The following is a 256,010-nucleotide window of genomic DNA, read 5'->3' on the forward strand; positions in this document are numbered from 1 at the left end:
CTTTCTAAATTTTTATAGAAGAATATATATTTCGCGGCCACCAATAAGGGGCCCAGTTATGGGATTTAGAATATAATAAATTAAAAATGTATATAAAATTCTCGTGAAATTATAATTGGCAACACTTTACGTTCAAATTTGGAATTCAGTGTTGCCTGTGGTTTTAGAAAAATTGGAATAAATTGTGAATGCTATTTTATTAATAATAGTATTAATTTATTTAACGAGGACACATTTATACTAATGTATTTATTTCGCTTTGATTTAATATTTTATATTCGAAAGGACGACTAGTTTCCATTTTTTTCTATATCTTCTAATCAGTATTGTAATCTACTCAATAATTTTTAACTAATGACCTAGCATTGTAAATAGATAATTGTATATTAAATACTACTTATATTTTCATATAAAAACGCTATCTTAACTTAAAATGGCGGTTTACATAGAATATATTTTTTCATATTTATGTAAATGTATGGTGAGATACAAATTTTGACACTTTACTTATGACACTTGCAATATGAGCAATATGAATATTTAGCGTTAACGAATCTTTAATAAAATTGTTGATGTAAATATTAATGTTTCATATTTTTTCCGAATGGACGCATTTTTTTCGGTACAGAGCGAAAATTAGACACAATACAAATAGGTACAAATTTTATGTTATATTTTGATGAGCTTAATGTTACAAATTGTTTTGAACGGCAAAATGTTCTGGGTATTTTTCTAAAATGTTATTCCGACGTGTTTTAGTAAAGTGGCAACACTCGATCTGTTGAAACTGACATTTCTGACTGACATGTCTGTCACTGTCAGAACTGACAGTTTGATTTATCAGTCAGTTGAAGTGCTGTATTTAGGGTAAAGACAAATCTAGAGAATGTCGCAAATGAGAAATCGACTAATATTTGTATTGACTGTTCAAAAATCTAGCGTAACTTCGAAGTAAAAATATTGTTTTTTCCATAATATTCAAATGATCATAATCATTTACGAATGTTTAATAGAACACGTAAATAATTCTTGTTTACTGTAAACAGCGAAACTTATTTATTTATTTACTCTTTATTGACCATGTTAAAAACAATGTGGTGCAAAAGGCGGACATAATGCTAAATAGCATTTTCTCCCAATCAACCTTAGGGATGTGCAGAAAAGTTACTTATTGATGATACTTGATTTGTTTACAAAATGAACAATTGCAATAGAGGAAAATCTTAAATTTATTTTTTTCTCTATTTGAACTTAGTAATGCAAAATTCTGCCACGTCGCTCTACTTTTGTCTGTACCCCAACTCTTGTGGAGTGCTATAAGTGCAATTTTTGAGATATTAATGTTTCTTCACACATGTGCTTTACTGAATGATGACTGAATCTTAGGTTAAACACGACTAGTCTTAATACACATTTTTACTAATTAATTTCTTTACATAAGTTAATGTTTGGTCACGCCACTATAATATAATGCCTCTAATTTTAAATATTACATTTGTAATGAGTATAGATGGTAGTTTATCCACGGTTAGTATTTACGAGAATACATATCCACCAATAACTAGTCAAAATAAATAAAAAACAGCATAATTATAAAACTAATATTAGTAGCTTGTAATCCATAGGCTGTGTACACTTAGAGAATCGATGTGTAAAATTATTGAAGTATCTTAAAATTATAATATAAAATTATATAACTAAGTACCCGTTCGGTTCGTTTCAATAAGTGTATAGTAGCCTTATTAACCTCGTAAAGATTGTCTTCAATAAACAATTAATTACTATGCATACTAATTTTAAAGCACTAAGTAGCATTAAATTATTAACACACTGATATTTTCGTACAAATGCAAAAAGGATCTGTCTTTTTTATATGTTGTCAGTATTTCTGTCAGTTTTGTCTAAACTTCCAACTTAAAGTTTATTACTATGTATTTACTATACGCAAGTTTAAAATCTGTTATATAAAATTATATCTCACGTCTGTTATTAATAATCAATCCATCCAATATTTTACCTACTAAAGATCGAAATTTGATCTTGTACACATTGTCAATCTTAGGTCTTTAGTAGCAGACAAAAAAATGGATATAATCATTATTAATGAAAGGCGTTTATAATAAAACTTAAACACTGCCTAAGACACATCGAATAAAAATGAACTTTTACAAATAAGTTCCTCATATATCTAGTTGAGATACATACACATAAAATTACTTAAAACGGTCTTACATTAAATGTGTTAAACTTTATATGTTTAAAGCCCGCTCCCCATTCTCGCGAGAACGCGAGAAAAACCCGATTTGTATCGGCTCCACATTCTCGTTTCTCGTAATTTTCTCGCGAGAATGTGGACGGGACCTAAATATTTTAACATTACTGTCAAGAATATTTGACAGCACATAGACAGACAAATTCTTATATAACTACCTTTACAGCTTATATTAGAATCATATCAACAGACAATATTATTAAGGTAAACCTCATTATATAAATCACGCACTTTTACCAATGTTGGTTGTTATTGGTGTTTTTGGCGCGATGTTGTGGGTTCTTGGGATTTTTCATAGTGTTAGTAAGTTTGACATTCGATATTGCCTTTTACCATATTGCTTTATTATTTGATATTGCCTTTTACCCGACTGACAAATGTATGAACACAGCTTTATGCTTTACATTATGTGGTTGTCTTCATTTTAGGAGTTTCATAGTTACTTTTTTTAAAGTCCAGGAGCAGTTTATAAAGAATTTAATTGAAAATTACCAAATTTTCAACTGTGATTCAGTTATTGGCCCTTATTGTTTTAATAAATATTAAAATGTTGCAATTCCGCGAAAACTTTAGTGTTTAATCATATAGTAATGCACAATATTAAAAATCGACCTATTTAATTTTTCGCTCTACCAAATATAGAAATTTTCAATGATTAATACCTATGAAGACATTTCGAAAGGATTACCTTTGGCAGGCATAAAAATAAGGGAGATAAATGTTTTATAATGGGCATTAGTCTAAATAAAAAATATATCTACAATTCGAATGTCATACTTACACACAAAAATCGAAAATGTGGGATTTGTGAGAATAGAAGTGTTAAAATAACACAGTGATGTGGAATGATGGCAATATTTGTTAGTTATTTGTGTTTTTGTTAATTTTCAAGCAAATGTATTCCTTTGGTGGATTTGTATAATAACTGCTGTTTTTTATAATGTAAAGACGCTAGGAATTATTTTTCTGTAAAAATGTGCTCTTTGAAAATATCTCTTGTAATTTTTTGTAAGTTTTTGGTTTGAAAGAGAATACTAACGCCATTATAAATAATCAATCCATCTAATGTTTACATACGAAGGATTGAAATTTGGCATGGTTTAGTATAAAGAAATAGTCAAATGTCAATCTGTGATCAAAACAATGGATAGATTGGTTATAAATAACGGGTGAAAGATCTTTTATTTCTAGATTGTCTGCAAAAACGGTACGTGAAAACACTACAAGCGTTACGAACAAAATTTTCGCCATTATCTAACTTTTATTACAGAAAACAGGCTCAATTTTCTCTTAAGTACTTCTGCCAGTCTAAAGTTATGTTTAGTTTAATACATTTACTGTAATTAATAACATAATATTTATTTGTTTTACATAATTCACTTTTAATTAATTATGAAAAATTTGAAACTAAATTTTCAATACTTGTGAAAATAATTTTAAATTTCACACTTATTTTTAAAAGTTTCAAACCAAAACTATTCTCAATTAGGTTTTTCAAGGGATATTTTTTAAGAAACTGTTATGAAAATGCCATCGTGGTTTCGGCTTGATTGCGAGTAGCGGTTGTATGGGGGAGCAGTCTTGTTTTACGCTTTCATAGACATTAAATATATTTAAGTGAATTCGAATATTTGTTTTATTTACAATTCATAATACATTTAACTCAAAATTATCTGAGAAAGATTGGTATCCTTCTCCTATATCTAAATACTAGCTGACCCGGCAAACTTTGTACCTCCTCAAAATCTATTTATCAAGTTTATTTCATGTAAAATATAGCCTATTTTACTCGTAGATAATGTAGCTTTCGAATGGTGAAAGAATTTTTAAAATCGGTCCAGTAGTTTTTTAACCATTACAACCAAACAAACAAAGTTTTCCTCTTTATAATATTAGTGTAGATAGGGAAACCAGAACTCAACGACATCCCTGTTTGCTGTTTTAATTTCATAGCTGTGCCTTTTCACTTACTATCTTTAGTACATTATGTAAAGATTTAAAAGTAGTCGCTAAACCTTCGTGGTAGGTTTAGCCACGTTATCACATCAGCTTTATTGTCTATGTCTTCCTTGTAACGAGCAATAGTCGACCCTGCTGCAACTATTCTGGTTTGAAGATAATGACAAGTTAAAAAAACTTATACAAAGCAACCCAAATTGTCCTTCGGGTATAAACACACCAGGCCGGCCGGTAAGACATCAATCCTGTTTGGGATTAAATAAAGATTTCCCCATGGTGATGCCGCCTAGCGGCAATAACCTGTTTTCAGATACAGAGTAAGGCAGTTTTACCGAGTTTGAAAATTATTCACTTATTATTCTACAACATTATACTCTGTAGAAACAATAATAAGCATTATGTTAGCAAACCAATTAAACTTGCGATAAAGCACGTATCCAATTACAAACGAAGATATGCTGGGAACAACGTAGTATTGTTAAACAGAGTTTCGATATGATATTGTTTGTGATAGTTTTGTCAGCCAATTTAATGGTAAGCTTGGCTTACAGTTGTAAGTCGGAATTAACACTACTAAGCAGAAGTTTTACAAATTTTATGGGTTTAATTTTTTTGTCACTTCGAACGTTATTCAGATTGGATTGCTTCTGTTAAAAAAAGTTTTACCAAATTAAGAATTTTGAATTATGAATAGTTTTATTTAAAGTTGGACTTGTAATTTAATATTTTCTTACTGAAATATTTTAAATAATAGAACATGTCTCAGTTCTTTTTTACCTATTTGAAATTTTTAAAAATAACTTTTAGCTTCAAGAAACAACAAGCCTATTCGCACCACATATGGATCTTCAGAAAATTGACGAAATATTGTTAGATAACAAAAAATACAAGATATTAAAACCCAGCGTTCACATAACAAGGGACCATTTCAAGGATTTTATCCAGAAACGGGAAGATGGGGATTTTCCGGGAAGGAAAACGCTCGTTGATAGGAACGGCATCCGCCATTATTGGAGCGGTTTTGAACATAGACCTAAAAGTTTGAGAAAAGATCTTTTAGAAGATGCCACGCCAATTAATGGTATTAAAAATGATGGTACAGTAGCAGGAATTACTAATAAAGAAAGTATTCTTGAAAAAGATATTAATACAACGATGACTAATGAAGTTAATGTTACAATGAAAGTCAAAAGAAAACCACTAAAAAAAAAGAAAATTGTCGAGTTAGTAAACATACAAGTTCCTGAGAAACAGGTTTTAAGAAAAGATGATAGAAAAAAGGTTATGACTACATTCTATTGTCCGTTCTTAGGTGTGATTACAATGGTATCATATATAGACTGATGAAGCCTATCCAATTTTGAAGGTGGTAGAACCCTTTGTGGTTCGACTCCGGCGGCACCACCGTCATACCTATTTCTGCCTCATAACAGTGTTAAACGCTGCTGTGTTTTGGTTTGAAGGGTGTGGTAAGGGAGACATACTTTTCTGAGGTGTTCCAGCTTAGTCCTCTGGAGCAGCAGCGCATCTAGTGCCGACCTCAGGTAGGAATATCCAATACTATCTGGGGTTGATTAATAGGTGTCCATGGGCGGCAGTAGACACCATCAGGTGGACTGCATACCGTTATTAATAATCAATCTATCCATTCCATTACCTAGCTTTCAAAGATCGAAATTTGACTATTATGCAGAGATAGTCAAATGTCGACTTTTGATAGGAAAAACTTTGGTTAGATTGGTTTTTGAATAACAAATGTAAGTATGGTATACCTATTTTTATTATACGTAAAATAATATATTATAAGATTTATGTTTCTAGCATTGTTTATTTCAGTCTGAGCTTTGTGTTTTATACCACAGTATTTATTATTGTTTAATAAATAAAAAATAAATTTGACTGTTATTTTTTTCACTGAACATTGGAACACAAAGTTCCTATCGAAAAATAAATATTAATAAATTCTTTGAAATAATTATCCAAATTATTTAAAATGTCCTGATTTTATTCTATTGGGCTAGTTTATATTATTTCCTTATATTATAATATAGGGATAAAATTTAAAATGGTAATCAAAAATTATGGTAGCAAATTTTTTAATTATTCTTTCTTCTTCTTTTCTTCTGAAATATCATTCATAAATCGCCTGTTAAACCGCCGAGTCATATACGGATCAGCATCATCAATATCATTTTTGTAACCATCAAATGTAGTTAAGAAACTGTTCATAGCTTTCCTAAACGCCCGTCTGTAACTTGTTACCGGCATCTTTTGTTTCAACATGACCACCGGTTCAAATGGTATCACCATTCCAGCTGCGCTCGCTATTAGAGGGATTAATGGAGCTGGAAAATAATACGCAATGATCTCCATCGCTCCATTTACGAAACATGTTCCTACGTTCCTCAGAACAAGAGTCACTTTGGGTGACTTTATGAATTTTTCTATCGGTTTTGTCAGTATTTCATATACAACTTCAATAAAACTTCGTCTTACGTCTACATCTGTGACTTCTCTGTAAGTATTTAAGGATTTTCTAAGTTCTTTTGGTTTTTCTGTTGCTATCGTTTTTGGATCACTTCTCTCTGTTGTTACTTTTATTAAATCAATTATCTTTTCAGGTGCTTCTGATGTTGTAGTGGTTACGAATTGATCATTTATTTCTGGTTGTTGGGGCTATAATAAAATAATAGCTGTTAGTATTTCTGTTACTTTGTTAATACATTCTAAATTATGGATAAAAGTATACTTCGTGGTTATGTATTATGTACGTGTAATATATTATTACTATATATTATGTGTTTTGGCTTGAATCATATGGTCAGGCAAAGACTCATACAATATGTACCTACATACATTTTCCTCTGAGGAAGAACTTCAGAGAACAAAACTATAGAGTAGAGTAGAACTTCAATCCAATTTAAGGTTGATTACAGATGCCCAAGTAGCATCAAACGTTTGAATTTGAATAAAGGTACATATACACTTTCTACTATACCTTTAACATAAAATCAAATAGATCTGACATGAACTAGTTTAAGTTACTAGTTTATTTTAGCAACTAAGTACCACCATTAAAATAAATAGTCAAATTAATCTAAGCTTAAATAAATGTGTACTCACGACTGACAAAGTGAGACAAATAAAATGTGATGTTAACAATAATTTAAAGTGGAGCTCCATTTTGAACTAAATGTTAATAGCCATTTTACATAACAAAAACGTTGAATATCGTAAAATGTGGAACAATATGTTATTTTCAATTTTATGTCACAACCGAGAGCGATACAGTTAACATAAATTGTTTCTGTAAATTGTTCGACTAGAATTTTTATTGTAGTATTCGGAATAAAACGGAATTTCAGTAGCCACTGCATTGTTGAACAAAATAATTCTTGGCTTGTTAAATTCTTAACTTAATTGGTTCAGCGTTTTGTAAAGCAGTTTCAATTCTTAACTTAATTGGTTCAGAGTTCTGTAAAGTAGTTTCAATTCTTAACTTAATTGGTTCAGCGTTTTGTAAAGCAGTTTCAATTCTTAACTTAATTGGTTCAGAGTTCTGTAAAGTACTTTCAATTCTTAACTTAATTGGTATAGCATTTTCTAAAGTAGTTTCAAATCTTTACTTAACTGGTTCAGCGTTTTCCAAATAAGTTATAAGTCTCTATATAATTGATTCTTACAAAATAACTGGCAAAAGTAGTAAAAATCTTTACGATATCATTGCGGAAGCAATAGCTAACATTATAATACTCGTAGCAGCAGTACCAAAGTCGTATTCTTTAATATGTTTGATGGATATGATGAAGCTGGACCATCTCGATGACTTTTTTATCGTAACCATGGTCTGTAACATGGTCATTATTCCAAACTTTAAATTTAACAAAATCAAATTACTCGGAATACAAAAAATCGGATTATATGCGATCAAGTGACGCTTTTACAACTTGACTACACCTGATATTATGATAAACTCTTAGTTTTATTTCGAAATGGTAATTTTTGGAAAGTATCCACTTAATACGAACTTAATTCCCATTTGCTACACCCACATAAAAAGCCAGGAATGCAATCAGAGGAAAAATGCCTTTCCAATTAATTTTTAGGACTGAAAATTAATTTCGCGTAACATGACCGTGAAGTGACTTTATTGATCGTGCGTCCGAGATGAAACTGCTCGTCCTTTGTGTCATGTTTTCCGTCTTTTTAAATGTTTTTGCTCAGGTAAAATTGAATTAATATTTATGTATTATAATGTCATGAAAAAATACTACCTGGAACGTTCTGATAAAGCCTTAGTTTACATGAAACTATTTTAATAATTTTGGATTATCGCAAAAAAAACTAATAATATTTGACTTAACAAATATATTTGTATCTTTTTTATTAAAATAGCAATGGAGCACGGAATGTTAATATAATGTGGTCACTGTATATCATGGACATATTTGTGATAATTTCGAAATAGGTTTGGAATCTTATGTAATGGAATAACTATGAAACTATTGCTTATACTAAGCTGGAATGCCTCGTTTAAGTGTTTCTCTTTCTAAAGTTTTCTCTCTCTTTCAAACTGGAATACAGCAACGCCCACCAATGCTGTTTTGAGTAATGGCTGAAGAGATGATATAACTTTAATTAATGAAGAACAGGTAGGTACCTACTGAAAAAGAGGTAATTAATATAATTCACTTTAAATTACATAATCTGGTGGAGATTAATTTAAATAAGTTATATTAGTAGTGCTCTAATTTACTTACGAGTATATTTTGACCAAGGATCAAAAACTCTTTGTTCGTAAAACAAATGATCTTTTCCCAGGTGCCTTACGACTACATCCCCCTAGGGCAAGCTCGGCGCGATGTCCCAGCAAACCATCCATCCATCATCAAGCTCAACTATGAACGCATGTATCCAGCGCGACGAAAATACATTGATTAGTCATTAAAATAAATTATTTAATAAAACACATTTAAATATACATTAAATCGTAACTTCGTAACAAATCTTATTAATACGAATGTAATTTTATTTGTTTGTTTGATAACTACACAACTGATTGTCATGAAATTTTGTACACATGTTGTCAGAGGTTCAGCGAAAGGGTATCAGGTACCTTTTATCCCGGAAAAACTGCCATTCTAGAAAGATGGATAAAACATGTGACTGTGAGTGAATTGCGGGTAAAATCTTGTAATAATATAGTTACCATTTCTATCCTGGTGTACACTAAATTGGGATTTGTTAACGTTTAAGTAAGCGATGCTCGGGTATTCGTATTTGACACTCGAGCATGTGATGCGTGTCGGGTGGTGACGCTTGACTTGTAATAGTCGGGCGTTTTGTATTGGTATTCGCTGGCCGATAGAGCTTAAAGTGAAATACTGTGATGAGTGGCTCAACTAGTCATGCACAAGGGTGTGATGTTTAACGTGTAATAGTAACGGTGGTAGAACCCTCTGTGGTTCAACTCCAGGGGCCCTATCACCACGCCTATTTTTGCCTAATAACAGCAGTATTAAGCTGCTCTGTAAGATGCGCATTGCAAGGTGTGGTAAGTGAAACATACTTATTCTAGGAATCTATTCCTATCTGGGATTGATTACAGATGTCTATGGACGACAGTAGGCATTTACCATCAGCTGGACTGCTGGCTCGTTTGTTAATTTTATTTTATAAAAGAAAAACATCGGCGAGTGACTCAACCTATGATGCTTAGGTTCATGATTCTTATATTCGGGTGGGTGACGCTTAACGTGCATTGCTCGGGCGGGTGACGCTTAACGTGCACTGCTCGGGCGAGTGACGCTTAACGTGCATTGCTCGGGCGGGTGACGCTTAACGTGCATTGCTCGGGCGGGTGACGCTTAACGTGCATTGCTCGGGCGGGTGACGCTTAATTTTATGCTCGGGCGTGCCTCATTCATCGGTATTATGCTCGGGCGATGTGAGTCTAACTGTGTGTAACTCAGAATTGTAATGCTTTAATTTAAATTACCTAATATTTTGTTTACTTTCTGTTTATCTGTAAAACAGTATAATAAAATAACGTAAACTATATAACAAAAAGTACTTACTCCTTATATTTTAGTATAATACTATAGTAATAATTTGATAAAGTTATTATAAGAGAATATTAGTTATCATAAAATCATAACAAGATACCTAGTGAAGAATAACAATTAATTACGAGCTGACGGTATATCTGAAAATAGCAGAATATCCAATGTTGGCTTAGATGCTCGTTAATTACTGTGTTAATTACAGATACAATTATATTTCGCTTGCAGACACAATAATAATTGTGTAGGCCACGTAGATGAGACGACGGGCGAGGTTGTAGCGCGTACGTCTCTACTATGTCACGGAAAATAGTCATACTAGAGTGTCATTTTTCATAACAAAGGAGTCGCAAAAGTGTCGCCGATTTTAAAGAACAGTATTTTTCCATAACACATATATTTGTTAGCATCAAACATGCATTGACTACTGACCCTTGACGTATGTTTCTCCATCAATTCGCATTGAAAAGTGTGGTGCAATATTCTATTCTTCAGGTGTGAGCAGAGTTGTTCGGTCATTAGGTAAAAGTTCTCAACTAAATAAATGTCGCTTTCTATATTAACAGTTTGCACTATGATCTCCGATAACAATACAGTACACAAATTCTCACCAAGTCTGCCTGACCAGGGATTGAAAGCAGAATTCTTCGTATCCTCGCATTACACGATAAGAAGTCGACTTTTATATAAAACAGGAATGTCGACGCAAAAGCCATAGCCAGGTATTTTACTAAGTATATGAAATGCAGATATGTCCTTACCGACCTCGCCCGTCGTCTCTTCTGTGTGGTCAATGCGTCATATTAATATGAAGGAGAGCACTTAAAATTTAATTAATTCAAGAGCCTGACAAGATTTAACACGTAGAAAATGACTATCTTTAAATGACATTGAGATAATTATTATGTTATTGATTTGTAGTAGATCGAAATTAATAGGCCATTGTAGTATTTTCTCTGAGAATAATAAAATAATAATGATGAGAAAAATATGTAATTTTAAGTAGTGAAGGTACCAAACAGTATTAATTTAAATTTTTTGATTAAACCCTGTTGGAATACTTAAGTGCGGTTTAAAATATCTAACACGGCCACTAACGGGTAGAGTCTGCTCCACACTTCTAGTCCGCTCTGAACATAGAAACGAGTCGCGTCGCAACCGGTACCCCCCGGTATCTGTCCGCTCTCGTCTACGGGTACATAGCTGCGTTAGTGTGCCCTTACGTTGCTACGGAGTATACGCTTGTAGTTGTGTTCGACCGCATTGACTCTCTGACTACACCTGCGCGCAACAACTTCAGAACGGACATGAAGTGTGGCGCAGACTCTACCCGTTAGTGGCCGTGTTAGATATTTTAAACCTCCACAAATTTGCATTTAGTAGCATATTAGAGTATGATCCAAGTCCCACTGCTGGGCATGGGTCTCCTTTCAGAGTGATAGTGGACTTAGGTTAGTCCACAATGCATGCCAAGTTTGGTAAACATTTTTAGAATTAATAGATTTCACACATCTTTTATAATTGTTTTCTTCACGTTTTCCTTCAACGTTCAAGCAAGTGTTTATATCTTATATATAAAATTCTCGTGTCACAATGTTAGTTACCGTACTCTTCCAAAACGGCTTTACGGACCACCAAATTTTATATGCATATTCAGTAGGTCTGAGAATCGGCTACTATCTATTTTTCATACCCCTAAGTGCTAAGGGTTGTTCACCCTTAATATTTTTTTATTTATATGGCAACGCAACGTTTTTTGGGGCAGCTAGTTTTACTTATAATATGTACATGAAATAAAACATCTGTACTTCTGACAAAAACACGCTTTGACACTTTAATAAAAAAACGTTAAACAGACAAGTACTAATCAATAGATCTTATACAAAATTCTAGACTTCATTTACTGAAATGGTGTGATGGGTTCCACTATTTTTAATTAATTATTTGGACTTTTACAACTCTTACAAAACCGAATCCATACCAATGTAAGATAGACTAGTAATCTTTTACAAAAACTGAATCCAAATCGCATAAGAGTAAAAACATTAAGATGTTATGTTTGAGTTAGTGGGGTTTTAACGCACGTAGATAAGTCTTCGGAGCTACGGAAGGTTGCTTGCGGATCGCAAGCTGGCCACTAGTTCGTCCACATTCACGTCTTCGGGTACCGGGGAAGCCAATTCGGCGTACTTCCCCGTGAAGTCTGGACCGCCCGCTCTATCTTCCTCCTCGGCCTAAAGCCAGAAAGAAATTAAACTATTATTATTATTAAACTACTATAGTAAATACTATTAAATAAAAGCACGACTGCTTAAAATTACAGCCTACGTTACTGCCACAACTTAGTCGAATCCAATTCTTTTTATTATATAGGAGTAGCAGACGAGCACGCAGTCAGGAGGATCAGGTGGTGCCAATGGACCTGTGTTTACCAACCCCAGATATGGTTAGATATAACCTAATGTCCTCTATAAATGCGCCGCTACGCCGGAGAGAGTCGAACCACCGCAGATTTGAACCACTAAGGGTTCTACCACCTTCAAAGACATACATAACAAACTCTACACTAAAACATTACACTTCGCGGTCACGTATAAAAATGAAGGGGTTGAAAGTCGGCCTCTCAATCTGGGGGTTCGTGGTTCCATTAAATTAAATTAATTATATTAACTTCATTGTTATTAATTACATACAATGTTTCGGTTACCAGAGATCTTTATTTAACAACTAGCTTACCCGGCAAACGTTGTGTTGCCATAAAAATAAAAAAACATTAAGCGTGAACAACCCTTATCGCTTAGGGGTATGAAAATAGATAGTAGCCGATTCTCAAATCTACTGAATATGCATATAAATTTTGGTGAAAATCGGTAAAGCCGTTTCAGAAGAGTGACACGAGAATTTTATATATAAGTTTTCTGCATACTTGAAAATGTGGAAAGCTTGATTAATAACTTTTTGCCTAGTCGGGGGTCGAACCTGAAACACTGCATGTTAAGGCCACGACACACAGGTCATCGGTATGTGTAATGTGATACAAAGGATTTGTAAGTGGAAACCGTTTTTAAACCTTTAAACGCAGATAGGGCGGGTCTGACAAGGGTTGGGTCCAGACTTGGGCGAATAATGAGAATCTGTCGCCCAAATCCGCTTAAAATCTATCATCTGTCACCGCGGTGACCCAGATTTTTTCGAAATTGGAAAGGTGGATATTGCGAGCTATTCCTAGCTTGGTGAAGATTTTAGAGATTCCATTTTTATATTTGGGTTTGTTTTAATTCATTCCCATCATTTAGTGTCATCATCAGCATCATCAACCCTTTAATGTCCCACTGCTGAGCACGGGTCACCCTCATAATGAGAAGGATTAGGCCATAGTCCACCGCGCTGGCCAAGTGCGTATTGGTAGACTTCACATACCTTTGAGATGTTTTTTTTTATAAATCTTTCAGGTATGCAGGTTACCTCACGATGTTTTGATGCGTGCCTGGGATTTGAACCTCGGACCCTTCGATCGAGAGGCCGAGTTTCTTAACCACGAGGCTATCACTGCTGATGCATAAAATGACCTATTTAACTATATTCAGAATACCCAAAAACTAAAGCATTAGACACACGAAAGCAATATTTTACAAAGTAGAAGTAAGGTCATATTTTGTGCAAAGAATAAAGAAAAAGCAAGTCAGTTCCCTTTGGCTCCGGGCGGAAACTCGCAAGTTTCAAAGCAGTTATATGAATAATTGTTCTTGTTTGCAAGTAACGGAATGCAAAACGAGGTTGGAGGGTACTCTTAAATATTGTTTACAAATAAATACATTTTGAAAAAGTTGCTTCTGAATGACTAATTTTTGGGTTCCGTACTCAAAGAGTAAAAACGGAACTCTATTACTAAGCCTCCGTTGTCTGTCCGTCTGTCACGGGGCTCGTCTGTCAAGGTACTTGACCTTTCAGGAGAGATGTTTTTAAATCTATGAGACAGACTTTGAAGGTGGTAGAACCCTGTGTGGTGCGACGCTGGAGACACCATCGTCATACCTATTTCGGCCTAATAACAGCAGTGTCGAGCGCTGCTGTGTTCCTGTGAAGGGTGTGGTAAGGGCGACATACTTAACCGAAGCGGTTCAACTTTTTTCTCAGGGGTGACAACGTATATTGCAGCCGATCTCAGGTAAGACTTAACCATGGGTTAATTTTATAGTTGTCTCTGTAGTCCCGGGACCAGAATATGCCTATGGTACCCCTGTCGTAAGAGGCGACTAAAAGGGTCTTCCGGGGCTGCGGGTGACAGTGGTATGTGTGGTCGCATATCGCTGTAATCACCAGAGGGTGTGAGAGAGGCGTAAATTACTTTGCTCCCCCCTAGGGTAGAGCCCGATAGGGGCATCGCGTTAGGAGGATTCCGGTTGTGTTCCGGTTGAGATCCCGGAGTTCTCAACATAATGCCGAGGACGGCCACAGGGGCGGTTTTAGTGCGCTAACTCGGCGTCACTCCCACGGCCTCGGGTACCTTTTCAAGGTTTCTCTCTCGTCAACAAAAAAGTTTGATTTTGTACTATCACATGTAAAACGTAAAACAACTTTTTTGCTACGGCTTATAATAAAAAAAAGTTACCATAGTTGACCAGAAGAGGGCAGAGAGCAGGCAGAATATTAGAAGCCACTTCATGGCTATACTCTGTAGTCGCACGCAAACTGCACTCATTTATGTATTCCACACTGTAGATATACTCGAGTTAATTTTCTACCCGTGAAGCTCAGATTACGCATAATGCGATGTAAATAATCGATATTGTATGCTGCTTACTTGGGCATATCGAAGTGATGTTTAAGTATTAGTAATGTTTTTTCTGAAGTAATGATGAATCATATCACAATCATAGCACAGAATAACATGAGGCATTTATATTCTGAATATCTATAATTAATTTTGTGTCCCCCAGCTGGGTATAGTATTCTCCCCAAAACTGCTCGAGGCAGGGCCGTCTGAAGGAATCTCGAGACCCCTGGATACTTAGTTCATCATCATCATCATCACCAACCAAAATGAATTTATTAGAAAACTGCAACAACAACAACGACAGTTTTCTAATAAATGAGTTTATTAGAAAACTGCAATTTAACTTTAAAAAACATTTAAGAACATTAAAAGATAAATAGTTAAACCAATTATTATTTATCTCTTTACTTAACTTGAAGGAAAATTAACATTCTGAAAAGCAATTTTTCTCGCAACGTTTGCTCAAGCTCCGAGTAATTGAACACTTCGCATTTACAAGAGTAAATAGTAGGAAGGAAAAATGCAAGATTTCCGGTTTGAGTAAACATAATAAGGTTTTAACGGTGGTAGAAATCAGGGGTTGGTTTTTGGAGGCAGCATTGCTTCACGTATTTTGGTCTAATAACAGCTGTGTTAAGCGCTGCTGTGTTATGGTTTGAAGGGTGTGGTAAGGGAGAAATACTTATCCGAGGCGTTCCAACTTAGTTTTCAGGGGTGGCAACGCAAGGGCGATCTTAAATAAGATTCTTATCTAGGGTTGGTCAGAATAGGTCCATAGGCTGCTCCAGTTTCATAAAAAATGTAATACGTACCTTTGTCTTAGTGTACTAAAAATCTATTTTTATAGTATGTCAAAAATAATATAGGATATATTAAAATAAAAAATTACTACAAAAACACAAAACCCGAGTGCCAAAAAACAGCCAAGTCGCTCCCACAATTTAGACGAATCCAACGACACCTAATTAGCAGTGATAGCCTAGTGCCTAAGATACTCGGCCTCTCGGGGTCCGAGGTTCAAATTAAATTTCACTTGCTAAACGGCGAAGGAAAACATCGTGAGGAAAACTGCATACCTAAGAGATTTATAAAAAAAAAAAACAAAAATCTCAAAAGTATGTGAAGTCTACCAATACGCACTTGGCCAGCGCGGTGGATTATGGCCTAATCCTTCTCATTATGAGTGGAGACGCGTGCCCAGCAGTGGGACAGTAATGGATTGCTGATGAACGACACCTCATATTTAAAAATTCGTCAAGTTGTTTAGGCTTCAGAGCGTGTCAAAGAAAGAGACATACATACATACATACATACATACATACATACATACATACATACATACATACATACATACATACATACATACATACATACATACATACGCTCAAAAAACATTACCCACCGATCGGATAAAAATATATCTTTTATCGCATTTCTTTCACCGATAACCCTCCGCAGTCGGGTAAAAAAGATACATTTTTTATCTTTTATAGCATATCTTTGACTGCCAAACAAGTTTGTAAAAGGTTTTCCTGAGAACCTTTCGTAATCCCGTTAAGTTGTCTATTTGTCAAGGATCCCATTTACAAGGGGATTTCGTTTTCAGACGATTTCTTCTAAAAGTCTAAAAGAAAGCTTTCACAACTATTATTATATTTGGTGAGAACGTCTTAGGAATCTTATACACGAGCGCTTGAAGGTCGGTGACAGTTCGACTGTCGCCCACTTCTATATCAGCTATAATAGCGTTTCAATTTAGTGTATTTAGAGGTAGCGACGCATTTACTACCAGCTTCAGATGGAACTTTAATCCTATTTTAATCCATTATATATGTCCAAAGGCGACAATAACTTCGTACCATCACGTGGACTGCATGCTCGTTTCCTACAATTATATAATAAAAAATATTACTTTTTCGCCCATATCTAGTAATCAGACAAGTGTATGCGTTTCTGAACAACCCTTGTAATCTCGTTAAGCCGCTTGTCCAGCGCCACTTGTTTACACCGAGATTATGTTTTCAAGATGAAGAGGTTTGTGAGAAGTGGACCCACCATCTTTATTGGCAGGTTTTGTGAAGACCCCGATGTTTAAAAAAGGTAAAGGTTTAGTAGTATCCTTCGTGGTTTGACTTCTAAATTGTCACCATACCTATGTTTAGAAATTAGCAGTGTTAAGCGTTGTAGTGACTTGGTTGGAGAATTGTTTATATCTGTTGAGACACGTACACGAAGCGTTTCAATTTAGTTTTAAAAGGTGATACATCTATGATCAACTTTAGGTAGAACTTTAGTCCTATTTTGATGAATTATAGGTATCCATAGAAGGTAGTAATTACTTACCAGCTCGTAGACTGCATGCACCTTTGCTACTTCTGTATTATAAAGAAGGTTAACTCCCTATTTATTTCCTTATTGAAAAAAATAGGAGAAATCTTCGTATGCTACCTTCATGAAATAAGGTAAATCTTTTTCGCTCATCTCTAGTAATCAGACAAGTGTGTAAAGCTGAACAACCCTTGTAATCTCGTTAAGCGGATTGTCCAGCGAGACTTGTTTACACTGAGATTATGTTTTTACCTGATGATTATGTTTTTTTACCATCTATCTTCAGTAATCAGACAAGTGTATAAAGCGTTTCTGAACAACCCTTGTAATCTCGTTAAGCCGCGTGTCTAGCGCGACTTGTTTACACCGAGATTATGTTTTCAAGATGAAGAGGTTTGTGAGAAGTGGACCCATCATCTTTATTGGCAGGTTTTTGTGAAGAACTTGGTTATTGAAGCATTTCAAAAACTAAGTTACTCGAATCGAACCATGGAGAGTACTACTTATGGAAGTTCCACCTATATTTATCTAATAGCAGTGATGAGCGCTGCTATGTTTTGGTTTGAAGGATGTCTTTATGTTAATCTAGAGATACTCCCACGAAGCGTTGCAATTTAGTTTATAAAGGTCGAAATTCAAGTGACGCACTTCATACAGAACTTCAGTCTTTTTTTGATAAATTACATGTCCATAGAGGGCAGTTACTACTAGATCCAGTAGTACTGAATCAATAATACATCTACTTATGACGAAGTATACTAATAACAACGAAATATTCATTTAAAATTATTGTGCTGTCTTATTAATAATATTAATCAATCTATGGTAAGGTATATCATTCCACTTAAATCATAATTGATAGGTTATATCAATATTTTAATTAAATCACTTACCACATCAGAAGCACTATAGTACATTAGCGTGTCAATTTCATTGTTCACGGTGCTAATTAAATATGGAGACCAATACAGCATAGTATAAAATACGTAAAATCGTATTATAATAACAAATTAAATAAAACGTTAACATAATATTTACATTAACATTTTAATATTTTCTGCATAGCCCAAAGGTCGGCTGGTAGATAATGTTTTAGCATTAAGCCCGCCTTTTGTATCACATCATGTTTGTTTCAATAAAGTGTAAATAAATAAATATATGATATGAAAAAAGCATAACGTTGTTATTTTCTGCAATTTTTTTGTATCTTTTCCCCATTAAATTTCCTTTAATTTTTCTGCACATCCCTAAGGTTGACTGGGAGAAAATGCTATTTAGCATTAAGTCCACGTTTTGCACCACATTGTTTTTAACATGGTCAATAAAGAGTAAATAAATAAATAAATTAGCATCAATTCTATAGTTAAATAGTCAGTTCAGGTAAATTCCCATTTGAGGTTGACCGTAAATATTATGTACTATGTTTGTAACTCAAGTTGAAGCTCTGTATGTTAGTGAATGGCTACCTTTCAAATCTGAACACAGTAACTTAAATATGTAGACATAACACAGAAAAAGGACTGATTATATCATCAACATCTACCCAATAACCATCAACCCCAGTTCTATATGGAGGATGATCACAGATGTCCATGTGCGGTGGCCACTTACCATCAGGTAGACTGCTAAAGAGACAAGCTATAAATAAGCGTATCATGCGGACATGACTTTTTCTTTTTTTCCATGTTTTTATTATTTTCTTTTTATTTTTCGTCTTTGTATTTTGATGTGAAACATCTATAGCCCCACGTAAAACCGATTTCTAGCGTGGCGACGCATGCCGTGTCGCCACGCTATACGATGGTATATATATACAGTCTATATGCAGTAGTGTGTACGGTGTGGCGGCGCGTCGCCATGCGCAAAAATCGTAATATTTTATTTTATCATTATGACATATTTAGTTCCTATCACAATATGTTCTTTTCTGCATATTACTTTTACAAAATAATGTCGATGTTTCACATCTGCCAGGCGTCCCGTGACGGCTCACATTGTTTTTTTAGATAAAAATATTGTAATGTGTGCTGCAATTGTCTTGAACCAAGTATACTGCTAAACATACAAGTCGGTAACATGGTAACAGATCATTACTGGAACGAAAAAACGTTTAATCATCAGTATTTATTAGTAAATAAGAAGTCATAAATTATGTTATACATGCTGACAGCAACAGGGTAGAACTCCACCGCAGCAGAGAAGATGATCGCAGCAATTGTTAGGATTCTGCTGACGCAACGAACCAGGTCTAGTTGTGATGTTGACGGAAATGACTTCCTTAAAGACTTTACTTCGTACAACGTGTCATTTGGTGGAACAACCTGGAATATATATTTTTTTTATAATATACGAGTAGCAGATGAGCTTGCAGTTCACCTGATTGTAAGTGGCTACTGCCACCCATGGACATCTGTAACAACCCCAGATAAGATTAGATATTTGTAGCTGAGATCCGCCCCAGATGCACCGCTACCTCAGAGGACTAAGCTGGAACGCCTCGAAAATATGTCTCCCTTATCACACCGTGCAAACCCGAGCACAGCAGCGCTTAACACCGCTGTCATGAGGCAGTAATAGGTGTGGCGGTGGTGCTGCTGGAGTCGAACCACAAAGGGTCCTACCACTTCCAAATTTATATTACCATAAATACCATATTGTCTTTACCGTATCATAGCGTTAAAAATTAGGCATATTTTAAGTAATATTTTATTCTATTTAGTGCATTCGAGTTTAATTCCTAGTAACATAAAATAATATAATTAATGTTTTTACCTGAAATACTACGCCTGGTTCTATTTTGGATGGCTCTTTTTTTTCAGGGCATGGCTGGAAAATATTCAAATCTCAATATTTAAAGCTTTTTAAATATGTTTGAAAATTTGAAAACCAGAACCAAGCAGAGCTTAACATTGCTGTTATAAAGTTAAAATAAATATACTAATGATACTTTTTAGTATACCTCCGAAATCGAAGAACCTCTTTTATCTTTTACCTTGACTTGTTGTTTATCAATATTAATATCAGCATGTATTGGAGAAGCGTTGTTGGTGACGATCTCGAGTGCTCCTACAGCATCCCTCTTCCATCTTGATATCACCTTCGGCACCTATATATAGATCAAGTGAACAAATAGAGTCCTAAATCTATACGTTATTGTTTAACGTGATCAAAACGATCAAAAAATAACATTTCTGACTTGATGTGGTAAGGCAAAAGCCCTTAGACCCTTAAAACATTAATGAAAGAAACCTATTAGCCTGAGAGTTACTTTAAAAAAATATTAAAGGTATGTGAAATCTACCAAGTCGCATGTGGCCAGCATGGTTAACTATGTCTTGCCCATTTCACTCTGAGAGAAAAGTCGTGCCCATCACTGGGACAATATTGGGATAATGAACGACGACGACACCTAAACATAAAAATCTAAATATATATAACTCAAAGGTGACTGACTGACATAGTGATCTATCAACGCACAGCCCAAACCACTGGACGGATCGGGCTGAAATTTGGCATGCAGGTACATGTTATGACGTAGGCATCCGCTAAGAAAGGATTTTGATCAATTCTACCCCCAAGGGGATAAAATAGGGGATGAAAATATTACTTCGTAACGCGAGCGAAGCCGCGGACAAAGGCTCGTTAAATAATAAAACCAAATAGAAAAGGTGTCCTTTTTGAAGTTCATCCCCAATTTGTTGTTACCAAATCAACCAACTTTATATAAGGCGTTCTAATTTAGTCGTAAAGTACTAAATTTAAACGCCTCGTGTAGTTATTGTCTTACCACATTAGCACTAGCTCTCCCAGTAAATCCACAACAAAGGCCACTCGCCAATAAAAATAAAACCACTTTCATTGTTTCAACACATTGTTCTAGAAGTTTCGAACAAAACATAAAATTCAAAATCAATTCCTATTTTATTACACTTTCATAAAATATAATGTAACACAAAATTATTTCAGTAAATATTAGCGTGGAGAATATTCTCCGTTGTTGTCGAAATGCTAAAAATAATTCCTTTGTTGCTTTTGTTAGTGCTTGTTTATGGGCACCGTAATGTAAGTGTTTTTGTTAAAGCTTGTACTTTATTCTTGGGTTTGAACTAAGTACTGTACCCTTACCATGAGTTTTTAAACATCCAACAATTTTACATTACGTTTACTCAATCCATAATTCTGTTCCGTTTGCTTAGTAGACTGAGTAAACGTAACAATAAGTAAGCGTTCAAGTCTTTTTGTCTGCCTCACATGTTTGCAAAAAAGAAAGACAAAACATAAAGCGCCATTTTGTCAATTTAGACATTTAATGTTACGTTACTGACACTATAGTTCTGGTACAAGCCGCTAGGGGCGCTGATTGGAAGTTGTATGAGCAAATACGTAAACAAATACCAAAACAGTCATATTTGTCTAACCTTAAAAACTCATGGTAAGGGTACTGAGTTTTGTTATTCCATGCAAATTGTGTTTTGGAAATTGTTTACTGTTTATCATTGTGATCTATTGTAGTAACTTATTTATATAATTCTATTTATCTGGAGGCACGGCAGTGCCTCCGCCAAGTCGAGCAAAAAAAAGCGGCACGGCCGTAGCATTCTTTGGATCTTTTTACAAGCATTGTTTTTGATGGCATATTCCATACTCAGGATAATTTTGCTCAGATAATTATCACAATTATCAGTTAGTAAAAATATAAGAGAAATTAATTAAACTTCGTTTGTGATTTTATCTGACTTTTTTTAAACGCAGCGTACATTCCACATAACCCCATTTCGTTCCCATGGCCCTGGGTACCATTTGAATGTTCCCCTCTCGAAACAAAAATAACTATTTGTGGAAAAAACCTACACCTAAAAAGGTATTGAAAAGGATTGCACCATATAGTGCCTGAATTTTATACCGCAACTTATTTATTAGGTGCGAAAGCTTTGTGATTAAAGTTTTCCCACCTAATAAATTACAGTGTGTTCAGAGCCTTAATGAAGACAAAAACGTTTCAACATTGGGTACTAAGGCCCGCTTCAGATGATAGATTACACATAATTAAGCCTTGGGTCACCTAGATAATCTACAATCTAGATCCGTGATAAATTACCATCTGCCTTATACTTTAACGACCGTTTTTTGATTATTGGTAGATGTGATAAGTAATTTGGGGAATTGGGGGACCAATTTTATTCACTCAAGGTGGAACTGGCGAATTATTGAAAAAGCCAATAACACGACCACTTAAAAATATAGCTATGTTATTATATGGGAGTAGCAGTCGAGTATGCAGTCCACTTGATGGTAGGTAGATACTGCTGCCCATGGAGATCTGTAATCAACCCCACATAAGATAGTTCTACCTGAACTCGGTTACAGATGCTCCGCTAACCCTGAAGACTAAGCTGGAACGCCTCAGAAAAGCATGTTTTCCTTACCACATCCTTCAAACTAGAACACAGCAACGCTTAACACTGCTGTTATGAGGCAGAAATAGGTATGACCGTGGTGGCACCGGAGTCGATCCACAAAGGGTTCTACCAACTTCAAAATACAGTTTTTCTGTAATATTGGAGTAGCAGACGAGCATGCAGTCCACCTGATGGTAGGTAGGTACTGCCCCCCCCCCCCCAGATAAGATTAGATTCCTACCCCTGAGGGCTAAGCTGGAATGCCTCGGAAAATTATATCTTCCGAACATATTTAAGTCCATACGAGCAAAGTCGGAAACAGAAGCTAGTAATAGGTAAATGGTTACGTCATAGACACTTCATATCTAGGAATTTGTAAACCAAACCTACAAGCAGTTCCCAAAAGTTGTTCTCTGTATTTGATAAATGTTAAACATCTCCAGGCAATTAGCCATCCCAGCCGCAATACTATATCTAAACAAAGTTATCCACGCCAAACTGCTAAAACGCTCTGAAGTTGTTGCGAGCAGGTGTAGTCATACAATTTGCTATGGCGACGCGATTCATTTCTATGTTCAGAGCGGACTAGCAGTTTTACGCCACCTATACAAAGTAAATGTTCTTCAAAAATGTTATTAGAAAAATGTTAATATAAGTGTGAAAATGACAAGGACACACAGACAATGACAATGACAGAAAATGACAAAGGGTACAATTTATTACAAAAAAATACTGTTACCAAGGGATAGATAAAAACCTCTGACCGCGCATGAAGCCACGGGTAAAAGCTAGTAACACTATATTTTAGAAGATTTTTTAGATTGAAAAAGCAAACCAACATACACTCCACCTGGTAATTACCGCCAATGGACATCTATAACAAACTTCATACAGAGCACGGCATCTATCTGAAGCCCTTCACTAGGCAACCATCTTAGTCCTCATGAGTCATAAATGATATTACATCTCTGTACCCTTACCATGAGTTTTCAAAACGTCCCAGAATTTTACGTTACGTTTACTGAATCCATTATTCTGTTGTGTTTGCTAGTAGACTGAGTAAACGTAACAATAAGTAAGTGCTCAAGTCTTTTTGTCTACCTCGCATGTTCGCAAAAGAGAGAAAACATAAATCGTCATTTGTCAAGTTAGACATTTAATGTTACGTTACTGACACTATAGTTCTGATACAATCCGCTAGGGGCGCTGATTGGACAAATACGTAAACAAATACCAAAACAGTCATATTTGTCAAAACGTAAAAACTCATGGTAAGGGTACTGATCGGCTTTAGGTATAGCCCTTGTTCTATATGGAGTTGTTTAGGGATAACTATTAGCGGTAGCAACTTATATTAAGTGGATTGCATGCTCGTTTGCTACTTACTTCACACATAAAAAACATTCATTTCCAAATTTAATGAAATTTTATTGATCATTTCAGAAATTACAAAATGATGCAGATGCTCAGTCAGATCTGATGCCTCAAGAACTGAATCCGGAATTTGTGTCAGGCAAGGTAATAATCATTTTATTTATCCGTTGGTATCTCTAACAAACCGTATTGAAGCTGCGTTGAAGTATAGTTTTTTTTTAATATAAGTAGTACAAAAAAGTAGTCCACCCAATGGCAAGTGGCTGCTGTCTCCCATGGACGTCGGTAATCAACCCCAAGTAAAAACAATCCCAACTGAAACCTTCGCTACCTCTAACGACTAAGTTGAAACGCTTCGCAAGTGTCCCTTCTTTATCACAGCGTTCAAACCAGAATACGTCACATTTACCACCTTCAGAATACTATTTCTCCTACCATCTTCAGATCGTTTGCATCTTCTGTTAGCTTGCTAACACATATAATTTAATTTACAATGTAATGTGTATATCTTTTCCCGACAACGGTGCGTAATGCAGTGCGTGTTTCGAGCGTATGTGTGTACATATATGTACGAGTAAGTCACGCCTTACAGCCCAAACGGCTTGATGGATGGACATATGATGTATCATTGGAGTCCTCCTAATTGTGACAGTGACATATGCAAAATTTATAATAGTCAGTTTCTTCGTTAATAACTCTCTAGTTATTGTCAACAGGATTCGCCTTGGCGCGCAGTGTTACCTCTCCGAGAGAAACGCAGCACGACTGAACTGTCGCAATCCGACACGACAATCGTACACGTGAAGCGTTACAGTCGCTTAATCACAATCGTTGTGCTCGCAATATCCGCAATCGTTGAAGTTACGATCTATTTTATTGAGACCTATTCTACTAATTAATTAAAATAAATTAAGTATATTTAATATTGAATTGTTCCTTTATTTTTATTTATTTAATGTCATGTAAAAAGTTTTATTAGTTGCTATGTGGTGAAGGAGGTAGGAGGTAGGAAAGAAGGTTTTGTTTCTTAGGGAATTAATTTTTTTTATATTATTGAAATAAATGAATGCTTTTCACATGCTGGTATGTGGGAACTACCCATGGACATCTGTAATCAACCACAGATAAGATGAGATTAAGATTAGATTAGACAAACTTTTGCTACATCTGAAGACTAAGTAGAAACACCTGGAATAAGTATGTCTCCCTTAACATACCCTGGAAAACGGAACATAGCAACACTTAACACTATTATATTAGGCAGAAATAGTTGTTTTGATGATTCCAGAGTCGAACGACCGAGGATTCCTTCAAAAATAATTTCGCCAAAAATTTTAATTATTAGATTTATACTGTATAGTAAAGTTACATTTCACAAGTAACGTGCAATATATGGTCGTTGGTCCCTTACTAATACACCTGTATTTTTTTGTAATAAAGAAGTAGTAGACGAGCATGTAGTCCACCTGATGGTAAGTGGCTACTGCCACCCATGGACATCTGTAATCAACCCCAACACTACTGTCATGTGGCAGAAATGTGTGTGGCGTTGGTGTCGCTGGACACGAACCACAAAACAAACACCTCCTTCGGTTACCTAGCAACTCTTCCCAAAATTATATCACAGTACATAGTAAAATATTCCAAAGTTATAACTTGTTATAAACATCCATCGAGCTTCCTTAAAGTAAATTGGCCCGTAGCTATTCCTGACTTGTTTTCCTCAAAAAATCCCAGAGATTCGTTCCAAAACATATTCCTGTAAGTTAAAGTTAATTAGATTCGTCAATCGTTTAGGAATTTGTCAGACTAAGATCAAACAATCTTTAATCATTTTATAAAATCGAAATAATAAACTAGCTATAGCTTACCTGGTAGGACTGCTGCCCGGAGATCCCGGAGTCTTCCACCTTGCTCCGAGGACGGCCACTGGGGGGTTTTAATGGGTAATAATCCAACATAAAACACTTTTTCGCTTCTACGACACTGGGTACCTTTAGAAAGTTTCCCCTCGACAACAAAGAGGACTGTTGCCGATAAGAGGAAGTAATCATTCCAAAATAGTATAAGAAATTTACGATGGTTGGCTATAGATGTGTTGCTACCTTTTTTTTTTGTTAACGAGGGGGAAACTTTCAAAAGGTATCCGACGCCATGGGAGTGACGCCGGGTTATGTGGGATTTTTTACATCTATGAAGACTAAGTTGAAACGCCACTTACATGTGTCTTTCTCTTACCACACACTTCAAACCAGTACAAAAATTCTACATAGAATTTAATCACGGGACATACAAGATAACACTAGCGTACTAAGGGGGAGGTGGGGCGGAAGAGGCAGTTCCCCCCGAGCCTTCGGTCCTGGCGAGGGCTTCCAAACACAGTTGCTAACCCAAATATTGACATATTTTTCATCAGCGAGAAAAAGGTCGCTGGAATCAAACCATCACTGAAAAACGTAAGTGTCAGCGAAAAATGTTTATAAGAAAAATGTCACCTCAAGATGTCTTCTTCTTCAATTCGTCAGCGGTAATCAGTTACTTGCCTTCGTGGAAACCAGTACCTCACAAAGTAAGTTTCTGTAAATGAGAGTCCAAAAACTTTGGGACAACAATCACAAAAACTTTCAAGAAAATGTGATTTATTCCTTTGGAAAAAATCATATTTATTTTTTATATTATTCGCGGTCTAGAATAATATTGGGCTCGTCTGTTTTCGGGGTGTTTTGGGGTCAAAAGTACAATAAAAATGAGAAACTGGTTCCGTTTTTCAGTATGTTAATGATTATATTAAAAACAAGTTTTTTAAACACAAAAACAATGCGATTATTTTAAAAACACTATGTATTTTGACTGACGATAAAACATAATAATGTATTTAAATTTTAAATTTGTCTAATTAGGAAAATGAAATATTTAATATCTTAAACTGAAAAGATCATCTCGTAGAATAGAATTCAAAAAGTATTTTTATTCGACAAAATATATCGAACCGGCACAAAATACATCATCATCAACCTATTATTGTCCCACTGCTGGGGCACGAGTCTCCTCTCAGATTGAGAAGGATAAGGCCATAGTCCACCGCGCTAGCCAAGTGCGTATTGATAGACTTCACATACCTTGGAGACTAAATCTCTTAGGTATGCAGGTTTCCTCACGATGTTTTCCTTCACCGTTTTAGCAAGTGATAATTAATTTCTAATACGCACATAATTTCGAAAAATCACAGGCTGGGATTTGAACCTCGGAACCCTCGATCGAGAGGCCGAGTTTCTTAACCACTAGGCTATCACTGCCTGCACAAAACACACACACACACACACACAAATACAACAATTAAATAATATAACTATTTATCACCTTCGTGTGCGTAAATCATTTACAGGAAGACAGGAGAGCAACACAACCAAACGGATAAAGAATTCATGAATCCAGGTTACTTACACTAAGTGCTCAACCGGAGATCTTGGTCGAAATCCGAGCCTCTACCTAATAAATTACAAAGTGACTTCAAAATGTAGAAACTAAAGCACTGGTCATTGAAAAAGTGGAAAAAAGGGAACAAAGAAGGCAATATGCTAAGAGCTCCCAGTTTTAGAAGACTATTCATCTCAATTCCGGATATTGCAGCGACATACAAACATACTTTTGATGTTAATGCTTCCAGATTTTCGGGAATTGCTTTTTTGTAAATATAGGCGTAGCAGACAAGCATGCAGTCCACCTGATGGTTAGTGGTTACTGCCGCACGTTAACATCTGTAATCAACCCCAGATAAGATTAAATTCCTACCTGAGATCGGCCACAGATGCGCGGCTAATCCCGAGGACTAAGCTGGAATAAATGTAGGTCTCCTTTACCACACCCATCAAAACCAGAACACAGTAGCGCTTAACATTACTGTATAACAGTAAAAAAAATATAAAGGCAGAAATAAGGGTGGTAGAACCACAGAGGTTTTTACCACCTTCAACTGCCTGTATGTAAAGTAAACAGTTAAGATCGTATAATCATTCATGAGTCACGAATAATTTTCAAGTTCTATGAAAAATCAATTACTATTGTTACCCATATTTCTTAAACAAAAGATAAGCATAACATTCCATGACCATTAGTGGGTGTGAATTCTTAATATGGTTTCTACAAATGGTTACACGTGATGGCGATAATAGGATTATGTTTAACTTGCCTAATCTTCATTTTTTCATTATCCAGAGGCGTCAGTGAGGTAATTATAATTGGATCTTAAATTCGCATTTTGGTTATTCAATTAATTAGTGATTCAGTTAAAATTAATTAGGTAGACGTAATTTTTATCTCTTTTTAATTCGGTTGGTTTATCTACTTTGATAAACTTTAATTTCGATTTATTACTAAGTGACGTAACGTTACCCGACTGCAGAGGGTAATGTTTTTCGAACATATTATGTATGTTATTCTTTGGCATGTCGTAAATCCCAAACGGTTTGAAGGATTGTAACATGAGGTATCGTTGATTAAAATTGTGGGAGTGAAATAGGCAAATTTTTTAAACATTCAATTTCTATAATACTTTTTTAATACTAATATTGCAGATGAATAATGAAGCAAAGACTAATGTTGCAGGAGTAAGAGCTACAATGAATCTTCCTAATATAAGGATTCCTAATTTGTTTAATGCTATACCAAAAAATCCACTTCGATTTGAACCAATTAAATTAGACGGTCAATTGTCACTACCAACCGCTACTAGAGGTCAAATAAGTGCTGAAGTCAACTTAAATCCACTTAAAGATATAATACCATCCGTTAAAGGTCAGTTAAATATTGGTGCTCCGTCAACGAAGTCGTTAAATAATCCATTTTATGTATTTTCACTTAGTTCTCGTCAAAATGATAAAAAATCCAAAGACTTACTGAATGGAAATATATCACTAGCTTCAAAGGATTTACAAAACAATAATATAACAGTGGCTCCAATGAATCCAGATATTAAACATAATGTAATTAGCATTAATCAAAATAAACCGGTGAGCATAACATTGTCCTTAAGCGATGAAGCAAAATCTAATGACAATAAAAAGGAATTTGATATTCCTCGTAAAGATATAAGTCCTCATGATAATTTACAAAGTACCAAGCTTATATCTTATGATGATGGCTCAATAACTCAAGAAAAAAAACCGAATGATAATGTAATACAAAGTTTAAACGTAAATAACTCAACTAAAAGCATATCAAATACTTTTAGTGGATCAAATAAAAATGATGTTCCTATGAATATACACAAAGACGGCAGTCAATTGAATGAAGAACATGAAGAAACTTCAATGAAGACTCACAGCGAATACAGCAGTTTAAGAAATGAAATAATTAAACAAATTAATGAACCGTGTAAAACTTTACCATATGAAGGCAATTTACAAGATAATAAAAGTGAAGAAATACCACTGATAACGGTGTCTGAAGGCGTTAATGCAACGGATGTATCTTGTTGTAACAATATTACATTAATAGATATGTCAAGAGAAATCAAACAGATTAATAAAATAAATACGCCAAAAATATCATTGAATGATAGCAATGTAGTTCCTAACCAAATAGGTATGTATTATAGTAATGCTTTAAAAAATGTAGTTTATCCAAATATTAAAATAGTCATATTTATTCTAGTCATAGTTTTTGATTTTACGTGCCCTAGTTTTAAAATTTGTAAACCTTTTTTAACATTTAATGTCAATAGATATTTTTAAGAAGGATAAAAACGTGTTACTCAATTTGAAGACAAAATTCATATGTTTCATACAATTCTTCGTTTCATATAATTTCTTTCATATATTCTCTTTCATATGTTTGATAATTACATTTCTTTTATAGATCAAATGGCTAACGAGAAGTTTGTCAATAGAAAAAATAAATCAAATTCGTGTGGCTTTAATGACGACGACCATGTACAAGATATTGACAATCATTACGAACCAGATAAATTTCAAGAGAAAACTACACATAATCATGACATTCAACCTAACGATGCAAATATGGAGCCCCAATTTGAGAACTCTAATACAGCTGTAATTCCATTCCAATATGAAGAAGTGAAGGCGAAAAATATTAGTGGCAACTATAACGCTCAATGCGTGAAAACAAATTTGAATTTGATTTCGAATGAAGACAAGAAAAACATTCAAATGAAAAGTAGCAAAAATAATAATATTTCAAGAATGACACATAGAAGTAATAAAAGTTATATCGGAATAAAATTTAATTACGGAATTTATATCAATCCGGAACGAATGAAACGCTACTTTAATCAAAAAATTCTTATCAATTGTAATTGGTTTTCATAGAAATCAAAACATGTATGTTATATATCCGTATCAGTATAAACATATATGTTCCTCTAGTGTTTAATATTGTTTTTGACATTTTTATTTTATAACGTAAATATTATAAATATAATTTGATGTAAAAGCAGTTATTTATCGATTACCCTTCACGCAACGTCGACACAAAAAAAAATATGTGTTTTTAACTTCTAATCAAATATAATGTGATTTTGTTGTGTGATTGTTAATCGAATAGGAATATTACGTCGTTTTTTTGTGTGTTAAAATCTGTCATCTGCAGTAAGTATGGTATTTCACCACGCTTTTATTAGCTTGACCTGTATGTTTGTAACGGAATCTTTGAACTCGATTTTTACCCACTTTGAACGGTCCGATTAATTTAAAATTTTGAACAATTATCAAGAACCGATGGCAATACACGATTTTAATATTTTAATTTTATCCCATTCTCCTCATCAGGATCGTCAGGAATCAGGATTTCCTTGTGCGATTCTAGCGCAGGTTTTAGTTTTTAAACTATAATGATTATTTTGATGAATAAAGTGGCATGAGCATGCTTAAACCTGATGGTAAATATCCAAAGGTAGGTAGGTGCCCATTTACTATATTCATAATCATTATGTAAAATGCATTAAATCAAAACAGTTTAGTAAATGTTTCCCTTGTGTTTGTCAACTTATTTATACCACGTTTTTATTAGCTTGACCTGTATGTATGTAACGTAATCTTTAAACTCGATTTTTACCCATTTTGAACGGTCCGATTAATTTAAAATGTTTAACACTTATCAACAACCGATGAAAATACACGATTTTAATATTTTTGTCCCATTTTCCTCATTGTCAGGAATAACAATTTTCCTTATGCGATTTTAGTTTTTAAACTATAATTATTTTCTTTATAATACAGAAGAAGTAAACGAGCATAGACATCTGTAATCAACCCCAGATGTTTTGCTCCCATTAAGTACTATGCCGCAACGCCTCGTATGTCTCCCTTACCACCCTTCAAAACGGAGCAGCGCTTAACTCTGTTATTATAAGGCAGTAATAGATGTGGAGGTGGTAGCACCGAAGTTCGAACACAAAGGATTCTACCAACTTATAATTAAATGTACATTTAAATAAATAATGAAAGGGTTTTATAATCTGTCTCTTTCAAACCAAAACGTGCATAATGTCCTAAAAGGGACAATTAATCATAATCCCTTCAATTCCGCTAATCTTTCTCAGACAACAATAAGGGTTTGGAAGGACTTTGATGCGGGTCAGACCCTTTTGATAAACCGAAGCGGTTATGTTTACCTAATTATTAATTCAGAGATAACTCAACAGGTTTAGTGGGTATTTGGATTTCCTTTTAGCAATATAAAAGTAGGCAATATGCATACAATTCTCCTTATAGTATGTGGCTACTTCCACCCATTCTGTAATCAACCCATGATAAGGTTAGATTCCTACCTGAAGTCAACGACAGGTGCATTGCTACATGTGGAAGATCTTGGAAAAGTATATAACACAGCAGCGCTTAGCACTGTTGTTATTTGATAGAAATAGGTGTGGCACAAGTAGTGGAGATATTGGTAATTGTATTAGAATTAGATCCATCCATCCGTCAGTATTTTGAAGTCCACTGCTGGACATAGTCCTCCCCTAATTGGCGCCACTCCACCCGGTCCCGTGCCCTTTGTGGAATTTTTTGGGCCGCTTTTTCTCCATAGCGAAACACCTTCCGAAGCGGTGGTAGTTTGTTGACTTTCAATAAGTATTCTATATGAATCAAATTTGAATAAATGAGATTTGAATTTTGAATTTGAATTTTAATTTGAATCCAGCAGTTTCCCGCCGTCTTCTTCAAGTCATCGGTCCACCTAATCAGGGGACGGCCTGAACTCTGTTTGCCTACACGCGGTCGGTCCAGTACCTTTCTTCTCCATCGGTTATCGGTCATCCGAGCGATGTAGCCGGCCTATTAGAATTAGATAGGTACTCGCTATAGTACAAAAGTAAACGATTTGGGTCAATTGTCCTTGTAATCATGTCCTATTTGAATAGTCAGCTCTAGATCTAAATCTTCGTAAGGATCTGAATTGCCCAATAAATACCATTTAGATAGGATCTGTAAATTATTAATCCACTTACATTACAAGATCCACTAGGAAGATAAACGAGTTATTTCTGAAATTGAAGTTGCAGACGAGCAAGCAGTCCGCCTGATGTTAAGTTGCCACTGTCCACGATCATGTGCAAGTAACCTTGGATATAATATTCCACTTTAGTTAAAAACGGTTTACTACCATTTTTTATAAGAGTGGAGTACCAATTGAGCTTGCAATATACCTGATTGTAAGTGATCATTGCCGCCTATCAACGTCTGTGATTAACTCTTTATAGAACTAGTTCTAGCTGAAGCCAATCATAGATAATTATTATTAATCACAGATGATTCAACACTAACATTATGTCATGTCTTGTCTCAGTACGTATACGTCCTAATCTACTAACTAATCTTTTTTTTATAATATGGAAGTAGCAGACGAGCATGCAGTCCACCTGATGGTAAGTGGCTACTGCCGCCCATGGACATCTGTAATCAACCCCAGATAGGATTAGATATTCCTACCTGAGGTCGGCCACAGATGCGCCGCTACCCCTGAGGACTAAGCTGGAACGCCTCGGAAAAGTATGTCTTCCTTACCACACCCTTCACAACGGAACACAGCAGCGCCTAACACTGCTGTTATTAGGCAGAAATAGGTGTGGCGGTGGTACCACCGGAGTTGAATCACAAAGGATTCTACCACCTTCAAAATCTTAGTTGAAATAAACTTTATCTAAGAATCTATTGTTTGACTTAGTCGATTTAAAAACAATATTCTTTTAATTTGAAAGCTTTATAGGTAGCGAAATAAAACACCTTTTATTACAGGCGAATATTAAATATTTAATTTAATATAAACCTCTTACTTTACCAGCAAAATTTACAGGTAATTCCAGAAAACTGTGTGACATAAATATTATGGCAAAACAATTTTAATATGGTAAAATTTCACAATTTTTGAATAATTCAATTCAGCGAAAACAATTCTTCAGTGTTAAGTTTTTGAAAATTCATGCAATATTTAAATGAAGCATTTAATAGCCATGATCTCTAAATCTATATAATAATCTTAATACTACATTATTATTAAATAAAACTTTACATTTTTCAACAAATTTGAAAGAAGAGTTTTGGAAATTGAAATGCTAATAAAAATTCGAGACTTAATCGCGAGTAGTGTGACAAAAATTTTAGATAGAAAAACGGGATAGATACCTACATTTGTTATTTATATTATAATATATATTATCATTATTTTCGGAATCATTTCTACGTTGGTATTCATGATACATGTCAATTCAATACTTTGCATGATAAATTGACATTTTTAACTGGTACATATATTTTGTAGTAAGGAATTGACAGGAGTGTCAAGGTTACACAGTTTTTTTCTAATAAATGATGCGATCCCACCCCGCTTTATATCAACGCCATTTGATAATTTAAAAAATATATACAAAATATTAGCGTGCTATATGTGTTGTGCGAAATATTTATTATGTATTAATATAAATAATATTCGATTTGTGAATGTAATATAATTAAACAACCTTAGTAATAAATAATCAAAGCTTAGAAATTAAATCTTATACAAAAATATGTTGAAAATATGATAATATTCAAAAAGTAACGTCACAATATTTTTGCTGAAAATATTTGTGCATTTACATATTAAAAGTACAGAAAATGAATCACATATAAGTATTTTTGTTTAGAATTCGAACTGTTAGAATTATTGATATACCACTAGTAAAAACGTAGATAGGTTACTAACCAAACAATCAGCAGTTATTGGTGGCACTCATCGCGAGACGCACACTACGCAGGTGTAAGTGCAAGTAGGACAGCACGTCAAAATCAATGCGCAAAAAAGAGACAGACATAGTTCGCATGGGACAATTAACCCGTATTTCATGTGCCACTTTTCGAACGTGTATACAAAATAGTTACCTTGTGTTAGAAATATATTCAAATTATTTAGTTATAGAATTATTTTAATTATTTTGTGTTATTTTCATGATATTATTTTTATAATAATAAGTGTCAATTTATAGTCACTGGCTGGTACGATTGTATGAGTTAGCATAAAAAATACAAAGAACGCTCTTGACGTTAGTTATATTTTGCGCGGGAATAATAAAAATGTGAATTGGATCAAGACATAGTTTTATTTTACTATTTGACGTATATTTTTTAATAGTGGTATATGAATGGTTAGAAGCATATGTCGTTTATATAAAGCGCAGGACTATCCCGGGTAGGACGCAATATTACCACCCTAGTTGGTGGTGTCCTTGCGGACTTTGTGTCCGCGGAACGAGGCTTGGATCTTCGTCGCAGCCTTATTCAGATCCGGATCAGTCAAATCGATCTTCTCGATGTCCTCCTGTTGACAAAAACATAAAATGTAAATCTTTCTCATTTTTTTTTTTTTTTTTAATAATATGAGAGTAGCAGACGAGCATGCAGTCCACCTGATGGTAAGTGGCTACTGCCGCCCATGAACATCTGTAATCAAACCCAGATAGGATTAGATATTCCTACCTGAGGTCGGCCACAGATGCGCCGCTACCCCTGAGGACTAAGCTGGAACGCCTCGGAAAAGTCTATCTCCCTTACCACACCCTTCAAACCGGAACACAGCAGCGCCTAACACTGCTGTTATTAGGTAGAAATAGGTGTGGCGGTGGTGCCGCCGGAGTCGAACCACAAAGGGTTCTACCACCTTCATTATTACTTAAAACAACATATACTTTAATAAATATAGGTTGTGGTAATATAGGAGTAGCAAACGAGTATATAGTCCAGATGGTAAGTAGCTACTGCCGTCCGATATTTGTAGTCAACCCCAGATCATCATCAACCCATTACTGTCCCACTGCTGGGCACGGGACTCCTCTCGAAATGAGAAGTGCGCGTTGGTAGACTTCACAAACCTTTGAAACCATTTTTTTAAGATTTCTCAGGTATGCAGGTTTCCTCACGGTGTTTTCCTTCGCCGGTTTAGCAAGTGATAATTAATTTGTAATACGCATATAAATTTGATAATCCAGTAGTGCGTGCCTGGGATTTGAACCTCGGACCCCTCAATCAAGAGGCCGAGTGATAACCACTAGGCTATCACTGCTTTTACCAGATACCCCAGAACCCCGGATAGGATTAGATATTCCTACTTAAGGTCGGCCATAATTCACCTGATGGTAGGTAAGTGACTATTGCCGTATATGGGCATCTTTTATCAATCTTAGGTAAGATTAGAGTCCTATCTGAGATCGGCTATTAAGACGTTGCTACCCCTGAGGACTAAATAGGAACATCTCGGATAATTAAGTCTACCGTACAACACCATTTAAATACGAACACAGTAGCGCTCAACACTGCTGTTATTAGACAGAAATGTGGCGATGGTGCCGCCAAACTTATAATGCAAAGGGTTCTACTAACCTACAAGGAGTAGTACTAATAATAGTTATTTAATTTCAAAGATAATACAAGGGAACCAACACATTTATATATCTATTATCATAGATTAGAAAACCTTTTGTGTTTCTACCCCTAAAATATATATCAAAAGTACCCGTGTCCTATTAAGACAAGTTTGTGGCTATAGAACCTTAAATTTATGACTAGATTCCGATACAAATATAGCCTTCGGAGAAACCATTCAAGCTAACCCACCGAACAAATTAGTTAAGGTTCTTGTTAGAATGCGTACTATAAAATAATGCGTGCGATATAGTACATTACAATACGAGGACGAAAAATTTTTTTCTGACAAGTGTGAGTTTGCAGGCCGAGCCGCAGGCGAGGACTGCAATCACACGAGTCAGAAAAACATTTTTCGTCCGCGTGTTGTATAAAATTTTATATTACGGGGTCGGAAATGGGGGTTTTGCGCACGCGAAGCGTGCGTAAAACGTCAATTTACGCACGCCGTGATATAAAAATGTTTTTAATTAAAATACGATTTCACGTTTTTTTCTGACTTTATATTTCGTCATCAATAGTCATCGCGGTTTAGGCCCATCGCCTTACCCAAGTGCGAAGTGATAGATTTCACAGATCTTTGACATCTCTTTAAATAACTCTCAAGTGTTCCTTAATTTTTTCCTTCGCCGTTATAGCAATACACATATAATAAATAAAATCAGGGATGCGTTCCTGGAATTTGAACTTCAAATCCCTCGATTGATAGGCCGATTTCAACCACTAGGCTAATTTTTGGCTAAATAATTGACTCGACTAATGGTTGCAGATTATCGCGCGAAATTAATATTTAATCTATCCATTTTTTGCCAAAGTGGAAATGTCAAATGTATATCACATTTGACATTTCCCCTTTACTATAAATTATTAAATGTCGACCTTTACTGTAAAAAAATGAATAGATTGCTTATTAATAACGAAAGTATAAGTATAAGTCTGTAACTACTTCATCGATCCCGTGGCGCCATCTGTATCGAATAGTAGAAGACAAAAAGTAAGTATACAACTATTTTTTTTTATATAGCTCCTGTTTTTTCGCGTCAAACATCTTATTAGCTTCGCTTGTAGCACGACGTTTACCTAACCATCAGGCGCGAATAAAGATAAATCGATTCTTTTAAGAGACTAGTAAATTTTCTTACTTTCGTACTTAACGGCAATACAAGTATTTGAGTAATGGTATAACCATTGCTACTAGTACTTGGATAATACAATGTTACAAATATAAGGCACCTACAAGGTAAAGGGTAGGGTTGCGTAAGTTTTTTTTGTTTTTTTTTTTTGTTCGTTGGAGTACTCTACCACTCGATTACAACCCAATTTTTCAATCCCAGATAGGATTAGATATTCCTACCTGAGGTCGGCCACAGATGCGCCGCTACCCCTGAGGACTAAGCTGGAACGCCTCGGAAAAGTCTGTCTCCCTAACCACACCCTTCAAACCGGAACACAGCAGCGCCTAACACTGCTGTTATTAGGTAGAAATAGGTGTGGCGGTGGTGCCGCCGGAGTTGAACCACAAAGGGTTCTACCACCTTTATGACTATGCTCGTATGTCTCCCTTACCACCCTTCAAAACGGAACACAGCAGCGCTTGACTCTGTAATAACAGTAATAGATGTGGAGGTGGTAGTTCACCGAAGTTCAAATACTAAGAATTTTACCAACATTAAATGTAAAATTAAATAAATAATCAAAGGGTTTTATAATCTGTCTCTTTCAAACCAAAACGTGCATAATGTCCTAAAAGGGACAATTAATCATAATCCCTTCAATTCCGCTAATCTTTCGCAGACAACAATAAGGGTTTGGAAGGGCAGACTTTGATGCGGGTCAGACCCTTTTGATAAACCGAAGCGGTTATGTTTACCTAATTATTAATTCAGAGATAACTCAACAGGTTTACTGGTTATTAGGATTTCCTTTTAGCAATACAGAAGTAGGCAATATGCATACAATTCTCCTGATAATAAGTGGCTACTTCCACCCATTCCGTAATCAACCCTTGATAAGGTTAGATTCCTACCTCAGGTCAACGACATGTGCATTGCTACATGTTAGATCTCGAAAAACTATATCTCCCTTGCCACACCCTTCAAGCCAGAACACAGCAGCGCTTAACACTGCTGTTATTTGATAGAAATAGGTGTGGTACAAGTAGGGGAGATATTGAAAATCGTGTTAGAATTAGATCCATCCATCTATCAGCATTTTGAAGTCCACTGCTGGACATAGTCCTCCCCTAATTGGCGCCACTCCACCCGGTCCCGTGCCCTTTGTGGAGTTTTTTTGGGCTGCTTTTTCTCCATACCTTCCGAAGCAGTGGTAGTTTGTTGATTTTCAACAAGTATTCTATATATTAAGTATTCTAAATTCTCAATTAAATTAAATTTAAAATTCTCAATAAGTATTCTATATATATTTTGAAGGTGGTAGAACCCTTTGTGGTTCGACTCCGGCGGCACCACCGCCACACCTATTTCTACCTAATAACAGCAGTGTTAGGCGCAGCTGTGTTCCGGTTTGAAGGGTGTGGTAAGGGAGATAGACTTTTCCGAGGCGTTCCAGCTTAGTCCTCAGGGGTAGCGGCGCATCTGTGGCCGACCTCAGGTAGGAATATCTAATCCTATCTGGGGTTGATTTCAGATGTCCATGGGCGGCAGTAGTCACTTACCATCAGGTGGACTGCATGCTCGTCTGCTACTCTCATAATATAAAAAAAAAAATATATGAATTAATTTTGAATAAATGAGATTTGAATTTTTAATTTGAATTTGAATCCAGCAGTTTTCCGCCGTCTTCTTCAAGTCATCGGTCCATCTGATCAGGGGACGGCCTGAATCTGTTTGCCTACACGCGGTCGGTCCAGGGCCTTTCCTCTCCATCGGTTATTGGTCATCCGAGCGATCCGGCATATTAGAATTAGATATTTACTTGCTGTAGTACAAAAGTAAACGATTTAGGTCAATTGTCCATTTATTCATGTCCTATTTGAATAGTCAGCTCTAGATCTAAATCTTCGTAAGGATCTGAATTGCCCAATAAATACCATTTAGATAGGATCTGTGCAGTAAATTATTAATACACTTACAATACAAGATCCAATAGGAAGATAAACTAGTGTTAGGAACGTCGATAGAAGATAGAAAATTTAATTGTCAAATGAGGGTACTAACTAAAAAGGGGCGTATAAAAAGGCACTGTATCACCTTCTGGGTAGTTATTTTCCGATTGTTGGAAAGAACGTTACTCTACCACTTCTGTTCTCGAATCTATAATTTGTATGCTTACTTGTTATTTTGTTTTGTAAAGTAAAAAGTTCTCGGTTTATAAACGTTGCTTTTAAATAATTTCCTAACGAGTTTCCTGACACTAGTTATTTCTGAAATTGAAGTTGCAGACGAGCAAGCAGTACGCCTGATGGTAAGTTGCCACTGTCCATGATCATAAGCAAGTAACTCTGGATATAATATTTTACTTAAAAATGGTTTCCTACCATTTTGTATAAGATTTGAGTACCATTGCGCTTGCAATATACCTGATTGTAAGTGGTCTTTGCCGCCTATAAACATCTGTGGCTAACTCTTTATAGAACTGGTTCTACCTGAAGCCAATCACAGATAATTTTTAGATATTAATCACAGACGATTCAACACTAAAATTATGTCATGTCTTGTCTCAGTACGTATACGTCCTAATCTACTAATTAATCTTTTTTTTATAATATGAAAGTAGCAGACGAGCATGCAGTCCACCTCATGGTAAGTGGCTACTGCCGCCCATGGACATCTGTAATCAACCCCAGATAGGATTAGATATTCCTACCTGAGGTCGGCCACAGATGCGCCGCTACCCCTGAGGACTAAGCTGGAACGCCTCGGAAAAGTATGTCTTCCTTACCACACCCTTCACAACGGAACACAGCAGCGCCTAACACTGCTGTTATTAGGCAGAAATAGGTGTGGCGGTGGTACCACCGGAGTTGAATCACAAAGGATTCTACCACCTTCAAAATCTTAGTTGAAATAAACTTTATCTAAGAATCTATTGTTTGTCTTGATTTAAAAACAATATTCTTTTAATTTTAAAGCTTTATAGGAAGCGAAATAAAACACCTTTTATTACAGGCGAATATTAAATATTTAATTTAATATAAACCTCTTACTTTACCAGCAAAATTTACAGGTAATTCCAGAAAACTGTGTGACATAAATATTATGGCAAAACAATTTTTATATGGTAAAATTTCACAATTTTTTTAATAATTCAATTCAGCGAAAACAATTCTTCAGTGTTAAGTTTTTGAAAATTCATGCAATATTTAAATGAAGCAATTAATAGCCATGATCTCTAAATCTATATAATAATCTTAATACTACATTATTATTAAATAAAACTTTACATTTTTCAACAAATTTGAAAGAAGAGTTTTGGAAATTGAAATGCTAATAAAAATTCGAGACTTAATCGCGAGTAGTGTGACAAAAATTTTAGATAGAAAAACGGGATAGATACCTACATTTGTTATTTATATTATAATATATATTATCATTATTTTCGGAATCATTTCTACGTTGGTATTCATGATACATGTCAATTCAATACTTTGCATGATAAATTGACATTTTTAACTGGTACATATATTTTGTAGTAAGGAATTGACAGGAGTGTCAAGGTTACACAGTTTTTTTCTAATAAATGATGCGATCCCACCCCGCTTTATATCAACGCCATTTGATAATTTAAAAAAATATATACAAAATATTAGCGTGCTATACGTGTTGTGCGAAATATTTATTATGTATTAATATAAATAATATTCGATTTGTGAAAGTAATATTATGAAACAACCTTATTAATAAATAATCAAAGCTTACAAATTAAATCTTATACAAAAATATGTTGAAAATATGATAATATTCAAAAAGTAACGTCACAATATTTTTTCTGAAAATATTTGTGCATTTACATATTAAAAGTACAGAAAATGAATCACATATAAGTATTTTTGTTTAGAATTCGAACTGTTAGAATTATTGATATACCACTAGTAAAAACGTGGATATGTTACTAACCAAACAATCTGCAGTTATTGGTGGCACTCATCGCGAGACGCACACTACGCAGGTGTAAGTGCAAGTAGGACAGCACGTCAAAATCAATACGCAAAAAAGAGATAGACATATTTCGCATGGGACAATTAACCCGTATTTCATGTGCCACTTTTCGAACGTGTATACGAATATTTGTTAGAAATATATTCAAATTATTTAATTATAGTATTATTGTAATTAATTATTTTGTGTTATTTTCATGATATTATTTTTATGATAATAAGTATCCATTTATAGTCACTGGCTGGTACGATTGTATGAGTTAGCATAAAAAATACAAAGAACGCTCTTGACGTTAGAGTTGTATTTTGTGAATTGAATCAAGAAATAGTTTTATTTTACTATTTGACGTATAATTTTTAATAGTGGTATATGAATGGTTAGAAGCATATGTCGTTCATATAAAGCGCAGGACTATCCCGGGTAGGACGCAATATTACCACCCTAGTTGGTGGTGTCCTTGCGGACTTTGTGTCCGCGGAACGAGGCTTGGATCTTCGTCGCAGCCTTATTCAGATCCGGATCAGTCAAATCGATCTTCTCGATGTCCTCCTGTTGACAAAAACATAAAATGTAAATCTTTCTCATTATTACTTAAAACAACATATACTTTAATAAATATAGGTTGTGGTAATATAGGAGTAGCAAACGAGTATATAGTCCAGATGGTAAGTAGCTACTGCCGTCCGATATTTGTAGTCAACCCCAGATCATCATCAACCCATTACTGTCCCACTGTTGGGCACGGGACTCCTCTCGGAATGAGAAGTGCGCGTTGGTAGACTTCACAAACCTTTGAAACCATTTTTTTTTAAGATTTCTCAGGTATGCAGGTTTCCTCACGGTGTTTTCCTTCGCCGGTTTAGCAAGTGATAATTAATTTGTGGTGCGTGCCTGGGATTTGAACCTCGGACCCCTCAATCAACAGGCCGAGTTTCTTAACCACTAGGCTGTCACTGCTTCTATCAGAATCTATGAGATACCCCAGAACCCCGGATAAGATTAGATATTCGTACTTAAGGTCGGCCATAATTCACCTGATGGTAGGTAAGTGACTATTGCCGTATATGGGCATCTGTTATCAACCTTAGGTAAGATTAGAGTCCTATCTGAGATCGGCTATTAAGACGTTGCTACCTCTGAGGATTAAATAGGAACATCTCGGATAATTAAGTCTACCGTACAACACCCTTTAAATACGAACACAGTAGCGCTCAACACTGCTGTTATTAGACAGAGATGTGGCGATGGTGCCTCCAAACTTAAAATATAAAGGGCTACAAACTAAGCTGGCAGCAGTGACAGCCTAGTGGTTAAGAAACTCGGTCTCTCAATCGAGGGGTCCGAGGTTCAAATCCCAGGCACGCACCTCTGATTTTTCAAAGTTATGTGCGTATTAGAAATTAATTATCACTTGCTAAACGGTGAAAGAAAACATCGTGAGGAAACCTGCATACCTGAGAGATGTATAAAAAAAATAAAAAAAAAAACAATCTCAAAGGTATGTGAAGTCTACCAATACGCACTTGGCCAGCGCGGTAGACTATGGCCTAATCCTTCTCATTATCAGAAGAGACCCGTGCCCAGCAGTGGGACAGTAATGGGTTGATGATGATGATGATGATGAAATTATTAATTCAGTGAGTTGATTTCCGTCAAAGATAACATAAGGGAACCAACACATTTATATATCTTTTATCATAGATTAGAAAACCTTTTGTGTTTCTACCCCTAAAAGATATATCAAAGGTACCCGTGCCTATTTAGACAGTTTGTGGCTATAGAACCTTAAATTTATGACTGGATTCCGATACAAATATAGCCTTCGGAGAAACCATTCAAGCTAACCCACCGAACAAATTAGTTAAGGTTCTTGTTAGAATGCGTACTATACAATAGAAAGCGATACAATTTTTTTAATTAAAATAAGATTTCACGTTTTTTTCTGACTTTATACTTCGTCATCAATTTGTTATTGTCCCACTGCTCCTCCCATAGTCATCGCGGCTTAGGCCCATCGCCTTACCCAAGTGCAAATTGATAGATTTCACAGATCTTTGACATTTCTTTAAAGAACACGTTCTCAAGTGTGTAGGTTATCTTAATTTTTTCCTTCACCGTTATAGAAATACACATATAATAAAAAAAATCAGGGATGCGTTCCTGGAATTTGAACTTAAAATCTCTCGAGTGATAGGCTGATTTCAACCCCTAAGTTAATCTTTGGGTAGGCTCGACAAATGTTTGCAGATTATCGCCCTTAATAATATTTAATCTATCCCTTTTTTGCCAAAGATTGACATTTGACATTTCCCCTTTACTATAAATTATTAAATGTCGACCTTTACTGTAAAAAAATAACAGATTGCTTATTAATAACGAAAGTATATCTGTAACTACTTTATCGATCCCGTGGCGCCATCTGTATCGAATAGTAGAAGACAAAAAGTAAATAGAAAACTATTTTTTTATATAGCTCCTGGTTTTTTTCTCGTCGTACATCTTATTAGCTTCGCTCGTAGTACGACGTTTACCTAACCATCAGGCGCGGATAAAGATAAATCGATTCTTTTAAGAGACTAGTAAATTTTCTTACTTTCGAACTTAAAGGCAATACAAGCACTTGAGTAATGGTATAACCATTGCTACTAGTACTTGGATAATATAATGTTACAAATATAAGGCACCTACAAGGTATAGGGTAGGGCTGCGTAAGTTTTTTTTTATTTTTATAATATAGGAGTAGCAGACGAGCATCCAGTCCACCTGATGGTAAGTGGCTACTGCCATAGCCATCTGGTATTAACCTTAGGTAAGATGAGAGTCCTATCTGAAATTGGCTATTAATACGTTGCTACCTCTGTGAAGGTAAGAGGACATACTTTTCCGTGGCATTCTAGCTTAGCCCTCAAGAGTAGCGCTGCATCTGTGACCGACCACAGGTAGGAATATCTAATCCTATCTGGGGTTGATTACAGATGTACATGCGTGGCAGAAGCCACTTACCATCAGGTGGAGTGTATGCTCGTCTACTATTCCTATATAATATAAAGAATCTGTAGACATTTCTGCCGATTAAATTTCACAGATGTTCAAACTCTAATACGAAATTAGTTTAGAAATTCGGTGAATGTAAATTTAGAGGTGGAATTAAGTTTGGGAACCTCAGCCGTCACCTGGGCCTAATATAAAGTGACCTTCAACTCTGAACCGACAATAATAAAGTTCACTAATGAAATTAGGGTTAGGTACATTCACATGTACTACTGGCATACCACATCGTAGATACAAAATGTGGCGAGGTAAGTGTGAATAGCTCGGTGCAACTTTTTTTAAAGTTTTTAGTAGCAAACGAGCTGATGGTATGTCGCTACTGCCGCCCATGGACGTCTGTAATCAACCCCAGATAAGGTTAGATTCCCACCCGAGGTCGGCCACATATGCACAGCGTTGCGAGACTTCAAGACTAAATTAGAACGCCTCTGATAAGTACGTCATAGTCGTAGAACAAAGACGGATTTGACAAAAATGCGAAATTCACTTTTTATCATAGTTGGATAATATATTGTCTAAATATTATTACTGCATTTCAGAAAAAAAATCTATGTATTTTAGTTTTCAAATTAATCAGTCGGTATAAAGACGGACTTGAAATGCGCTCATAGTAAAATGCACGTTTGTGAATAACTTGAAATAGCTACCCTATAAAGTTTGGTATTTGTTAAATCCGACTTTATTCTACGACTATGACGAGTATGTCTCTTTTACCAAAACTTTCTAACCAGAACACAGCAGCGCTTAACACTGCTGTTATTAGGAAGAAATAGGTATGGCGGTGGTGCCGAACCACAAGGCGGTGGTGCCGCCGGAGTTGAACCACAAATGTTCTACCTAAAAGTTTTACCTTTACGAAGCACAAACAGTCTTTATAACCGTTTTAATTCTCAATGTCATCAGTAATTGCACAAACATCGGCATTGAGCTAAATGATCCGTCATTACTCAGTTTAATGGCATTAGGTTTACCTATGCCATTAATGGCTTTTGGCGACAAAAAGTAGGTAAATGGATTTGCAAACAAATGTCGTCTTAACCATGCGATGATGGCTTAGGGGTAAAAATTTAGTTTGTTTTTCAAGGTTTAGGTTCGAACCCTGTTGTCCCTGTAGTTCCGGGACCAGAATAGGGCTACGGTATCCCCTGCCTGTCGTAAGGGCTTCCGGGTTTGCGGGAGGTAAGAGTGGGGAGCTCGAACCGCCATGACAGCGATCCCAGGAAAGACGGCGGTATGTTTGGTCGCATACGAGTACGGTAAGCGTTCCAACTTAGTCCTCATCCAACTGAAGGTAGGACTCCAATGGTAAGTACTCGTTTGCTACTTTATTCTCATAAAAACCTTTTTTTTTTCTTCTCGAGGGGGAAACCTTCAAAAGGTACCCGGTGCCGTGGGAGCGACACGGGGTTATGTGGGACTTTTACCGCACTAAAACCCCCCCGGTGGCCGTCCTCGGCGCTGCGTAGAGGACTCCGGGATCTCCAAAGGAACGCGACCGGAGTCCTCTCAACGCACTGCCCCGTCGGGCTCCGCCCAGTTGAGTTTGTGTCACCACACCGTCTGATGAATACGACGGAATGCGACCACACATAACGTCGTCCTTCCCGGGGTCGCTAGCCGGGCGGTTCGATCTCATAAAAAAAAAACCTAAATCGGATCCAACTGGGGTATAATTCAAAAGTCTCAGATAATATGTGAGGTTGTCTGCCATATCTTGCAGCATTACTGTCTTTTCCAATTACGTAAGAATTACACATACGCGGAATTAATGCTACGCCGCGTATTTCGGGAGGGCTATATTTTTCGGCCAATTCTGTTGCAATATACCCGTGATGTATGATCATGGTGATTGGGTGTTACGAACAGAATTTTTCATGATTTTATTTTTGGAAAAAGGAGCGTGGAATTAAATTTTCATGAGATTGAGTTTGATTTTTTTGTGTTTTGGGTGTTTTTTATTGAAGAAATAGGTGTTATACTACCACCACAATTGTGTTTGTCTTATAAAACGTTTGAAAGGTACGTTAGGGCGACATCCATATTCGAAGCGTTCCAATTTAGTCGTCAGACAATTGAGTTTATTTTGTGAACTTTTCGTTTTTATGAGATAGAAACAGGTGTGGCGATACATCCACCACACTAATTTTTGTGCAATAAGAACGGTGTAATACTTTGATTTGAATAGGAGTATGTGAAAAGGACTTTTACACGTATGTAGTCAATATGTTGATGGTAATTGACCCCAAATAAGATAACTCTTGTCTTAGGTTGACTTCAGGTGCGTTGCTACCTGAGAATCCGTCTTATTGGTGTCGCTGGATTTGTCCCTGTAGTTCTGGAACTAGAATAGGGCTACGGTATCCCCTGCCTGTCGTAGGAGGCGACTAAAAGGGGGCTTCCGGGGTTGCGGGCGGCAAGAGTGGGAGCTCTAGCCGTCCAGCAAGCGACCCTGGGAAGGACGGCGGTATGTGTGGTCGCATACCGTCGTAAACAGTACATGGTGTGGGAGGAGCGAAAACTGCTCCCCCAGGGTAGAGCCCGTTGGGCATCGCGCTTGGAGGGCTCCGGTTGTGTTCCGTTGGAGATCCCGGAGTTCTCCAACAAGCGTTGAGGACTTTAGGAGGGTTTTAGTGCGGTAAAAGTCCCACATAACCCGACGTCACTCCCACGTCGTCGGTTACCTTTTGAAGGTTTCCCCCTTGAGAAAAAAAAGAAAAAAAGGTGTCGCTGGATTATATCCTTCAGCCAAATCACAACAGCACTTAACACTGTTGTTATAAGTCAGAAATAGACGTATTATGTACCGACGGTTTCTTCCTTTATTATAGATGTTTGATTATTTATTTTATAATATAAAGTAAACTTCAAAGAAACCATAATAACTTAGTACCGAACAATAAACACAAAATTTTTAGTCGCAGTACAAGAGGACAATTAATAAATAGCTATTGAAAGCTGAAATTTGATTAAATCCAAATATTGTCCGTCAACGTCCGTTAAATTAGATCAATTGTGCTTTGTTTGCCAATATTTAATGGATTTCGATTGTCATGTGGGACGTTTGGGGGTAATAAATATCGTGTGTCATACTTTAACTAAATTATTATTAGGTAAGTGAAGCTCACTTTGAATTCGTCCAGTTTTTCCCGAGATCCCAACATTGATAACATTTGGTTAACTATGACTAACCATAGCTAACCAAATGTTATTAATAGGTTTAAACTAAGACTAAATGTGGTAACCAGGCTGGCCCAGTGCGGAAAAAATATGAAGTACATCTGCAAGTACTTACTTACTTTATTAACTTCAATTTAAAAACAAGTAATCATTTCTACTTCTTAGGTTTTATTTGTTCATAGGGTTCAAATCATGTTTTTTGTTGTTTACAAGGGGGAAAACTTCAAAAAGTACCTGTGCCGTGGAAGCGGCACGGGGTTATGTGGTACTCTTAACGCACTAAAACTAGGGAACGCAACCGGAGTCCTCTTAGCGCGTTGCCCCGTTTCGCACCGCCCAGGTGAGCATGCCGCCCGCCACACCGTCTGTTGTACACGACGGCATGCGACCACACATACCGCTGTCCTTCCCGGGGTCGCTAGCCGGGCGGTTTGAGCTCCCACTCTTGCCGCCTGCAACCCCGGAAGCCCCTTTTAGTCGTGTCTTACGACAGGCAGGGGATACCATAGCCCTATTCTGATCCCGGAACTACAGGAACACTACACTGGTCCTACCAAACTACATTATTCTTCGCTACTTCATAAAATGAAACTTATGCGTTAATAAAATGGTAGATAATAATTATTACAATAATATCTGCAGTACGATAAACCCGCAATATCTTGAAACTGGGAAAATATTCCTTAGGGAGATACGAGCCGCAAAGCCAGTCCAAGTAGGTCAAAGTAACAAAGTTTTGCCAAGTATTATTTCAGGATACAGTGAAACAATGTAGCCTCTACATTATGACACAAGATAGGAATTAAATAGGCGTAACTTGCCTTGCGAGAGATAGCTTGGTGGTTAAGAAATTCGGCCTCTTGATCGAGGGGTCCGAGGTTCAAATCCTACGCACCTCTGACTTTCCAATTATGTGCGTATTATAAATTAATTATTACTTGCTTAAACGGTGAAGGAAAACATCATGAGGAAACCCGCATACCTCAGAAATCTTTAAAAAAATGTTTGAAGGGTATAGGAGTCTACCAATATATACTTAGCTAGCGGGGTGGACTGCAGCCTAATATGTCTCATTCTGAGAGGAAACCCGTGCCCAGCAGTGGAACAATGATGGGTGATGATGTGATGATGATGGTGAAAGCTTTTCTATCATCAATTTCATTCTATCATCATGTTCGAGTCCGAAGGCAACACCGCCACCCATTTTTGCTATAACACCAGTATTATGCTATGTCGTGGTTTGAATGGCATGGGTAGGCTCGTAAAAGAGGATACTTATACCAAGCGTTTCAACTTAATCTTCAGGGTTATATGGGTATAGGAGTACACATATAGCCACCTCAATTAGAATTCTAATCTTATTTGGGGTTAAAAAGTAAAATTATAATAAAATCTATACCTTTGTAGTATATTTATAAGAAAATCTACGTAAATTATAAAGATGTCCATGATTATTTATTAAGTTAGGTCTAAAGAAACTTTACGACGTTCTGAAGTGCTCTAGACCGCCGCCTGTTTAAATATTACAGGCATCTGCAGTATGCTTATCCCGTACCCAAGAAAACTGGGAAGAGAGGGATTCCTTCGGGATTGCGGATTTCTCAATAACTTAGCTTTATAAGCAGACTTTAACTCTATAAATGCAATTTAAAGCTGTTAATAGTTGAGTATATTGTTTTTATTTTGAAAGATGATCGAACCATAGTGGTTTAAAATAGGGAGGTACCACCACCAAACCTTTTTGTAGCGTTAAGTAGTTTCGCGTTTGGCAATCTGTAATCGTTCTATCTAAGATCGATTACATATTTGTACCCTTCAAACAAGAACACAGCAGCGCTTACCACTGTTGTTAAAAGGCAGTAAGAAGTATGATAGTAGTGTCTCGGGAGACTAGGCATAAAGGGTTTTACTTTCGAAAATTCCGAAAATTCGAAAGTTCGTACGTTTTTTTCACCTGTAATGGAGAAGCGTGATAAGGTAACCCCTTACAATTGTAGCAGCAGGAAACATTTATAACCTACTGGTTAGAATCCTGGTACCCGAGGTTCGCACCCATACCTATACCCATATCTCAAGTATTTAAAAGTTATCTACATATTAGAAATTAATAATCCTTGCTAAACAGTAAAGCGAAATTTTGCGAGACAACCTACACATCTTAAAGTTCTTAAAAATACGCTCTCAAAGATGTGTGAAGTCTACCAGTTCGTATTTGGACAGCACGGTAGACTATGGCTTAAATCTCCCACTCAGAGAAGAGACCCGTGCCCAGTACCCTTACCAGGAGTTTTTACGTTTCGACAAATATGACTGTTTTGCTTTTGTGTTTATGTATTTGCCCATACTATTTCCAATCAGCGTCCCTAGCGGATTGTGTCAAAACTAGGAAATCGTATGGGCCAATACATAAACAAATACCAAAACAGTCATATGTGGCAAAACGTAAAAACTCATGGTAAGGGTACAGAACGACATTTATGGGTTGAGGAGGTACAATTATGGACAAGAAATTATATTTGTCCTCACCTTGTCCTGCTGTTCTTTGTCCCTGTCCGCCTGGGTCTGCTTGCGGGCCTGGTGGCCCCGGAACGACGCCTGGATCTTAGTGGCTGCGTTGCACAGATCTGTGGACAAAAATATTGCATTACTTTTCATTCAGATATTCTATGTAGTAACGTAGACCCGGCATGGAGAAGAAAAGTTTCCAGAAGTTATTACCAATAATAAATATAATATTATTAATAATAAGTTATTCAAAAATGTGTGGAGAGGAAAAGTGTTATCTAAAGCTTGTTACCAATTGGTAATTACTTGTTATGACAGATATGTCTAACGTCAATCAGCTGTGAAAGTAACCACAAGCATGCCGTCCACATCAGATTGACTGCATTCGGCACGTATCATGCGTCAAATGGTAAATGGCTACTGCCGCCCACGGACATTTGTAATCAACCCCAGATAGGATTTCTACCTAAGGTCGGCTACAGATGCGCCGCTACCCCTGAGGACTAGGCTGGAACGCCTCAGATATGTATGTCTCCCTTACCACACCCTTCAAACCTGAACACAGTAGCGCTTAACACTGCTATTATCAGGCAAAAATAGGTGTAGCGATGGTATCTCCAGAGTTGAACCACAAAGGTCTACCCTCAAATACTATTCACATTAACCTTTAAAAATCACATGTCATTGGATACTTAAAGTCAATCAAAATTACTCCATTTTAACCCATAACACTTAGTAGTAAGTTCCAAAAATGTATGTTTTTTGTTAGATTGGTTTCTATAAGGTACACATGGTACAATTTATCATAATCATTGGTAGAGGCAAATAAAAATTTCGTCGTTGCTTTCCACGTTTGGAAAGCCTTTTTCACGTTCTCGGTAAAACATTTGATAAAGCCAAGATTGATAGTTCTAGGTACGGAACTAATGTCTTTTGAAATGTTTTTGGTGGCAAAAGAATTGCTGGGGGAATCTCTAGATATATTCGCACATATTCGGTATTAAGGAATTTAATGTTGAACTTGGGGAGAATCAGATAAATAAAAACTTTACGTAACGTCTATGCAGCACTCCACCATCCGGTTTATTAAGAAAATTAATGACATTTCAATCAATTACAATAGTTCAATTCCAATAGTTACTTAAATATGAACTTTCAATTACAATAGTTACTTAAATATGAACGCCTGAGTAAAAACGTTTGTGTTTTTACTGATCTTGAATAAATGGTAATATCATATCTTGCGTTAATGGTAACAGATCTACGAAGTTAAGTAACATTGGCAGCGGTCAAAACTTGGATGGGTGACCGCTAGTGGCAAAATTTTCTACGTGCATCTGTACTTTAGATGGGGCGTTAAGTAATCAGCCGTTTTTGTTATAATTTTATTAGAATTAATTTTCTAAACCTTGTTGCAAACACCCGACATGAATTCATGTCTACCTGGTATTCTTACCATTCTTCATTGAAGCTAACTTCATTACGATTTTAGTAGCACTATAGGATTGCAAACTGTAATTATATTTCGTTTTACTAAAATAATAGGAAAACAATTCTATAATTCTACAGAAGAAGTAATTTATAATATGTCACATCTAGCGAAATCCAGTTTCAAAAGGATTACGAAAATGTGTAATCACTCCCTCGAGCATAGAGATCCCTAAAAGAAAAATAAAAGAGGTGAAAATTCACGAACAAGATTCAAAGCCGGTTACAAATTATTAGCACCTTCAAACCCGGGGTTTGTGAAAATTCGCGTAATTCGCATCCTGAATTTATTGTCTAAGATATGTCTCCTGACAAAGATAGATTGAACAAACAATCCTGAGATTAATTTGCGCGGATTACGTTTTGTCCTGATAAATAATTAGATGTCATTTAATGTGTACGGCTTAATTGCAGACAATTATGGTTAGACAAGTAGACGATGTAATGACACATTCTCATCTCTACATTCATGTCCTGAGGGTTCTTTGTATAATGTGTACTATGACCATAGATTAGTAAAGATTATCATAGATAAGTATCACTCCTAACAAGAAAATGTAACCAGTTTTGACAATTGAAATAGTTGCATAAAAAGTTTTGCCACGTCTCCGTGCTAAAATGTCCCTGAAATATTTGAAACATTTATTTATTATGTAAATTACGCAGTATTAGTTATTAATTCGTAAATTTTCTCTAAAAATGTTTTTTATTTGTCAAGAATTCAAAAAAAATAACTGACAAATCAGCCTTTTGTGACTTCATTCAATTCTAAGGCGGCGAAGTATCTTTACTAATCTATGTATGTCACAGGAAGATACACGAACACCCAGACCCAGAACAGATCAAAATTCATAATTTAGATGTCTGGCCGGGGATAGAACCCAGAACCCTTTGCGTGTCATACCGCAAATAAGCACACAGTTCAACTGATAGTAACTGATCACTGCTGCCCTTAGGCTTCTGTATCTAACTCTATATAGAACAGGGATTCCAATGACAACGGTCACAGATCTGTTGTCACTTCTGACAACTAATTGGGTCGCCTCTTACATAAGACAGTTAACATGAAGGCAAAAACCGTTTTCTGTACCGGAAATCGAAATTTGTTGTATTCTAGAAATAAATGTCGATCTTTGGTTCACAAAACATTGAATAGATTGATTATCGATGACGAATAATATTTTATTATTCGATAGACTGAAGCATTGCCAGAGCGTTCTTGTCGTTAGAGAGATATTTTAATTTACACTTTTATGAAATAAATTCTACTACTTGTATTTTTAGTGGTATTCACAGATTTTTATTTCAAGTCGCCTATAATACAAAGAGTGTCCTATTTTAATAATGACACTGTAATAAATAATAAATTGTGTTACAATTTTCTTATACAAAACTTTATCAAATACGATTGCCGCGCCCTCTATAACAAATTGACAAATAACCCGGCATATTTAGGAAGGTTAAGGTGGTAGAAGTCTTTGTGGTTCGACTCCTGTGGCACCTGCGCCACACCTATTTCTGTCTAATAACAGCAGTGTTAAGCGCTGCTCTGTTCTGGTTTGAAGGGTGTGACAAGGGAGACAGACTTTTCCGAGGCGTTCCAGCTTAGTTCTCAGGGGTAGCGGCGCATCTGTGGCCGACCTCAGGTAGGAATATCTAATCCTATCTGGGGTTGAAAAATTGGGTTGTAATCGAGTGGTAGAGTACTCCAACGAACAAAAAATATTACGGCAGCTAATATTCTTACAATGTAAAATTCTAAAAATCCAATGACATTACAAGAGAAAAAGTACCCTAAAAATTCCCCAAGCAGTAATAGGAATGAAATTGTATTTTTTCCTGAAAGCTCAGCTCCCTTCCCTTTGTGATGACATTTGCAGTTCAGAAATGAAATATTCATTTTTTGAATGCCAGTAGAAATGGGTTTCTAACTTTTATACGAATTGTAGGAAAATATTCATTTCGTTGTTTGAACTTGCAGGACCAGTATAATATTGTCCCTGTAGTACCAGGACCAGTGCCCTTACCATGAGTTTTTACGTTTTGACAAATATTACTGTTTCGGTATTTGTTTACGAATTTGCCCATACAAATAAGAATCAGCGCCCCTAGCAGATTGTATCAGAACTATAGTGTCAGTAACGTACCATTAAATGTCAAAATTGACAAAGTGGCGCTTTATGTTTTGTCTCTCTTTTTGCGAACATGTGAGGCAGCCAAAAAGACTTGAGCACTTATTGTTACGTTTACACAATCTAATGAAGCAAGTGGAACAGAATAATGGATTGAGCAAACGTAACGTAAAATTGTGGGATGTTTTGAAAACTCATGGTAAGGGTACTGTATAGAGTTGGTTACAGCCTATAGGTGGCTGTGACCACTTATTATCAGGTGGACTGCATTCTCGTTTGCTACCGTTTGAAGGTGGTAGAACCCTTTGTGGTTCGACTCCGGCGGCACTACCGCCACACCTATTTCTACCTAATAACAGCAGTGTTAGGCGCTGCTGTGTTCCGTTTTGAAGGGTGTGGTAAGAGAGACAGACATTTCCGAGGCGTTCCAGCTTAATCCTCAAGGTAGCGGCGCATCTATGGCCGACCTCAGGTAGGAATGTCTAATTCTATCGGAGGTTGATTACAGATGTCCATGGGCAGCAGTAGCTAGTTACCATTAGGTGGACTGCATGCTCGTCTGCTACTCCTACATTATATAAAAAAAACCCGCATACCAATAATATTGTTATCTTTAACAGTAATTTACGTTAGTTATAAATATTTAACTCAAATACAACTTTGGAACTGTAGTCACGTCAGTCATAAATTAGTCGTTGAAAGTTTTATAACCATTCGTATATCAGAAAAACTTTTAGTTTTCCGAACTAGTAAAGTCGTAAACACGGATTTTAGTAATACGTCCTGGAAGTGACAGTTTAAATTGCAGTTTGGAAATGAAATCACGGTAAGTGGCTACTGCCGCCCATGGAATTCTGTAATGAACCCTAGACAAGATCAGTACCCTTACCATGAGTTTTTACGTTTTGACAAATATGACTGTTTTGGTACTTGTTAACGTATTGGCCCATACTATTTCCAACCAGCGCCCCTAGCAGATTGTGTCAGAACTTGGAATTTGTATGGGCCAATTGGAGTTCTATCTAATATTGAGCGCGGATACTTTACTATCCCCTGAAGGCTAAGTTGCAACACCTTTTGTAAGTCTAACCTTACCACATTCTTCAAACCAGAACACAGCAGACCTCGACAGTGATGCTATAAATATATCACAGACAAATAAAATGTTGATGTTATAATGCAAAAACGCGAAACCTCAAAGAATTTTCAGAAGACGCTATTTAAAAATGTTATAGTGAAATTCAAGATAATATTATGAATAGTACAGAACACAATAAAACAAAATATAGCCACAATAGTTCGGGAAAATAGGACAAATACTCAATAGGGCTAGTTAGTATACAAGGCGTATTCAAAAGACTTTTCAGGAATTTGAGAACGTTCGGGATACGCGGTATGAATAACGCAGACAGTGTAGGGTGGCCATCTTTTCTATGAAATAAGGATATAAATGTGAAAATTCCGAGATATTTCAGTTTAAAAACAGGACGCATTATAGAATTTGATATGCATTAAACAAACTATTAAAACCATAAACAAATAAAACCATAACCAATGCAATTATTTTTTTAATCAAATGATGTTATTATTTTTAATTGAGTTGTGAATGTTGCGAAATTTATATTAACCATTCTATGCAATTATTTGTAATATTTTATTTTATCACTACTACAGGCAAGGCAATTACTATATACATGAAACCATCTTATATCTTTTTAAAATAAAGCAGTTTTAGCGCGTCTTAAAAATAAATAGTTATTATTATAAAAACAAAAAATCCCTGCTGCTAAAAAATAATTATCTAAAAAGGGAAATAATGTAGTCTATGTCACTTAGATAATTTAGACGAATTCACTGACACCTCATCAATATACGTCAAGTCCTTTGGGCGGTAGAAAGTAGAGACATACGATTTGGGCAGTAGAAAGAAGAGACGAGTACATACATATTATGTGTGTTCAAAAAACATCACTCGACTGTACGAGAGGACATCGGGTAAACAATACTCTAAATCTACCCAGGACACACAAAACAGGACATGTCCTAGGAAACTAGAACGATTGGTAACCCTAAGCCAGACACAAAGCTTTGTAAACTAGTTCGAAAGGCTAAAGACCTGGAATAAAATGTCTTTCAATAAAACGTGGAAGTAATTTTGAAACAATGCAGTGTTCTAGATAATATTGCTTGTAAATGGAGCTTTGGAACCAAAAGTTTTCGTTTAAAAAGCTTTTGTTTGGTCATAAAAGGTTTTCTTTTTATGTATCAAAGTAAACAATTAAAATATGTTTGAACGAGGGGGAAAGGAAGATAAAATGAATTTAGGTGCGTTATTACAATACTGTTAAGAATATAGTCAGGAAATTAATATAAAATAACAAGCAAGCATACAAATTATAGATTCGACAAGAAAAGCGGCAGAGTAACGTTCTTTACAAGGATCGGAAAATAACTACCCAGTAGACGATCTACAGTGCCCTTTTATACACCCTCTTTTAGTTAATACCCGCATTTGACAATTCAAGTTTCTTACTTTTACCATCATTCTTAACACGCTTACCATTATTCCTAACAATACAATATAATTAAAAATACTAATAATCTAGGCTTAATTTACATTTAGATAATATAATTCAGGTATTTAATTCAAGACACCCTTTACAAAAATATAGTAGGAAGTAGGTAGCAAGTAACATAAGCCTGACGTAGCAGTTAGCCAATTCAGTCGTAGTAGGCTTCTACGAGAGCTAAGCTTTAGAAAACCATTGTATTCCAATTTCCTAATACCCGGTATTAAAAATCAATCTATCCCATTCTGTCTACAAATTAATTCCAGCGGCGCAGAATTCTATAGTTTAAAAGTTTTTTTTATGATATAGGAGTAGCAGACGATGCAGTCCACCTGATGGTTAGTGGCTACTGCCGCCCATGGACATCTGTAATCAAACCCAGATAGGATTAGATATTCCTACCTGAGGTCGGCAACAGATGTGCCGCTATCCCTGAGGACTAAGCTGGAACGAATCGGAAAAGTATGTCTCCACACCACCACAGCAGGACCACAGCAGCGCTTAACACTGGTGTTATGAGGCAGAAATAGGCGTGGTGGTGGTGTTGCCGGAGTCGAACCACAAAGCGTTCTTCCACCTTTAACATTTATTCATAAAAATGTAAGCATCGATATGCTTAACCGGTGTTTAATCAGTCGTTTTACAATTTACTGACCTGCATCAGACCCTAAAAGCCTAAGCCACCGTAAAGAGACCTAAGTAGAGATCACGTAGACTAAGCCAATTTGGGCGTAGCGGGCATTCAGCTAAGTGCGGGCATTAATCTGACCGCGCTAACGAAGCTATTGTGAAGATTATCTCTGTTTAACTTGTATTGTGGTAACGTAATAGGATTACGGACTAAAGTAACGATAAAGTTAAGTGTTGTATAAGATTTTAGAAGCTATTTTTAATAATATATACAAAGATAGACTCCGTAACTTCTAACCTTTACACTTAACACATAGTATTTTATAGACTATTCAAAAACTATGTGTTTGTTAAGTTTCTACGTACTACAAAAACTGCATTAAACACTAATAGCTCAAGAATCGTGATACTATTTCAGACACTTAGGCGTACTAAACTTCTACGCTTTACAAAACATTCTATTAAATCCAAATAGGCTAAGCCTAACGTAGCCGATAAGTAAATTTGGGCGTAGCAAGCTTTTACGAGAGCTACTCTTTAGAAAACAATTGCAATAAATACTAAGAATGTAAACATCGTAGTGCTAAACCGTACTGGTTGATGAAATCGGCCGTATTAAGCTACGCTTTATAAAAAAACATAGTGTTAGTCCTTAGTCTAAGTCTCACGTAGCCTCTGAGTATATGAGAGCGTAGCAAGCTTCTACAAGATCTAAGATCTACAAAAACCATAGCATTAGATGCTATGGTTTTGTTATGCATAGCGGTTGATGTAATCAGGCGTAGTAACCTACGCTTTACAAGAACATAGCATTAGACCCGTAGCATAAGCCTAAAGTAGCGACTAAGCCAATTTTGGCGTAGGGGGCATCCTGCTAAGTGTGGGCATTAATCTAACGGCGCTAACGAAGTTATGATAAAGATAAATGTTGTACCATGTTAGGTAAGGTTTTAGAAGGTTTTTGGTAATTTAGACAACGCTAGGCCCGTAATTTTTAAGCTTTACAAAAATATGGTATTTGAATAGCCTAAGTCTTATGTAAGGGGTAAACAAATTCTGATCGTATCAAGCTTCTGTGTGCTTCAAAAACTGCATTAAACACTGATAGCTTAAGCATCGTGATGACGTTTAATTAACTAAGCTCCTTAATTTTACAAAACATAGTATTAAACCCCATTAGGCTAAGCCTAACGTAGCCAATAAAAATAGTCTGGCGTAGCAAGCCTCTACGAGAGCTATGCTTTAGAAAACAATTGCATTAGATACTAAGAATGTAAACATAGTAGTGCTTAACCGTAGCGGTTGATGCATGCAGCCGTATTAAGCTACGCTTTACAAAAACATAGTAGTAATCTTAAGTCTAAGTCTCACGTAGCCTCTGAGTAAATGAGAGCGTAGCAAGCTTCCACGATAGCTTTTAGATTCCAGATTTAAGATATACAAAAACCATAGTATTAAATGCTAATAATGTAAACATTATAATGCTTAGCCGTAGCGGTTGATGTAATAGGCAGCAGTAAGCTACGCTTTACAAAAACATAGCGTTACACTCTTAGTGTAAGCCTAACGTAGCGACTAAGCCAATTTGGGCGTAGTGGGCATTCTGCTAAGTGCGGGCATCTAACCGCGCTAACGAAGCTATTGCGAAGATTATCTCTGTGTTTATCTTGTATTGTGGTAACGTAATGGGATTAGAGGTTAAGTAACAATAAAGGTAAAGATTTGAGAATATAGTGTTAGGATTTCGATATTATATTTAGTAATTTAAAGAACCTTAAGCTCTTCGACTACAATGAATAGCCAAAGTAAAACTTTACGTAGCAATTTACAATTTCAGACGTAGCAGGCTTCTGTGTACTACAAAAACTGCATTAGATACTAATAAGTTTAAGCTTCTTGATAGCGGTTAAGTCAATAGGCCTTAATAGGCTATGCTTTACAAAAACATTGCATTATATACTTAGTCTAAGCCTAACGTAGCGACTAAGCCAATTTGGACGTAGCGGACATTCTGCTAAGTGTGGGCATCTAATCGCGCTAACGAAGCTATTGAGAAGATTATCTCTGTGTTTACCTTGTATTGTGGTAACGTAATGGGATTAGGGGCTGAAGTAACGATAAAAATAAATGTTCTATAATATTAGGTAAGGTTTCAGAAGCTACTTTTAAAATTATATACAACGCTAGGCTCTTTAACATGCATGTTTTACGCAGCGGCTAAATAAATTCGAGACGTAGCAGGTTTTTAAGTGCTACATAAACTGCATTAAGCACTAATAGCTTAAGAATTGTAATAGCGTTTAAGCCACTCGGGCGTATTAAGCTTATAAGCTTAACAAAACATAGTTTTAAACCCCAATAGGTTAAGCTCACCGTAGCCGATAAGTATATTCGGGCGTAGCAAGCCTCTACGAGAGCTACGCTTTAGAAAACAATTGCATTAGATACTAATAATGTAAGCATCGTAATGCTTAGCCATAGCGGTTGATATAATCGGGCGTAGTAAGCTACGCTTTATAAAAAACATAGCATTAGACCCTTAGTCTAAGCCTAACGTAGCGACTAAGCCAATTCGAACGTAGCGGGCATTCTACTAAGTGCGGGCATTAATATAACCGCGCTAACGAAGCTATTGTGAAGATTATCTTTGCTTACCTTGTATTGTGGTAACGTAATGGGATTAGGGGCTGAAGTAAAGCTAAGGTAAAGTATTTTAAAACGTAGAAGTTCGTAAAAGAACATATCGTCACTGGAAGGGAAAACTTTCCAAAAACGATAGTATTAATAACTTTATATGTAGTTACACTTTCCTTCTCTAAAAAATAACCGTTATACTTATGTTTGACTTAAAGTGGCTGTATTTTCGTTTTTAAGAACGTGGGAAGATCTTAAATAAATATAATATAATGTTAAAGGTCTATAATACCTTCGCATTACTTTTAAAATCTATTTAATTAAGCTATATGCCTTACGCCTCTCATCAATCAAGATTTGACAACTTGTGACTAAACATTTTATTTTTTATGTTTGTTAAGTAAACATTGGATAGATTGGTTATTAATTAGTGACTTAGTAATCTACATTAGACTAATTTAATCTAACCTAGACTATCACATAAAGTTTCTTCATTCCAAAAATATATCCAGTAATTAAAAGTTACAAGTCACAATGAATAAACCTACATCGTAATATTTTATTTTATAAGAAATTCACGCTAAAAGTGTTTTTAGGGACCCAAAACACTTTGAAGCATTCTCTCAAAACTTTTTCAATTATTACTCGACAGCTTTGTAATCTGAATCACGCGATCTATTCTTGTTATGCGGGCTTTATACACGAAAGTGTATTACATAATATTTGTATATTTATACAGTGCGCATAGCCCCACGGCGTGTGTAGATCTTTATATATATATATTTCTTACTTACGTGTGTATGTCACTGAACGACTGGACTGATTTTAATGAAATTTGTTGTGTGTGTTCAAGGGGAATTGAGAATGGTTTAGATTCACAATTTAGTTCGTGGGAAAAGGTTTTTTAATTAATTTTGAATTCGTAAGTAGTTATAGAATCGGAAACTATGCATTTGATCAAGTGATGATCTTTAGCAAAGTTGTTGTCCAAGAGCCCACGAGGGTTTGGGCGTTGGTAAGACCAATTTTCGACAGATGGCACCACTGTCATTCCAATGAAGGTACACATTTTTCGTTTTATGTATGTCATATTATTTCTTTAAAATGCGGGCGAAGCCGCGGGCACCACTAGTTTTCTTATAAAATGTATGTTACTTATTTTATTTTACTAATTACAGTCCACCTGATGGACAATTACAATTTTACTAATTGCAGTTCACCTGATGGTAAGTACTGTTAGTCGTGGACATTTTTTTATAATGAAGGAGTGGCATACGAGCAGTCTACCTGATCGTAATTGGCTCCATATATTTGCAATCAACCCCAGATAAGATTAGATTCATACCTGAGGTCGTCCACAGATGCGCCCCTACTTCCGAGGACTAAACTGGAATGCTTCGGAAATGTATATCTTTCCACATCCGTCAAACCAGAACACAGCAGCGCTTAACACTGCTGTTATTATGCAAAATAGGCGTGTGGTGCCGCCGGAGTTGAAATGGAGGGTACTAACAACTTCAAAGATCTGTAACCAACTCCATATAAAACAAGAGTTGTATGTAAATCCGATCATAATACGTTAAGTCGGCCACAGATGGTCGCTACTCCTGTGGACTAAATTGGAACGCCCCGGATAAGCATGTCGTCCTTATCACACCTATCAAACCGCAACCCAGCAGCGCTAAACACTGCTGTTATGAGGACTTATCACTTGCTAAGACTGTATGACTCGTCGTCAACCCATTGCTGTCCCACTGCTTGACACGGGTCTCTTCTCAGAATGAAAAGGTTTATCAAATCAAATCATTTTTTTTAAATTCAAAATAGGTTCTTTACAGAACACTTTTTGAATGTCAATACAACTACCACCACTTCACAAGGTGTTTCGTTATGGAGAAGAAGCGGTGAAAGAAACTCCATAACACGCATCTTTTAAAAAAATTACAATGTTAACCTTAACTAATGGTACACGTGGAGCTGGAACTACATACTTCAGACCACACCGTTATGTCAATCAAATAATTACTTGGTTTATAGTATGTTTTTTTACATAGCGTTTGTTTAACGACATGTTTGAACTTTTTTTCTGTGAGATTCAATATGTGGTCGGGTATTTTATTGTAGTAGCGAATACAGTTACCCATGAAAGATCTAGCCACGTACATAATCTATGATCAAAATGAATGCAGAATGAATCAGAATGAAAAGGTCTAGCCTAGTGTGTATTGGTATGTGAAATGTTTCATACATTTCAACCGGTGCTTTGAATGGAGAGATTATTTAATTACAGTACTTTCAAATACTATTAAATAAAAATAAATAATATCTTTTTCTGCGATTTGCTATAGAATTAGCAGAGTTATATGCGCTTCATACATATATCCTGGGATATATGTATGAAGGTATTAAATACAATAAATTATAACAGAATTACATTTTACAATTATAACAAACAAGATTTGCAGATAACATCTGGATACAAGCCAAATCTGGGCACAAACTTATATACTCTCTTCGAACTTGGTTTGAAATGGAATTCGGGTATTCCAGTGCTTTCCCGAGGGAATAAGCTTCTAAAATCTGTGATAGGCTAGTGTTACGAAGTTTGGTAAGATGCCTCATACGATTTGAAGGGGCTCTACATGTATTTTTACCATATTGGAGGGTAATGATTTTCAAGGGTATGTTTATTGGTCTTTTAGTGGTACGCCATACAAAGCATCTAAGGTTGGTTGTACGGTGCTGTCCCTGAGTACTAAGCAGGAACTCGGCGCTCATATTGGACACGCTGTTAACGCCGTTATCAAACGAAATATATTGAGTGACAACTTCAGAAATATGTACTAAACCAACATTTATTTCAATTATTTTTTACTTTGTAGTGACATAGAAGTCGGTTATATTTTTTTGTTAATTTTTTTTTCATATTCCTAAGTGATAAGGGCTATATAAATAAAAAAATGCTAAGGGTGAACCTTAGCATTTTTTTATTTATATAGCAACACAACGTTTGCCGGGTCAGCTAGTAGTATATAAAATTCCTATTTGAAAAAGTATTAAGAAGTTAATAACCAAATTTTGTTTTGATCGATGAGAAGTTAGAAGCTTTCATTAATAAGAAGCTCTTGATAAATGTACTCCCAGATTTAATTTGGGTCAGTTATTTTAGGGTTCCGTACCCAAAGGGTAAAAATGGAACCCTACTACTAAGCTTCCGCTGTCCGACTGTCACAGGGCTCTATTTCTTGAAGCGCAATAGATAGACACTTGAATTTTAATTGAATATGTATAACGGTGAACGCTATAACAATAAATATGAGTACTAAAAATAATAATTATAGTTTAAAAATTACAAACCACGCTAAAATCGCACAAGGAAAATTGTTAATCCTGATTCCTGACGATCCTGATGAGTAGAATGGGATAAAATTATTTAAATCGTGTATTGTCATCGGTTCTTGATAATTGTTCGAAATTTTAAATTAATTGGATCGTTCAAAGTGGGTAAAAATCGAGTTCAAAGATTTCGTTACATACATACATACAGGTCAAGCTAATAAGAGCGTAGTAAAAAAGGTAACAATAAATGGGAGTGGCCATACAAGTTACCGCTATTTTTCGACGTTTTTTGGATTCATGTAAACAACCTCTATAGGGACATAGTTCAAATTTTCGCAATGCATTAACTATAATGGCTGCTATAGTAAGAAATACTAAAAATAAATAAAAAAAATTTGGTGGTGCGGAATCCGCCGTGTGCCAGTTCGACTCACACTTCGCCATTTTTTCGAATCTTATTAATCGGGACTCGAATCAAAGTACTATTAGGGGTACGGAAATTTCATTTGCTTTTTGAAATTGTATTGGGTACGAATTAGATTGGAATTTATAGATTTGATTGGAAAATATAATTTGATTTTCAACGCAAAGTATTTTTTATATTAGATGCTATCAAATATGAAATGAACAGATCCTGATTTGATTTTTTTTTTGTATAAAGTACCAAGTGAGTAATAGGTACTTTATATTAATTACAATCTAGCCTAATTTAAGACTAATGAGTACTACGCTAACTTAAACTGCTAAATAATCATATAATGAAGGTGGCGTCCTCTGAGACTGCACTTCTTTGTTTTATTTATTTATTTTATTGTGTAAAGCATTTAGTACAATAGGTCAATAAGAATACATAAAGTTCAATTAAATGCTACCTTTACAGGTGTTACACATGTCAACACTTAGGAAAAATGTTAGGATTATCACATAAGGGAGTAAGTAGACACATTCTTGTGTTCTATAATGTTGAGAATAATATGAAAAATATGTATATCGAAATGTCCACAAATAGTTGAATACTAACAGCTAGCAAGATAATTAGCAACTAGCAAGATAATTAAATGAACGTTTTAAACCTAGATTAAACTTAGATTTTAGATAAGACACGTAAATGGACGTGGAGGCTTCAGATAAGTATGTATCTCTTTCCACAACCATAAAAGTGGAACACAGAAGCGCTTAACACTGCTGTTTGCCAGAAATAGGTGTAGCGGTGGTGCTGCCGGAGTTCAACCACAGAGGATTCTACCACCTATTTCTGCTTATAACAGCAGTGTTAAGTACTGCTGTTTTATGGTTTGAAGGTCGTGATGGAGACGTACTTTTCTGAGGCGTTCCAGCTTAGTTCTCAGGGGTAGCGGCGCATTTATGGTCGACCGAGGTAGGATAGGTAGATAGTCAGCGGTATCCACTTATCATCAGGTGGACTGCATGCTCGTCTGCTACTCCTATATTATAAAAAAAGAAATAGGTGTAGCTGTGGTGCCATAGGTATTGAACCTCAGAGGGTTCTACCACCATCTACTTTCTACCTGACTACAGATATCTTTGACTATGACCACTTACCATCAGCGAGACTACAAGCTCATTTGATATTTCAATTTTATAAAAACTCAAAAAACACCTCCATTTCGAGATTAAAACCTGCAACCTTAGGTTTATTGTTCGCTAATGAAAAAACACCTGACGTAAGCTAGGTACATTTTCATCCAAGTTTTCATTTTCTTTCTTAAAGATATGTCGACAGGGCAACATTAGTCTTTGTTTTAAGCGCTTAATCTCACGTATGTAACCTTGGCATTTCACACATGACTCACTTTGAGTATACGAAAAGGTCTTTATATGTCATCGCTGACTTGCTTTATGGTGTTATGTCTACTGACATCATATGTAACGGGCACGGCGCGTGGCTCAACATCATAGTATTGAAAGAACATCTTATATATAAAATTCTCGTGTCACGATGTTAGTTTCCGTACTCCTGCGAAACGGCTTTACGGATTTTCACCAAATTTTATACGCATATTAGTAGGTCTGAGAATCGGCTACTGTCTATATTTCATACCCCTAAGTGATAAGGGTTGTTCACCCTTAATATTTTTTATTTATATGGCAACACAACGTTTGCCGGGTCAGCTAGTAGATATTATATAAGTTTACATACATAGAATTATTTATAGTGGAGCTAATCTGTTTCGAAAATTCTTCATAGGTCGTAGTTTCGTAAATAAAACTCCCTTTTGTTAAATAAATTCTTTAAGAAAAATATAAAAGGAAATCCTATAAGCATAGGATTGTATTGTAGGAGCTTTCAGACCTGTAACCTTAAATGAGCTTCGTATATAAGGTACCTTTGATTCCAAAATACCCTTTTTACTGAGGGCTTTTCAGGACTATTCAGAACCTATACAGTTTCAGATGAAAGGGAAATTGTAAACATTTAAGTAAATTAAGACAAAAAAGGAAATATTAAAGGAGATTTTTTTTATTTCAAAATAAGTAGCGTTTTCTAAACTCACAAAAATAACTATATTGAACATTGTTTTCGATTACTTGTTACATTTTACCTATTCGAAACCTTTAGATTAGATTAGATTTATTAGACTTAGATATAGATAAAATTATATAGACAACAATAGCCTAATGGTTAAAACCCGGCCTTCCAATCGGTTTTAGGTTAGGTTAGGTTAGGCCTCTGATTTACGATGATGTACGTATTAGAAAGAGAAAGCAGTGATAGCCTACTGGTTAAGAAACTCGGCCTCTCAATCGAGGGGTCCGAGGTTCAAATCTCAGGCACGCACCTCTGATTTTTCGAAATTATTTGCGTATTAGAAATTAATTATCACTTCATTTTGTATATTGAAATATTATAGTGAAGGAAAACATTGTGAGGAAACCTGCTTATATACCTACCTAAGAAAGCTTTAGAAGAAAATAATTTCTCATCCAGCAATTTATACTTACCCATGCGGTAAAGTATTGCCTAACCTATTGCCCTGAGAGGAGACCTGTGGCCAGCAGTGGGACAATAAAATTTACGATGACGATAGTTATAAGTTTGTTGAGAAAATCTTTACTATATAAAAGCTCAGTCAAATTATGCACGGCGTTAAAACTTTATACCTATACATATTACTATATAATATACAAACAAACTATTACAGTTTCATACAGCAATTACAAAGTTGATGTATGTAGGTAAGGTAAGCAATTTGGGCTCAGATTTTGTGGTTGCCATCAAACGTTAACTTCGCGGCGTTGTACCTTGAAACTATCGATTTTGGTTTTTGAAGGCTAAGGTTTTTGCTCGGTGCTTGTGGGGTGGGATTTCTAGTTGATTAGATGAGTTTACAACGTTAAAGAATGGCTTTTAATAATATAGGAGTAGCAGACGAGAATCAGTCCACCTGATGGTAAGTGGCTACAGCCGCCCATAGACAGCTGTAATCAACCCCAGATAGGATTCCTATTCCTACCGGAGGTCGGCCACAGATTCGCCACTACGCCTGAGCACTAAGCTGGAATGCCTCGGAAAAGTATGTCCCTTACCACACCCTTCAAACCAGAACACAGCAGTTCGAACGTTAATAACACAACGTAAAATAAATATCAAAAGTACCTAAAACCACTCTCGTGTTTTCCTAACGTTAGTTATTTGGCATTTTATTTTCTGTACCAACATTTACTGCGGCACTAAAAATGTACGAATACCTACTTCGGGAACATTAACGCCCAATTTACATAATTTCGCTTTGTTTTTTCGCTACACTAAATAAGGAATGGTAATAACTAAAACCTGAATATGAGTCGTTATTATTATATTATATAAACATATAGCTACTATACATACATATATAGAGCTAATATACATATATGTGGTGGTAAATAAGTATTCAGGTTGATTTAAATTTACTGCTGGCCTTGTACATCTGTAATTAACATTTTAGAAGGTGGTAGAGCCATTGAAGAACTCTTTGTGGTTCGACTCCGGCGGCACCACCGCCACACCTAATTCTGCCTAATAACAGCAGTGTTAAGCGCTGCAGTGTTCCGATTTAAGAGTGTGGTAAGAGAGACGTACTTTTTTAAGGCATTCCAGCCTCAGGGGCTTAGTCTTAGTACTCAGGGGTAGTGGCGCGTCTGTGATAAATCAAATCTTATCTTTGGGCGGCTACCCATGCATTGTTACCTAAAGCACTAAATCGGAATGCCTTACATTAATAATCTTCTTCACACTTATAAAACTAGAACACAGTAGCTTTATACCGTTTTACCTGCAATTTTTTTTGTCCCAATGCTGGGCAAAGATCGCAATAAAGCCTAGATCATACTCCACCACATTGCTCCAATACTATCTGTAATGTATCCGTTACAATTAATAAAAATAAAACTATTTCTTCGATCAATTTACAACTTTTATTATTCCCGCAAAATACAACTCAAACGGCAAGCGTGTTATTTTTTCTTTTTTATGCTAACTCATACAAAATACCAGCCAGTTATATTAAAATAACACATCATGAAAATAATTAATTACAATAAAACTATAATAAAATAATTTGAATATATTTCTAACACAAGGCATAGTCAAAACTCCATTTTCCTAAATAACTTTATTAAGAACTATTTATCCTGTCAAATTCCTCTAATATACCATAATTCCATAGCTCCTTTGTGTAAGATAGAGCTCCCTTAAAGCCTTTTCCTATAAATTTCGTTGAACGACAGCGCAAACTGTCTCATACAGTTGCCGCTTCAATAACCGCCTGTATTAGCTTATTCTGGGCTAAAATAACAAAGGAATAAGGCCTAAGCACATTTTATTACTTGGGAATTCTGTATTATCATGGGAATTGTAGGCGCTCGGGTTTTTGTCTGCAACTGGGGTATTTTTTGGAATATTAGCCAAGTAATATACTTAGAAACAAATAAATAAATGCTTTATACACTCACAGCCCTATACTAGGATTCCCTGTATCGTGGGTGCCATGGATACACACAGAGACGAATACACAAACACCCAGACCCAGAATTGATATCTAAATTCATCACTCAGATATCTGTTTGGCCGGGGATCGAACCCGGAACCCTTTGCACGTCAGACCGGTATGGTGACCGCTCCCCCACGCGTTTCGTCAAAGAAATAAAGAAATGAAATTAGAAATAAATAAATGAATTAAAATAGAGGCTTCAATGATGTGAAAGTATATAAATACTTTCATGAGCTTTACACTACCACACATGCCTAAACTACTAAACTATTATAATTAAAATATTAATGTTTGTTTGTTTGTCTGTGTGTCTGTCTGTTTGTTTGTTACGGCAAATTTTCGAAACGGCTGGACCGATTATGATGAGAATTTCACTGACAGTACGGTAATGTTATAAGGAGTAATAAAAGCTACTTTTATTTTAGGTAAAGAATTAGGGGTCCGCGAAAAAAACTTAAAACCCACAAAAATTCCAGGGTATCTATCTATACTTTGAAAACCGCCTGAAACCGCGAAGCACAGTTTGTATAAAGATCTCTTGTAAATTAAGAACCTATTTTATGAAAGTTGGCTAATTTAATAATTTAACCTAATTCGCCAAAAATGCTTTAAAAATTTACCCACAACGTTAGGTCACTACATCTATTTTAAAAATGCAGAACAAGCGGTTCCATGCAAGTGGGCTCGAGTCATGAATAATGCATGCATAGGTTTATTTTTGCTGTTGGCATATGCATATGGGTAACATATCGAATTAAAATATGCACCACTAAAATTACAGAGTTTATTTATAGCTAACTAGCTTTTTTATAATATGGGAGTAGCAGACAAGTACTCAGTTCACCTGATGGTGAGTGGCTACTGCCGCCCATGGACATATGTAATCAATCTCAGATAGTAAATATTATTACCTGAGTCTGGCCACAGATGCGCCGCTACCCCTGAGGACTAAACTGGACCGCCACGGAAAAGTATGGCTCTCTTACCACAGCCTTTTAACCAGAACACAGCAGCGCTTAACGCTGCTGTTATGAGACAGAAATAGGTGTGACGGTGGTGCCGACGGAGTCGAACCGCAAAGGGTTCTACTACCTTCAAAACCCGCTTTTACCCGCAGCTTCGTTTGTAGTCAGAGGTCAATGGGAATAGTTATTTTGATCTATCCCTTGGGAACAATACTTTGTTCTGGGATATAAGGTACGCTATGTCCTTTTCCGGATCCTTGAAAACGTATGTACAATTTCATGACAATTGATTTGGTAGTTAAAACATGAAATCGTAAGAACCAAACAAGCTCATTTTTGCATTTATAATATTAAATAGGATGTAAGAATCGTATGGAATGTTTTGAGTGCTTTAATTTTATAAATAAAAATGATAAAAGAGGCTAACGATTTTTCATGTAATTATGAAGTACCAAAGGAGTGTACTGTGCCTGATGGTAAGGGATCACTGCCACCCATGGAGATCTATCAACTTCATATGTAGCGGTGTTGCTGCCAGCATTGAACAACAGATAGTTCAGTGTGGTAAAGAAGACATACTTTTCCGAGGCGTTCCAGCTTAGTCCGTAGTAGTAGCGACGCATCTGTGACCGACCTCAACTAGGAATATCTAATCCTATCTGGGTTTGATTACAGATGTCCATGGACGGCTGTAGTCACTTACCATCCGGTGGACTGCATGCTCATCTGCTACTCCTAAATTTAAAACCACTCTTACTACTCCTAAAACCACCTTCATTATTTTTATACATATACTTTTTTTTTTTTTTTTTTTATTTACAATTTTCTATATATAATATATCTATCTATTTACAAACTTAAAATCTATATACAATATACACAAAAAATATAATTTAAACAAAAACATATACTTGTGTATACAATACATCGGTATTTGTATTTTTGAAAAATATTTTTTTCATATATTTTTGTTTTCTAATAAACACGTAACCATACAAATTGGTATTCATTTTAAAACATTCGCAATTTTGATACCAAAATTTCTGAGACCGACCTCATTTTATATTTTATATGTACATGAAGTGAAATAACAAGCAATTCTACAAAGTGAACCCGGAACAAGAAATAGGTCACACGCCAAGCAACGTGTCGCAACGTAAACGCTGCGATTCAGCTGCGTGACTGACGGTTTGGCACTACGATATTACTTTTATATTTTGTTACTCTGGCAATGTGAAGTGCTGATTTCGTCGAATTTCATTCTAACATTGAAACATTATTTTATATTGTTTGGAGCACCTGATGGTAAGTAACTGCCTCCTATGGACTTTTATAGTCATCGTAATAATATTCTGACTATAATATTTATACCATAGATAAGTATAGATATCTCACCGCCTTGTAATTGAAGGAAGCCATTAAATTACTTAAATGGCTGACAATTTTGTCAGCCGTTTAATGGCTGTCATGGTGTAATTTACGCGGAACAATGCCGACATGCGCAGTTAAGACACGAAATCGAAGAAAAAGTGCGAAGAAATATCGTTTCATTCGTAAATGATCTGAAAACTATTTTTTTTAATATTTTTCAAACACGAAAATAGATGACAGTGACAATTGTTAAAAGGTTACATTTTCTTGTTAGGAGCGAGTAATCTTTACTAATCTATGATTTATACACAGGTCTTTGAATATTTTACTATATCTGTTTTATTTTTAGTCAAAAATGTCCTAAATATTTATGTAAAAATCCTTCTAAAGTAAAAGTCGTTTCTAAAATAAACCCCAAAGAAACAAAAATACAGTATCATTTCTTATGTGTTACTATACGAGCATACGTAGCTCGTAGCATACAACCTGAAGAAGGGAAATATTTTTTAAATATTCCAGGATTTTTAGTAAATATCAAATCACTGTACGATAACAGCAATTTTCAAAGTGATCCCGGAACAAGAAAGAGGTCACACGCCAAGCAACGTGTCGCAACGTAAACGCTGCGATTCATCTGCGTGACTGACATTTTGGCACTACGATATTACTTTTATATTTTGTTACTCTGGCAATGTGAAAAGATTTCGTGCAATTTCGTTCTAACATGTAGAATTGATATATTGTGAGAATAGCAAACTAGCTAGCATCACTGATTGTAAATTGCTACTGCCGCCCACTCACATCTGTGAGCTTCACATAGAAATTCTGGGGTTTCTAAAGTCAATCGCTGTCTTTCCTGAGAACTAAATCGGAACGCATCAAGCAAGCCTCGTATACGTCTGCCTTACCAAAATCTTCATACAAAACAGTAAAGATATATTTCTAGAGTAGAAACAAGTGTTACTGATCCTTTATTATTAGATTGAAGAAGCAAACGAGCCTGCAGTCCATCTGATGGTAAGTTGCCACTATCGTCCATTGACATCCGTAACTCCATTTTAAAGGTGGTAGAACAGTAGTGTCATGACCTGCTGTGTTCTGGTTTGAAGGGTGCGGTGAGGGCGACATATTTTTCCGAGGCGTTCCAGCTTATTCCTCGGGGGTAGCGGCGCATCTGTGGTCGACCTCAGGTACGAATATCTAATCCTAGCTGAATGCATATGTCTATGGGCGGCAGAAACCATTTACCATCAGGTGGACTGCATTCTCGTCTGCTACTCCTATATTATATATAAAAAAAAATTAGAAGCTGATCATAGATACATCACCTCATATGTAAGTTAGTCGGCATCTATACCTTTCCACTGAAACTAAAACGCAAGAACTGTTTCACAAAAGAAATTGGTGTGACGGTGGTACCTCTCCGTTCAAACCATACTCATTATGTTTTAAAACAGCAACAGTTGAGCTACAAGACTAATAATTATAGTTTTAAAATAAAAACCATGTTAAAATCGCTCAAGGAAAATCGTTAATCCTGGTTCCTGACGATCTTGATGAGGAGAATGGGATTAAATTATTAAAATCGTGTATTGTCATCGGTTTTTGATAATTGTTCAAAATTTTTAATTAATCGGACCATTTAAAGTGGGGAAAAATCGAGTTCAAAGATTCCGTTACATACATACATAAATACATACAATCAAGCTAATAAAAGCGTGGTAAAAAATAAAGAGAAAAGCTGCATCCATTAGCTCAATCAATTGACTTCCGATACAATTAAATCGGTAAAAGATACTAATTGGTATACGGTTACGGTTTTTCTTTTTTGTTAATCAATTGGATTTCTATTTAAAGCCACACCACCTCCGCTTTTTAAACCAATCACTTACGATCAGGGCTTTTTAGTGTCAATACTTTTTGATAGTATTTTTAGGGTTCCGTATCCAAAGGGTAAAACGGAACTATTACTAAGCCTTCGCTGTCTGTTTGTCTGCCACAGGTCTCTATATCTTGAACGGTAATAGATACATATCATATACACTTGAAAATTTTACAGAGTATAACAGTGGCCACTATATCAACAAATACTAAAAATAAAAAGCTTAAAAATAAGTGGGAGTTGCATAAAAGAAACCATTATTTTTTGGTATATTTTCGCTTTATCTAACGAACCATGATATGTAGACAGAGGGAATTTTTACAATGCATTTATTTCTATAGCTACTATGGTAAACACTTAAAATAAAAAATAAAATTTAGTGTTACGGAACCCTTATTTTACATTTTCACTCACATTTGGCCAATTATTATTAACAAGATAAGAACAATTAAAGTCATGGGCGGTAGTGGCCACTTGCCATAAGGTGAACTGCATGCTCATTTGCTATTTTTTTATTTTTTATTATTTAACCTAACGATTAAGCAGACTAGCTACCTGATGGAAAGTAGTCAACGACGCCCATGGACATTTGCAACACCAGAGGAGTCTCCAATGCATCTCCGACTTTGAAGGAGAGCTCTTTTTGAACCTTTTTTGAAGAGCCCCACGTCATAGAGCTCCGGCAAAACCTCGGGATGAAGCTCATTCCACATCTTACACGTTCGTGGCAAGAACGTCCGTGCAAACCGAACATTCTACATTACAAGAAGGAATTTCTCCACTACTTTACTAATTTGACATTACGATCCAGAACTGTCAAATTCTTCGGTCCAGTCAAGTCGCAGAGAAGGGTTCAGCTGTCAAGTGTATAATATCATTAATCTTCGTGAAAGCTGTCCGAATTGGGCATCTTTAAGTACATTGGAGGAAATACTCGAAAGTTTCGACAAAAGTACAAGTTTTGGCGTTTACAGAAGTTTTACAAAATATAACGGTACACTCCTTTTTACACTCGACTGTGGAGGGCAATTTTTTTCGAGCGTATGTATGTATACAGGGTGTCCCGTTAGTACCACGACAAACTTGGGGAGAACAAAGGATCTGACCTCTCAGAGAATAAAAATGACCTCAGTAAAAGTGTTATCGTTTTTGCACTATCGATTGTTTTATAATTTAAAAAAAATCAGCTCTCTTCATCTCCTTTCGTTAACTGCGTGTACAAATTTGGTGATGCAGTGTTAATTTTTTCCGATAAATCCGGTTCCGGTGTACCATATTGAAATGTAAATTGGTTAAAATATGTAAGGGAATCATGAAAAAATGTTTTATTCTTTAGCATGCCAGCCTAAATGGCTTGACAAATTTAAATAACATCTTTATATATATTTCTTATGTGCGTGTGTATGTCACTGAACTCCTCCTAAACGACTGGACTGATTTTGATGAAATTTGTTGTGTGTGTTCAAGGGGACTTGAGAATGGTTTAGATTCACAATTTAGTCCGTGGGAAAAGGTTTTTTTAATTCATTTTTAATTCCTAAGTAGTTATAGAATCGGAAACAATGCATTTGATCAAGTGATGATCTTTAGCAAAGTTGTTGTCCAAGAACCCACGAGGGTTTGGGAGTTGGTAAGACCAATTTTCGACAGATGATACCACTGTAATTCCAATGCAGGTACAAATTTTCCGTTTTATGTCATATTATTTCTTTAAAATGCGAGGGAAGCCGCGGGCACCACTAGTAGACTATAATTATATAATTACTAGTTATAATATTGAATTGAAATAACAAACTATCATGCAGTCCATCTGATGATAAACAGCTTCTGTCATGTTTTTAACCAACTCCAGGTAAAATTAGATACTAGGTACCTGAAGTTGGCCATATAAGCATTGCTACGTAGTAATAGCAGTACTAAACACTGCTGTTATTAGGTAGAAATAGGTGTGGCGGTGGTGCCGCCGGAGTCGAACCACAAAGGGTTCTACCACCTTCAAAACTCTGCAACATTGGTTGTAAAGTTACCAGCATTGTCAAGTCTGGAAGAACGGTTAAATATTTACTGGGACAAAATTTTCAAAACGTCCCCAATACTCTGCACTTTGAATTTCTCCAAGGCGTTCATACAATGTAGGTACTTGCTTTTTCGCAAGCGAATTTTAAATCGCGCTAAATTGAGTGGCGGGAAATATATGAGCATAGTTAAGTGGGTTTAGTATAAAAAGCTTTGAGAAAAGTGTATTAATTTTGTTAATTTTGCTATAGCCATAAACGTCATATAAGTGAATGGGTTTCATTGTATAGTAAGCGCTTATTTTGTTCTTGAGTAAGTCACTTTAATAGGAACATTATTTCTAAAAGTAAGTCATTAAGAAAAATGGGAAATAATTATTAATATTTTTTTTTATATTATAGTAGTAGCAGACGAGCATGCAGTCCATCTGATGGTAAGTGGCTACTGCCGCTCATGGACATCTGTAATCAACCCCAGATAGGATTAGATATTCCTAACTGAGGTCGGCCACAGATGCCGCTACCCCTGAGGACCAAGCTGGAACGCCTCGTAAAAGTATGTCTCCCTTACCACATCCTTTAAACCAGAACACAGCAGCCCTTAACGCTGCTGTTATAAGACAGAAATAGTAGTGGCGGTGGTGTCGCCAGAGTGGAACCGCAAAAGGTTCTACCACCATTATATGTTGTTTATATACAAGTTAAGTTAGTAAGGACTTATTTCTTGTACTTCTATTTCTTGTAAGACGCTTTATGCACTTGTACAAAAAAAACAGAATACAATTTACTTATGTGTTTTACACTAATTAATTGTAAACATTCATTTCTCGTATTTAAATAAAATGATTTAATGCGTACAATGATCTTGAAATGTCAGTTAACTTTATTTAGTAATAAAAAACAAATTCTATAAGTAAGAACTTATTTCTAATATATGATTTTAGACTAAAATTATCGCGGAATTGAGACATTTTATTATGTAACGGGTACTCACGATATGCGTTTTTTATTGCTGATATTCCGAAATTACATAACTTATATAATTATATATTTAAATTGCATAATAAAACTTATTTCTAGTAAAGTAAGTCGCAGGTTTGAAAAGAGACCATAGTAGCCGAGTTTGTATAAATAATCTACTACAAGCTTCAACCTATATTGCGGCGAAGCGTAAATATTTGATGATACAACTAGAATAAATAGTAAGCAAAGAATTCCTACACAATTTCCTGAGATCGCCCTTCCAATTTCCTCACGGAGCGCGTACACAATGTATTTCCTTAACGTGGAGAAACTAAATTGATGTAGACGTAAGTTACTGTTTATTGTCTAGGGTCGACAGTTTCGTCGTCCTCAATCCATTACTGTTCCATTCCTAGGAAGGGGTTTCCTCTTAGAGTGAGAGGGGCCTACGCCATAGTCAAAGTTAGATCGGAATCTATATATACTATGCGCTCAATATAAATATATTTCGCTGGATCATGACGTAAACTGTGCCGCAAAATATGGGCCGAAAATTGAAAAAAAAATCCATAAATCCAAGACATAAAGATTATAAGAAATTGTTTTTTCCGGTATTCCGAGTAGGATTGTTGCGAATATCAGCATCAGCATCAGCATCCCCTGATTATCAGCTTTCTTTTAAATATCAGCATCAGGATCCGCATCCGCAACAAAAGATGCTGATATTTAATGCTGATATTGAAATTGTAACGTGTTCGTTGAAGGCGGGACCGAGCTTAAATCACGTGGAGTTTTAGCCAATCACAGAAGTTTATAAACACAAGTTGTCATCAAACAATCATTCGATTGTATTGACAACGTAATTTGGTCAGAAATCAATAACTTTCGATCATAGTTCAATCAATCAATAACAGAATTATATGAGAATTATGTATTCAATTCATAATGCCTTCTGTATCACTGCAGAGTGGAGGGTAGCTGAAGTGAATGTTGGTTTGGTTCTGAAGTCGGTGCTAAATATATTTTGTTGAATAACGGCGTAAACAGCGTGTTCAATATGAGCGCCGGCTTCGGAGATATGTGCTGAGCAAAATTTGTTTCAGTTGATTTTTGCTTTGTAGTGACATGGAAGTCGATTGTATTTTTTAATTAATTTTCTTTTTCACCTTTTTTAGTGATGACATACAGACCCTTATTTTCTTTTAATGGAACTACTTTGAAAATATCTCGACGGTCCCTACGTATAAAGCGACATGTCAAAAATTGCAATTTTTTTTATTGCATATACGGCTTTGGATTGTCCATACGCGTATGTATATATAAGATTTTTCTTTAAATATGATATATTTTATTAGATTTACCATTCGTATAAGAGAACAAGTATAACATTTACAGGAAATAGGTGTCGTAAATGCAGATATCTAAAAATACTAGTACAACATTTCGAAAGCTATAACAACATTATAAAAAAATATTCTTAGAATTGTATAGAGAATTATTTCTAGAGTGGTTTGAACATTAATTACGCTCTCCTGTAAACCTGCGTTTTTGACATGTCGCTTTATACGTAGGGACCGTCGATCTTTTTTTCTAACAAAATAAAAATCATCCAGTTCGGTTCATAAGCGACGAAGTTATCCGCGAACAAACATAAAAAAGACATATATACTGTAGAATTGAGAAACTGCCTCAAATACCTCAGTATAAAATATATTTATATTTAGTATTTTTAAATATCAGCATCAGCATCAGCATCAGCTGATATTAATCTGAAAAAATCAGCATCAGCATCAGCATCAGCTGATCTAGTAAAAACCTGCATCAGCAACAACCCTGATTCCGAGTACCCCGAGGACCCATAGTAACCGAGTTTGTATACAAATTTTACGACAAGCTTCAACCTATATTACGGCGAAGCGTAAATATTTGATGATACAACTAGAATAAATAGTAAGCAAAGAATTCCTACACAATTTCCTGAGATCGCCCTTCCAATTTCCTCATGGAGCGCGTACACAATGTATTTCCTTAATGTGGAGAAACTAAATTGATGTAGACATAAGTTACTATTTATTGTTTTGGGTCGTCAGTTTCGTCGTATTCAATCCATTCATGTACTACTATTGAAGGGGTTTCCTCTTAGAGTGAAAGAGGATAAGCCATAGTCTTAGTGTGGAGTGGTAGACTTTACACATCATTGAGTTTTTTTTGACAAACTGAATTTTTTTGACGGATAATTTGGGTGCAAGCCGATTATATCCCAGTGTTTGACACGAATTTTCCCAATAACTAGTGAAGCCTGGAGCATACACGCTGTGCCCATACAAAGTGGTGGAATGAAAGGGGTTAGTAACAATCAATCAAACAATGAGTTAGTAATAACATTTAATTATTCTATATCGCCCTTAAGCAGAGATAGCCTAGTGGTTAAGACACTCGGCCTCTCGATCGAGGGGTCTGAGGTTCAAATCCCAGGCACGCACCTCTAATTTTTAAAAGTTATGTGCGTATTAGAAATGAATTATCACTTGCTTAAACGGTGAAGGAAAACATCGCGAGGAAACCTGTAACCCTGAGAGATATGTAAAAAAAATCTCAAAGGTATGTGAAGATCACCAATGCGCACTTGGCCAGCGCGTTGGACTATGGCCTAATCCTTCTCATTCTGAGAGGAGACCCGTGTCCATCAGTGGGACAGTAATAGGCTGATGATGATGATGATGATGATATCCCCCTTAAGATACCCGACCAGGTTTATCGATTGATAACCAATGATAACCCAGACCAACGGCTTAACCTGCGCTCCGAGGTATGGAAACAAACATGCCACTAATGGTCACCCATCAAAATCTCGTCCGCGCGTCAAGTTGTTCAACTTTCTACATTGATCAAGGTTATATAACTTTCGGGGCTCTAAGGGCTTCACTTTCTTGAAGCAATCAAAAGTTCTTACTTAAAGTTATCAGGCCTCCGGCTCCCTTTTAGGCCTTTTTTGGTACGTACTTACGTAAAATACGTACGGTACGTAAGTTTCGATTTTTAGTGAAAAAAAAGATAAACCCTTTATATGTTTTTTTATTTTACATTAAACTTTTACTTTTATATACAACTTTTTAAAACCGAGTGAGGTTTGTTTGCTAGTTAAAGTTTTAAAATGAATTCAATCAGATGAAAAAAACTTTTGTCATTTGGAAATATATTTTTATCATTTTAAAACCACGGAAAAATTAAATGTATGGTAACAAAGCCCTGATTTAGGACTTTTATTTTCAGGAGGCTATTGTTTGAAAATGTGGAACAGAAAAACAAAAAATGTAATCACACTTTTGTTTAGCGCTAATAAACACCCCGCCTACATAATAGCAACCCTTACAACGTGATTTATTAACGCCCCAATTTCACTGATTACCCCTATTTACCCTCCACCCTACCGACTTCCGGTCATCAATAAATGTGGAAATAATAAAGTGGAAAATGAGATTTTAATTTATCCTTTCATATGAAATTGATTCGTTGATAGTTTAATGGGGCAGAAATATATTATTAATTACTAGCTTTTACCCACGTTTTAGTGATATAATGATTTTCATCTATCCCTCGGGAACGCTGCTTGAAGCCCAAAATTACATGACAATCGGTTACCTACATAGGTATGGTGTCAAAGTGTAGAAAACGAACAAAGGCACATTCGCATTTTTTATATTATTTATGATATGCAATAAAAATGAAGTTTGGAAGGTGGTAGAACCGTTTGTGGTTCGACTCCGGCAGCACCACCGCCACACCTATTTCTACCTAATAACAGCAGTATTAGGCGCTGCTGTGTTCCGTTTTGAAGGGTGTGGTAAGGGAGACAGACTTTTCCGAGGCGTTCCAGCTAAGTCCTCAGGGGTAGCGGCGCTTCTGTGGCCGACCTCAGGTAGGAATATCTAATCCCATCTGGGGTTAATTACAAAGGTGCATGGGCGGCAGTAGCCACTTACCATCAGGTGGACTGCATACTCGTCTGCTACTCCTATATAAAAAAAAAAACATGCACTGAAGTGAACTCATATCGTAAGGCATACTGCATGTTCGTTTGCTGCGTCTATAATCTTATATATAAAATTCTTGTGTCACAATGTTACCTTATTCCTCTGAAACGGCTTTACTGATTTTCAGCAAATTTTATATGCATATTCAGTAGGTCTGAGAATCGGCTACTATCTATATTTCATACCCCTAAGTGGCAAGGGTTGTTCACCCTTTAAATTTTTTTATTTATATGGCAACACAACGTTTGCCGGTTCAGCTAGTAATATTATATTCGTCCTATAATATTATATTCCTCGATGACATATATTTCAAAAGAAAAATTGTCGCAGAAAAGTTCTCCTTTCAATATAAAGTCCGCGCTACAAAGGCCTGTCACTACAATGGAATACTTTCAAGAACTATTTACGTCAAGAAATTCTCAAGTCTGTTAACTATGATCGTTCAATATTCAAGTGAGTTTAAGAAGTGCTTAAAAGTTGTCATTTTCAAAAAGTTGTAGTTGCAACAAAGTGAAATTTACAGATCCATATATTTTTTGTATAATATAGGAGTAGCAGACGAGCATGCAGTTCACTTGATGGTAAGTGGCTGCTGCTTCCCATGGACATCTGTACTCAACCCCAAATGAAATTAGATTCCTACCTGAGGTCGGCCACAGATGCGTCGCTATCCCTGAAAACTAAGCTGGAATGCTTAGGGAAAGTATTTCTTCACTAATTCGCATTGGATCAGCGTTATGGAGTATGCCCAGGCATTCTTAATTGTTGAAAAAGACCCGCTGGGCACGTGTCTGTGGATATGACATCCACAGACATGATCATGATCGTTTTTTATTTTTCAAAAAAAATATGAAAACGTCATTATCATCTTGTTACATTAGTGTTAGTGTTCATATCATCATCATCATCATCAACCCATTACTGTCCCACTGCTGGGCACGGGTCTCCTCTCAGAATCAGAAGGATTAGGCCATAGTCCACCGCGCTGGCCAAGTGCGTATTGGTAGACTTCACATGTTCAGTGTTCATATCGATATACACAAAATCTTAGGTTCGAATTCTGGTCAAGCAAAAATGTCAAATATTTCTTTCAATGTCTGTTTTAGGGTCTGGGTGTTATTTTGTTATTATGTGTGTTCAATAATCATTTTCGACAAATTCAATAATGATTTTATATGGTAATTTTGAAAGTGCTTCTATCATAGGGAATATGGGTATCACTTTTTATCAGTTAAATTAAAATTTTAACATTTTTGTGAAGTAACTTTAAAATTTCCGCCGATTTTTCAAATTTAAGACGTTTGAGAAGCTTAACACAGTAAATTTTCGCTAAGCGTATTAAGTTGAAGTATAACATTAAATTCTTAATTTAAACTTAATTTCGTTCAAAACTTGCATTAAAGAAAGATTTGGCTGTCTTCCTGTGATACGAGTATTAAAATGCCTGTTATTAAAAGGACCATACATTATATTGCCTCTTATAGAGCACATTCGTGACAATAATAAAAGACCTATTGGTAGGGGTTACTTCAGATAGAGTTACAATTTTATTACCTTGCCACACAAACAAACACAATTGCTCACATAAATTCATGGATAAAGCAGAAATACAGGTGCCTATACCGCCTAAATTGTATCATCTTTATGAACACGTTTATTTTATATGTTTCTTACAAAATGTATTAATTAGCATGACTTATTACATTGTCGAATTTAAAAGGAAGACTCTTAAATATTTGCTCATTCTACTCGTATCTTCATACTTACTTCTGAATAATTTAACGCCATAGTTTTCATTTTTAAGTCTGAGGTATGTGAAAGCAATGTCATTCAAAGGATTTATGAGAAACTCTCATGAAAAACAATGAATTTCTGGTCAATTTTAAGTAGGACTTCTGTTTACTTATTTGCATTTTGAAGTAAAGAAGAAACTCTTATGAGACAAACTTAAGCTAACACATTAAATAAGTACAGTGTGTTTAATTTTATAACTTCTGCCATATTAACGGCTATGGAGTATAGCCGTATTTTAGGTAAAAATATACTAGAACCAACATAATAAAGGTAAATTGATATAAAAGCCTTTTTACCGTTTAGCGCATACGATGCCGCAGCGCTAAGCAAGATGAACAGGCACGCCTATTTCCGACGGCTACGGTATTTGTGATTCGTCCAAACTAAAGCGGAATCGAGGTCTCTATATATTTACAATTACAATTACCAAAAATGTAAAAATAATAAATTAAAAAATATATATTAAATTAATTAGAATTAAAACGGATTTATGGTGCTTTGTATCAACCATTACTGTCGTTACACGGGTCTTTCAATGGGAACGGTTAAGGGATAGACGCGATGCCAAATTAAATCTAGTACTAAGTACCTTGAGATAATTATTGAGCATTTTAACCATGTTTTTAACTATACATTGTTGTTTACCATTAACAGCGCCATCTATCAGGTCAAAGAGTACCTATCTGTTAAACTAAAACGTAATATCCATAAAACATCGTTGAAATCTGTTAAATGGTTTCGGAGTTTAAGGGCCGTATTAATAAACAGATCTCAAGTTTGAGATCTAACTCAAGTGCCATCTTAAGTTCGTTATCGTATTAATAAACAAAACTTAAGTGTCAAACATTAAACGCGCTCTCACTTGAGATCTGTCATCGCATTCGCTAATTAATAAATCAAACTCACGTCTCAAGTAGCCTCTTGAGATGCGTTCTGAGATGGTATTAGCTGAGTGTAGTCGGACCTTGACTTGAGTCGACGTTTACGTATCGCCGAGAAATGGATTTTGAAAATATTTTAGTCGAAATAAATTATTACGATTATTATGAATGATTACGATAATATCGATGATCGCTTTAGTTCTCGGTTACCGAAAATTTATTTAAGGGACGCTCAAAATCCTTTTTAAATACCTATAAATAAATTTCAAAAAAGGTATAGATTCTATTTACACTTCTCTTTCACAGTATCACTCATTTTTATATTAATTTATATCTTGATTCAACTATTAGGATTTAAATTTCTATGTTGTATTTTTTTAATTGAATGGATTTTTTTTAATTAATTGTAATGAAATTATTTTATTTTTATTCTTTCTCACGTTTTATCCAGGATTGGTTGATTTAATTAAGATTGCAATTGTAATTAATATATTTTTTTTATAATATAAGAGTAGCAGACGAGCATGCAGTCCACCTGATGGTAAGTGGCTACTGCCGCCCATGGACATCTGTAATCAACCCCAGATAGGATTAAATATTCCTACCTGAGGTCGGCCACAGATGCGCCGCTACCCCTGAGGACTAAGCTGGAACGCCTCGAAAAAGTCTGTCTCCCTTACCACACCCTTCAAACCGGAACACAGCAGCGCCTAACACCGCTGTTATTAGGTAGACATAGGGGTGACGGTGGTGCCGCCTGAGTCGAACCACAAAGGGTTCTACCACCTTCAAAATATATTTAAACTCTTAGAGTATACTTCTGTAATGTATTTTTTTGTGTATCTTATTATTCAATACATACAAAGTTTAACCAAATGTGTAAGGTAAGGCTGGTATGTGTCAAAAATAATACAAATATAATTTTATAAACAATATATTACACAAAACTGTTTCTAGTATTACAATTATAAAAAATAGTTCCTTTTCAAAGTAGATTTAAATTTTAAATTACTCAGCTTTACCTGAAAGAGAAAAACCAGAAATGCTTTATAATATAACCTAATTATATAAAATAGGAAACTTATTAAATTATATTATTCCAAATGTAGCTTTAATTCATAATATAGTTCTAAAAAAAATAAAATGAAATTCCTTATAATATAATATTTTATATTAAATAGGAGATTTATTATTACTTAAAATGTAACTCTAAATTATAATACCAAATATAGGTTTTAAAATATATACCTATTGTATCTTCTCTGTTTTTATTGAATATAATAATAATGTTATAAGTAAATTACAGCTAATACCTAATAAAATCAAAAGCTTTTCTTTTTTTCTAACATTGAGGCAGCAGGCGGATGCAAAGATGGTGAACAGGGTGGAGTGCTAGGCTTGATTATAACTTTCTCCTTTTCTTGTGTATCATTAGGCGCGGTGTAACAGTCATTTCTAAAATAAAAAATAATATTAGTAATGCAGTCTGAAATATTACTAATTATTGTATAACATTAACTAACACATAGCTAACTATATTTAGATATGTAGATGCAGTACTTCAAATAGTTAGATATGTAGAGTAACTTTTAAAACATTTAAAATACATACCTGATACAGTGTCGGAATCATCATCAGCACTAACAAGGAGCCCTGGAGTCAGCTACAATACATCTGGATTCATTTCTGCGTCACTGGTAGAAGGGCCGCCTCCATTTGACAATGTTTTCACATTGTTCTTGCTTTAGGTCATCCACAACCGCATTAGTTGTTTACTCGTATCCTACAACATTATCATAAATATAAAATCATGCCATTTTTATCAAATACAAGTCATTTGTATGTATAAGTTTCTGTTCATTCTAAATTAATAAGAGTATAGTAGCTCTGTAGGAAAGTTAACCTATACTACAGGTTTTTTACCCAATTTAGACAGCTGACGATACTGAATTAAAATAAACGATTATTATAAAGACTACTCTGAGAAGATTGCAATTGTACTGATGCGTCATGAAATAAAGAATTATTATTATTTGGTTTAAGGTTAGTGATAAACATGAAAAATAGATAAGTACTTACTTGACGGGGTATGTGGGAGCTGGCATTATATTCACTAGCAATTTTATACCATGAAGAGTTCTTCTGTTGCGAATAATATCCGTCAATTTTAATACACTCCACTACACTATTATATGAAAACGTTTTTTCCACTTCCCTGAATATGTATTTCTTTTTCATTTCCATAATAAAACAGTCCAACTAATGTAAAATTGTAAATACAGCTAAATAATTCGCACTTCACAACCAACTCATAACAAATAACAATGGAACAAAAGTAAACAAACTAATGACGCGACGCGTTTTGTTCACAGTAACAGTATCTGAAATCGAACTCGTAATACTTTTTTCCGAAAAATATTGCACGTGAAATCATTTACTTTTTATTTAGTATACGATTTAAAAAGGATTTGTCATTTTTATAAATATATTTAATGAGATATTTCACTACATTAAACATTTTATTGCATTAGCAAAGGAGCGGAACCGAAACGCTGCATGACGTGATTGTAATGTTCAACTCTCATTCATTCATAGCTGTCTTTTTAAAAAATATTTTTAATCTGTTCTACTGTTTCGAATGAGATGCTTCTCTTGAGACCGGTATCAAATGATACGCACTTGATACTCATTTATTAATTAGCGACGCTCTCAAGTCGCTGATCGCAACTTAAGAGCGACTCAGTTGATACGAACTTAAGATTGATATTGAGATCCATCTATTAATACGGCCCTAAATCATTCAAATGCACTGACGTGTCAAGTGTCAAGATGTCATAAAAATAATAACGATATTTTTCCAACGAAATACGAAAATTTAAATGACAAGCTCGCATCAAAAACACTCGTATCTTCTGAAAGTATTTCGCTCATATTTTTCAAACATTTGAGTAAACAATATGCTTCTGATGCATACATGCTCGTTGACAACCCATGACTATCCCACCACTGGGCCTCCTCTTAGAGTTAGAGATTAAGGTCATAGTCTACCGCGCTGGTCAACTACAAATTGGTATACAGGTAGTCTTCGTACTTACGGCATGTGAGGTTTTCGAAATACACGACGTAAATCGAAACGACGTAAGTCGAGACATATTTTTTCATATATTTAAATGTAAAAGTCAAGGGTTAGGATCCACACGGACTCAAAATTAAAAAAAATAACGTATTTATAACAAAGGATAAACATATTTTAGTATTAAAAGTAAGTTAAAATAATTATATTGACCTCGTGACAAGTGAATTCTACTATGCTGAAAATCGAAACAGTATCCTTACCAGGAGTTTTTACGTTTCGACAAATATTACTGTTTTGGTATTTGTTTACGTATTGGCCCATACGATTTCCTAGTTCTGACAAAATCCGCTAGGGGCCCTGATTGGAATTTGTATGGGCAAATACATTAAACAAATACCAAAACAGTCATATTTGTCGAAACGTAAAAACTCCTAGTAACTTTTGTTACTGTTGACGTGCCTGAAATTTGAACGTCCGACCCCGAATGAGAGGCCGAGTTTCTAATTACCATGCTTGAAAACCTAGTGCTTAGAACTCAGAGCAGTAATTTGTGACCTACTCGCACTCTCATCAAGTAAAATTCTCGCAGATTTAGCCGAAGCTTTAAGCAAGATGAATGAGGCGCGCCTATTTCCGGCAAACAACGAGCTTTACTGGTGTAACCGTTGTCCGGATATCCGTTATCCGCAGCATATCCGTTAGCAGAAATTGAAGGCACTGGAATTTTCAGAAAGGTTCTGCAATTCTCCTCACGGTAACTGACTATTTCCCATAGACATTTGTAATAAATCCCAAATAAAAATTTATTGCTACATGAGGTCGGCTATATATTCGCTGGACTAAACTGATATGCCTCGGAAAAGTATATTTCCCTTACCACACTAAAGGTTATAATTGACAGAATTCTATGGTAATATTTATGTATGTTTTTATTTTTATCCGATGGTAAGGGCCTACTGTCGCCCATGAACATCTCTTATTAACACTCGATAAGATTAGAGTCTTAGCTAAGATCGGATACAGATGTAATACTACTTCAGGACTCAGTTGAAACTCCTGGTATAAATGTCTCGCTAAAGACACCCTTCCAACCAGAACACAGCAACGCTCTACTATTACTGTACTGTACTGCTAACTCTGCTGTTATTAGACAGAAATAGTCAAATTTATCCACACTAGCAGCTGTGATAGCCACTCACGCACCTCTGATTTTTCAAAATTATGTGCGTATTAGAAATTAATTATCACTTGCTTAAACGGTGAAGGATAACGTCGTGCGGAAACCTACATACCTAAGAGATTTATAAAAAAAATCACAAAGGTATGTGAAGTTCACCAATACGCACTTGGCCAGCGCGGTGGACTATGGTCAAATCTTTTTCATTGTGAGAGGAGACCCGTGCCCAGCAGTGGGACAGTAATGGATTGATAGTGATGATGATGATAAATCCACACTTAGCCAGATGGATGAACTACGGCTTAAACGCCTCTCACTCTGATAAGAAACCTGTACCCAGCAGTGAAACAATAAAGGATTCACGATGAAGTCTTTTTGATTTACTTTAACTTAATCTACATGTTATTTACACAGGAATCGAACCCAAGCCAATCTATTTGTCATAAGCTTATTGCTTGTTGTACCGAGCTTTCATCAAAGCTTTTAGCTAAAACATGAAGTTTCCTGTTTCCTGCTTAACCGAAGCTACCTTAACCACACTTCCTGATTCTGTTAACACATTATTGAACTTACGAAAGGAAGCTCTGAGGGTAGATACCGACCCAGATAAAGTTCAAAAGTTTGAAATGTAAGTTAAATTTTACGTGTGTTTTGTTTGAACAAGCACATACTCGATAAGTTTGCCAAAATTTAGTTTTGGCTGTTTTTAGGGTTCCGTGTCCCAAGGGTAAAAACGGAACCCTATTACTAAGACTACACTGTCTGTTCGTCTGTCCGTCTGCCAGACTCTGGAACCGTAATAGATAACCACTTGAAATGTTTACAGAGTTAAATATTAAAGGGGGTCTTCAATGGGAGTCGCAAATGCATCGCATACTTTAACTGCTCTCTGTAAGTCATTTTGATGTGAAACATCTATAGCCGCACGTAAAACCGATTCTGGCGTGGCGACGCATGCAGTGGCGACGCGTCGCCACGCTATACGATGGTATATATATACAGTCTATATGCAGAAGTGTGTACGGTGTGGCGACGCGTCGCCATGCGCAATCGAATTCAATAAATAGTCATCGTTATCTGGAAAAAAATCGTAATATTTTATTTTATCATTATGACATATTTAGTTCCTATCACAATATGTTCTTTTCTGCATATTACTTTTACAAAATAATGTCGATGTTTCACATCTGCCAGGCGTCCCGTGACGGCTGACATTTTTTTAATTTATTTAAAAGTCCTTTCAAAATTAATTTAACATTGAGAACGGATAATTAAGGTAAACAAACAAGAAATCATTTTTTTAGTAAACAGAACGTGATATCCATTCAGTTGTTTTACAAATAAAACTACAACCCTTCAAACTTTATGTACAGTTTATGGGACCCTAGAGAACAATACACAACTTCAAACCCATTTGTACTTACTGTAGTAAGTGTGAAAGATAATGTCACTTCAAATAAGAGACAATTGAACTTCACACGTAATTATATTTTTTCTTTTTTTTTTTGTAAAATAGATTTAAATTAAATAATGTTTAAAAAAAATAATTCAAGGTAATCTTGCATTACTAGGCAACATTTTGGAATACTAATAGTCCGGATAAAGTATTTATTTTTAATTTTCGTATATTTTCCTTACCTTTCATAACAGTACATTTTCTAAAAATATTTTTGCGTCATCGACTTTGCTTGTGAGCTCTATTTTTGTATAATCTGTGGTAAACTCTTTGCTATGCAGATGACAAATTTTAAGAGTTAGGTCACGTTGGGACAAAACTGGTGTCGCTATTTCATTTGCATTTTAGGGTTCACGTACGAAAACGGTCACATTTTTTCCAAAACTTTTTTTTATGTAAGTTTATATGGATAGCTTAGTAGTGTGAATTTAGTATACTTATGTTACATTTTTTATTATTTCCTCATGGGTTGTGGCTGATGCCGCCCATAGACATCTATAATCAACCCTAGATAGAATTACATTACTATCTGAGGTTGGCCATAGACATGGCAAGACAGTTCGAACGCCTTAGAAAAGTATGTCACTATGTCTTACCACACCAAATCAAAACATAGCAGAGCTTAACACTGCTGTTATTAGACAGAAAAATGTTTGAACCAACAAAGGTTTTACCACCTTCAAATAATTCATTCTAAACTACTACTTTGATGTATGCATGACCGGGGATCGAACCCGACAATAACCTACCAGAACCAATTTAATAACTACACCATTTCGTCGAATTCGCAAAACATTCGAGTCGTCGTGTATAAAGCCAAATCGTTTTAACTTGTTTTCTAACGGGTTAAATCTAAAATCTCACTAACACTAGATTCCAATTTATAGTTCCCAAGAGTCCAATTCTCAACACGTTTGTTGCACTATCGCAGAATAAAAGCAACTTAAGAATAAAGGCAGAATGAGAATCGCGATTCTCACAAAGCCCCAATACACCTATAGTGGATTGTTAACCGAGTAATGGAAAATCCCGGCTCTAATAATAAAAATGCCACTTTACTGTACAAATAGCGGTCAAGTGTGAGTCCGACTTGTTCGGGGGTTCTGTAAAAACGAGAAAATACTTCAGCGTTTTGATTTGTACTACTAATAAATATACTCTTTGAAGGTGGTAGAACCCTTTGTGGTTCGACTCCGGCGGCACCACCGCCACACCTATTTCTACCTAATAACAGCAGTGTTAGGCGCTGCTGTGTTCCGGTTTGAAGGGTGTGGTAAGGGAGACAGACTTTTCCGAGGCGTTCCAGCTTAGTCCTCAGGGATAGCAGCGCATCTGTGGGCGACCTCAGGTAGGAATACCTAATCCTATCTGGGGTTGATTAAAGATGTCCATGGGCGGCAGTAGCCACTTACCATCAGGTGGACTGCATGCTCGTCTGCTACTCTTATATTATAAAAAAAAAAAAAAAAAAAAAAAAAAACTCTCTATAATCATGTTCAGGGTTTGTTTATGTACTTATAGGATTTACATTTTTAGAAATATTACACGAAACCTTAATAAAACGATGATAATTATTTTCCCTATCTTAAGTACTCGTAGCATTTTTGGCGACATTAGCGTCTATTAGCTTACAACCCTTATGGTGAACGCTTTGAAAGTGGTAGACACCTTCGACTCCGGCGGCACCACCGCCACACCTATTTCTGTCTATTAATAGTATTAAGCGCTGCTGTGTTGTAAGGGAGACATACTTTTCCAAGGCGTTCCGGCTTAGTCCTCAGGGATAGCGGCGTATCTGTGGACGACCACAGGTAGAATTATCTAATCCTATCTGGGTTCGATTACAGATGTCCATGAGCAGCAGTAGCCACTTATCATCAGGTGGACTACTATATTATAAAAAAAAACTAGTCCTACTATTAGGAGAGACCTGCCCTCTGCAACACAGAAGCGAGCAAAAAATATTATGAATAGTCCCACCCCAGTACCCACAAATTGGCATTTAAACTTAAAAAACAAACATGGTTAAGATTGCGACTCGAAGCTAACTATTCCAGGGACAATAAACCCGTAAACTACTTGTATGCTATTAAAAGAAACTAAACCAAAAGTACGGGTTACGTCCCTACATAAAATAGTAAGCGTCTTTTCCCAAGAGGAAAAGTAAGAAATTTTACACCCCACTTTACTACGCAAACATCTCAACCCGCCAACTACCTTTGGAAATACAGCTGCCTGTAATTCGATATCTTTTAATAGGCAATACGTTTAGGCAGCAGTGTTTTTACAATAGCGATAAGGTGTTTATATAGGTGTAGTCCGCGTAATACTGCTAGTCCGTTCTGAATATAGAAATGAATCATGTTGCCATAGTAAATTGTAGGACTGCACCTGCTCGCAACAACTTCAGAGCGGACTAGCAATCTGGCGCGGACTATAAGTGGGTTATTGTTTAGAGCGTAGAAGTAATGACAAAGTAGATGATTATTGTATTTTAAAACAAGGTAGTACCAGTATGGTTTAACTGAAAATTTACCACTGTCTCATGTATTTCTCTGTAAATCAGATCTCATGACTTCTTGTGTGTTCTTGTGTTCTTATAGGATGTGTTTTCCGTCTGACTTAAATAAGAGGCAACCATCTTAGATATCAAGAGGAGGTCTGTAAGTAGAACCTGCTCTGTTCCGTATGGAGTTGGTTACCTAATAAGTCTCTTAGTGGAGTTGCAAGCGAACATACAGTCTACTTGATAGTAAATGTATCATCAGGTAGACTGTACGCTCGTTTGCAACATCAACCTTATATAAAAAGAGTTGCTAGTTTTAATATTACCTCGATTCTTAGAAAATGTTTTTCTAAGGTAATCCATGTGTTTCCGTGTATACATTTGTGTACTTATTATTCAAAACTACAGAATATTGAGTGTTATTTATAAGTATTGATATTCTTGTAACAAAAAGTTTCCATATATACTCCTCCGAGCCGGATAGAAAAAAAATCAAGTAATTCAATGCTCAGTATTTATAAACATTGTGTTATGTTTTAGAACCCAACAATTTCACATATTTTAGTAAACATAACCGTTTATTTTGTTTCTTTCTCTGGTTGTCGACCATTTGACATTTTGCCAAGGGAAGAAAGGACATAATGTCCCATGCCGGCGACATAGTGTCTACCGCTCCCTTTGTGTAGGTTTGTGTACAAACATGTTATTTTTAGGTACTATTCGATGTAAATCAATGACGGTCTAGTGGTAAAAATATCGGTAAATAATAAAATATTTCTTAAAGATTTTTTTCTAAAGTAGTAAGTGGTTACTGCCGCCCATAGACTAGGACTCAGCTGGAATGCCTCAGAAAAGTATGTCTCCCTTAACACATCCTTCAAATCAGGACACAGCATCGCTTAACACTGCTGTTATGAGGCAGAAATAGATGTGGCGGTGGTGCCGCCGGAGTCGAACCACAAAGGGTTCTACCACCTTCAGATTTAGTTTTATGTCTATAATAAATTAAGCATGACTAACTTAAAATAAACGAAGGAGAACATTATGAGGAAATGTCATGATAACTTATTACTGAGAATTCTGCAGCACTGTTTTTGTAAAACAGAAATAGCGGTTGAACCCCAGCCTCTCGATCGAGAGGTCCGAGGTTCAAATCCCAGGCCTTTGATTTTTCAAAGTTATGTGCGTATTAGAAATTGAGAGATCATTAAAAAAGTTCTTAAAAGTATATTGTGTAAGTCTACCAATACGCATTTGGCCAGCACGGTACACTATGGCCTGATCCTTCTCATTCTGAGAGGAGACCCGTGCCCAGCAGTGGGACAGTTATAGGTTGACGACGAAGGCCCTAAATTATCTGGTATTTGTAATTAACATAAGTAAATCTTCATTACCAAACATTGAATTTCATTCAATTTAACTCCAGTCCCCAAATATTTTAATAAGGACAAGTTGAAAATAGTTTTACGTTTATTTTGGGATTGAGGGCATTACAGAACCCAAATTCGTGACATTTTCGCAATGACACGAACTCGGGCTCAACGGGATTATAAAATTCATATTAAAATAATGTTCAGATATAAATTTTATGAAATGCTACCAATCTATCTTTTGGGATTTGATAAGTTTTAAGGTGGAAACCTTTGTGGTTCGACTCCGGCGGCACCACCGCCACACATTATTCTAACTCATAACAGCAGTGTTAAGCGCTGCTGTGCTCTGGTTTGAAGGGTGTGGTAAGGGAGGCTTACTTTTCTAAGAAGGGGTAGCGACGTATCTGTGGTTGACCTCAGTTGACCGCAGATGAAATGCTATCTGGGGTGGATTACAGATGTCCAAGCGGCAGTAGGCACTTACCATCAGGTGGACTGCACCTCTGCTACTCCTATACTTCTATACTCCTATATTATAAAAAATATAGTAGAAAGATACTTCACCGTCTTGAAATTGAATGAAGCCACAAATCATCCTGAATGTCATTTATTGTTTGAATACTTGACAAATAAAAATCATTAAAAAAATACGTATCAATAACTAATACTAAGTAATTTACGTAATAAAGAAGTATTTCAAAAATTTTAGACATATTTTAGAACGGAGACATGGCAACACTTTATTTGCGCAACAATTTCAATTCTCAAAACTGTTTACACTTTCTTGTTAGGAGTGATCAATCTATGTATTTTACAGATCTTAGCTTTTGGCTAACAACTGTAATATTTTAGGCGTGAATGTAAAAATATTTTTTTGGGATTTGAATTTCGCGATTCGGGATTTTGGGCGCACACTGACGCTCGTGACCTGGCGATTCAATGTGGATTCGAAAAAAGAACGAAACATTTTTACTAACAGCGATTTTCTAAGGGTTCAATGTAAAAATATTTTTTGGGATTTGATTTTTGGGATTCGGGATTTTGGATAAAAGTGTCCGTGCCTTGATGATTGGTTGAGTGTGAATACCAGTATTCGCTACAATTTTGTTACTTATCAAAAATGTATTTAAACATAAGTTTGAATGAAAATGTGTTTTAGTTTGAATTTCAGCGTCGCTGTAATTTTGGCAAGCATGAAACCGTGACATTCGTATTAAGATACGGTCGCGTATTTAATAGTAAATTTAAATTAGAATATTAACTAGGGAATTATTATTAAAAACAAAAAACCGACTGCAGTTTACTTTTAACTGTATCACTCCCACTGACAATCGAGACGAATCCAACGACGCCTAATAACAATTCGTAAAACAATCTGCGCTGTATGACTTTTCAAAGAATCAGACATACTATAGTAGGTACATACGCTCGAAATAGCAGTGATAGCCTAGTGGTTAAGAAACTTGGCCTCTCGATCGAGGGGTCCGAGGTTCACATCCCAGGCAAGCACCTCTAATTTTCAAATTTTTGTGCGTATTAATTTCTAATTAATTATCACTTGCTAAACGGTGAAGGAAAAACACAGCGAGGAAACCTGCATACCTGAGAGATTTGTAAAAAAAAATCTCAAAGTTATGTAAAGTCTACCAATACGCACTTGGCCAGCGCGGTGAACTATGGTCTAATCCTTCTCATTCTGAGAGGAGACCCGTGCCCAGCAGTGGGACAGTATAGGGTTGATGATGATGATGATTACGCTCGAAATATATTTTCTTACAAAAAAAAAAACAAATTACATTACAAAAACTCTAAATAAAATAGGCATTTGTTACAAAACCGTCCAGTACCCTTACCATGAGTTTTCTAAACATCCCACAATTTTACGTTACGTTTACTCAATCCATTATGGTGTTCCGTTTGCTTCAGTAGACTGAATAAACGTAACAATAAGTAAGTGCTCAAGTCTTTTTGTCTGCCTCACATGTTCGCAAAAAACAGAGACAAAACATAAAGCGCCATTTTGTCAATTTAGACATTCAATGTTACGTTACTGACACTATAGTTCTGATACAATTCGCTAGGGGCGCCGATTGGAATTTGTATTGGCAAATACGTAAACAAATACTAAAACAGTCATATTTGTCAAAACGTAAAAACTCATGGTAAGGGTACAGTTCGTTCGTCCAGCAAATTGTCTACGAAATACAAGTTGGTGCCAAGTTCGTGAGTAATGAATATTTGAAAATGCGAGTTTTCGGTCCCCTGCAATGCGTCCCCAAGGACCGGGATTCGGGAGTCTCTTACGTCGACGATGTAAATTTGGAGAAATTTTGTTATAAGGAATAGGTGAGTTTGTAATATTTAACCTTATTTATTTTATATTCAGTATCTAGGTTATGGATATCTTTATTTCTATGGGTTAGAAAAATATTTCATTCTATGCACCTTTAGTAACCTTGAAAAACTTTTTTAATAATTATTGACACACACAACTTTGAAAAATCAGAGGTACCAAGATCGAACCTCGGACTTCACAGTTGAGAGGTTTTATTACAATATTATACAATATACATTAGGGTGGTGGTTAAATATTATTTTTTTGAGACACCCTGAAAAATCCTTCCTTTGAGGAAAATGACGGGAGATTTTTTTTGTTTAAACAAAAAGAACACTTAAGGTCATTTTTTTCATAAAATTGTATTTTTTTGAAATTTCTCCTACAGTATTCTGATTTGACAAAAACTTGTTCAGACTTTTTTGTAGGAAATTAAATTATCTAAAAAAAAGGTCTGTTATAATTTTTTTGAAAAGTTCATATTTATCAAGATATTCCCAATTATACCTAAGCAGCACAAAAAAAATGTTGACTTTTCGGTAAATAACATTTAACAATTTAAAATTACCTTAAGTCGGTCGGCGGCACATATTATTTTTGTTTAAACCAAAAAATATATACATTTCACACTTTCGAAAAACTCTCAAAATTATCTCCAACTCCAAAAAAATAAAAGATCGTGTCAGGGATTTGAACCCTGTATCGAAGCCAATATTAATTCCACTTAAAAGACTGATAAAAATAAAATGAAATTGGAAAATATATTAACGAGGTCATGATGAAGTTACTGATCCAAAATGAGTAATGGTAGAGAGATGACTCGGTTTTTTCGAAACCACCTACTTTATTAATGACTTTCATTAAGTGCTTAAATTAATATTTAGTGTAAAATATTCTCGGAATTTTAATACTAACTAAATACTTAAGATACTTTGTTAATTAGTAAAATTATTAGATTGGTTTAAGTATTAAGAGTAAAGAAAAAAATATGGAAAATATGTAAATAAATTACAGTGATGAAAAAGTGAATTAATAAGCAACAGGATTGTTCTCCGAAGGGACCACCGTAGCACTTACTTTTGCCTTATTACAGTAATGTTAAGCGTTATTGAACTTTAGTTTCAAAGATAGGGTAAGTGTATAAGGAATATTAAATTGGTGTTTCCCGAAAAAAACACTGATTGGTAAAAAGGTGGTAGAACCCTTTGTGGTTCGATTCCGGCGGCACCACCGTCACATCTATTTCTGCCTCATAATAGCAGTGTTGAGCGCTGCTGTGTTCTGGTTTGAAGGGTGTGGTAAGGGAGACATACTTTTCCGAGGCGTTCCAGCTTAGTCCTCAGGGATAGCGGCGCACCTATGGCCGACTCCAGGTAGGAATATTTTAATCCTATGTGGGGTTGATTAGCGGTGTCCATAGGCGGCAGTAGCCACTTACCATTAGGTGGACTGCATGCTCGTCTGCTACTGCCATATTATAAAAAAAACACTGATTGTGTTTTTTTGGAGATCCCGGAGTCCTAGACGTAAAACTGAGGACGGCCTTTGGGGAGCTTTATTGTGTAAAAATCCTACATAACCTGGTATCGCTTCCATGGTACCGGGTATCCTTTGTCAACAAAAAGTTCCACGATTGGAGGGTACCATAGCATTGAAGGCTTTAGGACCTTCGATCCACCAGACTACGAAATTAATGTAAACTACTCGGTTTTAACTATGTTTCGTCCAAATCCGTTTGTTAGTTTCCGCAATACACCACAGACTCGAAAATACACACATAACCAAAACTATATGAACTACAAAAAGTTATTTCACAATCACAGTCGAACCTTATCTACTTTTGTAGTTTGGGAGTCTATTTACCAACTTCTACTAAAATATTCTTCGAAAACAAGTTACAAGACTCAACAAACAAGTCCGCGAAGTCGTTCAAATGATTTCCCTCACGAGAGGTCACAAGACATGCTCGTATACAGTTTATTTGTCGGTTACGTAACCGATATCGTATCGATATTAATGTGGATAACTAGTTTTTGTTATCCAAATAATCTTTGTAATATATGATATGAAAATGTTGTGGAGGTATAGCTGTCATAATACCTGTATATTTGAAGATAAAAGTAAATTTAGAAATATTTCTAATGAAAAGATATTGAACTTTAAATGGTTATTGAAATCTATTGATAATAATAGCAATTTCTAAAATGTTACATTTATATTTAAAGTCTTATCAGTTAAAGTTATACATTTTCGTATTAAAAAATCAAGCTAATCGAAGCACAGTTTACCACCGTTACTATTGTTCAGACAAAACAAATACAAATAATAAACGCACTCGTTTTAACGCATATTCAGTTCGTCTCTTTCACACCTCAGGTATTCGAGAAAGTCGAAAAGAGACGTAGCTAATATAGAATTAAAAACGGTTTTAGTTGTACCTCCTGTTATTTGGTTTCCTTCGTTTGTCCATTTGTTGGTATTGTAACGGTTAGCCATATCTAGTGTATCGATATGGAATGATATAATAATGAAAACGGTTTTTAGCTACTTTACAGTATCAAAATTTCTAGTCAAAGTAACACACTATCGACGACTCTGGCCTACTTTTTAAGTATTTCCGAGCAGAAATAACATGTCAGACTATAACGAGTGGGAAATCGATTGGGAATCGTATCATTCGTCTTTTACTTGTCTGTAGAGGGTAATGTTTTCAAGCGTGTTACAGCCCTAGGCTATTTGGCGATCGCTGACGCCGCGCACCGACCTGCACCGTCAGTACACGTGTGCCCCAAATTATGTGTTATTACTAAGTTTCCTTATTGATGTAATTAAAAGAATTGGCATTCAATATTAGCAACTAAAATCGTGCTGTATTGTTTGATTAGTTATAACTTAAATTGTAATTTTCTTTTCATTAAATAGTTTGTAGTAAATTTGTTTTTTTTTTTAAGTCCTCCGGCTGTCGTTAACGTAATTAGCGCATGTATGTTTGTACGTATGTATGTATGTATGTACGTATGTATGTATGTATGTATGTATGTATGTATGTATGTATGTTTGTATGTATGTACGTATGTATGTATGTATGTATGTATGTATGTATGTATGTATGTATGTTTGTATGTATGTTATACAGTCCAAATGACTGGATGGATTCAAACATGTGAGGTGTCGTTGGATTCATCTAAATTGTGGGAGTGACATTGGCTGAAGGTTGTTGAAGGTGGTAGAACCCTATGTGGTTCGACGTCGGCGGCACCATCGCCACACCTACTTCTACCTTATAACAGCAGTGTTAATCACTGCTGTGTTCCGGTTTGCAGGGTGTGGTAAGAGAGACATACTTTTCCTAGATATACCAGCTTTGTCCTGAGGGGTAGCGGCGCATCTGTAGTCGACCTCAGCTAGGAATATCTAATGCTATCTGGGGTTGATTACATATGTCCATAGGCGGCAGTAGCCATTTACCATCAGGTGGATTGCATGCTCGTCTGCTTTCACTCAATTATTATAAACAGTTGGAGTTTTGTTTTTTTTTTTTTATAATAATTACTAGTTAATTGAAGTAGTGAAATATATGCAACGACCTGTGTGGCGGTCACCATACTGGTCTGACGCATCTAAATGATGACTTTAGAATTTTCTGGGTCTGGGTGTTTGAGGTCGTATTTGTATTCATAGCACCCATGTCACATTACTCCAAAATTACTCTATTCCAATTTAATCTAAAATTACTCTGATTACCTATAAATTATTCTACCACCTTTCACAAATATAACAAAATGAATCGTTTCAATGTTTTTAAGCTTAATACTTTTATACGGAGACATTCTTCAAGGAAAACTTTTCATTATTTATTAAAGCTCGGAAAACATTTTTATCCGAGAGACAATATAACATTAAGTCCGAGGAACTTATAAAGAAGCTTATAAAAGTTTTAACTCTGTAAGAATATTATTAAAACTGAATTAAATTTGAACTTTTGATACCTTTTAAATCGGAATACAACCTTACTATATTGCTTCTATAAGATAAGACGAATTTATTGGCACGGATCTTCATGTAATATGGTTTATTAGGTGGTAGAACCCTCTGTGGTTCGATTACGGCACCACCGCCTCACGTATTTCTGTCTAATAACAGCAGTGTTAAGCGCTGCTGTGTTCTAGTTTGAATTTTGTGGTAAAGAAGACATACTTTCATGAGGCATTCAAGCTTAGTCCTCAGGCATAGCGGCCCATCTGTGGCCGATATTAGAAAGGAATATAATCTTATTAGGGGTTAATTACAGATGTCCATAGGCGACAGTAGCCACTTACCATCAAAAGGACTGCAAATTAAAAAAGACGGATTTAAACTATTGACAAGCATAGACATATTCAAAATCAAAGATGTGTAGAAGTTTATCCAAGGACCCATATTGTCTAAGGTTATATTTATACTATTAAGCTATCACTGATCGATATGATTAAACAACATTAATACAATTCCCCCATTTTTGAACCACTGCTGGGCACATGTATCCGTGTATCCATTATCATTACGAAGAGTCCATCATTGACTTATTTCGAATTTCTAGACTTCCCACACGTAAAAAAAAATTAAAATCTTTCAGGTGTAACAATAAATCTCTAGGGATGTGTTTCTTAACAGCCTATTTTCAGCAGTGACCCTTAAAAGGCTGATGGATGGATGGAAAACAACTCATAACTTCTAAAAGCAGTGTACGTAGGATTTTAATCTCGGACCCCTAGAGAGAGGCCCGTAGAGAACAGATAATATAGAGAGCCCCAATTTCAAACTACTATCATAAATCATATGAACAACAAAGGAAACCCCCTATAACTAACACGAAACATCTTAATAACTGTAATAGTTTGGACAGAAACTTCGTTTTGTCTAATTTCGTAGATCTGGTTACGTCAACTCAAATATTCATGGAGTTCAAAATAGGAGTTCCGCTTTCCATATTTTATGCAAACTTCCCAATTTGTGATACCTCAACGTTTGAAACGAGGTCAGTTGCTTATTTTTTATGTAGCGAAGTAGCAATATGCACCGTTTTCTTCAAATTCACATGACGTCATCATTGCTGCCAATGCACATTTTTTTACATGAGAGAATTATTATAAAAACAAAATTATGCTTATGTCACCTCCACAATTTTGAAGAATCCAGCGGAAACTCATATGTATACTAATATTATAAAGAGGAAAATTTGGTTTGTTTGTTTGATTGTAATGAATAGGCTCAAAAACTACTGGGACGATTTTAAAAATTCTTTCATCATTCGAAAGCTACATTATCCACGAGTAACATAGGCTATATTTTATATGAATTATATTTGATACATAGATTTTGAGGCGGTACACAGTTTGTTGGGTCAGCTAGTAGTATATAAAACCTGTCCAGCCGATTAATCTACACGGCCTGCCAAAGAATTGGACATAGGTATATCAGTAGAAGGCTGTTACGCGTTAATTAGATATTCTTTGGTTCTTAAGTCCAAGACGGATATTTAAGTCTATAAAGCTGATAAGGCAGACAGACTATCTTATCGCAAGCGAATGTATAAACTGACAGACATTTGCATATTTAATGAAATTAAAACAGAAAACAAGCATGCCTCGGAAAAGTATGTCTCCCTTACCACACCCTTCAAAACGGAACACAGTAGTGTTTAACACTGCTGCTATTAGGCAGAAATAGGTGTGGCGGTGGTGCCGCCGGAGCCGAACCACAAAGAGTTCTACCACCTTCTAAAGATCTGAAGAGAATCGAAAAATATATTGAAATACTACTTGAATTCGACCACACGGACGTTCTCATGATGACTAACACTACCACTACATGAGGACTAAGTTGATATGCCTCCTGAATTGTTTTTACCACACCCTAAAAATCAGAACACGGCAACATAACGCAGAATAAGTAACGCAATACCTCCGGATCCGAACCACAAAGGCTTCTGGTTTTAGAATACCAGGAATCATAAATACAGCGGCTTTGAACACGGTTTCTCCTACTTTATCGAAACAGTATTTTTCTTTCTCCAACAAACTTGTTCTATAAGTACTCAGTTATTTATGGCTCAAACAGAGTTTATTGCGGAAGTTTTTTCATTATACCCTTAGGAAGTACTGCCTTTTAAGCGTCGACTAAGATTTTTTCCTTCTATTTGTTGTAAAATTTTATTATCCAGAAGAAACCGTTCTATGTAGATGACTAGCAATTTCTGTATCAAACCATAGCTTTAGTTTCGTTATCGATATTTAGGGTTGCGTAGCGTAAGATAAAAACGCTACACATAGTTATTTTCTATAAAATTTCTAAATGTCTGCCTGACCAGGAATCAAATCTGGAACGCTTCGCCTGGCAAGCAATGCTAGTCACTAACGGCAGGTGACGACTATTTTTGGCTGTCGTCGGTGATTGCTGACAACCGTCACTTGTCAACGACCGATGACAAAATACTATCGTTAAACGGGACCACATTTTATTGTTTATCGCTGTCCACCTATGGCTATAATCGGCGATACTTGGACAGTCGTAGAATATTGCCTATGGTCGTCAAGGACACCCAGCTACTACCACCGAGTATCAACTATCGAAAATCGACAATAGGCGACCATCGGCAATAGTCCTCTACCTCATGTAACTCTTAATACGTCGCTCATATACTCTTAGACACCTGACCTGTTTGGTGATCGAACTCGAAACCTTGCATAACAGTCAAAGTCATCAAGACAAAAGTCCCTAAAAACCAAAATACTCGTAGATGTTAACCAGCTATAATCTAGCTACTTACCTTTATCATCAGCTCGAAATTCGGCCTCCAGCTCGGCCTTAGACGGCTCGGGCTCCGCCTGGGCCGCCGGCTTGCTCGTCTTCATGCTTATGGACTTCCTGGTCTGGTGTCCCCGGAAAACCGCCTGGATCTTCGTCGCAGCACGCTCCTCCGATGCTTGCTCCTGATCCCCTGGCGTTTCTTTTTGTTTCTCCTCTGGAACGATAAGATAAAAGATTTGAAGATTTATGTTTATTGAGCATATGTATGATATGTCATGTTAGAGTTGTTTATTCTAACTTTTTTGTGCAAATAGTTTTCCTGTTGAAGCGGTTTTTTTTCATAATAGAGGAGTACCAGACAAGCTTGCAGTCCTGATGGTAAGAGCCTACTGCTGCCCATACACCCCTAGCCCCGCCAACCCCGGATAGGATTAGATATTGCTACCTCAGGTCGCCCACAAATGCGCCAATACCCCTGAGAACTAAACTGAAACGCCTCGAAAAAGTATATCTCCCTTACCACACCCTTCAAATCAAAACACGGCAGCGCTTAACACTGCTGTTATGAGGCTGAAATAGGTTCGGCGGTGGTGCCGCCGGAGTCGAACCACAAAGGGTTCTCTTCCTTTGGGTCTCGATGTATTCGGCTATATGTTACTTCCACAACATAGGCTATATTTTTTAAACAGTCGAATTTTTGTTTTTTAAAATAATTTCTAATGCTATGTTTTAATTCAACTAAAGTAATATAAATACAATTCGTAGATTAATATGCTCGAAAGACATTCCCATCCACAATTGGATACAAATCGGTGTAGCGGCGAAAAATATGTAAATTATAATTGTTATTTCGATTATAGAAAATTTATTATCTGGGGGCCTAGCCATGTTACAAACTTTGCATTCTATTCGTTTTCTATTCTATTCGTTAGCAAGTTTCATTCTACATATACGATAAGTCTATGGTTAGCGATCACATTTAATATCAATGAGCCGTCAAATACAATATCGTCTGGTTTCTACACCAGCCAAAATACCTACATGGTAATGATTAATTATTTAATAGTAATATTAAAATATAACGTCATAATATACATAAAAAATATACCATATTTTATAGTACATGTATTTTGTTAATTAAAACTATTTGCAAAAACTAAACTTAATAATGTCTATGAACGGTAACTATGGTGATTGGTGATTGTTTACAAAGAGCATACAAATTATTGTTTATAACGATACTACTAATGACAGTAACAGCGATTGCATATAATTTTGTGATGTGACCAAAAGAAAATATCTGGACGTCCAACTTCCTAAAATTTACTGGCTCATGGCACGAATGTCTCTCAGCAACAAACTTGACTACTACAAAGTCATACTAAAACCGATATGGTCATATGGATCTAAGCTTTGGAGAACCGCATCCAACTCAAACTTGGACATCACACAACGCTTCCAATCGAAAATGCTTCGCATGATAGCTGATGCCGCAGAGACAACAGAGAAAGAGGAAGTGACAAATAAACTAAAATCATATACTCGTCATATAAGGACACCCCAATGGGCTTGCTAGTGAGCTATGAAATCCACCCGCACTTTTAAGCTCATCAAAAGGAGAGCTACTCAGGATCTTCTCCCATCGTAGGAGCGGCTTCCGAGGAGGCAATAATTATAAATGGGTATGTCACTGGGTGTATACCATACATGCCATCTCAACAAATAAACCTCATAACCACCAGCGTTATGCCTAGACAGGGAGATTGCAGGGAAACAGGAGATAATAATGAAAAAAAGGATACGGATATTAATATTATATTTTTCTTTTAAGATTTAAATAAATTGTTTAGTTACAAGTAAAGTTATTATGAGAAGGATTAATAATGATTCAATAAAACAGTTAAACTGAGACAATATTTTTATTTAAGCACTGGAATAACTCTAAGTTATCTACTTATCTATTGTATTATATGTTCATATTAATTTAAAATAGAAAAACGTCTGTGCAATTCATTTCTATAATATTTTAGGATACACTAGTTATAGAGAGCCATATTCAAATTTCAACACATTTAAAGTATACATATATATAGTATACATTTTCAAATGATCAAAAGTAATTAAAGTCTATAAAGCAGTGATAGCGCGTAGTGAAGTGACAAACAGCTGATACAGAATTCGCCATTTTATTAGCGTTTACGTTTTCTACAGGGTCGGCGCGATCGCTCACTATGACATTTATCTTAGAATACGCTTCGCTAACAAATTTGACAAAAAAATCAAAAGGTTGTCAAAAGGTTGTCAAAGGTTGTCATTTGTATGGAAAAAAGCAATGACATGGGCATTGTAGAATCGCTAGCGTTCTATTCTATCGTGTAACTTGGCTACGACTTTTCTACTTCGCTATTTTGATCACGTGATCATTGATAATTTCATACATTTTAGCGTTTCTATAGCGTTTCTACAGCGTAAGCGACTGTAGAATGTCAACTTGGCTAGCCCCCCAGATATAGCAAAACATTTTATATTATGATCAATCTAAATTGTCATTTTGTTCATTCGATACCAAACCGCAATGTAGTGAGTTATTGAAATAGGTCATAATAAATTTAAATTGCACTTTATATCAGTTATATTACTATTTAATGAACCGTAAACATGGATATCGTTTTATTATTGATATTTATCAATGTTTTCATTAATATCAAGGTTTTCGTTGTACAGTCACTGCTAGGCATATTTAGACTCTCGATATAAATGGGGATTAATCAAATAGGCCAAGCTGTATTTTTTTTAGGAAATAGAAGTAGCAAACCAGCCTCCACATATTTAATTAGAAGTGTCTATTGTCGCCCATAGACTTTTAAATCCCAGATAAGATTAGCGTCCTACCTGAGGACGGCTACAGTACTTTGCTATCCTTGAGGACTAAGTTGTAATGCCTCCTATAAGTTTCGTTTTTCTAAGTTCACGCATCAAACTAGAACACATCATAGTTAAGTACTGCGTTATAAGGAAATTAATTAATAGCAGTGGTGCCCCTGAAGTCGATTCACGAAGAGTTTTACCACTTTTCATGGTTTCCACGTCTTATTGTCCATACGTTTGCTGTTAACTAAAATGCATTTGGTGGTGGTAGAACCCTTTGTGGTTCCACTACGGTAGTACCACAGCCACGTCTATTTCTCATAACAGCAGTGTTAAACGCTCCTGTGTTCTCTATCTCTGTTTGAAGGGTCTGGTAAAGGAGACATACTTTTCCGAGGCGTTCCATCTTAGTCCTCAGGGGTAGCGGCGCATCTGTGGCCGACCTCAGGTAGGAATATCTATCCTATCTGGGGTTGATTACAGATGTCCATGGGCGGCAGCCACTTACCATCAGGTCTACCTGCTACTGCAGTCTACTGCATGCTCGTCTGCTATTCCTATAGTAATCCTATATTAAAAGTGTGTGTGGGTTTATACCATGATATTTGATATGATTCCTTAAAATCGAATAAAAACAAAACACAAAAGTTCTAAAAATGTACACGCTAAACCATTTACACGATAAAACTTAGCAATTCAAAGTAACAGCAAATATATCGTCACGCGTGAGTTGCTGGGGTAGTTATTCACGCATCGTTCATTTATTCACGCACCAAGTACCTGGAACTGCAGTTGAAACTACGTTACGTAACGAATTGGATAAACTTGTTTTAGTTTATATGTACATTTATGTAACTGGTTCACGTTGCTTTTGAAGTTATTTAGTTATTCAAGAATTATTCATTTGAAGGAACATATCGTTTAGACGTATCCTATACAACGTATCTAGACTTAAATGCCAAAACAATATTTGAATTTCACACATCATTTTTATACTTAACTTATACTTAACATTATTTTCTGAAGCGGCGTTGACACACATCATTAAGTAAGGTTTAAATACAACACCACAAAGCTAGTCACTGACGTTTTTTTATTTCAAAGCAAAAAGTGTGCGTAAATTAAAGACAGCACGCACTTCACTTCGTTAGAGAAAATCCGTATGCACAATCAAATAGTAAAAAAAGTTTGGAAAATCCAAAAGTGCACGACTCATAATGCTCATTTAATTATGAAATAAAAAAAAAAAAAACTTAAGTCGTTCAAAATTAATTGCCGAAAAAACAGCTGTAGTAGGAAGAAGGTACTGCACAAGCGCCCCTGGTGGAATAAATGTACATAATATCTATAGATATACAGTCTTGTAGTTTTCGTTTTTTATTAATTGCAATTAAACGACACTGAATTAATTAATCATTCGCATTCAGTGACCTACAATCGTCGATTAGAATTTAAAAAAAAAATTAACTCAAATGATGGAATTTTCACAAGTTACAGTGTTTTCAGGTTTCCCACATGACGGACAGGAAAATTTTTTGACCTATTTTGGTGTTTTTTTCCAATTCTATTGCAGTAAATCAATTTTTAAAAAGTATGGAATTAATCTCCATTAAATTATCTCGACAATAGTATGCAAAATATCTTGATTCCGTGAACTATCAAGGCTATAATAATAAAAATAGCCGCCAAAATGAAGCGAAAAAAATTTTTCGATCGTAAAGCACTCTCTGATGCTTCGCATCATGAGTCGTGCAAAAGACAAAGCAAATGTTTACGCGTGAGCTGATGACGCAGTTATTCAGTTATTCACGCACCATTTAGTAACGTGACCTCGAAACGGCTTTTGAAAAAATTGCTACGCAACATTAAATTAAAAGGAGTTAGAATGTAACGTTTTCTCCTGATATAGGAATGCTGAATGCTGATATGTCGTAAAATGTCTAGCGTCGGTATTGATGGGCAATGGGCATGAATGGCAAGACTTGGACAGTCGTAGAATATTTCCTATGGTCGTCAAGGATACCCAGCTACTGCCACCGACCATCAACTATCGACAATCGTCAATAATAGGATACAATAGGCGACAGATATGACAATGTGTTAACATTACATGCTTTTCAATAATTTTTTATCTACAGTTTCAGTGAGGAATATAAAATGCCGCAATTTTAGATCACACAATCAACGGTGTCAGAGGCTGTAACGATGTGAAACATGGTATATTTAATCAATACATTTCAGGCCTTCTCGCGACGTTTTTCTTCACCGTTACAGTGATAAATAATTTGAAGAATCAAAAGGTTTCAACCTGCCTGATCATAAGGCCGAGATTCGACTACTAAGCTATCACTGCTTCCATGCAAGCATCAGTAATATTTCAAAACTCACTTCGCTCTAAGCATTGCTCGCACAGTTATTCTACTCGCTCTAAGTTTGCCCCTAGCTGGAATATTTCCATAATTTCACAACTCCAAAATTCTGCATTTGACTTTAGTGGTTGCAACTTCGTGGAAATATGCCGGGACCAAAATTTGTCCTTTGTACGATCTGCACCTCTGTCTGATGTAGAAGTAAATGTTACTCTGAAATATTATTTGAATGTGGGTCGAACCCTTTGTTTCGATTCCAAAGGCACAATTGCCACTTATTTTTGCCTAGTAAAAGCTATAGCTTTTAACGCTTTATAAAGCGCTACTGTTTTGATTTAAAGCATGTGTGAGACGATCCAATTTATTCCTCAAGGGTGGCAAAGTATCTGCGACCCACCCAGATTCAGACCCACCGCAGGATTCTAATTTTATCTGGAGTTGATTACAAAATTCGATGGCAGAAAATAACTACGTACCATCATGTGGACTGCATGCTCACTTTTATAAAGAAGTATGAAAACATCAAACGGCCCTAAATGTGATGTTTCGACACAAATACTGTAAGTAGAATCGTGCTTTGTAATGTATAACTTGAGTATTATTATAAAAAACAAAAACCCATTTTTTTTAAATACAGCCTATGTCATTGCTACAATTTAAACTAATCCAATGACACCTCATATTTTATTATTAGTAAATCTCAGGCTTGCCAAGAATGAGATATAAGACTCGAAAATCACTGCCCTCTGCAGTAAAAAAATGAAAGAAAATAAAATTCTTATCTAAAAATTTCGACACGAAATAACACTACACACACTAATGTAATTACCAAAATAAACACTACAAAGCATTGTCTTGCATACAGACGAAAGAAAAATGAAATGTCACTCCTCAAAGAGAACTTTTGGCACAAAAGCTTCAAAGGGAACTTTACAGAACTTGTCTAATTAGACGGAGTGCTTTATTGTTTTTATTGATTTGTTGTTTGCTTATTTCCGATTTTGACAAAGCGTTTTATGGGATTTAATATATACTTTTGAATCTTTAGGAGTTGATCTTTGAATTTAACGAGTAATGGAAACGAAAATGTGGTAGGAACCTATGTGATTAGATTCCGATGGCACCACCGCCACACCTATTTCTACTTAATGACAGTAGTGTTAAGTACTACTGTTTTCTGGTTTGAAGGGTATGATAAGGGAGACATACTTTACCCAGGCGTTCCAGCTTAGTCCTCATAGTTAGCAGCGCATCTGTGGCCCACCGCAGGTAGGATCTAATCCTATGGGGTTGATTACAGATGTCCATGGCTTGCAGTATCCAATTACCATCAGGTGAATTGCATGCTCGTACTAAGGACTAAGTTGGAACGCGTGGCAAAAATATGTCTCCCTTACCACACCCTTCAAACTAGAACAGAGCAGTGCTTAATAGTGCTGTATAGGTAGAAATAGGTGCGGTGGTGGTGGCGCCGGAGTCGAACCACAAAGGGTTCTACCACGTTAAAAACTGTCAAACAATCTTTGCTAAGCAAAATTTGAATATATTGTGTAGTAACAACGGTCGGGAGTAAATCTTGAAATATACACAACTCATGTATAAAATTTAAATTTAGTTTACATTTTATTTCAACATCCGAGCAAAATATTTTAAAAGTCCTATTTCTTGAGGCCCTTAATAGTCTCGCAGTACTTACCTCGTACTCGGATCTTAAGTACACGCGGTTGAGTGTTTAGAGAGTGCATATAATTTTTAGGCTGTCTACGCACTGGGTGATAATGACAGGTAATGTGACAGGTGACGTAACAGATGACAGGAGAACACATGTCCTATTGGTTGAGTGCTTAGAGAGTGCATATAATTTTTAGGCTCTCTACGCACTGGGCGATAATGACAGGTAACATGACAGATGACAGGAGAACGCATGTCCTATTGGTTGAGTGTTTAGAGAGTACACATATTTTTTAGACTGTCTACGCACTGGGCGATACTGACAGATATTGAAAGGTAACATGATAGTTGACAGGAAAACACATGTCTTATTGGTTGAGTGTTTAGAGAGTGCATATAAGTTTAGGCTGTCTGCGCACTGGGCGATAATGACAGGTAACATGACAGATGACAGGAGAACGCATGTCCTATTGGTTGAGTGTTCAGAGAGTGCATATATTTTTTAGGCTGTCTGCCCACTTGGCGATGACGACAGGTAAATGACAACAAGCAAGACGGGACTTCATACCCACCGGTCTCTCATATGCCGCGTCTGCGTTTGCAATATGGGGGTGGGTAGGGATTATTCGGGTCTCGAGGGTTCCCTCTTTGCCCGGGCAAATTCTCAAGGGGGTGAATACCCCCCGGATTTTTTAATATTCTTTCATAATAATATAATATTATTAATAATATGATAATATAATGAGACAACATTAAAATTATACCAACCCCGCTGTTTAGCGGGGGGTACGGGACTCGGTCAAATTACCAAGCTGGCAGTCCCCCTCCTGATGGTCGGAGGGAGGAACCAACCCTGGGAGCTCCCGCGGAAGCGGTCGCCCCTCAGGTGGTCGATCGTGAAGGGGCGCGAACCCCTTTAGGTGGGAGTGTGGTCCGGCCTCAGCTCGCTCGTACATCGAGCGAGCGAGGCGGACCACAAACTCCTCCACAGACTGCATTTTAAGGTCGCGCTCCAACACGTCGTTCCTGACGTAGCGACCAGCCCCCACGATCGCTCGCAAGGCCAGGTTCTGCTGCGCCTGGAGACGCTGCCGGTTCGACCTAGAGACCAACGCGTACCATGCCGGCGCCGCGTAGGTGAGTCGGGAACGAATGTAGGTCTTGTAGATACCTAGTTTCGTTCGTACCGGTAACCTGGATGTAAGCACCGGTCGGAGCATCGCTCGGGCCACTCGGGCCTGGTGGATCGAGTGCTCCACCTGCGGGGTCATACGCAACGAGCGATCGATGCTACATCCTAGGTATTTAACATGGGTCTGCCAAGCTACCTCCGTTCCCCGGAGACGTAGCGGCGACGGCATAATACGCTTGCGGCTGAATAGTATTGCGACTGTCTTACCGACATTGACAGCCATGCGCCACTTATCCAGCCACATAGGTAATAGGTCGAGCAGGCGCTGCATCCTGGCGGCAGCTAGTTCAGCTCGGCGGGATGACGCGAAGTACGCACTGTCGTCTGCGAACAACGCGAGCATAACGTCCCGTTCCCACTCCTCCAGGTGACCGCGAAGAGTGGGAACGTCGTTGGTGTATAGCGAGTAGAGCCACGGCGAGAGGCAGCTTCCCTGCGGCACCCCCGCACATATGGGCCTAGGGTCTGAGGCGACGTCCTCGACCGAAATATAGAACTGCCGCTCACTTAGAAACGATGCTATCAACCGTGTCAGCCCCGCCGGGGCAGGTGTATCCATCATTTTGCACACGAGCCCACTGTGCCATACACGGTCGAACGCCTTCTCTATATCAAGAAAGACGCCGACGGTGTGACGGCCGTAATTAAGTTCGGATGCCAAATGATGGATAACCCGCGTGAGCTGTAGCGTTGTAGAGTGGCCAGCGCGGAATCCGAACTGCTCGTCCCTTATATTAAGGAACGGGCGCAGTCGTTTCAGCGCCAGCCTCTCAAACAGCTTGGCTGTGGTTGACAGCAGGGTTATGGGGCGGTAGCTACCCGGGAGACGGCGGTCTTTCCCCGGTTTCGGGAGGACGATTACCTTCCCTAGTTTCCAGATGGTCGGGAAATGGCTGGTGCGAAGGATGCCGTTGTAGACCCGGGTCAGAGCGACCAGGGCCCCTCGGGACAGCATACCAAGCGCCATGTTAGGGATCCCATCGTGGCCTGGAGCCTTACGCCTGGATAGACGTGAGGCCGCCTTCCTTACCTCTGTGGGAGAGATAAACTCAATCCCTTCGAGTGCCGGAGTCGGACCCCTAAGGAAATCCCTTACTCTACCCTCTACCTGCTCATGGTGCGCGGAGACGTACGGTGCGGGTGGGTGCGGTGAGAATTGCACTTGCATGTACTCCGCAAGCACCTCCGCGCGGTCCTTTGCTGCGTGGACCCGCCGCCCCTCGCCATCTAGGAGGGGGGTGACGGGGACCTTAGCTCGAGTTAGCTGTCTGTTCAAATGGTGAAGTGACGTCTGCGTCTCGCTCGCCTGGTCGATCCTCATCTCCCAGGCGGCACCTCGCAGCTCCGCCATCTCAACAGACAGCCGCTCGGCCAACGCATTGAGGTCACGCTTGACCCGGGGGCATCGGGTGCGCGCCCAGAGCTCACGCAGTCTACGCTTTTTAGCGAGGGCCTCGCTCAGACGAGCTGGGAGAGGTGTTGAGTAGCGACCCGCCTCCACAGGGATCTGGGTGGTCGAGGCCGCCAGGGCATTCTGTATAGAGGTTTGTAATACCTCGGTGGCGGCCTCGATTCCCTCGGGTGAGGAGAGAGGGCCGCTGAATTTTATAAATGGTAAAAGGTTCTTAAATTTCTCCCAGTCCGTCTTACTGCGGGCTCTGGGGGGCTCTACACACGCCGCCCCTACACCAAGGGTGACCAAGATGGGCAGGTGTTGTGTGTCTAGGTCATACAACACCTCCACGTGGACTGGACACGGGAGGTTCTTGTGAAATACTATGTCCAGGACATCGGGACGGTGGGACTCAACCGAGGGGATATGGGTGGGAGCCTCGGGCCCCTGTACCTCATACCCTTTGGCCTCGGCGTCTAGGTACAGCTTCCGACCCGCGGGGCTGATGACTCTAGAACCCCACGCCAGATGTTTTGCGTTGAGGTCACCAGCCACCAAGGTCGGAGCACCACCGTCCAAGATGTTATGGATGTCCTGCGGGTCAAATTGGGGACCTGGCGGGCGATATGCCGCGTAGAGACGCAGCTCTCCTTCCGCCACTTTAAGTGCGACCCCTATAGAGCGCGTAAACTTAAAGGACGGTAGTGACAACTCCTCGTGTACTACGTCGTGACGGACCGCCACCGCGGTGCCCCTGTAGGGGAACCCCTCTGGTGTGGTCTCGTCTCGCCGATACACGTGGTAGTTGGGCAACTTCAGGTCGAGGCCTGGCCGCAGCTTGGTCTCGCCCAGGAGCACGACATGTATGTCCTGCTCGTGTGCGAGACGTCGCAGCGCGCTCAGGTGGGATTTAATCCCCCCTGGATTCCAGTACAGCACCCTGAGAGACGCCGCACTGGACTCCAAGCAGGTCGGACACGATCCTACGCACGGCCGTAACAAGGTCCGGGTGCTGGGCCACTGCCTCGCAGATTGCCTGTGCGGCTGTGATGAACACATCTGCGGGCGTGTCCAGCCCGAGGGCCCGAAAGGGCCGCGCAGCGGGGGTAGGAGTCTGGGAGTGGCGGGGGCGGGGGGTGGTCGGTTCTGTTACCTCGACCCTTGGCCGCCTCTGCGGTCCCTGTCGGCTAGTGCCCTCCACGACGACAGCCTGGGCTGGGGGATGGGCACGGACGGGGCGTGGTGCGGGCTGACGCGGCGGCCGCGCCGGCGCCGCTGCGGACTCATGCGTCTGCGTCGGCGCCGGCCGTGCCGCCGGCGTGGGGGCCTCTGCCACGGCTGGATGCGTCTCGGGTGTCGGGTCGGCTACTATGTGTTGGGGCATCGACTCGGCAAGTGGTACCTGCCGGGCCGCCGCCCTCAATCTTTTACGCTTTTCGCGACGGCGCCTGTTAACAGCGGCATGCCGCCCAGGCGCCGGCGCGTTTGCGGGTGCCATCAGAGAGGCCCCAGCCGTGCCAGCATGCTCCTCCACGACGCGCACTTGGTGTCCCATAGCAGCGGTGGACGCTCGTCCTCTGGCAGGGGGTACCTGGGGAGGGAGAGCGGCGTTCCGCGCTTGGCGTATGCCGGGGATTGGGGGTCGTAGGTGTACGCTCCTGGCTCGCGCCACCTTCCTCAGGACCGGGCATCGCCTATCGTTGGCGTTGTGCGGCCCCTGACAGTTGGCACACTTGCCTGGAGCGTCTCGCGGGAGAGGGCACTCCCGGGTTGCGTGTGCCTCCGCACACCGGACACACTTAAGGCGCCGGAAGCAATTGTATGAGGAGTGACCGAAGCCTTGGCACCTGTGGCATTGCGCCAAGCCGCTTCGGCCCGTCCACGCCTCAACAACCACCCCCGGCATGTAGAGTAGCTCGTTGACCCTATAGAGCCTAGCGAGCTCCTCCTGCCCCATGTGGTCCAGTTGTACGTGGAACACACACCCGGGCCTTCCCTTCTGTGGTGGGATGTGGGTTCCAAAGCGTACAGGGAAACCAAGCCCCCTGAGCGCCTCACACACTCTCTCCGGGTTCGTATCCCCGGGTAATCCACGCACAGCCACCTTAGTGGGGCGGGATTCCCTCGGGGTGTAACAGAACCAGGAGAGGTCCGGCTCAGTCTCCGAAAGGGCGGTCAGGTAGGCCTGGATAATCCTGTATTCTTCCGGGGTTGAGGGGAAAAAGCGTATCCCCCTTCCATAGGGCCGAGCGCTAGGCGCCCGGCCCAATCGGGTGTGCAGCTCTTCAAAATGCTGCACCCAATTGGGTAGCCGCTCCACTACTATGGGTGGATACCCTTTGGGTCTGTCGTCGACTCGATTCCCGTGGGACTCACCGACGACGGATGAGGGCGGCGCTGCTCCAGCAGTCGCCGTTCGGGGTAGGGTAGGAGCGGCGCTCTGTGGCGCCTGCATCGACGCTGCCGCGGCATATGAGTGTTCCCGTCTCACTGCTCCTGGTGAGACTGGGCTGCCACTAACCCTGTCCCCGTCTGCTAGCAAGTTGTGCCCTACAGGGGAAGGAGGGTGTGAGGTCGGTGCGGGAATGGCTGGGTTCACGGGGGCCTCGTCGTGGCCCGGCGACGACAGCGATCGCGACGCTATCGCCGCGTATGACGTGCTGTCGAGGCCGGCCTCGACGGAAGGCACCCTCGGGGGTGGAGAGGATAGGGAGGGGGAGCGCGGGGGGAACCTAGATATCTGCTTGACAGCAGTAGCAGTGTCCGCCGAGGCCTCCACTTCCTCCACGCTATCCTCAAACTCTTCTGAAGAAGAAGCGGGCATCTTCTCTTCTACAGCCGACAGCTTCGCGGGTGGCTCTTGGGGTGAGTCCGAGGGCGAGACCCGTCTGGGGATCTTACTCGCCCTCCGAGGCGGCGATGGTGGTGCCACGGGTGTCGGCTCGTCGAGATCTAGGACCAGCATGTCCTGTCTGGGTCCTAGGGGCAAGGGCACGTCGTCTTCCTCCTCCTGCCGGGAACTTGCTCGGCTGGTGGTAGCGACGGCAGAGCCTCTCCGAGCCCCCCTTCGGTCCCTGCTCACCACAATCATGGAGTGCAGGGGTTCCTCTGCTGGTCGAGGTAGTTCACTCCGGGGCGCAAATATGTCGCGTACCGTGAGGCGTCTACCCTCGTCCCTTTCGAGGCTTCGCGGGTTCGCGCCGGAGGACCGGCGCGCTCCCTCCTTGCTCTTCTCCCGTCGTGCGGCCATCCCTACCGGGGGAAACGCGCTTGTGCGGAGCCCAGTAAGGCGCCAGCGACGACGGCGGTTGTATATAGGCGCGGTCACTCCGGCACTCGCACCCTTTCACACACGAAAGGGACGGGTGTACGGAGACACACTATGGTGCTCTCTCGCTCGCACCCCGAAGTGAGACTTTAGGAGGGTACTTACAAAAAGTTGTCCCGGGGGGTACTCGGAGGCTTTTCTTCCGGCTTAGCAGGTTGGTTCCACTTCTAATTGGGCACTGCAATCCTTATGTTTGCACTGCAATCCAATAGAAGGGCATCCAAACACTGCAATCCTGATGATTGGCACTCTTTGTAACACTCGGTACTAAGCTTTTCCGAATTTTATAACTTGCGCGGGTGTTCGAGAGACGCGATAACATTGACAGCCAAGTGTCAAAGTGCCAAAGTGCGCTTTTGTATTTTTCTTTGAAACTTCCTTGACATAGAGGAGAAATCGATGTTATGTGGCTCCTGCCACTCATAGATGTTTGTTATCAACCCAAGATAAGATTGAAGTTCCCTATGTCCCCCTTACCACACTCTCCAAAATGTAATACAACAGCGTAAAACACTGCTGTTTTCAGGCAGAAATGGAACTTTTAACTAGTCCTCTGGTTTAGTAATAAGTAATATATATCATAGTATAATCATCTTGTCGACCTCAGTTATAACTCCAGTAATATTTATGGTTGTTGCAAATGACGACGAATGGCAAAGAATGCTTACTATAAGTGAACTGCATGCTGCATACTCGTTTACTCAAACATTTAAAAATATGTTTTTATATGATTGAGTAAGTGCCAGGTGTATTTTGAGTCGTAAGTGCCAAGAACACACTTTAAAAGCACGACAATTGTTAAATCCACATCAGAAATCTTTCATTATCACGGAGTTTCGTCTATAAAATATATTTTTAACAATTTGGATTTTATAATTGTACATATTTGTAGCCTAGTATGTAGACCACCTTATTTAAACGCCACGAAGTAAATCAGAGAGCCTAGAAAAACTCAACGTACCGTAAATAGAGTAGATTTTTCTCAAGTTTTACGGACGAAGAGTAGATTAATATTTGCAAAATACTTTTCTTACTACTTTTTCTTATAACGTAGGCATGTTCTGAAAGAAAATATATATTTTTTATGAAAGTAATGTAGGAAACGGGTATGTAGATTGTAGATCATCTGGTTGTAGTACAATCTAATATTTAATACTATTTTATAAATAGAATGGCTAGTGTTTAATAATAAAATCATTGGTGTCAAAATCCTGTCGACTCTAATTTTCCCTACATATTTGACCTCGAAAAAAATAAAAATATGTAATTGAAAATTGAAAAACGCATTTAGAAAAGCGAAGCAGGCGAAGTTTTCCGTGTTGGAGTATGTTACCCAGTTAGAGTTACCCAGACAAACGTATATGCATCGCATGTAAAATATATTTCATATTCAGCGCCTGTAACTAGTAAAAAATATGCAAAGAAAATATATTGAAACAGCTTTAATAGCATCAGGACATAGGAGATCGTAAGCGTATAAGATTAGATTCCTGAGGTCGTCTACAAAGGCGTCGCTCCCCCCGAGGACTAAGCTGGAATGCGTCGAATAAGTGTGTCATCTTTACCACACCCTTCAAACTAGAACACAGCAGCGCTTAACACTGCTGTTAATAGGCAGAAATAGGTGTGACGGTGGTGCCGCCGGAGTCGAACCACAGAGGGTTCCACCTTCCAAGCCGCTGTTAATCCCACAATTACGACACATCCAACGACATCTCATATTATTTTAAAATCCGTGAAGCCGTTGAGCCTGCAGTCGAAGATGTCTCATATATATCCGTATATACAAACATTACCCTACAAAGTCGGGTAAAAAGAAAATCGGTTAAGAGACAATAGAGAAAAAGGTCCTGAATTGTTTTCTCTTTGCCTATTTATATATAGATTTTAGAGCTAAATCGATTTAAAACCGGTATTTTCCGCTCTCTGAAAGCTCTGAACGGATCTAATGGCCTGAAAATACCGGGATTTCAGCAACAAAATGCTGTTACAGAAATATTTCAACGTGGCAATTGTAAAAGGATTCATGTATTTTCTAAAATTGTTAGAATAAAGTAACATTAATGAGTTTTAAAATTGCTGTTTATTTTTGGATTAAAATATTGTGTATTTTGATATTTTTTTTGAAACAGATAGTTAAGTTTTAAGTTTTATTCTATGAAAAAATCACCCTGGATAGAATGACCGAAATTAGAGCTAAACCCTACTCTGGCCCGTCTAATAAATCGAATTTGATACCTATTATATCGCATCATAATGAAATATTTCAGAAAAAAAGACAACTCTGGGACGCAGTGAAACTTAGTTTTATCATAGAAATATGATGTAATCTGTAATCAATCCCAGATAGTAGTGGTATCCTACCTGAAGTCAGACAAAGATACATCGCTTCCGAGGACTAAATTGGAAGGTTTCGGATTAGTATGTTCCTCTTACCACACTTTACAAAACATCACATATCAGTGCTTAACACTTCTGTAATAAGACAGAAATAAGTGTGACAGTGGTGCCTTCGGAGTCGAAACCTAAAGAGTTCTACCACCTTCCATTTTTGGACGCACTGCATACATATACAAAACTAAGCATCACTAATCTACTATCCGGCAAAAATAAATGTAACGATGGTCCCTCTATTCCAACCAAGAAGTCCTACCACCTTTATTTGCATAGATTATAAATATTTGCAGCCATAACCAACGCTAATGCGGCAGTACGGTAGAAACAGCATACTACGAAATTTAGTGAATAATTCACTCGAGCGACTGACGTGCCTTGGAAAATAAATGAAGTTGCAATTGCAGTAGTGCTTGTGATTTAGTGTGTGCAGGTGAATTAATTTGCAATAGTCATGATACAAGTTGAATTTTTTTGAATATTTCGTAGGAAAATTATATTACAGAGAAAGCATAAAAACTTAGTAATTAAAATGGTACAACTCTTTGTGGTTCCACTGTGTTCTGGTTGAAAGGATGTGGCAAGTGATATGATATTTGTACGAGGCGTTCCCAGAGAGTGAGGTGAGAAAATGCAAAAAAAAAAGCATCTGTGTCAGATAGGATGTAGTCCGACCTTGGGTAGGACTACATCCTTTCTGAGGTTGATTACGTATGGTCATGCGCGACAGGTTTCATATATTATTGTTGTTTTATGTAATTTGATACGCCTTTTTTATTAAGAACACAAAAAACACACAAACGACAATGAGATCCAGAGCTGGGCCACGACAATCTGTAACTATCGGCTACAGGCGTCGGTGGTCGCCGTCCGCTGTGGATGTGGTGACTGTAGCTAGTCATCGTTCGTGGATGACAGGTGACCACGTTCACTAGCGATGAACTGTCGCATATTAGCTCCCAATTTATTTTAAGTAGCATTAAGTCTACGGTACGTAAAACTTTACTAAATGTTTAGTGAGTGAATAATTTGAGCCGCAACAAGCTGACGTGGCTTGGAAAATAAATGAAGTTGCAATTGCAGTGCTTGTGATTTAGTGTGTGCAGGTGAATTACCGCAATGTGAAGGCAGAAATGCGGAAGGAACTTTATAATGTTTACGACAAGGTTTTGCAACACTACTTGCAGAAATAATACATTACATTTACATTCATACTTTACAATACAAAACATATCATTTTGAAGGTGGTAGAACCCTTTGTGGTTCGACTCCAGCGGCACCACCGCCACACCTATTTCTGCCTAATAACAGCAATGTTAGGCGCTGCTGTGTTCCGGTTTGAAGGGTGTGGTAAGGGAGACAGACTTTTCCGAGGCGTTCCAGCTTAGTCCTCAGGGGTAGCGGCGCATCTGTGGCCGACCTCAGGTACTATCTGAGGTACAGGTACTATCTGAGGTCGGCCACGGATGCGCCGCTGCCCCTGAGGGCTAAGCTGGATCGCCTCGGAAAAGTATGTATCCCTTACCACACAGCATGTTCATAAGCAGTGATCACACCATTACATGGGCATGCCCTTTTAGTACGTCAGCTTCATAAACGAAATAACCTCACACACCCTTTCTTCCGGAACGAAATGACCTTATTTCCCAAGGTCCTAAGGTCCATTTGTTATTTTAAATGGCCTAGGCGTTTCTTGTAGCAATAAAACCTTCTACTATCAGTTTGAACTAATCTTATCTGTTTGTTCTAAATATAGACCCTTTGAAGTTCAATGGAACGCTAAGGTTTTCTGCTACGCAGGTTGAAGGGATTTAGGTCAAGCAAAAAAAAAACTCTAACAGTGACTTCATTGCAATTTTACTAAGAAATATTATAATTTAAATATTATAATTTTTAATTTAACTATTCTGTTTGTTTAAAAAATTATAACCTATAATTATATCCTAAACCTTTTTTTCGTACAGGTATGTACCTGTACAGTTCCTGTACCTGTTCGGTACCATCTATCAGACCAACTGACGCTCATTATTAATAATTAATCTATCTAAAGTTTTGCTTACTAAAGATCGACATTTGACAATGTCTGCTAGAAATTGTCAAATTTCATTGTTTGTAAGGCCCGCGCCAGACATAGCACAAACATTTGAACACAGTGAAGCACGATATTTCTTCAAATCTTGCTTCAAATATTTGCACTTTGCCATTTGGTGTCAGTTTTTCGATCTCACATCAAAGCGTTCAAACTTCAAATATGTGCGGAGCCTGCTACACATGCAAGTCCAGTTGCTAGGGGACCATGACATGAGTGACGGGTTAAAAAATTTAAACAAATAAATGTTCAAAAGTGCGAGCTAATTCTTTGTTCAAATATTTGTTTATGTCTGGCGCCGGGGTAAGGCAAAAATTGGTTGATTGATTTTTAGACACAAAATTACCAGACTTTAAACATACAATATTTAACATCCAGATAAATTCAACCTATGATTTATTACACCGTTTCAAAAAACAAATCAAGATATTGTCTGTCCTAAATGAAACCGCCCCCAAAAATATTCCAAGCATTCGTAACTCGTATAAAATTTTAATATTTTATTCTGAGCACGTTTTGGCATAAGATAGGTACAGTGAGCCACAAAAAAGTAGTAAAATTGGCGCTGGTGCGGTCGGCAAAATAAGGCATTCGTGACTTATACGGTTAACATAATAATGAGATTTCGGTCGTAGCTTATATGGTTATCAAAACAATAAACATTTTTGGTCGTGACTTATATGGTCAACAAAATAACAAATTGTTTCAGTCGTGACTTATTTACTGGTTCCTGTGTTAAGTACTGACCGCTTTCGGATTTCCGTATATTTATAAGTACTATATGATCTGTTTCATATTTTGTATTTAATTATAAAAGGGAAAATAAATCTGTCAATATAAAATAAATTAAAATTTGGTGGTACGAAACCTACCGCATGCGGTAGAGTCGAACTTGGCAAATTATACGAATATATTTCAAACAGAGATACTGGATGGTAAGAGAAACATACTTTTCCCGGACATTCCAGCTCAGCCCTCAGGAGTAGAGGTGCATATGTGGCCGACTTCAGGAAGGAATCCAATCTTATCTACGGTTGATTACAGATGTCCATGACAGTAGCCACTTACCATCAGGTGGGCTGCATGCTCGTCTACTCCTATATTATAAAAAGCATACTCTATTCCAATATTATAAAAAGAGGGACAGAAACTCGAACGCCATTTTTATTTCTGTTCAGCGGCGCTGTTACTGAAATTAATTCAACCGGGTCAATAGGTCAACAAATGAAGGGTTTGCGTCGGTGGGAACAAAGCTACTTGTTTTAATATTTCACCTGGGTGTATTTTCTGATATTTTTCTGAGCGTACTGGTTTGAATTTTGGGGTTGGAGATCTGGGATTCGATTTGGCAACGTTTGATCTGTCGAAATTTGGTACATCCTTAACATGAGTTTTCAAAACATCCCACAATTTTACGTTACGTTTACTCCATCCATTATTCTGTTCCGTTTGCTTCAGTAGTAGTCTGAGTAAACGTAACAATAAGTAAGTGCTCAAGTGACGGTGAACTTTTTGTCTGCCTCACATGTTCGCGAAAAAGAGAGACAAAACATAAAGCGTCATTTTGTAAATTTATACATTAACGGTCTTATTCATAAAAAGTTATAGCACACTTATAACGTTGCTATAGTACGATTGTCAAAAACTGTTATTCATAAACGCATTTTAGGCACTAAACCGTTCTATAAACCTCAGAACCCTACTATAACAGTGCTATAAGGCAAAGATGGCCGACTCTCAACAGCTGATTCGTGATTACTAACCAAATTTGACAATACGTTTTTAATAAATTATGTCAATATCCATTTTGTATACAAACTTGAAATAATTTATTTTAATATCCGATAAATAACATTATTATATCACTATTTTAAATTACAATGCAAATTTTACAAAGCTTAGATTATTAAAAATCTAGAAAACCGTCCACTTCGAAGAACATTGCACCAGTGATCTGTTTTCATTAGACTATAGGAAGCGTTATCGCTTTAATAAATCGATAGTAAATTTTATAATTGTTCTCGTACCTAATGATCGTAAATTAGATCGCAGAGGTCCTGGTACACCTTCTGAAATACAGGGTTTACTGCCATAAGATATTGCGAATGTTTACAAAACGAAACTTAATTGAATTTAACTTTATATAATTATATCAATATTACATAAAACATTAATATCCAACCAATTTTCACTCCTTTATCTTTTTAAAACTTTTGCTTCACATCCCATTTTAACAAATAAAATATTTTTAAATTCGCAGTATTTACAAATACAATGACACTGACATGTTATTTGGTTTTATCGACAACCCATTGACAAGAATGTCAAGACAGAATATTTTTTAGTACGAAATAATGTCATTTAATGATGTTTATCTATGGATATTCGTCAATTTGTTCGCCGAACTTCACTATAATGGCAACATTTTCATTTGTAGTTGACTTTAGCGACACATTAGTTATAGAAGGTTTATGGAACGTTTATGAATAAGCAATTTTATAGAACGTTTTATAAGCTTATTGAACACTTTAACTAATGAGTGCTTAAAAACTTCTATAAGCATTTTTTATGAATAAGACCGTTAATGTTAAGTTACTGACACTATAGTTCTGATACAATCCGCTAGGGGCGCTGATTGGAAATGTATGGGCAAATACGTAAATAAATACCAAAACAGTCATTTTTGTAAACACGTAAAAACTCATACTAAGGATACAGATTAGAAAGTAAATATCACTCTTTTCACTGTCGAAGGAAAATGAAGGAGCATGTAGGTTTTCTGAGAATAGATTAAGTGTAGTTTTAGTGGTCGTTTTTAGGGTTCTGTACCCAAATAATTAAATACGGAAACCTATTGATACGTGTCCGTCTGTCACAAGTCTCTATCTCTTGAACCGTAATAGATCTACACTTGATTTACAAAATATGTATAATGGTGGCCGCTATAACAACAAATACTAAACCTTTTGGCGGTTTTTAATTAATCTATCGAATCGCCATAACTAATTTTGAACCCCTCTTATAAGTGAGGTGAGAACACCCTTATTACACCCTTCAAACCAGAACACAGCAGCGCTGAAAACTACTGTTATTATGCAGAAATAGGTGGTGGTGTCTCCAGAGACCACAAATGATACCTTGAATTCTAGTTCTAAAAATAACACCATTTAGTTATTTATTCACAATTCCCAGAACTATTCACATTTATTTACGATTGCACTTCACAGTAAAGGCTTTTAAGGCTTTTTCCATGCGTTGGAATCTTTCCAATTTGTTCTGGAAAAAGCACAGAACTATTAGTATTTTTTGTTCTTTAGACATTGTGGGTACACGTACTAAGTCACGCTTCGGTTTTTAAAGAATATATATAAAATCAATACAAATAAATAAAATTGAAGGTGGTAAAGCCCTTTGTGGTTCGACTCCGGCGGCACCAACGCCACACCTATTTGCCTACTAACAGCAGTGTTAAGCGCTGCTGTGTTCTGGTTTGAAGGGTGTGGTAAGGGAGACATACTTTTCCGAGGCGTTACAGCTTAATCCTCGGGGGTAGCGGCGCATCTGTGGCCGACTTCAGGTAGGAATATCCAATCCTATCTGAGGTTGATAACAGATGTCCATGGACGGCAGTAGCCATTTACTATCATGTGGATTGCATATAGTCAGCTACTCCTATATTATAAAGGCAGACATCAATCAGATGGTGTGAATAAGACGAATGGTCCGTAAATGAAACTCTACGAGGTGATGTTCTGTAAGAATGGCCAAGTTAATTGATTTTCGCAATAGTAATCAATTCTGTGGTTGTGTTAGGGATGGCACGGTGTGAGAAATAAACCCGTAAATTTTTATGATACTTTGGTTATTGGAGATCTCCTGTCGGGCTAGGTGATCATGCCCGGGAAGCAGCTGGGGAACAGTTTCAGTTCGTAGTTTTTAAATATGCAAGATATTGAGAAAACTTAGATAGCGTGATTCAGAACGCGGCAACTCTTGATGAGTTGCGGAAAGTCATTATAGCATACTTAAAAGTACTAATAAGATGATTGTGGTCGCTGCAATATCACCTATTTGAAAGTGATCGAGCGGTTTGTAATTCGCAGTAGGGCTACCACCACTTTTGCCTTTTAAAAGTGTCTAGTCATCGTATATTCTAATTTAAAAGGCGTGGTAAGGCCGAGAAGTTAAGTACAGGCGTTCCAATTTAGTCCTGGTAGTAGAACTAGTAAGATTTCACCGCAACACATATTTCTAGCGTGAAGCATTTCCGCGTTTCGGTGGAAGGGTGTGGATGCAGCTCCATCGACCATTTTAGTCCTCAGAAGTAACTCATCTGCAAGAAGTTGCTTACCATACATCAATAGGTAGAAGTAACCACTTCCTATTAAGAGGACAGCAAGATCGTTTTGTTCCCAATCTTATAAAAGAAACGATAAGTATACTACAAATGACACTTACAACCCTATTTCCAATTGAGAATATAGCCTCAAATGTGGCGTGCCAAATCAATTTATTTCCTCCCCTTTTTCATTACGTGCTATTACGATTGGATCAGCAATGGCATTTTGAAATTTGATTCCGAAGCTTTTCATAAGCCGACAAAAAAATGTGAGCCGTCACGGGACGCCTGGCAGATGTGAAACATCGACATTATTTTGTAAAAGTAATATGCAGAAAAGAACATATTGTGATAGGAACTAAATATGTCATAATGATAAAATAAAATATTACGATTTTTTTCCAGATAACGATGACTATTTATTGAATAAACATTTATTTTCATTAAATACAAAAATTTACGAATTTATTTCAAATCGTGACAACTTAATTATCGCACAGTCGATTGCGCATGGCGACGCGTCGCCACACCGTACACACTACTGCATATAGACTGTATATATATACCACCGTATAGCGTGGCGACCCGCCACGGCATGCGTCGCCACGCCAGAAATCGGTTTTACGTGCGGCTATAGATGTTTCACATCAAAATCAGAATTGTTAACGATTTCGCATTAAAACACAGTATCATTGTGCATTACTGTGTTATTGCTAAGCACGACTACTTTGGTTTTTTTATCATCATAGAGTAGACAAACATGCAGTCCGTCTGATAGCAAGTGGCTATTGCCACCCATGAACATCTGTAATAGATCCCAGATAAAATTAGATTCCTATCTGAGGTCAGCCATAGATGCGCCGTTACACCACAATACTAAGCTAGAATGCTTCGGATAAGAATCCCTTACCCTTCAAACCAGAACACAGCAGCGCTTAACACTGCTGTTATCAGACAGAAAAAGGTGTGGCGGTGGTGCCGCCGTAGTCGAACCACAGAGGGTACTACCACCTTCAAAGTGGTTAAGTGCGGATTGGTAGATTCCATGCATCCTTAACAACGTTTAAAAATGCTCAGGCGTGGAATATTGCACACGATATTTTCCATCGCCATTGAAAGACCTGATAATTAATCTCTAATTTGCATAAAACTTTGGAAAATCAGAAGCGTACGTGTTTAAAAAAGTGTTAGTCTTCTGTGGTTCGACTCCGGAACCACCACACCTATTTCAGGGCCTTTGAAGGGTCTGGTAAGGGATACATACGTACTTTTCCGAGGTGTTTAAATTTAGCTTTCAGGTAACAACGAATCTGTCGCCAGTCTCGAGTAGATTATCAATCTTATTTATGATTGATTACAGCTCTCCAGGACCGGCAGTAGCCACTTACCATCAGTGAACTATACACTCTTCGCTCCTTCCTTTGCTACTACAATTGTAAAAAATCTATATGTAGACTAGCTGGGCCCCGCGGTTTCACCCGCGTTACAAAGAAATCTTACAATATCATAAACAAAAAAGTTAGTGCTAAAATATAAGTAGCCTAAGTTACTCCATATTACATCAGCTACATGCCAATAAAATTCACGTCAAAATCGGTCCAGCCATTTCAGAGAATAGCCAAAACAAACAGAAAGACAGACAAAATTTTTTAAAAATCTTATTTTGGTGTATGTACCGTATGTATATTCATATGCATGTAGTAAAAAAAGCGGTTATTTCAATATTAAAAACAGACGATCCAATTTTATTCATAAGTATAGATATATACCTACTATTGCACAAACCTACAAACACACGACCGGTATGTTATCTGACACATATCCGGTTACCCACCGGCCTGAATGAAAATGTGTGTATAAAATATTCATTTACAATGGAATACTGAACAAACTGATGTTTTATGGACGAGTAGTTCAAAAAATATGAATAAAATAGCAAGCGAGTGGAAACTGATGCTTAGAGAGTTTTGCTGCCTATGGACATTTGTCAAACCCAGATGGGATTAGAGTCCTATCTGAAATCGGCTAGAAAGCGTTGCTACTTTGAAGACTAAGTTGAAACGCCTCGGATAAGAATGTCTTACTTACCACATCCTTCAGACCAAAACACAGCAGCGCTTAACACTGTTGTTATGAGACAGAAATGGGTGTGGCGCCGGAGTCGAACCACAAAGTGTTCTACCTCCTTCTGAAATAATATACCTATATAAAATAATATAATATACGCCCATGAGGCCGGGATATGACGGATATCTGGAGGCACGGCAGTGCCTCCGCCAAGTCGAGCCAAAGCCAAAAAAAGCGGCACGGCCGTAGCATACTTTTCTCGAAGCAATTCGGCCCATTTTCGACCTCCTGTAACTTCGTTGCATATGAAGCTAGAAGCCTGAATTTTCAGGAGCCAAGCAAGCATTGTGTAGACACGGTATATTTCAAATTTCATTAAATTTGAACCAGTAGTTTAAGAATTACAAGTAGTCAAAGTTCGTAATTTTGTCACTCACTCACTGACTGACCGATCATCAAAAGTTTAAGGCACTTCTAGCAGACATAGAAGGTTGAAATTGAGAATACAATTAGTGTTTAGTATATAACTCATGGGAAAACTAAAATATTTTGCAATTTCTGTCCAGTTATCTAGATACACCAACTACATTAAATAACTTTGTATCCTATATAAGTTATATAGGATGACAAAGTTACATTTGCAGTTAATGAATCTGTGTTTCTGTCCGCGAAATGTACGAGTAGTAGGGGAGCCCATGATGTTAAATGGGTAGAAACTCGAGCGTCGATAGGACCTATACGATTGTTTAGATTACACGTTAGAGTGAAGAAAAGGTTGTGTGATATTTTTCGATTCACCGTGGGAATAGTTTCTAGACGATTCGAAAGATGTAAAAACTAAAAAGCAGAGTCAGACATACTTAAGGCGCGGCAGGTTAGTGATAGAGTATATATCTCTGATGCCGGAAATATGTTTATCTGCTGGTTTGCATAGGGGGGGGGGGGCAGCCATACGAGAGGTAAAAATGGAAAAAAAAGTAACCAGCGCATTCGATTTTCAAAGGGGATATGAAGTTACCCCAGATGATTCGAAAGACTGACGATCCGATTCGAAAGACTGTCAGTGACTCTTCGAAAATGCAAAAAAAAATCGTTATCATACCACACTAGAGGGCGTAAGATTATTATACAGAAAATTCCAGCTGATGTTTTACTTATCATATCCCTTCATCTGACGATTTAGTGGAGGGGTTTTTTATATTGACGATTTGAATAAAAATAGAATGAGAATGTATGAAGAATAATGTATTTTCCATAAAATTAGCCTTTTCGTTTAGTTTGTTACACAGCATTACTTTCCAGGAATTCATGCTAATAAGTAGCGCTATCAGATAGTGTATATACATATTTTCCTTTTAAATAAGTTTTTTGTCACTACATCAACGTGTGGTATGATTATGATGTTACCCGTTTTCTAGCATTATTTCCTTTATATTAAAAAAATTACCGCACTCGAGTATGTCCAAGTATAGATTTTTTTGCAACCTTATTACTCCCTAACGCTGCCCTCAAATCGTCAGGTTAAAATTTATTGTTTTCAGCATGTAATTAAGCTACTATAGATAATACTATTTTTTTTTAATAATCTGACGGACTTCCCTGGTTGAACCCCCAAAATGGATGGTTTAAGATACTCTATAGGATGTAAGGTATCTCCCATATCTTAATCTGCCGCGTTCGAGTCACTCTCAAAATCCCGTCTTGGGGTCCCCTACTATTATTGGCGACGACTTCAATTGTTTCTATTCTCTAGACATAAGACGTTTTCTATTCCAACTTCAATTTAAATTCAATACAAATAATTGGTGAAGTGCGAATCGAACTCTTACACTGAGGGTTCCGTACCACAAAAATATTTGTTTTTTTATTTTTATTTTTACTAATTGATATTATAGCTGCCATATAATGCATTGTGAACATTTCAACTGTAACATCTACGGTTCAATCATTAAAATGAAAAACGCCAAAAAATAGCAGGTCCTTATATGTTTGTCCCTGTAGTTCCTGGACTAAAAAAAGGCTACGATATCCCGTGCCTGTCGTAAGAAGCGACTAAAAGGGGGCTTCCAGAGTTGGGAGTGGCAGCAAGGAGCTCGAACCGTCGAATAAGTGTCCCTGGGAAGGACGGCGGTATGTGTAGTCGCATACCGTCGTGAACATGGGATAGTTTAGGAGGAGCGAAAACTGCCCAGGGCAGAGCTTGATCGGGGCATTGCGCTTGGAGGACTTCGGTTGCGTTCCGTCGGAGATCCCGGAGTTCTCCAACAAACGTTGAGGACGGCCACCCGGCGTCACTCCCACGTCGTCGAGTACCTTTTGAAGATTTCCTCCTCATAAAGAAAAAGAAGGTCCTTGTATGGCAACTCTCCTTTATATGAAAGTTTTTCTTTTTACTTTTAGTACTTGTTGTTAAAGCGGCCACCATTATATATATTCCGTAAAAAAATAAGTTTCTATCTATTAAGGTTCCAGAAATAGAGCTCTATGTCAGACAGACAGCTTAGAAATAGGGTTCCGTTTTTACCCTTTGGGTATGGAACCCTAAAAAATAATATAATATCAAAAACATTCCGAATTTCTGACAAATGTCATGACAAAAAACTAATGTTACGGCTAATGTGCCTAAATCAGTTAAAACGCAGATTAGCTTGCCCATTACCTAAAGTACAAAACGAAGATTGTATCAATTTTCACCCCTTTACGTCGACCCGTGCATGTCATGAAGCGTCGTCGTGTCATGAATTTACGACAAACATTGTATATTTTCACGAAACAATATCGCTTTGTGGCACAATGTCGCTATGTGTCACGATACGTCGTCGTGTCGTAAAAAAGCATGTGTTTTAGCCCTAAGAACAAGTCTGAAAAGATGTTTCGAATTTTAACTACATAGTTAATCTGCATATTTTCTAGCTAATCTTAAGACTGCCTAGTTAATGTGTATGCTAACGTATTCTACAATATAACGGTAACATACAAAAAATACAATAACTGTCGTGAGGTAAAGCAACTGTCACCGTATTATAAAATAATAATAAGTTTGTTTCCAAGGAAACAAATGTGCAAATTTCGGCCTTATTGCGCTTAAATAAATGTCTGTATGAAAATAATAAGCTTACATATACAAATTTACAATGTTCACAATGGAAAATCCCTAATAACGTCTAAACGGATTACCCTTATTACACAACTCCTTTTGCCCTATCCGTTTTAGACCTAAATCTACCAAATGGCCTTAAAGACAAACCAATATCTACACAAACAAAAAATCATGTTTTCAACTTACGTAATATTTGATACGTAATATTACATAAATTTAGTTAAGTTCGTTTCAAATTATTCGAAATAAGAAACTGTTATATAAATCGAGCTTAGATAGCCACTCTATAACATATTCTTGCCATGATCACCAAAAATATCAGCTCCTAGTGGCTCGGTACAACAGCAAATACCGACTTATCTCCCTAAAAAATTGATAGCTATAAAAAAACGAAAATGCACAGTTTAATGTTGAATTTAAACAACCGTCCATTGCACAATTAGTGTATCTTTTTTGCTCCATTGCTCGTACAAAACAAACATAATAGTTATATATAAAATGATATTGTTCGGTGAGCTAAGTTTTAAATAGAAGTGAATAAAAATATAGTCTAGCTGAAAATATGTATTATTAATATACTCTGGAAATATTAATTCTAAAAATAACTACAGGTTGAATGCAGAAGACAAGTGCAGACTAATAATTTAAGTATGAATTTGTTAGCGGTGAGTAAACTTACTGAAAAAGGATTTACTGTTAATTTCTTGAAAAACGGTTGCACTATTAGTAACTCTATGGATAATATCATCGCAACTGGCCACAACGTAAATGGTATATATAAATTTAAACAATTTGTCAAATCACCGATATGTAATTTGACAATGTCAAATAAATATTGGCATAGAAGACTAGCCCATATTAATCCGGAATATATGCGAATTTTAAAGAATATTGTGACTGGTCTTGATAATGTGAACATTACGACGGATATGACGACTAGTAAGAAACCATTTCCAAACCTCTGAACGCGAACGAACGATATACTGGAGATCGTACATACAGATTTATGTGGTCCCATGGAAGCTACTTCACTCAACGGTTCAAGGTACATGTTATTATTTATCGACTATTATTCTCGAATGACACGATGAATGTTTATTTTCTAAAACATAAGAGTGAGTCTTTAAGAAATTTCAAAAATATAAAGTGTTGAAAAGGGAACTAGCAAGTCGAACAAATGTATGAGATCAGATAGTGGGACGAAATTTTGTAATAGAGCTTTCAATATTTTCTTGTCAACAAATAGAATTCTACATCAGAAGGCGATACTATATACCCCTAAACAAATTGTTGTGGTTGAAACAGCTAACAGAACTATTATTGTAAATGCGAGAAGTCTAAAACGAATGTTATCATTATTAAATAAATATTTCATTTCATTTCAGAAGTCAGAAGTCTATTATAAATTGAAACGAATTTGAGCAAGAGCAGTAAATACTGTGGTTTATATCAAAAACCGGAGTCCGACGAAGTCAGTGAAAGATTACCAATGATTTTTGTCGGATATTCAGAAGAAAGTAAGGGATGTCGATTATTTAATACGAAGACACGTTAAATCACAATAAATAAATAAATCACAATCAGTAGAGATGTTTTTTCCTGAGGATACCTAATGGGAATAATTTCAGTTGTCAAAATAGTAACTTTTTTAGATTTAATTTATTGTCATGTTCGAATGAAAATGATGATGAATGGCAAGATTATTTACATAACTACAAAGACTAACTACAAAAATTTTATTGGCTAAAAAAAATCTTTTGTTGAGATTCAACTAGTAGAAGGTACCGGAAAGGAAAAGAGTAGAAATATCTACAAAAAGGAATGAGATGCCATCAAAAACAATGCTTGTAAAAAGATCCAAGTCTCGCCATTCAGTTCTTCTACCGTAAAAAGTTTTGAGATCTATGTAAAACCAAGCCGGTAAATGTATGCAGTCCCTACTTAAGGGACCTTCTGTCTTAAGGTATTATCTCACTATCTAACCTAACAACATCTCATGGGACCATACCAATATTAAAAATCTTTTATGTTCTAAATAAATCGACGTGGCAATCGTACTAATGTTACCTGTGTGATGCGATATGATAAGATGAAAACACAATGTGACTTGCAGTACGATTGCCACGTTAATTTATTTAGAACATAAAAGATTTTTAATATTGGTATGGTCCCATGAGATGTTGTTAGGTTAGATAGTGAGATAATACCTTAAGACAGAAGGTCCCTTAAGTAGGGACTGCATACATTTACCGGCTTGGTTTTACATAGATCTCAAAACTTTTTACGGTAGAAGAACTGAATGGCGAGACTTGGATCTTTTTACAAGCATTGTTTTTGATGGCATTACACTTATGTTTTAAACCTGTGTTCCACAATAAAGTGATTTGATTTGATTTGATTTGAAGTGTTAATATGCTTTATCAAATAACGTAGAGACCACATATTTTTTCGCAAACCCTTTTTAAGCTCTCTACCAGGCAGTAACCGAGCAAACAGGATCGATACCATTGATTACTTCCTGCCTCAATGAAAGGGTATCCTTTGTTTCTCTATGTAGAGTTTCAGCTTATTGACCGGATGCTGTAGATACGATGTAGAGTCCTTTTGTGTTAGATAGCTTTCATTGTATTTAATCATTTTTATTATCAGTAAATATATCCATATATTATTAAGATTAGATTCCTTTCTGAATTTGGCATTAGATAGCCCTTGGTCCTAAGGGCTTAGTTAAAGTGCCTCGGAAGAGTATGTCTCCCTTATCACACCCTTGAAACCAGTACCCTTACCATGAGTTCTTACGTTTTGACAAATATGACTGTTTTGGTATTTGTTTATGTATTTGCCCATACAATTTACAATCAGCGCCCCTAGCGGATTATATCAGAACTTGGAAATAGTATGGGCCAATACGTAAACAAATACAAAAACAGTAATATTTGTCAAAACGTACAAACTCATGGTAAGGGTACAGAATACAGCAGCGCTTAACACTGCTGTTATAATTAGATCAATAAAATAAATAAATAAATATCTACGTCGTCAAACCATTATTGTTCCACTGGGCACGGGTCTCCTGTCTTCTCCTCTCAGAGTGAGAGGGTTTAGACTATAGTCTACCGCGCTGGCCAAATACGAATTGGTTGATTCACACACCTTTGAGATTTTTATAGCAGATAAAGGAGCACATGCATTTTGAAAATTCAAACTGTTTTCCTATTACCATTCAATGGTTTGTATGAAATATGCTGAAAAACATCACATTATTCTATAGTAAACTTTTATTCTCATCTTTTTTATATATATTTGAGCCTCACGATAAGGCAGACGTGCTACCTGATGGAAAGTAGTCAACGTCGCTTATGAACATTTGCAACACCAGTACCCTTACCATGAGTTTTTTCGTGTCGACAAATATGACTGTTTTGGTATTTGTTTTGGTATTGGCCCATACTATTTCCAAGTTCCGACACAATCCGCTAGGGGCGCTGATTGGAAATAGTGCTGATTGGGCATATTTTTCGACAGTCATATTTTTCGACACGTAAAAACTCATGGTAAGGGTACTGAGGAGTCGCCAATGCATCTCCGGCTTTGAAGATGAGCTCTTTTTGCACCTTTTTATGAAGAGCCTCATGTCATAGCGCTCTGGAAATACCATTTTATTTTAAGTATTTATGGTAGTGGACACAGTCTGTAAAAATTTATTGCCTAAATATTATAGAATTCCGCTTTTACGCGGTATTACGGTATTAACGTACGGAACCCTAAAATACTCCACGACGCCTCTCCCATGCAATTTCGTAGAGAAAACTTTTCTACATATGTGGTACTGTACTGTATGTATATTGTATATATGTCCCTGGGGCAACCATTTTCATTCCCTTCTAGGCGACAAGGCACGTTACTCCTAGATTGCTTAGTCGTGCGGCTAAAACTGATTAGAAATAGCTTTTCTACTGTACGTATTATGCGTAGTTAAATTAGTCATAGAGTAGATACACTTGAAAGTTACTTAAATAAAAAAATCAAAGGTATGTAAGGTCTACCAATTTGTACTTGACCAATGGATTTTGTTCATTCCTTCTCACTCTGAGAGAAGACCCGTGCCTAAATGCTATTACTACAATTGTGACACTACACTATTTTTGGATAGAAAGGTACCATTGGCTGCAAGATTTTTATGCGTCCTCTAACAACAGAAAAGCCTGGAACATACTTTGCCATTATTCTACAATACGGATTCGGATACGGATTAGAGGAAAATACAAAATTTCAGATCTACTAGTTACACTAGTTATAGTACTGTACAGTCTGTATGTATGTTTTTTTAATCAGTATACATAAGTGCTACTGTGTTCTAGTAGCATTGCTCTTACAAAAATGTATATATATGTATGTCCTCAGGGGTAGCGGCGCATCTGTGGCCGACCTCAGGTAGGAATATCTAATCCTATCTGGGGTTGATTACAGATGACCATGAGCGGCAGTAGCCACTTACCATCAGGCGGACTGCATGCTCGTCTGCTACTGTTATATTATAAAAAAAAATGTGTATATGTATGTATGTCCCTGGGGCAACTATTTTCATTCCCTTCCAGGCGACAGGGGACGTTACTCCTAGATTGCTTAGTCGTGCGGCTAAAACTGATTAGAAATAGCCTTTAACAGTATACAAGGTATCTACCGAGACACGCTATATAGTTAACTGAGTACAATATGGGCTACAAGTCCATGATTATTTACTCAAATCAGAGCGTATTTCGTCATTTATACACATACATATTTTTTATAATATAGGTGTAGCAGACGAGCATGCAGTCCACCTGTTGGTAAGTGGCGACTGTCGCCCATGGACATCTGCAACCTACCCCAGATAAGATTAGGTTCCTACCTAAGGTTGGCAACAGATGCGTTGCTACCCCTGAGTACTAAGTTTAGATGCCTCGTATAAATGTCTCCATAACCACACCCTTGAAACCAGAACACAGCAGCGCTCAATACTGCTATTATTAGGCAGAAATGTGGCGGTGGTGCCGCCGAAGTCAAACCACAATGGATCTACCTTCAAACTCCCCAATCAAACAATACTAACTATACCACCATTCACCGCACTGGCGCAATCACCTTTAGATTATTATTTAAATCTGCTTCCATTAAAAGTATTCCAATAAATAAGTCCCTGAAAATTCAATTAATAGAATAAACAAGCCCATCTAAGTCCAGTCTTTGTACAGTTATTTCCGTTCATTCCGCCCCGAAGCGCACGTGCTTAGATTGTTCATTCGTGCGAAAGAACACTTGATTAGATACATTGGCTGTGGAGATATTTATAACTCGAGCTTCCACGCGCGGTGGTGTTACTCATAAGTTTTACGCAATAACTCTAGTTATTAGGCGTTTTATATAACTAATTGTTGGCTTTAAATACTCAATAAATAATATATTTGCTGCGTTAAACGCGCGTAACACGTTTATATAAAAGTGGTAATACCGTATTGTTTTTTTTATTTAAAAAAAAATCAAGATTGTATAGTCTACGCCAAGCTGCTAGTCTGCTCTGAAGTTGTTGCGAGCAGGTGTAGTCATACGATTTGCTATGGCGACGTGATTCATTTCTATATTCAGAGCGGACTAGCAGTTTTACACGGACTATATCAATATAATTGAAATGAAAATCAATTGAAAATTTTACCGTGCAAGACAATGCAATTAAATAATTGAAAGTAGTTAATTTAAAATTATAACATAATTGCAGTATTTTTTTATTCTTATTTTTAAGATGTGAGAGATTTATTTCCGCGCATTTACAAAAGTTATAAATAAGTTAACATTCGATTTTAATCACAATTTATTAAATTATTCATCAATTGTTTCGTTTAATTAAATAGTTTAAAGAACAAAAGCTTCGTAACATAACTGACATTATTAATATAGTAAGTTCACAATTTATAATACGCCTTAGTTAGTAAAGTGCAGAGATTATCTACCCAGTTTAGTACTAAGTTCCGCTTTAACTGACTTTGTAATACAATAGACACTCCCCCAACTGTAGATAAGTTTTGGTAATCTTAACTATATTATCTAAAATATAATACAGTCGACCAACTTGGCCAGCGTAGTGGACTATCAAGCAAGATGGGACTTCGTACCCACCGGTCTCTCATATGCTGTGTCTGCGTTTGCAATATGGGGGTTGGTAGGGATTATTCGGGTCTCAGGGTACCCTCTTTGCCCGGGTAAATTCTCAAGGGAGTGAATACCCCCCGGATTTTTAATATTCTTTCATAATAATATAATTTTATTAAATAGTATTCTAACATAATGAGATAAGTTTAAAATTATACCAACCCCGCTGTTTAGCGGGGGTTACGGGACTCGGTCAAGTTACCAAGCCGGCAGTTCCCCCCCTGATGGTCAGAGGGAGTGGACTATGACCAAGCTTAAGGCTTTTGAAGGTGGTAGAACCCTTTGTGGTTCGACTCCGGCGGCATCACCGCCACGCCTATTTCAGTCTAATAACAGCAGTTTTAAGCGCTGCTGTGTTCCGTTTTGAAGGGTGTGGTAAGGGAGACAGGCTTTTCCGAGGTGTTCCAGCTTAGTCCTCAGGGGTAGCGGCGTATCTGTGGCCGACCTCAGGTAGGAATATCTCTATCTGGGGTTGAGTTCATATGTCCATGGGCGGCAGTAGCCACTTACCATCAGGTGAACTGCATGCTCGTCTGCTACACCTAAATTATAAAAAAAAGCGCGGTCACAAGGGGAAGCACAGGGGTCATGAGTTCCCCTCACCCCCCAAATCATCGAGTCCGACTCACACTTGATCAGTTTTTTTCGTGGAGAAACCCTGCATGGATTCCTCTCTACCGCAGGGGTAGCGGAGGGGATATGTCGGACTTTACAATAAATACTAAAATAGCATAGTATTTATATATAGTATAGTAGTTTAAAAGAGTATAAAATAGTATAGTAGTTTAAAACGCGTTAAAACAATGTGGTCTAATTAACCCAAATTTCCCCTGTGAGCCCTCCCGAAACCCTATGCAGCGATCGCGCCTGACTATGACCTAAACCCTTTTCATTCTAAAGGGAGACCCTTGTCCAGTAGGACAATAATAGATTAAAGAGAATGACGATATAACTTAACTATTTCCATTGTATTTGGTCAACTCCAAATATAATTGGTGTTTAATAACAGAGCTACGTGAAGCTATTTGTTATACTTAGTTGGATCACGCCATAATCATTTTAAATATAATAGGTATTCACGATAGAATGTTTTTTTTTTGCTGCCGAAATTTCGACCCAGTTACAAGGATTGTTTTAATTCGCATTTGGCCAGCGCGGTGGCCTATGACCTAAGGTCACCTCATAAAATACCCGTACCCAGCAGAGGGACAGTTATGTGGTCGCGGTGAAACTGCGGTAGTGAGGTGAATCCGTTGTCAAATAAGTAATCTGCAACTAGTGCTTAGAACTAGATCGAAATATGGAAAATACAGAAAATAAAACAAACACGTTTCATGAGAGCCCACTACATATTAAAATGTGTGAATTATGTGATATTTTGATCAATAAAACAATTTTGATAATTCAAGGATTAACCCTTATAAATATCTAAAATCTATTAAACTAAAATAAATTCTTTCAAACAAGCTTGTAATACCCGAAAGAGGTTCAAACTCCAGTAGAAACATGCCAGTCAGCCGCCATTTTGGTGAATTATCACGGCTACACAAAATGGCGTTAATGGACGCCTAGTTTCCCGCGTAAAGATTAAAACTTTATTGACAACGATTAATTTTCTATTCAGCCATTGAGGTTCATTGTTCATGTTTAGAAATTAAATTTTTGTTTTCATAGCCTTTGTGTTTTGTTTTGATGGAATATTTGTTTATTTTGAGAATAATGGTAGGTTTCGAAACGAGTCAATCATGACCGTGATGTGGGTTATTTTTTGGTTGTTTCAACCTATGATTAACTTGATAAGAACTTGAGTATTACGTTAAATGTAGGGTTCTTTACTATATGATTATTTTTTTGCTTTAAATATAAGCTTAATTACTGAGTCTAAATATTCCCTTCAAATCAAGGTTTTACTAACTCACAACAAACATGTCTTTCGAAGGTTGTTCAAACAAAAAATTGCTGCAACAAATTTAAGTGACTAGCAGTAACTTAATCGACAAGTAAGTATGCAGTCCACCTGATGGTAAGTGGCTTCTGCAGCCCATGGACATCTGTAATCCACCCCAAATGAAATTAAATTCCTAACCGAGGTCGGACACACATACGAAAAGTATGTCTCCCTTACCACACCCTTCAAACTAGAACACAACAGCGCCTTTTTTTTTGTTGACGAGGGGGAAACCTTCCCAAGGTACCCGACGCCATGGGAGTGACGCCGGGTTATGTGGGGTTTTTACCGCACTAAAACCCCCTCGGTGGCCGTCCTCAGCGTTTGGTGGAGAACTGGGGAACCGGGATCTCCAACGGAACACAACCGGGGAACACAGCAGCGCCTAACACTGCTGTTATTAGGCCGAAATAGGCGGTGGTGCCTCCGGAGTCCACTACGAGTACCTATAAACTTATTTTAAGCTTGCTGTCCCACGTATGTTCCCAGCCTAACCCTTCATATTCAGTACGTTAAATTCTAATTCTATTCATACTTTGAAATACTCGTTTGAAGAACAAACGTGAAATAAAATCCCATTCGAATTGAATTATATATACGCGTGAATAAATAATGGAGCACTTTGTACGTAAAATAAAAATTGGTCAAGTGCGAGCCGGACTTTTACACATAGAAGACCAGTAAGAACCAGTTCATATGAAGGGTGGGTTGCACGATATAACAAACGCCTAACCCGCCTTTAAATCTACGGTTAAGCATGTCTCCTTTATTTTAATTATGATTAACATGACCATAACTAGCAAGCTAACCGGTCGATTTTGATCAGTTAAAATTAATGTTTTGTCCACTTCCGTATATGTATGTCAACGTCGACTAAAAATTGTGGTGACAGAAACACAAATGATTAATGAAAAACAAGTATTTAACACAGAATTGTTACATTCCATCGCTATTTTTAAAGTTGTTTTTTTTTATAATATAGGAGTAGCAGACGAGCATGCAGTCCACCTGATGGTAAGTGGCTACTGCCGCCCATTGACATCTGTAATCAACCCCAGATAGGATTAGACATTCCTACCTGAGGTCGGCCACAGATGCGCCGCTACCCCTGTGGACTAAGCTGAAACGCCTCGGAAAAGTATGTCTCCTTGTCTCCGTGTTTCTTACCACACCCTTAAAACCAGAACACAGCAGCGCCTAACACTGCTTTTATTAGGCAAGGGTTCTACCACCTTCATTATTATAGTAAACTTTAAACGTTATTGTTATAGTAAACTTTAAACGGGCCTTCAGTGCAATCCAGCCAAGTCAGCCTGATTTTCATTCAGACAAATGTTCAAACTAAGCGACCAAGGCAGGTTTTGTTCGCTTAGGTCTGATCGACATATTGGTTGTCGTTATAATGTGAACAGCGAAATCTGTCAGCGACGACGGGTCTATCAGGGCGACCTAATTTAAACGGGGCCATAGACATTGTATGTATTGGTAAGATAGAGGGAAATAGTAAAAATAACAGAAAAAATATGTTTTTTGTAAGGGCACCCTTTAACTTTTGACTTTACTTTTATTATTTGTTGTTATGCCATTAGTATTATATATACAGGGTGAATTTTTAAAACGGGCCTTCAGGGCCAAATCCGAAACCATAAGGATTAACGAAAAATGCTGAAAGGAGTTCGGGGCTATATCTTTTTGCCTAGCCGGGAATCGTACGAGTTCATTTTGAAAGAAAATACACTCTCAATATTATTCCACTGTCTGATAGTGTTGCTTATAAGGATCAAATCCTGGGAAGTAATATCATGTGACAAATTAAAGGAAAAGGGAAATTTTCAAGAAAATCCATATTTTTCCAACATATTTGCATAGTATTACAGTTCAAAAACTAAACCGAGAAAAAAATAATAAATTATTTATTTTATGGGGGTGGGGCCTAATTTTTAACTTAATTTCTATTTTTCACATTTTTTTATTTTGAAAATTACAACTGTCTTTAACCTACATTATCATAATCTACTCGTGCGCGTTTTTCGAAACAAACCTACAAACGGCTGAAAAACGCTCCGTCCGTTGCAAGCCTTAAATAAGGTTCTGACACCCTTTGGGCACGTGAATAAATAAAGTGCTTGTAATGTAAATAAAAAAAGCTCTTCCGTGCCTCTGTCACGAGTTTAGAACGCTTGTGTTTGAAAAGTGCTTTGTAAACACGTTTCAACGCTCTCCACTTTGAGAGTGCCTGACTTATTCCTTTTATTTCAATTTAAATTCAACTTTATTCAGCTGTGTATTCCATTTTTGAAATTGTAGACACGAATTTAGGTTAGCTTTTCGGTTCCAATAAAGTCTATGGAATATTTTATTGAAATGAATATCGGTTATGTATGTCGGTAGTACAGTGGTTTTATTTTTAAGACACGAATTTTTATCATTATTTCGTGGAAATATAATGGAATTCCTCAGGAAATAATGTCTCTCTGACAACAACCTTCAAAGTGGAAAGCAGCAGCGCTTAACACTTCTGTTAATAGGCTGAAATAAGTCCACACTTAATCAGACTTGATGACACTTGGTCAGAGGCATTGGTGCATGAATAGGGGGTGTTTTGCGTCATACCAACAAGCCTCCAGTGGCGCGTGCAGTGTTACCGGCCGCACCTCAGGGATGACGGAGTAACTCTAACTCCATGAGTAGTACGACTCGAGATTGGCCCGGACGCGAGCAAAAGCTGTCGGAATTGCGGATGAGTGCTTTTAGCGTACCCGTGGTCCCGACAAAGGGCGTCGAGAGGAACAGAGGGTTTAAGCCGGTAGATGTCCTACATAAGCCTGGCATGTGACCGAACTACATGGAAACATCATGAGGAGACCTATACCTAGCATTGGGTGAATGATGGTTAATAAAGAAGAAAAAGAAGTTCTACGTAACCTCTCCGCTGCCCCCACGGTTGAGATTAACCCATGCAGGGTGAGGAACCGCGAAAACAAAAATTGTGACAATGGTGCCTCTGGAGTAGAACCATAAAGGAATCTACTACTTTCAAATGCTTCTAAAACCTTAAAGTTGTTTTAATATTAGCGTCATAGATAATGGAAGCCATTAAATGACTTAAACGGCTGACAATTCTGTCAGCCATTAAATGGCGGTTATGGTGTCATTTACGCGGAACAATGCAGTTAAGTGGTGCAAAACACGAAATCGAAGAAAAACTGCGGAGAAATATCGTTTCATTCGTTAATGTTCTAAAAACTACATTTTTTTAATTTTTTCAAACACGAAAATAGATGACAGTGACAATTTCAATTGTCAAAACTGGTTACATTTTCTTGTTAGGAGTGAGTTATGTTTACTAATCTATGATTAGCGTACAAAAAACTAATTTAAGCATTTTATTTTACTGATTATATAAATAAACTTCTTTAAACCAACCCCTATCAACAAATTCTGTTCCCAAACCATTTCCTTCGCAACCATTCAGAAATAAATTCTCCTGTCCAATTTCTTTGACTCATTACTATTCAAGGGACCTTAAAAATGTAGAGCTACGCCCTTCGAAAAAACCTTTCTACCTTTGTGACAAAATTGTACCTTATTTTCTGAAATCGAGAGTGGATTTTAGATAAATTTGGGTTTTGCCTTCCTACCTAATAAATCAATAATATACTTCGCTTAGTTTACTTTACTTTGGGATTAAATATATTTTTTTGGGTTTTTTATAACATTGAAGTAGCATGCAGACCATCTGACGGTAAGTCACTGTAGCCTATAGAACATAAGGAACGGTAATCCATGTAGATCAGGGCCTGTACTTGAAGCCTGACATTATAAAATCGCAGGTGAACATATGTGTTACCACAGAAGACTTAAATAATCGTCGCTTATATAAGTCAGCCAACATCCACAGTGCTTCATGCTAGAAATAGGTGCGGTGGTACCTCCCCGGTCGAACTATCCTTTTTTTTCTCGAGGGGGAAACCTTCAAAAGGTACCCGACGACGTGGGAGCGACGCCGGGTTATGTGGGATTTTTACCGCACTAAAACCCCCCCGGTGGCCGTCCTCAACGCTTGGAGAACTCCGGGATCTCCAACGGAACAGGGTCGAACTATCCTGGTTCTACCACCTTTCAAACTGGTTTTTAACGTTTCTTACCCAAAGGGTAAATGAGAATCTGTTTACTAAGCCTGCGCTGTCTGTCCATCGGTCCGACTCTACGTCTTTCTGTATGTTCGTCTGTCCGTATGTCCGTCTGTCCGTATGTCCGTGTATCCGTCAGTCCGTTTGTGCGTACTTCCGTCTGCCTGCCTGTCCGCCCGACTGCCTGTCCGTCTTTCCATCTGCCTGCCTGTCTATCTATCTGACTATGCTCTATCTTATGTGCCGAACCCTCTTGGCCAAGTATTAATTTTCCTTTTAAATTAACAGTATACCTTGCTTCGTAGATATATAAACGAAATCTCAGTATATGCATTCTAGTTTGCTACCGTGCTTTAATATTTAAGGCGAACACTATGTTTGTGGACGTTCAAAGTCCATTGTTGGCTAACAAAGAGTACTAAAGGAATAGAGGTACAGTAAGTTTTGTGCAAACACAGGAATGCGCCCGCAGCGTTGCAACTTGTCGGAGTTGAAATGTTAAATACTTTTAGAGGAGCAAAAATTTTAAACTTCTTTGTTGAAGTATGCTTGTAAGAGGAATTATTTTTTTATCGTTTCAGTTGAACGAAGAGGAATGTTGTAAAATAGAGCTTTATGAATGTTTCATCAATTTTATAATGAAACTTTAATGACGTGGTTAAAACTGGGCACCCGATCGAGGGGCCTGGGGTTCGAATCCCAGGCACGCGTCTGATATACATATAAAAGTTTTGCGTATTAGAAATTAATTATTACTTGCTTTAAAGGTGAAAGAAAACATCGTGAAGAAACCTAGATACCTGAGAAATCTTAAGAAATGTTCTCAAAGCTATGTGAAGTCTACTGACGGTCAGCGCGGTGGACTATGGCCAAATCCTTCTCATTCTCTGAGCAGACCCGTGCCCAGCAGTGGGACAATAATGGGTTGACAACGTTTATGTTAAGTTTACACTCCATTATATGTATAAAGATGCGAATGAAACGATCGTTACAACTTGCAAAACACGAACTAGTAGGGATGTGAAAAAATAATCGATATTTATACTTATCGATTTTGTTAATCTATTTTTAAAATAGTAATAATCGTGTTTAATAAATCAATTACTTGGTCGATTATTTTTAATCAAGCGGTCGGATTTTTGGCTATTTGTGAGAGAGTATTGACGACCGTTTTCGCCGGCTTATTTTGAATTCAGTTAAAAAAATCCACAAGTTATCGATTTATAATCGATTTTTTGTTAATCGGTGTTTTTGCTGTTCTCACATCCCTACGAGATAGTAAACACGTTTACGACCAAAGGCTTTTCGTTTAATTGCAAATAAAACTGATCGTTACTTCAATTTAACTGTTTTATAGCCCTTTATAGGATTCGAGTAATACATTATTTATTAACAGAACATTCTGTTATGGTGTCACGATTGTTGTAACTATACCGGTCTGACACGCAGAGGGTTCCGAGTTCGATTCCTGGATACATCTTTTTTAGATTTTTATTCTGGGTCTGGGTGTTTATATATGCGTCTGTGTGTGTGTTCATGGTATAGTCCGCGTAAAACTGCTAGTCTGCTCTGAATATAAAAATGAATCGCATCGCCATAGCAAATTGTATGACTACACCTGCTTGCAACAACTTCAGAGCGGACTAGCACTTTGGCGCGGACTACACCCACGACCTAGGGAATCCTAGTGCGTGTTGCAAATGTAGAAAGCGGTATTTTATGTATTTTTAATGTTAGAATGAGCGATAGCAGAATTGTACCAGCTTTAGATTTTCTGCACATCGCTAAGGTAGACTGGTAGAAAATGCTATTTAGCATAAGTCCGTCTTTTGTACCACATTTTTTTAAATATGGTCAACTTATACTTTTCCGAGGTACTTATTCCAACTTGTTCCTCAGGAATAACAATACATTTGTGACCAACCTTAGGAATCTATTCCTATCTGGGGTTGATTACAGATGTCCATGGGCGGCAGGAGTCACTTACCATCAGATGGACTGCATGCTCATGCTAATTCTATATTATAAAAATACTTAAATAAAATATTAATAATTTCGGTAAAATTTATTTATCCTATAGTAATAAGCATAGAGCGATATAAATACATCTACACTAATATTATAAAGAGGAAAACTTTGTTTGTATGTTTGTTTGTAATGAATAGGCTCAAAAACTACTGGACCGAATTTAAAAATTCTTTCACCATTCGAAAGCTACATTATCCACGAGTAACATAGGCTATATTTTATATGAAATATATTTGATAAATAGATTTTGAGGCGGTACAAAGTTTGCCGGGTCAGCTAGTGTAGAATATAATAAATGTCAGAAATATCCAATTACAAGGATTGTAATAACTCAAGTATCACATTTGAAAAGCTGACCTTTATATATCTGACCGTCAGAGGGCACTTGAATCGCGCTCCGTAGCGCATGACCTTTTCCCCTTAAAGGACCCTTATTTTGTATACCTACCATATTCGTGTACATATAAATTGAACTAATAATGTGTGTTAAAATAAAGTTGTAAAAATTATCAAAGAAATAAAACATTTAGTTAATTTAACAATGTAAATAAAATTGCGAGCTTTATAACTCATTGTTATCAAAAGTTTTAAGTTCGATTCCGGGGTGATACAATCTCACGTAGGCAGACCCAGACGGGGAAATGCGCTGAGAGGACTCCGGTTGCGTTCCTTTGGAGATCCCGGAGTCCTCTACGCAGCGCAGAGGACACCCACCGGGGTGGTTTTAGTTCGGTAAAAATCCCACATAACTCCATGTCGCTCCCACGGCATCGGATATCTTTTAAAGATTTCCCCCTCGAAAAGAAAAAAAGAAGGTTCGATTCCCGACTACGCTAACCGAAACGAATTTGACTTAGAATAACAACAAATTTGTCAAATTCAATTCTTAAATTTTGTTCCAATTGTTACGAATTTTCATTATATAAATATTTTTGTTGACGTTTTATTCAAACTACATTTATGATACTACCAATATTCTGATAACCTTTATATCCATGTCTCATAAATAAAAAGAACTTATAAGCAAAAACAGTATTGTAACCGAATAGAAATATGTTCCATTATGGAAATTGTAACCAAATCGAATCTATTACCATTTATCAACCCATTTCATTTCAAGTTCACGGATTTGTTATGCCAAACATGAACAAACCGACACGAATTCAAACGTGTGGATAGAGTGTTTGACTTGGTTTGTGTAGGTTTGTAATCGTATACAGCCTAACTTACCTAAAACCTACGTAAAAATAACATATTTATTTTTATAGATTTAAGCCATTAAAAGTTTTTAAAAGTGAAGTCCACCAATTTCACTTTGTTAACCAAAGTGATTAAAAATCATGACCTAACCATTGTCATATTAAGAGATTATAATTATAATAATAAAAGCAACGAACTTTACAAACATTTACAACCGCTACTTTTTGATTTATAAAATCGCTTTGAAGACATATAACAAATATTTATCAACACCATTATTTATTTGACCAACCGAATCGATCTATCAAAGTTAATTCTAACCGATTGTTAAATAAATTAAAATGTCAATAAGTTTTCCGTGACTATACGACGTGACCTCATACGCTGCGTTTGTCGACAATCGTATGATTGCTATTCAATAGGGTTGTCACTATGTAGCGTTGTTATTATTGTGTATTTCTTATAATATAGGAGTAGCATACAAGCATACAGTCCACCTGATGGTAAGTGGCTACTGCCGCCCATGGACATCTGTAATCAACCCCAGATAGGATTAGATATTCCCACCTGAGGTCGGCCACAGATGCGGCGCTACCCCTGAGGACTAAGCTGGAACGCCTAGGAAAAGTATGTCTCCCTTCTTCACTTCAAACTAGAACACAGCAGCGGTAAGCGCTGCTATTATGAGGCAGAAATAGGTGCCACCGTGGTACCGCCAGAGTCGAACTACAAACATTAACGACTGCTACTTTTGATTTAAAAAATCGCTTTCAAGTTAAAGTACAAATATTTACACCATACCATTTATGTGACCAACTGAGTCGATCTATCAAAAGTTAATTGTGACCGATTGTTAAATAAATTGAAATGTCAATAAGTTTTCCGTGACTATACGACGTGAAGCCTCATACGCTGCGTTTGTCGACAATCATATGATTGCTATTCAATAGGGTTGTCACTATGTAGCGTTGTTATTATTGTGTATTTCTTATATTATAGGAGTAGCATACAAACATACAGTCCACCTGATGGTAAGTGGCTACTGCGGCCCATGGACATCTGTAATCAACCACAGATAGGATTAGATATTCCCACCTGAGGTCGGCCACAGATGCGCCGCTACCCCTCCTTAGTCCAGCTTAGTTAAGCTGGAGCGCCTCGGAAAAGTCTGTCTCCCTTACCACACCCTTCAAACCGGAACACAGCAGCGCCTAACACTGCTGTTATTAGATAGAACCTGATGGTAAGTGTCTACTGCCCCCCATGGACATCTGTAGTCAACCCCAGATAGGCATAGTTTTCATTGTTTGGTGGTCAACTATGAAATTAATCAATTGTGATGTGATTAATTATGTATGTATGTATATTTCATTCATTAGCACTCCCAGAAGTTCGAACGACTCAACAGATTTTAACATATGAGGTGTCGTTGGATTCGCCTAAATTCTGGATAAAATAAGTCTATATATAAGCAGGTGGAGTAACATAGGCTATATTTTTCAGAAAATCCGGTTTTTGATAATAATTTTGTGGTTAAGTGGCAACCCTAGCACACGTTATTCATGATCAAGATAGTTTGAGAACACACGACAAGGCATCGTTTGATGAATTATCCCTCCGTGTCCCCAATCGATACCTTGTTTCCATTTTAACTGTATTTCGATTGGTATCTCTTTATTACGAAGGTTTTTGGGCTCTTTGTTTACCTAAAATAATCGATGTTTTTCTATTGTTTATTTCTAAACCTCGACCATGTTTCTTAAAAACGTTTTTACCGATTGCAGAGGATAATGTTTTTCAAGCGTATGTATATAAGTATGTATGTTTGTATGTATATACTCATCATTTGGTACGTCTTTTTAGCTTTACATAATTATAAATGGTCTTGTACTGTCTGCTTAACTGACTGATTCATCATCGCAGAACCTAAACTAGTGAAGATAGAATCATGAAATCTTTAAAGGTTCCGTTTATGACGTAGGCATCTATACAGGTTGTCCCTGTAGTACCAGGACCAGAACTACGGTATCACCTGTCTGTCGTAAGAGGCGATTAAAAGGGGCTTCCGGGGTTGTAGGCGGCAAGAGGAAGCTCAAACTGTCCAGCAAGCGACCCCGGGAAGGACAGCGGTTTGTGTGGTCGCATATCGCTATAATTACCAGGAGATGTGAGAGGAGCGTAAATGGCTCCCCCCCAGGGCAGAGCCCGATAGATGGGCATCGCGTTAGGAGGACTTCGGTTGTGTTCCGTTGGAGATCCCGTAGTTCTCCACCAAACGCCGAAGACGGTCACCGGGGGTGTTTTAGTGCGGTAAAAGTCCCACATAACCCGGCGTCACACCCATGGCTTTGGGTACCTTTTGAAGGTTTCCCCCTTGTCAACCAAAAACAAAAAAAGGCGTCCGGGACATATTTTTCATATTCAAATTTTCATATTTGAATATTATGTTGATTACAGACGTCCATGGGCGGCGGTAGCCACTTACCATTATTTGTACTGCATGCTCATTTACTCCTATTATAAAAACATGTAAAGTTCATAGTTTTCATACTCAACCAAGCAATTGCAATTAGAGAGTAGGTAAACAGCACTATCGTTGATGTTCCAATGAAAACCTATCCACGTAAAGTGATGAGTTAGCGTTGCTTTTCAACGCTATTGTGTACAAACTACAGTTCAACAAACTTGTTTGATATGTATTGTGATAGTATGTAAAATATTATCTTATATATAAAATTCTCGTGTCACAATGTTAGTTACCGTACTCCTCCGAAACGGATTTACCGATTTTTACCAAATTTTATATGCGTATTCAGTAGGTCTGAGAATCGGCTACTATCTATTGTTCATACCCCTAAGAGATAAGGGTTGTTCGCCCTTAACATTTTTTTATTTATATGGCAACACAACGTTTGCCGGGTCAGCTAGTATTTAAATAGATTTGTAATTGTATTCAAAGTGGTAGAAGCCGTCGTGGTTTGACTCCGGAGGCACCAATGCCACACCTCATTATCAAGTATTACTGTCACACTGCTGGGCACAAGTCTCTTCTCCTGTAGATTCCTACCCGAGGTCGACCACAGATGCGCAATTACCCCTAAGGACTAAACTGGAATACCTCGAAAAAATAAGTCTCCCTTACCACACCCTTCAAACTACAACACAGCAACATTTAAAACTGCTGTTATATTAGGCAGAAATAAATGTGGCATTAGTTCTGTCGGAGTCAAATAACAAAGGTTTCTACCACCTTCAAAAAATAAACTGACTAAAATGGATTCCTGGAACACACAATTTCGAAATAAACCAAATTAACCTATTGTGTTCTGAAAGGTTCTAAGAAGTATACACGTGTACTAGGTTAACATGAATTCGCACACATAATGTAGACGCCCAATTAGGGAACCGATCGATCTCTTAGTGTGAGTAATGGATATATGCTGACAGTGTAAAGATTTAGGCTAATAACAAACATATTGTATAGGAATTTACAAGGTATCCGTGTTTCGGCGTATTAAAGGAAAATGTGTGAGTTACATTGGAAAATGTGTAATTGTGCATCATACATGGTCTCACGTAAATCAAGATCTCGGAAAACCGATCTTAGTACATATCTTTTTACATATCAGAAATCGAAATTTGAGAATGAGTAGCAGATATTATCAAAAACGATGCCTGAGTGCGATGCCTGGTAGGCAAAGCATTGGATAGATTGATTTTTAATAATGGGCATTTTGCTTGTTTTTAATAGGTATAATAATTATCTAAAGAGTCAAATTATACGATTACATAAGAAAGAATCGATTACTATTATTATGATTGTAAGTATTAGTTTTATAACTATCGTCCCGTATTCCATTTATTTGTTTAAAAAACTACTTTTAAAAATTCTATCACTGATTGATAGACAGTCTTAAAAGCAAAGAATTTTGAAACACGAATTCCGTATACAAAAGCATTCAAAAATACTTAAAATCCGTCAAAGATTTTCTTAAAGAGATTAGATTTTTTTATATAATATAGAAGTAGCAGACGAGCATGCAGTCCACCTGATGGTAAGTGGCTACTGCCGCCCATGGGCAACTGTAATCAACCCCAGATAGGATTAGATATTCCTACCTAAGGTCGGCCACAAATGCGCCGCTACCCCTGAGGGCTAAGCTGGAACGCCTCGGAAAAGTATATCTCTCTTACCACACCCTTCAAAACGGAGCACAGCAGCGCCTAACACTGCTGTTATTAGGCAGAAATAGGTGTGGCGGTGGTGCCGCCGGAGTCGAACTACAAAGGGTTCTACCACCTTCACCTAACAGTTACCCACAACAATGTAAAATGTTGCCCAAAAGTGAACAAAGTCACAGCCAAAACCTAGTATTACATTAATAACTAATTAAAAACTACCAGGCAATCAGAACTTCGAAGTAACAAACCAAGTTCATTAACACAGAACATAGGTACGAAATACATGTACCCAGGCGACCATAAAATGTAACGTAAGCGTAAACATCCTCAGAGCTCGCCCAATTAACGATGTAGGTCATCGATCGTAAGGATATGAATAATGGAGGGTTTATTTTAGGCAGGTAACTGCAACGTGGTGTTTTTATATTTTTAAAACATGTGGGGAAATATTTGCTTTTTATCAGACTGCGAAGGATTGCGACCGTATGTATGTCTCATTTTAACATATAAGATGTCGTCAGATAAATTCGGATAAAGTTGTCAAAATTGTAAGAGTGACATAGGCTTTTTTAATATATGTGTAGCAGACGAGCATGCAGTCCACCTGATGGTAAGTGGCTACTGCCACTCATGGACATTTGTAATCAATCCCAGATAGTATATCATTCAGCCACAGATGGTTCGCTACTAAGAATTAAGCTGGAACGCCTCGGAAACTAATATCTCCCTTACACTAACTACCCTTCAAACCGTAACACAGCAGTGCTGTTATTAGGTAGAATACGCACGGTAGTAATGCCGCCGGAGTCGAACCACAAAGGGTTCTACCAACTTAAAATTGAAGCAATCCAGTTTTTTTTTTTATTTTTATAATAGTATTCTAGTATTTTCGCTGTTTTTAATAAAATTGTTATTTGTTCATACATGAGCTCAAATTAGTTTAATTTATACACAAAAGTAAATTATTGAATAGTCTAAAAATATTCCTAGCAAAGTAGTGTAATTCTTTTAAAATTAAATACTACACTTCTTTCTGATTGATTGAATATCTTTCAATCTAAGTATCGTAGTTCAACATTCCCTAATTAGGGAAGAAGCTCTTTGGTCGTGGAATTGAATAATGGATGTTGACAGCTTTACAAAGCCCTTTGATCCAGTACATAACGTATTTTTTAGATACCCACGTGGTTTGTCACGATAAACAAGGTAAAAATAGATACTTGATTTCTGTTTTTTTGTAATTGTATCTCCATCTTTTAATATAGAAAGTAGCAAACGGTATATCCACCTAGTGGTAAGTAGCTACTAACGCCCATGACATTTGCAATTTTACTTGAGCTCGGGCGCACATACCATACTACCCCTAAGAACTAAGTTATAACGCCACTGATAAGTACTGTCACCCTCATCATATCCATCAAACTGAAACACAGTAACACAAAAATATGTGGTGCCGCGGAAATCTTACCACGAAGAGCCATATCTCTCTCTCTCTCTCTCTCAATTTAATCTCTGAGACTTTCCCTCTCTTTCTCAATCTATATTCTCTCCCCGTATCTTACATCTTACTTCTTACTATTTCTCTCGTCCCCTCTGCCACTTGCATTAGCTCTAAAATCTCTGTTTCCCATTCTTCTATTTATCCCATCACCCCTTCTTCAAACTTCGTGTATTCTTCTTCCTCACTCTCGCTTCCATCTAATTTTCTCCCATTACCTATATTTCTCACTATTAAAACTCTCTTCTCATGACTACAATAACCCTCAATTACTTCATATTTTCCAACCGCATGTTTATAAAAATAAATACCAGGTTACCATAAAACAAACCTATTGTTTTAAGTACCTTGTTAGTGTTAGTACAGTAGGGCATCGATCGATTATTTGAATAATATATTACATGGATATGCGCTGACAGCTTCAGAAAGCCGTTTATGTATTCTACACCTTGGAGTAATGGGTTAAATTCCAAATCGACGTTTGATCATTAATTTACGAACATCAATCAGTATCACTTAGGTAAATGGATTAATTAATTAATTGACATACTAAATATTACTATGCCAATGATATTATGAATTACTACATTCTGCTTTACAAAGAAAAAAAAATGAAGGATAAATTTCCCTCTTTTCAATCTATCTGCCCCATTACCTTCTTTTCTCTCTCTTCTCTACGCTTTCATCCCCTGGATTTTTTCTTTCCTATTCCTATTTTTATGACCCTTTTGTCCTTCCTCTCTTTTTTATTTATTTATCCATCTACATTCTATATCACACGCCTTTTAATTTAAGCATTTTTTGCAAACTTAACATTTTTTGTCGCACACACACACACACACTGACACTTGTCTTTCTGTCTCTCTTTCACCTCGCTGTCTCTTACGCCCCCTTTCTCTTTCTAGCCAATCTTTTTGACTCTCTCTCAACATAATATCAAAAACCCTATTCACCCAAAAATTCCCATATTTGTAAAAATAAATACCAGGCTCCCATAAACAAAGCAATGCTGACAGAAGTCTCTAATTAGCGAAGTAGGCCATCGATCGCGGATTTGAATAATGAATATGTGCTGACAGTTGTAATGCCCATACCTTGTAGAGGTAATGGCTTAAATCCCAAAGCTACGTGTGATCATTATGTATGTAATCGTAGATTAGTACAGCAATCTTGACTCCGTGTATCAGTCAATCAGTTAGTCAATATTGACACTCGATAATCTTCAGTGAGGAATAGCAAATGACGTCGTAATACACCTAAGATCTATAAAGGTAGTAGAAAATCTGTGATTCGAGTCTAGCGGCACCATAACCACACCCATTTCTGTCTAATAACAGCAGTGTTAAGAGCTGCTGTGTTGTAGTTTGAAAGGTGAAGTAATGGTGTCATACTTTCTCGAGACATTCCCGCTTAGTCCTTATAGGTAGTAGCGCATATGTGGCTGACCTCAGGTAGGAATTTAATCTTATTTGAGGTTAATTAAAGTTATCTATGGGCGGCAGTAGCCACTTCCTGCGTTGCTACTTCAATATTATAAAATCTGGTACAGATTACCTCGGAGGACTAAGTTGAAATACCCCGTTAAGTATATCGCACTTACCACACTCTTCAAACCAGAACACAGCAGCGCTTGACACTGCTATTACTAGCCAGACATAGGTGTGGCGAACCACAAACGTTAATACTACCTTTATGTCTATTTAAATCTTTTTTTAATAAAAATGTATATACCTTTAGCTTAAGTTTATTTTAATATATAATATACAGTGTTGTACAATACACAAACTTAAACAAATCGCTTGAAATAAACAATAGAACAGTTATTACCATTAGAAATAAACCTATAATAAAGAAGTAAATCATTCACAAAAGAACAACAATTATTTACAAAAAGTTATTGTTTCGTACACAATAGTGTAGTACTTAACAAATGTATTTTCAGGTCTTATTTAACTTAAACTTCATAACAAACTGTACATAAGGCACTTGTTTCAGTAATAGCGAATATTCGATAAACGATGAACTAGTAACGATTAATCATATATATACATTTTAAATTGGATCTACTCAAAGCATATCTGAAATCATTTTTCCGCACTGCTGGGCACTAGTCGCATTCCAAAACTGATGGGAATCATGGAGTTTACTCAACCAGGCTCCTCAAAAATAGATCGCTTAAAAATACGAATTAGCCCTTCAACAGTTTAACCACTGCATGAAATTATAAAATTCGGTGCACAAAAGCGCGCATAAAATTTAGCCACTAGTGGTTACCCATCGGAATCCCGACTGTGCGGTGCACGCTTTAACGCATGTACTTCGGATTATTCGAATTCGAACTAACGAATGTTTGCATTTTTCATCACATTTAATAACCAACTTCCCAAAGAGGTTATCTATTCATTGCGTATGTATTTTTTTCGACGCTTTTTTATAATACAGGAGTAGTAGGAGGACTAAGCTGGAACGCCTCGGAAAAGAATGTCTCCCTTACCACACCCTTCAAACCAGAACACAGCAGCGTTTAACACTGCTGTTATGAGGCAGAAATAGGTGGGGCGATGGTGCCGCCGGAGTCGAACCACAAAGGGTTCTACTACCTCCAAATTGTCGCTTATCGCGTATAGTAAGTACTACAACAAATGCCTTCCTGTATACGAGGAAACACGACTCGCGAACAAAAAGTTAGAACTTCCGGGCCTTGTCGAGAAATACGAGCACATTTCAACGTTTAAAATAGTGTTTAAAACAATAAACGAAAAACAAATGAACATAAGGCTCTCGGATAAAGTTCTATAAAATATGAAGGCCAGATATAGAAATTAATATTCGTATTAGTGTACTACTAATACTAATATTATTTGCCATTATTTTTTTCAAAACGAAAGACATTATAATTAGTTTCGTGTAATCGTAAATTTCGTAACTGAACCGATTGTTATTGTTGGATGGTAGTTGTTATACCTTGTTGGAATTATGCAATGAAGTGGTTATAACGAGAGACTCCGCCACCCTCTAGTGAAGAAAAATCCCATGCCCGGTAGTGGGACATTAAAATATTGCACGCAAAGATTTCAGCTTAAAATATTTGGAACTTTTAGGGGAACACTTAAGCATTAAGTGTTCCCCAAATGTTTGTCAAAATCGTGTGGTCTATTGATGTAATTGATCAGGGTGGTGGTACAGTACCCTTACCATGAGTTTTTACGTTTTGACAAATATGACTGTTTTGGTATTTGTTTACGTATTTGTCCATACAATTTCCAATCAGCGCCCCTAGCGGATTGTATCAGAACTATAGTGTCAGTAACGTAATATTAAATGTCTAAATTAACAAAATGGCGCTTTATGTTTTGTCTCTCTTTTTTGCGAACATGTGAGGTACACAAAAAGACTTGAGCACTTACTTATTGTTACGTTTACTCAGTCTACTAAGTAAACGGAACAGAATAATGGATTGAGTAAACATAACGTGAAATAGTGGGATGTTTTGAAAACCCATGGTAAGGGTACAGTCCACAAGTCTTTCTGAAAGAAAAATCATCCTTTAAACAGTAATACTTTACACTAACACACCATGTGTATATATTTTTAACTTCACATATAAATAGCAATACAAAGCAAGAAAATGGCAATTTCCTCTTTAAAAAGCAATTTAATCCCCGCAAGGACACAAATGGCAAATATCTCGTACACGCTTATTATTATGGAGCCATTTAAACGAAGATGTCGTAAAATGTCTGTGTACGTTTAAACTGGGAATTTTATGTAAGCTCATTTTTACATGGAAATTCCCATATTAATTTTATGTTACGAGTTTATAGTAGATGTAAAGTGAATGTTTACGAAGTTAATGTAGAATGTGAACTCCAGGACTTATTTTAAAAAAAGGTGTGCATGCTCACTGCATAAAACTACTCTTGTATTAATTTTGTAGTCTTTCATCTTCTTATTTACCTTTATTACTTATCTGTATATATATCCTATCTTTCAAAATCTTATGTCACTTTTCCTCTTTCTTCTCGTATTTCTTCTTTGTCTTCATCTTGTTTTTTGTGCTATTTTATAAGATTTTTTTTCTTTCTTTGTGTTCTTTTTTTCTTTATTTTATGTTTGTACAGCCCAAAGGTTGGCTGGTAGATAATGTTTTTAGCATTAAGCCCGTCTTTTGTACCACATCATGTATGGTTAAATAAAGTTTTAATAAATAAATAAATGTTTAAAAACTTATTTTTATATTCAATTCCCGTATCAATTTTACATAAAGAGATATTTGTAGAAGTAAAGTGAATGTGGAGGTTTAAGTACATTTTTACATTAAATTCCCATATGAATTTTACATTATGAGGACTTTATTAGCTGAGAATTTACTTACTTTTTTCTGAAATAGAAGCAGAAAATAATGTTAAGTGGTCCCTGCCGCCTATGGACCATAGTAACTAATTTAAAAATAAATAAAGAAGAAGGGTTCTACCCGAAGCCAACTACAAACGTGTTGCCAAACCTAAGAACTCAAGTAACCACATATGTAAGATAGGATCCACACCATTCTACAAAAACCTAAGAACAATTCCACATTAGAAATAGGTATGACGGTGGTACCACCCCAAATGATTAATAATATACTCGTATAATAGACGTATTTTACACCAGTACTTCTGTATTCCGTAGGACAGCAAGAGAATATTTGGAAACGCTTGACAGATGAATTGGATAAAATCTGTAATATCTGTTAAGCGTATATTGTTATGTAACAATAAATAAATAAATAAATAATTGTACTACCTTTCGACTCAGTCTCTTCATACCGTCACGTGAACAAGGGTGTTGGCCAAAAATAACCTTGAACATTGTACGAAAATCGATTTTCCGGCTTTTCAAGACTAAGGCGATAAAAGCCTGTGTAGTGAAGTTAATCTGACTTTAATCCTATTTGTTACCGGGTTGGTAACAGTGTGACCGACTTGGTAACAGTGTGACCGACTTGGTAACAATGTGACTGATTTGGTAACAGTGTGAACAGTCTCTTGTGAAACGCGTAGTCTAGTGGTTTATATGGATTTTAAAACTGTCTGTCTGTCACAGGGATCTCTTGAAACGTAATAAATAGAAATTGTCACAGAATATGTATAAAGGTGGTAGAACTCTTTGTGGTTCGACTCCAGCGGCACCACCGCCGCATCAATTTCTGCCTCATAACAGCAGTGTTAAGAACTGCTGTGTCCTGGTTTGAAGGGTCGTCTGCTACTCCTATATTATAAAACAAAAAATGGTAGCCGCTACAACAACAAATACTAAAGATAAAAATAATCTTGAAAATAATCGCCAGACAAGGATTTTATGTTTTTCGCTTTATCTACTGAACCGTAATAAGTAGACAGTTAGATTATAGATATAATAACAAATACCAAAAATAAAAAAATTAATACTTTGGTGGTACGGAACCCTCCGTGCGTGAGGTCGACTTGCACTTGACCAATTAAATTATGTCTATATGAGCCTGTGGAGGTGGTTTTACGTTTTTCTTTTTTCATTTTATTTTTCCTCCGCTTAATAGTGGACGTCATAAGGAACATTGCAATAAGATCTCAGCGTATTAAAAACTCAAGTGCCTTCAAAATGTACTGCAGGCTTATTGGATATTTTGCGAAATACACTATTTCTTTCAAAATGAAATAGCGAAGTAATAAATCTTGCTTCGTGGCTTACTCAGCGTTTGAGAAACAAAGGGGTGGATAGCATACAAAGGGTTTGAAGTTTCTTTTATATTATAATTATAAGAGTAGCAGAGGAGTATGCAGTTCACCTGATCTTAAGTGGCTACAACGCTACTACCTCCTACCTGAGGTTGGCCACAGATGTGCAGCTACCCTTGAGGAGTAAGCCGGAACGCCTCGGAAAAGTATGTCTCCCGGAACACACCCTTCATAGCAGAACACAGCTGCGTTTATCACTGCTGTTATGAGAGAGAAATAGGCGTGGCTGTGGTGCCGCCGGAGTCAAACCACAAAGGGTTCCATCACAGTAAACACCTTCACCTTATATAGCAGTGATAGCCTAGTGGTTAAGAAACTCGGCCTCTCGATCGAGGGGTTCGAGGTTCAAATCCTAGGCATGCACCTCTGATTTTTCAAAGTTATGTGCGTATTTGAAATTAATTATCACTTGCTAAACGGTGAAGGACAACATCGTGAGGAAACCTGCATACCTCAGAGATTTATAAAAAAAATCTCAAAGGTATGTAAAGTCTACCAATACGCACTTGGCCAGCGCGGTGGACTATGGCCTAATCCTTCTCATTATGAGAGGAGACCCGTGCCCAGCAGTGGGACAGTAATGGGTTGATGATGATGAAACACCTTCAAAAATCACCATTAAATAAATCCTTCAATCACCTTCATTTACAAACACGTACACGGCAAGTTGATTTTTCATTTACTTACTTTTATCATTTATATATTTTGAACTTCATTTAAAAAGTCCAGCCTCATCTCGGTTGGAGCAAAACAAAATACCTAAAATCTAATAACGTTGTTATGATGAAAACTACTTTGTTTACTCCAACTGTTATTTACTCGAGACGTTACAAGACAAACAAGAGAGAAGCACATAATTATTTGAGTTATAACGTTGTGCTAGAGAGGAATAGTTGGAACGATAGGAGGTAATGAAATTATCCTTGTAGTTCCGGGACTAGAATAGGGCTATGATATGTTCTGCCTGTGGTAAGAGGCATTTTTAGTAGCTATAGGAGTGGCCGACAATCATGCAGTCTTCGTAATGGTAAGTGGCTACTGCCGCCTACGGCCATCTGTAATCAACCCTAGATAGGGATAGATATTCCTCCCTGAGGTCGACCACAGATGCGCCAATAACCCTGAGAAGAAAGTTGAAACGCCTCGGAAAAATATGTCTCCCTTACCACACCCTTCAAACTACAACACAGCAGCGCTTAGCTCTACTATTATTAGGTAGACATAGGTGATATTGGTATGTGTTATCTTAGTATTCTAATACTATTTAAGGTTATTTACAGGTGGAACACTGTGGTTCGTCCCCTCAGCACCTTTGCCACAAACTTTTTCTACTAAAGCAAAAGAATCCTCTGTGCTCTAATTAAAAAAAAGGGTGGAGTAAGGAAAGGGTGGAGTAAAGAACTTAAGGCGCTCCAACTTAGTCCTCAGGGGTACCAATGAACTGTGTCTGACCTCAGTTAAAACCCTAATCTTATTTATGGTTAGTATCCTTACCATGAGTATTCAAAACATCCCACAATTTTACATTACGTTTACTCAATCCAATATTCTGTTTCGTTTGCTTCAGTAGACTGAGTAAACGTAACAATAAGTGCTCAAGTCGTTCTGTCTGCCTCACACGTTCGCAAAAAAAAGAGACAAAACATTTTGTCAATTTAGACATTTAATGTTACGTTACTGACACTATAGTTCTGATACAATCCGCTAGGGGCGCTGATTGGAAATTGTATGGGAAAATACGTAAACAAATACCAAAACAGTCATATTTGTCAAAACGTAAAAACTCGTGGTAAGGGTATGTACAGATGTATGTGGGCGCCAGTAAACACATAGCATCAGTACCCTTACCAGGAGTTTTTACGTTTCGACAAATATGACTGTTTTGGTATTTGTTTACGAATTGGGCCATATGATTTCCTAGTTCTGACATAATCCGCTAGGGGCGCTGATTGGAAATTGTATGGGCAAATACGTAAACAAATACCAAAACAGTCATATTTGTCGAAACATAAAAACTCCTGGTAAGGGTACAAGACTGCATGCTCGTTAGCCAATATTATAAAAGAAGGTACTATATATACTCGGGTCTTACGGCACATTGTGGCCGGTTCATTGAACATTAATATCCGGGTTTCATCGCTTTTCACGGAAAATTGCCCTCGGACCGACTGACGTTGGCACGTTGGCACAAATCCATTTTGGTTGATAGCTTTTGTGCTATCATTTTCTTTTTGGAAAATTTTCGGTCATAATTTTTGTAACGAAATTTGTAGGGTTATGTACCCAAAGGGTAAAAAGGTAACCCTATCACTAAGCCTCCGGTGTATGTCGGTATGTCCGTTTGTTCATCTGTCCATCTGGTACAGTAGCACTACCATGAGTTGGCATAGAAACGCCACTATAGAAATTGTAAATAGAAAACTATTGTCATTTTGCTAGTGAATAACATAACTACTATCGTTACGGTATTTCTTGACAACGTCTGTCAGATTAATGACTCATGGTACCGAATTTGTATGGCAATAGATCATAATGACATTCGCTAGCGATTTGATTTCGATAGGTTTTTTACGTATCGAGTTACGCCACTACGGATTTTACTTCTACGAGTAACCACCAGAGGCGCTGTACAATTTTTCATACATTTATTTTACGCAGTCGCTAGCGAGTAATACTTTTGTAAACTCATGGTAGTGCTACAGGGCTCTATCTCTTAAACCTTAATAGATAGACACTTGAAATGTTTACAGTATGTAATGTGTAGTAGTGTAGTAGTGTGTAATGTGTAGCCGCTATAGTAACAAATACTAAAATTAAATAAATTAGAAGGAAAAGCATGCAGTCCACCGGATAACAACTGGTTACTGCCAGCCATGGACATCTGTAATATACCTCGGATAAAATTATAATGCTACCCGAGGATGACTACAGATACGTTGCTATCTCTGAGAACGCCTGAAACGCCTCGGAAAAGTATGTCTCCCTTACGACACCCTTCAAACCAGAACACAGCACCCCGTCTGCTGACAGCAGTACAGTATGCTTACGTAGATATCGGTGTGACAATGATGCCGCCGGAAACCCACAAATATAAGATTAGTAGACTTCACACACCTTTGAGAACTTAAAAAAAAAGAATATCATTCCTAAAATATTTAACTTTACGGTTTAATTACTAAACTAACTTAGTCAGCATAACACGCCTTGCATGAAGCTTTTACAAGGTCGTTTCTCTGAGAAAAATTTAAACCGCAGACTATAAAAACAGATAGAGTTCACATAACTCGAGAAACTCAACGGAAAGTTAAAACACAAATTGTTTCTTTCGGTTAAAACAGTTCCTATATTGGCTTACAGTTGGAATTGAGTGGTAGAAACCATCACATAAGGAAAAGGCGTTATGCCTCCGTAATATAACCTTCTACTATTTTTCTTTTTATTACATCCGTTACTAAAAATATATTAAGTTTTATGTAAAAAAATGTGCTCAAAACATACTTATTTAAACAGATCCTAATTAACATTTTAAACAGATTATTACATTAAACAATGAAATATGTATTTTAAAATTAAAAATATCGTATCCGTATCCGCCTTATTTTAACAAATTAGACACTTTTTAGCTCATCAAGTGCTATCTAACGTATTCTTTCATCTGTGATTTTAGCATAATTTGCAAATTCAGCAGTTGCGGCATGACGTTGCATACAATTTCATGCACTCCGCATGTTACCGTTATTTCCTAGGCGTAAAATTTGCCTAGATGGCGCCTCGTTCGCACTTTTTAAACAATATGTAGAAGAAATTTAAATTAGGCTTCAATATGTGTTATTTTTAAAAGAACCTACAAATCGATTCTCCAATAGCTTAAAATTAAAACCAGATTATCCACGCTATGCTATCAACGAATTCTGACCTACTTTGGCCACATAGCACGAAGACAGCAAGACAACCTAAAAAAGCTGGTTGTGGTGGGCAAGGTAGATGGAAGAAGACCTAGAGGCGGATCACCTAGCCGATGGTCGGTCTCCATAAAAGAAATAATGAGACTTCCAGTTACAATTGCTCTCAGACAAGCGGAAGACAGGGTAGCATGGAAGCTCGTCAGATCATCCACAGAGGCTTACCAGAACGAGCACGAAGAAATGAAGAAACGATTAAGAAGAAGATATGTTATTTTTATAAACATTCTATATCATTTATGTAGTATGATAGGTCTTAGTACTAGTATAGTTCTCTAGAAATAACGCCAAAGTTATTTCTATTGTCACCACAAAATATTAGTACCTATTCTTACTCTCTTTGTCCATGATGTAGTATGTATTTTAAAATCACCATAAAATTACAAAGTACACAAAATAGGATTAACAAAATTCATTTCTGGCACAAAAATGTACCCTTAGTATGAGGTTTTACGTTTTTACAAAAATTACTGTTTTGGTATTTGTTTTCGTATTTGCCCATACATTTCCAATCAGCGCCCCCAGCGGACTGTATCAGAACTGACTGGAAATGTATATGAAATACTTAAACAAATACAAAAACAGTGTTTTATGTAGAAACGTAATAACTCATACTAAAGCTAATATTGTACGTAAGTTTCTGCCTAGGAATAAGTTTGAACGTCTTATATCAGAACTACCTTTCAAACACAAAATTAGAATGTCTCACATTAAACTCTTCAATTCTTTAAATAATAACTCTATAGAGCTAAGTGTGACATCGGTGCCACCGCTCGAACCACAACGACTTCAAGTTATAACTCTAAAACAATCGCTATAACAGCTATAAAGCACTCAGACGCATGTCATCGGATACTCTCGAGCCAACGGGTTCACTCTCGAGAGCCCTCGAGAGCCGAGAGCCGACGAGAGTCGAGAGCTAAGTCTAAGCTTTGTCAGCTCTACGTGAGGCAATATACTCTTATATAACCTTTGTAGAGTATTAATGGTAGAGGTTGTTCATTGAAAATCTCTTAACGTTTGTCATAAGGTCTTTATTTATTGAAGAGACCGGTTTCATATTTGACCCGCGTGGCGTATCACTATATCGGTCTGACACGCGGTTCTGGGTTCTTTTTTTTATAATATAGGAGTACCAGACGAGCATGCTGTCCACCTGATGGTAAGTGGCTGCCGCCCATGGACATCTATAGTAATCAACCCCAGATAGAATTAGATATTCCTACCTGAGGTCGGCCACAGATGCGCCGCTACCCCTGAAGATTAAGCTGGGACGCCTCGGAAAAGTATGTCTCCCTTACCCTTTATGTCTCCCACACCCTTCAAAACGGAACACAGCAGCGCCTAACACTGCTGTTATGAGCCAAAAATAGGTGTGGCGGTGGTACCGCCAGAGTCGAGCCACAAAGGGTTCTACCACCTTCAATTCCGACCTATGTGCTCGAATTTCATCTAAATGATGAATTAAGATTCCTGTTTTCCTATTCTTTTTTGTACCTATGACATAGGATAAGTTCAAGTGTGACAAGGGCTACATTACTTCCCTTTTCTATAATTTTTAAGCAGTTATGTATTTGTTTTTGTAATATTGTTTCTAGTTATTATTTATCTGTATGTCTGCATCCATCTTATATTTAAAATTTTCGTGTCACAATGTTAGTTACCGTACTCCTCCGAAACGGCTTTACCAATTTTCACCAAATTTCATGCGCATATTCCGTAGGTCTGAGAATCGTCTAATATCTATTTTTCATACCCCTAAGTGATTGATTAAATAAAAAAATGTATTTGGCAACACAACGTTTGCCGGGTCAGCTAGTATACGTATAAACGTTCAGTAGAAAAAATTCGCCGTCAATGAAACATTATGTCTTCGAATCTGTGTTAGAATACTAAAAATACACATCAAATATAAATCAAATCTTATTCAAAAAATAAGATACAACAAAAACCGTTCCGTTGCCAAGATGTCAACATGTCAAGGTCTGAAGCGACTCCGTGGTTTTTTTTAGTCGAGAGTGGCCACTTGTAAGCTACTCGTTAACCTCTCTGTAGTTTTGGAACAACACTTCAGGTCTATTCTATTTACATTGACACAGACTTACATATATGTAAGTAGTCTGTCAGCTTCTTCTCCCATTTTCGAGTAATATATCACTTACATAAACAGATATGTGTAATGAAATTAAGTGTTTATTTAAATAAGTGTGTGTGTGTGCGCGCGTTTGTTTGTGTGCGCGCGTGTGTATGTGTGCGCGCACGTGTCTGTGTGTGTGTGCGCGTGTGTGTGTGCGCGCGCGCACGTGTGCGTGTTTGTATGGTTTTCATAATTTAAATACCACCAAAATGCTTTCAACCTGTTCATAATCTATCATTGTATCAGGTAATTTTAACTATTTTATTTAATTACTTATTTATACACACAAAAATATCAATACAAAAGAGAGAGTATTTAAAATTTGGTGCAATCTAAATTGATGTATTGAATATTAATTCGCTCGTGGTTAAGAAACTCGGCCTCGGCCGATCGAGAGGTCCGAGGTTCAAATCCCAGGCACTGCCCTCTGATTTTTCAAAATTATGTGCATATTAGAAATTAATTATCACTTGCTAAACGGTGAAGGAAAACATCGTGAGGAAACCTGCATACCTGAGAGATTTATAAAAAAAAACTCAAAGGTATGTAAAGTCTATGTATGCGCACTTGGCCAGCGCGGTGGACTATGGCCTAATCCTTCTCATTATGAGAGGAGACCCGTGCCCAGCAGTGGGACAGTAATGAGTTGATGATGATGATGATACGCTTTAAATATTTCTTTGTTATTTAGTCTGTTATACACACAGATTGTATACAATATTATGTTGCGTTCCTCTTAAGCAATATCCTGTGCAAACAATAGCTTCTCTCGGACAAATACAATGTATGGCAACCCATTGTTTAGTTAGAGCAACTAATTTGTAATATATACTGCAATACTGCAATGTAGCTACTGTATGAATAAATGGTAGAACTCTGTGGTTCGACTCCGGCAGCACCGCTACACCATTCTGCCTAAAAGCAGTGTAAAGTGCTGCTGTGTTCTGGTTTGAAGGGTGTGGTAAGGGAGACAAACTTAACCGAGGCATACCAGCTTAGTCAGCCATTTAATGGCTGTCATGGTGTAATTTACGCAGAACAATGCCGACATGAGCAATTAGGTAGTGCAAAACACGAAAACGAAGAAAAAGTGCAGAGAAATATTGTTTTTAATGATGTTTGTGTATTGTTTGTATATTGTTTGTGTTTTAATGATGCAAAAACTACATTTTTTAATATTTTTCAAACACGAAAATAGATGACAGTGACAATTTCAATTGTCAAAACTTGTTACATTTTCTTGTAAGGAGTGAGTAATGTTCACTAATATATGGCTCTCTTATAAAAAAAAGTATAATTTTGACTTGTGGTAATTCTGAACTCCTATTTCTATACCTAATATAAAAAGTAAACGTTCATATAATCTAAAGATTTTCCAAATCCTCAGAGTTTATCATAATATACGTAGGTAATATTTTTCTCTTATAAAACGCGGCTAAAATATGAAAGCATTTTATCAATGTCCAACCTATTTACATATCTCCAGTGGCATAATTTTCGCGCCATTTGCAATTGTCATAAACAATGGCTATTATTCCTTTAAAATTTATTTTTATGTTCACCATAGATTATTTTTATTTGTTTGTATATATTTACTGCTGCGAGATTACTACACTACTACATTTTATACATATATTTTTATACGACTAACATTTAGTCTTAGTCTTCAGGAGTGGCAACACATCTGTAATCGGCATCAGAGTAAACCCCTATCTAAATATATATATATAATTCAAAGGTGACTGACTGACAGTGATCTATCAACGCTCAGCACAAACCACTGGACGGATCGGGCTGAAATTTGGCATGCAGGTAGATGTTATGACGTAGGCATCCGCTAAGAAAGGATCTTGATCAATTCTACCCCCAAGGAGATAAAATAGGGCATGAAAATATTACTTCGTAACGCGAGCGAAGCCGCGGGCAAAACCTCGTTCTATATAGAGCTGGTTACAGATGTCCATGGGCGGCAGTGACCACTTACCATCAGATGGATTGCATGCACGTTTGGTACTATTAAAGTAGTTATGAAGAGTAAAATTTAAACAATATTTTTGTAATAAAGACTAAATTGCAACGCCTTTTAAAAATATTTGTGAAAACCTTGACAGAGCAGCAACACTGATATAATATAACAAAAATACGCAGTGATAATAGTTGAAACTTAGCCTCTCGATCAAGGGGTCCGAGGTTCGAATCCTAGGCACTTCTGTTTTTTAAAAGTTATGTGCATATTAGAAATTAACGTGCATACCTGAAAGATCTTTAAAAAAATAGAGTTCCGAAGATATAAGAATCTACCAATGCCCCCTTGACCAACGCGGTGGACTATTGCCTAATCCTTCTCAGTCTGATAAAAGAGCTGTGCCCAGCATTGGGACAGTATGGCGAGGTACCTCTAGAGACAAATCATAAATCCATACCACATATTACAACTCTGCGAAAATTTCCCATATCGAATATAAATTACGTTGTAGAGAAAATATCGATACATTGCTTGAACGTCGACAAACATAATTGATTGCCAAGTAATTAATTATACGAAATGGAGAACAGTGTTAACATTGAAATGGTTGAAATTCATGAAATTTTGTTCACAAATACGCTTATTTACATAAGACCATGATAAATATTTATGGGTAACCTTTTGTGGTTCTACACCTGAGATTATATCACACTTATTTTGCCTTGTGAGAGCAGTGTTGTTATTTTCAGGTTTAAAGGGTGTGGTAAGGCGGAATGTATTACGAGGCGTTTCAACTTAGTCCTTAAGCGTTACAACATAGTTATAGCCGACGTAGAGGCGTAGTTCTTTTCAGCAATGTACCATAAAATTGTTATCTCCTGTGCTATTTTTATTTCATTTTTTTCTTTTGTATTATTTATCATAATGTATTATTTATATATTGTATAATTTGAATTAACAAAAAAAAACTAATTACTTGGATCTGGAAGTATTTTTTTTGTTTCTCTATAACATTTTAAATTTGTAATCCTCGTCCATAAAAATGAAGTTTTACAAAGATCTATTTATATTACATCAACCCATTATTGTCCCACTGCTGGGCACGGGTCTCCTCTCGTAATGAGAAGGATTAGGCCATAGTCCACCGCGCTGGCCAAGTGCGAATTGGTAGACTTTAAATACCTTTGAAAACTTTTTTTAAGATATATTAGGTACGCAGGTTTCTCACGATGTTTTCCTTCACCATTTAGCAAGTGATAATTAATTTCTAATACGCACATAAATTTTGAAAAATCAGAGGTGCATGCCTGGGATTTCAACCTCGGACCCCTTGATCGAGAGGCCGAGTTTCTTAACCACTAGGCTATCACTGCCACTGCCACAATTTATATATAATACGGCCTAAAAAGAATATTACAATAATACACGTTTAACCCAACAACAAATAAATAAAATTAATCCAACATACATTTCGTATTGAAAAGGAAATGTCGATACATCACTTGAATATCCAAATCCATTAATCACCATAATTAATTAGGTTCATGAAACGAAACTGTTAATATTGAAATACTGGCTTTCGCTGAATTAATTACTACGGATTTAAATTAATTTATTTCCTGCTATTCTGTTTAATAAAGCAACATATATACTTAATTTTTTTTATAATATTGTAGTTGTATATTATACAGTATACAGTCGACCTGATGGCCGCTACTGCCGCCCACAGACCTCCGATAACATTAGATTCCTACCTTAGATTGGCAGCGCATACGTTGCTGCCCCTGAGAATTAAGCTGGAATGTCTCGGATAAGTATGTCCTTACCACACCCTTCAAGCCAGAACACAGAAACGTTTAACAATGCTGTTATTAGGCAGAAATAGATGTGGCGGTAGTGGCGCCGGAGTCGAACCACAAAGGGTTCAACCACTTTTTTTTTTTTTTATATAACATAAGAGTAGCAGACGAGCATGCAGTCCACCTGATGGTAAGTGGCTACTGCCGCCCATGGACATCTGTAATCAACCCCAGATACGATTAGGTATTCCTACCTGAGGTCGGCCACAGATGCGCCGCTACCCCTGAGGACTAAGCTGGAACGCCTCGGAAAAGTCTGTCTCCCTTACCACACCCTTCAAACCGGAACACAGCAGCACCTAACACTGCTGTTATTAGGTAGAAATAGGTGTGGCGGTGGTGCCGCCGGAGTCGAACCACAAAGGGTTCTACCACCTTCAATTTTAAAATTTGACTTACTTTTCAAATACCTTTGAAAAGTAAGTCTCCCTTACCACACAGTGATATGATTTTAATTTGCCACGTATTTTATCTAACACATACTATATGTATGGATTTTAAAGCACCTTATACTGGACACTGCTGTTATAAGGCAGAAATAGATGTGACGGTGGTGCCTTCGAAGTCAAACCATGCAGGGTTCTAGCAACTGTAAAGAGCAACACATAAAAAGCTCCGGAAATATATAGATACTATCAGAATTACGTAGTTATCTTTGTATTTTTATAAATACACAAAATATTCCTTTTTCTGAATAAAGATATGAAACATCTATTTAATATTTTGAAAATAAATATTGATAACTATTGGGTATTTCCAGACTGAACAGAAAGGCTTACGCGCTAACAAGCTTACATACCTATGAGTCTAGATCTACGTTCAGATCTAGTGCATCTAAATTTAGATTTATATCAGGGATTAATCCTGATAACATTGAACAGAATTGATAGAACTGATGTTGCAGGATTTAGTTAGTAAATTGTAGTATGAAAGGGGCATGAATACAACTTGATTTGGGTGGCCACTCTCGTCTAAAGATGCCTATACCAAAATACCCGACCACATTTTGAATCTAAAAAAAAGTTCAAACATGTCGTTAAACAAACGCTATGTAAAAAAGCGTACTATAAACAAAGTGATTATTTGACTGACAAAGCGGTGTGGTCTGAAGTAGTTCCAGCTCCACATGTACCATTAGGTTAAGTTTAACATTGTAAAAAACATTTTTTAAAAGATGTGTGTTATGGAGTTTCTTTCGCCGCTTCTTCTCCATAACGAAACACCTTGTGAAGTGGTGGTAGTTGTATTGACATTCAAAAAGTGCTCTGGAAAGAACCTACTTTGAATAAAAAAAAAATATTTGATTTGATTATAATTATAATAATATAATATAAAAAAATGTAATAAATGGTAATAAATTGTGAATTATAATAGGTACTAACATAGTATATAGGTAATCTGTTACTAACACACATTATATGGGTCTTTAGTTGCCTGAAATAAAGAATTTTATTTATTTATTATTATAATTAGTACCCCAGATAGGATTGTAGAAATAACTGAGATTGGTCACCGATGTATAATACTTGCAATGATTGGATCACAGGATATAATAGTGGTTGAAAATGGGCCTTTCAGTGAGGGACATAGGTTCGAATCCCACGCATCTGATTTTCTATGTCTTGTGTGTATTAGAAATTAATAATCACTTGCTTAAACGATGAGAAAACATCGCGAGGAAACGAAGTTCTGTACGCCTTAGTGTTCTTTAAATAAATATAGTCCAAATAATTAAAACAACACGCTTTTATGATAAAATCACCTAAAAAGTAGAAAATTATTCTATTTCATTCTTTCATACTTGCAGGGTAAGATAAGGATGTATATTGACCTCTTTCTACTGAAAAACGGAGTTACTCACTGACAAACATACAAGTGAAGCTAATATAAGGCGTGTAAAAAGTTCTCGATTTGTGAAGTCTACCAATCTGCACTTGGCCAGCGCGGTAGACTATGCCCTAAACCCCTCTTACTCTGAGAGACGACCAGTGCCCAGCAGTGGTACACAGAATTGACGACATTTGATTTTCAGTGTGAAATCACGAAACAAAATTAATTTAAAAATTAAAATGAAGTGCCTCAGTAATAACAATCGTAGTAACTAACAAAGCCTTCTAGACGATGTTTTTGCCCAGCAGTGGGCAAAGTCCGAACATGAACACATTTAACAGCTACATATAACACAGAATAACAGACTAATCCATTACTTTATTATCACCGACTTTATCGTTATACCAAAACCTTGTAACAGGTTATACCAGAACATTACTATCAATAAATTATTTAATGCCTTGCAGACGTTATGTCAAATCTCAGAATTAGAGAATATACAGAAGACGCAATATATGAGAAAGTAGGCGATTTTTAGTCACCGTAGTAGCATACATTTATTTAAACCCGTTATTAATAATTAATAATAATGATAGCAGCTGTGAAAGCCTAGTGGTTAAGAAACTCGGCCTCTCGATCGAGGGGTCCGAGGTTCAAATCCCAGGCACGCCTGGCCAGCCACCTCTGATTTTTCAAAGTTATGTGCCTATTAGAAATTAATTATCCCTTGCTAAACGGTGAAGGAAAACATCGTGAGGAAACCTGCATACCTAAGATATTTATAAAAAATATATAAAAATCTCAATGGTATGTAAAGTTCACCAATACGCACTTGGTTTATCGTTTAATTATGTTCCTTCTACATATTTTCAGTATTCTAAAAGTGAGATACTTCAATATTCTGTCGATGTCGTTACATTACGAGTTATAGCTAATAATAATTGGTAATATTTCGTGATCGAACAGAGGTATAAAGTACAGTCGTAAACAATAATAATAATTTTAAGAAACATCGAAAATAGTAATTTCAGCTTGACCAGATTTTTTGTGTATGTTTCAAGTATTGTATTGTATTTAGTTTCTTGATTAGCTATATGATATATTAATAAATAAGTGCTTTTCACCAATAAAAAAAATGGATTACTATTCGATTTTCCTAATAAAAGAAATCCTTGACATACGTACAAAAATTTCGCCCGAAATTAAAACGTGTCTGTTTTCCTAATACATTCGTAGTTTAAGATAATTTTATAAACAGTACCCTTACCATGAGTTTTCAAAACATCCCACAATTTTACGTTACGTTTACTCAATTCAATATTCTGTTCCGTTTGCTTCAGTAGACTGAGTAAACGTAACAATAAGTGCTCAAGTTTTTCTGTCTGCCTCACATGTTCGCAAAAAAGAGAGACAAAACATAAAGCGCTATTTTTTCAATTTAGACACTTAATGTTACGTTACTGACACTATATTTCTGATACTATCCGCTAGGGGCGCTGATTGGAAATTGTATGGGCAAATACGTAAACAAATACCAAAACAGTCATATATGTCAAAACGTATGAACTCATTGCCCAACCCTGCCCTGCAATGCCCTTACATTGCAGGGCAGGGCATTAGCATTGCACAGTATGCACAGCTCATTGTTTGAAATTCAATCTGTCACGTTTGGGGGCGACGTTTAAAAGCCCTCTCATTTTAAAGGTTATGTTCTAAGAAATTAATTACCTATACTATCTCTTAATTTAACGGTAAAGGAAATTATAGAGAGAAGACCAATATATAAATAGCTGTTCAATAGATAAAAAGACTATGTCCTATTTTTGTCATTTTGCAAAAAGAGCCGTACCTAGCTATGTCAATTATAAAGACGAAAGATAAAAGGTTACTTAGATTCGATCATACATATGTGTATGAATTACCCGAGAAATCTTAAAAAGTTTTCAAAGGTATGTGAAGTCTATCAATTCGCATTTGGCCAGCGCGGTGGACTATGGCCTAATCTTTCTCATTCTGAGAAATGGCACGCGTGCCAAGTAGTGTGACAGTAAAAGGTTGATGATGATGATGATTTGTATGAAAATATAATTAGGAAACAAAAGTACTTGTAATAATTCAAATATTTGATTAATCCAATTCCTATTTATAATTAATTCTGTTCAGTTCCCGACATTTCCACATTTGATAAATAGTCGGCCAGGGATTGAAATAACAGAATCTGTTCAATATTTACTGAAAATGGTCCGTTGACCTCAATTTCAGCACTTCAAAATGAAAATGTAAATGTTCCCTCAATGATAGCTTTACTGGGATCCCCGGCGTCATATCTGTCATATAATTGCAAACCTGATGTTAAGTGGCTACTGCTGCCCATGAACAAGATTAGAGTACACTAGAGTGAAGGTGGTAGAATCCTCTGTGTTTCGACTCCGGCGGCACCATCGCCACACCTATTTCTGCCTAATAACAGCAGTGTTAGGCGCTGCTGTGTTCCGTTTTGAAGGGTGTGGTAAGGGAGACATACTTTTCCGAGGCGTTCCAGCTTAGTCCTAGAGGTAGCCGCGCATCTGTGGCCGACCTCAGGTCGGAATATCTAATCCTATCTGGGGTTGATTACAGATGTCCATGGGCTGCAGTAGTCACTTACTATCAGGTGGACTGCATGCTCGTCTGCTACTCCTATACTACAAAAAAATAAAAAAAATACCTAAAGTTGGCCACATATGCGATGCCACCTCCGAGGACAGTTATAATGACACAGACACACAAACACACACAGAACACTGTTTAAAACAACGATCTTTGGTAGGAAAAATAATGATAGACTAAATATTAATAATAGGCGTTATTCGTATTAGAGAATACATATATATTTCATTGGATATTTTTTTAATAATGGTAGCTGCGTGCTGCTATAGTTTAAGAAGCAGAATATTCCAATCCATATATATACTAATATTATAAAGAGGAAAACTTTGTTTGTTTGTTTGATTGTAATGAATAGGCTCAAAAACTACTGGACCGATTTTAAAAATTATTTCACCATTCGAAAGCTACATTATCCACGAGTAACATAGGCTATATTTTATATGAAATATATTTGATAAATAAATTTTTGGGGCGGTACAAAGTTTGCCGGGTCAGCTAGTAAGTTATAAACTCTTCATGTATTACAATTTGGTTACAAAGTAGATAAACGAAAAACATACAATCATGTTTAATTCTACCTAGATTTAAACAACTTTGTGTCTAGACCAGTATCTTTAGCTTAACAAAGATTGCAGAGACATGTTTACAATGCAATAACCACAGCTAGAAACTGGAATGTCTGCATAGCCGATAAATTCTAACCAACATAGCGTTACTGGCTTACAACAGTAAGTAATGGCTTCAAACTACATACATTTTGATAACGATTAGTTTGGGTGAATCAAATGTTTTAATGCACGCCTTGTGTAGTACACGAGTATGCAGTCCACTTGATGGTAATTGTCTACTGGGGCCCATGGACATCTGCAATCAACTCCAGATAAAATAAGAATCCCACCAGAGGTCGGCGACACATGCGCCGCTACCCCAAAAAACTATGCTGGAATGCCTCCGAAAAGTATGTCTATTGTCTACCTTACCCCACCTAAAGCGGTACACAACAGCGCATAACACTGCTAGGACTGTTATGAGGCAGAAATAGGTGTGGCGGTGATGCCACCAGAGTCGAACCACAAAGGGTTCTACCACCTGTACAGTATAAAAGAAATGTCGTTCACTCTTTTCTACCGTTCCATCTCATACACATCAAAAAGGGCCTTTATATAAGAAGGGCCAAGGTTCAAACCTTAGGCACGCACCTCTGTTTTTTTAAAGATATGCATTTATTAGAAATTAATTATCACTTGCTTAAACGGTGAAGGGATACATCGTGAAGAAACCTGTACACCTGAGAGATTTATAAAAAAAATCTCAAAAGTATGTAAAGTCTACCAATACGCACTTGGTCAGCGCGGTGGACTATGGCCTAATCCTTCTCATTATGAGGGGAGACCTGTGCCCAGCAGTGGGACACGAATGGGTTGAAGATAATGATGATGATGATGATGATGTGTATTAGAAATTAATTATCACTTGCTGCAACTGTGAAGTAAAACATGCTAAAGACCTACATACCTAGGAAATCAAAAAAGTTGTCAAAGGTATGTAAAGTCTACCAATTTGCACGTGCTGTGGACTATGACGTAAAATCTTCTCATTCTGAGAGACAGACACTCCTCACGATGAGAGGAAACCCGTGCCCAGCAGTGGGATAGTATAGATTTGACCATTGGTCCATCCAATTCCGAACCACGCTCAACGTTGCTTAACTTTGCATATCGATAATGCATCAATCCTGACAAGAATGAGAAATGTGTTTGAATCTCAAAGAATGCCAGCTCTATTGCTTCTATACCCAGATCTACACAACAAAAACCATGAATGTCCTAAGCCTAACAATAAATCGCATGAAGCAAGCGCATACGGCCACCGACCCCACTAATGGCTGCGGTGCTGTTGGAAGCATTCCAAGTTACACTTCCCTGTTTCTATTTCCTTTATTTCCACTTCCCAGACTGATATATTGTCATAACGATAATATTAAGTGGCCATAAAGTGCGTTGTGGGCGCTTTGAACTGCTTTTTACAAGTTTTTATTTAAGTTGCCAACTATTTTAAACCATCTCAAAAAATTAAGCCGAAATATTCTATATACGATTGGTTTGAATTACTATGCGTGGTAGCATCGTGACGTCATTCTAAATCCAACATGGTGGATGCCCCAAGATGGTGGAACTATTATTTTTAAGGCGCCTAAATGATAGAGTTATCAAATGGAAAGATTTTATAGAGAATAGCGAAAAAGTTTGTTTTTAAAACTTCTTTGGCACTTTTCATTTAATTATTTTTAAGTAGTTTGATTTTTTATAACTAAGATATAATTAGTTTCATTTTATAATGTCTGTTATATTGTTGTGCTGCTTTTTAACTGTACTTCTTTCTGTCTTCTTTTATTTGCTCGATGGAGTAATGTTTTTCGAGTTTTTCGAGAGTCTTTATTTATTTTCATGTTAAGGTTAAAGTTGAAGTGTCGTTGGATTCACCAAAATTGTTGGAGAGTAGTAGTAGGAGTAGGAAGGCTATATTATTAATCGATGAGTTATTTTGTTTTTTTTTTATAATATAGGAGTAGCAGACGAGCATGCAGTCCACCTGATGGTAAGTGGCTACTGCCGCTCATGGACATCTGTAATCAACCACAGATAGGATTAGATATTCCTACCTGAGGTCGGCCACAGATGCGCCGCTACACCTGAGGCCTAAGCTGGAACACCTCGGAAAAGTCTGTCTCCCTTACCACACACTTCATACCGGAACACAGCAGCGCTTAACACTGCTGTTATGAGGCAGAAATAGGCGATGGTGCCGCCGAAGTCGAACCACAAAGGGTTCTACCACCTTTACCTTTGTACCACCTTTGTTACTATTATATTTCCCTTATTTAATAATTGTTATCATTTATTAACTAAAGTAATCAAATTTTCCAATTTATCATCATCACACATTATATTAGGTACAAATTCAGTATATTTCATGTACAGTACATTTTATCAAAATACCCCGGAAATTCATAACAAAATATTTCGCCATTATCAAAGTGCTGTAGCCCGATGTGGCGTGTTGTTCCTGAAATGCATTTAATTTCAGGAAGCCTTCCCCGTTTCAAATTAATTGAATTTTCCCACTAATCATTTTATGGAGTTGAACAACCTCTGCATAATGTAATTTTAGTTAAATTATTTTAACATGCAAAACAGTTACGTTAGTAAAACATAATTTAGGGGTTGGTATTAGTGGAGTAAAAAAATTTTAAGTTTTTGGTTTTATCGTAGCAAAAAGTCCTAATCCTTACTTCCTTACTATTTACTATTTACTATTACTATTTACTATTACTATTTTACTATTTACTATTTACTATACTAATATACTAATTACTAATATTACTAATTTACTAATATACTAATATTATATATTTATATATATAATTATATTTATATTTATATATTTATATATTTATTTATTATAAATCCGAAAGTAACTCTGTCTGTCTGTCTGTCTGTCTGGTTGTCTTTTCTTCACGCCCAAACCACTGAACCGATTTTAATGAAATTTTTTACAAAGATAGTCTGAGACCCGAGAAAGGACATAGGATAGTTTTTATCCCGGAAATCCCACGGGAACTAGGGATGGCGATCTAAGATCGATTAATCAGAGAATCGATCTTTTGGACCCAAAACATCGATTACTTTAATCGATATTAGTAAGGATTGAATCGTAAACTATGCATTTGATCAAGTGATGACCTTTAGCAAATATTATTTTCTTTTAAACGCGGGCGAAGCCGCGGGCAAAAACTAGTTCTATATAAGTATTTGGTTTTAGTGTAGTGAAAAAGATGAAGATGTTAGAAATCTCCGTCGTTCGATTCCGGCGGCACCACCGTCACACGTATTTCTGCCTAAAAACAACAACATTGACCTGCGCTGTTGTGTTCTGATTTAAGGTGTGGTAAAGGAGACATCCGTTTCCGAAGCAATCCAGCTTAGTCCTCAGATGTAGCGGCACATTTGTATCTGACAGGTAGGAATCTTATCTTATTTGGGGTTGAATACAGATGTCCAAGGGCGGCAGTAGCCACGTACCATCAGGTGGATGCATACTTGTGTCCTACTTCAATATTATAAAAAATCAAAGCCTTATTTCCTACTTCAATTTTAAAAACAATATCTCTTTAACTGTTTAATTTTTTTTAATTATTTAAGGACAAGTCTATTACTACTACTGTTGGTACATCGTCATCATCATCAACCCATTATTGTCCTACTTCTGGCCACGAGTCTCCTCTCAGAATGAGAAGAATAAGGCCATAGTCCACCGCTGGCCAAGTGCGTATTGGTAGACTTCACATACTATTTTTTTTAAATTTCTCAGGTGTAAGTTGCTCACGATGTTTTCCTTCATCGTTTGTGCAAGTGACAATTAATTTCTAATTGGTACTTGGTTGGTTCTTGTTGGTACAGTATGAATTAAATAGCAGTAACTTCTTCGTAGTTTTAGCGACTACATTATTAAGGCGCTAGCCGCTATTACATCCTGACTACAAAGAGCTAATTAAGGGTACTACGGTGTTTCTTTAATTTGCTTGGGCGGAAAGACTAAGGACTAATTCTGAGGAACAATTGCAAGACATTCTTGTTAGACCTCTAGGGAGATGTGCTAATGAAGATGTAATGACGTCAGAATGAATTTGAGTGTAGCTTATAATTTTTTTTTTTTTTTTGAAAAATATTTGTGTTTCCGCATTAGCACAGTCTGATGCTATCGCCATAATTTTTAGTTTTTGAAAAAAAAGTTAAGTATTTTTGTTTCATAAGTTTATAATCTGTCAATCGCAGTCTTCTATCTACATATTAAATGAAAATTGCTGGTTTTGAAAAATACGTCTTGTTTTATATTGGCTTGATTATTCTATTATTTATTTCACAAGAAAATGTAATGTCTCGGATTCGACTCCCAACTAGGCAACCTAACTAACAAAGAGCCAATTACCGTACTACGAGTGTTTCTTTCATTTTCTTGGTCCGAAATACAGGACTAATTCCGAAGAACAATTGCAAGACATTCTTGTTGGATCTCTAGGGAGATGCGATAATGAAGATGTAATGAAGGTAAAATGAAACTGCAATGCGAGCTTAATTTCGCAGTGAATATACCAAAAAAATAGAACTGACTTTATTTTTTGGTTCTTTTTTGTGATTTGGATTATGAAAAACAAGCTTTTGCCTGCGGCTTCGCTCGCGTTACGAAGTAATATTTTCATGCCCTATTTTATCCCCTTAGGGGTAGAATTGATCAAAATCCTTTCTTAGCGGATGCCTACGTCATAACATCTACCTGTATGCCAAATTTCAGCCCGATCCGTCCAGTGGTTTGGGCTGTGCGTTGATAGATCACTATGTCAGTCAGTCACCTTTGAGTTATATATATTTAGATAACAAACTGTATTTCTAAGTACTTTCGACCATTTAGAGTCTCAGATTCAATTCTTGACAGAAGTTTTGTTGATTTTGAAAATAATCTATCTAAAGATATATATTTTTTTTTATTTATTCCCACACTATAACCCCTTAACGATACGCCTTGACCACACATTCAACATAGAATACAAAAAATAAAGACCCAAAAACCTAATTTCATAATTTAGATGACATCTTAACAGGGAATCGAACCCTGAACTTATGCATCACACCGATTTAGTGACCACTGTACTACGTGGCTAAACAACTTATAATTTAAACAGAACCAAAAAACAAGAAAGTTTTATAAAAAATGTGTAACTGAAGCTTAAACCAAAAGTTCTAAGCATTTCAGGCCGATGGTTGAAACTTTGAACGACTCGGGTAAAGTTACCGAAATGATACTTAGGCGGTTTTGTTTCGGGCCACCGCATTGAAATTGTTTCGTGTCTCGTTTTTGGGGTCTCGAAAAATATTTTGAAGTTTGGATACTTAGAATTGTATATAGTAGTTCAAATATAAATTACTCAAGGCTGTCATTGTAATACTCGTTGTACAAGTCATGTTTTAAAAATGGCTAAGTGTAAGTCGAAGTCGTTTACAGAGGATTACGTACCATCAACTTCCCTTTTTTTAATATTTGTTATTATGCCAGCTAGCAGTCATAACCTAGTGGTTAAGAAACTCGGCCTCTCGATCGAGGGTTCCGAGATTCAAATCCCAGGCACCTCTGATTTTTTAAAGTTATGCGCGTATTAGAAATTAATTATCACTTGCTAAACGGTGAAGGAAAACATCGTGAGGAAACCTGCGTACCTGAGAGATCTATAAAAAAATCTCAAATGTATGTGAACTCTACCAATACGCACTTGGCCAGCGCGGTGGACTATGGCCTAATTCTTCTCATCATGAGAGGAGACCCGTGCCCAGCAGTGGGACAGTAATGGGTTGATGACGGTGATGATGATTATAGCAGCTGTAGTACATAGGTTTTTTATTTTATTTTTTTATAATATAGGAGTAGCAGACGACCATACAGTTCACCTTTTGGTAAGTGGCTACTGCCGCCCATGGACATCTGTAATCAACCTCAGATAGGATTAGATATTCCCACCTAAGGTCGGCCACAGATGCGCCGCTACCCCTGAAGACTAAGGTGGAAAGCCTCGGAAAAGTATGTCTCCCTTACCACACCCTTCAAACCGGAACACAGCAGCATCTAACACTGCTATTATTAGGTAGAAATAGGTGTGGCGGTGGTGCCGCCGGAGTCGAACCACAAAGGGTTCTACCACCTTCAATACAACATAGGTGCTATAATATTGAAAAAACAATTAAACTGTCTACCAATCACGGATTAAAAGGTAGAGTCCTGTGACAGACGTACTCGGACGTCAGAGAAGGCTTAGCAAAAAGCTCATGTTTTTATAACTGCACAGTGTAATGTTTTTGAAGCTTACATATGTATGTACCTATGTCTAATATTTTAGCACGCCTTGCAGACCAAAACAACTTGACGGATTTTAACATACTCGTAATATGATAACTCATACATTAAATCCATTGAACTCTCTAGGCTCGAGACAAAGTAATAGAATGTATGTATGTTTGTATGTAGGTATGTATGTTTGTGTATCTGTATGTGTGTATATAATATAATACATAAATATTGTTGTTTCTGTCGACATTTTTTTCTTATATTAAAAAAATCACACTAATAATAAATAGTTCAAAATTTTCAGCCTCCCAGCATTATTATTAATATTCATGAATAAGTCACGAGCCTGCTAGTAGTCATACAAAATTAATTAATACGCCTCAAGAGAAATAAAGAAAACTAATTAAGAATCCTTCGGAAAGATCTTAATTTGTTCAACCTCATTAAAACAGTTCCATTAGGGAGATCGGTACAAAAATAATTAAAAGGTCCTTTAATTGTGTAAATTCAAAAGCTTACCTCAATCTATACCAGTGGCAGACTAAGATCGTCAGGGGCCCGGAGCGGAAATATTAAGTGAGGCCCCCAGATTAAAAAGTTGTTTGCGTTGATTATACAAAAATAAATGTTTTTTCGCTGATTTGTAAACATTGCCAGATTGTTTGGATCTGACGACCCTTTTTTAGCAACTGTGCTTGGGGGCCCCTAGGACCGGGGGCCCTGGGCGGACTGCCTTTTCCCCACTCCTTAGTCGCTAGAAATCTATACATGACTAAAATAAATAAAATAAAACTCAATGGTATAAATTTCTACCTGTAAATTTTCGGTTCAAATGTAACGAATTTATTAAAATAAATAAAATTTAAAAGAATGGTAAGTTCTACCTTAAATAAAAGAGTAAGAGAGTGTAAGGAAATAAAATGGCTATAAAATTTTTACCTTTAAATTTTCAGTTCAAATACAAAGTGAGCCTTGATTTTTACACGACTGCGCTAAAAGGAAGGTATTTTTTTCATTTTTACACGACTGCGGAGGGATATGTTTTTTTCGAACATATTTATACATTTATATACATATATATACCTATATCATTTCACTCACTCAATCCAACGACACCTCAAATGTTATAATTTGTCAAACCATTTGGGCTGTTGGCCAAATAATGAAACATAACTCAAAACACATTACCCTCCGCAGTGGGGTCAAAATATACATAAGCAGTGAAATAAAAAACAAACTCGGTTCACAAAGTTTGGTACGCCCATACCATAACCATTTATGGTTAAAGTTACGCTATTTGGTTAACGAATAAAGTTTTATAACTGGTATTGATAAGCAGCTATAGTGTTTTTATGGAATTGCAGTATAGTTTGAAGGTGATAGAACCCTTTGTGGTTCGACTCCAGCGGCACCACCGCCACACCTATTTCTACCTAATAACAGCAGTGTTAGGCGCTGCTGTGGCCGACCTCGGGTAGGAATATCTAATCCTATCGGGGGTTGATTACAGATGTCCATGGGCGGCAGTAGCCACTTACCATCAGGTGGACTGCATGCTCGTCTGCTACTCCTATATTATAATAAAAAAAAAGTATAAGCATGCGGTCCACCTGATGGTAAGTTATTGATGAATACAGACATCTGTACCCATACCAAGAGTTTTCAAAACATCCCACATTTTTACGTTACGTTTACTCAATACATTATTCTGTTCCGTTTGCTTCAGTAGACTGAGTTAACGTAACAATAAGTAAGTGCGCAAGTATTTTTGTCTACCTCACATGTTCGCAAAAAGATAAAGCGCCATTTGTGATTTTAGAGATTTAATGTTACGTTACTGACACTATAGTTCTGATACAATCCGCTAGGGGCGCTGATTGGAAATTATATGGGCAAATACGTAAACAAATACCAAAACAGTCATTTTTGTCAAAACGTAAAAACTCATGGTAGGGGAACTGTACTCGACTCCACATAGATAGGGAGGGCGATTCTTTCCGAAAAAGATAGATTCGAATCGAAGTGTGATAAATCTATTCTCAAAAAAACCGAGGCCTAAAAATTGATTTTCAATATATTCCGGGGTGAAACTAGCGAACGAAAACTGTAACTGAAATACGTATACGTCAGCAAAATATGTTAATATACAATCAACTTCGCTAATCTAATTTAGCTTTTCTGGGATGAAATATTGATTCACAGCCTTCAAGGGTGACAAAGCACCTGTGACCGTCTACTACGTTATTTGACGACCCGCATGGCGGAGCGGTCACCATACCGGTCTGACCTGCAAAGGGTGCCGGGTTCGATCCCCGGCCAGACAGATATTTAAATGATGAATTTAGATTTCTGTTTCTGGGTCTGGGTGTTTGTGTATTTGTCTATGTGTGTGTCCATGGCACCCACGACACAGGGCATCGTAGTGTGGGGCTGTGAGTGTAGAAACCGTTTATTTATTAATTTATTATAAAGAATAATCCTTCCTAAAATACTCTTCTTAACATGAAACATACATTTACATAAGCGCATGGCAATACTGTTATTAATCAGAAATAGGTGTGACGGTGGTGCCGCCGGAGTCGAATCACAATACCTTTGTTTTTATAATATGGGATTAACAGACGAGCATGCAGTCCACCTGATGGTAAGTGGCTACTGCCAACGGACATCTATAATCAACCCCAGGTAGAATTAAATATTTCTACCATGGAGTCGGCCACCGGTGCGCCGCTACTTCTGACAACTAAGCTGGAACACCTCGGAAAAGTATGTCTCCCTTACCACACCCTTCAAACCAAAACACAGCAAAACTTAACAGTGCTGTATGTGCTATTATATTATAAATAAGAAAAATCCTTCCTAAAATACTCTTCTTAACCTGAAACCTACATAAGCACATGGCACTACTGTTATAAGTCAGAAATAGGTGTGACGGTGGTGCCGCCGGAGTCTAACAACAAAAACTTAACATATTAAATACAAAGATAACATCTTTTAACAGTCACACAGCAATTCTCAAATGTATCCAATTTTCTCCTTAAATTTCTCCAAAAGTCTTGTTGACATGAAATTTAATTAAAGTCCAAATAGAAGAACATTGTTGAAGCGAAAAACATTAAACGTAGTACGTTTCTCTGTCTTGTGTTTGAGAGATAAAATGGCGAAATAATTGGGAAATAATGAAGAATGGTTGTTGTTTCGAGATAGGCTTACACTGGTCGGTCATCATAAATGATGATAAATTCCGGAGATGTTTATAGAAAAGTCTTTGTAGTCTCATCAATATATTTCTTTTAACAAAATGTATAAGTTACTGGTAGCTCATACGAGTAAGTATTAACTTGTACATGTCTTTCTGAATGCATCCGTGTTGCTTTCCCCTGGTGTACATTATGTTCTTCATGGGGAAGGATAATAATAACCCTTTAAGGGGATAGTCTTACGGATTGTCGTTCAACACTTATACAATAAAAACTTAAGAAAGAGACATAAGAAGTACAATCTAAATATATATAACTCAAAGGTGACTGTCAGACATAGTTATCTATCAACGCACAACCCAAACCACTGGACGGATCGGGCTGAAATTTGGCATGCAGGTAGATATTATGACGTAGGCATCCGCTAAGAAAGGATTTTGATCAATTCTTTCCCCAAGGGGATAAAATAGGGGATGAAAATATTACTTCGTAACGCGACCGAAGCCGCGGGCAAAAGCTCGTCAGCTTATCTATAGAATGTCGTTGATGACAGTCGGTAACAGTTGCCAACGACAGGCGACGAAAGTCGAAAACAATTGCTAACAACAGGCGGTAACAGTCGACGACAGTCGCGTAAAGTTGCTAACGACAAATGATAACAGTCGACGACTGTCGAAAACAGTTGCTAACGATATGCGGTCATAGTCGATGGCAATCAGAAACAGTTGCTGACGACAGGCAGTGATAGTTGACGACTGTCAGAAACAGTTGTTCTTGACAAACGAACCGACACTCGGCGACAGTCCTTGACGACAGGCTATGACAGTCGCCAACAGTAAAAAACAGTTTCTGACAACATGCGAAGACAGTCCGCAATAGTCGCTTACGTGAACTGTCTTACGTATGACCCTTATAAATATCATACCTTTTATATACAACAAGAGTATCTCAGATTCCTATATCAACTTCATTATTGAATTACTGTCACGAGACGTGAACGAGACGACATTCGTTTTACGTTCCCGTCACGTGCGGTGTAAATAATTTTATTAGCTCGTGCGCTGCCTCGAATTTATTTAGTTCCAATTACATTAGTGACTAGGAATGTTTTGAAAATGAGTTGTAGATGTATTTTTGAAAAATGGATTTGTCCCAATCTTTAGTTGTTTTTTTTCTTGTGAAATTCATGTAGAGAAATGGGTTAAAAGAATTTGTAACATACACGTAGCTTCTAAAGGTTTTATCTTACAATGTGACTATTTGTACAGGTACTGGACTAATAAATTATATTTATTCGTACAGTTATTCAATTTTTTTTTAAATATATTTATTCGTACATTTATTCAATTTTTTTTTTCTTTAAACAATGTGACAAATTCAATTGTTTTTTTAAATATATTTATGCGTACATTTATTCAATTGGTTAGGTTAGGTTAGTTTTTTTTTTTTTTAATATATTTATTCGTACATTTATTCAATTGGTTAGGTTAGGTTAGGTTAGGTTTTTTTTTTTTTTAAAGTTATTAAAAAACAACATTTCAAAAAAAAAATTTTTTGTACTTTTTTTGAGATTTCTCAAAATCTACCGGTTCGAATCGGATAATAATAAATTGTTTGTCCAGTACCCGTATTAATAATTATAAATTATTCGTACGGTAACCGTATTAATAGACTCAGCCTTTATCTTAACCCTTAAACCACCCAAACAGTCGAGAAAACACTTATTATCCCATCTTCATGATAAATTTTGATATCTTATACATTTGAAGGTGGTAGAATTCTTTGTGGTTCGACTTCGGTGGCATCACCGCCACACCTTTTTCTACCTAATAACAGCCGTGTTAGGCGCTGCTGTGTTCCGGTTTGAAGGGTGTGGTAAGAGAGACAGACTTTTCCGAGGCGTTCCAGCTTAGTCCTCAGGTGTAACGGCGCATCTGTGGCCGACCTCAGGTAGGAATATCTAATCCTATCTGGGGTTGAGTACAGATGTCCATGGGCGGCAGTAGCCACTTACCATCAGGTGGACTGCATGCTCGTCTGCTACTCCTATATTATAAAAACATTGTATAACATTAGATATTTCATATTATACAATTTAGATATCTATTCCGATTCAAAGTGATGATTTAGTTCATTACCCACAAAACAATACCAGTTCATTTGGTAGTTAAATACAAATGATGCGGTGTTCCTGTTAATGGAACTGTTAATTAACTAATTAGTTTCCATCCGGATAGAACACTTTACACATGTATAACTCGTTTCAATAAAGGTTGTACAAAATGCCTTTGCACATATTTCTTTTGTTGCCTCAGTTGAAATAATATATAAGATCTTTTTGACTGATGCGTTACCAGAGAGGATTAGTATTAGGCGTAGAGTATTAGGATTTGTAACATTGAAAAGTTTATTAAAAAATCTTTCGGACATAAAGATTTCCTTACGATATTTTCCTTCGCTATTGAAACATTTCGTAACGTTTTTTTTTAATTGTCATAATTTCAAGAAAATATAATTTCTAGTCTGGGAGTTGAACCCCGGTCCTCCAGTACGAACCGAAATTCATATCACTAAACGTAACCTATACTGATACGTATTTATTATTACGAGTCTATTCGATTAGTTCATCTTTGCTACCAATCTATTGACTTCGAAACCCATTGACATACTGAACACAGAACTCTATTCAAGCGTCTAAGCTACAAAACTCTATATCATCAACCCATTACTGTCCCACTGCTGGGCACGGGTCTCCTCTCAGAATGAAAAGGATTAGGCCATAGTCTACCGCGCTGGCCAAGTGCGTATTGGTAGACTTCACATATCTTTGATAAATATATATTTTTTTTAATTTCTCACGTATGCAGGTTTCCTCACGATGTTTATCTTCGCCGTTTTAGCAAGTGATAATTAATTACCAATACGCACATAAATTTGAAAATCCAGTGGTGCGTGCCTGGGATTTGAACCTCGGACCCCTCGATCAAGAGGCTGAGTGATAACCACTAGGCTATCACTGCTTTTTATTTTACCTGCTTGGTATTTTACCTTACCAAGAATAATATTATTATCTATTTTAAGAGTCTATTTTATTACTTAATCTTTGCTACCAATCTATTGACTTCAAAGCCCATTGACATACCGAACACAGAACTCTATTCAAGCGTCTAATCTACGAAACTATATAGACTTAGTTTAATCTAGACTTGTAGACAGACCATAGCCAATGCAGTTTCACCACGGAATGAATGCGGCACTGGACCAATGACATTCTACTGAGAATTAGGTATGCTGTAGAAATGTATGTTAGGTCCGATTATATAGAAGCTGGTTGGAATTTAGAAAGATTTTCTTTTGGCTAAATATTTTTTGTCTCACTGTTGGACATTGATCTCTCCATATTGTTTTTTGTTTAGTAAGCATGCACTCCAACCTATCATAAGTGGCCACCGCCGTCCATGTATATCTGCGATCAAACCGAGATAGAGGTCGCGTTCCGATCCGGTAGTGGTTTAAGAAAATATTGTAACTGACAATTTGTATGTGCCGCCGTTGGCCTATACAAAGTAAACATATTTCATTTCATTTCATAGGATTTGAGTTCTATCTAAGATCGACCAACATGCAAAAGCGTGGGATAAGTGTGTCAACACACACATCCTTCAATCCGAAATAAGGCAGCGCTTAATGCTGCTGTTATTACGAATAAACAGGTGTGGCGGTATACTTCCGTACTCGAACCACAAAGGGTTTAACATTTTTGTAACAGGGTCTACTTGTTTTTGGGTACGGAACCCTAAAAAGATTCACCCTTTTAACCTTATAATGTAGGAACAAAATACGAAGATACATTTAGATAATTAGGTTACCATGTAATTTAGAAAACTAAGTTATTTAGATAATAAAGTTATTTATATAACTTAGTTATTTAGATAACTAACTAATTCCGATGTATCTCGTAGGCAGACTAATCGAAGGACGGCCTATTCTAGCGATAATTATTCAAATTGGATCTGACATTTCATTTCGTTAATCAGATCCTCTATAAGCGTACCCAATTAAACGGCAAATCTTATATATAAAATTCTCGTGTCACAATGTTAGTTACCGTACTTCTCCGAAAAGGCTTTACCGATTTTCACCAAATTTTATATGCATATTCAGTAGGTCTGAGAGTCGGCTACTATCTATTTTTCATACCCCTAAGTGATAAGGGTTGTTCACCCTTAACATTTTTTTTTTATTTATATGGCAACATAACGTTTCCCGGGTCACTTCTACGGTCTACGTAATATGCATATAAAATTTGGTGCAAATCGGTAAAGCCGTTTCGGAGGAGTACGGTAACTAACATTGTGACATGAGAATTTTATACACAAGATAAAGAAGGATAATATATGTTTTAGAGAATAATATGTTATAGAATGGATTTTCAGAGAAAATAAATAATGGAGTTGTTATTGATCCTTTTATTATATAAAATAGTCTTTCAGAAATAATGAGTTTGCAACATTAGCGTTGGAGTGGCAGACGAGCATGCAGTCTTAGTAAGTGGCTATTGTCGCCCATGGACATCTGTAATCAACCCCAGATAGAATTAAATTTCCACCAGATGTTGGCCACACATGCCCTACCCCTGAAGAGACCAAGCTGGAACGCCTCGACACAGTATGTCTACCTTACACTCTTCAAACCAGAACACAGCGGCGCTTAACATTGCTGTTATAAATTAAACGTTTGAGGGCTTACAAAATTAGCTTAAACATTAATTTAGTGGGTGGATCCATTTTAATTTCGTTATTCAGCATCTCTATAACTGTACCTAATGCTAAAAATATAAACTAAATGTCAAATGGAGGTAGCTCGTAGGTAGCTCGGAGGTCCGCTACCTCCGAGCTACTCCTCTGAGCTCGTAGCTATAAATAGCTCACAAATATTTCATTCTAATCGAGTAGGTGTTAACTTCAATATTTAAGAGTTCAAAGTAATAAAACTATTTTGATCATGTTATGAGTATTTTATACCTGACCTTCAGTAAATCAACAACTCTATAAACGAATCTGACTCTAAATTACAAAAGGTTTTCAATTTTAATCGAATGGGTGACAGCACCTTTTTTTTTTTTTTTTTTTTTTTTGTTGACGAGGGGGAAACCTTCAAAAGGTACCCTATGCCGTGGGAGCGGCACGGGGTTATGTGGGATTCTTACCGCACTAAAACCCCCCCGGTGGCCGTCCTCGGCGCTGCATAGAGGACTCCGGGATCTCCAACGGAACGCAACCGGAGTCCACTTGGCGCGTTGCCCCGTCGGGCTCCGCCCAGGTGAGCTTGAAACTCACCACACCATCTGGTGTTCACGACGGTATGCGACCACACATACCGCCGTCCATCCCGGGGTTGCTGGCCGGGCGGTTCGAGCTCCCACTCTTGCCGTCCGCAACCCCGGAAGCCCCCTTTTAGTCGCCTCTTACGACAGGCAGGGGATACCGTAGCCCTATTCTGGTCCCGGAACTACAGGGACAGGGTGACAGCACCTACGCTTACGGTAAGGGAAAATGACATGACTGAATATTTTTTAAAAACTTTTTGAATTCATATATGTCGAGATTGACGACTTTTTTATAATATAGGAGTAGCAGACGAGCATGCAGTCCACCTGATGGTTAGTGGCTACTGCCGCCCATGGACATCTGTCATCAACCCCAGATAGGATTAGATATTCCTACCTGAGGTCGTGTTAAACAATCGTATTGAGCACACACGGCTCCGAGTTCTAATCCCGGCCAAACAGTCTGTATAATAATATTGAATTTTATTCTCAATTCTAGGTCTAGATTTTTGTGTATTCTTTTTTGTCCATGTGTCCATGCCATCTACGATATATTAAAATCTAGATCCACAAAAGATTAAAATTAAGAGACTATGAGCGTAGAAAATATCAAAATCATATTTTGTATTATGTCTGCTTGTCTATAAACATACTAAATGCCAATATTATATTACATACCACGCAAATATTATGTAATTTTAATCTCTACTTACCAATAAGATGCTAGAATATATTATGAATAAGAAAGATAAAGTAGTAAGCATGAAATTAAAAATTATTAATTTAGCTTGTCTATAAACGTACCCAATGCTAAGAATATAGCCTTATTATTTTACTACGCTACCTAAGCCTAGGCCTCGTTGGCAAAAACAAGATATTATATTACTGCGAAAACATTATATAACTTTGGTGTTGAGTTACTAATTACACTGTTGACTGTTTTCTAATGGATTAGCCGTTAATCTGAACATTTACTTGATTGGCCTTATTTAATACGAGTATGCCCCGCGGTCTAAAGTATAATACTCTCGAGATTACGTGTTTTATTGTTTTTGTGTGGAATTCTTATTGTTTACCTAAAATAAAAGTACCCTGTGTTACGCCATATCACATCAGTGATAAATGAAAGTTGCATCAAAATCGGTCCAGCCGTTTCGAAGTTTAACCAGAACAAACAGTATATTATATACTTTTATATGCATTTAGTAAAAATCTGTTATTTTGACATTACAGACAGTCATTTAAATTTTATCTGTGTTTACTATGTATACATATTACACATATTTATTCGGCACATCTATAAACATACCCACTGCTAAGAAAAGAAAACGAAATATTGAATGTCGAATGAACGTAGACATTTATTTCATGATTGGTCATATTAAGTCCTATGTTTTTCATAAATCTGTACCTTTATAAACGTACCCACTGCTAAGAAGAGCACAAATATCTAATTACGGTGGCTTTATCAAAATAACATTTATTTGACTTTTGGTCTTATATTAATCTGTAATTTTTTTGTTAATCAGCACCTCTATAAACGTACCCTGCTGTGAACAGAGGACGAAATGTCGAATGTCGGATAGAAGTAGGTATTTGTCTTGAGTGGGTGCTAATTCCAATGTTAGAGGGTATTTAGGGAATTAACGGAATTACTCACATTTTGAGTTATTGTTTGACGTCACGTACTGAATTTTATATTTATACTAGCTGACCTGGCAAACCTTGTGTTGCCATATAAATAAAAAAATGTTAAGGGTGAACAACCCTTATCACTTAGGGGTATGAAAAATAGATAGTAACCGATTTTTAGACCTACTGAATATGCATATAAAATTTGGTGAAAATCGGTAAGCTAATTCCGTTTTGAAGGGTGTGGTAAGGGAGACATACTTTTCCGAGGCGTTCCAGCTTAGTCCTCGGGTGTAGCGGCGCATCTGTGACCGACCTCAGGTAGGTATATCTAATCCTGTCTGGGATTGATTGGAGATGTCCATGGGCGGCAGTAGCCACTTACAATCAGGTGGACTGCATGCTCGTCTGCTACTCCTATATTATAAAAAAAAAGAAATTCTTCTGTCTTTTCTTTATTTTTCCTTCTTTTTATTTTTCTTCCTCTTTCGTTATTTTTCTTTTACTTCTATGATAAAACCGTATGAAGCCTTAACCTAAGTCCGAGTCGTAAACGTTGACAACTTCATACCCCAGCTATACCCGAGATCCATCTTACTTAAAGAAATGGAACAAGTTTTAAAACCACTTGATGTGATCTCCACAAGACATAAACGTGGTCATAAAGATAAAACTTAAACAGTAATGGATTAGTGAAGCAAATAGTTGTTTGGCTTTGTTTTATTTTCAAAATGTTACTTTAAATCGAAGGTAGAATGGTCCCTTTATGGTTCGAATATGGCACCACCGCCACACCTATTTCGGCCTTATGACAGCGTTCTGCTTTGAAGGGTGTGGTAAGGGAGGCATACTAATCCGAGGTGTTCCAATTTAGGGGTAGCAACGTACCTGTAGCCAACCTCTAATCTAGGTAGTAATATTATCTGAGATTGATTGCAGATTTTCATGGGCAGCAGTAACCATCAGATGGACTACATAAAAAGCGTCCCAACTTAGCCTTTAGAAGCAGCAGAGCAGCAGCAGCAGATCTCAAGTTACAAATCTTATCTTTAAATGATTGAAAATTTTATAGGTGGCAAATGTCACTTACTACTCGTATCAGGTGGACTGCATGCTCATTATATTTTAAACTAGTTTTTGCCCGCGGCTTCGCCCGCGTTTAAAAGGAAATAATACGACATACTAATATATATAAAACTGAAAATTCGTACCTTCATTGGAATGACAGTGGCGCCATCTGGCGAAAGTTGGCCGTACCAACTCTGAAACCTTCGTGGGCTCATGGACAATAACTTTGCTAAAGATCATCACTTGATCAAATGCATAGTTTACGATTTAATCCTTACTAATATCGATTAAAATAATCGATTCTCCGATTATTTTAATCGATATTAGTAAGGATCTCTCTTAGTCTAAGTCTCTAGTTCCCGTGTGATTTCCGGGATAAAAACTATCCTATGTCCTTTCTCGGGTCTCAGACTATGTTTGTACAAAATTTCATTGAAATCAGTTCAGTGGTTGTGGTGGTGGTGGTCAAGAAGAGACAACCAGACAGACAGACAGATAGAGTTACTTTCAGATTTATAATATTAGTACGGATAAGGATATGCAGGACATCTGCCGATAGTCAGTACATAATACCCAATACTTATATGTAACATGATTCAATGGCACCCCATTGAATATTCAATACGCAACCGACGCCAATTCTCCCAGATCGATTTCAGTACCCTTACCATGAGTTTTTACGTTTTGGCAAATATGACTGTTTTGGTATTTGTTTACGTGTTGCCCGTACAATTTCCAATCAGCGCCCCTAGCGGATTGTATCAGAACTATAGTGTCAGTACCGTAAAATGAAATGTCTAAATTGACAAAATGGCGCTTTATGCTTTGTCTCTCCTTTTTGCGAACATGTGAGGCAGACAAAAAGACTTGAGCACTTACTTATTGTTACGTTTACTCAGTCTACTGAAGCAAAAAGAATTGAGCACTTACTTATTGTTAGGTTTGCTCAGTCTACTGAAGCAAACAGAACAGAATAATAGATTGAGTAAGTAAAATTTTGGGATGTTTTGAAAACACATGGTAATGTTACCGTTCGAAATGCCGACATTTTATACATTTCCAGTGTAATGTATGTTCAATAAAGATCGTTTTACTTTCTGGTTAAAAGCTTTGGCAAGCTTTATTGATGTTTATCAAAGATCGCTACAGAACCGATAAAGATACTATCAAGTTTTTTTTTTATAATAGAGGAGTAGCAGACGAGTTGTCCACCTGGTAATGGCTACTGCCCATGGACATCTGTAATCAACCCCAGGTAGAATTAGATATTCCTAACTGAGGTTGGCATCAGATGCGCCGCTACTCCTAGCCTAAGGACTAAGCTGGAACGCCTCGGAAAAGTCTGTCTCCCTTACCACACCCTTCAAACCGGAACAAAGCAGCGCTCAACACTGCTGTTATGATGCCGAAATAGGTGTGGCGGTGGTGCCACCGGAGTCGAACCACAAAGGGTTCTATTCGTATTCCATATTCCATAAACCTTTAAAAAGCGTAAACTTTACCATTTCAATATCACTGAAGCCCAAGAAGCATGGGGGAATTGGGTCGGAACTAACGAGGGAAGCAGGTTTATTTATATCAACGTGGGGTACGAACACCCTCGACAGCGGGGACTTCGTCTGTTATAGTACTAAGCATTATTTATTGTCCCTGATTAGTTATTTACAAAGTTGGGGATGCGATGTTTAATGAGCTTTACTAAATAAAGATTATGAATTATGAATTATATTAGGGACGAAAGCTAGGAATATTAGAAATCCTTATCCTTACTAATATTATAAATTCGAAAGTAACTCTGTCTGTCTGTATGTTTGTCTGTCTGTCTGGTTGTCTCTTCTTCACGCCTAAACCACTGAACCGATTTTAATGAAATTTTGTACAAAGATAGTCTGAGACCCGAGAAAGAACATAGGATAGTTTTTATACCGGAAATCCCACGGGAACTAGGGATTTCGATCTAATATCGATTAATCGGAGAATCGATCTTTTGGACCAAAAAAAATCTATTATTTTAATCGATATTAGTAAGGATTGAATCGTAAACTATGCATTTGATCAAATGATGATCTTTATCAAAGTTGTTGTTCATGAGCCCACGAAGGTTCCAGAGTTGGTACGACCAATTTTCGCCAGATGGCGCCACTGTCGTTCCAATGAATGTACGAATTTTCTGTTTTATGTATGTTAGTATGTCATATTATTTTCTTTTAAACGCAGCGAAGCCGCGGGCAAAAAGTAGTAGTAATATAAAAGATAATAATTTTAGAATGAAAAATAGTGGTGAAAATATTGCAATCAATACACTAGTCGTAGGTACAGTCTTAATGTCCCATTAGATTTTAAGCTAGAACCCATTGGTGTTCGAATCCAGAAGCGCCAGTTAAGAGCGGACTAACAGTTTTACGCGGACTATAACACTTTAAAGCCTTACGCATCTAATATTCACTCGAGCTCCTACCTCATAAATAAAATACGAAAACAAAATAAAAATCATCCCCAAACGTACGATCCATCTTTAAGGTAGGTGGCGCGTTGCAGATAAAGTTATTAAGCTGAAATACCGTATGACGTGTAATTCTAATCTTTACTCGACAGCGGAGGGTAATGTTATTCGAGAGTATGTATGTCTCATATTTGTCCCTGTAGTTCCAGAATAGGGCTACGGTATCCTCTGCCTGTCGTAAGAGGCGACTAAAAGGGGGCTTCTGGGGTCGCGGGTGGCAAGAGTGGGAGCTCGAACCGCCCGGCCAACGTCACGCCCTGCAGTCCAAATGGATTGACAGAGTTTTGCATATGAGGTGTCGGTGGGTTCATCTAAATTGTGACATAGGCTACATTTATAAGCAATAATTTATTGTTTTTTTAAAGTAAATATCTAGTTTTATAATATAGAAGTAGCAAACGAGCATGCAGTCCAACTGATAGTAAATGAACATGGAAATCTGTAACCAACCGGATTAAAGTTATTGTGTCTGGTCCTAACCACGCCCTTTAAACCGGAATACAGCAGCGCTTAACACTGCTTTTATTGCCTATAAAATTGTCCCTAGAAATAGGTTTGGGAAGTCGTAGAATCCTTTATATTTAGGCTCCGAAGGCACTACCGCCACACCTTTCTGTCTAATAACTACATTGTTCAGCTCTGCTACGTTTCGCTCTGAAGGGTGTGGTAAAGGAATTATACATATCCGAGACGTTCCAACTTAGTTTTCAAGGATAGGAGGTCTGTTACCGACCTCAGATAGGACTGTTACCTGAGGTTGGTTACACGTGTCCATGGATCGTAGTAACTATTGCATTCTTTTAAAAAAAAAATGTGAGCCGTCACGGGACGCCTGGCAGATGTGAAACATCGACATTATTTTGTAAAAGTAATATGCAGGAAAGAACATATTGTGATAGGAACTAAATACGTCATAATGATAAAATAAAATATTACGATGATCGAGTGGGAGAGAATCGCACAGTCGATTGCGCTTGGCGACGCGTCGCCACACCGTACACACTACTGCATATAGACTGTATATATATACCATCGTATAGCGTGGCGACGGCGACGATCGTCGCCACGGCATGCGTCGCCACGCCAGAAATTGGTTTTACGTGCGGCTATAGATGTTTCACATCAAAAAGCGGGGCGGTGGTACCCTTGGATTTGAACTACGAAGGGTTCTGTTACTTTTTATCTTGTATTGTCCTGTCACAAACATGTTTTAATTCCCTACATTTTTCTCATTTTACAATAGTTGAAATTATCTCAGCTTAGGTAAGAAATCAATAAAGTACTGGCTCCAATAAAAATAACTCTTTAAAAGCAGTTTTATACTAACTTATAGTAAATCTAGAATCTTACTACAAGACTCAGAACTTTCAGAGAATTGATAATCCTGTAAATCGGATTTTTCTGACTGAAACTGACGGCTTAAGAACGGCTTCAAATAGGTGTTCAAATTTGGGGAGATTTCAAATGTATGGCAATATTTAGCTTATGCAGTTATTTAATGCGTTAACATCAAAAATAAGTATCGTTTTCATAATATTAATTACGAGTATATAGTATTAATATAATGGACATATTGTAAAATGTTCATTAAAATAATTTAAATTATTTTTCATTTTAAAGAGTTTATCTTAATTTAAAATAATTAAAAAGTTTACGAATTCTTTTTTACGAAATTATTTATATTACCATATTTTAATAAGAAGAGGCAAAAATATGACTGCAGTATGTTTTTCCCGTAAAAAAAGAATTATGCGTGTATACAATTATATTTTGGTTTTTTATAAAAAAAACGGTTAATTCGATCGATTATACAGAATCTCGTGTATAATTGATCGGAGAACTCAAATAAAAAATGTTGCGAATCTTTTAAACACGAAAATGTACCCAACGTACCAATTTGCCATAATAACCGTAAAATATAAATGGATCAGTAGCACAAAAATTCAAGGAAATTAAATATATTATTTATTGATTTTTCTACCTAATAATTTATTGAGCGTGAAATTATGTGAGCACGAAAGTAATGTTTCAAATCATCATATTATCTGTAAGAAACATATTTGTAATAAGAGAAAATCAGTAATCTCAAAAATTTAGGGTTTTAATTCCCATTTTCACTTAATCTTCATTCAAAATTACACCAATTAATTTATTAAACGAGAAACTGCTACAAGAAACTATTGTTCAAATATAACAAAGGAATTTAGAGGACAAATTAGTCAGCTTAAACATTTTATGCAGTAAAATACATTGCCAATTAATTTTCATTCAAAATTCCACCAATTAATTAATTAAACGCAAAAATGCTTCAAGAAACCATTGTTCTAATTTAACAAAAGAATTATAAGCACAAATGAGTAAATATCAAAATTCAATGCATTAAAATACCGTACCAGTTAATTTCCATTCAAAATTCCACCAATTAATTCGTTAAACGGATTTTATAAGAACATAAAAATACGAATCAAGAATAACTTATATTGACTTACCCGGGAAAAATCTCTCCTCGACGAGCTTGATGTATTTTCTTAGTAAATCCACTGTAACTTTTTTAAGGAAATGGGGGTTAGTTTCCACCGGTGCGGTGGAAGGGTGCGATGGGGTACGTGCGTTCGGGTCGACACTCGCGCGGTATCTGCGCGGCTTCGCGGGATAAGAGTACGTAGGGGCAACAATGACGTGAGTATTGTTACCTCCCACGATTCTTACCTTACACGAAAACGATAAAGCACATATTCGCCTGTACCGCTATATGCGGTAGGGTATGGTAATGTTTGTGACCGCATCTACGCATTTAGGTCACTTTGGAAATTGTTTTAAGCGGGTTTTAAGGATTTATAAAGGTCAAATGTTTACATCCTTTGTTTGGTTAAATTTGCACACAATCCCCTAAAGCTTAGCTTTTTAAAAAGGTTATTTCAAAATTTTCGGTTTGTGGACCCCGAAGCCTTTAAACGTTTTACGTGCGTTTTTTTATGTCTTTCAATGTATCAGGTAGATATTATGAGTGTTACATATTAGAATGTATTAGTACTGCGATATTTTCTGTAAAATTATATAATTCCTTTTAACTTTATGCGTTTCCAAAAACATATAAAAAAAAAACAAATTTTCACTTTTAAAATTTGGAAATTAATTAGTGATTTTTCAAAAACATATTTATATGTAGTTATTTAGTCAAACCATTTACTTAGTATGAGAAAGTGATTGAAACATTTAAATAAACCACGCTATAACTAGTTTATAACACGAAACCACCTAAATTTATAGATCTCGTAGCAGTGCTACGAAATCGCTACGAAACTCGTAGCGGTTCTACAAACAGCGAAGTATAATTATCTAAGCGTAGCCTATTGTTTTCGTATTCGAGAGGAATTAATCCTTGTAGAACAAATGCTATTTCCCATCGTATTCATAATTGAACATAGAATATCTGTAATATTGTACCCTTACCATGAGTTTTCAAAACATCAGACAATTGTAAGTTACGTTTACACAATCCATTATTCTGTTCCGTTTGCTTCAGTAGACACAATAAGTTAGTGCACAAGTCTTTTTGTCTGCCTCACATGTTCGCAAAAAAGAGAGACAAAACATAAAGCGCCATTTTGTCAATTTAGGCATTTAATGTTACGTTACTAACACTATAGTTCTGATTCAATCCGCTAGGGGCGCTGATTTGAATTTGTATGGGAAAATACGTAAATAAATACCAAAACAGTCATATTTGTCAAAACGTAAAAACTCATGGTAAGGGTACTGGTTTAATATGAGAGATAACACACTGAAGAACTCTATCTATTCCGTAATCATATAACCATTTGGAAGGTGGTAAGACCCTTTGTATTTCGACTCCGGCGGCACCACTTTGCCTATTTCTGCCTAGTAACAGCGGTGTTAAACGCTGCTGCGTTCTGGTTTGAAGGCTGTGGTAATAGAGACATACTGTTCCGACGCGTTCTAGGTCAGTCCTCAAGGGTAGCGACGCATCTCTGGCCGATCTCAGGTAGGAATATCTAATCCTGTCTGGGGTTGATTACAGATGTCCACGGGCGACAGTAGCCATTTACCATCAGGTGGATTGCATGCTCGTCTGCTACTTCTATATAATAAAAAAAATCTATTCCGTAAGGTTCTCAAAGGTGTCTATAGTCTACTAAGCCAGCGTAGCCTGCGTAGAGGGCTGTGGCGTAAACGATTCTTAATTTGAAATACGGTCCCAGCATTGGGATTAGGAAATACAGCATCCCAGCTTTGGGAAATTATAATACACAGGAGGAAAACATCGTGAAACCTACACTCCTACTCTACTCTGTCCCGAAAGTAGAAGGACTTAGATGCCAGTTGACTTCCGTATAACCCAACTATTTCAGTCCTTAAGAATGAGATAGATCGCTGCTTAGCGATAAGGCCGCCTATTGCATACTGTTTTTACCTTAATTAATACTGTTAAATTCTACTGTAAGTGTGCAATAAAGAGTATTCTATTCTATTCTATTCTAAGAATGACGATTCATGAACTACTCGTACCTGAAGTCGGCCACAGATGCGCTGCTACCCCTGAGGACTAAGCTGAAACGCCTCGGAAAATTATATCTCCCTTCCCTTCAAACCAGAACACAGCAGCGTTTAACACTGTTATTAGGCAGAACGACACGGCACGTCAGTATCCACTTCTACGATCAAATTCAAATTCAAATCTCATTTATTCAAAATTGATTCATATAGAATACTTTTTGAAAGTCAACAAACTACCACCGCTTCGGAAGATATTTCGCTATGGAGAAGAAGCGGCGCAAGAAACTCCATACGTGTGCCATCACCTAAGCAAAACACGTACTCCTGGATGCCTCGATTACATAAATTCGGTGACATCACGCCTAGAATAAATACATCTAGATAGAAAGCCTTAAATCAATACGGTAAATTGATTATCTACACGATTAGGTTTATTTTTAAATCGAATCTACACGTAGTCGTGCCGTCATGCGATCCATTCGAATTAGTTGAAAGACGGTAAGAGAAAGCGATATAAAAAGAATTGAAGAGCAATTTACAGGTATCTTATATAAAGATCAGTAAAAGATATAAAAGCTTGTAAAGAAGGACACGTAAGTACTTTAAAGGTATAAAAATGGTTCGACTCCGAAGGCATCAATGCCTATTCCTTTTTTTATAATATATACCGCCGTCCTTCCCGGGGCCGCTGGCTGGGTGGTTCGAGCTCCCACTCTTGCCACCCGCGTTGTATTGCCAAGATGTATTGACGACCCGCGTGACGGAGCGGTTACCATACCGGTCTGACGCGCAGAGAGTCCCGACTTCGATCCCCGGCTAGACAGATATCTAAATGATAAATTTAGATTTCTGTTTCTGGTTCTGGGTGCTTGTGTATTTGTCTATGTGTATGTCCATGGCACCCACGACACAGGGAATCCTAGTGTGAGGTTGTGAGTGTAGAAAGCGTTTATTGATCAACCATCCACCAATTGGATAGCCCATTACGACCGTTAGTTCGGGACAACACGTAAGCTAAATATAGTTGGACTATACTGTAGTAACGGTCGTTGTTTCTACTCTATCAGTTTTGTATCATAGATTAAAAAACATAATAATTATAATCTGCCTTAGAACAGTATTTTATTGATGTTGTTTGAGGGATCTAAGATAGACATACTTGTGCAAAGTCTATCTTTTTTTTATAATAAAGGAGTAGCAGAGGAGTAGCAGACGAGCATGCAGTCCACCTGATGGTAAATAGCTACTGTCGCACATGGACATCTGTAATCAACCCCAGATAGAATTGCGTTCCTAAGCGAGGTCGGCAACAGACGCGCTGCTACACCTGAGGACTAAGCTGGAACGCCTCGGAAAAGTATGTCTCCTTTACCACACCCTTCAAACCAGAGCACAGCAGCGCTTATGTGCTATTGTTAGGCAGAAATAGGTGTAGCTGTGGTGCCGCCGGAGTCGAACCACTTTGTATACTGATCTGTTACGTTCATGGCACTAAAGATACATAGAATCCCAGCCCATCCCATATAATAAACCTTTATTATTAAATTATATCAAAACGCAAAGAACTGATTCCCAAACGCCTACGCGTGATCAGAAGCCACTCAATCATTGTTCAAAGCCACGTTATTGATTGCCACTTATACGTGACCCCATTGACCCAATGCCACTTCTAAAATTAGACAAAAACATAGTTGTTAATTCAAATATGAAATATAATTGGAGTGTCTATTTATAAAAAAATATATATAACTAGTGGTGCCCGCGGCTTCGCTCGCATTAAAAGAAATAATATGACATACATAAAACGGAAAATTTGTACCTGAATTGGAATGACAGTGGTGCCATCTGTCGAAAATTGGTCTTACCAACTCCCAAACCCTCGTGGGCTCTTGGACAACAACTTTGCTAAAGATCATCACTTGATCAAATGCATAGTTTCCGATTCTATAACTACTTACGAATTAAAAATTAATAAAAAGAAACCTTTTCCCACGGACTAAATTGTGAATCTAAACCATTCTCAAGACCCCTTGAACACATACAAAAAATTTCATCAAAATCAGTCCAGTCGTTTAGGAGGAGTTCAGTGACATACACACGCACATAAGAAATATATTAAGATAAACACTTGTTTTGTATCGTAAATAGATTTTGGGAACGACACGAGGACTAAGTTGGAACGCCTCATATATCATCGTTACACTTATTTCTACATAATTTAAAGGTGGTAGAACTCTTTGTGGTTTGACTCCGGCGGCACCACCGCCACACCTATTTCTGCTTCATAACAGCAGTGTTATGCGCCGCTGTGTTCTGATTTGAATGGTTTGGTAAGGGAGACATACTTATCCGAGGCGTTCTAACATAGTTCTCAGGGGTAGCGGCGCATCTGTGGACGACCGTAAGTAGGAATCGAATCCTATCTGGGTTTCATTACAGATGACTATGAGCAGCAGTAGCGACTTACCACCAGGTGGACTGTACCTTTATTACTTTAAAAACTCTCTAATATTTAGATAACAAACTGGGAGGCTTTGTCCCAATACGTAAACTGACCTATTTCTATTTATTTCTTGTTTTTCGACAACAAAGATTCCTGAGGCATAATAAATTATCTGATCGTAAATGTCACTTAGATATTTTGTTCTGGCGCTATAAGAACTGTTTTATGTCGTTTTTACGTGATACAAGCGAAACTGCTTTTTGTCCACCTGATGTCCAGGTTATTGTGTTTTATATGATTGTAAGAAACTAGTCCACCTGATGGTAAGTGGTCACTGCTCATGGACATCTGTGATCAACCCCAGATAGGATTACATTCCTACCTAACCTCGGCCACAGATGTACCGCTACCCCTGAGGACTAAGCTGGAACGCAACGGAAAATATGTATCTCTTACCACATCATTCACACCAGAACACCAGCGCTTAACACTGCTGTTGTTAGGCAGAAATAGGTTTTGTTTTCTATACCAATATTATAAAGAGGAAAACTATGTTTGTTTGTTTGATTGTAATGAATAGGCTCAAAAACTGCTGGACCGATTTTAAAAATTCTTTCACCATTCGAAAGCTACATTATCCAAGAGTAACATAGGATATATTTTATATGAAATATATTTGATAAATAGATTTTGAGGCGGTACAAAGCTTGCTGCGTCAGCCAGTCTATAATATAGAAGTTAAAAAACGAGCATGCAGTCCACCTAAGTTAGTGGCTACTGCCACCCATGGACATCTGTAATCAACCCCAACTTAAATTCGATTCCTACCTACATACCTATGTATATTTGAACATGCAATCCACCTGATGGTAAGTCTTAACTACCGCTCATGGCCACCTATAACCAAATTTTAGGAATAGGAATACCAGACGAGCATGCAGTCCACCTGATGGTAAGTGGCTACTGCCGCCCATGGACATCTGTGATCAACCCCAGATAGGATTAGATATTCCTACCTCAAGTCGACCACAGATGCGCCGCTATCCCTGAAGAATAAGCTGGAACGCCTCGGAAAAGTATGTCACCCTTATACCACACCCTTCAAAACGGAACACAGCAGCGCTTAACACTGTTGTTATGAGGCAGAAATAGTTGTGGCGGTGGTGCCGCCGGAGTCGAACCACAAAGGGTTCTACCACCTTTTCTACTCCATTTGGAACAGGGATTCTGCCTAAAGTCGATCACAGATAACAAAAAGCCTTGGGTACCTATCTATATGAATAATCTAGGTCGAAAACCACTTTTAACACATTTTTAAAACATTGTTAAGGTTAAAGTCGGGTTCCATTTTATTTTTATACCCTTGTAGCAGACATTATTACGACGGGTCTGATAATATAAAGTAAGAACTGCTTTACGATGTCAAATATCGGGGAAGGATTTGAATAACAAAGGATTTTGTTATAATAAAATTGTGACTGATCTCTTGGCATTGTGTATTATGAAGAATTTTGAGAATATTAGAGAGTGAAACGTTTTTTGTACAAAGGGAATGATTAAAAAATGGGAAAGACAAATGGATGTTTAAAACAAGATGATTATTAAATATTTTCAATAATAGAAGTTATCAATCTCTTATTTCGGCATTACGTAACTTAAGTTAAGGTTAAATTAATTTAAAAAATAACATTCCTTTTTTTATTACTCGGTTAATACATAATAATTAAATGTAAATTGTATATAAAGACAAAGAGATATTGAACAAAAAAATACAACAAAGCATTAAGATGCATATTTAAAGACACATTTAAAAAAACTTACAATGTTAAACAAAGAAAAAATATTTTTCGCTCTCAATAGAATTAAATGGAATAAGGGACATCTATTGGTAGCTGTATAGCATTAAATAATTACTAACAAACCGTGAAACTTGAACCTACCTTTAATTTAGTTCCAATATATACTCATAGATGGCGCTATTTGTAGTAACGTTTAACTTAGTTCCAATACACGCTCACAGATGTCGCACTTATAAGGTCTTAGTGCCATCTAGTGGATAGTATTTGTACTAGTCACCTTGTGTTTCTACATACACTCATAGATGGCGCTCAATAAGCGAGCATTTATTAGTGACATCTAGTGGCTGGATTTTGAACTAAATAGTCAAGAGCTTTTAATACTACAAAAGTAAACTCAGATGGCGCTAAGTGTACCGACACAGAATTTCTTATATATAAAATTCTCGTGTCACAATGTTAGTTACCGTACTCCTCCGAAACGGCTTTACCGATTTTCACCAAATTTTATATGCATATTCAGTAGGTCTGAGAATCGGCGACTATCTATTTTTAATACCCCTAAGTGATAAGGGTTGTTCACCCGTAACATTTTTTATTTATATGTCAACACGTTTGCCGGAACAGCTAGTGGTATAAAAAATCTTCTCAATGTCAGAAAGTTTGTATCTAACACTAGAATTGAAAAGGAATGACGATAAATAAATCGATTTACATCACGTCAGCACAAAAAGTACGCACAAGTCATTAACAGTGCAATATTTGAAAGGCTTTTAGGCAATATTTCCTATTGAAATTCATGATCCGGTCACTATTGAGCTGTAGTGATGCGTGGGGTACAAAGACTCGGTACTTGAAACCTCCATAGCTATTTGATTGGTTTTCCATACATACAACAATGGCTCCCCTTCATAGTATTAATCAGGCATTAAGTGGTTGAAATACTTTTGAATTTGTGGTATGATTTTGAAATTATTAAGCGTGAATTAGTGTGTAAAATGTAGAAACAGCAGATGATATTCATTTGTGGCACTGCCCACATTTTCATAGAAGTAGCAGACGAGTATGCAGTCCACGTGTTGGTAAGCTACTGCCGCCCATGGACATCTGTGATGTAGATCTAATCTTATCTGGGGTAGCCCAGATAAGATTAAATTCCTACTTGAGGTCGGCCACAGACGTGCCGCTACCCCTAAGGACTAAGTTGGTAATGAGACAGAAATAGGTGTGGCGGTGGTCCCGCCTGAGTCGTTTCACAAAGGGTTCTATCACCTTGTGAAATAGATACAATGATATAAAAGGGGGGAGGCCCCTGGGATCGTGCCTGCCCTCTGTTGGGCACAACGTTCTTAGAATGAGACGAATTTTGGACATAGTTTACAACGCTAGCCAACTGCGTATTGGTAAACTTCTCACCTTTAGGAACTTTTTAACAGAACTCTCAGGCTTATATAATACGAATAGATTTCTTACAATTTTTTCGTTATTGTTAAAAGAAGTTATAAACAATTTCTAATACGCAAAATTACTTCGAAAAATCAGTGTGCGTTTAAAGGAAATCATCATCAATAATCCAGCTTGTTTGAGAAATTTAAAAAAGTTATCTAGGGTGTGTGAAGTCATGTCCCTTTAGTTCCGGGACCAGAATAGGGCTACGGTATCCCCTGCCTGTCGTAAGAAGCGACTAAAAGGGGTCTCCGGGGTTGTGGGTGGCAAGAGAGGGAGCTCGAATCGCCCGGCCAGCGACCCCGGAAAAACGGCGGTATGTGTGGTCGCATACCTTCGTGCACACTACACGGAGTGGCGAGCGTCATGCTCACCTGAGCGGAGCCCGACGGGACAACGCTAAGAGGGCTCCGGTTGCGTTCCTTTGGAGATCCCGGAGTCCTCAACGCAGCGCTGAGGACGGCCACCGGGGGGGTTTTAGTGCGGTAAGAATCCCACATAGCCCCGTGCCGCTCCCACGGCATACCTTTTGAAGGTTTCCCCTTCGTAATCAAAAAAAGCGTGTGTGAAGTCAACACACACTTGGGCAGCGCGGTGGACTATGTCCTAAGCGCCTCACTCTGAGTGTAGAGCCGTGCCCAGCTGTAAGACAAAAATAATCACTTGACGACGAATAACGTTCCAATTATATTTGAAGACTCATCTTCGCCCAAATATAATCAACTATATTTAATAATATCTTTGTAACTAAGAAATGTATGGCTGCCAAAATATTAATTAAAAAATATTTTTTGTGATACCAAATTGGTGCTTACAAATAACTAGGGTAGAGAATTCCGTCGAGAACAAAGACGTCGGTACTCCGTGAAAGCCTCCTTTACCGATAATTACACCCCATTCAGATAGGACAATGGTGGGTATCAATTAGATTGAAGTAGGATAAGCTGTGATGTTCGGGTTCGAATCCCGGTCAGGTAGATTTCTAAAATATGTTTTTTTTTATGTTTTGTGTCTGGGTGTTTGTCTATTTGTATTTGTGTGTGTCTAATGAAGCCACAACTCAGAAAATTCAAGTTTAGGGCAATAGGTAAAAAAGAGTTAAAATAAATAATATCTTTCATAAAAAATATGTAGCATTTACAGAGGGTTGTAGAAGAAGTAAGGTTTGACCAGGGAGACACTACCACCACGCCTATGTAGTTCTGGATTTAGGTAGTAATAGTAAAAGGTGGTAGAACCCTTTGTGGTTCGACTCCGGCGGCACCACCGCCACACCTATTTCTACCTAATAACAGCAGTGTTAAGCGCTGCTGTGTTCCGGTTTGAAGGGTAAGGGAGACACACTTTTCCGAGGCGTTCCAGCTTAGTCCTCAGGGGTAGCGGCGCATCTGTGGCCGACCTCAGGTAGGAATATCTAATCCTATCTGGGGTTGATTACAGATGTCCATGGGCGGCAGTAGCCACTTACCATCAGGTGGACTGCATGCTCGTCTGCTACTCTTATATTATAAAAAAAAAAAAAAAAGTTGATTATAAATGCTCATGGACGGCTTTGACCACTCACCATCAGATGGACTGTATGCTCGTTTGGTACGTTATAAAAAGTCTGCCTGACCGAGGATTGAACCCGAAACTCTCAGACGCGGATTCATTCTCGCCTTAAAAACCAAATCTTATCTTTTAAATATCCTCCTTTTATAACAACTTAAAACTGTATAACAGTTTTAAGTTGTTATAAAATAAATTGAACAAATAAAAAAAACGCTTACGGCAAACATGTTAATACAAGTTATTGCTTATAGCAAAGTAAATTTAGTTACGAATCCTATCTCCCCAAATCGGTCTGGGGCAAATTGGCCAATAAAGTAAGTCACGCCGCGGGCAGTCGTTATATCAGATTAAGTTTTTGTTAGAACAAGTGCGTAAAACAATAGGGTGGAACGCACTGGGCGTTTTTAAAGCGGGGTAAACGCTTAAAAAATAGACATATTTATAATATAGGAGTAGCTGACGAGCATGCAGTCCACCTGATGGTAAGTGGCTACTGCCGCCTACGTAATCAACCCCCGATAGGATTAAATATTCCTACTTGAAGTCGGCTACAGATGCGCCGCTACCCCTGAGGACTAAGCTGGAACGCCTCGGAAAAGCACGTCTCCCTTACCACACCCTTCAAAACAAAACACAGCAGGGCTTAACACTGCTGTTATTGGAAAGAAAAAGGTGTGCCGGTGATACCGGCGTAGTCGAACCACAAAGGATTCCGCCACCTTCAAAATGAAAATAAGGGCAAACATATCTTTAATACAAGTTATTGCATATAGCAAAGTAAATTTAGTTACGAATCCTATCTCCCCAAATCGGTCTGGGGCAAATTGGCCAATAAAATAAGTCACGCCGCGGGCAGTCGTTATATCAGATTAAGTTTTTGTTAGAACAAGTGCGTAAAACAATAGGGTGGAACGCACTGGGCGTTTATGAAGCTGAGTTTTAAACGCTTGAAAACGTAGACTTTTTTTATAATATAGGAGTAGCAGACGAGCATGCAGTCCACCTGATGGTAATTAGCTACTGCGGCGCTTGGACATCAGTAATCAACCCAAGATAGGATAAGATATTCCAACCTGAGGTCGGCCACAGATGCACCGCTACCCCTGAGGACTAAGGAAAAGCACGTCTCCCTTACCACACCCTTCAAACCAAAACATAGCAGGGCTTAACACTGTGGTTATTAGGAAGAAAAAGGTGTGCCGGTGGTGCCGGCGGAGTCGAACCACAAAGGATTCTATAAAAAAATATTATAAAAAAGTTAAATTATGTTAGCAAAGGTCCAAAACATATACTTTGACATGTTTCAAAAAGAACGTGTCTGGAAAGACATACGACAGAAGACTTACCGCGACTCGCCGAAAGATGGCACCACAATACGAATAATTACGACGAATATTACGGACTAGCTGACCCGGCAAACTCTGTACCGCCCCAAAATCTATTTATCAAATATATTTCATATAGAATATAGCCTATGTTACTCCAGGATAATGTAGCTTTCGAATGGTGAAAGAATTTTTCAAATCGGTCCAGTAATTTTTGAGCCTATTCATTACAACCAAACAAACAAACAAAGTTTTCCTCTTTATAATATTAGTGTAGATAATGACAATGCCGCTCATAGACATGACTTTAAACAAAACAGAATACCTTAAAATCGCTACAATTTCTCTACCCTACCACGCTCTTCAAACCAGAACACAGAGCCTATATCCTTCAGTATATAAGGCAAAAAAATGTGAGCCGTCACGGGACGCCTGGCAGATGTGAAACATCGACATTATTTTGTAAAAGTAATATGCAGAAAAGAACATATTGTGATAGGAACTAAATATGTCATAATGATAAAATAAAATATTACGATTTTTTTCCAGATAACGATGACTATTTATTGAATTCGATTGTGCATGGCGACGCGTCGCCACACCGTACGAACTACTGCATATAGACTGTATATATATACCATCGCATAGCGTGGCGTCGCCACGGCATGCGTCGCCACGCCAGAAATCGGTTTTACGTGCGGCTATAGATGTTTCACATCAAAATACATCAGCCTATAGGTATAAGACTGTGCTAAGGCAAAAACAGATGTAACGTTACCACCGCCATTAAAAGTTCCACCACATTTAAATTTAATTAATCTCATAACATTAATGTAGAAACATTAATGTTCGAATAAAATTCTTAACAACGTTGAATTATTACCTGGTATTACTTAATTATAACTTAGAAATGGGTCATAAAATTTAATGTAGTAAGTCCAAATTAAAGGACGCCTTCAAGGTTAGTCAAAAATATCTGAAAGACTTTAAAGAGTCCATAAGCCTTTATTTCACTTTTATATTAAAACGAGCTTTTGCCCGCGGCTTCGCGTTACGAAATAATATTTTCATCCCCTATTTTATCCCCTTGGGGGTAGAATTGATCAAAATCCTTTCTTAGCGGATGCCTACATCATTACATCTACCTGGATGCCAAATTTCAGCCCGATTCGTCCAGTGGTTTGGGCTGTGCGTTGATAGATCACTATGTCAGTCAGTCACCTTTGAGTTATATATATTTAAGAAAAGAGAAATGTTTACAATTACCTAATAGTATTGGTACTGTCATGTTTAAGGTCCGTTATTACTTATTAATAAGCAATCCATCTAATAGGCAAAAGTAACAAATTTCGATCTATGGCAAAAAAGTAAGATTTCGCCTGACACGGCGTTTGTTCAACAAGTTAGATGTGTGTCCCGGTATCAACACTTAATCTATCCATTGTTTTACCAACCGAAGATCTAAAGTCAATTTCTGTCTACAAGAAATGGTCAAATTTCATTTTTTGTTTGCTTTCTTGATAGCTATTGACGAGTTTTAGTAGCGATCAATAAAATAATCATGATGACTGTCAAATTGTAATTACTGGCTTAAAATATTACTTATATTATAATCGTCAAATTTCAACTACTACGCGAAAATTCTATAACATAATTGTGCAAATTTACACGAAAACACGTTGAAAGCCACTCGTTAAATAAAGTTACAATAAAGAAATTAGTGGTATATAAGTAAATAAAATAAAGTGATCTTAAGACCAGACCGGGTTAGACGGACGACGTGAACCCATTATAATTGATTCCATCTGCCGCCGACATTTCCTTACTGTTTAGATGACAGCCATTTTGCGTAATTGCCCCCGACAAAATGGCCGCCTTGTATGAATTGAATATTTATTGCGATACTTAAATAAATTTAATAGTAGATATAATTTATAAATGGTAAGTAGGTAAAATTCTTTTTATAGCTACAGGAAAATATGGTCGTCCATATGTATTTACCGTATTTCCAACAAAACTGAAACTGTTTGGAGACACATGAGCTAAGGAAATCGTCATTAAAATCAGAGAAAGACATTTTATTTTAATTTATTTGTGTACATCAAACAACCCATACAACTCACATTACAATTGATCCCATCTGCTCTAGACGTTTTTGTTCAGATGGTTGCGTTGCCCCGGGCGACTCGACAAATGGGCATCTTTCTCGTATTTTCTCCGAGTAAAAAGATGCTGATAAAACTTTTTATTGTTTTATTTTCTTTGATCTGTTTATTGTAGACTTTATACAATCTCGTACATTATTTAAAGGCTGATGATATAACTTCGTAAAAATATATTAAAACAAGTATAGGGGGAGGAAAGGATGTAATGATATTCTCAATGTGTTTAAATATTATAAAGTATTATAGTTCAAATACATCTAAAGACATACGAGTTACGCGTGGTAGGCAAACAAAATAGTATCATAGGTGGTAGAACCCTTTGAGGTTCGACTCCGTCGGCACCACCTCCACACCTATTTCTGCCTAACAACTGGACTGCATACTCGTCTGCTACTCATATATACTAAAAAAATCACCTATACAATATGTATTAACTTATTATCCACACAGTCATTTAGACACGGGCCGTGCCTATCAAAATATTGTATAGAAAACATATGAGTTTGTCTACCATAGTCCATGTCTAACCTATTCAATGTCTGTAGACATAAACAGGGTATTGATGCACATAAGTGTGTACAGAACACACATTACAATGGAATTGATCCCATCTGCTCCAGACAGTTTCTTGTTCAGTTGTTTTGCGTTGCCCCGGGCGAGTCAACAAATAGGCATCTCGTGGTTTTTATTATTTATACTCTGAGTAAAAGGATGCTGATAAGATCTTGTTATTGCGTTATTTTACAGTGTTGCTGTGTTAAGGGGTACTGGGCTCTGTGTACAATAACATACATATGTAGTCAACCCCAAATAGGATTGTAGTTCTAACTAAGTTACAGATGGTTCGTTATATATATATTTATAATATTGGTGTACCAGACGAGCATGCAATCTACGTGATGGGAAGTGGCCACTGCCGCACATGGACATCTGTAACAAACCCCAGATTAGACATTTCTGCCAGAGGTCGGCCACAGTGACGCCGCTACCCTTGAGGACTAAGCTGGAACGCCTCGGAAGTATGTCTCCCTTCCCACACCCTTCAAATCAGAACACAGCAGAGTTTAACATTACTGTTATGAGGCAGAAATAAGTGTGACGGTGATGCCGCCGGAGTCGAACCACAAAGGGTTCTACCATATTCGAAACTTACCACGTTACTTTTAAAGACAAGTTAGGAAGTTTCGTCTACTATAGAATTAAGTAGAAACGCCCCCTATATAATAATATGTATTCTATGCCAAACTTCTCTATGAACATTTCTTGTTCAGGTGTTTCACGTTACCCCGGGCGATTGAACAAATAGGCATCTTTCTCATATACTCCAAGTATAATAAGCATCTTTCTCGTATTATCAAATAAAATATGAAGATATCAGTTACCAAGTAAAAAGATGCTGACAAAACGTACTATTACTTGGTTTTCTTAAAATGTGTTTAATTTACTTTAGCCTTGATAATTCATAGAATGAGATATTTATATATTTTAATTATACTAAATTAAAATCTTACAATGCAAGCAACGAACAGAGAAGGTTAAAGTTAAACAGAGCAGGTTTAGTATGAAATGTTATACATGAGTTCAATAAATAATGTATATGATGAATAGTAAATAATTATAGTTCAAAAAACTAAAAAACACGCTTTTATGATAAAATCAACTAAAAAGTAGAAAATAATTTTCAATCTAAGAATCAATTAAGGAACAGTAAATAGTATAATTGTGGAAAAAGTGTGGGGTGCTCCATTTATCAGGTTCGAAAAGCACCCCACACTTTTTCCACAATTATACTATTTACTGTTCCTTAATTGATTCTTAGATTGAAAATTATTTTCTACTTTTTAGTTGATTTTATCATAAAAGCGTGTTTTTTAGTTTTTTGAACTATAATTATTTATTAATTTTTAGTATTTCTCGTTATAGCGACCACCATTATTCATCGTTTGTAAAAAAATCAAGTGTCTATCTATTACGATTTAAGAGATAAAGCCCAACGACAGACGAACAGACCGCAGAGGGTTTCGTTTTAACCTTTGAGTACGGAATCCTAAAAATCATTCTACAAGAGGGCATTATAGATATGTTTCAGAACATTTGAGTTATAGGGAAATAACATTATTATTTTCTAAACTAAAAATCACGATATATAAATTACGCCTATTGAAACTAAATAGCAATAATTATTATTTGCAATCTAAAGTTGCGATGAACTTTGCTGAAGGTGCTTGAAAAATCTCGCCTCTAAAATCGTTAATCCTGAGGATGTTGATAAGGACAATGGTACAAAACTATTAATGTTTAAAATATTGAATTGTCATCGGTCCTTAATAAGTATGCCAAATTTCGAGTTAATCCGACGTTTTGAAGGGGGTTAAAATCATGTTCAAAGATTCCGTTACATACTAACATACCAACATACCAACATACCAACATACATACGTCTGAAGCTAATAAAAGCGTGTTAAAAATAACCGTTTTTGACAAATCACCCCTAAAGGTGCGTAGATAAATAATGAATGGAAAATTGTTAATAAATAAAATTTAAATAAACTTTGAAAATTATCGTTTACTAAGCACACATTATTTGGCTAAATACCAGAAATAGCCATCATCTTATCGTTTCATCTTATTATGATAGCATCCCATATACATTATTGAAAAACGTTTATTGTATAAAATAATCTTTCTGTCTGTCCATCGTTAGCCTGTTAGTCCCACAGTTTGCTAATCTATCAGTCTATTTATCGAGAAACTCTTAAAAGAGACTGAAAAACCTATAAACCGGCTAAATCCAAATCTCATTTTGAAGTTAGCTAATAAAATTACAAGTCGGGTAATACGAAGCATGCTTCCATAGTTTCTTATTAACAATCTCATAGCATATTGGCGTGTGATGCTGGCAGGCTGCCTAAGTTCAATGGCCGACGCCATCACTATGGGTTAAACAATTATGTGTGTCTGGCCTTATTGTTTACTTTCTTTTGTTTTAAGGGTCGTTGAACTTAAGCTATAATTAAAAAGTATACAGAATCTTTTTGAATATTTTTTGAAAGCTATTTATATTTTCGAAGTAACCTTTTTAACTGACTGCAGTGAGTAAAGTTTTTTGAGCATATACAGGGTGAATCTCCATAAAGTGCACATATTGAAACAGGTAAAATTAAACCGCATTTTGTCGACAAAAAAAATAAAAAAAATAATAAAAAAATTTTTTTTTGGGTTTTACGACCTTTTGAAGTTTTTTTTTTGGAATTGTGCACCTAAAGTAAATAAATCGCTATAACTTTTGAACTAAAAGAGTTATCATGTTCAAACAAAAATTACAATGAATGTCAATTATAGGCCGTACTGATCCATGAAAAAAAAGAAACAAAAAAGTTTATCATCCCAGAAAAAAATAGTCAGATTAGTGTGAAAAAAGCAATTTTTTTAGGTTAAATTTCAGTAATCGTGAATTTCCTCAAAATAATCTAGGCTTTTTATTTTATTTTTATTATTTAATGTAATTCTACGTCGTATTAGCTTTCAAACACTAAAAAAAGCATGCCTCTAACTTAAGTATAAAGTTTCCTACGAGCGCTTAAACAAAGGCAGTTTTTAAGGGTGTTGGTAATAAATAACATTTTTAATACAAACTAGTGTTTTTTTTTTTAATTATTAAAGATTTATTTTATTACTGTTTTATCACTTTAATATCGTCAAAAATAAGAAACTACCATGAATTTACCATTGAAACATACCTTTGATAGTTTTCTTTGTTTATATTTTGGACATCTAATTATGGGTCATTACCAGTTTTATTAGGGCGCACGTGCGTCGCGTCATGAGTATCGTTTTTGAAACGTTCCTAGCAAACTTTATACTTGAGGTAGAGGCGTGGTTTTTTTAGTGTTTGAAAGCTAATACGACGTAGAATTGCATTAAACAATAATAAAAAAATAAAATGCCTAGATTATTTTGAGGAAATTGATGATTACTGAAAATTTTACCTAAAAAAAGTGCTTTTTTGCACTAATCTGACATTTTATTCCTGGGAAGATGATTTTTCTTTGTTTTTTTTTCATGGATCAGTACGGCCTATCATTGGCAATCATTGTTATTTTTGTTTGAACCTGATAACCCTCTTAGTTTAAAAGTTATAGCGATTTATTTACTTCAGGTGCACAATTCCCAAAAAAAAATTCAAAAGGTCGTAAAACCCAAAAAATTTTTTTTTTTATTTTTTTATATTTTTTTTTGTCGACAAAATGCGGTTTAATTTTACCTGTTTCAATATGTGCACTTTATGGAGATTCACCCTGTATATATACATATGCTATATATGTATGTACGGCTCATTCTTAGAAACAGCTTTCAGGTCAAATGACTTGACGGATTTTAACCTATGAAAAATCGTTGGAGTCTTACAATTTTTATGGGAGTGACATAGGCACCATTTCCAGTTATTCTAAAGCAGCCGGGTTTTTTTTAATAATAATACTACTTAGTTAGACCACCCAGGGCCGGATTTTAAAGGAGGCAGGCGGGAGTATCCTGGGGACTTCACAAGAGAAGTGCCCCCACAGTAGACCAAAAATATCAAAATTTAGGGTTCCGTACCCAAAGGGTAAAAACAGAACCCTATTATTAAGACTTCGCTGTCGGTCCGTCTGTCCGTCAGTCACAGGGCTCTATCTCTGAAACCTTAATAGACAGACACTTGATTTTTTTACAAAGGATGTATAACGGTGGCTGCTATAACAACAAATACTAAAAATAAAAAAGTTGAATACAAAAAGGGGTCCCCATACAACAAACTGCTATTCGATCTTTTTCCAAGTAACTTTTGAACCGTTAAAGGTAGATAGTTCAAATTTTCACAATGTGCGTACTTTAATGACTGCAATAAGTAATAGTAAATAGTAGAAATTAAAAAAAAAGAAAATTTTGGTTGTTTTATGTTCCCTTCGTTTTTGTGAGAAGTAGTTCCTACAAAGAGACAAAATAATTTTTCTCTCCTTCTGTCTTTGTAAGAACCTTCTTCACTTCCCACAGAAAGGCAAAATTTACTTTTTCGGACAAGCTGTAAAACGTAATTTTTTGATAAGAAAATTCACTTAGCCCTTATCCGGAACGTGACTTATCAGAGCTAATAAATAATATATTTTCGCAAACCCGTGTTTATGTACTGGTTTTCATGTATTTCCTTAAGTTTAATGGGATTTGTTGAAAAGGAAAAGTTTTGAAATAAATCCTTTTAGGCATTTATTAAAACATGTAAGAAATAAGTAATCAATTTTTATAACCGTGGATATGTTGCCCATGTGAGGAAACCTGAGATTTCTTAAAAAAAAAGTTTTCTAAAGTGTATGAAGGCTAGACTAGCTCGGAAGACTGTGGCTTAAAACTGACTTTTTTTTTATATTTAACCTAACGATAAGGCAGACGGGCTACCTGATGGAAAGCAGTCACCGTCGCCTATGGACATTTGCAACACCAGAGGAGTCGCCAATGCATCGCCGGCTTTGAAGGAGAGCTCTTTTTACACCCCTCTTGAAGAGCCCCATGTCATAGTCCTGAGGGAATACCTCAGGAGGGAGTTCATTCCACATTTTGCACGTACGCGGTAAAAATGACCGTGCAAACCGAACCGTGAGGACCACCACGGGTCAAGCTGATGTGGATGGAACCTCATCCTTCGGCGGATGGTGCGATGAAGGAAGGGTGATGTAGGCACCAGATCGAACAGTTCCTCAGAACACACACCATTGTAAAGCCGGTAGAACACACAGAGGGAACCTATGTCCCTCCGCAGGCTTAAGAGTTCTAACCGATCAGAGATCACTGGGTCATTGACGATTCGCACCGCTCGTTTCTGTACGGAGTCAAGTGACTGTACGGTTAAGCTGATATTGAGGCGCCCCTGCCCAGAGATGCGAGCAGTACTCCATGTGGGGCCTCACTTGTGCTTTATAAAGCAAAAGGATTGCCCCGCAGTGAAGTACTCCTTGGCTCTGTTCAGGACGCCAAGTTTCTTTGATGCCGACTTGGCTTTTACTTCCAAATGACTCCGATACTGCACGTCACACGAGATGTCAACTCCCAGGATCCCTACACTTTTACTAATGGTGAGCTGGGTCCTTTGGAACTTAGGCGCTATGACGAATGGGGTTTTCTTAGCGGTAAACGCGCAGACTTGTGTCTTCGTGGGGTTGAACTCAACAAGGTTAAGATGACCCCATTCCGAGACCCGCTCCAGAGAGTTCTCGATTTCAGACACAAGTCGGATTCTGCTTTCTTCCACGAGTGTCCGAGAGGTGTTCGCACGGCCTGCGTACACAGCATCTCCCGTGATATCATCTGCAATGAATGAGCAATGAATGCTACCGGTTTGTAGCAGCATATCATTGATATGCAGAATAAAAAGCGTGGGAGATAGTACAGACCCTTGGGGCACGCCAGCATTAATGGGCTTCGTGTCTGAGCAGCACCCGTCAACTACGACCTTAATATGCCGCTCAGACAGAAAGCTGGCTGTCCATGTGCATAACCTCTCGGGAAGACCGTAAGATGGTAACTTCGCGAGAAGGGCCCTATGCCAGACCCGGTCAAAGGCCTTAGCGATATCTAGGTTTACAACCAATGCCTCCCCGTTGCTCTCAATAGCCTGTGCTCATCTGTGAGTGAGGTACACTAGAAGATCACCAGCTGACCGGCCCTTGCGAAAACCATATTGGTGATCGCTGATCAGCTGGTGGTCCTCAAGGTACCTAAGGAGCTGCGTGTTTATAACACGCTCCATAGCTTTTGAGAGCAAGGAGGTTATCGCTATAGGCCTATAGTTGGCCGGGTCACTGCCGTCACCCTTTTTGGGAATCGGGTGTACAAGGGCAACCTTCCAGGAAGACGGTACTTGTCCAGTGGTGTAGGAAAGCGAGAATAGGCGCGTTAAGACGGGAGTCAACTCGGGAGCACACGTCCTGAGAACCAACGCGGAGACTTCGTCCGGCCCACTCGACTTCTTGACATCGAGGGACAATAGAGCTCGCCTGACAGCCTTCTGCGTAAAGCGAATATCCGGCATAGAGCTCTCACACCGTGGGATGGTAGGCGGTGTGGCCCCTCTGTCATCGAGAGTCGAGTTAGAGGCAAAGAGGGTACCAAGAAGATCGGCTTTCCCCTTTGCCGTATGGGCCAGAGAGTCATCTGGTTTCCGCAGGGGCGGTAGTGAAGACCGACAGAAATTACCCTCGACAGCTTTGGCCAGCGACCAGAAGGCTCGACTCCCGGAGGGGTAACCAAGTAGCCGCTCGCCAATTCTGCCGATGTGCTTAGACTTCGCCCTGGCCATATGCTTCTTCACTGAACGGGAGGCAGCATTAAACGCGGTTCGGAGCTCGGGGGTTTTTGGGTCCTTGCTAGCATGTGATGATGCCCTGGTTTGGAAGGCCTCCTGCTTAAGGCTTAGCGCTTTAGCACAAGACCCCCCAAACCAGGGCTGACTCCGTCCGCCGACGGACACGACAGAGTTTGGAATGAAGCACTCCATACCCTGCCGTATCACGTCAGTTACAGACTCAGCACACGAGCTAGGATCACCCGAGACGAAACATAGCTGCCTCCACGGGTACGAACTGACTTAAAACTGAAGAGGAGACTCGTGGCTATCATTGAGATTCTAATGGATTAACGACAATCATCAATAGGCATCAATAAAATCACAAAATCACGCTACAGCTTTAATATCTATATTTTGACAACATTACGCATCCCATCAAGAGATGGCGCCACATGTAACCTGAATCACGCTATCGAAGTTTTCTAAACAAGTTACTTAAGTATCACTTACCTGTCGTATTTGTGTGATTCTCCTGCGTTTGGTCCTTTTGTTCCTTCTCTTCCTTCACTGATTTGGCATCGGAGCTCGTATTGCATCCCATTTTGACACTTATTTACTAAATCACTGGTAAAGGTATATAAAAATTGTCTGCACTTCACTACTGTTTCAAAATCTATGGACTATAACATAATTAGTAGGTAACTTCACTTGAGGTAGGACCTGAAACAAAGAAAAAATAACTTTAGTAGATTTTATAATAGTACACAATTCAAGGTAGAGATATACAAGGTCGTTTAGTGTCTCAATCGGACGGCCCAAGATTCAAAAGCTAGACACTTTTTTTATTTTTCAAATATATATTCGTAAAAAATCGTTATATTTTGGTTAACCATGAAATACAATATAGTGAGAAAGGTACATGCCTGAAAGCAGAATAAGTAAATGAATTTTAGTAGTCTTGTTAAAATTTATTATTGTTACAACCAATAGACAACATTATTGCCCTATTCAAATAAAATGATTTGATTCGAGTTCGAGTTCGAGTTTCATAATTTGCAGCCCAGCCCAGTAGACCACCGGCTAAACTGGCTGTAGATATTAACAAGACCTAGAATAAAGACCTGCAAATAAAATAATAAGGTGGGGTAAGGAAGACATACTTTTTCGAAACACTCCACCTATCCAATACCATCCATCGAATACCATAAGGTAAACTGCATTCTCGCATGCCACTGTATTACAAAAATACTAAAGGAATCGAAATATTATTTAAGAACTAATCCAATTTTCAAACAAAGTAATCAACACCTTTAGAAACGTCTAACTCAAATCTAATCCTTTCATAATGCAATCTCTGATAGGAGTCGACGTCATGAATATGTTCCGATGGGGTTCGGACAAGGGGTATTAATGAATCCCTTATTTGAAGGGGTGCATATTACTCGGAACACCCCCGCTTTGTGCAAAATGTATAGCCTAACTCAAAATTGGTATGAGGTCTATACTGATACGAGTATGTAAACAAATATTGCATGTATGTAAATGCCTGTATAATAGGTACTAGGTAGGTATCTATATATGTACAGTTTTTATAAACTTGAAGTACCAATATGAAATAAACAGTATTTACTAATAAGAAACGGGAAACAAATTAGTAAAACGCATAGATACACAATCGTCAACACACATACAAACACACACGAACACACATACACACACACACCATCATCGTCAACAACCCACTACTGTCCCACTGCTGGGCACGGGTCTCCTCTCATAATAAGAAGGATTAGGCCATCGTCCACCGCGCTGGCCAAGTGCGTATTGGTAGACTTCACATACCTTTGAGATTATTTTTATAAATCTCTCAGGTATGCAGGTTTCCTCACGATGTTTTCCTTGACCGTTTAGCAAGTGATAATTGATTTCTAATACGCGCATAGCTTTGAAAAATCAGAAGTGGGTGCCTGGGATTTGAACCTCGGACCCTTCGATCAAGAGGCTGAGTTTCTTAACCACTATGCTATCACTGCTTCGGCACACACACACTTACTCATAAAATTGCACACATTCAAATTTCACAAACATACACTTGCTATACTATATCTTTGTTATTTCTTTTTCTAAACGATGATTTATTTATATTTAATTCAATTATATTCAAGGAGGTTTGAGCGGGGTACTCAGTGTTGTACTGAGCACAGGGGCCCTGACAACGCTTTGTAAACATAACTGTGAATCAATAAATATTTTGCATGAAATCCACCTGATGGTTATAGGTACCGCCTACCATTATAAATTAAACTTTGTAGTGGGGCCCCAAATTCTTGTGGGGAGGGCCCCAAATTCTTATGGGGAGGGGGGCAGCATTGCTTTTAGTAAATGAATTACAGCGTATTAGCAGTAATGCTTACTTCCCCCCTTAGGGCCCCTTATTCTTGTGTGGGGCCCCAGTGTTACTTAAGACGGCCCTAGTAACGCGTCATATTTCTTTACGAAGTATTTGTAAGCATTTCACGTCGCGCTTTCGGCTCGTCTAAAAGCAGGATAAAAATTCAATCATTGTATCCATTTTTCAAACACCTCTTCCGCATACAATGTCGTTTCGTGAAGGAAATGTTCACGATTTTCTCATAAATATTTAGTCGAAACCTTACATTTCCGTATCGAGAATCTACGTATCGTAATTTTTTTTTGAACTCTGGATATAAGGCATTTTTTTATCTACAGACATAGAACGTGTCAAGCACGGAGCGTAACAGACAAAATAATAATTTTCCTGTTCAATGTGTATGAACATATTTCTTATTCGTTAAGTTACTCATTACCGACCGAGTATGGCCTAAGTCTTTCCAAGTTGTGAGGAATAAATAATGATCACCAATAGTTCAAAAATCGATTAGCATCATATCACTTGTAAAAATGCAAGTATTAATAAGTAAAAATGTTTAAAGGTTTATTTATTATGATATATTTTGTCTAGCGGGGGTCAAACCCGGTACCTTGTGTATCAGACCGACACTGTGTGATCTATCGTATAAGGGAACTTGGACTCATGCACAGGACCCCCGATCTTCACAGACATTAAACGTGTCAAACACAGAGCGTGACAGGCAGACATATATTTCTATATTTTTAACAGGTACGGTTTGTATATACGCGGTCATGTTACAGTAGGTATAAATACATTACAAGGCATTGTATAGGAGAATATTTTGTGTCTGGCACGACACGCGTCTGACACGCTCTATTTCTGTAGATGTAGACATCACATCCTATTATAAATGTGAATGTGTTTGCTTGTCAGTTTACTTGTTTCCTTGTTTGTTTGCTTGCTACACTTTCACGCCTCAACTATATGACCGATTGTCATGAAATTTTGTACACACATTTTCAGGGGTTCAGAAAAGGACACAGAACCCTTACCACGAGTTTTTACGTTTTGACAAATATGACTGTTTTGGTATTTGTTTACGTATTTGCCCATACAAATTCCTATCACCGCCCCTAGCGGATTGTATCAGAACTATAGTGTCAGTAACGTAACATTAAATATCTAAATTGACAAAATGGCGCTTTATGTTTTGTCTCTCTTTTTTCAGAACATGTGAGGCAGACAATAAGTCTTGAGCACTTACTTATTGTTACGTTTACTCAGTCTACTGAAGCAAACGGAACAGAATAATGAATTGAGTAAACGTAACGTAAAATTGTGGGATTTTTTGAAAACTCATGGTAAGGGTACAGGCTACGTTTTATTCCGAAAAAACGTACCGTTCCCAATGGAAAGACAAAAATCTCTGACCGCGAGCAAAGCTGCAGGTAAAACCTATTTTAATATATGTCATATTTAAATCTCTTCGGACTTCTACCCTTTCCTAATCTAATTATACCGTGACAAGGGTGAAATGATTTTTATTTTAATTTTAATGAATTATTATGCAGATCTCCCCAAAAAATGTAAAACAGATTGTACCTTCAAACAAGACCATTAGAGTAATTGTCAGAATTTAAAACATAGTACCCTCTCCCCTCTAATTTATCCCCCAAGCCGCAAGATGAACGCACCCTTGCCCTTAGGTTTTATTTCTTTAGTAAAGACGCGGCCGTACCGACCAATGCTCGCTTTTATTTACAAAATTTGCAAATACTAAAAAGAAATATTTAAAAAAATATATTTTAAATGGAAGAACTTTTTGAAGTTCGATGCTTCGGAGGAACCATCGCTAGTGTAACATACTAGGACCTAACCTCAGCCTACTCGGAAAAAGAGACTGTTGCAGCGACTGCCCAGCAGAGGAGTACCGTGGTGCATAAATAATATTCTTAAAGTCATTTATTAGTTTGTAAATTTAAAATTCCATGATACCACATAAACTAAAAGTGTCTACATGACAAATTACCCCCATTTCTCATTCCCCAATCTCCCACCGCAAGATAAACGCACCTTTAACCCCGACAAGGGCTTTCCAACGCGCCAATATCGATTAATGCTACGTTTAAATTCTCGCTATTTGCCTTTAAGTTATCATTTGCTTAAACGCTGACGAAAAATATCATAAGGAAACCAATACGTCTGTAAGTTTTTTAGAAAAATATATTCTTAAAGAAGTGTGCAGTCCCCTTATCCGCACTTAGCCAACGTGGGCTATGACTATGGCTTAAGCCCTCTCAAAGGTGTGGCCTATGTCCATGCGCCCAGTAGGACACTGTAAGGTATAGGCGAAGTACTGAAAGATGCTTATGTTAATGTAAGATAAATATTACTTTAAACATAACTCATGCACACAGGCAAAACGTGACAATTTATACCCATTCCTCATTCCCCAATCCCCCACCGCGAGATAAACGCACCTTTACCCCAGACAAGGGCTTTCCGACGCGCCAATATCGATTGATGCTTCGTTTAAATTCACGCTACTTACCAAATTTAAAGTCATATGCTTTCAATGCTTGATGTGGTGAATGAATGTTATGAATATATTTCTATGAGTTTTCTAATTGTTTATGGTTACAATAAGGAACTCAAAATTAGAAATATTTTTGTAAAAGTATTTTTTTATTATATTGAAATAACAAATGACGCAGTCCATCTGATAGTACTGAAAGAAGCTTATTCTAATATAAGGTTAATATAAATAATTATTTAAACTTAACCCATGCACACAAGCAAAACGTGACAAATTATCCCCATTTCTCATTCCCCAATCCCCCACCGCGAGATGAACGCACCTTTACCCCAGACAAGGGTTCTCCGACGCGCCGAATCGATTGATGCTTCGTTTAAATTCACGCAACTCTCATTCACACTAGATCAACGTGGTGGACTGTGCTCTAACCCCCATCCCTGAAAGTAATTTGTAACCAGAAGTGAGATACTGTAATGTAACGCTCTTAAATACGTTTAATAGATTGTCAATTATTTATTATCATAAACTAAACACATTTGTAAAAACTAAATTCCGTCTACATTACAAATTATCCCCATTTCTCATTCCCCAATCCCCCACCGCGAGATGAACGCACCTTTACCCCAGACAAGGGCTTTCCGACCCGCCGATATCGATTGATGCTTCGTTTAAATTCACGCTACTTGCCAAATTTAAAATCATGTGTTTTCAGTGTTTGATGTGGTGAATGTTATGAATATAATTCTATGAGTTTTCTAATTGTTTATGGTTACAATAAGGAACTCAAAATTAGAAATATTTTTGTAAAAGTATTTTTTTTATAATATTGAAATAACAAATGACGCAGTCCACCTGATAGTACTGAAAGAAGCTTATTCTAATATAAGGTTAATATAAATAATTATTTAAACTTAACCCATGCACACAAGCAAAACGTGACAAATTATCCCCATTTCTCATTCCCCAATCCCCCACCGCGAGATGAACGCACCTTTACCCCAGACAAGGGCTTTCCGACGCGCCAATATCGATTGATGCTTCGTTTAAATTCACACTACTTGCCAAATTTAAAATCATGTGTTTTCAGTGTTTGATGTGGTGAATGTTATGAATTTATGATGTCGGTATCTTCTTGATTGTTTACTGTTACGACAGTGGAATCAAAATCGAAAATATTTTTGTGAAGTAGTTTCTTTTACCACGCTTTTATTAGCTTGGGTTGTATCTATGTATGTATGTATGTATGTAACGGAATCTTTGAACTCGATTTTACCCACTTTGAACTGTCCAACTAATTCAAAATTTTGAACAATTACAAAGAACTGATGATAATACACAATTTTAATAATTTTATCCCATTCTCCTCATCAGGATCGTCAGGAATCAGGATTAACGATTTTCCCTGTGCGATTTTAGCGTGGTTTTTAGTTTTTAAACTATAATTATTTATAATATTGAAATAGCAAATGGTGCAGTTCATCTGATGATGGCCCAGATAAGTTAAGAGTTCTACCTGAGATCGGTCACAGGTGCGTTGCTAACTCTGAGAACTAAGTTAGAAAGACTTGGGTGAAGCATGTCTCCCTTGAAAAATGCGATTATATCCGTTTTACTCATTAATTACTCTTGTAGCACTGCTGCTACGATTCCGATTAGGCGAAGAGTTCCGGGTTCATACGTCAGATTAAAATCTTTTTTTTTTATAATATAGCAGACGCAGCATTCAGTCCACCTGATGGTAAGTGGCTACTGCCGCCCATGGACATCTTTAAACAACCCCAGATGGATTAGATATTCCTACCTGAGGTCGGCCACAGATGCGCTACCCCTAAAGAGGACTAAGCTGGAACGCCTCGGAAAAGTATGTCTCCCTTACCACACCCTTCAAAACGGAACATAGCAGCGCCTAAAACTGTTATTAGACAGAAATAGGTGTAGCGGTGGTGCCGCCGGAGTCGAACCACAACGGGTTCTACCACCTTCGGAATCTAAATTTTACCTGAAGTTTGAAAAATCTATATTTCTCATATATAAATACGAGTATGTACATGCTAAATTTAGATTTTTTGTTCGCTAAGACTTAATAAACAAATGTTCATGGACGCCAGGCCATATACATATTTTCTCAATCTGTATGCTATAAACATCGCGTTTCTTTACAATACTATTGTGTACAAAATTTTCATTGAAAAGTTTCATTGTAAGTCCTTTTCAAAAGCTTTATCGCTGGGAAGCAACTTGGTGTTGACAACACGACCTGTGTAGCGCAAACACGAAAATAGAGGTATAAAACACCCTACGTATATTTAAAAACTATATAAGTAACTTCGAAGAGACTGTCTGTACTGTACTTAAAAGATAATTTATAAAAAAATAATATAAAACGTATCCACCAATACGCATTGGAACAGCGTAGGAAAGTTATCTTCATAGATATACTAATTTTGGGGAACCTTGCCCAGCAAGTGGGAAGAGTGGGACTTAAAAAAATCGTAGGCAAGTTTTGGTAGGAAACAGAATTAACAAACAAGCATATGGATTTTTTTATAATATAGGTATAGCAGACGAATATTTATTCCACCTGATGGTAAGTGGCTACACCCGCCCATGGACGTCTGTAATCAACCCCAGATAGTATTGGATATTTCTACCTGAGGTCGGCCACAGATGTGCCGCTACCCCTGAGGAGTAAGCTGGAACGCCTCGGAAAAGTATGTATAACCACACCCTTCAAACCAGAACACAGCAGCGCTTAACACTGCTGTTATAAAGCAGAAATAGCTGTAGCGATGGTGCCTCCATAGTCGAACCACAAAGAGCTCTACCACCTTTCCTATCGCCTTAATTAGTATTTATCTTCAAACAGCTACGTTTATTTGAAATAAAAGCTAAGAATATTTAATTTAATAAGGTATTTGAACTCATTAGTATAAGTTATTGTTATCTGAATATTTTATACGACTTTGCTTAGCAAAGGTCATGAATTTCGAAAGTGTCGCTTTAAATTATTTTATTGCTGTATTTTTCTTCAAAATGGCTAAGTATTTGTGTTGTTTCTTGATTTGTTTGGTAATTAGTTAACACGCTAGTCTTTGTACGTCAAAGGTAAAATTAAAATTAGAATTTATAATATAATGTGGAAATAAAGATTCTAAAGGCAGAGTGGAGTCTTATATTATTTCTGGCTTATAACAGGAGTTTTAAGCGTACCAGCTTAGTCCTCAGGGGTAGTCCTCAGGTAGAAATATCTAATCCTATCTGAGGTTGATTACAGATGTCCATGGGCGGCAGTAGCCACTTGCCATTAGGTGGGCTGCATGTCCGTCTGTTACTCCTATATTAAAAAAAAAAAACACTACTTTTATATTTTGCCTCTTTATTACTTTTCAAATTCTTTTGAAATTGCAATATAAGATGACGCGAATGATAAATTACTTTCTACAGCAAACAACAATGCACTCCATTTGGGTGATTTCAGCGACCCTTAAATAAAGGGAGGATTACGGTTCATCGCGTATCCCTTAGGGATGTGAAGACGAATGAAAAAAATCGATTTTTGTTTTTTTAAATATAAATCAATTAATAAAAGTCGATTACTGTAGAAATAATTGATTTTTAAATTGTGTTCAAAATTGACTGACGAAAAAATGTCGTTAATTCGTCAGTAGTTCCTAAAATTTTGTGTCTTTGTAGTTCCGGGACCAGAATAGGGCTACGGTATTCTCTGCCTGTCGTAAGAGGCGACTAAAAGGGGGCTTCCGGGGTTGCGGACGGCAAGACTGAGAGCTCAAACCGCCAAAAAAAAAGTTCCTAGAATTTTGCGGCGAAAAGAAAACCTCGTTATCGTCAAAGTAATCGTAAAAACAATAAATTTGTAAAAATAATCGAATATGAAAAAATCGGTTATTTTTTCACATCCCTGTCCATTACTGACGTCACGAAATATCTTTAGATCAAGAAGATTGATAGTCCTGTTTTTCTAGAAAACTTTTTCCAAGTTTCTGAATCAATACGAATACTTACCTTAACGTTGGTATACAAGCTTGTCTGAGTCACGGATAAGTAATAAGGTAAGTTTGTTTCTTATAGAATCTCCTTAGGAGTGGGATAGGGGTTAGATATCTTTACGAAAATCTTTGATTTTTTTGTATTGAAGTTGAAAACGAGCATGCTACCTAATGGTAACTAATCTAAGATATGATAAGAGTCCTACATAAGGTCGGGCAGAGATGTACCGGTACCCCTACGGACTAAGCTGGAATTCCTCGAATCAGTATGTCTTTTTTATCACACCCTTCATACCAGAACGCAGCAGCGCTTAATACTTCTGTTTTTACGCAGAAATAGGTGTGCCAAATGCCACCGGAGTCAAACCAAAAAAGCGCGGTGGACTATGACCTAAGGACACACTGAGAGGAAATATTTGCCCAACAGTGCGACTGTAATGGGTTAACAACTTAACACTATAATCTAAATATATATAACTCAAATGTGACTGACTGACATAGTGATCTATCAACGCAAAGCCCAAACCACTGGACGAATCGGGCTGAAATTTGGCATGCAGGTAGATGTCATGACGTAGGCATCCGCTAAGAAAGGATTTTGTTCAATTCTACCCCCAAGGGGATAAAATAGGGGATGAAAATATTACTTCGTAACGCGAGCGAAGCCGCGGGCAAAAGCTCATTGTTCATACATAACTGAACGTTTCTACAAATAACATTGGAAATACCAAATAGAAAGGTTTTTAACACACTCCTAACAAGCAGATCTACGGACCATTATATATTTTATCCAAAATGCATATGAAATTCACAAAATCTTCACTTCCTCGCAAGAAATATTCCGTTCAAAAGCGCATGTTAACTGGTAACTTGTTAAAAGTTACTTCTCGTCTTAAAGTTGGATATTCAAGTCTACAGCATTTTCAAATTTGATACATAGAATTTTGTGTTGTTGTGATTTTATCGTACAAGACTACTTTTTTAACACGCTTTTATTAACTTGGGTTGTATGTATGTATGCATGTATGTAGGTAGGTATGTATGTAACTAAGTAACGGAATCTTTGAACCCGATTTCTATCCACTTTGCACGTTCAGAATTAAGGAACAGTAAATAGTATAATTGTGGAAAAAGTGTGGGGCGCTTTTCGAAAACTGATAAATGGAACACCCCACGCTTTTTTCACTATTATTTTATTTATTTATTTATTTCCATTTAATTCAGACATAGTCCATATTTTGTTAGTATTTACATTGTACTTAAAAACCTATGTTAGTATAATTTATTATAATTAAAAAGAAGAAACAAAAAGTAATAATTATACTACATATTTACTGTTCCTTAATTGATTCCTAGATTAAAAATTATATTGTACATTTTAGTTGATTTTATCATAAAAGCGTGTTTTTTTTAGTTTTTTGAACTATATTTATTTATAATAAAGGAGTAGCAGACTAGCTTGCAGTTCACCTGATGGTAAGCGGCTACTGCCATGGACATCTGTAATCAACCCCAGACAGGATTAGATATTCCTACCTGAGGTGGGACACAGATGCACATCTACTCCTGAGGACTAAGATGGAGCCTCGAAAAAGTATGTCTCCCTTACCACACCCTTCAAACTAGAACACAGCAGCGCTTAACGCTGTTGTTATGAGGCAGAAATAGGTGTGGCGATGGTGCCGCCGGAGTCGAACCACAAAGGGTCTCGCGTCACGCGACTCGTTTCTATATTCGGAGCGGACTAGCAGTTTGGCGCTGAATCTGATATATTTACTTAATTAAGTCGAACGTCCTAATATTTTCTTAAACTCAATAAGATTTTAAAGCAACTGTTACATGTCCCTAATTTCATAAAAACTTATTTTTTCTCCTAGAAGCCCATAAATGAAATATTTGTTATATAAGAAAAAGTTATTTAAATCTTAAAAAATAACTTGAACATAGGTTGCAACAAAGGAATAGATTAAAGTAACGTTCTTGTTATGGTTTAAACTTTAATAACTGGGTCGGAATACGACCTTTACCTCTACCCTGAAGCATAAATAAAATTAGACTTCCCTTTAAGACCACTTTCATACTTCGCGTTTTAAACTAAGTCCTAACTACCCAGAATTTAACCTTTAAAAGCCATAAAAAAACTATAGAATGTTTTCTTTTTTTTAAAACGAACCTGTTTGATTCTCGATTTCATACATAGATTTTTAAAAATAATGATTCAATCAGTTAAGATTAGATTCCTACCTGAGGTCGCCCACAATTGTGCCACTACCCCTGAGGACTAAGCCTCAACTCTCAACTCAAATGCCTCGGACAAGTATGTCTCTTACCACACCCTTTAAACCAGTACCCTTACCAGGAGTTTTTACGTTTCGAAAAATATGACTGTTTTGGTATTTGTTTACGTATGGGCCAATTCGATTTCCTAGTTCTGACACAATCCGCTAGGGGCGCTGATTAGAATTTCTATGGGCAAATAAGTTATATATTGCGTCGGGATGCAGCAGCCAGGATACAGAAAGACCGAATTACTTATATATACGTATTTAATCAAAACAGAATATTACATGTTTTGGATTAAATCTAACCTAAATTATAACTAACTATCCTAAGTGACTTGCTGGGGCAATGTTAGCGCCCAGAGTGAATTCCCACGTTCGGGACTATACAGTGGAAAGGGAGCGGTGGTGCGGAGTCAGCGTTCCCACGGCACGGCGGCGGTGCAGGATCAGATGTCTTCTTGATAATTTTGTTTAAGGCGAATTTCTAACTATGGTGATTAAGGCCAATATATTACAAATACGTAAACAAATTGGTATTTGTTTACGTATTTGTTTTGGTAAACAGTCATATTTGTCGAAACGTAAAAACTCCTGGTAAGGGTACAGAACACAGTTGCGCTTAACACTGCTGGTATTAGACAACTCGTCGGCGATACAGCAAGTCATTTAATACGATTAAAAAGTTCCCCAAACATAATCTTCCAGCACTGTTCTAATATGGATGATATCCAACCCTTGCCAAACTTGGTTTAACTCAATCTTTAATATTAGCACCAGAAATACCCGGTAACTTTCGGGCTTTATTAGATTTTTGCATGGAAATCTGTATTTATCTTTTTTGCGTCAATTTCAAAGTTTTACTTTTAATGTTTAAGTATATATTTGGGTTTTAATGAAGTTATTGAAGTTGAAGTTCTAATTAAAATGAAGTTGGATTTTAATAAAGTTTATCTGTCGATTTTATCGCCTCAACATTGACTTCATAATCAATATTATACATTACTTGTATTATATGAAATTAAAGTAGCAGACGAGCATGCAGTCCACCTGATGGTAAGTGGCTACTGCCATAGACATCTGTAATCAACCCCAGATAAGATAAGATTCCTACCTACGGGCGGCTACAGATACGCCGATACACCTAAATACTAAGCTGGAACGCTTCGGAAAAGTATGTGTCCCTTACCACACCCTTCAAACCAGAACACAAAGCTTAAGGCTACTGTCATTAGATAGAAATATACGAAAAATAAATTGGTATTGAGCAAATATTTCCCTTCACACGAAAAAGGCCTTAAAACCATGATTTTAACCAAAAATAGGTGTATTAAAGATTTGTATTTCCAAAAATATGCTTCCCAAGCCCCTATAAATACCAGAACACCCCAAGTCTGTCATACCATCACCCATAAGTTCGTGGGTTTGCGAAATAAAATAAATCAGACCCATTAGGTGCCTTGCCTTCCTCCAAACTGAGTATTCGCACGCGATTTGAGATTTGCTAATTAATATACTTTTTGTCTATGGGATTTGTCTATGCTTTTAATAAAGGTTAGATAATATCGTTCAGTCTATGGTATTTATTGTCTGTGGTATTCTAATTAGAAAGTGCTAAAAGTAATTAATTGTGAATAAAGTTAATCTGAAGATTAGTATTATAAGATAAATATCAATTACATTGAGAACATAAATGAAAAACATAACTGTCTGATATTTAAAAAGCAGTTTATTATGCTTTTTCGGAACTATTTCGTATAGAAGTCTTAGGTTGAATCTTTGCTGCATAGATTAGTGAAGATACTTCGCCGCCTTGAAATTGAATGAAGCCACAAACATAAAAAACATTTTTAGAGAAAATTTACAAATAAATAACTAATACTGCGTAATTAAATAAATAATTATTTCAAATATTTTAGGGACATTTTAGCACGGAGACGTTTTTACGCAACTATTTCAATTCTCAAAACTGAGTACATTTTCTTGTTAGGAGTGAGTAATCTTTACTAATCTATGCTTTGCTGATAAGAATTGATAGTTTGTGACGCTCAAAATAGAAAATCGGTTATATAAACCATGTGACGTAGATTTCATCTATGTATTGAAACCAATCGTCATAATATCGAAGAATGGGTTAGTTAGAGCTTAGTTTAGGAATAAGCTCTTCCTTTTAGTTTGTCATTTATCATTACCCAAAATTTGATTTTAATAAGCGACATTCGAAGACACAATACAGGATGTTTTTTTTTTCAAACTAACTAGGTCAATACCCATCTAGGTAAATAGATTTTTAAGAAAACTATATTAAGCAGTTTTAGTTTTTATCAAAATCGGCCTCGTAATTCTTTTGTTCGGCTTTCACTATTCCTTACAGTTTAATATACCTACCACTCGGCCATTTGGCCATTTCAAAAGCAAGTCTTGAAAAAGTCATCCTGTATATAACCCATAAACCTATGTCTGTGTGCGTGAGCATACACACATATATGATCCCTTCTAATGGACCCAACAACTCTGAGAACTGATTACAACTCCATCAAAAAGTTAGACGTAAATATAAAAGTACGATTTAATCTTATGTTTTCCTGGTACGGGTCAATATTGTGTGGGCTGCTGTGGTTTGGTTACAGGATTTTCAGATTTATCACGCACAACTTTCTTTTAGGGTGATAAGTATGTTCAACTATTTTTTTTATACTGTTGCAAACGAGCATACAGTTTTGAAGGTGGTAGAACCCTTTGTGGTTCGACTCCGGCGGCACCACCGCCACACCTATTTCTACCTAATAACAGCAGTGTTAAGCGCTGCTGTGTTCCGGTTTGAAGGGTGTAGTAAGGGAGACAGACTTTTCCGAGGCGTTCCAGCTTAGTCCTCAGGGGTAGCGGCGCATCTGTGGCCGACCTCAGGTAGGAATATCTAATCCTATCTGGGGTTGATTAAAGATGTCCATGGGCGGCAGTAGCCACTTACCATCAGGTGGTCTGCATGCTCGTCTGCTACTCTTATATTATAAAAAAAAATACAGTCTACGTGATAATAAGCGGTTACTGCTGCCCATGGACCATCAAAAACCTTTTTTTTGCGGTCGCAACAAAGTATGTTCAACTGGTATTTGGTGCTTATATTTTTTAATTTTCTTGAATGGAATCGTAGTAAAAAATGCAATAATCCTATCACACAGATCATCTTTAATCTACCCCAAAAAGACAGAAATCCTACATAAGATTGGCCACAGATGCGTTCCTATCCTGAGACTAAGTTAGGATGTCTTGTGAGTCTCTCCGTTACCCTAAACCAGAACACAGCAACGCTTAACACTGTTGTTATAGACACAAATAGGTGTGGCGATGGTGTCTCAGGAGTCGAACCACAAAGAGCTCTACCACCTTTCCTATCGCCTTAATTAGTATTTATCTTCAAATAGCTACGTTTTCAAATAGCTTCAAATAGCTTTTACCACTTTCGTTATTTCTAAGTACTTATTATATTCTGTACACTTAGTAACAGTTTTTATGTTTTTACAAAAATGACTGTTTTTGTATTTGTTTGCGTATTTCCCATACATTTCCAAGCCGTTCTGATACAGTCCGCTGGGGGCGCTAATTGGAAATGTTTGGGCAAATACGTAAACAAATACCAAAACAATCATTTTTGTAAAAACATAAAAACTCATACGAATGGTACAAAGCCCAGATAAAAATTAATTATGTTTTTTTTACGTTTTTATTATTGAAGATAAAATTTTGGAATTCTGTCCCACGAACTCATAACGTAAGGTAATAAAATACCGCAAAGACCCGTAAAATAAGAAAAATGGCGTATATGAAAGAAGAAATATGGATATAAGAAAATATACTCAATTTTCCTATCATGAATAGGTTCAAACGAAAATTGAGTTTCTGGAAACATTTCATGTATATTTTGGGAATAGCTAAGTGTAATGACCGCGGGGCATCTTTCTAAATTTAAACCATAGTTTCAACTCAAAATATTGGAGTTAAAACAGATGACTAAGAACAATGAATTAAAGGATTGTCTTAATCACCATTTTATGATGAAATAAATAAATTATGTGTTACATTGATGCGCGTAAGTTCATCACACACAAAAAATGTGTTACATTGCATGTTTTTGTCCACTAAAAATTGTGTGTAAAGCGCAACTTCATTCGAAACTAAAAATATGTGTTACATCGGCTCGTACAACTTTGCCCCATAGCAAAAAAATATGTGTTACATCAGCACGTACAACTTTGCCCCATGGCAAAAAAATATGTGTTACATCAGCACGTACAACTTTGCCCCATGGCAAAAAAATATGTGTTACATCAGCACGTACAACTTTGCCCCATGGCAAAAAAATATGTGTTACATCAGCACGTACAACTTTGCCCCATGGCAAAAAATATGTGTTAAATCAGCACGTACAACTTTGCCCCGTGGCAAAAAAATATGTGTTACATCAGCACGTACAACTTTGCCCCATGGCAAAAAAATATGTGTTACATCGGCTCGTACAACTTTGCCCCATGGCAAAAAAATATGTGTTACATCAGCACGTACAACTTTGCCCCATGGCAAAAAAATATGTATTACATCAGCACGTACAACTTTGCCCCATGGCAAAAAAATATGTGTTACATCGGCTAGTACAACTTTGTCCCATGGCAAAAAATATGTGTTACATCAGCACGTACAACTTTGCCCCATGGCAAAAAAATATGTGTTACATCAGCACGTACAACTTTGCCCCATGGCAAAAAATATGTGTTACATCAGCACGTACAACTTTGCCCCATGGCAAAAAATATGTGTTACATCAGCACGTACAACTTTGCCCCATGGCAAAAAAATATGTGTTACATCGGCTCGTACAACTTTGCCCCATGGCAAAAAATATGTGTTACATCAGCACGTACAACTTTGCCCCATGGCAAAATATATGTGTTACATCAGCACGTACAACTTTGCCCCATGGCAAAAAAATATGTGTTACATCGGCTCGTACAACTTTGCCCCATGGCAAAAAATATGTGTTACATCAGCACGTACAACTTTGCCCCATGGCAAAAAAATATGTGTCACATCGGCTCGTACAACTTTGCCCCATGGCAAAAAAATATGTGTTACATCGGCTCGTACAACTTTGCCCCATGGCAAAAAAATATGTGTTACATCAGCACGTACAACTTTGCCCCATGGCAAAAAAATATGTGTTACATCGGCACGCAATTTCTTCCTACGTTAAACTTATGTGTTACATTGCCTCGCGCGCAACTTCATTCCACACTAAAAATACATTGATTTTCTCAAACACACAGAAGTAAATAGGTTATTTTTTCCCAAATGGTTTAAACAAACAGACAGTAACAACTTAATTACATTAGACAGAATGTGAACCATGTTTAAATATAAACTGCCTTGGGAATTACACAACTGGCAAATTGCTGCAACCTTGAAGCTAACTACAACGTGGTTAGGAAGTTAGCAAAAATTTCTGAACGGAACTAAATTTAGTTTTTAAACACTTTACTTGATAGGAACTGTAATCGATATTTTATACACGGTAGTGTCATACGAGTATCAGGTATCCGATCGCAGGGAAGAATCTAATCTTATCTAAGATTAATCACAGATGTCCATGGACAGCAGTAGCCTCTTATCACCAAGTGGACAGCATGCTCGATAGCTACGTCTATTTTATAAATATATTGAACGTGAAAATAATAATTTTTAAGATTAAAATGTGGATACAGCCTTACTGTACCGGGGAAGGTAATTGAATCAGTTATTTCGACCGAATGGTATCCCAATTAACCGAATGTTTATCATTCCTTTGACGTTAAATTGCGTTTATACTGTTAATTGATTTTTTAAATATTTTCGCAAAATTTCACTATGTATAATAATACATGGTATGGTAACCCAATACATATGGTAGAACAATTTGTGATTCGACTCCGGCGGCACCACCGCCACACCTATTTCTACCTAATGAAAACAGTGTTAAGCGCTGCTGTGTTCTGGTTTGAAGGGTGTGGTAAGGGAGACATACTTATCCGAGGCGTTCCAGCTTAGTCCTCAGGAGTAGCGGCGCATCTGTGGCCAACGTCGAGTGGGAATATTTAATCCTATCTGGGGTTGATTACAGATGTCCAGAGGGCGGCAGAAGCCACTTACCATCAGGTGGACTGTATGCTCGTCTGCTACTCCTATATTATAAAAAAAAAATTAAAATTGAACATTTTCATGGCTAAATATACAAAATATATAAATTAATTAAATCATTCATGGATATGTACCATTACTGGATATACTCGTATATAAAGATAGAATAAGAACATAAATAATGCAAGATACAAAAAAAGTTATGTAATTATTTTTATTTAAAAAATATACGTATTAGAAATTAATTATCACTTGCTAAAACGGTGAAGGAAAACATCGTGAGGAAACCTGCATATAAAAAAATAATCTCAAAGGTATGTGAAGTCTACCAATACGCACTTGGCCAGCGCGGTGGACTATGGCCTCATCCTTCTCATTATGAGAAGAGACCCGTGCCCAGGAGTAAGACAGTAATGGGTTGTTGATGATGATAACAAATATACAAAAATAGGTGCAAAGACCAACCCTTCCAGGTCAGCTCAGAATAGGAAAGCCTCAAAACAACCAGTACCCTTACCATGAGTTTTCAAAACATCCCACAATTTTACGTTACGTTTACTCAATCCATTAGAGACAAAACATAAAGCTCCTTTTTGGCAATTTAGACATTTAATGTTATGTCACTGACACTATAGTTCTGATACAATCCGCTAGGGCGCTGATTGGAATTTGTATGGGCAAATACGTAAACAAATACCAAAACAGTCATATTTGTCAAAACGTAAAAACTCATGGTAGGGTTACAGATAACGTTTCTATATTTAGAGACCCTATAGCTCTATTTTAGGAAACGATTCCTATTTAGGGTATGTCTGACCTCCATACCTAGATTGATTATCCAGACGGTCTGTCTATACTAATAAATAAAATTCAAGTCTTATTCCTAGTCAATATTTTTGTTCTATCAGTCAAATACGTTTGACAGATTCGTGATTTATAAACGTAGGAGACCAGTAATAGCAAACTCGGCCTCTCGATCGAGGGGTCCGAGGTTCAAATCCCAGGCCTAATTCAAAGTTATGTGCGTGTTACAAATTAATTATCACTTGCTGAACGGTGAAAGATAACATCGTGAAGAAACCTGCATACCTGAGAGATTTATAAAATAAAATCTCATAGGTATGTGAAGTCTACCAACACGCACTTGGCCAGCGCGGTGGACTATGGCCTAATCCTTCTCATTATGAGAGGGAACCCATGCCCAGCAGTGGGACAGTAATGGGTTGATGATGATGATGGTGAAACGTTTGAAAGCCCATTATAATCCCTTTTCTTGGCACGGGTCTACTCGCAGAATGAGAGGGATAGAGATCTTAGTCTACAACGCTGGTTAAGCATGGATTAGTAAACTTCAAAGATCTTTCAGAACTTTTTGTAGAACTCTTTGTAGAACTTTGGGTAACTGTATTCGCTACTACAATAAAATACCCGACCACATTTAGAATCTCACAGAAAAAAGTTCAAACGTGTCGTTAAACAAACGCTATGTAAAAAACGTACTGTAAACTAAGTGATTATTTGACTGACAAAACGGTTTGGTCTGAAGTAGTTCCAGCTCCACATGTACATTAGGTTAAGTTTAACATTGTAAAAAACATTTTTTCAAAAGATGTGTGTTATGAAGTTATTTTCGCCGCTTCTTCTCCATAACGAAACACCTTGTGAAGTGGTGGTAATTGTATTGACATACAAAAAGTGCTCTGTAAAGAACCTATTTTTTGAATAAAAAAAGTGATTTGATTTGATTATTAGAGTACAATGTTTTCTTCCATCCTTAAAGCAAGCAATAACTAGTTTCTAATACGCACATAATCGGGAAAAAAAATTACCCGGTATCCGAACCCTGGACCTTCTGATAGAGCGACCGAGTTTATAACCACTAGGCTATCACTCTTAACTCAATTACTGTCACTTAAATTAGAACTATAATGGAAACGTCCCCTTTAATTAAGTGTCCGCCTACAAATTAAGGTTAATTAATAATATGCTAATTCACATAGGTGTGTGGCTTAGTACGGTATTATGAATTATACAGCTAAGGGTTCAGCTTTTATAAATGTGTGCGTTTGTGAGTACATTTACACTTAAAAAACCCTTCGTAGTTTCAATGCAAATGCACTACTACCACACCTTTTTTTATTTTTTTTATAATATAGGAGTAGCAGACGAGCATGCAGTCCACCTGATGGTAAGTGGCTACTGCCGCCCATGGACATCTGTTTTCAACCCCAGATACGATTAGATATACCTACCTGAGGTCGGCCATAGATGCTACCCGCTACCCCTGAGGACTAAGTTGGAACGCCTTGGAAAATTATGTTATTCATACCAAACCCTTCAAACCAGGACACATCAGCGTTTAACACTGCTGTTATTAAGCAGAAATAGGTGTGGCGGTGATGCCGCCGGAGTCGAACCACAGAGGGTTCTATCACCTTCAACTCAACTCTATGATGGTTAACCACTAAGTTCATTTTATGTTAACTTTGATGAACTTATAACCTTGTATTGCAGCAAAGTGGTAAATGACAACTAATGTGCCGTAAAACGGTTGCTTTTTCATTTCCATAAAATACCAAATAACTATTAAAAAGGTAGTAAACCGTTAGTTTTATAGTTTCACAGCTAAATGTTTAGTGCTTTCAAACGCTCTAATTACTCTTGTGGAAACCCACATGTCTCATTTTATTTTTTTGTAGGCAAACGATAGTACGTCTACCTATTTCTACCTAATAACAGCAGTGTTAAGCGCTGCTGTGTTCCGGTTTGAAGGGTGTGGTAAGGGAGACAGACTTTTCCGAGGCGTTCCAGCTTAGTCCTCAGGGGTAGCGGCGCATCTGTGGCCGACCTCAGGTAGGAATATCTAATCCTATCTGGGGTTGATTACAGATGTCCATGGGCGGCAGTAGCCACTTACCATCAGGTGGACTGCATGCTCGTCTGCTACTCTTATATTATATAAAAAATTAAAAAAAAAACGTAGGTAGGTGATAATGTTTGATTTTTGGCTTCTCCTAGGAGGTTCTAGAATCCCAGGATTGTGCCACTGTATTTTCAATGTTATGCGCGACTAAATTAAAGATGATTTTACTATAACGGGAAGGAAAATATCGTTTTTTAAAACAATATTCTCAAATGTATATCAAGTCTACCAATTCGCACTTGCGGTGGAATATGGCCTAAACTCCTCACTCTGACAGGAAACCCGTGCCCAGCAGTGGCACAATAATGGGTTGACAACGACAATAAAACCTAACCATAAGATAGTACTTGACCGAGGCGTACCAACTTAGTCTTCAGGGGTAGCGACGCATCTGTAACCAACTGCAGATAGGAATCTAATTTCAGCTAGGGATCAAACCTAGAAATCCTACAAATGTTCGTGGATAGCAGTAGCCACTTATCATCAGGTGGACTGCAAGCTCGTTTGCTATTGATAACGTTTACAACAAACTATTAGTAGTTTGTTGAATGGTTAATACTTAGGTATTAACCATAATTAAATGAATAGTTACCGTAATATATCATAGTTCTTTTTATATTGTCACTTTGAAAATATCTTATATATAAAATTCTTGTGTCACAATGTTAGTTACCGTGCTCCTCCAAAACGGCTTTACCGATTTTCACCAAATTTTGTATACATATTCAGTAGGTCTGAGAATCGGCTACTATCTATTTTTCATACCCCTAAGTGATGAGGGTTGTTCACCTTAATATTTTTTTACTTATATGGCAACACAACGTTTGCCGGGTCCGCTAGGTTTTTATAATATAGAATTAGCTAAAGAACATGCAGTCAGAAGGTGGTTCCCCATTTTATGCGACGTGTGAGTCAAGGTGACCTTCCACCACGCTACAGCAACTGTCGTTCAAAGAGTAACCTAAATTTTTTAATGATAGATATGAATTTATTTCAAAAAATAAAAACATGTCTTCTACCACTTCATCTTAATAAATATTAGCACAATATTAGAAATAGTTGTTTGTTTTTGAAGGTGGTAGAGCAACATGGACATTGATACCCCAGATAAGATTACCTGTGTCTCCCTTACCAGATCTTTCAGATCAGAACACAGCAGCGCTTCAAACTAGTGTTATCAGGCAGAAGTAGATTTTACAGAAATAGGCTATTTCGTTGATAAATTATTTATTTTTCTTTTTACCCACAGCCATAGCCCCGGATAATACAGGTATAATGCTAACTTCCTGTCCTATCCTATTCCTGTCCTTCTCATTATGAGGGGAGATCCGTACCCAGTAGTGGGACAGTAATGGGTTGTTGATGATGATGATGATGATGATGATGATGATGATGAATACTACCTTAGGTTATGCCTTGCCATTACTGAAGACTAAGTTGTAATGCCTCGGATAATATCTCCGGTTTGAAAGGTGTGGTGAGACCACACCCTTCAAACCAGAACACAGCAACACTTAGCACTGCTGTTATAACAGAATTAGGTGTAACAGAAATAAATGTAGCGGAAATAGGCTATTTCGTTAATAAATAATTTATTCTCTTATACCCACAGCCATAAGGCAAGACATAAACCAACCCAAAGGCGAGTCTTAAATAATAAATTTCGACGGCTTTCCCTAAATATATTCTGAACATAAAACCAACGCTTTTTTGCATTGTATTAGTGGTTTAAGTGCCTTTATTCTTGACGGCCACGACTCACGATACGATTCAAATATAAATAGTAATACAAAATGCAGAGAAAAAATATTTAAATGTAGTAGTGGGCGCTGTACATTATAAATGTGAATAGTAAAAAAATATTATATTTTTGTGTTAAACGCTGAAAAGTTTAGGGTGGCAAGTAAAAGACACGAAGGTGATAATAGAAGGTGGTTTAAAGGTGGTAGAACCTTTTAAGGTTCGACTTTGGAGGACCACTGCCACACCTATATCTGCCTATAACATTAGCGTTAATCTGCTGTGTTCCGCTTTAAAAAAAGCGGTGAGTCACTTACTTTTCCGAAGCATTTCAACTGTCTGCTTCGAAACGCATTTGCAGCCAACTTCAGGTAAGACTATCCTATCTGGGATTGATTATTACAGAAATCTATATTCATTTATACTCATTACGTATACTCATTTTATGCTTTTCCTAAACCATTTTTACTTTCATTCCACAATTTTAATTAGGCAAAATAAAGACACAATGAAAGCAATTTAATTATTTATTAGCGACTAAAAGCTAAAATCGTATTACCTAACTTCGCCTTAACACAATTAAGCCTTAATTAATCTAATCATGACAACAGCCGAAAATTGCGTACAAGAAAACGCTTCATATTGAATTAATGGAAATCAATTTTCATAAATTACAGAGGTTGCCGTCAAGGGTCCTTTGGACGCACCCTAATGGCTGAAAGAATGATTACGTTTGACTTTCACGATAAATAACAACAAATATTTATGGTATTTCAGCCACTGATGTATAAAACTAAGACTAAAAAATTAGACACAGCCAAAACTTGTATTAAAATGACAGTTCTAAGTGTCTTTGAATGCATAATGTCATAGTTTTTAAAGAATATTAATGAAGTGGAAGAACCCGACATGATTCGAGTCCGGAGATAACACATCCGAAGGTAATGTTTTTCGAGCGTATTTATTAATTTTTTTATATTTGAACCTGACGATAAAGCAGACGTGCTACCTGATGGAAAGTTAACGTCGCCTATGGACATTTGCAACACCAGAGAAGTCGCTAATGCATCACCGGCTTTGAAGGAGAGCTCTTTTTGCACCTTTTTGAAGAGCCCCATGCCGTAGTGCTCCGAGAATACCTCGGGAGGAAGGAAGGTATTTTTTTTATAATATAGGAGTAGCAGACGAGCATGCAGTCCACCTGATGGTAAGTGGCTACAGCCGTCCCCATGGACATCTGTAATCAACACCAGATAGGATTAGATATTCTTACCTAAGGTCGGCCACAGATGCGCCGCTACCCCTGAGGACTAAGCTGGAACTCCTCGGAAAAGGAGTGTCTCCCTTACCACACCCTTTAAAACGGAACACAGCAGCGCTTAACACTGCTGTTATTAGGCAGAAATAGATGTGGCGGTGGTGCCGCCGTAGTCGCACCACAAAGGGTTCAACCACCTTTCATGTATATATGTGTGTCTCATTCTTTGGTAGATACGCCCTACAGCCCAAACGGCTTGACGGATTTTAACATATGAGGTGTTGGATTCGTCTTAATTGTGGGAGTGACATAGACTATATTTTGAAGCAGTCGATTTTTTGTTTTTAGTAAGCATTGTCTAGTTAGCTTTATAATCATCATCATCTTCAGCCCACGTTAGTCCACTGCTGGACATAGGCCTCTCCCAAGGTACGCCACTGAGCCCGGTCTTCGGCTCTTCTCATCCAACTAGCTCCCGCCGCCCGGCGCAGATCGTCGCGCCACCTTGCAGGAGGGCGTCCCACACTACGTTTGCCTAGACGCGGTCTCCACTCCAAGAGCCGTCTACTCCAGCGGTTGTCGGCTCTTCGACAGATGTGGCCAGTCCATTGCCACTTCAACTTGCTAGCCTTCAGAGCTATGTCGGTGACTTTGGTCCTCATGCGAATTTCATCGTTACGGATCTTGTCTCTCAAAGATACACCGAGCATAGCTCTCTCCATAGCGCGTTGAGCGACTTTTAACTTATGGACTAGCCCTACTGTAAGTGTCCACGTCTCGGCTCCGTAGGTCATCACCGGTAGGACGCACTGGTCAAAGACCTTGGTCTTCAGGCTTTGCGGTATAGGCGACGAGAAGATGTGACGAAGCTTCCCGAATGCTGCCCAGCCCAACTGGATCCTCCTATCGGCTTCCCTCTCAAAGTTGTTTTTACCTAATTGCATGATCTGCCCGAGGTAAACATATTCCTGAACAACTTCGAGAGTCATGCCCTCAACGGTAACAGGGCTAGGAACAACATGCTCATTGAACATAACTTTCGTTTTGTCCAAGTTCATTCCCAGACCCACCCGTCGGGAGGCACCATTTAGGCTGTTCAGCATTTCCTGCAGCTCCTGCAGCGACTCTGCCATAATGACAATATCATCGGCAAACCGCAAGTGCGAGATGTATTCTCCGTCTAAGCGTATGCCCCGTCCATGCCAGTCCAATACCTTGAAGACATCCTCCAATGCAGCAGTGAACAGTTTCGGGGACAGTATATCCCCCTGTCTCACGCCTCTGCTTAATTGGATGGGTCTTGTTTGGACGTTCTGGATTTGGACGGACATAGTGGCGGCATTGTAGAGACATCTCAGCACTTCGATGTATCGCCAGTCGACCTGACATCGCTGCAGGGACTCCATAACAGCCCAGGTTTCGATCGAGTTAGCCTTATAACTACAGTGTCAAATCCTCTGTTCTAGTTTGTATGATGACGTGGAAGATGTTTAATGAAATTCCTCCTAAGGTATTCCCGGAGCGCTCTGACATGGGGCTCTTCTAACTTCAAAACAAGTTTAAAATGAACTCTACACCGAAGCCGACAATGCATTGTCAAGTGAACTCAAAAAATAGCAGAACCTTTAATAAAATCGCAAAGAATCTAATATGAAAAAATATATTTTTATTTCCATTTGGATGAGTACACGTGAAACTGACAACCGACATCCCACACGCGATAAATTGAAGCTCAAATCTTGTTAGAATAAAGATCGACGGCTACACCATTATTCTTTTATTCAATAATCTTTGACGATCTCATTCTTTTGTGGTCTTTATTTTTTATTCTACGGTTATAGATGCTACATGACTTTTTCAAACAATTTAGTAATAGGTTTTGTTATTCGGTGGTAGAACTCTGTAGATTGACTCCGGCAGCACCACCACACCTATTTCTGCCTCATAACAGCAGTGTTAAGCGCTGCTGAGTTCTGGTTTGGAAGGTGTGGCAAGAGAGATATTTTGCGAGACATTCCAGCTTAATATTCAGGGTAGCGACGCATCTATGGCCGATCTTAGGTAGGAATGTGATCTTATCTGGGGTTGATTACAGATGTCCATGCGCGGCTGTAGCCACTTACCATCAGGTGGACTGCATCTCGTCTGCTATTTATGTAAAAAAAAGCACTTATAAAAAGTAAAGAGCATACAATTACCTTCGTAATAGTGACTTTGAGAGCAGAAAATAAAATGGCGTAAGCGAAGCTTTATCGAATAAAATAATAATGGAATCGTGTCTCTACTCTAACCAGATTTGCCTTGTGCATTTGCTTCGTTAGATTTTCTACTATATTTTAAAATGTGGTCTGCAAAAGCTAGAAACTGTAATTCATATGAATAATGTCGATGAATTATTTTTCTTTGTAATAGAAATAAATAAGAGTCGTCGAATAGAGGGTTATACTTTAAACTTACTATCTATATCCTCCATATTTTAAGAAGAATATTATATATATTTTTTTCATAACAAAACACCTTGCAAAGTGATATTGACGTTCAAAAAGAGTTCTGTAAAGAAGATTCTTTAAGTATTTCTTCTTCTCTTCCTTAAGAACTCTTTAAGTACTTCTTTATAAAGTATATACTTTGAATAAAATTATAACTGAGCAGAATCGAGGTGCCTTAATGTGTAACGAAGCAGTGCTGAGATGTTCTAATGTGGTGAGATGCGGTAACAGATGGGTGAAGAGAGAGGAGTGAGAGAGAGAGAGAGGTGAGAGGAGAGAGATGATGGACATACCCCGGGCTGTCATTAGTGTCATTATTGTTGATATATTGGAGACAATATTTTTATAATTGAAATATTTATTAAAATCTCTTCCTCTAACTGTATCTCTAATTATAATACACTCGAGAAATATAGCGTCATAAAATATTTTTGATTTTGAACAATGCTAAAATAAAACGAATTTGCAATACGCCTTCTGACTTTATCCCCTTATTCTCCTCGTACGTCCTCGTACATGTAAACCGCATTAATCCAGCGGTCCTCAAGCTGAGAGCCAGACAGTCATTGTAATTAATGTAGGTATCCATTAAGCTGCTTGCACATGATCCGTACTGTACAGAGTCGGGTTAAGAGCGTGGCTACTGCCTCGGGGCCTCTATGATACGTATTATATTGGGAAAATATTAAGTAAGAACCATAGATTAGTAAAGATTCTCACTCCTAACAAGAAAATTAAAGTAGCCAGTTTTGAGAATTGAAATAGTTGCGTAATAAGCTTTGCCACGTCTCCGTGCTAAAATGTCCCTAAAATATTTGAAATAATTATTTATTTATTACGTAAATTACGTAATTATTACGTAAATTAGTTATTTATTTGTAAATTTTCTCTAAAAGTGATTTTAATTGTCAAGGATTCAAAAAAAAACTTACTAAAATAAGCTGTTTGTGACTTCATTCAATTTCAAGGCGGCGAAGTATCTTTACTAATGTAACTTACTATGGTAAGAACATTATCCATAGTGATCTACAGGGCTGGATACGGGCACGCGAACTACTGCCCCGGGGACTCAAGAAGGGGCCCCTACAATAGTGTTACGTATTGGGAACATATTAGCTAAGTGACGCCGCAAGCGCATATGAATTATATTTCCCTGACAACCTACTGGCACTATATAATGTATTTACATATCTACGTACGCCTATCAAAGTTAGAGATAAAAATCAAATTTCGAAGTTACCGATTGTACTTGCACTTAACTTATTTTACTTTATTCTGTGGTGAAATCATTTTATTTGTTAGCAATAAAAAATTGAAAGATTTGATTGGAAAAAATGTTCCTTTTAAAAAAAAATTAAGGGGCCTCCGCTCCTTTGTCCAAATCCGTCCCTGCAAATACGTCCAAGTAACATACATGGATGGTCTTTATTCTATAGTTGTATTCACTAATTAGACCGAGCGACCGACCAATTCTAAAATGTCACTGCTCCGCTAAGAATTTTGGTTAGCTTTTTTTGCCACGACTGGGCCAAGCGCCACGATTGATAGGTTAGCTTCTCCTGATATAGGTACTCATAAACATTGTGTCACGCATTTATATTTTTACTAGCTGACCCGGCAAACGTTGTGTTGCCATGTAAAAAAAATGTTAAGGGTGAACAACCCTTATCACTTATGGGTATGAAAAATGGATACTAGCCGATTCTCAGACCTACTAAATATGCATATAAAATTTGGTGAACATCGGCAAAGCCGTTTCGGAGGAGTACGGTAACTAACATTGTGACACGACAATTTTATATATAAGATTTAGTTATTTGGAGCCACCTCCTTTTTGGAAATCAGTAAAAAGTACTTAAAGCAGTTTCAGAACTGATTCTGACAATAATTAAAATTGCAAAATTTGATTTTCATCAAACCTACTCCTCAACTGGAAATTAAACTATTTAATTCGAAAAATAAACACCCCGTATTATTACGGAACTAATTTTGACAATAACTAAAAATGCAAAATTTGATTTTCATCAAACCTACTCTTCAACTGGAAATTAAACTATTTAATTTAAAAAATAAACACCCCGTATTATTACGGAACTAATTTTGACAATAACTAAAACTGCAAAATTTGATTTTCATCAAACCTACTCTTCAACTGGAAATTAAACGATTAATTTCGAAAAATAAACACCCCGTATTAGCGTCATCCGGGCGTGATAACAAAATGGCGGAATTTAATTAAATGACCGCAAGCCATTCCATTTAATTCTAAAAGTTATTTAATTTCAACTCTAGTCGGACCACGTATTGGATTATGGTTGATGCATTCCATTTTCAGAATGCATTTTCAATTGTTCTCAAAAAATAGCAGACCCTTTAATAAAATCGCAAAGAATCTAATATGAAAAAATATATTTTTATTTCCATTTGGATGAGTACACATGAAACTGACAACCGACATCCCACACGCGATAAATTGAAGCTCAAATCTTGTTAGAATAAAGATAGTCAGCTACTCCATTATTCTTTTATTCAATAATCTTTGTTGAGCTCATTCTTTTGTAGTCTTCATTTTTTATTCTACGGTTATAGATGCTACATGACTTTTTCAAACATTTAAGTAAAAAAAAAATAAACACTTTCTACACTCACAGCCCCACACTAGGATTCCCTGTGTCGTGGGTGCCACGGACACACACACAGACAAATATACAAACACCCAGACCCAGAAACAGAAATCTAAATTCATCATTTAGATATCTGTCTGGCCGGGAATCGAACCCGGGCTCCTCTGCGCGTCAGACCAGTATGGTAACGCCCCGCCACGCGGGTCGTCAAATAATCAAGTAATTAGGTTTTGTTATTCGGTGGTAGAACAAAATGGCGGAATTTAATTAAATGACCGCAAGCTATTCCACGTTTAATTGTAAAAGTTATTTAATTTAAACTCTAGTCGGACCACGTATTGGATTATGGTTGATGCATTCCTGTGGGAATGCATTTGTCCTAATACGGTTTTTGAATTACAAATTCAATTAGAGAACTAAAGACTAAAAAAGACTGCTTAAAAATGTAGCTAATATTATTCCTACAATTTAGACGAGTTCATTGAAACCTTGTGTTAAACTTGTTTGTGTTGTGTCCATCAAAACCGTTTGTGCGAAAAAGACATAGATACATAAATTGAAAAATTTAAAAAAAAACATTACCTTCCACAGTCAGTTAAAAAATATATTTGTTATTTTTAAACGCTAATGACGGTACTTGACTTAAGAGAAAAAACAGCATGAAATATTTAAAGTGTTTGGGGTATATATAAAATTTAGAAGCTAAAGTTAAGGTAGAATTTTTTATGGTTCGTTCTACCAACACACACCTATTACAGATGTCCATAGGCGACTGCATACTCGTCTGCTTCTATATTATAAAAAATCCAACATTAGCAATAGATTTTACATTTATTTTACTTCTAGTTGTGGCAATAAATCACAATATGAATCCTGGATTCATGTTGATTCAGTGCAATGATGTGAACAATTGTACATTGCATCCATATGAGAATCCATTGTTCGATACTAGATTCTAGTTTGAAAATTATTGTAGTTAGAATAACGAGTAGAGAAATTTTACACGCTATCTACTTGTAATTAGTAGACAAGCAACATTTAAAATTTGCTGAGTATAGACGAATATGCCAAATACGAGTAAGTAAATAACCTCTTCTTTTTTTCTTAACGAGGGGGAAACCTTCAAAAGGTACCCGATGACGTGGGAGCGACGCCGGGTTATGTGGGATTTTTACCGCACTAAAACCCCCCCGGTGGCCGTCCTCATCGCTTATTGGAGAACTCCGGGATCTCCGACGGAACACAACAGCTCTGACCTGGGGGAGCAGTTTTCGCTCCTCCCGCACTATCTGGTGTTTACGACGGTATGCGACCACACATACCGCCGTCCTTCCCGGGATCGCTTACTGGACGGTTCGAGCTCCCACTCTTGCCGCCCGCAACCCCAAGTTTGTAAATAACCTACTCAGATGTATTCGGCATTCACCACGAAACACGTCCGTTCTCCATAGTATGTAGGTTTTTAACGCGAATTATTTGACTGTTTTCGTTTTTGTTTTCGTACCCAGCGTTTACATATTAACTACTGTAGACTAAAATGTTCACCTCATATGTACTCGTATGTCAGCTAACATCCACAGTCCACACCCTTGGTAACTGAAGAACTGCTTCATGCTAAAAGTAGGTGTGGCGGTGGTAGCTTCCCGTCGTTATTCTGATCCTACCACATTTTCAAGCTTACTGCTCCTACCGATTTCCATTATGATCTAAACTTAAGTTCAAATTCAAATCTCATTTATTAAAAATTGATTCATATAGAACTACTTTTGAACGTCAACAAACTTCGCTTCGGATGGTGTTTCGCGGAAAAGAAGCGGCAAGAAACTCCATATGTGTGAAAATTTGCATCCCATAGTATATCGGGCTACATTTAATGTTCCACTTGTTGCACCATACAGTATCTAGACATGTATAAAACCTATATCTATTTATATATATGTACCCATGAGAACTAAGCTGGAACGCCTCAGAAAAGTATCTCCCTTACCATACCCTTCAAACTAGAACACAGCAGCGTTTAACACTGCTATTATTAGGCAGGAATAGGTGTGGCGGTGATATTATTATTCACAATACGAATTTACAATACCATCGTAAACAATGAAACATTAAAATATCTCGCTATTTTAATGTTTCATTTGTTGCGCCGTACAGTAACCTTAGTATAAGTTTGTACGTTCTTACAAAAATGACTGTTTTTGTATTTGTTTACGTATTTCCCATACATTTCCAATCAGTATTGATACAGTCCGCTAGGGGCGCTGATTGGAAATGTATAGGCAAATACGTAAACAAATGCAATAGTACATTACGATACGCGTGGCCAAAGTAGCCTATTTTTGCACGGCGTGAAGTTAGCGCCCGAGCGCAGCGAGGGTGCTATACGCCGTGCAGATAATAGGCTACTTTTGTCACAAGTATCGTATACTATTTTATAGCTCGTGTGACATAAACCCGCTTATACTTGCGAAGAAATATGAAAAAATATGATAATTATTTTGAAACTTATAAATGATTGAAACTAAAAATTATGAACTAAAAAAGCAATAAAAATGTGACACAACCAAAACCATTGAAATTTAGAAAATTTAGTAATTATTCTGCACTTGTGATAAAGACAAATCTAACACCACACATACGTCGAAATCTATCAAGCCATTTAGGCTACATACAGGCGTATTAAAGAAACATATGATAAGCAATCACATAATGTACTAATACATAACTAAGTGATAGTGATACAGTAGAAAATCGATTATCCGGACCTTAGTTATAAATATTCGCGATTGTTCGGATTGTGAAACGTGAACAAGTAACTTTGTAATAACCCTTACAGATCAGCCACATTTTGTGTGACTTGTGCATTTAAATTCCGGAAAGTCGCCAAATCGCAACAAAATAGTTACTATAAAAAACAAAAACCCGATTTCTAAAAATATAACCTATGTTATCGCCACAATTTAGACGAATTCAGCGACACATCATGTATCAAAATTAATGAAGTCGTTTGAGTTTGCCAAAGAATGAAAAATACATACGTAACAAACATATAGTCGAAAAACATCACCTTCCTAAATCGGTTTAAATAGCTTTTCTTCCTAAACTCAATTATCCAAATTTTCGATAATCCGAATGCCACAAATACGACAACAAATAGGTCGCTTAGACGTGATTCTACTGGAGTAGTATTATGGCTAATTTTGATAACGATTCCTAATTTAAATATCTCCTACTATGGTGTGTAGCGAAAATAAAACAAACACAGTAAAAACAAACAATAAAATTTGATAAAGCCCAATAGTTGGTCTTATAGTGATGCTATTGCTTAGTATGTACACAATGGCAAAAACATTTATAAATATGTCCAAAATAAAATATTAAAATAATTATAGCTTTAAACAAAATACTCATTACTCACTTTTAATTTTTAAATGGCATTTAAAAGTATGAAACGTTCATAGCTATGTTTATTTTTTTCAACTGTGAGGGTAGTGTATTAATATTCGTACGGTGTAAAAATCGGCTACTTTGGACACAGAAATGCGTGGCTAAAATGCGGGTTTAGGTCACAGAGTGCTATAAAATCAGTTATTTTTATCAAAACGTAAAAACTCATACAAAGGGTACAGTATCTAGACATCTATAAAACCCTATCTACATGATATAGATACATGTCGTACCGTCTGTCTGCGTACCGTGAACGCTCTTCCGTTTCGATTGTGATTTTCGAAACATCCCCCGGCGATCCCCATTATAGGCATTGGATGTTTTATTTTAGCGGTATTCTGATACGCAGAATGGGGTGGGAATTATTTGGTACATTGTTGATAGTATTACATATAATTTTCGTATTTTAAGGTAAACGTGTTAAAATAATATTGATACGAATATAATATAACTAATAATGTATTCTAATTAATATGACAGAAATAATAATGGGTTGTAACGTACTCATATTATCTGATGTTTTAGGGCTAAGCCTCCGCTGTCTGTCCGTCTGTCATAAGGCTATCTCTTGAACTATAATACGTAGTCATTTGAAATTCACACAACACAAACATTTGACCACATATTTGAACACATGTTTGACCACAGTGTAGCACGGGTATTTGAGTATATGTTTCTCTTCTTTTCAGAGTTTTTTGCTTTATCTATTGAACCATAATTGGTAGACAGCTCCAAATGCATTTAGGGTGGTTAAATGTTCTTTTTTGAAGGAATCCAATGATTTAACATATTTTAAAATCCGTCAAAACGTTTGGCCTGCCACCTTAGTATGAGTTTTCACGTTTTTACAAAAATGACTGTTTTTGTATTTGTTTACGTATTTGCCCATACATTTCCAATCAGCGCCCCTAGCGGTATCAGAACTGATTGGAAATGTATGGGAAATACGTAAACAAATACAAAACAGTCATTTTTCCAAAAACGTAAAATCTCATACTAAGGGTACTGTGGCATTCAAAAGAATGAGACATACTTATACTCGTATATAAATGCATACGCTCGAAGAAAACATTACCATCCACAATTCTATGGAGATACCACTAACATTTTTCATTTTTATCTTTAACTGACTTTATTGTTATTCGCATTTTATCTTATTACAGTTTTAATAATATTGGAAATTAGTTATTTTAAATTTAATTATTTGAATTTATAAAATGCGACTTAAAATTATATTTGTACGCCATTTATGGCAGAATGAGCGAAAATTCTTGACTATAACACCAATGTATACACCTTATTCTATAAATAAAGATTTTTGTTTTTTATATTAGTATTTGTAAAATAAAAACCGCTGTATAAAAAGCGAAAAAAATCGTATTAATAAAAAACTCAACTATACAAACCAATCCCATACTAACTTCACTTATATTTGCATACTATCACAATAGTCCCTCCCTACCCTATCCCGTTTCCCTTCCACTGGACGCCTGACACGTGTCAGTCCGGGAACATGTTTCATTATCCCGGTTTTTGTTCGAAAAATCTAACTAGCGAGTTATATGTGAGTAACTACAAGTTTGTATGAAATTGAAACTAACGAACATGTAGGGGATTTTTCTTATATATATTTTTTTATAGCATAGGAGTAGCATACGAGCATGCAGTCCACCGGATGGTAAGTGGCTACTGCCGCCCATGGACATCTGCAATCAACCCCAGATAGGATTAGATATTCCTACCTGAGGTCGGCTACAGATGCGCCGCTACCCCTGAAGCTGGAACGCCTCGGAAAAGTAACGCTTAACACTGCTGTTATGAGGCAGAAATAGGTGTAGGCAATTTTATGGGATTGAAGTAGCAAGTGAGCATGCATTGATGGTAAGTCACTACCGCCCAAGAACGTCTGGAATTGACCTGAGATAAAAACAGATTCCTACCTAAGGTTGATCTTAAAATAGGAAACGAATGTTCAGTCAGACTAACAGTAAGTCACTGCCCATGAGCATCTGTAATCAACCTCAAATAAAACCAGATTTCTACCTAAGGTGGGCCACAGATGCGGCCCTTACCACTTCAAACCAGAACACAGCAGCGCTTAACGCTGCTATTGTATGGAAGAAATAGGTGTGGCGGTGATGCCGCCAGAGTCGAACCGCAAAGGGTTCTACCACCTTCACAATTACTGATATTACACAATACATATTATCAGTTACTATAACTATTCCTATACATAAAGTGGGGATTACTACGTCGGATACTATTGTACTCGCTTAAAAAACGGACGCAGTGACGCGTGCCGTACCGAAATCCGACAGCGGGCGGTGTATATGCCTCTTATTTTTATTGGAAACAAGCGGAAAACAAACCTATAGTATAATGACCAATTAGGGACATTTACATGACCCGCGGTCGCTATACTGACGCGCAGGTCTAGGTTCGATCTCCTGCCAGATATGTGACAGATGAATTTATGTAGGGAATCTATACTAATATTATAAAGAGGAAAACTTTGTTTGTTTGATTGTAATGAATAGGCTCAAAAACTACTGGACCGATTATAAAAATTATTTCACCATTCGAAAGCTACATTATCCACGAGAAACATAGGCTATAATTTATATGAAATATATTTCATAAATATATTTGAAGGCGGTACAAAGTTTGCCGGGTCAGCTAGTATACTATATAGGGAATACCAGCGTAGGGATGTGCGCGTAGATAGCGTCTTTTAAGCAATTTCTTATATGCATATTGAAAAATCAGAGCTTGTCTGGGATTCAAACCTTGGAAATTCCAATTAAGACAAGTTTCAACCACTACGCTATTACTTGTAAAGTATTTCACAATAAAAACCTACCTATTTCTCAATAACTTCGATCCCATATCTCGATTTTCCCGTACCTGATTCTAAGAAATCTGTATTACCAATATAAATCAGGATTGTAACTTGATTGGGCGTCTGGGACTATGCCCTTTGATCCTTCGTCCTTCGCTGTGTGCCCTTCAAGTCCCTATGGGTTAATGCACTGATTTATATCGAACTTCTGAATTGTTCAAATTATCCCTTTTGTAGATTTTGTGAGACTTACTTGACATTTTACTTTACAATTTTACAAAGAATACGATTCCTTTTTTAGGGATGTGGAGGGTAAAGTTTTTCAAGCATTTTTATGTATGTTGATAGGTCGCGTTTTAGCATGCCCTCGAGGGGGAAACCTTCAAAAGGTACCCGGTGCCGTAGGAGCGACACAGGGTTATGTGGGACTTTTACTGCACTAAAACTTCGAGCTCCCACTCATGCCGCCCGAAACCGTGGAAGCCCCTGTTAGTCGCCTCTTACGACAGGTAGGGGTTATCGTAACCCTTTTCTGGTCCCGGAACTACAGGGACATTTTTGGCATGCCCTGCAGCCCAAACGGCTTGACAGATTTTAACATATACCTATAGGTGTCGTTGAATTTGTCTAAACTGTGGAAATAATATAAGCTATATTTTTGTAGTCGAGTTTTTGTTTTTTATTAGATTTCTTAAAAAATCTACATAAATGAGGGTTCTTCATAAATGTACGTGAAGTTCTTCAATTCGCACGAGGCCAGCGTAAACTATGACAAGAGACTTCTAACCCAAACCTACACCTAACCTTACCTAACCTAACCTAAACATACCACTATGAAAAGATACCTACGGACCTCCTCATACCTGGGTACGCCCAGAAGTGGGTTGAAAACAAGCCAGTCACTGCAGATTTGATCCCAGATCAGATATTGCATATTTATAGCATGTTAATAACGTAATTTTAACGCTAGACACGAATCGCGAAGTTTTCCAATCGCGGAGTTGAGCCTCAAGTTTGTTACAGCGCATAATAGGTACACGGTATTATACGTGCTTACATATTTGAACGACTTCTAGGCTTAACTTTACCCAAGTTATGTGAAGCGTTTCAACTTAGTCTCTGGGGTAAATGTGATTAAATTTAAGTAGATTGTTCTGTTTCGCCAGTTTGTCAAATTGATATGATTGAGTGAGTTATATTTACAGACATTGAATCGGTGAGACACGTTCCATAGCGGTCAACATAGTATTCCGATACAAGTCTATAATAAGCTCGACTCCCCTGTCTGCTCAGCTGTCATACAGTAGATATAACATAAATTCATTACTACACATTCTATATCACAATTTTTTTTTGTCTGTCGCGGGTTTTCAATCGCGGAGTTGAGCCTCAAGTTTGTTACAGCGCATAATACTCGTAGGTACACGGTATTATAGGTGCTTACATATTTAAACGACTTCTAACTTTTCCCAAGTTATGTGAAGCGTTTCAACTTAGTCTTTGGGGTAAATGTGATTAAATTTAAGTAGGTTGTTCTGTTTCGCTAGTTTGTCAAATTGAGTATGATTGAATGAGTTATATTTACAGACTTTGAATCTGTGAGACACGTTCCATGGCGGTCAAAATAGTATTCCTATACAATTTTATGATAATCTCGACCCCTATCTGCCCAGCTGTCATACAGTAGGTATAACATAAATTCATTACTACCCATTCTATATCACAATTATTTTTTGTTTGTCGCGTGTTTTCAATCGCGGAGTTGAGCCTCAAGTTTGTTACAGTGCATAATAGGTATTAAAGGTGCTTACATATTTGAACTACTTCTAGGCTTAACTTTGCTTTAACTTATGTGAAGAGGTTCAACTTAGTCTTTGGGGTAAATGTGACCAACTTTAAGTAAAGTGGTGTTTTCTTTCGTCGGTTTGTCAAATGAATATGATTGAATGAATGATATTAATAGACGTTGATTAGCCAGGCATTGTCCGTAGCAATCAAAATTATATTATTTATACAATTTTTGGATAAGCCCGGCTCCTGTGCGCGTTTGTGATGCAGTAGATATAAATAACATACACATTGTATATCAGAATACTTTTTTGTCTGCCACGGTTTTCCAATCGCGGATTTAAGCCGCCCAAGTTATGTGAAGCATTGCGACTTAGTCTTTAAGGTAATTATGAATATACTTTCAGTAGGAGCGTACCTTTTGTTTGTAACGGATGAACTCAAAAACTATTCGAACGATTTGAAAAAAATCTCATCGTAATTTAGATTACAATTTCCGAATTAACATATACTATATATCATGACTGTTTGAATGAAATTGGTGGCATTTTTTTAACACGGGCGAAACCGCGGGGCACAGATAGTCATAGATCAAAAGCAAAACAAGGTAATTTTTGCATAATGGCTCTTAAAATTTCATTATTTTCTAACTCCGATTACAGAGCCTCTTCATCATTAGTCGCTTCATAAAAACATGTCAATTAAAGGTTCAAGGATCAGGATTTTTAGGGAAATTAATTATCTTCTTGAAAATAGCTGAAGTGGAATAATTTCTTTTGATGTTTTTGTAAAATAAAGTTTAAAAATGGGCATGCAATCAACTTGATAATAAACTTGATAATAAAGGCAGACATATTCAGAGGCATTCCCGCTTAGTCCTCAGGGTTAGCGCATTTGTAGCCAACCTCAGTTAAGAATCCAATCTTAGATAGGGTCTATTACAAATTCAGGTGGACTGCGAGCTCTTCTGCTACTCTTATATTACAAAAAAAAGACTACAGGACATGGCCATGGACATCTGTAATCAACGGCAGATGGGATTAGAGTCCAAAGGTCAACCACAGAAGTATTGACCCTGAGGACTAAGTTGCAACGCCTTATATAAGTATATCTACCTTACCACACCCTTCAAACTAGAACAAGCCAGGATACTGCTGCTAAGAATGAAATAAATGTCACTGGTCTCCAATAGCGAAGAATTAAAAATACTGATTTAAAGGGTCTACTTATAGGAACGTTCCAACTTAGTCCTTGGGATTAACAAAGAATCCATGACCGATCCGTCTTAAAACCTTATTTACAGACTTCACCCTTTTTAACGGCAATACCCTCTTGCAATAAAAATTGTACAAAATCGAAATTGTGGAAAAAAATGCTACTTCTATAGTACCTTCGTGTACAAAGATATTATACAATTAACAGCTTTTACAGTCAGAAATTAGACCAGTTTACGGCTGAGTTTAAATTCTTATGTCCATTCGCTTCATCATTAAGCCTTCGTGAAGTAGAGCTGCAATTAAAGATCAGGACTGCGAGCAAATGTTTTTTATTTGCGCAAGAAATTGTGTAGATCTGAGAAATAGCTGGCGGCTACGACTTCTTTATTTCTGGTTTGTGGAAACAAGAGCAATGGTATTTACGAGTTTATAACGTAGCAAAGTTAATGAATTATGAATGGATATGAAATCTCTTAATTCATGATATAATTCAGCTACGTTTGATTCTAAAATGCTGTTTTATTATTGGTATAAGAACAGCATTTTAGAAAACACCGCACCTACTCGTATTGGTATAAGAACAGCATTTCAGAAAACACCGCACCTATTTTTGCATTATAACAGTGTAAAGTGCTGCTGCGTCTTTATGTGAAGGTAGTAAGGTACACTTGTACGAGAAGTGGTTAGCAACTAATCTGGTTCCTATCTAAGGTAAATTTTCAATCCTATCTGGGGTTTATTGTGCCTTAATTTCAAGATTTTACAGACAGGAATTAGTAGAGCTTCAGGTTGTTTTAAAATTCCTATGTTCATTCGTTCCATCATTAAGCCTTCGTGAAGTAAAGCTGCAATAAAAGATCAGGACTGCGAGTAAATATTTTTTTATTTGCGCAAGAAAATGTGTAGATCTGAGAAATAGCTGGCGGCTACGACTTCTTTATTTCTGGTTTGTGGAAACAAGAGGAATGGTATTTACGAGTTTAAAACGTAGCAAAGTTAATGATGGATTATGAAATCTCTTAATTCATGATATAATTTAGCTACGTTTGATTCTAAAATACTGTTTTATTATTGGTATAAGAACAGCATTTCAGAAAACACCGCACCTATTTTTGCATTATAACAGTGTTAAGTGCTGCTGCGTCTTTGTGTGAAGGGTGTAGTAAGGTACACTTGTACGAGAAGTGGTTAGCAACTAATCTGGTTCCTATCTAAGGTAAATTTTCAATCCTATCTAGGGTTTATTGTGCCTCAAATTCAAGATTATTTACAGACAGAAATTAGAAGAGCTTGAGGCTAGGGCTAGTTTTAGTAAAGGAAATTATGAGTTCGCGACGGAAGATAACTAAACAGATTATCATAACTATTAATGGTCTACCAATTTACAACTGGTCAGAGCGGTGGACTATGGCCTAGACCTTCTCATTCTGAGGGGAGACACGTAGCCAACTGTCGGGAACTAATGAATTGATTATGAATCATATTTTTTGAATTGTGATAAAAACCCTTCAGAATTCAACTCCAGGTTTTTTTTTATAATATAGAAGTATGGTAATCTTATGGTAAGTGGCTACTGCTACTCATGGACATCTGTAATAAACCCAAGATAAGATTACATTCCTACCTGAGTTCAGCCACAGATGCGCCACTACTCCTGAGGACTAAGCTGGAAACCTCAGAAAAGTATGTCTCCCTTACCACATCCTAACACAGCAGCGCTTTCTACTACTGTTATGTTATAGGTGTGGCGGTGGTGCTGCCGGAGTCGAACCAGAAAGGTTTCTACCAACTTCATACCTTACCTTAGGCTATATTTAATCGTAAATGACAAGTCATAGTACATCATATCTACCATTCTTATAGACAATTCTTATAAATAGTTGATATTTCAATTTTATACTTCAGCGTAGAGTCAAAGTTTATGCTGACTCTACATGACTTTTATAAAACTTCGCGAAAGTTAAAAATAGATTCCCGGAGTTGCTAAATCTGATAGAGCCTTAGTTTTCCACTTACGGAAACTTTGCAAAGGGATATAGAGTCGGTCGTATCTCTACCAAATCATATTAATGTAAAGAGTAGAGATGTATTTTTATCCGATGCAGAGGGTAATGTTTTTCAAGGGTATGTAATGTATACTTTAACATGTGAAATGTCATTGGTGACCGAGGCTATGACTTGGCTTTTTTTATAATATAGGAGTAGTGACGAGCATACAATCCACTTGATGGTAAGTGGCTACTGCCGCCCAAGGACATTGGTAATCAACCCCAGATAAGATTAGATATTCCTGCCTGAGGTCGGCCACAGATGTGCCGCTCCCCTGAGGACTAAGCTGGAACGCCTCGGAAAAGTCTGTCTCCCTTACCACACCCTTCAAACCGGAACACAGCAGCGCCTAACACTGCTGTTATGGAGTAGAAATAGGTGTGGCGGTGGTGCCGCCGGAGTCGAACCACAAAGGGTTCTACCACCTTCTTGGCTTTTTAGTTACTTATTTTTAAACAGGCTTTTTGTTTTCTATTTTAATTACTAATTGCCTAATAGTAGTATAGTTTCTCTGGGTGAACTAAGGTGTCTTAAATAAGGTTCTATAGATGGTGGAAGCCTGCGAAATATTATATTAGTAATCGCAACACTTCAACAACTTTACTCAAAATACTTTACCCTCCAAACACGGATAAAAGTGTTTATTTAACCACTTTGATTTTAAGCAAACTGCATGTAACTGAACCGTAATTTCACATTGAAACGCAATACACGGTTTCAATTTACAAATTTTAATTAATCGTAAATCCGTAATTAATTACAAATGGCTGATAAATTATTTAAGCCTAATTAAACAAAGCTCTGTGAATCTGTTAAGTACATGCGAGGTGGATTATGCATATGTAATGATATGACGTCACATAGGGGTCAGGGTTTGATGCCTGATTAAGCTTTACGTTTTTAATTTTTTAAGGTAGAATTGAGACTCCGGGCTACATATTTTTGCCTTATAACAGCAGTGGTTGGTTGAAGGTGGTAGAACCCTTTGTGGTTCGACTCCGGCGGCACCACCGCCACACCTATTTCTGCCTCATAACAGCAGTGTTAGGCGCTGCTGTGTTCCGTTTTGAAGGGTGTGGTAAAGTAGACATATTTTTTCGAGGCGTTCCAGTTTAGTCCTCAGGAGTAGCGGCTCATCTGTGGCCGACCTCGGAGTGCCTAATCCTATCTGGGGTTGATTACAGATGTCCATGGGCGGCAGTAGCCACTTACCATCAGGTAGACTGCATGCTCGTCTGTTACTCCTATATTATAAAAAAAAATAAGACGTCACTTAAGGTTCAGGGTTGGATGCCTGACTAAGCTTTACGTTTTTGATTTTTAAAGGCAGAATTGAGACTCCGGGCCACATATTTTTGCCTTATAACAGCAGTGTTAAGCTGCTGTGTTCTGGTTTGAAGAGTGTGGTAAGGTAGACATACTTTTCTGAGGCGTTCCAGCTTAGTCCTTATGGATAGCGCATGTAGCCGACCTAAGGTGGAAATTTAGTCTTACTTGGGGTTGATTACAGATGTCCATAGGCAGCAGTAGCCACTTACATCAGGTGGACTGCAATCTCGTCTGCTACTTCTGATTACATATAAAAATAATACAGTCTGTCTACACTCAAAACGAGATACTAATTAAAGACGAGAGTCTTCCATAAAAACAAATTATTTTCTGTTAGCGAGAGCAAGAAAAATAAACATCTTGGAGCAATTGCCTCTCCATTCCTTTTCCTGTTTCATTAGTAAAAGTACGATCAATTACGCAAAGAGGCTTCTAAGGTAGGAACTTACCTTAGGGTTTTAAATACAATCCAACAATACAAATAATACAAATTGTATTAATATAAGTCTCAATTGTTCGACTGTGAAGGCACTACCATTACATTTTTTTTTGCCTTTAAACAGCAAAGGCTTTTGGAAAATGGTAGGACACTATGGTTTGACCGGGGTAAGTGTAGCGTAATAAGGGAGACATATTTCATCGAGGCGTTCCAACTTAGTCCTGAAGAATAAGTTAATGTGGACGACCGCGAGTAGGAGTCTAATCTCTGTCCCTGTAGTTCCGGGACCAGAATAGGGCTACGGTATCCCCTACCAGTCGTAAGAGGCGACTAATAGGAGCTTCCGTGGTTGCGGGCGGCAAGAGTGGGAGCTCAAACCGCCCGGCTAGTGACCCCGGGAAGGACGGCGGTATGTGAGGTCGCATACCGTCGTGCACACGGACGTGCAGACAGTGTGGCGAGCGGCATGCTCACCTGGACGGAGCCCGACGGGGCAACGCGCTAAGAGGACTCCGGTTGCGTTCCTCTGAAGATCCCGGAGTCCTTACGCAGCGCCGAGGACGGCCACCGGGGGGGTTTTAGTGCGGTAAATCCCACATAACTCTGTGTCGCTCCCACGGCACCGGGTACCTTTTGAAGGTTTCCGTCTCGAAAACAAAAAAAAGGAGTCTTATCTTATCTAGGGTTGATTACAAATGTTTATGTGAATTACATACTCATTTGCTAATTGTATGTTATATAACCAAAACCATCCAATTTGGATAAGTCGTTTATGAGAAAATAGCGGACGTACAAACATACACATATACATACATAAATACATACATACATACATACATACATACATACATACATACATTTTTTCAGTGTATACAGATTAAAACCATTTAGTCAGTTCTAGCCTACTTTAGAAATATTTCCCCAAATAGTAATAACTAAAAGTCCATAACAAGAAATATTAGCAAGAATAAAGGTAATTGACATAATGTGAATCAATAAACTATGGAATCAAGGTTGCAGTGTTATTTCCTGTAATCACGCACGATTTGAGTGACATTAATACTTAAATTCCAATTAAGATGTCTGTGAATAGCTCCTAACTAATATTGTTAATGCGAATGTGGGTTTTTTTAATATTAGAGTAGCAGATGAGCGTGCAGTCCACCTGATGGTAAGTGGCTACTGCCGCCCATGGACATCTGCATTTAACCCCACATAAGATAAGGTTCCTACCAGAACCCTTACCATGAGTTTTTACGTTTTGACAAATATGACTGTTTTGGTATTTGTTTACGTATTTGCCCATACAAATTTCAATCAGCGCCCCTAGCGGATTGTATCAGAACTGTAGTGTCAGTAACGTAACATTAAATGTGTAAATTGACAAAATTGCGCTTTATGTTTTGTCTCTCTTTTTTGCTAACATGTGAGGCAGACAAAAATACTTGAGCACTTACTTATTGTTACGTTTACTCAGTCTACTGAAGCAAACAGAACAGAATAATGTATTGAGTAAACGTAACGTATAATTGTGGGCGGTTTTGAAAACTCATGGTAAGGGTACTGAAGTCGGCCACAGATGCGCTGCTACCCCTGCGGACTAAGCTGGGACGCTTCGGAAAAGTATGTCTATCTTACCACACCCTTCAAACCAGAACACAGCAGCGCTGTTATTAGGCAGAAATAGGTGTGGCGGTGGTGCCGCCGGAGTCGAACTACAGAGGGATCCACCGTTATTTCTTTGCTACACTTTTCGATTAAACTATAGTAAAGTTACTTAAAGTCATATACTTTTTAGAACGAGAAAGATACTTTATTTATACCAGCATCCGTCTTCCTATCGGTAGATTTTTTTTGGATTTTTTTGAAAACATATACATGGAGAGGCCAGTATGTACTCATAATCACATATAAAGAGAGTGAATTAGGATCAATGAGTAAAAAATATATTATTACATAAAATATGAAACTTTTTATCCAGAATGAAAATCTCAGGTTCGTGTGAAAGTAGAAAATTTAAACGTCACTCTTCGTCACCGGCAAATCTTATCCAAATTAATACCACAAAGCTAAAACAAAGTAACTAGAATTTCTTAGAAGTCTTTATAGTGACTACGGTACCACCAAAACCACCTATTTTCTCACGAGGTTTAGCAAAACTGTAACACGGTTTATGATGGAACTAATAAACCACATGAGCTAAACTCTTTTAAATATACTAAGTAGCAAACGAGCACGCAGTCCACCTGATGGTAAGTGGCAACTGTCATGTATATCTGTAATCAACTCCTAATAAGATTAGGGCCCTATAGTCCGCGCCAAACTGCTAGTCGGCTCTGAATTTGTCCCTTTAGTTCCGGGACTAGGATAGGGCTACGGTATCCCCTGCCTGTCGTAAGAAGCGACAAAAAGGGGGCTTCCGGGGTTGCGGGCGGCAAGAGTGGAAGCTCGAACCGTCCAGTAAGCGACCCCAGGAAGGACGGTAGTATGTGTGGTCGCATAGCGTCGTGAACAACAGATGGTGTGGGAGGAGCGAAAACTGCTCTCCCAGGACAGAGCCCGATCGGGGCATCGCGTTCAGTCGGATATCCCGGAGTTCTCCAACAAGCGTTGAGGACGGCCACCGGGGGGCTTTTAGTGCGGTAAAAATCCCACATAACCCAGCGTCGCTCCCACGTCGTCGGGTACCTTATGAAGGTTTCCCCCTCGTTAAGAAAAAAAAAGGTGTAGTCCTACAATTTGTTATGGCAACGTGATTCATTTCTATATTCAGAGCGGACTAGCAGTTTTACGCGGACTATATCTGAGGTGAAACAGTTACCAACTTCAGTACCACAA

General features: G+C 37.2%; 1 protein-coding gene and 2 long non-coding RNA genes across 4 annotated transcripts; 1 reads left to right on the top strand and 2 right to left on the bottom strand.

Moving 5' to 3' along the window:
• Nucleotides 1-41,334: 41,334 nt before the first annotated feature.
• Nucleotides 41,335-191,729, bottom strand: LOC140745863 (uncharacterized). Its single transcript, XM_073077795.1, has 4 exons — nt 191,594-191,729; nt 100,354-100,548; nt 49,955-50,052; nt 41,335-41,749 (listed from the first exon to the last, which is right to left on the bottom strand). The coding sequence occupies exons 2-4, from the start codon at nt 100,436-100,438 to the stop codon at nt 41,642-41,644; spliced, it is 291 nt and encodes a 96-aa protein (XP_072933896.1). The 5' UTR covers nt 100,439-100,548; nt 191,594-191,729; the 3' UTR covers nt 41,335-41,641.
• On the bottom strand, nt 82,541-84,414 carry LOC140745864 (uncharacterized). 2 transcript variants are annotated; one of them, XR_012102711.1, is made up of 4 exons: nt 83,702-84,414; nt 83,234-83,405; nt 82,936-83,077; nt 82,541-82,644 (listed from the first exon to the last, which is right to left on the bottom strand). It is a non-coding gene; the product is annotated as an uncharacterized LOC140745864 (long non-coding RNA). The 2 variants fall into 2 exon arrangements; XR_012102710.1 differs by lacking the exon at nt 82,541-82,644 and having other exon boundaries at nt 82,779-83,077.
• LOC140745862 (uncharacterized) lies at nt 127,606-128,727 on the top strand. Its single transcript, XR_012102709.1, has 2 exons — nt 127,606-128,189; nt 128,530-128,727. It is a non-coding gene; the product is annotated as an uncharacterized LOC140745862 (long non-coding RNA).
• Nucleotides 191,730-256,010: the final 64,281 nt, after the last annotated feature.

This window comes from Epargyreus clarus, unplaced genomic scaffold (assembly GCF_041222505.1).
Source record: "Epargyreus clarus isolate Ecla_fem2 unplaced genomic scaffold, WU_Ecla_fem_2.2 ptg000011l, whole genome shotgun sequence".
Taxonomy (NCBI): Eukaryota; Metazoa; Arthropoda; class Insecta; order Lepidoptera; family Hesperiidae; genus Epargyreus; species Epargyreus clarus.

What these genes read in the sequence shown, in the direction of transcription:
- LOC140745863 (XM_073077795.1), bottom strand. Translation starts at nt 100,438, where the DNA reads ATGAAGACGAGCAAGCCGGCGGCCCAGGCGGAGCCCGAGCCGTCTAAG. An exon ending in ATTTCGAGCTGATGATAAAG is followed by an intron (nt 50,053 to 100,353) that starts GTAAGTAGCTAG and finishes TTTTGTCCACAG; the next exon opens with ATCTGTGCAACGCAGCCACT. An exon ending in ACAAAGAACAGCAGGACAAG is followed by an intron (nt 41,750 to 49,954) that starts GTGAGGACAAAT and finishes TTTTGTCAACAG; the next exon opens with GAGGACATCGAGAAGATCGA.